At 43.0% G+C, this 267,065-nt stretch overlaps 1 protein-coding gene across 2 annotated transcripts; it reads right to left on the bottom strand.

Moving 5' to 3' along the window:
- Positions 1-23,875: 23,875 nt before the first annotated feature.
- On the bottom strand, positions 23,876-149,732 carry Hivep1 (HIVEP zinc finger 1). Of its 2 annotated transcripts, XM_051170473.1 has the most exons (10): positions 149,620-149,732; positions 143,506-143,648; positions 96,984-97,133; positions 82,131-82,184; positions 51,236-57,168; positions 48,056-48,189; positions 47,149-47,324; positions 43,837-43,938; positions 26,570-27,075; positions 23,876-25,062 (listed from the first exon to the last, which is right to left on the bottom strand). In XM_051170473.1, the coding sequence occupies exons 2-10, from the start codon at positions 143,543-143,545 to the stop codon at positions 23,944-23,946; spliced, it is 8,214 nt and encodes a 2,737-aa protein (XP_051026430.1). In that variant the 5' UTR covers positions 143,546-143,648; positions 149,620-149,732; the 3' UTR covers positions 23,876-23,943. The 2 variants fall into 2 exon arrangements, with proteins under 2 accessions (XP_051026430.1, XP_051026438.1); XM_051170481.1 differs by lacking the exons at positions 96,984-97,133; positions 149,620-149,732 and adding an exon at positions 146,935-147,043.
- Positions 149,733-267,065: the final 117,333 nt, after the last annotated feature.

The raw sequence follows: 267,065 nt of genomic DNA, 5'->3' as shown, positions 1-267,065 counted from the left end.
TGAGAAGTGCTACAAGAGGTCTCTGCCTCCTGTGAACATCAGCATTCGGAGAAAGTCACAGGAGGGAGAGCGGTGGCATCCAGACAAAAGGCTTGCATACACTTTGAGCGGAGTGCTCTGGTTGCCTATGTCCCCCAGAATTCATGTGCTGGGAACTTCATTTCTGATGCAGTCTTTTGTGTCTAGTGTGGGCCTACACAGCCAGCAGGTTCTCAGCAGATGCCAGCACCCAGCTTGCAGATCCGGGCACCCACCATGAGGAGTAGGTTTCTGTTGTTAATCAGTTATCCAGTTGGTGGTGTTCTGTAACAGTGTCATGTCAGCACACACTAAGACAGACAAAGCCGGCTTGGTCTACGGACACCCAGGCAAGCTCATGAGAGCTGGAAACTAGAGTGTGCAGACACCAAAGGAACAGATGTCACAGAAGATATTGGAAAGAAGGCAGCGCAAGGAGGTCTTGTACCTCTGAAGGTGGGGGCCTTTATTCGGGGTGCAGTGGAGAGTCACTAAGATATTCACTGCCCACCTCCTGCTTATTCATTTTTGAAAGGGTTCACATATTTAAAATGTTTAATATACATAAATTGTAAATAATTGAGTAAGAAAAAAGGTTAGAGTGAGGAGTCAGCCTTTCTCTTTCCTTCCTACTTTGTATCCCAAATTCTTTCTCCACCAGGTTAAAAAAAATGCTTAGGTTAGAATAGAAAAATATGCCCATCCATATTTATATCTTTTCTCAAATGCTAACATGATATGCATAATATATACTCTGCCTTGTATTTGGTTTTCCACTTTAGTTTTGTATTTTGAGACAGGATCTCACATAGCCCATGCTGACCCTAAACTGAGGAGCACCTGAGACTGGCCTTGAACTCCTGATCTGTCTCCGCCTCCCACGAGCTGAGGTTACAGGGATGTAGCACCCACAAAGGGCTTCTTTTCTTATCTCTGATTCAATATATCTTTGCAATTTCCCTATGCCAATGCATATAACTACCTCATCTTTTTCCGTCAGTGGCTGCGCTGTTTTCAGTTGAAGGGACAACCCACAGTTTATTTTGCTACTCAACGAATGATATTTAAATAACTGAAAAATATATACAACAAAATTAAGTGTGACATGTGGTAAGAGTATGCCTATAAAACGAAAGAAAATTATCTCCAGAATTGTAATTATATTATCAAGATCAAGGTGAGTTGTCAGATGCCACAAATGTCATTTTCATTAATTAGGCTTATTCTTTAGCAATGCCGTGCATGTGTATAATGCATTCTAATTTCCCTCCCCCTCTACTCTTTCTCTCATCTCTCTTCTATCCCACAAAACCCTACTCTTTATCAGTCCCTTTTCTAGACCCATGCCTTCTTTTTATTTCAAATCCCAGCACCAGGTATTCCAACCAAGAAAGTTCCAGAGCATCTCCCCCCCCCCCAACACACAAAATAACAAAATAATCACCCCTATTGGTTACCACCAAGATCTAAACACAAAGAAGCTATTGCTGAAGTCATTATACACCTCGGTTGCAAGACATAAAGTCAAGTTGTAACCTAGCAGGGGTCTTCCTCTTTAACTGCTGATTTTCATAGTGCTGGAAGGCACTACGGTGGCTGCCGCCAGGAAACAGCATTACTAGTCTTACCAAGATTTGAACCATATGAACTATATAACTAACCTGGCAGACAGAATATACAGACATATGTAATAACAGTGACACAACTGGCATGGAATAACCAACAGCTCTCTGGTTGGATTTGAAGCATGCTTCACGGGATGGAATCTGGGCCTCATATGGTAAATGTGGCCAAACGCACATGGCCAGAGAGTTTACAGAACTTACCAGAATAAAATAAGCTAAAGTAATATAGTATACAACTATCTACCAAATATTCATTTTTATCCTCATAGAAAAAAATATTACAATCAGTCTCAAAGAATCCCTTCTTTCCAGTGAACGGCGGTGAGAACACAGAATCATGCTATTCAAGGTGCTCAAAGTGTGTTAGGTTTTTTTGTCAACATGACAAGTCATCTAAGAAGAAACCTCAATAGAGAAAGCACCTTCGTCAGACTGACCTGTAGGCAAGCTTGTGAGGCATTTTCTTGATTGATGGTCTATTTAGGGGTGTATAAGAAAGCAAAGTGAACAAGCTACAGGAGAAAGCTAGTAAGCAACATCCTTCCACGGCTTCTACTTTAGTTCTTGCCTCCAGGTTCCTGCCTTAACATCCTTCAGTGCTGGACTGTGATGTGAAAGTGTAACCCAAATAAATCCTTTCCTCCCTAAGTTGTTTTTGGGCAGTGTTTTAACACAGTAGTGGAAAGCAAACAAAGACAGGAAGTAATAGTTGATTGCCCAGCCCTAAACAAGACATGTAAACAATTCCCTGTAAGGCTCAGGGAACACTGGAGAAAGGAGAGAGGAATATAGGAGCTGGACCATAGAGGGAAGGGCTGGAAAAAGCCATCACTTGGGCAATATACAATAATTGCAATCATGGCCAGGTTCTAGCTGCAGTTGCTTGCAATGGGTCTGCCAAGAATTGGCCCCTCCTCGTGGATGAACTATTGGCTGGAGATAGATTCTAAGAATCACGGAGTTACTGCCTTCAGTTGTCTACCCACCCGTAAACCTACCAGACTTCAGTGAATAATTCCAGAAACTGATCACACAGAGGGGTCTGGTTAAACTCAATAGATAGTAGAAATAAAATTTTTTGAAACCTCATTTTCCAAATCAGATCTTTATTTGGACATTCAGCATGTTTCTTTTGTTTGTTTATTTTGTTTTGTTTTTTTGTTTGTTTGTTGTTTGTTTTTTGAGACAGAGTTTATCTGTGTCTCCCTGGCTGTCTTGGACTCACTTTGTAGACCAGGCTACCCTCGAACTCATAGAGATCCGCCTGCCTCTGAATCCCTGAGTACTATGGTTACAGGCGTGTGCCACCACACCTGACTCATTCAGAATGTTTCTAAAGTGGCATGCCAGATGTAATTCTTCAGGGTTTTTGTTTGTTTGTTTGTGATACCTTAATAAAAATAAATTCCCACAAACAGAACAACTTGTTAGAAAGTGTCATTTTAAAGTTGATGTATTAGCCTGCCGGATTGGTTGAAAGGATTATTTTTACTGCAAGTAATAGTGATGTTCAGTGAATCCCTTCTGTGTCTGTCCCCACAAATACATTATCAGCCAGCGTCTGGACTGTTGCTTTTGTGGGGTGGTGGGGTATAGTACTCTTAGTTCATATTCCACTTTAGGATGAAGACATTTCATATGCCACGGTTCATCATCTCTCCTCTTTCTAGAAACTATTGGCTCATATTTGGTTTTGTTTGGTTTTGTCCCGTCTTTCTTTGAGGGACTGGCTTTTCTAACTAGCAGACTACCTGTAACACAGTTTGCACGCTGTATCTTGTACTAACACAAAGCCCTTTCTAAACAGTATACAAAAACTCAACAGCAATGGAAGGTTTTATAAAAACAAAACTCCTGTGTTATTAAAAACAATCACTTTAGCCAGGCATGGGGCTCACTCCAGTAAGCCTAGCACTTGGGAAGGTGAGGCAGGAGGATTGCCACAAGGTTGAGGCCAGCTTGACCTATGTGGTAAGTTCGAGGCCAGCTTAGACTACAGTATGAGACCTTCCCTGGAAAAGATCTATGTGTTTTCTTCCTGGTTGTAAATACTGCTGTCTAATCAACCTAGAATTTATTTTGGTGAAAGAACTAAGAGCAGATTTCAAGTTAATTCATTCCAGATGAACCACAAAATTACCTCATGATTATTTTCTCAGTAAGCCATCATTTTTCTAGTTATGTGTAATTCAGATATTATATACAAAATACAGGATATATATATTATACTTATACCTATAATCGTGCCTATTTATAGAAGTATATTTCAAATAATAAACTTCTTATAATAATAAGCTGGACCTGGGCTCTATAAGAAAGTTGGTTTGCATGAACCAGTGAGAGTAAAGGAGATAATCTTATAACTGGCTTACTTATTCCTTATTTCTCCATTGAACTTAAAATTGATTACTATAGTTCTGGGAAAAAAAATTCTGTGGCATATTTATTTGTGATCACAGTAAAGTCCTTATTTAATTTTGAGAAAATTGAGGTTTATAATACTCTACTTAAGATCAGGGCATACTTTTTCATTAAATGGGTATTATTTTATATTAGTGGTATTTGAACAATTTCTTTGTGTAGATCTTTGTTATCCTAGCTATCTTTGCATCCACTCGACACACCTAGAGTCACCTGAAAAGGGAGTCTCGGTGAGGAACTGCTCAGATCAGCCTGGCCTGTAGGCAATGCCTGCGGGGGCTTTGTTCTGTTTTGTCAACTTGACAGACTCCAGAGTTATCTGAGAAGAGAAACTTCAGCTGAGAAAAGTCCCTCCCTCAGACTGTCCATTTGCAAGTCCGTAGGACACTCATTATTTTCTTGATTAATGATTGCTGTGTTCGAGCCGAGCCCACTGGGCATGGTGCCACCACTGGGCAGGTGCTTCTGGGTGGTATAAGAAAGCAGGCAGAGCAAGCTGTGGGAAGTAAGCCAGTAAGCAGCGTGTCTCTGTAGCCTATGCTTCAGTTCCTGCCTCCAGGTTCCTGTCTTGAGTTCCTGCCCTGACTTCCTTCCATGATAGGCTATGACGCCAGCATATGCCAGACAAAACCTTTCATCTTTAGGTTGCTTTGTTTATGGCATTTCATCACAACAATAGAAACCTGAAATAAGTCCAACTTCATCTTTAATTGATGTAGGAGGCCTAGCCCGCTGTGAGTGGCACCCTTGCCTGGGTAAATGGTTCAAGGCTATTAGCGAAGCATGCGTCGGTAAGATCCAGCAAACAATATTCCTGCATGGTATCTGCTTCAAGTTCCTGCCTCAAATTTCTCTCTTGACTTCTTTTAATGAAAGGCTGTGACTAGAAGTAAATCCCTAAACTGATTTAATTCATGGTGTTTTACTACAGAATAAAAAAAAACTATAACATTTTTATATTAATTTCTTGTCATGACATTACTATTATAAATAGAATGATTTCTTTCATGTCTCCTATTATTATGGAATTAATTAATTGATTTTTTAATGTTAAGTCTTCTTTTAATTCATTTTTTTCTTTTTTTTTTTTTTTTTTTTTTTGATACTGTGCTTGCTGGACGCCACCATCTTGAGGATCCCAAATTTTTTCCCTGCTTTTAGATATACAATGGTAGAATCTGCAAACATCAATACAGTTGCTTGTTCCTTTCTTGATTTCTAGTTATCATTTCTTTTTCCTGGTTGTTCTAGTCAGGGTTCTCTAGAGGAACAGAACTGACACAGGATTTATTAGACCGACTTACAGGTGAGCCCAGCTGCTCTAACAATGGCTGTCTACTACCACTGGGGAGTCCAAGAACCCGGGAGTTGTTCAGTGCACATGCCTGGATGTGTCAGCTGGTCTTCGGTACACACTGGGATCCTAAAGAAGTCATCTCTAATACCAGTGAAGGAACAAACTTGCCAGTGAGAGTAAGAGAGAGCAGGTAAAGACCAAACACTTCCTTCTTCCATGTCCTCTAGATGGCTGCCACCAGAAGGTGTGGCTCAGATTAAAGGAAGATCTCCCCACTTCATAAGATCCGGATAAAAGATGTATCTTCCCTCCTCAAAAGATGCAGAGTGAAGGTGGATCTTCCCACTTCAGATGATTTAAGGGGAAAAAATTTTTCTCACAGGTGTAACCAGCTGCATGGGTCTTCGTTAATTCCAGATGTAGGCAAATGGACAATGAAGAACAGCCATCTCACTGATTGTGTTAAAAATGGTAGTGAGCCTGGGTCTGGATACCCTCTGCACACACCATGACCTCAGCAGCGCCAGCTGTGTCTGCTTCCTCTACCCATACTGACCATTGCTCTCAAGCTGGGAAACTTGTTTATAGGGCAATGGGAAAGTGTCCAAGAAGGAAGCTGAGCTGGAGGTAAGATGGTTCTCCGTGCCTACTGGGAGCATGGCATACTGAGTGGTGCTCTGTCGAATGCCTAAAAACACTAGTTGCAAATATTTTGTACTGTGTGGTACTTAATCCCATTGAGTATCTAATCTAATAGCTGTTATGTGGCAATGCCTATAGCCAGAAATATCTTATATTTTAATAATAAAATGTTTATTTCAGAAGTATTACTTCTAAGTATGTATAACTAGGCAAAATAAATATGTATATGTCTAAGTTTTAGCTTGAAACTTTGAAGACTATTTCAAAGTTCTCTTGTTGGTTATTTTTAAATAGATAATGACTCTTAGAAAGATCATTTGTATTGCAGTGAAATGATAATACATATTACCTTCCATTCAAACCAATAACTATGTGGGACAATTAAATAATACCATATAAAACTTTCTATTTTATTGCTGGAATTTTAAGCTTATGAGTACAAAGTAATTTTTTTTCTGTTCTAACTGCTTCATAGATAGATAGTGAATCCTAAAAAATCCCATCTGTGACAACAGATTGATACACAAAAGAGCTGCAGTTCAAATTTAAGAGGCTAATAAAAGGGGAAATGGAAGAAGCCATCAACAGCCTCATTATCCTGATCATAATGAAATTAAAACGCAAACATAGTCTGCCAAAATGCAATTGTTTGTGATGCTACATTAATAGATGGCAATGAATACAGATCAAAATACACTGTTTCTGTATGCAGTTCTGGAAGGGCAGGAAGTTTACTTGAATCTGTATTTACTATAATGACTGTATAATTGAAGAAGGTGACAAAAAAAATACTGACATTTGTATTGAGTGTTCTTAAAGACATTACATGTAAACCTCCAGTAGCTAGCATTCTAGAAAATTCTAGATCAGCCTACGAGGTGAAGACAAGGATGTCAGCTTCATTCTTTGTTTATGGTTATAGGGTGTGGGGTGTGTGTGTGTGTGTGTGTGTGTGTGTGTATGTGTGTGTGTGTGTGTGTGTGTGTAGAGCCAAGGGTCAACCTTAGCCATTTGCTTCTGTTGCTGTCCATGTGATTGTTTGTGACAGGGTAGGTCCCTGAAGCTGGGGCTCAGTGATTGGCTACACTGGCTAGACAGGGATCTTCCTGTCTCTACTTCCCAGTGTTGGGGTGACAGGTGTGCCCTCTCACGCAGTTTTTAATGCAGATGCTGGAGACCCACAGTCGGGTTCTCATGCTTGTGTAGCACACACTTTACCTACTGACCACCTCCCCTCCAGCCCACAACAACATGCTTCTTTTTTTTTTTTTCCGTTCTTAAAGCAGCTACTTATCATGTGTGTTTCCACATAGCATGACCTGACAGAAGGACTTTAATAGGCTTCTTTTTCAATGTGGATAAGTAGTTTCTACTTCCTTAAGGTTGGAGTTTGCCCATCTGTCCATTGTTTATCTATGACTGCATTTGTATATATAATGTAATTTTGTCTAGATATCCCACCACTGTGCTCCCTTAAAATAACATTAACTTTAATAATCTGGAACCTTTAATTTTATTTTTGTTACCTGTACTTCAAACACTGTATTCTCTTTACACAGACAAAAACAAACATGGACTCTTCAATATCAAGGGATACAACAAAATTACTGATGTACATTGACTTTCCATTCCCATCTCTGGAAAGTATTGCTACAATCTGTTTTGGAGCAATGGTGACTAGGCAGGGTTTGAAGATAAATTGAGATCAGTGTCCAATACTCAGATGATCAACTCTTTAAAAATGTTGCGGGAGTGACAAAGATGAGGAGTCAGGATGTCTGGGTTCAGGTAGAAGCAGAGCAGATTAAATTCAGCAACGAAAGCTTCATTATCCGTCCACATCCTCCTCTATAAAACACAGCTTTTATGTGATGGATCCCTGCAGAGCACATCTTTTAAGAACTCGGGGTGTAGTTTGCCGTAGCAACATTTGTATAAGGTATTTAACAAACACAAGGGGGTGCTGAAGCAGCTCGCTCCACAGAAAAGAAATAAATGTTGGATCTTTTAGGTTTCTCTCCCGCCACACCCCTCCATAACGTTCTCAGCGCACCTTCCCTTCTGAGTCTGAAAAGTCTACATTTATGAAAGAAATGTTAAGATCGGTAAGAACAACAGTCTTCTTTTACTAAACCGGTGTATTCATTTGTTCTCGAGTTTTCCTGGCTTTCAAAAGCATGGAAACTGAGACTGTTCTGTTTCTCTAGTTTCTCATTTCATTTTGGATTATTTGTTCCTGGAATTTTTATACAAATCATGCTTCTTAGCTCTTCTAGTAGAGAGTGGCTTAGGCACTACTTTTTCAAACATCCTGGGTCAAAGAGTTTCCTAGAAACAATGTTATGCTGCTGTTTGGTCTTTGGCATTATTATTATTATTATTATTATTATTATTATTATTATTATTATTACTTTGGTAGTTTTATGAAGGAGAAGAGGAGAGGGAGGAGGAGGACGACGACAACGACTATGACGACAATGACGAGGACAACAACAATAACAACAACAGGAAGAGGAGGGGGAGGGGAGGAGAGAGGGAAAGGGGGAGGAGGGGAAGGAGGGAGAGGAAAGAGAGGAGAAAAACTAAGATGTACATTCTGAGTCACTGGAGAGGGCCACCTTTTGTGCTGGTTGCACAACACACAGTCAGTCCTCATCAGAGTGACCTCCATCAGAAGTCACTAGGAAATACTGATGTGCAAAAGACATCTGTGCTTCAGAATGGTGTTTACATCACTAGGCTAATCTCGTGTTTTCCCCCTTCATTGGTTTTTCCCCCACAAGACTCTTGGGAGGCAGTGAGGCAAATACTGTTCTTAAAAAGAAAGATATGGAAAGTCGGTGAGATGAAGTCCCAAAGAGCCTCAGCAGTGAACACCCACCTGATCTGCCTTCTGAAACAGGACTTGATCGCTATGTCATGTTATCTTCGCTCTTTGAAAAGATAGCTGTTTTTCTTTATTCCCAAACTGAAAAGAAGACTATTTGAAGTCACTGTGGAATTCAATTTCCTGTCAATAGACCACATGATTAGAACTTTTGTTACTAGTTAGAAGAGGGCACTGTGCATTAAAGCTGACAGTCACCCTGCTAGCTTTCTGCTCTAGACATTGACAGATGCTATCTCTTAGCTTCCCATTCCTGAAGCACAGCATGAAAAGCAGTTTCAGAATGGGTTTCATCATGTAGCTTTTTAAGTTGTTCTTATGTTTTCTTTCCTTTTACATGAAAACAAAATGCTTTAGTACAACAGAGAAGGTAATGATGTATAGAACTTGCTCTTTTTTTTTTTCTTCTCCCTTTTCATATGACAAGTTCTCAAAGTTGATTTTTAGGTATCTCATTAGCCAGCATCTTAAATTATGTCTGGTCTTTTCATCGTGCCATTGTTATTTATTATTGATTGAAGGGAGTCCTTGCAATTTGGGCCCAAGGTATGGGCTTGTCCAACTTCTTAATTTTAGGAGCTGAGAATTGACTACAGAAGAGTGTCCCTTGGGTATCTAAGGAATCTGATCTGGAAAGACGAAACATAAGGCCTTCCACTGTTTGTCTTTCTTGGCTCTAATGATAACCCCACTCTACTTGTGCAGAGAAAAACAAAGCTTTCAAGTTGCCTCACTATTGTCACTGACAGAGGAGAGAGAGAGAGAGAGAGAGAGAGAGAGAGAGAGAGAGAGAGAGAGAGAGAGAGAGAGAGAGAGAGAGAGAGAGAAACATACTTACTTTATGGTGGTTCATCAGATAGTAGCCTTGTGTTTTATAAAGTGACATCAGATCTTCACTGTGACAATATGAGCTCTCACCTTTCCTACTCGCATTAGCCTATCAGCATCCAGTATATGTAAGAATGACACTTTCATGACCCAATCAGGGAGAGAGCCACCGGTTTGGCATTTGAATGTGTTTTTGCTGGCTTGAGAATCTATTGGAAGTCCCCAGGGATTAGCCTCTTTTGTATTACCTCAGATCTTCTCTACAATAGCAGGTTGGATGAAGTTCAGGAGGCAAGCTAAGCACGCTTACAATCAGAGTGATAACGCTATCTGCAGAGTTGAGGCAGCAGCCTTGGGCTACCTTTGTTGGCCCAGGAACCCGACCAAGCCGCAGCATTGTGCTATAGTTCTGCCAGCGGCAGTGAGGTCACCTGATGGTCACTCATCCGTACATCACGTGACCGACTTTCCAGCTCACTCAGCATTGAATATGATTTCCCAACAAGAGACTCTGCTGCATGTGGAAGCAAAGACAAGTTCATGCATTTGAATTGCCATCTCTCATGTAAATTTCTCTAATATTGATGCTCAGGGTCTAAGATAATATAGAAGAAAAAAGAGAATTTGGAATGATCTAAAATTATTTCACTATTTGAGTAAAAACTTTAACGAAAGGAAATTATGTAGTGTTTAGGAAGTACAGGAAACAAGGGGTCCCTTTTCATTTTGCTTGCTAACACATCTATTTATAATTGCTTGTTAAGAGTTTTAGAAACAATAGTCATATTAAAGAAGCTTACAATTAGAAGGAATCTGTAGGTGATTACTAAATACCTGGTATAAATGGCCACATCGTCCCCTTTCAAAATATTGAATGTTTGTAATTATAGTTTATAAAAAAAAAAATGAAGGACTCTTAATTTTCAGGAGATGACACTGGAGTTTGTGAATCGCTGAAAACACATATTGCCAGGAAAGCGGCTGAATTTCAATTTAAATGCACATGCTCCCCTCATCCCATGATGAGCCTGCTGGCTGGAATTGAAAATGGATGAAACCAGATGACAGCATATAAATACACAGCAGGAGAGGACTCAGATTTTTCCAGGCCTTGGTCAAATGTTTAATCCACTCAAAGCTTCACTGCCATTAACAGAAAACAAGCGAGAGGATCATGGTCTTAATGCTGTGGTTTAAATACGTTCTTCCTCAAAGAAGATACTGAGCCGGGCGTGGTGGCGCACGCCTTTAATCCCAGCACTCAGGAGGCAGAGGCAGGCGGATCACTGTGAGTTCGAGGAAGTCTGTTGGTTGATGATTGAGGGCGCAGCTTACTGTGGGTGGTGCCAGCCCTGGCCAGGTTGTCTTGAATGGTATAAGGAAGCAGGCTGGGCAAGCTGGAGGGAGCAAGCCTGTAAAGCAGCATTCCTCCATTGGCTCTGCGTCAGTTCCTATCTCCAGGACCATACCTGGAGTTTATACCCTAACTTCCCTGGATGATGATGATGGACTGCAAATTGTCAGATGAAATAAACCCCTTCCTCCCCAAGTTGTTTTTGGTCATGGTATTGATCACGGTAGTAGAAACCCTAACTAAAACAATAGCTCCGTGGGGAAAAGGCTTTTTGGCTCACTGTTTCCAAAGTTTCAGTCCACGGTCACAGGGTACCACTGTTTGGGGCTGTGGTGAGGCATAATGTTATGCTGGGGGCCTGTGGTTGAGCAAAGCTGTAGTTCCTGGTCTAGGAGTGGGGATTGTAAGATTTCCCCCTTCCACAGCAGCACACCTTTGTGTTGTCATGTCTAGGTCCTGTTTAGGCAGCCATAGTGTTAACATATCATGGATGTAGCTCCTGTCATTTGTAAGAGACATGATCTCACAGTAGATTTTCTCATCCTCTGGCTCTTACAATCTTTTTGTCCCCTCTTCTTTGCTGTTCCCCTGAACCATAGGCACAGGATTTGTTGTGGATGTGCCCACTGGGTCTGGGAAGCACACGATCAGTTTGTTCCTCATATTTTGACCAGCTGGGGTGTTTTGTGATTGTCTCCCTCTGTTTCAACAAGAAGCTTCTTTGCTGAAGGATAAGAGCCACACGTGTCTGTGGGTATAAGTATTTAGGAGGAAGCTAGGAATCATGCAGTTGGTAAAGTAGTGGGAAATAGTTCCTGGCACTGGAAACTTAACTAACTTTCAAGGGCTGGAGGAGAACCTTGTAGTACCCCTACTTCACTAAGCCTCATTTTCCTAGGAGTCTACTACCTCCCAATAACACCACAGGCTAGAACACCAAGCTTTTAGCCATTGAGCCTTTGGAAAATCACTTAAGATCTACACTTGATAAATTATCCTGCATTTTTCCTGATAAAGGTATACTCTCCCACTTTATAGTTATATTTTGAAGTACCATCTTGAACACTTTGAATTAAAGTCACAAGGAGCATACACCTCTGTGGTATGACATTGTGTTGCTGATAATCCCAACACTCAGGAGACTGAGACAAGAGGATAGCTGAGAGTTAGAGCCTAGCATAGGCTACATGGTAACATGTTTAGACTCAGATCAACCCACGGTACATAAGGAGACAGTCTCAAAAGAAAAGGGTCTAGAAAATTAAGCTTTTTAAAGCATTGTTTATAAATGTAATCACAACTATTTAAAATATTTAACATCATAGATACAAGCTTTATATATCAGGTTTCCCCCCAACTTTCAATAGTGCCCTGTCAAACATATTTAAATAACAGAAAACGCCTAAAATTAAAAGTATAAATGTTTATCATTTAGCTAACTTGTTAGAAAAAATACAGTAATTTCAGAGTTAAAAACCCTCAGAGCAGAAGGAATATTTGCTTACTATCCATTGTTATTTGGTTTCAAGGTTCTAGCTTTGTTTTTTCCCCCAAACAGCAACAATAAGAAGAGGTAAGTTAAACTGAACACTTTTAAGAGGCTAGGAAGCCTTCTGACACACACTATATGATGTTTAATTTTGTCTCCAGCCATTTCTAAAGTTGGTGTTCTTATTCTCATTATAAAGATGCAGTGGTGAGTCTCTCTGGTTTAGAAAGCTCACTGTCAAGAATGAAGGATGTTATCCCAAACACTGCATGTAGGATCTATGCTCAAAGCCACCATGAATGTGATGCTTCCTGTTTGTGGGGACAGTCTCATGTACTCTAGGTGGCCTTGAGCTCACTGCTAAATAGCTGAAGCCAGATTGATTAATTAATTTATTTATTCATTTATCATCATCATCATTATCATCATCATCCTGGCTTCTTCCTTTTTGTAGTAGTGGGTCTTGAATATATGTGTATGTTAAGCAAAAATGACCCCATCATCCCCTCTTTATCTTTTTTTAAAGGTAGGAGAGTCTTCTCCCTTTGGACTTTCCTTTCTTCTTCTTCTTCTTCTTCTTCTTCTTCTTCTTCTTCTTCTTCTTCTTCTTCTTCTTCTTCTTCTTCTTCTTCTTCTTCACTAAATGAGCATGTGGAAGGATTAGCTTGAGTTTTCCTTTTACATTTAGAATTATGACCCTAAAAACCACCAGGACTTAACAAAATGATATTTCCTAGAGTCAAACAATGCATCTCCTGGACTCACTGGTTTCCAATTATGCTGAGCAATCAAATTCTATCTTCTGCAGTTGGGAACTATCTTGTACCTGATGGGGGCATGGGAGGGGAGGGGGAGTTGGGAGTCCAGCATAACCCAAAGCCTCATAGGCTCCCATATTGGAACACTTAGTCCCCACTCGGTGGCACTGCCATTGAGGGAGATTGGGGAGCCTTGGAAGAAGGACTTCACTGGAGTCTGGCTTTGCGCCTCTATATTCGCTCTCCATTTCCTGATTGGTCTCTGCTCCCTGCTTCCAGGTGTGAGCTCCTGATGTCCGGTTGCTGCTACACACACACACACACACACACACACACACACACACACACACACACCATTACGAGGTGTCTCTCTGCCGTAATAAACTCGTTCTTATGGAACTATAATCCACCATCACCCCACAAAAAAAAAAACTCTTCCTTTTGTAAGTGGCTTCTGGACGTGGTGTTTTATCATAGCAACAGAAAAGTAGCTAATGCAATCTGATTGTCTGATTTTTCTGCAGGACACTGAGCAGAGACATTTTGAATAAGGCATGGAATCTTAAAGTGTGTGTGTGTGTGTGTGTGTGTGTGTGTGTGTGTGTGTGTTTCAACACAGCTTCAAATGAAGACATGGCTGCCATCTCACAGGTGATAAATTCTTCTGAGTGAATGTTAGTGTCTGTTCTAGTATAAAGCCTTGACACAGCGCTAACACTTATTCACATATTGCCATGCCCTAAGAATTGTTTAATACATCACAGTAGCAATGCTTTAATTTGCCGTAAAAGTCCTCTCAAGTAAGGACTTTTTCTGCAGACTGACAAATGCGAAAACTGAGGGCTAGAAAACACACATTTGGACAATTAGCTGCTTGGCTGACCAACTGGAGTCTGAATTTGGGCAGTCTGTTCTTCAGTGGTGGGTTTCTATTATCGAACACTTAAATGAATCACAGCATATGCTTGTTTTTGTTTGATGAACGGATAAACCACAGACTATCCATAACTAATGATGGTTCTGCAATGATTTTTTTTTTTTTTTTTTTTTGGAGTGCATTCTTTCTCATTTACACTCCACTACAGCATGCAGTTGTGAGCTGGGTTTTAACAGGAAAATAGTCTATGGCCACTTAAGCCTTGAGCAGTGATTACTCTAAGGCCGACTAGAGTCTGTCCTCTGGCTGGCGTGAGGAAATTTACAGAATTTGTAAGTTGTTCACTTGTAAGCCATTACTACTGAGAGTCGTTTATAAATGCGTTCAGCATTGGGTCTTTATGCTGAAGTGGTAGTTACTTAAATATCTAAGATGACACAACAGCAACAAAAGCGTTCAGTGCCTTAGGAGACAACAATGGGCCTGCCATGGACATGTCAACTTCAGCTGAAATTCCAAGAAACTCACAACTGGACCAAGGGCAGAAACTACATGTTTTGACGACTGAATCTGTTGTGTCTTTCAAATCCCCACACGAACACACCCCTTTTCTTTTTCTTTTCTTTTCTTTCTTTCTTTCTTTTCTTTTCTTTTTTTTTTTTTTTTTGAAGGATTTAGAAAAATGATAACAAAGGGTTCAAGGAATTTGTTTAGTCACAAAACAAAACAAACAGAACATTTTTTTTTCTGGGGTAGGTCGCTGGGGTCCTGGGGTCCAGTCTGATGGTTATCTCCATTTAAGGGACTTCAGAGCTCTGACCTGAGGCCTCAGGGTTGCTTAAGCATCAAAGGAGACTGCTAGATATACACTGGATGTTTTACACTATTTCCAACAGAGGCAGAGGCCAAGAAAAATATTGCATCAAACATTTAACTTTGCAGCCTTTAATACACAGGCATTTTTAGTGGTTTGGGACTAACTGGTTTTTTAGTAAATTTTTAAAAATTAATTTTCTCCTCATACTTATTAACAGAATATTTTTGAGGTTTTTTTTGTAATTGGCATTGTGAATGCAAAGTATCTCAGCCTTTGTAGACTATGAAATGATGTGAGTTATATTAACTAGTCACCAGATAGTTAATATGCTGTTAATGAATATTGGATTTTTGAATCAATAATCATGATTCCATGAGTGTCTATTAATAACTAGACTCTTTACATGAAATTGTAAAATTCTTCCACTGAATATGAATGCCAAAGGAACTAAGCATACCTTGCTGTCTAATAGATAGAGATGTTCCAAATAACTAAATCCAAATATGTCAAAGAATACAAATGGTGAATCACAACCAGTCTTAACATTTGACCCTACTGGGCAAAAATAAGCCTTGCTATTAGCAAAGAAAACTAAGCATGCTGGGCTAATTGTGTGATCTCAAGGCTAGCTTTTCTTCCCATGGCTGACCTCCAGGAATGTAAAGCCCCATGTCTTCCCTCTAGCCTGGTTTTCTTAGATCTCATTTGGCAACATTCATGGGCAAATAACTAAACATAACTGTCTTTCAAGTCACTAAAAACAAATGGATAAAAGATGGTTTTGTTTCCAGCAAGAATACAGAGTAGCTAATGTCTATTGATCTTCATTAATATGTATATATATATATATATATATATATATATATATATATATATATATATATATATATATATATTAGTTTACAATGGACAATGAAAACAGGTAATTTATTCACTTCTACATTTTTAAAACCCAAAGTAAGAGGAAGAAAAACAGGTTAAGTGCTGTGTGATGACCCTACTGGTTCCTATCAAGGAACATTTGATATCAGCCACCTCTTTCTCCCTCCTGCTGTTTTCATAAATGGAGACAGTGAATGTCTTTGGTTCCTTCTAAGTTTTCTGATTGCATTCTTTCCATTGTAGTCCAATAAGTGCATTAAAAGAAGCACAATTTGATGCCTTGTCTCGTAGGAGCATGTACTTTAGTAATCACACTTGTCATAAGTACTGAGAATTTGATGCATTTCTTTTCGAAAATATTTTTGAAAGGATCAAACTCAGAGATATTAGAATATTTTTATAATGGGCCAGGTCGCTTTTCAACCACATCAAGAAGCAAAACAGCATAAATTCACGTTCATCTTTCTTCCTTTTCCATCCCAGCTTTTTCATCGTAAGATAAGTAACAGAGACAACAGAGACATAGTTAATAACTGAAGCCTAATGTAGTTAGGAATTTACTGTCTTACACTTGGTTAGAATTGTCACTTTCGATTACACCTTTATCTCCTGCTATTTGAATTAAATGTTTCATCACTAAATATTTTTATGGCTCCTATCGTATGAAGTATGAGAAAGGGCATAGAAAAAGGTCCTTAAAAATCTGTTGTCTACACAAACATGCATGGCACTGGACATAGTCATTTCTGTAGAGAATTTAAATGGGATGTTTTCTGAGTACTAAGAGACTTCTACCTAGAAATGAACACACTATAATCTCACCACTGTAAATCATGAGTGGGAAAGCAGCAGAATTCAGGGGGAAACATCAGACAGCCTCACTCTCAGCTAGCCTTGTAACCCTGAGCAACTTTCTCCACCATAAAATGGGGATAACGTCATATTGTATTTGTTGCAGCCCCTTAAAATACTGCCATCCACAGTGTATGACTAGTTTCATAGTGTACTAGCTTACGAATGGAGCGGCCTGCACAGTCTCCAAACAAGAATCTAGAACAAGGTCTCTTGTTAGTTTAAGATATTACTTGATTTTTTAAAACTTCATTCTTTTTGTGTGTCTCTGCACACTTGTGTGTTTGTTCTCCTGTGTGGGGGTGTACACGTTGGGGGTACACCTGCACATGTGTGTGTGCTTGTGTGTGGAGGCCAGATGTTGATGTCAGATGTCTTTCCCAGTTGCTCTCTATCGAGGCAGGGTCTCTTTGCCTGGATCTCACGAATCCTGGCTAGTTCCGCTAGCTGACTCGCACCAGGGTCTGAACTCTTGGCTCTGCCTCTGAGGTTCTGGGGTGACAGGTAAGCTACCAGTCCAGCCTAGCCTTTTTGTGGGTGCTGGGGATCCAAACTGTGGTCTTCATGCTTGTGTGTCAAATGAACCATATTGCCATCCGTGCTAAACAGTGGATTCTTAAGATCTCCAAGATAAGACTTTTCCTGGTGGGCTAGGGATGGGGGAAGGGCAGATGATGCGTTGGCAATTGCTGTAATTTCAACCAAAGTGCCAAAGCTCTGTTTTCCTGTTACAGTCTGTCTTACATTCAGCCCATCTCTTCTGGTGATGAAATCTCTTTGCCTGCTCACCCACAATCTTTTGTGTCATCAGCAAATGACTCCTGTAATTTCACCACGTCTGTCTACTAATTTAAAAAAGAAAGGATGTTGTGGCCAGCTTGGCAAAAGGCAGCTTGCTTGCCCCCCTCCTCTGCATCAGTTTCCTCTCCTTCCTGCTTCTGCTGTCTTGCTAGTGCCGTAACTTATTAGCTCCTTAGAGAAGAGAGGAAGAAGGTCTTGTGGATCTTGAGCCCGTGAGTCCCCTTTTCTCCACTAAAATGACCTGCTGAGCACCCTGTGCGGAGGCGTCCACAGTGCTAAGCAAGCTTGGACCCCGCCTTTGTTCTTCACAATGTCCTCATAGCCTAGTTAGATGCTTTGCTGAATCCCAAACAAATGGCTTACATACAAAGAATGCTGCTGCAACTGCTCAGTCCAGCAAGGCAGGTTTCATAACATCTGTGAGACACCACTTCCTTGCTTAAGACCTGAGGAGGTACAGTCTGCTCATGCGGAACAAATCAGACCAACAGACGGTATGTGTCTGCTTATGTCTTAAGTTTGCTTCCCCTCACTATCCCTCCTGTCTGTACTGTTCTCCCCACCTACTTCTTGTCTCTGCTTAACAGAGTCCCCGTTTGACCAAGGGTTGATGTCACCTGCTTGAAGCATTTGCTGATCAGTCCAGCTAGAATTTCCCTCATCTGCATTCCTACTTGGTTGCACCGGGTACCACTTTAGACCACTCAAGATAGTGTTTGTTCTGCTTACCTCCTTTTCTAGAGAGGCCAAGCTCCAGAAGGGTAAATGTCATTTCATTTGTATTTCAATTGCATTCTCAAAGCACTTTCTTTCACTTTCTATAATGCTGGTGATGAATATTTATTGAATGTCTAAATGACTCTTCTCTTTTCCACGTTCCCTAGTCTGACTATTCTTGTTCTACTGTTTGGCATCATGATTCTTTTAAAGTCACAAGTCCTTCACATCCTTCAAAGCACAACAGTCCCATCACACATAAATCCTTTACTAATTATTTCATAACCTTAACTCTCAAGTTTCATGTGGCTATGGCCTATGGTTTCCATAGTACATATGGCTTAATATGATTCTCAATTTTATACGACTCAAGTGGGTACTACTTTGGGTTGGAAAGTGTATCTTCTTGTGTAACTTGAATTGTATTGGAACTGGTTGGTAATTAGGCCACTACTCAATTTTCAAAGCCTGAGAATCTTCAGGTCCAAGCCTGATTCAGAAAACAGGAAAACATTTGAGTAGCTATGCACGCAAATGTGTCCACAGTGCTTCTCACAGGATGTGCAAGGCTGTATGAAAAGTTAAAGAACCCAATGCTTATAGGTAATAAATCTTTGTGACTTTCAGACTATGTAATGTATAGAGGAAAAGTATTTTATTAACCTTGCTTTAAGTTCTTTCTCTCCACTTTTATGACAGTTGGAAGTTTGTTATTAAAATGTTACAAATGCATGTCTAATAACTATCTTTGAATATTAAATAAGGCAACAATCATGGGAAGTTGCTTTGCAGGAAGATTCCTGTTTTCAGATTTACTACCCTAAGACTTTATATAGTTTCCAAACAAACTTAAATGAATACCATCATTTTGGTGTTACTTAATTTTGATGTCAAAAATGAAAGGTTAAGTTCAGATAGCATAAATTGGAGTAGTGGGGGCTATTAAATTAAAAACAAAACGCACAGACTTGTGGTGGGAGCAGGGAAGCAGAAATGAATCTGAAGAGTTAAGGGGAGGAGATTGTGAAGATGAACAAAACATGCTGTATGAAATTCTCAAATAATTAGCAAATGTACTTACAACAGTTAAATAATAGGAGGAATCTCAAGGTTAAAAGTAGAGACACCAAGAATATGGTGTAGGTTGAGCCATTTGTCAAAAAAGAAAATGTAAGTGACAACCTTTAGACAAAAACACTGAGCATACTCGCTAATCCTTGTTAAATGTCTTCATTTAAAACTTGGGTCAGAGATTAATGAGAAAAGTGTTATTTATACCACTTCTGTGAAAGGACAATCATAGCTGTGTTATAAAAACAAGAAATGAGAAGCAAAAATCACTACATTAAATGTCAGTTAATTATCATTATGAAAGGAGTAATTTTCACTGTGGCCAAAGTTTTGAGCATGAAAATAAGTTACTTAAATGCCCTTGACTTAGATTAACTTATAATAAAATTTCATAACAGGTAAATTCATCTGTGAAAACCAGAAAAGTGACCTTCAGTTCAGGTATTTTTCCCGACACTGCTGGTAGTGGCATGGTGGCAGATTCATGACAAAGGATACCAACATTAATATTATTTTCAAAATTTCTTTCTGCGGTGCTTGGGAGTGAAAGTAGGGCAGTAGTTTAACTTCCTAATGCTGTGACCCTTTAATATAGCTCTTCATGTGATGGTGATCCCCAGCCATAAGATTATTTTTGTTTCTACTTCTGTAGAAACTGTAATTTTGCTGTTATGAATAGTAATTCAAATGTTTTGTTTTTGTTTTTGCCAAAGAAGTCACAACCCACAGGTTAAGAATTGCTGACCTAAGGCTTAAAACATGCTAGGCAAAGGGCTCTAACACTGAACTCATCTCCAATCCCACAGCCTTTTTCCTCAGTTTTACCAATTATTTAATAGGTTTGGCGTCATTGCATGCTCATGTTTTACTAATCTGGATCTTGTGGGAAGCACAAAAGGACATAAGTCTAATGCAATGTCACCAGCTCAGTGAATGATGTCATCTGTGGATCCTTTCGTATCTGGGAGAATCAGATAGAGAGAGCTTCTTTGGGGATGATAACTGGAGAAACTGTACAAACATATTTTGTGCACTTACATATTTTGTGCACGCAATTACTTCAAAATACAATTGCTCAGGTTTTACTAATAGTTTGTGTCTGGCCGAGATGGTACTCAACTATGATGTACTGCTACAAGTTGGAAACATTGTTGAATTAAAACAAAAACAAAAACAAACAAACAAAAACCCAAAGCCACCGCAGTTACTCCACACACCCAACCTCTGGGTCATTTAAGTCAGCAACATGGCATACTCTGTTGGTCACCTTTGGGTTCATGGCGCTGACTGGAAACTGATGTCACTGCTGTTGCCAGCCTGCACCCAGCTTATCACTAGCCACGGAAAACCCAAACTCCAAGATGTTTGAGAATGCATTTTTTTTTCTGCCTTATTGTAGTTTGGAAACCTTAATTTGAATAACAAGATGATGACTAACTGCATTAGGAAAATACTTGAAAAGCCACATTAAAACAAGGAAGTCACTAGCATTAATGGTATGTGCATAATGGGATGAATCTTGAAACAGCTAAAGGGCAAAATAAGATTACGTTACCCTAGATTATTAAATTTCCAAGAAGACCTCAAGTATAAAACAAAATTTAATCCATGGTTAAATGTAGGAGTCCTCTAAATTAATAATATTCTCTTTAAATTGTTTCAAAGAGCCCAGCACAGAAATTGTGAGCCTGTCTTTTGAGTTCTGAGATCTCGTAGATCTATCTAGTGTCCTCACTGGGGGTGCCGCCCATCCACAGTGTCCTCACTGGGGGTGCCGCCCATCTACAGTGTCCTCACTGGGGGTGCCGCCCATCCACAGTGTCCTCACTGGGGGTGCCGCCCATCTACAGTGTCCTCACTGGGGGTGCCGCCCATCCACAGTGTCCTCACTGGGGGTGCCGCGCATCTACAGTGTCCTCACTGGGGGTGCCGCCCATCCACAGTGTCCTCACTGGGGGTGCCGCCCATCCACAGTGTCCTCACTGGGGGTGCCGCCCATCCACAGTGTCCTCACTGGGGGTGCCGCCCATCTACAGTGTCCTCACTGGGGGTGCCGCCCATCCACAGTGTCCTCACTGGGGGTGCCGCCCATCTACAGTGTCCTCACTAGGGGTGCCGCCCATCCACAGTGTCCTCACTGGGGGTGCCGCCCATCTACAGTGTCCTCACTGGGGGTGCCGCCCATCTACAGTGTCCTCACTGGGGGTGCCGCCCATCCACAGTGTCCTCACTGGGGGTGCCGCCATCTACAGTGTCCTCACTGGGGTGCCGCCCATCTACAGTGTCCTCACTGGGGGTGCCGCCCATCCACAGTGTCCTCACTGGGGTGCCGCCCATCTACAGTGTCCTCACTAGGGGTGCCGCCATCCACAGTGTCCTCACTGGGGGTGCCGCCCATCTACAGTGTCCTCCACTGGGGTTGCCGCGCATCTACAGTGTCCTCACTGGGGGTGCCGCCCATCCACAGTGTCCTCACTGGGGGTGCCGCCCATCCACAGTGTCCTCACTGGGGGTGCGCCCATCTACAGTGTCTCACTAGGGGTTGCCGCCCATCCACAGTGTCCTCACTGGGGGTGCCGCCCATCTACAGTGTCCTCACTGGGGGTGCCGCCCATCTACAGTGTCCTCACTGGGGGTGCCGCCCATCCACAGTGTCCTCACTGGGGGTGCCGCCCATCCACAGTGTCCTCACTGGGGGTGCTGCCCATCTACAGTGTCCTCACTGGGGGTGCCGCGCATCTACAGTGTCCTCACTGGGGGTGCTGCCCATCCACAGTGTCCTCACTGGGGGTGCTGCCCATCTACAGTGTCCTCACTGGGGGTGCCGCGCATCTACAGTGTCCTCACTGGGGGTGCCGCCCATCCACAGTGTCCTCACTGGGGGTGCCGCGCATCTACAGTGTCCTCACTGGGGGGTGCCGCCCATCCACAGTGTCCTCACTGGGGGTGCCGCCCATCCACAGTGTCCTCACTGGGGGTGCCGCCCATCCACAGTGTCCTCACTGGGGTGCTGTTGCTTAGATGTGGCCTTGTGGCTGTGCTGATGTGCTCTAAAGCTGTAGGCGAAAGCAGAATACAAGGTCGTGTCAGGAAGGTAAAACAATGAGTGTGAGACACTGGGTAATAGGATTCGTTTTTAACTACACTGTTAGAGCAGTGGAACTCCCATGGTTGAGTTTTCTAGAATTCTGTCAGAAGTCTACACTATTAGTGGGAATTTTAGAACCCAAGCTGCAGAAATGTACTGCTAAGTAAAAGCACATGTCCACAGCTCCTCAACTCCAGAGCGGGCTTGACACTGGAGTGCAGCTTAACAACCGTAATTGAAAGACAGACAGGTAGAGTCCCAGGTCCCTTCCCCAAAGCCACAGGAACGATCTCAAAGGTGGGTAACAGGGTGTCTTCAAAGCCCTCTCATACTCCCCTCTAACATAATCTCGCTGGCTTTATGTATTTGCAGTCCTCATGAAGAAAACATTTAAACTCATGATACAGATACACTGCCCTAATGTGCTAAATATTCAAATTCCAACATAAAAATATTTTCCACACAAACCTAGCACCTGCAAACAGTTGCAGTGAGGACTGTGTTGATCCGCCACTTGACATTCTCCTAAAGTATGACAGTTGGAGTTTTCAAGAAAGGAGCTGTCAATTCTAGAGGTCTAGGTTTTTCTCTTATGTAAGTCTCGTTGGATCCTTTAGGATTTGGTGCCGTTCAGAACTCTACATGAAAGCAGATCTGAAAGGAACAAGAGCCGTTGGCTAAGGGACATGGAGGGGAAGCCTGGAGGGAGCATTGTGGCTCTCAAGACTGTTTATTCACTTCCCTTAGGTTTTCCGGAGTTGTCCACAACCAGTTACAGACTTTGTTCTTCTCAGGATGTCCATTTTCTCCATTTATAGAAAATGTTCTTATGTAGGCCATCCTCTAACAAGTAACTCCAAACTAGAAAACAATCCTTTATAATCTCTTGGTTTTGGGGACCTAGCCAGTTTCACAGGGAAAGAGACCACTGAGGCTTTGCTATGGAAGGTCCCGAGCTAGACAACAGCTTCCCAGAGCAGGTGAAAGACAGCATGACGCAGGCACCAGTCAAGTCAGTGAACAGTATTTTACTGAAACAGTTCATAACACAGAAAATCTGTCTCAAGTGCACAGTTGCTGTCGCACACAGTGACAGATCCATTTGCAAAGACTAATATGAATACAATAAATATGGGGTTTACATACTAATTTACACACAGAAACTGCCCCACAGCCATACAAATTTATATTTAACAGTGCAACATACAATTTACTCATCTGATTTATTTGACAGGTTTCTACTAAACACAACTACCTGGTTTTCATATACATATATAACATATTTGTATGTATATAGATACTCAACCATCTGTACAGATTCTAAACATAAAACTCCTAAAAGGCACAATTGTCTATACAACATGTACAAAAATGGCTGGAGCTGACACAAAACAACAATTATTGGTCAAAAGTTCATGATTGCACAAAGATTAGTCATGAGTTTATGTCAGAAAAAATGTGCTTTAAGGAAAGGGTTTAAAAAAACTGTTATTTAAAAAAATCAATAAAAAATAAACCACTAGGTTGCTATGACAAGCCTGTCCTCGTCGTCATCACTGCTCACGTCGCTGAAGTGCACAGTGGGCCGCCTGTGGGGAGCCAGGGGCCGGGGAGCGGGTCTGTCTGTGGGGAGAGACGGGGGACATGAAGTTGCCACCTTCTGTAAATCTTCTGGTGTGGGTGTGGGTGTGGGCTGCAACCGCCCGGGCAACACATGACTTGTCGAAGATGCCTTCTTGGTGTCCATTTTGCTTGGGCCTTCAGGCTTTGCGTGGTCAGCTGAGGGACCCGGCACTGCTTTGGGAGTTTCCTGAGGGCCTTTGGGTGACCCTTGAGGCAGCTCGGCGTTGTGCCCCTGGCCTGTGGGTATCTGTGGCTCCATAGCTTTGCTGTTGGAAGTGCCTGTCTCTGGCGTCCCCGCAGTGCCCACAGCCACCGGGCCGACCGTGGGGATCAGGGTGGGCAAGGCGATGTTGAGGATCTGGAGACCTGGAATGTGAGCCTGTGGGGCGGGGCTGCTCTGCGCAGGCGCGTTGGCCAGAACCTGGAGCCCCACTGCGTTGAGGGCAAGGCCTGGAGGGTGCACCTGTGGGCCCATGGTCGCATTGGCCAGGCCCACGATATTGACAGTCTCCATACCCAGGGACGTGAGCGACTGCAAGGCTGGGGGACTTAGGTTCTGCAGGCCTGGCACATGAATTTGGCCAATGGGAATACACGGCACAACACTGCTCAATTCAGCCACGCCGGTGGGGCGATTAGTAGTGCCAGAAACTTCGGTGACAGTATCCCCAGGGGTACCCATGGTTCTGTGAATAACACTCACGGCAGGGATGGTAAGTTGCATTGGCCCGGCCTGAATGGGCACAAAGGTGGAGTAGGTGAGGCCGGCAGGCACCACATGGATGCCCCCTACAGGAACCATGTTGTACGGGGTCCTTGATTGCTGCTGGGAATGCAAGGGGAGGTGGCTAAACAAACGTGTCTGAGGGGAAGGCAGGCCTGGAGGCGGATGCAAGGTTATTTGCTGCTGCGGTTCTTGACTGTCAGGGTGAGGTGAGTCTGAGGAAGAAATCCTGGCTGCTGGCTGAGGGTGGAGCTGGGCTGTAGCAGGAGGCAGTCTCACAGCTGCTGAATCCTAAAAGACAAGAGACAGTGAGCCTCCTTCATCACAGCTAGAATACTAGTGTTCAATCTGTTCTTGTCAATAAGAGTATACGTTTGTATTTTATGTTTGTTTGCTTGCTAAAGAATTTGATTTTTTTAAAAGAAATTTTCAACAACAACAATAACAAAACCTTCCGTTTTAATTTCTTTCCTACTTCCAATACCAGAAGAACATTTTTGTGTAATATTTTGTAATCTGCATACCAGTTTCCTGGGTATCATCAATTTATATGGACAGATGAGCATGGCTGTATTCTTATGTTGATGTTCCTTTTCAGGCACCAACAGCACCACTTTAGAGACTAGGAAATGTTGAGAAATTGCTGTATTAGTTGGCTGTGGGCATCAACTCGACTGGGGGAAAAATTAACCAAAAACTTATTCACTCATGAAATGAAGAGCTGTTATTAAGACAAAGGTCTGCAGTTGTTCATTTATTTGCTCACTCATTCGTAAGTTGATAAAGTATCTACTGAAGACCGACTGTGCAGGCACTGGCAGCTATGTGAGAGATGCAGGCACTGGCAGCTATGTGAGAGATGCTGGCACTGGTAGCTATGTGAGAGATGCAGGCACTGGCAGCTATGTGAGAGATGCTGGGACTGGCAGCTATGTGAGAGATGCAGGCACTGGCAGCTATGTGAGAGATGCTGGCAGAGCCGCTTAGAACACAGGTGAACGACATTAAAGCAATGCTGGGGAGGATGAATCTTGCCTATCTTCCCATCCATTAATTTTATCTAAATACTTTTTCTTGATAGTGTGTGTGTGTGTGAGCTGCACTAGTTCACATAATTTAATCTATATATGTAACTGAAAGATTAACTTAGTTTAAGTTAGTATGTAAAATTTACAAGCTTTTTCTCCAGTGGAAAACATCTTTTGCCATTAAAAAGTAAAGCGTACTGCCTTATCAGCATGTACAGAGGGAAGAGGATTATTTGTTGCTTGGGAGGCAGCCGGGGAAAGGCATGCAGTATGCTTCCTGCTTCTGGACCTGGGGGGGGGGAGGGGGGGCATCTGGCTCTGGGCTTCCTTCTGGAAGGAAACTTCCCCAAGCTGTCCCAAAAGTTTGCTCATCAAACATGAATTCTTAAATCATCTCTGTGTCCCGTTAATTTTGTTAGGAAACTTACTAGCAAAGAACTAAATTTGGAAAATGTGTTGTAAATGCACCATATCCACACTGGTAGAAAATAAGAGTCAACCTCTGATGCCTAAAACTCAGGATCTGAGTTTACAATGGGTACATATATACTTTATTGTTATTTATTTTAAAAAAGCAAATAGTAAAGGAATATGTAGATTTTTGTCAAAATAATTAACAAGGCTTTAACAGACACGAATTCTGTAATTGACTATAACAACAAAACGGTACATACTCCTATTAATAAATAAATTAATTTTTTAATCTATCAGGTTTTCCTTATGGAATAAGAGAAAACAAAAACCAAACAAACTTCCCTCAACTCATCTACCTGTACTGAAGCCACGTTCTTTCCAGAGGTAGGACTTCTCAGAACATCAGATTCAGCATAATGCACAGACATCTGATGGCCGGGAGACCTGGGGGTAACTTCTGGGGACCTGGGAGTGTCTCCAGGAGGAACCAGTTCAGGCTCATCTTTTTCAGGATTCTGCCTGGCCTTTGCTGGTAAGTCTGTCCTGTTGGGGTCAATCTGTTCTGTGCTCAGAACAGTCATCTTGGTGAGCAATGCTCTAGGCAGAAGGTCCATGGGGTCCGTGTGTAGTCCTGAGAAGCAGCTGGGAACTCTAAGGTCCTCCTCTACACTCCCGGGGTCCTGAAGGCCACTTCTGGATGGAAGATGCTGTGGGCTGGCTGTGACTGAGGGTGCTGCTGAGAGGCCAGACTCTGCCTGGCTGTCCTCATCGTCCTCTTCGTTGTCGTTGTCATCCTCATCTGGACCATCAGACTCTTCAAGATCGTATCCAGACCGCTCATAACCGAATCTTTGTTTTTCATCTAATACAACGACAAGCAAAAGGATGTGTTACAGGGCGTTACACAAACACAATGTTCGCATTTTAGAACCTCGGCAATACCATGAAGCACGTAGCAGCTGGGGCCACCCAGAGTATACACCAGAGGAATGACAAGGAGAGGCAGCCAGTCAAGGAGCAAGGGCTCAGAGGACATGAGGGGCCATGGTCAGGGGAGGTGCATGAAATGAGCCTTCAAAGAGAAATGAGCAAGCAGTGTGAGCTGGAAAGAAAGGGAGTAAAGCCTCAAATATTACATTTGAAAAGCTCTTAAACATGACAAAAATATAAAAAGATCAATTGTTCCTAAGCCTTTTCTCTATTTTCCTATTGTCAGGTCCAAAGGAAATTCCATCTCCCCACATTCCAAAGGCAGCGGGCCCAATGGCTATCTGTGCTGCCTATTAGCATGCCATAGCAATGCTGTCCTCCAGGTGCCCTCAGGGTCACCGGAACCTACTACACATTTCAAGGGCCATCCTAGCTCTTCTTACCTCCTCCCCTACCCTAAATTTCTCCAGCTTATGGCTTCCTTCTCCCCAGTTACTCATTCATTTTATAATACTACTATTTCCCATAGTAGCAATTCTCTTGGCCTCTGTTTCTCCCTCTCCTTGCTCCCCACTGTCTGTGGTCCCCTCTACCCCTCTGCTTTGCTCTCCACTATCTGTGGCCCCCTATACCCCTCTGCTTTGCTCCTGCTTCTCTCATGGCCCGGTCATCTGCTGGGCATGTTCACTCTAAAACTCTCTCTGGTCTGGGCTTTTCCAGATGTGTCTGGGTAGTCTCGTACCTACAAATAAAAACATTCCCCTAGCCATGGAGTAGCCATGTTGTCAGTTTAAATACCTTTATCTTCCTTTTATTAAAGAAATTAACACACATTTTGTGGTATTTGATTTGTTAGTAAAATAATTTGAACTGTATTGGAAACATCTTTTAATTGATCTCTCAGTAATAATGCCCATTTGATATTTAAAGCTTTTTCTGCATTCCTGAGTTGTGGTATGTATCACCCACACAGGTGCATGTGGGAGCCAAAGGCCGACATAAAGTGTCTTCCTCAGTCATTTCTCCATGTTGTTTTTTGAGACAGTGTCTTCACCTGAGATGTATTTCAGCTAGATTGACTTGCTAGTGACTCTCTGGAAAACCTGCCTATGCTTACTTGCCAGTGCTATGGTTACAGGCATGTGCTACACGATGTTCAGTGCTGTGGTTACAGGCATGTGCTACAATGTTCAGTACTGTGGTTACAGGCATGTGCTACACGATGTTCAGTGCTGTGGTTACAGGCATGTGCTACAATGTTCAGTACTGTGGTTACAGGCATGTGCTACACGATGTTCAGTGCTGTGGTTACAGGCATGTGCTACAATGTTCAGTGCTGTGGTTACAGGCATGTGCTACAATGTTCAGTGCTGTGGTTACAGGCATGTGCTACGATGTTCAGTGCTGTGGTTACAGGCATGTGCTACGATGTTCAGTGCTGTGGTTACAGGCATGTGCTACAATGTTCAGTGCTGTGGTTACAGGCATGTGCTACAATGTTCAGTGCTGTGGTTACAGCATGTGCTACAATGTTCAGTGCTGTGTTACAGGCATGTGCTACAATGTTCAGTGCTGTGGTTACAGGCATGTGCTACAATGTTCAGTGCTGTGGTTACAGGCATGTGCTACAATGTTCAGTGCTATGGTTACAGGCATGTGCTACAATGTTCAGTGCTGTGGTTACAGGCATGTGCTACAATGTTCAGTGCTGTGGTTACAGGCATGTGCTACGATGTTCAGTGCTGTGGTTACAGGCATGTGCTATACAATGTTCAGTGCTGTGGTTACAGGCATGTGCTACAATGTTCAGTGCTGTGGTTACAGGCATGTGCTACAATGTTCAGTGCTATGGTTACAGGCATGTGCTACGATGTTCAGTGCTGTGGTTACAGGCATGTGCTATACAATGTTCAGTGCTGTGGTTACAGGCATGTGCTATACAATGTTCAGTGCTGTGGTTACAGGCATGTGCTACAATGTTCAGTGCTGTGGTTACAGGCATGTGCTATACAATGTTCAGTGCTGTGGTTACAGGCATGTGCTACAATGTTCAATGCTGTGGTTACAGGCATGTGCTACACGATGTTCAGTGCTGTGGTTACAGGCATGTGCTACAATGTTCAGTGCTGTGGTTACAGGCATGTGCCACGATGATCAGCGTTGCAGTTACAGGCATGTGCTACACGATGTTCAGCTTTCTACATGGGCTCTGGAGATCTGAACGCAAGTCTTTTTGCTTGTACACCAAGCACTGTACTCACTGGGCCATCTCCATGATCTCCTCTTTTCAAAACTTACTGACATTTCATATTTCTATAAGACTTGACCCATTTCTTACAAAAAACAAAATATTATCTAAACGTCATTAATACTAACATCCGTTTTCAAGCACTATCCAAGAAGATTCAAATGATAGTGTCAAAATCCTCATGCATCCATGTAGGACTTGGTTTTAAAAAATTTACTATTTAACATCATGCAAAGGTTTAAAAGGATTGGGAAAATATCTACAATATGTCTTTGTCACCAACTCACATGGGTGTCAGACCATATATGGTTTTGTGTATGATACATTGCAAATTTTTATTAAACTATGATCTCAGTTTCAGTGGATTTTGATCCAAAAAATATTCAACAGAGGACAACAGAGATAATAGGTTTCATCCTATGTTCAGTTCTGAGTAGTGGGATGAGATTGTGCCCAGTTTGCTCTTTCTTGCCTGGAATGTGGATCAACCCTTTGTCCAACGAGAACAAAGACCAGCCTGCTAAGCACTTAGTAGCTTGTCTTGGTAACAGGATAGACAGTGTCAAGCACGGTCAGGTGCTGTGTCCCTGCAGTGTCTGACACTATGGAAACAAGACCCGCGCCACCCATCTCACTTCACCTCAGCCCTGGCCTCTGCACGCATCCCTGGGACATAGGAAGGAGTGTGCCCACAGTGCAGAAAACGCCCGAGAGCAGCAACTAATTTTCATTATTAACAGTATTACTTTTGTAATTTTTCCAGCCTATGCATTATTGTTGCTAATTCTTTACTGTGTTTAATTAAAAACAAACAAACAACAACAAAAAAAAAACAGTCTGCAGGACTAGCTGGGGTTCCAGGTATCCATTGGATTCTTGGGAAATATTACACTGGATTCTTGGGAAATATTATCAATGGAAAAACAGCCATCCACTCTATTTTTTGAAAAACAGAAAAAAATGCCAACAGAAAAATGAAATAGATATTTTTGCTAGACTTCCCAAGCATTCATTTATTTCAATATTATTCTTACTCCAGGGCAAAAATAAAGAGTTTTCTTACCGAAAGAACGATACACCCGAATAATGGAGGGTGGTTTCCAATGATAGAAAAGAGTAGAATGCTTATTTACCACAGATGTATGTCATTTTTATAATGAAGGTAGGCAAAGATAAAAGAAGTTTATTTCCTATTTTCAAGGTCCTACTATTATGCTGTAAAATAAACAGAACAACATTCATTCCTTGAGTCCCACTCAGGGCCCAAGTTAGACTGAGTGATTTCTAGAGAAGTACCTGGGAACTTTGGGTGCCTCAGAAAATGGGAAAACAGAAAAGACAACAAGGAACTGGATGGCCTGAAGAAGACAGTTTCATCAAATGCTGACTTTCTGCAAAGTCTAGCATGAAAATTTACCATGTAACATAAGCTTTGAATGTAAAATTGCAGGCCTTACGAACAACTAGCCCCCCAAAAAACCCTCTAAAGAAACAAAGCAACCTGTAGAACTAGTCCGATAGATATGACACTAATTTATAACTGATAAGATAATTAAAAATAACGATGACTAAAGTATCCAAAGTTTTAATGGAAAAAGATGGATAATATGCAGTGCCTGAAGGGAATTTCAGTTGAGAGATGGAAACTACCACATAAGTGACAAATGTTATAAAACTGGGGCTGGTAGCATCCACCACCAACCTCGCCCATTACAAGGTTTGAAACCAGTCTGAGAAGCAGAAGAAGAGCCCACCTTAAGAGTGAGATCTGGCTCTCACAGGAGAGCCATGTCTCCTGGATGGGGAGGCCTGGCGGCACTCAGAGGAAGGATAGCAAGTTACCAAGAAGAGACTAGATATTCTAAGAGCATAGATAAAGGGAGGAGGTCCCCCTCAATCACAGATATAGGGGAGAGGAGAAGGGAGAAAGTGGGAGGGAGGGAAGAATGGGAGGAAACAGGGGAAGGGCTAACAATCGAGATGTAATATGAATAAATTAATAAATTAATTTAAAAAAAAACAACAAAAAATTTAAGGATGTAGCTTAGTGGTAGAGCAAAGATGAGAGGACCTGGGTTTAATCAGCCCTCAGTACCATTTTAAAAGATTGAAAGGGAAAACTAAAACTAAAATGCTATACAGGAGAAATACTACAATAACAGGGGTAAGAAAAATGAGAAACTCAAATGCTATGCCCACCAGAAATAATATTCAAAGATATGAGAAATGCAAGCCTATGCCAGCGGTGGGGAGTCATGAATGACGGTAAAGATGTGGCTGGTTCTTCCAAAACCCAAATCGGGCTTATTGTATGACTTCTAAGTGTCATCAAAGTCCAGCCAAAGTGCTTACAAAAACTAGAAACACCTCAGACTGGGCTGCTGGGTAGTGGACGCAGCGCGTGTCGACTGGGCTGCTGGGTAGTGGACGCAGCGCGTGTCGACTGGGCTGCTGGGTAGTGGACGCAGCGCGTGTCGACTGGGCTGCTGGGTAGTGGACGCAGCGCGTGTCTTGGGTGAAATACCACTTGGCAATAAATCGAGGATGATCCACGGATTCCAGGCTGTCAATTCCCATGCATCATTAAATAAAAACAGTAAGGCTCACAGAACAACCTGATTTAATATTTACTTTTCTTTTTAACGATGTGCATGCCTATATGCACACATGATAGTGCATATCTGCTGGCCAGAAACTCTGGGTTCCCTGGAGTTGGAAGTACAAACAGTGGTGAGCCCCCAACCCCACATGAGTGCTGGGAACTGAACCTGGGTCCTTCAGCAGGGCAGCAAGGGCTTAACCACTGGGCCGTCCCTCCATACACCAAAAGCACATGTTTTACCCCGCTTTTCCCATGACATTCGGTAAAAGGAAGCTAGGTGAGTAGTTGCAAGGGGTTCTATAAAGTGGTCCCCGGGATCTGCAGGTGATTGAGCCTGGCCTACAGATACATGATTCTATACATTTGCCAAAACCCATAGCATTATATACACAGTGACTAAGATTAAACCAATCAAACATGACATGGGGTGAGCCCAAAATATAATGAATGCAAAGAGACAACTCAGCAGCCACACGAATGAGATGGGAAGGAGGGTCCTGGCCACTAAACCCCAGCCGAAGCTTGACTGCACAGCACGCGTGATGCCTGATTACTGCACTGTGATTGCAAATCTGTCTCATTGGGGTGTGGGTGAGCACCTTTGAAACTAGTTCACTCATGCTAGAGCTGAGCCAATGCAGCCAACTGTAGATGAGGCCAATCCTAGAGGTAGCCGTGGCTTCTCACTGTGCGTACACAAAGTCAAAATAAAGGAAGCAGAAAAAACTGATAAATATGGGGCAAGATGAAAAGAGGAAATTTCCATATATATGTAAAGTGTGTGTGTGTGTGTGTGTGTGTGTGTGTGTGTGTGTGTGTGTTCACGTGAGCACCAACATGCCTAACTCAATCTCATGACTGATGCACAAAGGGGCGCTAGTCAACAGCAGTAAGCACAGCAGCCAGCAGCCAGGCCGTCCTGGTTTCTAAGTTCTATTCTCCATCAAAAAGGACCAGGAGTTCTTACAGAAATGTGCAGCTCTGGAGCTGGAACTTCTTGGGGTGGATCCTAAAGAAAGGAACTGCTTAGAAAAGATGGTCAAACTGGATTAGCCCTGAAGGACTCTTCCTGTCTATGGCCAATGCTGGAACCTGAGCGGACGCTGACTATCCAAGGAATAAAGTGCATCTGAGTCCACAGATACAAGTGGAAGGACGAAGAAAGCAAGTGCCCAGACAATTCTCAGTTAACAGTGCACTGCAGTGATCCCACAGGCAGACCACCATCAAGTCAGTAGGAATGCAAAGTAGTAAGACTTGCGGAGGGAAAGACAGTGAAGCACACAGTGCAGAGCCCACCACAGCCCAGGGATAGAGGCCACTATGACATCCTGGGTCACTCGACTGGAAACATCTCCTTGTCTCCTTCCAAACAATCACAACCTCGATCCAATTTGAAAATACAGCTCAAGACCCAAACTGAAAGCTATTCTTCAAGGTAAACAATACTCATTAAGGTCACAAAAACAAAACAAAACAAAAATACAATAGATATATTACAGGATCCACAAAAGTGATGACATAACATGATATGGGACCCTGGGACACAAAGGAGATGTGCCAGAGGACCTGTGTAACGTGAATGAGGGCTTTATTTCAATCAGCAATAATGAACTGAGGTAAACTCCAAGGCCTATAAGTGTTCTATGGAGATGTGAGGCTACCACACAAGAGGAAGCTGGGTAAAAAGTGTTTAGGAACTCTCCATGGCAGCTCTACAATTTTCCATACGATAGAAAATATATTTTTTAAAAAACCTGTCAGTGCTTCTGGGTCTTGATTTGTGTGTCATAAACCTGACAGTATGCTCTTCTATAAACTCTGTTTCTCATCAAGGCTTTCTCTGGGAATCATTTTCCCATGGTTTAATAGGAGCCAATTCTTGAAATCAATTCTAACTCTTCTACTGATTAATTTAGAGGCATTGAAAATTATGTATGTACCCTAACCTAGATGCATGTTTTACATGTTTTTTAATTATCCAAGTGTTCTTCCTATTTCTTGCATTTCATACCAAACTGCCTCCACTGTACATGGGAGCAGCAGCATGCCTCCACTGTACATGAGAGCAGCAGCATGCCTCCACTGTACATGAGAGCAGCAGCATGCCTCCACTGTACATGAGAGCAGCAGCATGCCTCCACTGTACATGGGAGCAGCAGCATGCCTCCACTGTACACGGGAGCAGCATGCCTCCACGGTACACGGGAGCAGCAGCATGCCTCCACTGTACACGGGAGCAGCAGCACGACTCCACTGTATATGGGAGCAGCAGCATGCCTCCACTGTACACAGGAGCAGCAGCATGCCTCCACTGTACACAGGAGCAGCAGCATGCCTCCACTGTACATGAGAGCAGCAGCATGCCTCCACTGTACATGAGAGCAGCAGCATGCCTCCACTGTACACGGGAGCAGCAGCACGCCTCCACTGTACATGGGAGCAGCATGCCTCCACTGTACACAGGAGCAGCAGCATGCCTCCACTGTACATGGAGCAGCATGCCTCCACTGTACACGGGAGCAGCAGCATGCCTCCACTGTACATGGGAGCAGCAGCACGACTCCACTGTATATGGGAGCAGCAGCATGCCTCCACTGTGCACGGGAGCAGCAGCATGCCTCCACTGTACACGGGAGCAGCATGCCTCCACTGTACACGGGAGCAGCATGTCTCCACTGTACATGGGAGCAGCATGTCTCCACTGTACACAGGAGCAGCAGCATGCCTCCACTGTACACAGGAGCAGCAGCACGCCTCCACTGTACACGGGAGCAGCATGCCTTCACTGTACACGGGAGCAGCATGTCTCCACCGTACATGGGAGCAGATGTCTCCACTGTACACGGGAGCAGCAGCATGCCCCCACTGTACACGGGAGCAGCAGCACGCCTCCACTGTACACGGGAGCAGCAGCACGCCCCCACTGTACACGGAGCAGCACCATGCCTCCACTGTACACGGGAGCAGCAGCATGCCTCCACTGTACACGGGAGCAGCAGCATGCCTCCACTGTACACAGGAGCAGCAGCATGCCTCCATTGTACACGAGAGCAGCAGCACGCCTCCACTGTACACGGGAGCAGCAGCACGCCTCCACTGTACACGGGAGCAGCAGCATGCCTCCACTGTACACGGGAGCAGCAGCATGCCTCCACTGTACATGAGAGCAGCAGCATGCCTCCACTGTACACGGGAGCAGCAGCATGCCTCCACTGTACACGGGAGCAGCAGCATGCCTCCACTGTACATGGGAGCAGCAGCATGCCTCCACTGTCACTCTCACCATCTAGACTAGGAAAGAACCTAGCGTAGCACCACACAGAAGCCAACAGTACCTACAAGTTAGAACAGATGAAAACTGAAGCTAATGGTGTTTAGTGATGTGCTACAGCTCACAAGTGTCAGAGTCAAGATTCAATCCACACTGCGCTAAACACTTCCATCCAGCCGCATCTAACCCTAACTACAGGATGATCGGAAAGGTCAACAACAGATTATAGTCATTAAGCTAGCTTATTAAAGATACACATGAGCTCCTTGTTTATAGGCAGAGACATTAAAAGCTTCATATAATTATTTGATTATGCATAGCGGACTATATGAAACACATTCTCCGAGAAGAGGGTGAACTAATAATGGAACTTAATTTCATAATAACGCTACATCTTCCTAACTGTCAAAGTCTGGCAGGGTTTGTTGCTAACCACAGCATGGCTGCTCTCAACTTTCTTCCTAGAAAGAGCCACAAGCCTGCAATGTTGAGAGAACCCAGGAGAGGCTGGCTTTCTTTTCTCGTAGTTCTTTCTCAGGGTCTGGAGCAATGGTGTTTCTCTCTCTGAATAATAGCTTGGAATTTCCCCAAGGGAAAGACCATTGTCAGAGATCTGGGAATCTACAAGTGAATAGTGGACCATCACCGATGTCTCAAACGAGGCCAATATTTTGGAATGAAAGAAAATGATAAGGTGGGTAGCATGACTGAGCAGAAGATACAGGCTCCTGGAGACACGCAAACAAAGCTCTAAGAACCTTAGATAGCCAGGCCACAGCGGTCATTCCACTGAAGTCCAGCTGGGCTGGAATTGCGGATATTTCCAGGATGTGGGCAGCAGTAGCACTCAGAAGAGTCACCCCAACAACTAAGAAGAGGATGGCCTCTCAGACATCCTTGGGTTGGGGACACGCCTTGTATGTGGCACCTGAACCTTGTCCATGGGCCCAATCTTGTTTCATACAGGTAATCACAGCTGCTGTGACTTCAAGGAGACAAGTGCCAGGTCACATCCTGCAAACAGTTTCACAACAGAACTCTAGACAGCTGGTGAGCTCTGCTCTACTAGGATTTATGCTAGTTAAGAGGCCAGTCTGCATCCTGCTGATGCTGAATCAGAAGTTGGGCCCACAGAAGTACCTCACTTTTTTTTTTTTAAGTTAAAAAATTTTTTTGAAAGGCTTACTTGTACATGCATGTATGTACACTATGTGTGCACAGTGCTGATGGAGCTAGAAGATCCCTTAGTAGTTCCCTGAAACTGGGCTAATGAAGGTTGTGAGCCACCATGGGACTCAAACGTGGGTCCTCTGCAGGAGCAGTCAATGTTCTTAATTGCTGAGCAGTCTTTCTAGCCCTGTTTGTGGCTTTTATCCATATGCCAAAGAGGATGACACAGACTTGACCACTTACTTCTCCAAAGTCTCACCAAGTACAAATTTATGAAACTACTTGTGCTATTTAAGATAGGACCCATGACAGAACTCTGAGTACCTTGGTTACTGGGCATGGAAACTCTGCTCACTACATTTGGCTCACTGCTTTTTCTTGTAAAGGAAGTTTTGTGGGGACACAGCCAGACTCATTTGTAAGATGCAGCACAACTGGAGTTTGTTAACAGCCACATATAACAGAGAATATATGGCCTGGTGTGCCTGAATTATTTGCTACCCGGCCCTTTACAGAAAGAGGTAGCTGGCGTCTAATTGTTTGTATTATACTACCAAGTCGAAATCAAACCACCATGCTATGACAGTTAATAGATAACCCACCTTACATAGGAAGTTAGGAGGCCTGGCAGCCAGAAAGCTTCAATGCCAGCATGCCTGTCACCAATCCAAATGATATAATGCCTTCTTCCTATCATATTTCAGCTACTACAACACAGGCTAATACCCCAGGAAGATAAATGCTATGGCTTATCCTCTGTAGCCATTAGAGGCTGTAGAAAAGACATAAGACATCCACATTTGCTTAACAAAGTTATAAATAAATGGCTTTTAAAAGCTCCGTGCAATTAGCTCCCTTAGACATTCTCCATTCATTGTAAATGTTTCTAACACTAACACACAATTTAGATCACAAAATTATTTCTTTTTCATATGTGCCATGTAACTCAGGAGGGAAAAGGGAATCTTTCAATGTAGCAATGTCTTTTTCTCCAAAAGGAATGCTTGCATAACCTTACAACAAAGACTTCCCTGAAAGTTATTGGGGAAACACCTTCTTCCCAAAGCTGCCTGGATGAGGCACAATCTGCCCCACTGCTGCCAGACAGTGACACCTGCTGGATGAGCTGGAGCCACAGACAGCAACAGCCCTGAAGACAAGCAAAACCCCCTCCCCAACTCTTTGTTATTGTAGCTAATCTGGTTTTGTTTTCCTCCTAGATTAGGAAATACTGGGTTGAAAGCCAAACAATACCAAGGGGGGAGGGCATTTTGTAAAGCTTGTGAAAATAGTTCTATTTAAATTATGAAAACAGCCTGTATGAGCACAGCAGGCCAGGACTGCAGATCCGTTCACTTTAGGCAAGAAGCCCAAAGCCCACCCTCGCTGTGTGGTTCATAAATAATTACTACCAACACTGAATTAAGTATACATTTAAGGGCCATTATGGTTTCCTATTCTACAAAGACGTCCTTCTTAAAAGCAATGGATGCTTGTGTAATGGATTCTGGTGCTGGCAGTGTATAGGCCTCACTTAGAAGGAAAATACTGCTAGTACTTTTATAAAATTCACTAATTGTTTCTAAGGCTAAATGTTCAAACCTGTTGTCCGAATCATCATCTCATGTATATAGGTCAGTACTTAAAATTCCACTGAAAAGCACAGTCCTCCCTGCACTTGTCCTTTGAGGCTGTTGTCCCTAAGGTGGCAGCTAAGGGCACACATTAACATTCCTTGTGTTGACGGCTAGCACTCTGTTGATGAAAACATTCTTTGGATCAAAGGCTGAAAAGCAAATTGCTGGTGGCACCATTTTTGACACAAAGGTGCAAACTAAGGCATACATCTTAATACTTGCAAAACACAGGGTAAAATTCCCAAGGCTACAAAATTTTATATGGCAAGAATATCAGAATGTTCAGTTATGAGGGCTTGAAAAGACCCAACTTTTCACGAGCAGATGCTATAGTTATAGCTTACACATTGCTAATTTTAAGCTAAGTGGGAACAACTTCTAAATTTCAAATGTCCAAATTATAAAAGCTGGTGTATAAAAATGTGTATTTGAACTCTGCTTGATTCCCCACCCTTGCTTGACCTTGACGCACTGAGAATGAGCGCACACATTCTTGTGAAGTCTCGTGCTAGGATGAAAGAGGAAAGCCTCAAAGCTCATTTGTGCTGAGGCGGGTAACGAATCACAGCGCTCACTCAGCGACTCCTACCTCACCCCATGTCTACTGTGACCTTCACCACACACACTCTGCCAATGGAGAGTGGGCATAAGAAAAACTAACGGCTGACATCTTGGACAGCGCTGCTGCACAACAGCAAACGGCTGCATCAGAAGAGACTAAGGATCTAAGCTGCAACTGAAGTAGAGAACCCTTCAGTGAGAGCGACACAGGATCTGGACAGCAGAGGACCAGAGTTCAGCTTGCAGCACCCCTGTCAAACAGCTAGCCTAAAGCTCTAGCGCCAAGAGATCCAGTATTTTCCTCTGGCCTCAATAGCAGTGAACACACGTGCACAGACCCACACTCAGACATTTGAAATTTAGAAGTTGTTCCCACGTAGCTTAAAATATAGCATCTGCTCATGAAAAGCTGGGTCTTTTCAAGCCCGCATACTGTACATTCCGATATTCTCGCCATACATAAACACACACATAACCTAAAACAATAAAAACATCTCAACAACAAACAAGACAATCGTAAAAACTCGACATTTTCCACAATCAGTGCAGTTGACCACAGGGAGTGGCGCTATTAGCTGTTCAGGCCTCGTTGGAGGAAGCGTGTCACTGTGGGGATGGGCTTTCCAGTCTTCTCGGCTCAAGCTAAGCCTACTCTGGCACAGTCTCTTTTGCTGCCTGCAGATCACAATGTAGAACTCTTGGCTCCTCCAGCATCATGTCTGCCTGCCCACTGCCATGCTTCCTACCACGATGATGAAGGACTAAACCTCTCAAACTGCGAGCCAGCCCCGATTAGCTGTTTCCTTTTATAAGAGTTGCTGTGGTCATGTTATCTCATACAGCGACAGAACCCTAAGATTCTGGGTTACTTCATATTTCCAGGTTTCACAGAGCTAATCCTGATGTCTCATGGTAGGAACAAGTCTAAGGCAGGACAGAGGCGTTTGAGGGCATGAGATCCCTTATTCTTGTCCAGGTAGATTTCCCCTTTGGGTGGGGAGCAGATTTGGTGTCCTTTGGTGACTCTAATTCTGTATGTGGATGCATAAATGCATAAAAACTAGTTTGGAATTTTGTTCTTTATTAAATTTTTTAAATAAGCCAGAACAAACTATGAGAAAGAGGCAAGCACTGGCTTTGAATGCTCCAATGTTGTCCAAAGGAACAAATTTTCTTTGTAGGGGTTACTGAAAATAATGGAAATATCTTTACCAATCTCAAGAGATTATTATCATGGATGAGAATATGTAATGTTTAGACACTTCAAACTTCTTGTCAAACCCCAGAAAATTAATAAACACACACACTACCATCACCTTGGTAATACTCTTATCAATCTGGAGTAGTGACGAAACATTACAGTCAGCAAAGGGACTTCTGAAGACATTTTGAAAGAAGCACCAAGAAGTTTTATTGATATAATAGAGGCAAAGGGGGAAAAGATAGTTATCAAGACAAATTCAAGATTTGTGGTGAACAGCTGAGAGAAACATAGGGAGGCTGTGCACCTCTTAGGTAAACTGAGGGATGAAACACACTAAACCTACATAATGTCTATTAGACGTCCAAGTAGAGATGGTGTGCAGGCAAGTTTGCAGAGAATGAACAAGATTAGAGGAAACCCTGGAGGCTGGAGAGGTGGCTCAGAGGTTAAGAGCACTGGCTGCAAAGTCTAGAAAGACTAAGGAACAAGGCAAGGGGATGGAAAAAGAATGCCCAGCATATGTTAGCCAATGAGGAGACTAAAAATTGCCACAGCCTCCCGACAAAAAGACCAACGTTGAAAGTTTCTGAGTCCTGCTCACCAAACAGTCAGAAACCTCATAAGCAAAATCTCAGACCATAGAGACAGAAAGATTTCTCAGGAGGTCAGAGAGCTCCCTACAGAAGCACGAGGACCTACGTTCAGATCCCAGGGTCCATAGAAAAAGCCAGTGTGGTTAGTTTTCTTGTCCGCTTAGCACAAGCTAGGATAGGCGGGGAATAAGGAACTTCAACTGAGAAAATGCCTCCAGCAGACTGGGCTGAAGGTAAGCTTAGGGGCATTTTCTTCATTAATGATTGATGTGGGAGAGTTCCACCTACTGTGGCTGCTACCACCCTGGGCAAGCGGTTGAATGTTGTGTAAGGAAACAGGCTGAACAAGCCATGGGGAGCAAGGCAGTAACATTTACCATTCTCCTACAGCCTCTGTTTTAGTTCCACCCTCCAGGTTTCTCTCTTGAGTCCCGGCCTTGAGTTTTATGATGGACTGTAAGCTGTAAAATTTGAAATAAACCATTTCTTCCCCAAGTTGCTGTTGGTCAGTGTTTTATCACAGTAATATAAACCTAACTATGACAACCAGGCATGCATGCACCTGTGGCCCTTATGTCAGTGGGAGCAAGGGGCAGAGACAAGAGGATGGCCAGGTCTTGCTGGATGCCAATGTAAGGCCAGGGTCAGCCGAGACCCCGACCCAAGGGAATAAGGCAGGAAGTGACAGAACGCCATGTCTTCCTTCCTCCTCTCATCTTCCCACAAACATGCACACAGGCCCATATACCACAGTCAACCTGCACCTCCACACATACACATCCCACCTGTGACTATCATCACCTTAATGGGGTGAAAGTTCTGTAGAAAGAATAATGAGGCCAAGCATCAATCATTAAGAAAACACGCAATTAGCTGGGTGGTGGTGGTGCGTGCACATCTTCAATCCCAAAACTTGAAAGGCAGGGACAGGAATGTATCTGAGTTTGAAGCCAGTCTGGTCTACAGAGCAAGTTCTGGGATAGCCAGGGTCACACAGAGAAACCCTGTCTTGAAAAGGGAAAAAAGAAAACACACAACTATTATCAGTCCAATTGGGCTAAAGGTAAGTGCAGACAACGCTAAACTAAAGAGGTGGGGAATGACAGGTCCCATTTGGAAAATAATATTGTAAAAATAAATACTATGCCATGTATTGATTGACATATAAAGTACTATTTTTCCTCCATATTAAAAATATCAGCCAGGCAGTGGTGACTGGCTCGGGACCAGCACTCGGGAGAAAGAGGCAGGTAGATCGCTGTGAATTCAAGGCCAGCCTGGTCTACAAAGTGAGTCCAGTACAGCCTAGGCTACAGAGAGAAACCCTGTCATGAAAAACCAAGAGAAAAAAATAAAATTTAAAAACTTTAAAAAAACACCAGCAGGAAGAAAACTGCATACTGCGCATGAACATAGCATATATATTAAATGAACTGAAGGGAAAATGTACTGCCTGTGATAGGGAGAGGTGAGAGGCTGGCATGAATCAAGGAACATGTGGTGCTTTCAAAAACATTCACAGAATGTATGAGAAGGATGAGGTAGATGTAAGAAAATACTTATAATCACCATCTCAGCTATGGGCACATATGTATTTAAAATATTTGCAATTACCATCTTGACCATGAGCATGTATATATTTAAAAGTATTTTTAAATAAAAAGAAAAGAACAATAGAAAAACCAAGATCAACTATTTACAACAACTGCCTATTGCATTGTATCTACACTGTTAGCCTATAATAAAGCAAAGAGGAGGACTGTATTTTGTTGTCACAGTGAGAGAATTGTGGGCTTCCCACAGGACAAAGCACTTAAACACTATGCTTTATTATTTGATAAAAGCAAATAAAGCAAAGCACACTTCCCATGAATACAGTGATCTAAAAAAGCATAAATTAAAAAGGCCAACTGGTAAAAGCAGCTTATTTTATCTTAAGAGGGAAACCTGGCTATAAGTTTTGACTTAGAACCTATGGACAGCCTGAGAATGAGGAAAAACAAAGTGACTGTGGAACTATGCCAGAGGGCGGGCAGGTCAGTCCACCTAGTAATGTGCAATTCAGAGAGCTATGGTTCTCTGCAGGTCTGGGCTGTACGGACCAGCCTCCCTTGGGAACTGAGAGGACCCTGCCTATGTTGGCCCACTTTCCTAAGGCTCATCCCGAAGTGAAGCATGGCAGTGTGCACGGTGTTGAATGGCTTCTTACAGCCTTCACGTTGCAGCTCTTCTGGTCGGTGGCTAGTAGCTACCCTCACACCAGCCCTTACAGCATCTCCCTAGGTTTTCACACTGAAAGAGTACTTACGACCTGAGACCGAGTCACTGTTCCTACACACCTAGAAATTAATTCAGGGTGATTCATTCAGTGTATTACTGGCTTAAAAGTTGGATTAAATGAGTTGATAATTTCTTGAGTTAAAAACAGAAAATCTATAATATACTTTTATACTGATTGCTCAAAATAGACTTAAAGGCTTTGTTCCTTCTAAACTGGTCAGAAATAAATATCTGTATTAGTTAACAGTATTAATGGAGAAAAAAGAAGATAACTATTCTTCTAAACAATAATGTTTTCAGCAAGTAAAATGTTTCATCGTGGAATGTTTACGGTGTCCTTTTCTTGTTCTTTTCACTAGGGAGGCACTGGGCTTGCTAGGAAGTACTCCACCACTGAGACACACTCCCAGCTTCTACCAACACAGGAGCAGGGTGCCCTCAAGGCATGGAGCTAAGTGCTTCAGAGAAGGCAACAGCTGAGCAGTGAGGTCTGCTCATGCTGGAGGGCAGCAGAGCAGTGAGGAGAGAGGGACAGGCACACTAGGACTACTCACACAACAGGGAAGAGGCCAGAGTCTGTCAGAAGAAACTCTTAAGTACTGGGAGGTCAGAGAAGGCAAGCACTTCTGCCCAGAGCCATGCAGGGGAAAATCAGACAGGGTTTCTGGACAGCTGTGCATTGTTACATCATAAAGAAAGCCATAGGACCAGTACAGCTGGGGCAGGGGCGAGGAGGGAGTGCTGTACCAGAGGAGAGGGTCTTCTACACAGGACATTCAAATGTGAGCCAGGGTGGCAATGGGAAAAGGAAGAGCGAAGAAGTAGATACTATTTTAAGGATTCTCAAGTAGCCTGCACTTTATATTGGCAAATGGAAACTAATTCAAAGCCAAGGACCAGTGTGACCAGACACATGCTTTGAGAAAGTTAAGCATTTAAGTTTTGTATGCTGAAGTCTTTCATAGTGTGGCAGGAGAAGAAGGCAGAAAACGGAAGATAAAAACACTGATCAGAAATCTACAGGATAAAACAAACACACACTGCAAAAGGAATTGAGCATATCAAGCGGGCTGGAAAGAGCACACTGTAAAGAGCATTCCCAAAGCCACAGGGTGAAGGCTTACCCGATTCTTCTGTGTCTTGCTCATCTATTAAGCCCACCGAGATGCCTAAATCCACACACTTCTTGCTATGCGCCTTGGACTTCATGTGTTTTGTCAGATTTCCTTAAGGGAAAAAAGTGTTTATTAAACTTACGTAGTCTTATTCCACTGCTGCATTTGTCAGCTCCGGAAAATTTATTTTCACTTCAAACAAACAGCTACACCATGGTTGGACAATCTAAACAACTAAAACGGTATCAAAGAAAACACTGGCATTTACAGTAAACTGCGGTGAGCTTTGTGCTGACTAGTGATAGACAGCACTGTGTTTTCAAATCTGCGCTATTTGGACGGTAGCTACTTTGTCCTTTGGGACCTATTCCCCAGCTCTCATCCCCTCAGAGTGGGCACACTCCATGCCTCTTTCTGAGCGCATTCTGACTTGCAGTTACTGGATACAACTTATCCTCTAGTTGGCCTTGCTGGCTTGCTCTCACACTAGTTCACTTCCCTGGATGTGTTTTCATTTGAACTTTAAGTCCATCTTCAGTAATACAGTGTTCATGGAGTCCTAAGGATTCCAGGTTGTAGAAGCATCTCTGTAACAGTTTTCTGCCTGGCACCTTAACAATGCATTAACTTTGGGACAATTTCTAATAGCTTATTTCCCATATGGCCCAAAGTCAATGGAAAGGAGGGTGCACTCCAGGGGCCCTGAAGGGCATTACAAGCCCAGACCCCCTGGCATGAATTGTTATCTTGACCCCCTTCCCCCATGATGTTTTAAGTATCTCCCTACCATGCTAGTATTTAGATTCTCCCTTATTTCTGATACCTGGGCATTTTCAGTTTTAAAATTTGAACCCCTGATGGCTTCTGGGTTGCTTTTTGGCATCATCAACAGCACAGTGTATGGCACAGGAGAGAGCACCCACTGAGCACTTTCACCTCATGTGCTGAGCAGATATGTCTGGAGCAGCTCTGGGCTACCTGCTCTGTCAACTGACATGGCCACATGTGTGACTGTCACAGGTTCATAGGGTGCACCTGTCTAGAGTGACTATGGATTACAGCCAGCTGCTCAGAGCCTCCCAAGGACCCCAGCCATTTTGAGAGGATGATGCTAGACCCAGAACTAGTACCAACAAGAGCACACCATCTCTTTTGAGAAGGCCCAGAGCAAACTTTGAATACTGAATTTTGGGGGCAGAACAAATCAGAGATGCATCCTTGTTGCAAGTACTGGGCTTGCACTAGATGCTCATGCAAATATCCTGGGTTTACACAGCTTCTGTTCCTTGATAAACGCATAGCTTGTGAGGTTGCTCACAACTGTATACAGCACTTCTGGCACTACCTCCTACATTCTCGTCAGACAACCACATAGCAACCCCTAGGCAAGTGCTTAAATAGTTCAAGTCTAAGATGCTTGAAGCATGTGATCGCTAAAAGGCTTTAGCTGCTGACTGCTGCCAGGTGCATCCAACAGATAACACTGGGCTTAAATGGTCTGCCTGTGGCTCGTATTTACATTGTACTGAAGAAATAGGGCAGAATGTTAAGAGTCATTAAGATACACAAGGCAAACTGGTATTTACCATACAAAGCTCTACTTTTCTGTAGGAGCTTCAAAGTTTTCACATTAAAAAGCAAATAAATAAAGAAACGGTGAAAAGCCACCTCGCTGTGGCTGTCATCTCCATTTGTAAGTCAAAATGCTGTCATAGAAGCAACAAACTTCTTAGACAAATGGAAGGTTCACTGGTAGTTCACTCTTAAAGACTTTGGTTCCTTAGACAGACAGACCAAGGTCAGTACTACGAACCTAATAAATAGCTGTGCCTTGGTGAATTTGGGAATTTAAGTTTTTAAATATATGTGTGTATGTATGTAAGTATGTGTACATATATATATATATACACACACACACACACGTATATATTTTCTCACAGTTCAGTCTATTACTTATCATCAACCAACTCCTTAATTTAAAAAAACCTGCATTTCCATGTGCAGGAGTTCTCATTTCATATTACACCTCAATTGTCTTAGTCATAGCATTATGCACATGGTAATGTTTTGTTATTAAGTTAGCCTTTTAAACATGCTCCTGTTCATGTCCCAAGTTAAAAGATACTTCTTAAATCACACTGTCACACCAATGAAAGAGCAATAAATTGGTTAAAAGACCCATTTTTCAGGCAATACTGAGGAATCACCCTGACCACCGCCTCCTTGCCCCACCTCTAGGGGAAGGAGGGCCTGTATCATTGAGGCCTCCTCTCAGCCCCAGGCTTGCTTGAAAATCGGCAGACCTGTTCAAAGCTTTTTGAAGAGTGCTTTGCCTCTCTATGATCCTTTCGCAGACACCACTGATGTCTGAGCTAAGGCAAAGGCCTCAGTTGTGACAGCTGTAACTTTCTTTAAATGCCAATACATCTGAGGCCAAAATGCAGCAGTGTTGGCTGAAGAGATGATTCATCTTTAGCAAAGAACTATAAAGTCAGCCAGTTCATCAACACAGGTGAATGCGAACTCAAAAGACACACAGATCGTTTCAGCAAAATGATCATTTTTTACGGACACTGCTATTTAAGTCAGGCATTGCCATGATTAGATTGCTTTGCTGAAGAAAGTCCTCTTTGTAAAGGATGGTGTAGGAAACTGCCACCTTTAGTGACTTGTTACATAATGATGTGTGAACAAAAAGCAAATGTTTTGTAACAGTGTGTCCATTCCACACAAAAGGAAACCCATGAAGGGCAAAAATTACTTCATTATGAGAGCTCACACTTTAAATAAACACAAAACAGAAACATGCTAAATACAATTTTAATGACTAGTTCTGAGAACCCATTAAAAACATTTAGTAGTAAAAATGTTTAAAATTTTTAAATCAGAAACAATATAATTTGGGCTGAAGTTTATCATAAAAGATGGCTACTTATGGCTAAAATCATACTATGTAAATTTACTGTGAGTATAATTAAATCCTTATTGAATCCTTTTGAATGCAAACAGATTTACAAAATTGTCTTTCTTCTTCAGCCCCATGTTAGCCATTGTTAAAGAACCACAATTTGGAAAGTAAAATATAAAAACTGGCTGATCCTTTTAAGATGCTATTTTTATTTATGTGTATTACTAGAATCCTGTGATTAAAAATATTTTCCTTAAAGGGTCTAGAAACATAAAGAACAAATGCTATGATGCTGGCAAGATGTAACTTTATCTATGGACGCTCCCTGCCCTTGGGCAGAGCCTGCATGTGGCTGGATCTGGCTATCCTGTGGGTGGGCATGCAGGAGGGCCACAGCGACAAGCATCTCCTACCTTTCGTCTTGAAGGAGAAGTTACAGTAAGTGCAATGGTAGGGGCGGACATCTGTGTGGGTTCGGATATGCTTCTTTAACATGCTGGGTTTCTTACAACGTATTCCACACTCTTCGCAAATGTACTTTCCTCTTCCCCTGCCTCGGACATACACATAATCCTCATTTGACTTGTACCTAACGTAGAGGGGAAAGAAAACAAACAGGGAAATTGGGTCCTATGTCTGTGAGAAAATACTGATTAAAAGTCAACATTGAAAAAAAAAAAATGAAGCACAACTTTTACACTCAATCTCCAATGTCTTTACGCATTTAAGAAAGAAGATTCCTAGTTCCTGCACCTCACCTAAAGTTCCGACAGCTCATTCAACTTGTGGTCATTCAATGTGAAGCTTAATTCTTAAATAGTTCCACTATTTCAGATATCAGCCTGACAGGTTCTCCATCGCTAAATTCAGTCACAGTGACTGTAAGCGTGGAACTGTTCTGAGCGCTGCCTGACTCTGGCTCTGGAGCTTGCTTCTCCCGTAACAACTGGCACTGGCTGGCACAGCTTATTGCTCTTGCAGGAAAACAGAAGGACAGCAAAAGGCAATGAGCATTTCCCACTTAGATTCCCCGCGCCACTCCAGGCTCAAGAGCACATGGAAGGCAGGCTTACTCCCAAGCTATTCTCCAGGCCTGCAGGAGCTATGGTTTTTCCTAGTCATCATTTCCTCTATCAAAATGGAATTACTTAACAGAATACTAACACATGTTGTCAGAAAGATTCTGTTAGCTAAAAAACAAAACAAAACAACAGACAACGTTTAAATAAAATTACCCCTGGCAGCTCTTCATTCACATGACAGCAAATGTACATTTAAAAGGATTTTAAATGTACATTTAAGAATAAAATATGTACTTGCCCTCCGTCAAATATTTTAATTCTTCTTGGTTCACTTTTGATTAAGGAATTTTCTTTATCTTGCTCACTGATAATTTCAGAGTCATCTTTATTGCTGAATTCAACTACTGTGGACTTTTGATTACCTAATGCTTTCTGAAAGGGAAAAACAAAAAGAGAAACTAATTTCATTAAACTGGAAACACAACATGTAATGTTTTACTGGCAATTTGCATAACAAAGTACAGAGAAGCCATTAGCTTCCTGGCGTGTGGACTCACATGGTAGCAGGGTCAAGGCCATTTGCTCTCTACCCTCCAGTCTTCCACCACAGCCACTGATGCCTCAAGTTAACCAGCCTCTTTAACAGATTAAATAGGCTCTATCTATGCTTTACTGGCCACTCATAGTTTAAGTCTATTTCTTCAAGAGTTCTTTCCTTGGATACAGAAAAGCACTACTTACCACTAGGTAAGATACAGTCTCAAGTCCCTCAAAGACACTACCAAAACCCCGTCAACTCAGGAAAGGCACAGAGGTGAAGCAGAGGGCCTACATCCCAGTCTCCAGCCTCTTCCACCTCAATTACTTTGAAGCAAAACTTGGTTTCTCTCTCTCAAAAACCAAATACTGGTTATTGTAAAAAGTCAGGTCAAGTCAAAATTTTTGGGCTGACAATGATAAGAATCTTTGGAAAAAACAAGACATCAAAAGGAGAAAGCATATAGTGATCCTAGAAGGAATCCTGCCTACAGCTATATACAAGACTCCATAGGGCCATCCACTTTGTCAGAGCCAGCTGTTAACAGCAAAGGCTACAACCCCACCACGCCCTTGCCTGCACGTGAGGCACAGGAAGAGCTCCTTTTCTACACTGGGGCTCAGCAAGACTGCAGTGACTTCCTGAGGCCAGAGAGTGAGTATTGTGGAAGGAAGGCTGTGTCCACTGGAAAAGGGACATGGGGGGCCAGTCATGACTACTGCAGCTGTAAGCAAAGGCTGCTGGGCAGTTCCATAGAAGGGGAGAATGGTGATTACAGATGTGCCCACATGTTCCCTTCTCCTCCCTAGGAGGCAAGCAGACCAGATTCTCCACAACATAGAACACACGCAATCCTGGTGTAAACATTATCCCTTTTGCAAGGGTCTTGCTTACCTCCTTTTCTATTTCAAATTCTTGTTTCTCTTTTTTGGGGAGGGGGCATTTCAACGATGGGACCTAGAGCCTACAGATGTCAGGCAGGCTCTTTGTTCCCAGAGCACGCCTCAGCCCTCTGTTCCCTGCATCTTTTGCTCACTCTCCTTCCATCAAATCCAGCTTCTACTTGCTAAAGGTTGGGGTGTGGGGGTGTGGAGGTATGGGGGGTGGGGTGGGGTAGGGGTGTTAAATGCCTCAAACCTTCATCTCAACAGTTCTGGTGTGCTTGCCCACTCCATGGCACCCTCTGTACACTGCTGATAGTCTGTTTTCGTTTTTACTTTATTGCATCTTTCTGCTCCTTTCCACTTTGAATCGTGGACATATTATCATATGGGTTACATATAAGAGTTAGCTGGCTCCCCAAGCCCCCTGAGCCACTTGAACTGCATTCTTCTGAGTTGTGCTTGCTACCATTTCACTCTGGGGCTCTCCTCCTTGGAGGAACAATTTCTTTCCATTTTCCCGAGTAGACTCTCTTTATCCTCCCTCCAGTCTCCTCCCTCTGAGCAGTCTCCCATCACTCCTGCATGCTGACAGACCTCTGGACAGACCTTCCACCGACAGCAGCTTTCTCCTGAGAGGTAAAGCTGAGTGCACCGTGCCAGAACTACCAATGCTTTTTCCACAGCACTCGGTACTTACACTCAGTACTTAGGTTTTTTAACTTTCCCCCAGGTTCTGGGGATGGAAGGGGCATCTTACATGCTCAACCCTGAGTTACATCTCCAGCCTGAGAGAACCATGTTCACAGGGACACTGGGGATACAGACCTAGATCTCTTTACGCTCTCATGAGAATGTATGGTCCACCTAAGGTTCTAATTGAGAGCACTTGGAAGTCTGAGAAGTTAAAGACAACAAGATCCCCATCTTTCCCTGACATAGATGGTTCTCCAGCAGCATGTCCAGACTTTGACTTTCACCTGTGTTGTCAACTTCAAACTCTTTACAAGGCCTCCTGTCCAGGCCAGGGTCCCAGAAGTCTTTTCAAACTAGAATTTCTTCTCATTTATGCATGATTTAAAGACCTACTAATTTTAAAAAACCACTTATTTGTCTAAAATATCTGTTACTACTATTATCATCACTGACTCCGCTAAAGTGACACCACCTTGGAGTGTCTTCCTGTACCCAAAGCCCCACAGAATAGCTGTGATAGATAGAGCCATGCAGACCTCTACTGTAAGGCTAGCACTGCAGTAGTTGATATGGATTGATTCATAAATGCTTATGGATCAGAACTATATGTCTGTGAACCTGCAGAAGTCAGAGAGGTCATCAATAATTCTGAGTGACCAGAGCCTACCATAATGCCTTATTTATTTGATTGCTTGAATGAGTTCCTTCACTTTAGAAAACCAACAATTCTATTGAGAATTCCACAAATTACTTCAAATTATAATGTCATGACCTTAAATTATCCCATAAATCTTGATAAAATAAGCTAATAAGAGAATGGGTTCTTCCATGCATCTTTTTTATGCAGTAGCCAGTGGCTCTCATATGTTCACTTAGAATATTGCAACAGACATGGCAAGAGCAGACCAGTGCACAGGAGGCACAGGACAAGTGTTTCTGGTCCTCTGTGTATTTCACAACAGAATCTCTGGTCATCTACAGCTTGGTGTTCTCAAATTACCCTGGAGAGACTATGCCATGGGCTTCTCTCAGCTAACTACTCCTCAGTGAAGGAAAAAAATCAATGTGTCACCTCCTACTAAGTGGAGTCAGCTGAAGGGAAAGACAAAAACAAGCCAACGCTCAGTGCCCCAGGAAGTTATTGCTTGCAAAATATTTACAGACGGAGTCACTTCCAGAACTGTAGGTGACTCTTCCCAGTGGGACTGCTGGGGAGAATGTCACGTCCCCTCTAATAGTCACAACCTATGAATTGTCATTCAAAATTAGAATACTTATTGTAAGTAAGGCACTTAAAGGCATCAGGACTTGGTGAGACTAATTTGCACAAACGACATCTGAAGATAAATTATATCTCAAGTACCTTGCTTAAGTTGTTTTTCCACTTGCTTGAATAGACCACTAAATCTGATTTTGAATGGGTGGTTATTGCTTGGCAGTACACTGACTTTCCAGTCTTCTGTTTAGAATTAAGAAGAGAAAGAGCAACTTTTGTAGGCAAACCAAGTGGATTTGGGTTACTGGAGCTCACTGCCCAGCCAGTGTAGGCCGATGTCTTCTGGTCGCTCTGAGGCAACGGCAAAGACTTCCGTCTGAGCAGGTAACACCACGTGAAGCTGGTTGCGGTCTTGAGGCTGGGGAATGGTGGCTGCTGAGCGTCTGAACTGCTGACCGATGGAAGACCAGGGCTTGGACGCTGGCTCTGGCCCTGGACGTTGCCTTCCTTCTCCCCTGGTGACTCTGCGTCCTGGCTGTTGTCTGTAGACTGCAGAGGCAAAGCACAGGCACTTTCTGATGGGACAGGTGAAGTTCGCATGGTGGGAGTCAACGAAGTGGACGACTTCGTGCTCTTAAACTCCTGCAATTCACGGTCTGTGACTGCAAACATAGAGGGTCCGGATGACAAATTATCAGTTGTTAAAACCTGCACCAAATTAGCATTCTCGCTGCTCCTTTCAGATGCAGAGAAAGCATCCTGCTCCAGTGCTGCTCCTTCCAGGGGCTCTGTCGTGCACAGCTGCCTCACCAGCACTGGCTTCTTTGGCTTCTGGCCCTCGCTAGCTCTTGAGCATGGCAGCTCCAAGGGGCTGACATTTGTGCTGCAAACAGCTCCGTTCTCATCTTTAGCCCGCTTCTGATGCTTTTCCATGGCAATGTCTAAACTGTTTGCTGGGGAAAGCATCCTTTTACTCGAGGCTGAGGATTCGTGTTGCGGGGACAGTCTACCAACAGACACCTTCTGAACTGCCGGCAAGGAGTCTGAGACTGAAACATTTTGGCCCATCTCTGGGAGAACAGTTTTGTAAGCAAGATCCATCTCCGGTGTTGGCAATGCATTTTGGAGATGGTTCTGTGATTTTGGCATAGAATTTTGTTCTTCACTGACTGGCACTATACTTTGACTAGTTTGGCAAACTGGCGTGTTGGACAGGTCATGGGTCACTAAGATTTGTGGCAGAGATGTGACAGTTGCAAAACAGTACATAGGAACAGTACTCTGTTGGTGCGCTGGCAGCATAAAGGATGGTAGTCCCTTCTGCACCTGCTCAGTTGGTGGGCTGAGCTCCAGTGGAGGCGGAGGGCAGGATTTAGACACAGGATCGGCTGCGCTGACTGCTCCTGAAGCCGAGCATGGATCTGCTCCAGTTTGATCTGGAAGAACTGGATTAGGTAAAGGATGCAGAGGACTCGAAGAGCAACCCTGGCCTGAAGTGAGCGCTTGACACTGAAGCTGGTACTTGGGAGCAAAGCTACCCTCGCCTGCAGAGGACATGCACACCGTGGGATTTGCACCTGGTTTGCCACCCTGTGCAGGTGCTGGCAGACACAGCAGTGTGTTTTGGTGACAAAGGGGTGTGTTGGTTTTATTTAATAAATGGACACCAAAAAGCTGTTGAGGAGGAAAGCTGTCAGTAGACTTGGGACATGGCATTTCTGCCTGAAGGTCCTTAGCCGGGGTTTGGGAGTGCACAGTATGTGCAGGAAACTCAGCAGAAGGTGCGTCAGAAAGTCTTGGACCCTGAAGCGGCATTGCATTTACAGTAGGAAGAACAATATTTTGGAAAGATGATACACTGACAGGAGATAGGTGACTATCTGAAGCTATGTTTAAAGATATCTGCCGAATCAGGGGACCTCGTCTCCTTTCTAAAAGGGGCACGTGTCCGGAGTTCCTAACACCTGACGGGGAGTTGGAGGGTTGAGATTCAAGGAGTACAGGCGCTGCATGGGAAGGAGCAATGCTCCCACAGTCGAAGGACTTACTTCTGAAGTCAGAGACCTCCATCAACGTGGGCATGCAACTAATCTGCTCTGAGGCAGCACGCCTCATTTCCCTGTGACTTCCAGGGACACTCAATGTGTTCGAGCCCAGTGGAATCAGAAGAAACTCTGCTTTACTTGGGAAATCAGCTCTGGGGGACACCTCGGCTTTAGACATGTCTTCTATGTCCACGGAGGCTGAGAAGCTGGACGCTCGGGATAAGCTGCTTTCTCTGCTGAGACTCTGGGAGAGCGTGGAATCGAAGCTTGACTCTGTTGAGGAGTGCTCTATCTCAGCCAGCCGGAGCCTTTTTTTTTTGGGTGGCAGCTTCTCTGTTGGCAGCTTTGATAAGGTTTCACTGCGCTGAGGCCAAGTGAACTTCTCTGACTTTTCTTCGTCATGGCCCTGGGCTTCCAGGTCCCGGTCTGGCTCTTCAGTAACCAGAATTTCTGGGACCTGGATGTTGTGCTGACGGACAAGCCTCAAGGGCTGTCCCAACACATAACGCTCACTTGGAATTTTTCTAGGACTTTCCCGTGGCTCTCCTCTAAGGGCATGTGGCAGTGCCGTCTGATGTGTGGCATCCCGAGGTGGGTGACCTTCCTCTGGTGGGATCCCTATCAGTTTCAGAGCTCCAGGGACCCCAGTTCTGCCTAGCTCCTGTAAAGAAAAGGCAGTGCCTCCTTCTGAGGGCTCCAGCTTGTCGAATGAACTGGGTCTGCTCAGTGAGTTGGTGTGCTGGATGACAGAGATGCCACCCCCTTGCCTCTTCACCTCCATCTTGTCCTGTGCTGCAGAATTCAGCTGTTGTTCAGCCACGGGGCACTGCTTCAGGTACAAGGCCTGCTCAGGGACCCTGGCCAGAGGCTGGACAGGAGAGCTCTGTAGATGGACGGCTCTGTGTGCCTGGTCACCAGCTGTGGCAGTGGCCTGTTTAGATGGACTGGGAACCGAGCCTGGGACAGGCTGTAGCTGAAGGGCCTCAGTGCTTTCTGGGGACATCCCACTCTCACGTGGCTGTGGGTCCTCATCGTCGCCTACACTTTTCATTTTCCTCCTCTTTCTTATCTGGGGCGTCTGCTCCCACCCACCTGTGGGGCCAGCAACTCTGTAGTGGAGAACCTGGGGTTGTGTCCCGCCGGGTGCTGGGCTGTGCTCCGTCTCTCTCACAGCTACCTTTGTTTTGGGCCCATGTAATTCTGAACAGTAAAATTTCTTATGATTCTCAAAATTCTCCAGTTTCCTGTACCTGTTTCGACAGGTTTCACACTCAAACATGGTCCCTCGACCCTGGTGCGACTTCTTCTTTTCCAGGTGAGGAGCTTGCGCTGCTTTGGTGTGCACTGGCCCAGGCTGACTGGTGGCTGGGCACCCTTGACAGCTCTCATCCACAGACTGCCCAGATCCCAGCACATGATTCTCACTGGCTGTGGAGTCTTCCACTGCAGCCTGTCTGACCAGGGGACGGTGATGTCCACTTGAGGGCATGGATGGGCTGGGTCCTGACACAAAGACATCATCATAGAAAGTGCCGATTTTATCATCAAATGATTGGCTTCCTCTCAGAGGGGGAGGGGGAGGAATTAAATTTGCAGGGACGGCTGAATATCCTGTGGTTGGCATGGAGTTACTTCTCGTAATAGGCAGGCAGTCCAGGGAAGGAACAGACAGGAGAAACACTTGCTTTGACTTCTCAGTTGGGGTGAATGGGGACTTCGGTATGTCAGAGCTAGAGCTTGTCCTCCGTCCCATGGGTTTTAGGTCAAACTGGAAGGAATCTTTAAATATGTATGATTTGGGGGAATCAATGCTTCCCCGTCTGGAAAGTGAGGTTCTCCGGGGCTTCACACTATCCAGTTGCTTATCATCGACCAGGGCTTCATTGTCTGAGATCAGCTTTGAAATTCTTTCCTCCAGAGTTTTAGTTGCCAAGGGTGGGCGCATCTGCCCTACAACTGATGACTTCTCTCCAGTGGTCCGAGCAGAAGGTGCAGGAGAACGGACTCGAGGCCCAGGGGGTCCACTGCTCTTAGCCGGGTCTGGGTCCGTGCTGGGGAAAGTTCTGGCAAATGGAGTTGGTGGACTCACAGCTTGATCAGCACTTTCAGATCGTGAAAAGTAGCCAGAATCTGTACTTCCTAAGCTCCGAGGACTCAGAAGCAGCTTTCCTTGCTGCTCCTGGGGGTCGTCGGTGGCCTGCTGCCTTTGGAGTTGCGCGTGTGCTGTTCCACTGTGAGAATCTGGCTTCCCTTCCAACTGACTCGCACCCCCCTTTTGATGGCACTTCTCATCTGTCTCCAGGGAAGACACACCAGCTGAATGTGACAGTATTGTTGCCACTTGAAGGTCCTTCTGCCTCTGTGTGCTAGGAAGTTCAGGCTTGGGATTGGCCACCTGTGGGCTGTCAGTTCTTAGGGGGGACACACTTACTGGGTGGACCACAACTTTTGGTAACTCTGTCAGGGCTTGTGACTCTGAAGGTCCGCTCTGTGAAGAGAGGACACTGACCACATGATCTGAATTGCTTGGAACAGACTTGGGTAAAGCTTCAGGATTAGCTATCGTCTTCATTATTTGCCCAGGCTGCAGGTCCATGACACCTGGGTCATTCTGCCTCCCGTCTCCAGGCCCCTCTTCATCACTCTCTCCACTGTCCTCAACATCCGAATGGACACTAAGTGCTTTGGGGCACTCTTGGGACAAGAATAAACCACCAGCCTCTGGCTGTAAGACAAGACCCAGTTTGATGGTATGTGCATGGGATTTTTTGTGCTTATACAGATTGCTTTTAGTCTTAAATGAGAACCCGCATGTCACACAGGGGTAGGGCCGCTCCCCAGTGTGGGAGCGGATATGCTTTAAAAGCACGCTGGGCTTTGCACACGCTCTATTGCAATACTCACAGATATATTTGCCTTGTTTTTTTGGTTTCTGATCTCGCAGAAGAAGATTGCACATTTGCTCTACACTTTGACTAACAACAGAAGCAACATGGGTGGAGCTGTAAATCGGCCCTGGGGGCGACTGTGCGGAGCTGGCGGGGCTTACTGACGAAGGTGACACAGAATCCATTTGCTGGTGTGGAGGAGTAACCTGAGTTCTACTGGAGGGAGAAGTGAGACCTACAGTGGACGTCACTGGTGTATTATAAACCGCTTCAAGTTTAGAGTTCTCGAGGGTGTGCAGATTTGTCAGAGATCCTAGTGAGCCCAGGTGCCCCGGAAGCTGCTGACTCTGTTGGTTAGGTTTGGGAGCAAGGTGGTCGTGTGGGTTATCCAGGTGAGAAACACACTGAGCTGCCACGTGCTCACTCTTCTGAGTGGAGGCCACATGTACTGGGTATGAGGTACACGGAGAACACTGCAATTCAGCGACCGATTCTTGGGAAGTAGGATTTGGGGCATCCAGGGAGCTGTTCTTTAGTTTAGAAGGGGATCGTACACTTTTATTTGGTCTCGGTTTTTCTGTCTTTACTGCACAAAATGAGCCCTTCTGTGACAAGGTACTCAGCTCTGGCTCCATTGCTTTCAGTAAGACATCGAATGCGGTACTTGTGTAGGAGGGGGGCGTGCTGCTACAGCAAGGAGAGTTACATTCACTGGTGTCAGGCCTGCTTTTACTGGAGGGGGAGCTGGAACCCCACTGTCCATTGTGTCCACTGAGCCTGGCTGGGTCTGAGCCCTCAGACCGCCATCTCCGCAGCTCTGACCGGTGCTGAGGAAACGAGGCTTTCTTTGGGGAGACGAAGTCTTCAGCTTTGGAGACCTCAGCAGTCATGCCAGGTGCTTCTCCATTTTGCTTGGTAAATTGCTTCCCATTTTTAGCAGGGACACAGTTGTGTTTCTTGTGAGATTCTGACACACTCTGGAGAATGCTGAGCGACGACTCTTCTGTGTTTTGCTTGTGTTTTGTCTGAAGAGGGTTCCTCAGGGGGGATTTTGGTATTTTTTTCAGGTGATTCTCAGCAACAATCTTTTTTCGTTTTACACCTTTAAGAGACTCAGAAGCTCCTTTAGTGCCAGCCTCTAGGATTTCTGTTAAGACAAAAAAAAAAAAAAAAAATCTGTTGGTAAAACTGTACATATGTCATAATTGTTTAAAAACTAAGATTATTATCAAAAGGGTGAGAGGCCTCCGTTAACAAAGCTGTGTCTTGACACTATGGACATTTTAAGGAGGTGCCCATTCCAAATCTACAGAAACACGCATCAGAGCTCTTTCCCCAGTGGATAATCCTTCCTCACTGCTCACAGAGCTACAGACTCTACTGATACCCCACTCTGAGAAGGCTGGCCCAGTAGAGCAGTAAAGTCAACCTTCCTATGGGGTATCTGACATTCACAAGCCTTTACTGACAGCTCCAGCAAGCTTCTATGTAATGGATGATGATATCTGTATGAGCAACAAGGCTCTTATGTAGTAAAAAATATAGTAGTGACTATACCTCCCGTGGTCATGAGATGGTGGTCAGTGGGATCAGGAAGTGTTGTGACCGCAGAGATTGCATCAATGAACAGAAAGTTATAACAATAAAGAAAACACTCATTTGTGGTTTCTCACCCTAAAATGAGAAAGTTCTAAGACTGTGATGGCTCGTGGTTTAATAAAATCACCAATGCAACTGAACACAATATTCACTACATATGTTTCTTTGCATTTATGATGAACGGTAAGTCAGGAGGACATGTGGAGCTAGATAGACAAGTGAAACCCACTCAGTAAAGAAAGGACACTGGCCTCATCTGCAGCTGCTTTGGAAGCAAATCGGTTTAAATGTCGTGAACTATCCAATTTCTCTAACCTCTTATATATTTAAGCCATGATTATTTGCCATGATTCAGTCTGTTTTTGATTTGCTGGATCCTTGGGCATATAAACAGAAATTATTCCTCCACATATTACTTATTTTAGAAAAAGCCAAATATTTGAAATCATTACTTTTACATGGCCGTTACAAGATACATATTTGAATTTCATACTGGACCAAAGCACTGCAGTGTAATAACCGCTTTGCCTTTGTGGATGATGACAGTTTATCTAACACCTTCTGTTCCTGTTGTGACATTTTTAAGTTTTCCGAGACAGGGTTTCTTTGTGTAGCCTTGGCTGTTCTGGACTCACTTTGTAGACCAGACTGGCCTCGAACTTACAGCGATCTGCCTGCCTCTGCCTCCCGAGTGCTACGACTAAAGGCATGTGCCACCATGCCCGGCGACATGCATGCTCTTATAGATACACTTAGTGAAGAGAAGATACCTACTGAGTATGCAACCCAGGGGCAGGATGGGAAGGCAGGGGCATAGCTCAAACACTGCAGTGACATGTCATGAACAACCAGCTGGCTTCTGCAGAGCGGTGCTGAACAAGCCTTTTGTACCCTGGCAGTCACTCTTTTATGAACTGACATTTTCCTCACTGGCTTCCCCTCCTTGCACATAGTGAGCTATGACTTGCTCATGGCACTCTTTGGGCTACCAGACAAGGGTGACAAACTGAGAAACGATGATCACCCTAAGGAGGGGCAGTTTCCCCACCAACTTCCCATAAGCTAGGAGGTGAGCTGTCACAACAGTGCAAGCCATTGGGCAATGAAAATAACTCTGAAAGTATGAAGATGAGAAGTCACTTGGGAGGGTGACCTGTGGACCTGAAACCCTACCTACACTGAGTCTCATTAAAGTTCTGACTGGGTATATAACTTTATTATTTCACATACTTTCTAGAATAAGCTGTTTTTCAATTGTTCTTATTTTTAAAACCAGACCTTACTATGTAGCCCAGGCTGGCCTGTCCTTGGGATCCCACTGCCTCTGCCTCCTGAGCAGTGGGATTATTGATGTACACCACTACTAAGCCAGACTCTTTTGTTGTTAATTAAATAGTGCCTGGCATTGACAAAAAATTGTAGGTGAAATAGTCAAAATTATGTTGTTGTATATAAAAGTAATGTAAGTTTTGGCTTTGTACAGAACACAAAACTGGCTGTAGAGTGAGGTAGCCTCTAATCATAGCACCCAGGAGGATGAGGTGAGTGAACTACGTGCTTGAGGCTGTCTTGAGATTGTCTCAAAAAGAAAACAGAATTTCTAAGTATCTCTATTTCCTTATGTTATTTCTGAAAAAAACAAAACAAAACAAAACTCCTATAGCTAAGGATTAGAAAAATATTTTTAAGCTTACATGTTCCAATTTCATATTCCACCCTCTATTACTTGTCATTACATTTCTATCCAGCCTATAAAGTTGTTTAGTTTCAATTATTTGTATCTTTAATTTTAGCACAATGTATACTATGTGGATGCACCTGTGTCATACACCTATGAAAGTGTGTGCACCTGTGTCATGTGCCTATGAAAGTGTGTGCACCTGTGTCATACACCTATGAAAGTGTGTGCACCTGTCATACACCTATGAAAGTGTGTGCACCTGTGTCATGTGCCTATGAAAGTGTGTGCACCTGTGTCATGTGCCTATGAAAGTGTGTGCACCTGTGTCATACACCTATGAAAGTGTGTGCACCTGTGTCATGTGCCTATGAAAGTGTGTGCACTGTGTCATGTGCCTATGAAAGTGTGTGCACCTGTGTCATACACCTATGAAAGTGTGTGCACCTGTGTCATGTGCCTATGAAAGTGTGTGCACCTGTGTCATGTGCCTATGAAAGTGTGTGCACCTGTGTCATACACCTATGAAAGTGTGTGCACCTGTGTCATACACCTATGAAAGTGTGTGCACCTGTGTCATGTGCCTATGAAAGTGTGTGCACCTGTCCTATGAAAGTGTGTGCACCTGTGTCATACACCTATGAAAGTGTGTGCACCTGTGTCATACACCTATGAAAGTGTGTGCACCTGTGTCATGTGCCTATGAAAGTGTGTGCACCTGTGTCATACACCTATGAAAGTGTGTGCACCTGTGTCATGTGCCTATGAAAGTGTGTGCACCTGTGTCATGTGCCTATGAAAAAGTGTGTGCACCTGTGTCATACACCTATGAAAAAGCGTGTGCACCTGTGTCATACACCTATGAAAGTGTGTGCACCTGTGTCATACACCTATGAAAGTGTGTGCACCTGTGTCATACACCTATGAAAGTGTGTGCACCTGTGTCATGCGCCCATGTGTGGGTGCACCTGTGTTGTATGTCTATGGTGTGTGCACCTGCGTCATATGCTTGTATGTACCTGTGTCATGTACGTCTATGTGGGTGTGTGTTCCTGTGTCATGTGCGCATGTGTGGGTGCACCTGTGTCGTATGCTCATGTGTGTGGGTATGCCTGTGCTGTATGCCTATGTATGTTATGTGGAAGCACCAGTGTTGTGTGCCTGTGTACGTGCACACCTGTGTCGAATGTCTATGCATGTGGATGCATGTGCGGTATATGTCATAAGCGCATTTGCACTTGTGTTGTATATCTGTGTGTGTGCGTGTGGATGCACCTGTGTTGTGTACTATGCATAGGGGTGCACCTGTGTGTTGTATGCCTGTGTGTGTGGGTTTGCACCTAGATAGGCATGATGTGAAGACCAGAGCTTGCATTGGCTGCGTCCTGTGCTACTCCTCTCCACTACAGTTCATAAGGCACATTTCTCACTAAGCCTGGATCGTGTCATCTGAGCTACATAGGACAGCTGGAAAATCCCTAGGCTCCTCTTGTCTCTACCCCCAGCACTGGTTTCCAGGCGTGTGCCACTATGCCCAGCTTTTCTGCGGGTTCTGGTAACTGAAGTCAGGTCCTTATGCTTGTAGACAAAGTACTGTACCCACTAAGCAATCTTCCCAATCCCTCTTTTAAAATTTATTATGTATATGTGTACGGACGTACATCTGTCTGTCTGTGGACATCTATTAGTACCATGAAACATGCAGAGTTCAGAGGACAACTTATGGAATTGCTTCTCTTTCTTCTATGTGTGTAACAGAGGTTAAAACTCATCAGGCTTGGCAGTAAACACCTTTACATGCTGAGCCACCACAGCCTGTTATACACACACACACACACACACACACACACACACACACACACACACACACACACACAAATATAAAATGGTCTTTGGTGTCAGTAGTTCAGGCCTGAACACTTAGTGATCCTCTTGCCTTAGCCTCTTTGAGTGCTGGGATAACAAGTATGTGCCCCCAACCCTGGCTCTATTTTCATCTTGGTAGCTAAAAAACACTTCTTCCTTTTAAAGTACTACATTCTCCTTTACCTTCTGGCATCTTAGTCTAATTAAGGAAACTTTTCTTCTAGTATGTCCCCCAACATACTTTCTCATACATTTTTCTTTGGGGTAAGGTTCTTTCCTTTAGTGCCAACTCTTTACTGTGGATCCCCCTCACCATGATTTATACTGCTTCCTACTTTTTTTTTGGTTTCTTCTGTTTGGCTTTCTCTGTAATTCCATAATGTTTTGCCTTTATGCCAACAATTTCATTTTCCAGCTATTAAACTCTTAGCTGTTTTGATTTCATTCATTAGCTTTGGAGTGCTGCTGTTGTTTTATTCCCTTAGTTTTATTTCCCATTTCATCTCATTCCATTCTCTTAAGTTCAAGCTCTTGTTATAATATTTATGATGCCATTAATTTCTGTGCTCAAAGTTACTTCCGTTTCTATCATGTGTTCTCTTGGAAACTGCTTTTGGTCTGTCTTTCATGTCCTCATAGCCTTTCTCTGGCTAAGAACATGGAGGCGGCAGAAATGGTGGACACATTCTAGGCCTTTTTTCAAGCTGTGCTCATTCCTTCTTGACTTCACTGGATCTCTATCCTAGGTGCTTGGAAGGGGACACAGTGATGGTGCTACACAGAGGGGCACACAGAGGGGTTCTTTCCAGGCTATATCAAAGTGAAAAGCTGCCTGCAGTTTCAGTAGTGAGGGCAAGACTCTTAATAGAGGCAGAACACAAAGCTGGGGGACAGTCTGCCAAAAGCTCCACAGAGGTTCCTGTCTTTATATGAGAGCACTGAGCTAGTCTGAGAGGGGATGTCCCTTCACTTTGCATTCCACAGAACCTCAACTCAACACATGTGTGGACTGTGAACCATGGCTGGGAATTCAGAACAAGTCATTTTCAGCAGGAAAATGGTTAGGCTAATTAAGGCAGAGCCAGTTAACATAACATTAGAGAACCATCTAAAATAATTACCAAGGTTACACAGCAATCTGAAAATGGTGACACATGAAGGATATATGCACATTCTTTTGTTTCCCCAGAGAGAGGTCTGGGCTAAGAGGCAGAGATCTGGGAATACACAGCGAGAGCTGTTTTTGTAAAAGTAAATAAATGACCAGCCAAAGAGATCATGTTGTGGAGAGAAAAGTGAGCCTGACATCTGAGGCCTGGGTAATTGCTATACTTAAGGCTGAGCCAGGAGTAAGAAGAAACAAGGTAGGAACTCAAAAGATACAATGAAACCTATGATGGTGAAGTGCCTGGGGACCAGAGCTTCCACCGGTTTCAAGCAGATGCTGTTGTGGTTGGGAGTATCAAACACATAGGATGGTATTAAAAAAGAGTTACCTGGCGTGTGGTCATGAGAATGGGAAGGATGGCCTCATGTCTGAGAGCATGGTCACTGCGTTCCAGAGGTCAATGCCATCTCATCCATGGGGGGAGGTTTGGGGAGGGGCAAGCACAGGGGAGAGTGAAGCCAGACTGCTTCCTGGGACCCTGGATTTGAAGGGGAAAGCCCAGAAGCTACACACAGGACAAAAAGAGATGAGATTTCTCAGGGCGAGAGGGCTGGATGTGCTTGTAGTCAGGAAGCCACCTTCAGTAGAGAGGAGACTGAAGGGGCACCACAGAGAACCAGGAATTAGATACATGGCGCAGAGGCACAATCAGGAAGCTGTGGAGGACAACTGACTGAATGCTGCGGATGAAGACATGATAGGCGTGGTTTCACAGAGGTGGCACATCTCTGACTCAACCCTGGGCAGGGTGGGAGTGGGCAGAAGAAAGCACTTTCAAGACAAGGGGGGTTCACAAACATAGTGTGTAGAAAAAGTGTTTAAAACACACATAGGAAATAGCAAGGAAGCCTTGCTGCACACACACTAGCAGTGCGGCCGGGCGCAGTGGGGAAGTGTTCTGCCAGCAGCTGATGCTCAGACCTGAATACAAAGCAGGAGAGGTGGGAATATGCACAGTAGGAAACAGGAAGCCACAGCAGCTCACAGCCCAGCTCTTCCTTCCCACCAGGGAATGATCAATATATATTAACCAGGAATACGGTGAAGAGAGATTAATGATGTGGCAGCTGCTTAAATCTCACCCATCTTCCCAACCTCTATCTACTCCATTTTTACACTACTTAAAGAAAACTAAACCACCTGCCCAAAACTTTGTATTGATAATCAATTCAGCTTTCAACAATGAAAGTAAAACACGGAATAGGGATCCGGCACAGTCAGTAAGGTGCTTGGCATGCCCCTGGGTCTGGATGCTCATAAGGGAGGGGGAGAGGGAGGGGGGGGGGAGGGGAGGGGAAGGACCGTTTGACAGGGTGTGACAGTGCACATCACAAGTGGAGGCAGGAGGATTCCTGGGCTAGCCAGATAGTCTTGCAGAATCATGAGCCCCATGCTGAGTGAGTGAAAACACTGTCTCAGAAAACAGAAATGATAGAGGAAGGAATCCAACATCAGCCTCTGCCCTCAGTACATACGTGCAACACACACACACATGAATAATGTACATACACCTGCAACACTCCCATACAAATAAAGGTAAAACAAAGAGTTAATCAGAAAAATGAAAACAGACTCCTTGCCAGCAGAACTGTGTGGAAATGCTGAGCCTTTTATCTGAATCCACGCACATAACTGAGTCCTGACCGTGCAATAATGAGAGGAACTCTGAGGAGACTGGCAAAGCTGCCGCCGCTTTGAAATCCACCACCTCAAAGATGTTATTAAGAAGCTGTATTTTCCACATGGCCACATGGAAAGCAAAACAATGGCCAGTAAAAGTGGATACCCGAAGCCCTGGAACATGCAAGCAGAGTTCTTTGAGCGCTGGAGAGGCTGTGCCGGCTGATGACGGCTCAGACTTTGGAATGAGGCAAAGATGCTGAATCACAATGGGATCCCTTCCAATTTCACAGCAGAATTTGTGGGAAAGAGACTGGACTGTAAGATGTGACCTGTCCCTGCTGGCTGCAAAGCTGCAGAAGAGCCTGGCTGTGCCTTGGAGTGAGAGTACATGGCAGACCCAGACCTTGGAGTGTCCTCAGACTCAAGTGCTGGAGGCCTGGCCCAAAGCAACTGTACTCAGAGGTGGACTTCAAAGAGTTAGGTGGATTGAGCAAGAGGGCTGAGACGTCATCAGGTGACCGATAACTAACAGGCTCACAATCAGATGGGGACAATGTGGGGGTATGGCTTCAGGAAGTGGTGTCCCTGGCCTTTCTGCTCCTCTGTGCCAGGTTGTCAGGAAGTAAACAGTATCCAAGACTCTCTGCTTTGCCTCCTGCTCAAAGGTGTGGCGCTGGACTACCCAGAAACTAGGAATCAAAAGAAACGCTCCCTCCTTTTAACTGACAGCCCTGGGCATTTTGGTACAGCAGGCAAAGAAAACTCAAACAGCATGTGCTTAGCATATGCAATCTGCTGGCTTCAACCTGCTGTCCTCCAAAATAAATAACTGAACACAGAGGAATGAATGAATGAGGGGAAGGGAAAAGAAACACTGATCCAATGAATGAAATGTTATAAAGAATCTGAGAGTGGCTTTTAGCTGAGAGTCAACAAGTAAATCCAGGAAGAACTAAGGAATATAGTCACAATATCAAGTCCTGCCAACAGGCTAAGTGAGCAAACTGATCACCCATCCTTACCACCTCTGCAAAGACACAGCCTCCCCCACGTCGATAGAGCTGCTCTCACTGACAGAATGACAGGATGATGAGTACTTTAAATTGCTTAGTTTGTCAGGGGTGTGGCTCAATGGTAGAGTGAATGCTTCATAACAGTCAGGGCACTGGGGTCAGTGCCCTGCACCATATGCATTAATGTAATTAACAACAACTCTAGTAAATGAAACTCAATGTAAGCTATCCAAAGCAATAGAAGCAGACCGTATCTACTAAGGCCAAACTAGATTGCTCAAAAACTAGAAGAGAACAGTGTGTTTTCCAGCCACAACAAAGCTCCAGTTGAAATCAAAGTGGGAGATAGCTGGGAAAGCCCCATCTGCATGGAAACTAAGCTGCACAATTCTAACTAGCTAAAGAGGAAAAAGAAGTCACTGGGGAAACGAGAAAAATCAAAACAAAATTGGGAAACTGGGAAACCGTGGTGAATATTTTGTTTCATGCCAAAGCCATGCACCAACACAGTGCCACACTCACCACAATGCCACTCACCATGACTCAGAAGCAAAGCCCAGCGACCTCTGACTACAAGACTGGAACAGGAGGAACTCTGCCAGAACCACTGCTGTTCTTGATCACCTCTTGAGAGCACCCAGCATATGCAATGAGCCAGAAGTGAGGATAAGGACGAGCAGTGTTTGTGGGGTCAATGACCAAAGGTCTTGAGTGGTACCTCCTTACCAAACTTACAAACATCAATCTTTTTACCTACACCAAATCTAGTAGAAAAGATAATGAAAAATGCTTTATTTGTAACAGAAACCTAAAGACTCATCAAGGTAAATGTTACACTAAGTATTAAAAACATGCAGAAAATACAATAGTCTGTGATATGATGTTCCTGGACCACAGAAGATGGAGTGGGAGGGCTGAGAGGTGGAGTATCTGCAAGCTCAGAGATACCAGTGAGAAAAAATTCACAGGGGGGGCGGGGAGGAAGAAACACACTATGTCCCTGGCAAGAATCAATTCAATTCTTTTCAGTTTTCTATATTTCACAAAATTTTAAAGAAAAAATGCTTCAGTTACTATGACAAACCATAATGTTTACTCAGAAAAATAAACCTCAATTAGTCAATAAGTTCTGCAAAGCCTGCAAAACCAAAGTGACAGTCACATCAGAGTCACTAAAGCACAACTTCCCGTAGGATCAGAGCGGTGGTGGAATGGGAACTTAGAAAGGTTTAATATGCTATAAAGCCAGAGTTCAAAACCTTAGGGAAAAATGATGGCATCATTTTTAATATAAGATTCTGATCTCATATATGAGATAATAAAATAAATATAGGTTATGAGCAAACTGTGTAAAAAACATAAGCCCAAAGATTCAATATAAAAAATAAAACCGGAGAGATAACTAGAAAACCACAGGTAAATTCTTGGTTTATCTTATGCTGGAAACATATTAAGTTTTTAAGAAAAGCAAACAAAAGAAAAGTGATTTAAATGCATTAAAACTATAGTCTCTAGGTATGTAAATATGTGTAAATACACACAAAGGAAGAAAAAGAGAAATCTACCTGCAGCAGATGAAAAAATTATATAGTAATATATAAGTAACTTTTGGGTGGACTTGATAGTAAAGAAAAATTAAATAATCCAGACCTTTTCTGAGAATGCATTAGCTAAACAGAACATCAGCATTATTAGCATGGAGGTAACGAAGCACTAGAGATAGAGACGTTACCGAGTCAAGACCCATGAGGGGTTCAGGTCCCCCAAGTTAGAGTACTACAGTGTCCATTCCCCAGGACACTGGCATATTCAAGGTGGAGCGCAAGGCTGTGCAGTTCTGGCCACCACACAACAGCAGAAAGAAACAGCAGACTCTAGAGTACACTATGCATTGTGTGCATGCTCAGGACTGAACGGTCTAGCTGTGAGGACGCACTGGGTGAAAACCAAGCTTTGTATCCCTCTGAAGAAAGATTTCAACTTAGCCTTCAACATACTTCCACAGTTTTCAAATAAAATGTCTAGTACATGTCCTAAGATGAACAGTCACCTGAGCAAAGAATTCAGCATCAAAGAACCATTACCATAAGTGTAGTGACAGGGAGCCAACACCAGAACAAGTAAAGACTTTATATGTGTTTATTTTGTTGAAGAAGAATATTAAAGACCAAGGAGACCCACAGGTGTGACAGATACTGCAGATGGGAAAAGCCAAATGTAAGACAGTAAGGCTTAGAACCTACTGAACCAATTTAAGCTCACATTGGAACTGGAAAAGATAATAAATACGCGGAAAGGATGTCATGGGACAAAGCACACCAGAGCCCTAAGTCGGTTATAAAAGCAGGAAGAAATCCCCCAGATGTCTCTGGGAATCGCTGACAGCAGAGACAAAGGACGGCCATTCTTTGTGGAGGTAAGAGAAAAACTCTGGAAAGTATGAATTTACAGATTTAAAGGAACTTTACGAAATACAATGAAGATAAACAGAGAGAATTTCTGCACCTGCACCCTTCGGTGGAAAATGTCAAAGACAAAATTCTCAGTGAGAAAAGCATATTGATAATAATTTTGAGAACCCAGATTGCTCTCAAAGACCAACAGTTTTGACATGTGATATTACAAAGTGCCCTAGAGGAAATGAACTTCCACACTAGATTTCTACCTTACAACCCAGCAAGATTTCTCCAAACTGAAGGTGATGTAGATGCTGCCTAAAAGATGACACTTTAAAGAATTTGTCACAATAGACACATATTAATAGAAAACTCAACACAGCATATTCTAATAGAGAAACTCAACACAGTAAATACATAGAGAAATTCAATACAATAATAGAAAAAAATCACACAACAGACACATATTAATAGAGAAACTCCATACAACAGTCACTAACACAACTAACAGAGAAATTAAACACAGCAGACATACACTAAGAGCAAAATTCATTGTTGTTACTTAAGCAAAAGCAAAGTTCCAGAGAGGAAACTCACATAAGGCAAAACCAGCAGCCAACAAGTGACTTGTGGGTGGACCTGTCAAGATGTCAAAACTGCTACAGACTGAATCTAAAAGTCCTCCTAAGGCCCATGCTTTATAGCTCTGTTCCCAAGTTGACATTGGGTGGCGGTATAAACTCTTAGGTCTTGGGAGCCATGCCCTCAGAAGGGGACTGAGGCACTGAGCTTCTCAGCTGCCACTATGTGAGCAGCCTCCTCTGTGCCACACTACCACGAAGTGCCTCACTGAGGCCCAAAACCACTCCAGCCAATCAGCCATGAAGTGAATCTTCCACAGCTGTGAGCTGAACCAAAGCTTTCCTCCATGTTTATTATCTCCGGCATTCTGTCAACAGGACAAAGTGCCAATGTATACAATCTGCGTGGAACATGAGCAAGTACAAAGACTTCCAAACACAGGGTAACACTGGGTGAGTCAAAAGCAGGTGACTAGATAAGCCAACAAAAGAGGAGAGAGGTAATGACAGCACTAATAGTGGCACCTGTGTCAACGGCTTCATTCTCCTTGGCTCTGTTGCTAGAATTCCCGTGACTTACGGCATCTCTAAATGTCATATCCTAACAATACTTTGCCATGGTTACTACTCTATCCCCTACCTTTTAAAGATATCACAAAGAAAAGAGCAGGTAATACCTACTGCTGAGTCTAACCATCTGACCCTTTCCATAAGCACCAAGGGGGAAGTTAGGCAACTGTGCCCCTCAACTCAGGCCCTGAGACTACACTACAGCAAGGCTGGCAAGCGGATAACAGAATAGCCACAACTCACCACAAGTGCTATGAAATAACTCTGCCTTCGGTTTTGCTAACATGCTCTAATTTTGAATGATGAGTCATGCAAAATAGGAATGCAGCAGGTTTAGCTGGGGTAGTAGTGCACACTTTTACTGCCAGCGCTTTGTGAGTTTGAAACCAACCTGGCCTACATAGCAAGTTCCAGGCCAACTTCAATTTTGAAGTGCTTTTGGTTGTCTGACTTTCATGAGAAAGATTCAAAGACTTTAGTGACTTCTGTAAGAATGCCCCAAGATCTCTGCACTTCCATGTTACTAATCCAGTTGCAGAATCCTCTCACACTACGCTGACATGAGCTGATCATTTTTCCAAGCAGTATGTGCTCACGACCACTTTCAGGTGACACTCTAGAAGCCAGAACCATTGGTAGCGTGACATCTGTCACAGCGGGGGATACATCTACCAGTTTGACAAATGCTAAAGATTGTTTGCTCCCAGACTTTCAGTGGTTTACTGGCATAATGCTGACCCTTAGTCACAAGAAAGCTTATGAGCTATGTATGTGAGCTGTCTATTACAAAGGTAGGGAAATGAGGCATTTCCTGCACATTTGATTCTATCTAGTGCAAAACTGAAAGAACTCGGGAATCTTCACATCAGGGCTTCACATCCACTAGGCTATATAATAATATAATAACACCAAGAAGAGTCTAATTTTTCATGATTGAACAAAATCTTGAGGACAGAGCAATTTGTAGCTGTCCACAGACTCTATTAGAGGTGAAAGAATGAAGCTTTTGTTACTGAGACAAACATCAACGATTTGTATGCATCACTGTGCCAGATAATTGAAGATACTAAAAGAAACAATTTGCTTTGGAGAAGCAATCTAGGTTACATGTACCAGGAGAAATAAATAGCTATTTAACTACACTTGAGAAACAAAAGCAATAGTGTGCATTGTTTATAAGTCCTGCCTGCTAGGTAAAGGAATCCATCTTCCCCACACCCCACCCATCTTGATTAATCGGTGGCCAAACACCTTCCCAATACACAGACACCTATGGGCACACTTTGACTACTAGGGGCAAACTCAAGGTGGAGGGATTACAAGAAGGTGACCATGGTAGGGATGGGATGGAGGGGGCCCACAGGAGAGGGATGCAGAACAGTGAGATGGAGACCTGAGGGTCACCTTATGGAGCTCTGTCATGACTGAAGAAGGAAGGGTCTGCTAAGCAGTTCCAACGTGGCTACATGCACGCTCAGTAGAGAGCTGCCACATGCCCTCCTAAGTCGGGATTGGGGATGGTGTTCAGTTGTACCCACCACTTAAAAACATTATACAGAAAATTCTAGAAATGAATAATTCCTAAGTTTCAAATGTCTTTTGTGACAGTACCGTATAATAAGGACTCTGTTTTTGTTGTTGGCTGATTTTAATTTCTTCTATTGACCATCACAGAAATGTAGACATGGTAAATCACAGCAAATAAGGGGCTCGGCTCTAGGCTCTGAGCTGGAGGGATGACCATGCCAGGCTGTCTGGATGCTGTAATTCACACTGGCTTGCCACCATCCTCAGGCCCCTCTTGCATATCCCGGTCATCCACCCAATTACATATGATGCTTTCTAATCTTTTCCTGAGTGAAATGATTTCATTATCAGAGCCAAAGTTCCATTTTATCTTTCCAATATGTTACCTTTCAGCCGCACCACAAAGCCTGAAGAATGCTCTGGATAGCGAAATAGAGAAAGAATGCTGTGGTGTTGTTGAAATGGTCCTTTACTTCCAAAGTATCTTGTTATTTTTGCATTCTTCAAGTTTACTTCTGTATGTCTAGCTGTTTATCTGGCTTCTGTCCATCTCTCTACATTTCCTTTTTCCATTCTTCCCCCTTGAATTGTATTCATCACATATGTACAGTTTGTCTGGTTGGTTGGTTTTGGTTCTTAAGAAAACATGAGAAATCCCTATGGAAGGAACCAGGGTCTGAGCTTGTCTTTTTATTACCTGTTTTTGCAGGGACTACTGCTGCAAAGCTAAAGAAAAGAATAAGTAGATTAACCGCAGCACACAATTTCTTCAAGTTGATCTGTAACATTTATTTTAAAAAATACTGAGGCGTGTGGCATGAAGTTAATTATCTAAGGGCAAACCATGGGCATCCCATCACTGGTCCAAGAAGCCAGTGACTATGTAAAATCTGCTACTCTTTACAGTCCTCAGGGATGCTGTCACAGAACAGCTCAGGCCACATGCCCTTATCTTAATTACTCTTGTCCAAATGAAACCACAGTAATAAATACATATATAGTAGACTAAGACAAATGAGATTTTCAAGTTTCATTTCTATACAACTAGAATACATCTGCTAAAGCAAATATAAAAGCACTGTGTCATAATGTAATTGGTAGCGACTTGTCTCATGCTAAACAGTTACTGTGCAATTTATAATCAACAGCACTTTGCTGAATGAGATACGCTGCAAAATGCACAAACTGCATCTTTTAATGAATTACTACATGAAATTAACATCACATTAGCTACCTAAATCTGTAACTTAATTACCAGCTTGACAGATAGTTAGTGGCACCCTTAGAAAATGAGGAGGAGGGGCTGGAGAGATGGTTCTGAGGTCATGAGCACTGGCTGCTCTTCCAGAAGACCTGAGCTTGGTTCCTGGAACCCACATGGCAGCTCACAACTATCTCTAACTCCAGTTCCAGGGACACAACATTGTCTTCTGGTTTCTGCAGGCACTACACACATGTTGCAAGCAAATACCACACACACACACAAAATTTTAAAAAAAGATAGAACACACTTAAAAATCTTTTGCCTCCTATATTTTACTCACAGTTCAGGGTTTTCTACTCTAACACAGTGAGGACAGTTAAAGACACTTTTTCTTTACACTGAAGCCAGCAATACCTTGTCCCTACCACTATGCAGCTCACCTGTACTGAGATGCAAAATGTGCCATTTTTAAATCTAAAACTACTGACAGGTTTGACATACAATACTTTTATAAATCTAGCACATGTAATTAAACCAACAGTAATTTTCCTATAACCTAAGATCACTGCATTATTTTTCATATAGGAGACAGATCATGAACCTGATTTTCCAATGTGAAGTCTGTGCAACACATACAGAAGTATGTGGGCACTGCACAGGAGAAGTATCTGTGCAGTACACATAAGAAATATGCATACAATACACATGAGAAGTCAGCATGCAGTACACATGAAAAGACAGTGTGCAATACACATGAAAAGTGCCTGTGCAGTACACATGAGAAGTCTGTGTGCAGTGCACATGTAAAGTTGGAAAGACTCTCTTTTCAATGAAAGCATCTGTTGCTGTTCCCTGGGGCAGTGTGTCTGGCATCTGGCTCACACACAAACTGCTCTGAGGCAATGTAGGTGTCATTATCTGGGCAAAGGTAAAAGCCCAAGGGCTCCTCAGGGTCAGACCTGTCCCTTTTAAAGACTTAGACAGAAAAAGGCTGATACAAAATAAAAGAAACAAACAACTTTACAAGGAAGAACAGTTGATTTGGGGATTCTAACATTAAGAGTGTGGGATTTACAAACTATTATTTAAAGTAAATTCTCATTAAACATGTTCACTAAGACTCTTTTTTTCTAATAATTATTTGTAAACCTAAAAACCACAACTTTTCAGTAATATATAAACATGTGTTAACTTCAATATAACACTAAAATTGAAAAGCAGGCCCATCCTTTGAAAAGAACTCTAGAGTCCAAATATTTATCTAAAATAGAAACCTAGTCTTCCTTTTATGAACTTGAGTATTCACAGTATAAAGTGCTAAAGACCTTCCAGTTTACAGCACCCCAACTGAGTTTTTCTTCTTTTTTCTTCTTCTTCTCCTCTTCCTCCTCCTCCTCCTCATTCTTCTTTTTCTTTTGCTATTTTTGTTTTTGTTTTTTCGAGACAGGGTTTCTCTCTGTAGCCTTGGCTGACCTGGACTCACTTTGTAGACCAGGCTGGCCTTGAACTCACAGTGACCAGCCTGTCACTGCCTCCTGAGTGCTGGGATTAAAGGTGTGCGCCACCATGATCAGAAAGATTTATTTATTTCTATTTATTATTTACATAGTATTTTGCCTGGGTGTGCGCCTACACACCAGGAGAGGGCACCAGATCACATTATAGATGGTTATGACCCACCATGTGGTTGCTGGGAACTGAACTTGGGACCTCTGGAAGAATAGTCATTGCTCTTAACCTCTAGGCCATCTCTCCAGCCCCCAAATTGAGCTTTTCAAGTATTTTTCCTGTGTATACTTTCCCTAGAATGGTTTAAAAACATTTTCATCTTATCATAAAGAATACTAAAACTACATGTTTTAATTTAATGGTATCTGTCCAGTTTTTCCAATATTCCACACAAATGTCTGTCTTACGTGAGAACTTTGTCATTCTTGCTGATAAAATATGCCCTACTTATCTTTATTATTATACTTAGCACACTTTCTAAGGAGAACACCATTAACACTTGTCCTTCCTACTATCAGCACTGGCACTAAAACACCCAGTGCAGATTAGCTCTCACCTTTAAAATGTATGATGTGCTTAGAAAACAATTTGCAAATCAAGTCACCAATATTTTACTACCTGGAAATTCTTTCATACTACAAAGATCTTAAAATACAACAAACCATCTGGGATGTGGGTAAGAAATTCTAATTTTCTTATTTGCACTCTAACTGGAGTCCAGGATCTACTACTATCTGTTCTCTGCTCGGCTGGCGCTCTCACTTCTGAGATATGCAAGCTTGCCTCAAGCTCCCTGATAACTGAAGGGTATTCTGGTGCATAAATTATGACCGTGTTAACAAAAATCCTACTGTCAGGCAGTCCTGAGCAATCTGTGCGCTCCCAGTTATCACCTCCAGCCCTATCTTTGTTCACTCACACAACCCACTTAGCCCTGCCAGCCCAATTTTTCACTCACAGAAAGAAAAATGGTTTATCTACGTTATGTTTGAAATAAAAACCTCCTGGTAGCTAGAATGTAAACTGTTGGAAGGAAAACAGCATGCTGAAAAGAATGAGGCATAGGTGGCCTCTGGGAGGTTTGTTGAGAGAGAGTAATGCACAGAAAAAATAACAAGATAGAAAATGACCTAAGAAAATCCACCTCTCTCTATACCCATGTCTGAATATTAATTTTAACTTTTATATATTTGTTTGTTTGCTGTGTGCATGTGTATGCTGTGTAAGCCCACATGTGTGAAAGTACGGAAGTCAGAGGCTAACTTGTGGGAGTTGGTTCTCTCTGTCCACCAAGTGGGATCTGAACTTACTCTGTCATGCTTGGCAAGTGCCTTTCCCCACTGGCGCCTCTCATTGGTACCTGAGCCCTAACTCTTCCGTTACTACAACACTTTGGGGGGTGAATGCTGTCACATCTCATGACTTGAAAAGTACTTAGGAGTAACTTAAAAGTGCTAGTGATTCAAACACGCATATTAGCACCACACAGCCCAAGACCAGCTTCAAATTTCCCAAGCTGTTTCTGCACTGCACAACTGAGCTCATTCATTTCCGCAAAATGGTGAGTTTAAGTCTAAATTTCTAGCACAGGAAAATGGGGATGCTTTTGTAGAATATTAGAAAGAAATTTGGTTGTAACAAGAACTAAAAAGCACAAAAAAGTAACTTTACATATCCTGAACAGTTTCACAAAAATGAATAATATTACAATGTGTTTTAAGTCAGAAATCATGAAAAGTGAATAAAATCCCAATCCATGTGGGAAAGGGAAAGTCAGCAAGAGAGTCAAAGATAAAAACAACATAAATTTTATTTAAGTAGTAGACATCAAATTCTTTATAATGATCAAAATCAACAGTTTGAAGGCATGAGTTTTGGTGCTTTAGATAGAAAAGAACAGAGGTGTCAAAGTGAATGAACTCAGTCTCTAAGAGCAAATATCTAAATAAAAAGCTTGCCCATAGAGAAGAGAAGGGAAAAGGTGAGAAAAAGGAAACATAATAAAACAAAGAGCCAGGCACAGTGGTGCACAACTATAATCCCAGCACTCAAGGTGGGGAGTTGGGGGCAGAGGCAGGTGGATCTCTGTGAATTCAAGGCCAGCCTGGCTTACAAAGTGAGTCCAGGACGGCCAAGCTGTACAGAGAAACTCTGTCTCAAAACAAACAAATGAACAAAACAATAAAGATCAAAGTACACATTAAAAACTGAAAATTGAAACACTAAAAAGAAGATACACACAAATCTCTGGTGATGGCCAGAAAAGACGAGAAAGGCTTAGTAAATAAAAAACTTCCCTGAAAAACTGGAGCCACCACTATAGAACCTGAAAAGACAGAAGACGTGTTGTCAATAAATGTTTGCTAACATATGCAGAAGCTCAGAGAGCACCAATAAATCCTAAGAAAATACAGTTTCCTAGGACAGACTGACAAGGCAGAAAACACTGCATTACCCCCACCCCACCCCACCCCACAGTTTCCAGAATATCCAACAACAGGCCCCTTAAACACTACACTCTCCCTTCACAAGCAAAAGTGCACAGCCTTCAGATTGCTTTCCTGAACTTGTGCAGCTCTGAAACAAAACCTTGCAGGGAAAACAAACTGTAAAAAGCATAAACCAATACGCATTGATCAAGGATAGACCCCTTTAGTAAAGTATTTTTAAAAAATTGAATCTAGGGCTGTAGAGATGGCTCAGAGTTAGTTAAGAGCACTGACCACTCTTCCAGAGTTCTTGAGTTCAATTCCCAGCAACCACATGGTGGCTCACAACCATCTATATTGTGATCTGATGCCCTCTTCTGGACTGCAGGTGTACATGCAGGCAGAGCACTTTATATACATAATAAATAAATCTTTAAAAAAAAAAGAAAACAATTGAATCTAGCTACATGTTTAGAAAGACTAAACATCTAATAAGTGCAATTCAGCTTTAAACATTACAATGAAAGAGTAAAACCCACAGATCACCTTTATAGTTTCTGTTTTAAAGAACAAGGGAAGACTGCACCACTATTCTGAGACTGTTTAGTTTATTATTACTGTGTGGGTGGGTGTGCGAGGGCAAGAGAAAACTGTGATATCGTTCTCTCTTTTCACTTCTTGTGGGGTCTGGGGGCTCCATTCAGGTCATCAAGCTTACATCACGGGACAGCAACCACTTTTACATGCCATCTCACTGGCCGAAACACTACTATTTTGTCATTATTTTATTGAACCTAAGTGAATAAGAAAAAAACAAAAACAATGATATAAAAAGCAAAAAACAAAAAACCTTTGATTATTCCCAACTAGTATGACAGAAGCATACCAATATACAAATTTTCTGAATAAGTAAGAATATCTATAAACTTATCTGGCATTTTATTTTCCAACAAGACCTAAAAAGTAAGTTTTAGTAAAACAGATTTAAATAAATACCCAAATTAATTAAAAACAAACACTCAATTAAATTAGTGGTGTTGGGGTTATAGCTCAGTGATATATTTATCATGTCTGAGGCCTAAGTTACATTTCCGAATATCAAAACAATAAAATAAATAAATTTAACAAAGGGAGCAAAACTAAGTGCATAACCCCCCAACAATGCATTCATGAGATATTTATTAAAAAATGTGTAACAGATTAACAACAAAAGCCCCCAAACTGATCCCATGAGCAGAAACCAATCCACAAAGATGGCTCATTTGTCTCTCCTAACTCCAAAAAATTCCAAAATGATTTACTTCTATATAATATTAAAATGTAAATAGCTGTGTGGAAAAACTTCTATCTAGTGTCAAAACACTCTGAAAACAAACTTGAGAGTCACACTACAGTTTACACACCACACCATGTCGGCATGGACACATACAGATAAACAGAACAGGAAGCTCTCATGAGCCCAGTAGGACCCAAGGGAGGATGCTCAAATACCACTCAGGAGGGGAAATAAAAGACAGGAAGTGGTTGAAGAGAGGGAACAAGGTCGGAGAGAGAGCACAGAGAGAGATGAGGGTGATGATCAGACCTGGGGAGCATGGGGGAGGGAGGACAGAAGGCCTGCAGAGAAAAGAGAAACTGTGGGCAGGGGTATCTCTTGTGATAAGCTGGAGACCTAAGTCTGGGTAGGCTCCTGGGAGAAGATGAGGAGGTCTCTAGCAGAGAATCCTAGTAGCAGGGGCCATAGTGACTGAAGAGGACAACCTCTAACTAGACAAACCTCCTAGTAGAGGGAGGGAAACACCAACCCACCCACCAAAACTTCAACCCAAAATATATCCTGCCTACAAGACGTGCAGGGATAAAGATAGAGCAGACAGAGCAGAGATTGAGGGAATGTCCAACCAACACCTGGCCCAACCCAAGACCCACCTCAAGCCCTGACACTATCAACAACACTGTGCTATGCTTGCAGCATGAAACCTGGCAGAGTCGTCCTCTGAGAGGCTCCACCAAGCAGTAGTTTGAAATAGATGCTGAGACTCACAGCCAAACATTAGGTGAAGTATAGGGAGTCTTGTAGAAAGTAGGGGGAAGGAGAAAAGGACCTGGAGGTAACAGGAGCTCCACAAGACAACCAGCAGAGCCACTAACCAGGGCCCAGAAGGGCTTGCTGAGACTGAAGCAGCAACCAAAGACCACGCATGCAGAATAGGCCTTGGTTCAAATAAATTTAATGTGTTCAGGTTTTTTTGGGGGGGGGGTTTAAAGCTTAGTCATCAAAGAAGTAAACCGTGAAAACAGTGTTTTACATCGTTCAAACTGCAAACAGTGAGGAGCACTGGTAAGGACAGCACTGTGGCTACCACACTGTCCTTATGCATTGTAACAGAGTGACTGTGTGTTTTACATATGTGTGGCAAATACCATAGACCGCCATTTTGTTTTGTTTTGTTTTTTTAAATATATTTTATTAATTTACTCATATTACATCTCAATTGTTAGCCCATCCCTTCTATCCTCCCATTCCTCCCTCCCTCCCATTTTCCCCTCCCCTATGACTGTGACTAAGGGGGACCTCTCCTCCTGTATATGCTCATAGAGTATCAAGTCTCTTCTTGGTAGCCTGCTATCCTTCCTCTGAGTGCCACCAGGCCTCCCCATCCAGGGGACGTGGTCAAATATGGGACACCAGAGTTTGTATGAAAGTCAGACCCCACTCTCCACTCAATTGTGGAGAATGTCCTGTCCACTGGCTAGATCTGGGTAGGGGTTCGAAGTTTACTGCACATATTGTCCTTGGCTGGTGCCATAGTTTGAGCAGGACCCCTGGGCCCAGAGCTGCCCATCATAATGTTCTTCTTGTAGGATTCTACGACCCTCTGGATCCTTCTATTTCCCCATTCTCCCATGTTTCTCTCACCTAGAGTCCCAAAAGGATGTCCTCCCCTCTGTCCCACTTTCCTGGTAAGTGAAAAGTTTCATGGGACATATCCCTTGGGCTAGTTAGACCGCCATTTTGAAACAACGTATGAAAGCTGATTCAAGAAGCAGCATATAACCTAAGCAGGGTATGGTGATGTGTGCCTGGAACCTCACTAGGAGACCAGCAGGAGGGTCACAACTTCTAGGTCAAACTGGCAACTTGGGAAACTATCTCCAGAACAGAAAACAGCAATAGCAATACAAAATACATAAGCGAAGACACGGGATACATCCTTCTTCCTGACCGGTTTTCATGTTGGTGGGAGCATTTTATTTAAATTCTATCTGACAAATACTGTGAAGCACAGTACAAGAGAGCAGGCATAATTTATAGCTAATTTAATCATTATGCTTAGAAATAATTCCCTTCTCATGTGATCACGTGCCTATCTCTGTTGTTCTGTGGTAGGCACATTTAAATATATTTACTCTCTCTGGACTCTGCTTCACTGTCAGGTGGGAAATGAGGATCCAATTATGTTCTCCTCCAAATGATTAAAAAATAACAGGCAAGCAGCTCCTGAGGAGGGGCACGAGGACCACGGGGATGGCGTGGCCACCACACAAGTACACCTACCTCCAAATTGTTTAAAACTAAAGTAAATCAAAGTTGCCTGGTTTTTAATCTATAAGCAGATAAAATGAATAAAATAGTGCATTAGCATCGTTTAGGTCACACCTTTATCCTACTGATTTATGACTGCCCAAGTCAGGATCTATATTAAACATATTTACCTTTCCTTTTCTTTTTTAAGAGGTGTTTTTTCTTTTTTCTTTTAATATTTATTTATTTTCATGTGCATTGGTGTTTTGCCTGCATGTAAGTCTGTGTGAGGATGCCAGATCCTTTGGATGTGGGGTTACAGACAATTGCAAGCTGCCATGTGGGTGCTAAGAATTGAACCTGGGTCCCCTGGAAGAGCAGCCAGTGCTCTTAACCTCTGAACATCTCTCCAGCCCACTTGAAGTTACTTCTTTATCCTGTTGATTTATAACTGTCAAAGTCAGGGTCTATATTGAACATTATTTGCCCTTCCTTAATATATTTAAAAAGTTGTAATGGGTGATCAATGAACAAGTTTTTTCTCAGGTTTTGTTTTGAAAGAACTGCAGCTGCACTGGCTCCCACTGAGCATCAGTTCGCGGCTCATCCTAACTGTAACCCAAAGTGTGGGAGCAGAGGGGGAGAGAACCCATGATCAGGTAAGGATCACAGGCTCTCCAACGGATGGGAAGCATTTTAGGACCATTTGCCAGGGAGAAGAAAACAAAACATAAAATAGTACATGTTTTGCTCATGTCAGAAGTTTGCAAAGAAAGTGACATCGTGTTGCCTCACCATCTCCCAAAACCAGGTAACTCCATTTTATATGGCCTCCTTTCATGGAAGAAGTGGATTTTCTTTAGGAAAAAATAGAGAAGTTGCCAAGAAAACAGCCAGGAGACCTCAGCGCTGCTCTTAGGTGGCAGCAGGAGAAGAGCTGCCCTTCTGACTTTTATGCCAAGGGAAAGCTGTTTTCTTTCACTTGCTCAGAACTTCTACATGAAAAACTAGACAGTGGCAGCAACACAGAGCACAAACTGCCCTCACTTGTTATTCATGCGGCCTGGTCCCAGAGCCACCTGCCAACTAGAGCCGCTCCCTTATGCTGAGGCTCACTACCCAGCTTCCTTAGTCCTTCTGACCTTTGTTGCCCTTCCTCCCTCCTCTCAGCATTCAGTTCACTTTTGTGAGAACTTTTTTGTCTGGAGAAAATCAGGGAACACACGTGACATTTATTCTTCTGCGTGGAGCAGCCGGGAGGGCTGCTGCTGGTTGTGAGCAGAGCTGGCTGCAAAAAAAAAACCTCTGAAAGGGGCATCTTCCAACTTCAGTGGATACCACAGTGTGGTCGTCTGGCAAGGTTGGACAGATATCTTTCAGCAAGGCTCTGGTAACATCTACCTTTCCTAGTCTGGCTTTTCTGCAAGAATCATCAAGGGCCAGATTCCTATCAGAGTTATCATAGAGGGGGAGGTTTAAAGAAGATACTAACACTGCTACACACAACACATGTGAACAGAGCCAAAGCTGCTCTAAGGAATGGAGACTGGGAGATAAAGAAACTCTTTTCTCTGAAATTGACCAGTCTAATGAAAAGAATGACAGACAGATGCCCCCCTACAAAGGTTCTATTTGGCTAAAATATTCTGCCAACTAGTCCACTCAAATTAGAAAATATAATAAGGAAATATAAACACTAAATCATGACAATGAGTACTGAAAGAACCCTGTCTCCAGCCTAACCCCCACCCCACCCTGACCCCCACCTCCACCCCCACTCCGCCCGACCCCACCCCCACTTCCACCCCCACCCCAACCCCTACCTCCACCCCCACCCCACCCCGACCCCCACGCTCACCCCCACCCCCAGTGTTAGAGAAAGCCCACCATCTCTCTAAGAGACAGTGCTGGGACGAAGGCATCCCACCATCACCAGTGCAGTACTGGCATCTCTTGAAGGTTCTAGTGTCTAGAAGACAAGATACTTTCTGCCGTGAGACCAATGTTTGCATATTGTTTGGATTTTCACTACAAGTTACAGCTACTGCATAACCCAGAGCAACACAAACACAATCTAGCATCTCCCTTACTCCCACTTCATAAGCACATTTACATAAATAAATCCTTCTAAACTTTGTCCAATCCCATAAATGTGATTATATATATTTTATATATATATTATATATCAGGTCCCACTTCTGATTTGTTTTAACAAAAAATAGAAACTTATATACTATTATTTCACATTTATTTTTTTCTCATTTAACAAAGTCATCTCCATCCTTTGAAATAATTATCATTTTTTTAGAAAACTGCACGATCTTCTTCAACCAAGCATGCCTGTCTTACAAATGCTCAGCTACTCTCCAAGTGATTGCTGGGATGCCAGGCAGGAAACGGAAGTGCCAGTCTCTCTAGTGCAAAAGGGGAAGTGCAGGGTCAAAGGAGCTTCAGGCTTCAAAACACAAGCCAGGCAGCAATGAGGGCACGGCCTGCATGAGCAAGTTGGTGGCTGCTTTGTAAGAAAGAGGCAGAGGAGGGACCCTGGTTGTCTCCACAGACAAAATGGCTGCTTGGGAACAGCCTGCTACTTGCAGCAGGGATCCGTACTTGCAAGCTAGTAAATGGCAGAAGCTTGCAGAGGTCAGTAGCATCTGGCTGCCTGGCCAGCAGTCAAGCCCTGCGGAGGTTCAGTGCTGAATTCTTCAGGAAGAGGGGAGCCCATCCTTCCCCAGAATAAATGACAAGTCTCAGACAGTTGTGTGAAATAGATGACGCTGGCCCACTTATTTCATGTGAAACAGGGACTTATCAACCTTGGGCAATGGGAGAGGTTTTGAGAGTGAATGTGTTTGATTCTCTGGGGCTAGAGGTGATTTTTCATTTACATGCAATTGCACAGCCCAATCACAAGAAGGGGAAGCAGTACTTAATTATCCTATTGGTGGGGGAAGAACTCCTGGTATGGGTAAAGGTCACTGGTCGAAAGCCAAAGCACCAGATGTATTAGCTTAGGATGGGTGTATTTCCAGGGGTCCCCAGGTGCAAACTGAATGGGTTTCTTATCAGGAAAGGGTTGGGCTTGTAGTGTCCCTGAGGGCTCTGTGACACTCCTTTGAGGACCTGGGGTTCCCCAGATCAGGCAGAGAGGGAACCCAGCTGAGAAAGGGAGTCTGCCATCTTATCTGGAAATGATGGGTTGTGCTACCCACACGGTCTGTGCTACTACATGACAGCATTGCTCTAAAAGGAGCTGCATCTGCTTTTCATATTCCCAGCACCAGGACATGGGCACAAGAAAACCAGTGCTGGAGCAGGTGCTGAGACTGCGCCAGGCACTCACAGAACTGAAGCAGTAGCTTGGGGCGGGAAAGGCATCAATTCTGTGGGCATGGATGCATAGGGATGATTTTCACTCACCTTTTTTGGAAACTTCTGCCCCATTAAGCTCTTTTTGTGCTTCTTCAATTTTGTCTATGAAAAAGAAAAAACACGAATCAATCATAGCAAACAAAGAATATGGTAAAATATACATATTTCTTTTAAGCAGTGATAGATATGCAACACATTGAAATCATGTATTTGTGAAATTTTTACTATTAAAGAGACTTTCCTTCAAATCTACAACTTTAATTAATTTGTAGTTACAAGACACCTTTTAATTAATGTCCCTATAATACAAATTACTGCACTTTTATTTGTTCACCTCATTCATTCAGTAGACAAGGTCTCGTGTAGCCCAGGCTGGCCTCAACCATGGAAGATCATCTCGAACTTGTGATTCTTCTGCTTCTAAGCGAGTGAGTTCCGCACTCACCTCCACACCCATGATGGATAAGCACTCTATCAGCTGAGATAGAACCCGCCTCTTAATGCATTCTAGATACTCAATCATAAAAATAGTAACTATCTTTTGAGCTAAAAAGTATGTCAAAAAATAATAATTTTTTGTATACACAGGATTTGTTAAAACAAATGCTAATTACATTAGTTAGGATCAGCATGACTAAGCCTGATGTGGTCTGAGTACCGTAAGGTTGGTCTTTTGTGGGGCTGTGGAGCTTTTAGGACACAGGGAACTGCTCTCAGGGGACTGAGGTCATTTCATGGGGCCTGAGCCAGTTCCTGAACGAGATACTGTATAGAACTCACCTCTCTGACCTGTGGTCTTGCATGTGAATCTCTACCTTTTGTGTGTGATCCCACCACAAGGAGACCTCCAAGTTGTGACCCACCCTGAGGTGCTCCACCACTGTGTGCTGATTTGGCTGAGGCCAAACTGGCCCTTACAGAACCAGCACTATACTATTTAGACGTTTAATCTTCAAAATAGTGAACTGAATAAGCCTTTTCCCTTAGGAATTATCAGCCTATAAATCCATTACAGAAACAGAAAATGAATTAATACCAAGACTAAAGACAAACATGAGAAACAAAGCTAACGAAAAACTAAAGACAATGATGACCTCAAGAGTACTGTGACAAAATACTGTCTGTGACAAAATACTATCTGTCCCTTGATAAAGCCGTAGTGTGTCTAAAATGTAAGAAGATGTGGCTAAGAGGCAGCTTATAAAGTAAAATCATGGAACTACTGAATAAGCACAAAGCTCCAAAAGGCAGGTATATCCCAGAGGCAAAACCATGTGGGCAAGGCAGGGCTGGACCCAGAAGAAAGAAGGCCAGGCAGGGAGGACTGGAGGAGCAGCTCCAGGCAGGGAGGACTGGAAGAGTAGCTCCAGGCAGGGAGGACTGGAAGAGTAGCTCCAGGCAGGGAGGACTGGAAGAGTAGCTCCAGGCAGGGAGGACTGGAGGAGTAGCTCCAGGCAGGGAGGACAGGAAGAGTAGCTCCAGGCAGGGAGGACTGGAGGAGTAGCTCCAGGCAGGGAGGACTGGAGGAGTAGCTCCAGGCAGGGAGGACTGGAGGAGTAGCTCCAGGCAGGGAGGACTGGAAGAGTAGCTCCAGGTAGGGAGGACTGGAAGAGCAGCTCCAGGCAGGGAGGACTGTAGGAGTACCTCAGGGTGAGGTGTTTGCCAGGCACACACCAGGCCCTGGGGTCAATCCTCAGCACTACAAACACAAACAGATAAGACATGGGTGTTGCCTCAGGACAGGGAAGGAAGAGAAGGGTGGCCTCAGGGTCCAATGGTCACCAGCCTGTGGCTCTAAGCACAACCAAGCTTTATAAATATACCCATGCTTAGCTTTGGTAATAATCAATTTGAATTTTGTAAAGCAGGCTGCACAAATTTGACAATGGTGATGGTGGTGTAATTCATTCAAGGTCAATGCCAGTCCCAGCACTTATTATAAGATGCACAAATTCCCAGGGCATTACTCTATACTCAGTTGAACATGGTCTCAATAACTTCATAGCACTTTAGATACCTCACCAAATTATAATTTAGGTAAATGTTCTACAATGTTGTGCCATGTGGACGACAGCCTCTGCCCTCTGCCACACACCACTAGCCCCATATGTGTCTTCAACTCTGAACCTATCGCTCCTTAGCTGGGGTATAGATGGCCTCTGGCACAGGACCATACTCTACATAAATCAAAAGCAGCACACCCCACCAGGGGTCCCTCCCCTCTGCTGCAGCTTCCCCTTCCCATCTCCTGCCAGAAAGGTAGAACTCAAATCTTCGATTCACTCATCAAACTTACTTCAACTGCTCACTGGTCATGTGGCACAATAGGGGCCACAGAAGACAGAAAGAGAGCTAGTGCAAGCTCTGGGGCCTTACACTACATTCCAACCTGAGGAACTGAGGGGAAAATGCATCCACCAAAGCCTTGTCCACTTGCTGCCCGCTAGTTACCAGACTCAGAATATAACTGAAGGGAGCTTGGGAAATCTGTGAAAATACCATAGCGGCTCCCATTTATATACCAGTTATTTGTCATGAGATGATGAGTTGACAGTGAAAGTAGCACCCCACTCCACTCTACCTGACCCCATGTGGCCCCACTCCTCTCCTCCATCCCCCATGTAGCCCCACTCCTTTCCTCCACCCCCATGTGGCTCCACTCCTCTCCTCCACCCCCCTGTGGCACCCCATTCCTCTCTTCCACCCCCCCATGTGGCCTTACTCCTCTCCTCCAACCCCTCATAAGGCCTCACTCCTTTCCTCCACCCCCCATAGGGCGCACTCCTCTCCTCCACCTCCCCTTGGGGGTAGGGGGCAAGTTTAATTCATGCAAGACCCTATACACCCCAGGCACCAGAAGAAAAACCAAGAAGAAAGGACTTTGAGATTTTCCACAAAGAAATGGTAAGTATTTCAGAAAATGGGTATTTTAGTCTGATTTTATATATTATACAATGGTCTCATATCTAGAAACATGGTATTGCTTCCCCCCAAACATGTATAATTTATATGGTTTTGTGTACCAGTTAAACTTAAAAATAAATAAAATTAAGAAAGGTGCAAATAAGTAGACCTAGCATTAAGCATTAGGTTTTTGTTTTTGTTGTTTTTTCAAAAAAACAAAAACAAAAAACAAAAAACCAAACCTGAAGGCAAGGGTAAAGTCTGTATAAACACAAGGGACCAAAGAATAAAGGGTATTTTTTTTTTAACAAAAATAAAGTATTAAGTACATCATTGATATTCAAACTATAAATAAATAAATAAATCATATGACTTAAATACACAGTCCTTGAGAAACATAAAAAATTGGTTTTATTACCAAAGAACTATTATTACTATGCCAGCAGTTCATCTAAACCTTAGTAATAAATAATAATGTGTATATTATATACATATTCACAATAGTAATGGCTGTGGTTTCTAGAGTTTATGCACATAATTTGACATTATTTTTAAAAAGCAACTTTTTATTAATAGGCTCAACTGTAGCTCAAAGCAACAAAAACTTAAGATTTAGCAAATACTTAAAAATGGTTATTTGGTATAGCAAGGCTGGCCACTTCTGTGTGTTTACTTAGGATAGCGAGGCCAGCCACTACTGTGTAGTTATTTAGGATACCCAGGTTGGCAGCATCTGATTGGTTATTTAGTATATTGATGCTGGCCTTCCCTGTATGCATTTCATATAATTCTTTTCAAAGATGCCTTTGGCATCTGATTGCAAAATACTAGTCTTCATTTTTCAATTTTCTATTCAGTTGCCTTTTGTCTTAAAAAAATAATGCTACAAAACTTTGGGCCATGACTTAGAGCTATGCTCAGTACAGTAAGCTCTTACCCGCAGCCCCCACTCAGCAAGTGAACCACACCTTCAACTGGAGAGATAGGAAAGCTTCTGCTCAGTCAGTTTTCACAGAATACCCTCTTTATATTTAACCTGTGCGTTGCAATTCTCCTAATAACAGGTGTATTTGCAAAACCATCTTGAAATTTCAGAAGATGGTCATGTAGTCTGTGTCTGTAGTTTTTACTGAATTTAATGGAATATATATTTTTCACTGTGACCCAGAGCAAGAAACATAGTTTTACATTCAATCCAGAGAGAGAGAGAGAGAGAGAGAGAGAGAGAGAGAGAGAGAGAGAGAGAGAGAGAGAGAGAGAGAGAAGAGAGAGAGAGAGAGAGAGGAGAGAGAGAGAGATAGAGAGAGAGAGGAGAGAGAGAAGAGAGAGAGAGAGAGAGAGAGAGAGAGAAGAGAGAGAGAGAGAGAGAGAGAGAGAGAGAGAGAGAGAGAGAGAGAGATCGAGCGCACAAGCACAAAAATAACTTAGCAACAAACAGCCACATTACACTCATTTTGTGTCCTTTACTACTAAAAATGAAAAGCCATGTCCCCAGGACAGTGGATGAAAGCTGCAGCTTGACACCATGATAAAACAGAGCATCTGCAGCACATCCTCACTACTGTCCTAACGGCCCCGTGCCTATGGTGGTTACTCTCGATGGTCTAGAACCATTGAGACAGTGCATGTCTAGGCGTGTCTTCACGGCCTTTCCAAAGAGGCCTTCTGGAGGGGAAGATCCACACTGAATGTGGCAGAAACACCCCATGGGCCCCAGTCACAGACTTAATTTTTGAAAAGGGGAAAGTGTCCCCTCTCTCTGCTTCCTGACCACAGACAGTGTCACCAACACTCCTGCTACTGCCAGCTACGATGGCCTGTGGCCCTCCTCAACCATGAAACAAAACCAACTTTTCTTTTCTTAAGCTGCTATTGTCAGGTTTGGTGCAACATGAAGGAATATGTCCAAGCAATAACGTCATGGTCTAGTTCTTTGGGAAAAGAGAGAAATGGAGAATAGGAAAGATGGGGTATTTGATTTGGAGATGCCCCCACCATGCCTTCCCCATCAATGTGTAATCTGGAATCACCACCTGACACAGACTTGCTGTATGACAGGGTTAATTTAATTTTGTCCATGTCAGTTCTAACGCTGTGCCTCCTGCTTCTCTAGTTGGCTCTACAGTCTCTATTTTAAAGCCTAAGTTGTCCTCTCTCACAAATTAATAAAATGTTAAAAAGTAGAACCTGGTAAATTAGAAAACGGCACCTGTTTTCTGTCATCTGACTGGGGAAAAAAGCAATGCAAGCACACTGCTTTTACTACTGGATGTGCTCTCACCATTGCTTAGAGTACACCCTGATACTGTCTGTCAACTGCCACAGCCACTTGAGTGACACCAGACAGACCACAGCATAGCATCAAGCAACAAGGCACACTCTCACGTGTGCATGTAGTCTTCAGGCTGAGAACACTTAGCAACCCCCCTAACCAAGTACACCTGCCATTAAATACACCTGCCATTGCAGCAACCTGTCATATCTTACAAGCTACGTATCTCCATGATGTCTGGACCAACCTATATCTGTAAGGAAGAGAACCCACTGTGGTAAACATGGGAAAATAGAATTCTAAACTACTTATGTTTCAAATCACAGAAAAGCAAAATACATGGGAAAAACTACAAATGCAACTCTGTGTAAATGAATCCAACAAACATGACAGACCAAACTGACACAGGAAAAAGAAAACCTGACCAAAATGTCAACAGACACCACATAACGAAAATGAGAGCAACAGAGAACTGGATTCTTTTTTAATGTACTTATTTATTCATTCACCTCCCAACTGTATCCCCATCTCTTCTTTCTTCCCAGTCCCAGCCTTCCTCCCTCTTCCTCCTACCCCTGCCCTACCCTCAGAAAAGGGGAGCCTCCCCCACCCACCCACCCTAGCACATCAAGTCACATCAGGGCTGAGAGCATCCTTTTCCTCAATGGCTTGGCAAGGCAGCCCCACCAGGAGGAAGTGACTGAAAAGTCTGCAATAGAGTCCACATCAGAGACAGCCCTTGCTCCTCCTACTAGGGGGCCCACATGAAGACCAAACTGCACACTGGGCACAGATGTGTAGGAGGCCTATGTCCAGTCTGTGCATGGTCCTTCACTGGTGCTTCAGAACAGGAGAGGGAGTGTGGAGGGAAATAAGGGTAGAGATCAGATGTGTCGAGAGTGGACAGGGGTTGGGCAGGAAGACAGAGGGTTTGCAGAGAGAACAGAAATCTGCGGGGGGGGGGGAGGGAGGCGCTCTTGGGGGGATATAGGGGTGACTCTAGCTGAGATTCCTAGAAGCAGGGGTCATGGAGACTGAAGAGGACACCCTCTAACTAGACAAGCCTCCTAGTGGAGGGAGGGGAACACCAACCCACCCACAGAAACTTCAACCCAAAATTTACCCTGCCTACAAGACGTGCAGGGATAAAGATAGAGCAGAGATGGAGGGAATGTCCAACCAATGCCTGGCCCCACCTGAGACCTACCCCATGGGAGAGAGCAAAGCCCTGACTCTATTAACAATATTCTGAGTCTAGAATGGCTGTCCTCTAAGAGACTCCACCCAGCAATGGATTAAAAACTGGCTCTTATTAAGACTCTAGGCCTAGAGACTTATCAGATTCTTGCAAAATTTAAAGAATACAGCATCTTCTTAAGAATTTCAAAAAAAGAAGATTCACAAGTGTTCTGATTCACTTTATAAAAACCAATACTGCCCAACAGTTCTCACATGAATGTGGATTTACAATGTCAGAAATACTATTCACAGCACAGATAACTACACTCAAGTAGTATACCAAACAGACCATAAAGTTATCACTATTCAAAAGCAAGGTACAGGCCAAGCACCCCTCAACCTAGTGAAGTGAGACCAGACATGTTTTGAATTTTGGAATGTTTTCATTTATGTGGTATCTCTTAAAAGTGACACATGAGACTCACTGATGTTTCATACACATCTTTTACACAGACCCGGAAGGTCCTTTTACACAGTATTTTTAGGTCACCTGCATTTCACATGGCATTTACCATGTGGGGTCAACTATGGAATTTTCTACTGATGCGACCATGTCTGAAATGTTTCCGTTTTTTTGTTTTTAGTGTTTCTGACTTGTGATTTGGAACCTAGACACGCTCAAATGCTATGTAATTTTCTAAGAGCAACAAGATAAGGAGAAAAAGTGACTTGCATAAAATTCACTGTGTTGTTGATTAAATCACATCTGTCTGTACTCTGAACAAAAGCCTCAACTCTGAATAGAAAGGATGCCAACATCTGAGTAATCAAGCATTATTAACAAATATATATAAAGAGATGAGTCCAAATTCATGATGTCCATTCTGCCCAAATCCCTGAAGGGAGTCTGTCCAGGATGCTCCCTGCCTACATGCACCCCGACTGTCTTCCAACCCAAGGTAACTTCCCTCACTCTGCTGCCAGCTCTGCCATCCTGTGTTCCTCATTTAACTCCGTCTGCTCAGCAGAGTACAGTGAGATCTCAAGTCACTAGACCCGTCACTCACAACAGTGTAGCACATGCCCTAGTGCTACAATGCTTACTGCAGCATGTGCATTAACGACGACACAGGGGAGGTTTCACATGTGTAACAGGACACTAAAAAAAACTTCTGTTGCATACACTATCTTTTAGCTTCTAAAAACGGTCCTTAAAAATAGTTCCTCGTGGGATATACTCAAGGTGCGTTAGGCAAAGGAAGACGCTGTACCACAAAGACGAGTGGGAGCTTAGTATCATCAACAGGCAAGGAGGCAGCAGCACATGAACGCTAAGACACACAGAGCTGAGAGCAGTACCTTGATATTTTTCATCCTACCCTTTATATTTTCTTCAATTATTCAATTGCCTATGATTAGTAGGAATATAAAACTTAAATTCAATAGAAATGAATCCTAACAATGTGCTAATTTATGATGGTTATTGATTCTAAATTCTAAACTTACAGATCATATGAAAAGCTGCAGGAAATTTTCTAAAATGTAGTAATACTGCATGTTAGGCAGCCCTAATCTCAAAATTCAAAATGCTACAGAACAAAATTTCAGTGCTCAAAAGTTTCAAGTTTCAGGAACATTTTTTATTTCTTTATTTAACTGTTCAACTTGTAAAGTTGATGCAAATATCCAAATATCCCCAACCTCAGAAATCTGAAACATTTCTGGTCCCTACTGTTATGGATAAAGGATACTTAAGCTCGGAATATATTTATTTACTGCTGTCTGCCAGTGTAAGGATGCCCAAGGATGGAAAGTGCTACATGCAAGTAGCTGAAGTCACAACATCCACAGAGGAAGGACACTCAGGCTGGAGAGCATACACGGCTTGGAAGTGCAGAGGCCAAAGCAAACAGTCTATGTTGGGGCGGGGCCGGCGGGCAGGCAAAGAGTTTGGACACATAACTCTAGAATGTAGATGGAGAGAAACTGAATGCAGAGTGCTCTTAGAGAAACGGTGGTCAGCACAGCACAGAGTCCCTGCATGCAGAAATAGGGCTCTTTAAGACTCACTCTGACCACCCGATTCCAGGAACCACCACTACCCTTTAATAGTGACCCCTCTGAAAAAAACAGCCAAGACTAGGGGAGGAGAGAAACAAAGACTGGTATCAGCCCTATACTAGAGCCACGTATATACATGTATAGTACACGTCTACACATTGTACAGCATAGCCCTGTACTATATAATGTCTGAAAATGCTAAGAAAAAAAAAAAGTCAACTATTGCATAAGGGGGTCTAAAGGGATCCCTAGCGAAGGGCTCAGAGGCTTTATAAACATGGAGGATGGCTATGAATGAAGTAGACAGGCTGACTGAGTACACAAAAAAGTACCTTCCCTACGGCTAAAGCAACAGAAGCATAGAATAGAAAAAAAGTACTCTGTGATATACACCACACTGAAATTTCCCATCAGAAATGCCACATCAGACTCCATGTATGCTCAATTCATCACGTCTGCCTCAGTCCTGGCACTAAGAAAATTTGAATTCTAAGAGAAAAGCAGATGTAGCTCCACAGTGCATCCAAACTTAGAACAAACCAACACAGGGCCTGACTACCTTGCTTTCAAAACAGTCAGGGCCAGGTAAAAATGCACAAACATGCAAAACACACTCTGCTGAGCCATCTCTCGGGCCTCTGCCATTACTTTTGTCCCTTGATAAATGTCTAATTATTCCTATGGAGACTTCAATCACCATCTTCACTTGTGGCCTTGATCAGCAGGAACTGTAGAGGCCACAGTGCTTAAACGCTTCTGCTAACAGTGTGTGGGGAGGCTATGCCAACTGGCTTCTTCCTAAGTCATGCCAAAGCAACTGAGCCCACGGTGGATCCTTCCTGACACTATTGCAGGTCCTGGTTGTATAACTCTTTAGAGAACCCCTGAAGTACAGGCCCAACGCTGCACAGAGTCACTCAATACTACTGTCCTATAAAATATCTCGAAGCCAAGGCTGCGCCCTGTGCCTCTTAAATCAGCATTTAAACTGTTTCCTAGGTGAGTCCATCTTGAGAAGTAATGGTCTCTAGGTTGTAGGTATTACCAGGTCAAGAGTCAGACTTGTAGGAAAAGGTCTTATCAGCTGGCTCTTATGAGCAGCCTGTTATGAGGTGCATGGATGGCTGCATTATCCATCTCCCTTATCAACGCTGACACCGATGCCAGGGGATGCTCCGCATGCACCTAAAAGCTAAGGACCTCCAATTAAATTAAAACACAAAAGCTATACATTCAGTAATGTTTCACCAAAACACAGACTTGGTAATTCTCCCTGGTGTCAGAAGGATACTACAGTCATTTTTCTACCTGAAAACACATCTGAAAAATACATAACTATTTAAACAGTCAACTACTGCATAAAGACATTGAAAGCTGATGCTCTCCAATACATGTTTCCACCAGCTTCTTAATAATCACAAGTGATTTGCCCACTGCATGCTGGACTCCTTAGAGCATGACAACACTCATTTAGCTCCCACTGCTGAGGATTTCTGACACAGCGAATGAAGGGAGTAGTCATGGCAACTACGGTGGAAGGGGGAGGAGTATGAAGCCAGACCATCCTTACTCTAACCACTAGTACAAGGGTCCAGTGGACCTGCTTACCAGCCTTGTCAGCAGTATGTGGCCATGTATGGCAGCTCCTGCACACTCTAATGTGCCTGCATGTACACACACACACACTCCCCCCACCTCTGGATGTAGAGACTCAAGAAGTATGGACCCCAAACAGTAAACAAAGATGCCATATCCTGCTCTGGCTTTTCTGGATGGTTGGTTATATGCCCCATCCATTGTCAGCAAATAATATGTATGTTTTCCCTATTGTAAAATTTAGACTGTTCCTGAATCAAAGGCAAACACCTAACATAAAGGTCTGTTTGCTTAGGCAAAAATATAGACAACTAAATACGTATACACGATTGGCTGGCAACAGACTGCCTATGGCCAAAGTGCCTCCATGTTGTGTAACATTTTCCTTCTAGATTAAAACATCCCGTCCTGCAGGAAGCTCCTTAAGCAGGATGGTGAACAATTCAAAAAAGCTTCAGGAAGTCCCTGAAACTGACCAGACTCATAAGGTCTCTCTCTGCCACAGTAAACGATAAAAGCTGAGTCCCTCTCAGATAGGACAGAGCTACCCTGCAAAGGCAACTCTCAGCAACACCAAGCTGCTAGGAAGACTGAGACCAGAGCAGCTGCCTGGAAGAGGTAGAACACTAGTGGAGCGGCCTGGAAGAGGTCATGGCCAACTGACACTCTCCAACCTGTTGAGCTGCTGCAGGTTTGTGAGCTGTCATCCATGCTGGGGTGGGCTTTAGTGATTTTTTCCTCTTGTAAGTAACCTCTGGCCTATATTCCTGTATGTAACCCCAATAAAACTCATTGGTTCACCAAGTTGGACTTTGGTGGTGCCTGTCCTTTGGTCTGTCATGGGATCCCTATGCAGGGTGAGTAGACAAGTGTGTTGTTGCATCGCCCCAGGATGTTTTGTAACACAAACTCCTGCTCTCCCTGACCCAGCCTTCTACCACGCCTAGGGCCTTCACCACACACTCACCATCAGGAACAGATGCTGATTAACTGTCATCCAACAAGCTGGGGAAGTCATATTTGGGTATCTCAAGTTTTGTGTCCTTTCTGTTAGAACAGGATAGTCTAAGACAAGGCTGATCTGCTGGTGCTGGGGTGGAGTGGGAGCAGAGGCTCTTACAGACAGAGACAATGGAAAATGGAGATAACAAGTCTGATAATATAGACGAATAATATGGAAACACTGGGAATTCTTTCACATTTTCTTAATCTTTATATTATCATTTGCCAACGGCTCTTCAGCAGAGTCAATGCTTCGCACAGCATCGTTCACATCCTTCTTCTAGGGCAAAGAGACACCCGGCACCACTTGACAGATACTGAGCCTTCAGTCAGCAGTTACCCCAACTATCATTTAACTGGGACGCATGCACCACTTCCTCGTCTCCTTACCAAACACTCCCCTCTTCTTTCTTAATCCTTCCCAGCATCAGAAATCCTGTGGGGAGGGGAACACACCGGCAAGCAGCCTCTTACCACAACAGAACTGTGTCCCAGGATCTCAGATCACCACAGACACAAGCAAGCCTAGCTGTAAGAAGTGGGAAGGCGAGGGTTAAGAGTGTGTGAGAAGAAAGGCAGTGGAGGTCATCCCCTGGGATTGGAACAGCAGTATCCACTTACACGGAGAACTGTGTAGGGAAGAAAATAAGCACGCTCCTTCCAGAACGAACAGAATGAAATGTAGGTCTCAAGCCACTCTGGTACTTCTTTTCTACTTCAGCAATGAAGAAGGTCCCAGCTACTGCGTTTATTTCCTGTCTTGGCCCCTTCCTCCAACTTTGGAACAGTGATGAGGGCACAACTTTCCTTCAGGGAGCTCTGCCCCCATCACACTCTAGGAGACAAGACATGAGCAGGCAGGGCAGAGCATCTGCCCTGGGCCATCTGACCTCCTGAGCTATAACAATGGACATGCACTGTCTTCCAGTCTCGCACGTTAGCAGCAGAGGGCTCTGTGTCACCAGTTACAGTAAACCACGGTTCCTCTGTGGGCTAGCCTGGATCCCTGCTCTGACAGAAGGCACTATAACCAAGGAGAAATGTGATCTGAGAGGCAAACCATTGGCATAAAACTTGTTTTATTCTCATGCTGTGTTTGTTATGGGGCCCAGGAATGTGAGTCTGGTTAACAATGCTTCACACAACTCACCTGGGAAGAAAGGCATCTGCCAGGAAGAGCCAGCTGGGCTCTGCCTGGACTGCGGCCACCTCACTGATTCCTGGGATCCCCTGCAGTGAGAATCACATCTATGGAGAATTTGCAGTCAGGTTTTCCATGTGCATTAGAGACCCTCAATAGGCCTTACTCCACAGGACATGAAGCAGAAGACCACAGTCTTATTGAAAACCACTTCTATGCCTTGAACCACTACCACAAATGGCTGTGCCAGTGCACATTTGGCCTATTTCATGGGTAGGGACTGGTATTTGCTATCGCTTGAGTAACATGGCCCCCTCTGAAATTCATGTTTGAAACAATCTCTAATGAAGAGCAATGGGAGGTGGGGCTGATGGTAGCTTACCCATGTCATGCAAGCGACCGCACAACAGCTTGTAGGGGTAGGTTTGCTCCTGAGACAGACAGACAGACAGGGCCTCCTGTGGGGCTACAGCACAGTAAGAAGACCCTCTCCAGGTACCAGCACCTGGTCTTCACCCTCCCAGACTCCAGAACTGTCTAGCCACATCCTTTTCCTCATGAATCACCCACATCATGACATTCTACTACAGGAGCAAAAACGACAACACTCTGTCTCTGGCTAACATTACAGGGTGGTGTTATTTTATTCTTGTTGGCTTTTATTCAAAGGGCATTCTTTATTTTGAACCTATGGTCATTTTACCAGGGACCCATGCAAGGCACAGTCATAAGCAGACTGTCATATGAAACCTGATTATTCTGATTCTGGCAACAGTTTAAAAACCATTTGTCTCCAAATGGAACCAAAGCTCTGCCAAGAGTGTCTGAGCACATGAAGGAACTCCTTTGGCGGAGCTGTTGATGGAAAGTCTCAGTCTTTTAGTGCTTATGTAAGTAGAACAAGAAGGACACGCCATATCTGAGGTCAGCTTGAGGGCAATGCTGGGCAGTAGTAGCCAGTGGACTGGCCAGGGGCTGTCAGTCACCATGGCTAGACAGCAGCTCAGAGCAGGTTTACTATCACTGTCTATCGTGCCCATTTAGAAACTGCCATAACGCCAAACTGTGAGAAGAAGATGGAGGCTGTTCTGAGATTTTAGAAACTGCTAGCAAGGTATTATTGGCACTTACTATGTTAAAGCCATGAAGCAGGGAATGGCATCCAAATGGTGTGATGAGCTAAGAGTATTCTGGCATGTGGTGGGCATCTAACAAGCCCCAAGCCCACAGAAAGGCCCCACTCTAGGACAGCAGGACTACCACAAGGAGTCAGGTTTGCACACACCAAGGCCATGCATTAGCCAGCACTCTTGATTCCTCTTGGTATGGGATGGTGACTGAAGATAGGCCAGGAGTAGTGACACATGCCTTTAATCCCAGGATTTAGGGAGGCAGAGGCAGGTGGACCTCTGTGAGTTTGAGGCCAGCCTGGTCTACAGATAACAGCAAAACATACCCCACACACAAACACACACACACACATACACACACACACAAAACAAACAAAAGAACATGAAGACTGGAGACTTTCTAAGATACAAAGTTAAAAAAAGAAAGAAAAGAAAGCAGTATTAAAATGTATGTGTGCTGAGTGTGAGTGTGTGTTTGTACAAAAGGGTGTGCATGTGCACGAAAAGATACATAGGCCAGTATACACTCACAGTTGGGAAAGGAACCTGGGACCTGGAGAAAAGACTCATTCTTCATTCTGCTACCTTTTTAAACCTGTCACTGAGTTTGAATTATCTAACTATGAAATTTAACTTGCTTACAGTATGAGAAGAAAATGATACGCCAGCCCAAGTTAGCCACTGGCAAGTGCTGTCATGTCTAAGTACTTACAGTATAGCACCTGAAAAATAAAGAAACGTAAAATCATACAGATTTATTGTTCTTTTTTGGTTGTATATAATAACACCTCCACTTTCTGCCATACTGATCTATCATCATTCCAGTTACAGTAAGTGGTAATTTAAAAACAAAAACAAACAAACAAAAAACCCAGGATGAACTAGGAACACCCCTACTAAAAATCTGTTCAGTATAAAGGTTTTCCCAACAAGTCACAGGATGCACCAATACTGACCTAAACTACATTGCCACCATCCTTCTTGGTGAGATTTCATTATTTTATCTTATTTATTATAATATATTATTTATTAATCATTTGGGGTTTTTTGAGGCAGGGAGCTTATTTGTTTGTTTGTTTTCCATTTGCTTTTTATGTGGCCCTGGCTGGCTTAGGACTTAATATGTAGAACAAACTGGACTTGACCTCAGAGATCCACCTGCCTCTTCCTTCCAAAAATTGGTATTAAGGTGTGGGCCACCACACCACACTTAAGTGACGTTTTAAAGACACATCTTTCCCAGCTCAACAAAATATTAGGGTTTCTGCTTGTTTTCATCTTTCTTGGTTGAAAAGATGTCTCCCCAAATATAAATCTTTTGAACGCCAACTATTTCTTGGCATGTGGTAGAAGTATGAAGTGAAATGCATAAGTTGTTCCTTTTATAGCACACTGCTGCAACCACACAGTAAGCCATACAGAGTGGGAGAGAACACACAAGACAAAAGGCATCACTCAGGAACCCGCAGCTATGCTTAGTGCAGACCATCGCATTCTCCTCAGAGCCCACGAACACAAAGCTTGGAGCTGGGCAGCAACTTCCCTTGAGAATGTAGGCTCTAACACAAAAGAAACAACTTTAATCAAATAAAACAGACCTGTGTATGAGCACTTACAACACATGACGGGCAGCCTTGATCGCCAACTTGACTGCATTAAGAGGCACCCAGCAGTTCGTTCAAATATACTTGAGACTTCTGGATTTGACATGGCATGTGAGATAAGACTGGGGGAAGACCGTCCCTGAATGCAGATGGCACCATTCACTAGGGTAGAGTCACAGATGGAATAAAAAGGGAAGGAGGGAGGCTGTCAGTGCAGGCAACTCTGCTTCTTCCATGTGGCATACAATGTTCAGCAACAGCCTCAAGAGTGGCTCAGGCCACTACCTCCTTTTGTTTAGAGTAGCTGTGCAGGAGAGATTTCCCGTCTGCTCCATGACCCACAGGACCCATGGCTGATAGTGTTCAACGGACAGTTCTTACCTGCATAAAATCAGAATGGTACTGGCACTGCACAACTCAGTATCTGCTCATTTGGGACTTGGAGAATGGTACAATGACATAAATGGGTCAAATCTTTATATTATTGATAAAATTTCCTGCAAAAGTTTTTGAAAAAAGGAAATGCTGGAAAACAACCCAAGGTGAAGAAAAGCAAAATAAAACAAACAAGAAAACACTATGAGCTGATGTTTAATGATGAGAAGCAAACCAAGTAAGATCACATGTAAATGTCCTCTATCTAAGGGTGATCACCAGCTGCTGAGAACCCAGTTCAAGCAAAGAGCAAGTCTTAATGGGCTGAGCAAGAGCCACAGCCTGGCAATGGTGGTGAGAGATCACAGACAAGAAGGCAGAGGACACCCAGAACCCATAAACACAGCCTTGGATCCTTGCCTGTTGTTTGAAATACTCGCACGAGAGCGCAACTCCGAGTGGCCAGGCAAACACTGCACCTGACGACACATCCTAGAGCAGCTGAAGCAGTGCGTGGCTGGAATGGCCTGAGGCCAGGACAGCACCAGGCAGTGGTGGTCCCGAGCTGCAACCCTGTGCATGCAGCTCTCTAACTCCTAGAAAACTGAGGCATATGGACCATGGCAATACGGCACACAGGGAGAAAGCTAGAAAGGAAAAGAAAAGCCCTAGAAAAACTGGGGAAGAGGAAAATATTGGCTAAAGTTTCCCTAATTTTGGTCGAAAACATCTACAGATCCAGTTAAGATTGGAGAATCACAAAAATGACTGCAAAGAACACTACACGTGTCATGTGACATTAAATAGAATATAAGGGACAGGAAAGAGGGATGGGAAGAGGACAGGTGGGTAACGTGCCTGCTGTACAGCGTGAGTTGGGTCATGAGCACCACATAAAATTCCTTATGGCAGTAGGTGCCTATTACCCCAGTACTGTGAGTCAAAGACAGGCAAGGCCCAGAAGCTCACTGCCAGCCAAGAGACTGACACACATGTGTACACACACACGTGTATACACACACACACACACACACACACACACACACACACACACACACACACCAGAGGGGACACGGTTTCAAATGACAAAAGTTTTTAAAAAGTCAAATTTTATAACTTTTCAGCCCAAAAAAGGTAACTCCACATGAACAAAAGTTGAGGGAAAATGCTCGTGGATGTTAGAAGCACTGCTAAAAGGGGCTGGTTCAGGGTGATGAGAAAGGGCAGCGAGGAGGGGGGCAGACATACCTGTGGCCGAGAACACTAGCTGGGGTCCATTGCCTGCTCCAGTCTGCTTACCAGCTTTTCAAATGTGAGAAGGCAAGGGGAACATGAATCTGTGAGAGGCTCACAAGCCTAGAGGACTGCCACCTGCTTCTTTCTGAGATGTTTACAACCTGATTCATAAGGAGAATGTAGTTAAGGGAGAAAGTAAACAAACTTATTTGGTCCATCTGACTGAGTGCGTGCGCCATGCATATGTGCCCGTGTGTGTGTGTGTGTGTGTGTGTGTGTGTGTGTGTGTGCATGCGTGCACACGAGAGCACGTGGATGCATGCGTGCATGTGAGTGTGTGCATGTGTTATTTGTGTGTGTGTGTGTGTGTGTGTGTATACACACACCAGCAGACAGCCTCGGGAATAGCCCTGGGAGGAAGGTGGTTTCGCTAGTGCTGTCCACCTTTATTTCCCCCTTCTTTGAGAGGGTTGGTCTCTGGCCTGAAGCTCCCTGAAACACATCTCTGCCTCCCCAATGCTGGGACTGAAATCTCGCATAATCGCTCCTAGCTTTTATTTTGTTTGTTTTCAGGGGGCTGAATTCAGATTCTTTGTTGCTTCAACTTTATACTTTGGTTCAATTTAAGAAGTAACTAGCATTCTCAACCAAACAAACAAAAACAACACACTTATAAATAAAATACAAGATAGAATGTTAGCTTTCTGAAAACGCCCTGAGGCCCAGGCCATCCTATGACAGCAAACTTTGCAGGCCCAAATCTTGCATCATTTGAGTCTGAAATCATTTGCTGACCAATACTACCTGATACAAAACAACCGATAGCTTCTGCTTTCTAACACACACTACATACAAAGAGCCAGTGAGTTGTCTACCATGAACTTTCCAAACCTGAAAGCACCTTCTTTGATGTGAGCACTTTTTGGTTTCTCCTGTTCCTGACAGACAAGGCAAAGTGTAAAGGCTGAGGGAGAGTTCAGCAGTGCAGACATCCTGCAAGAGAGGGGGGCAGAGTGTGCCGCAGGAGAGCACAGAACATGTGAGAAGCATAAAGCTGTGAGCAGCTGCCAGGACGAGCAAAGGGTCCTGGGAACTAAGCAGAGAGGAGCCATAGCATCCAGGAAACAGGCCAGAGGCCCAATGATCTCCCGCCTTCAATCCCTGAGGGCAGGTGGCCTGTTCCCAGCACCTCATAGAATTTATACACAATCCTCCCTTAACTGTGGTTTTGCTTTCTCTCATCTGGTTTCCGTTACCTAATATTAGAAGGAATATTTCAGAAATAATTCCTAAGTTGTAGATAACTTTATTATAGTATATTGTTACGACTATTACTTTAGTAATTGTAAATTCCTATCATCCCTAATTGACAATTTAAAACTTTGTATAGTAAGTGTATGTATAAGAACCAACATCAGATACAGAAGGTTCAAAATTATTTACATTTTAAGCATCCAATTAGTGTCTTGGGCTGTCATCGGCTATGAATAATGGGGAGGGGGTGGGAGTCAGCTGTAAGCGGTCGGAATCAATAGGTTAATAACTAACTGAAAAAAAATGGCTAAAAAAAAAAAAAAAAAAAAATCACTAAGGATTTTTATGGATGGAAAGTCAAGCACACATGTGATAAAGAACCTGGAGTGTAGGACACGGGATGGACCTTACTCCAGGGGAAGATGTCAGAGCGAAAGCTGCACAGAACACTGTGCACTGCTCACAGACGGACATTTGAATTCTGACGGGGAATTCAGAGTTACATTTCTCATTTATTTTAATGGACTAGAATCCATTAAATATACTTTGTCATATTTTGTTACTATAGCAGTTGAAAGTTTTGTTATTTTCAAATGTACATTATATTTAAAATAGAATTACTTCTCATATTACATAAACACATTCATTTATAAATTACTATTTATTGTTGTTTTAGCAGCCTTACAAGAAAATTAAGATATCACTGAGAAACTCATAAGGTACTGACCACATGGGTAGGACTCAATAATTGTCTAAAACTGTGTAGGTTTTTATAAAGTCAAACTTTGTAAGTGGTCAGGTGACTATGTTTTTTCTGCGTGTGGCTTTTACTCAAAACTGCAGGTATTTGAGAAGTGACATTTTTTACTAGGTAGCGTCTGTTGGCTGCTCCCATTTGGTAGTATTTTACTTTTTAAGGGCAAAGATACCACATCAGTTACCTTCCTTGTTGCTATGATGAATACATGAAGAAGGGCTTGTTTTGACTCATGGCTCAAGGATACCCTGTACCATGATGGGACGGAAGAATTGAGGAATCCTGGTAGCAGGAGTGTGAGGAGGCAGTGAGACAAATGTGGTGCTCAGCTCCTTTTTTCCCTCTTATTCAGTCCCAGGCCCCAGACTGATGCCACCACATTTACGTTGGTAGACCCACCTCAATTAACCTCATGTAGCAAATCCCATCTAAAAATGCCCACATGTGTGTTTCCATGGTGATTCTAAACCCCATCAAGTTAAAAAGATTAACCACCATAATACTATTATAAATACTGTAGACAGACATTTAATTTAGTCAAAATGCCAATCATCATTCCAAGGTCACTGAGGATTTATGTCATTGACTTCAATGTAACCCAACTGGCATGTTTTCCAAATGATACCCCCTCAAGCCTGAGAACCAGAAGAGGATGTGAAACACTGTGTGTAGGTGGTGCGAGTGGGGAAAGAAGCTGAAACAACAGATTGGGTCTAACAGTTTCAGTCATCAACTACTGGTGTGACTTTTATGTGGGGGCCTGCGGTCACAACCAGCCAGAACACAAGCATTTTAGAGCTCTGAGGTAAAGCTGGTGGCCATACTCAGGCTCATTCCCACAGCTCCTGAGACCTGTTGTCTCTTTTCCACAGTGGTCATTTCACTTTACTACAAGTTCCTACACCAGACCTGGAGTCCTCAAGGAAGAGGCCAGGCAGTGTTTCTCACCACTGTCCGTAGCACCACGCTGGACATACAGCCCTTGGCATGCCCAATAATCCAGACACTGGTATCATATGAATGTGGTGGCTCCTCATGGTTCTACACAGTACATGGCTCTTCAAGAGCAGGGAAAAATTAAATTTTTATAACAAGGCACACACAGCATGGGTGCATGCAAATACACATACATACACACACACACACACACACACACACACACACACACACACACACACACACGTTTTGAAATAGCCATTGCCATCCTCTCCATGTGATAAATGAGAGGACAGCTGGATGTTCATGTGAGGCACAAGGGAAAGGTCACATGGGTTTCATTGTTTCACATGGGGATGACCATAAATAGATTAAGTATCTATTTCTGACCACTAATTTCCTACAATTGCTGTAATTTCAAATGCAAACAGTATCAGCTACTAAATGATATACTTCGTTAAAAACAGAAAAATCTTTTTAAAGCTTAAAACTCAGAGGTTCAGCCATGTATTACTAGTGGCCAGCCATTAACTAAGAGAAAGCAGCTCTTTATCACTGGCTAGCCCCTGACAAAGCCCTTAAGCTGGTTTTTCAAATAACGAGTATTTATAAAACATTATCATCAAATCTGCCTATTAAAATGTATGAAGTCACATTTTAAGGGAAAAAATTGCTCTGGGTCATTAACATCATCTTTCAAGCCATTAACCTAAATAACAGTTTGTATATTTTGTACATACATGTGTGTTATATACATATTTCGCTATATATAATATGAACCCACCCTTGCTTGACATGAACCCATCATCCCAGCGATGCCATGTGTCAATCTTCTGTAACTTTCCACTGTTATCTCGACACAACAGTTCGCGGAAAGCTGTGAGCGCTGAATGTTCTTAGTCCGTTCAAGCGCCTCCAAACCAAAATCTCTAAATAAGCCTTGCAATGCAATGAATTTCAATCTAATCTCCCCAAGCCAAGCAATTCTGAAGATGCATATGCTTTGAGAGTTGTCACAGCCGCAAAGAGGAGCTTTTAAGAGGCTCACAGGAGGACACATTGGCCACCTCAGCACCACAAGCAACAGTCATCAGATTTGTAACTTGGTGAGCATGGCCCATCTCAACTGGCCAAACCTGCAACAGCTTTGCGACATTTGTCAGCTGTTCTTACTGGTTTGAGAGTCTAAGTGCATCACAGACGCCATGCTAAGCAAATCATGAGGAAAATGCATTAGCAAACACAAAGGCATCGGAAGCAACGGCGGGCAGCACAGGGCAGAGAGATGTGCTGTTACTACTTTGAACAGCTGATAAGGTTGACTATTTTCTAAATCCCAGAGCTATAAATAACCCAGCAGAACAAAATCAATGCACAGGCCCTTCTCTTACGCAGACAGAGGAACGGAGGCAGCATACACTGTGTTCCAACCACAAAGAGTGCGTCTTCTTAGGGGCTGGGGTGGCGAAGCCCTTGCCCGTTGCAGGTTATAGGAAAGGAGAATAAAGATGACAGAAGAGCAGGTGGAGGAACAGATGAAGGGAGGGCATGATGGGGAAGCGGTGGAGGGGCAGGGTTGGGACAAAGGAGGAGAGACGTTAACAGGGCAGAGGAAGGCAAGAAGGCCCCATACCCTTGGTCAGTCTTTCTTTCTTCTTCACCCCCCCCCCCCAAGACAGGGTTTCTCTGTGTAGCCTTGGCTGTCCTGGACTCACTTTGTAGACCAAGCTGGCCTCGAACTCACATCAACCTGCCTGCCTCTGCCTCCCGGTTGCTGGGATTAAAGGTGTGCACCACCATGCCCGGCCTCCCTTGGTCTTTCTAAAAGAGCAAACTATAGCACCCAAAAACAATCTCACAGCATGAACCTGGAAAGTGCCAAGTTAACCGAGGCACAGTAACTTTAGGTGTAAACTTGGAGAACCAAACCGTGCTACCTACACACACACACACACACACACACACACACACACACACACACACACACACACACACACACACACACAATGTTCTGTGTCCCTCATGTACACCAGAAAGGTGCCCTGCCTAACTTGGCAGTTTCTTATCTTCAGTGTGATGTTCACCACCGCGTGCCTGTGAAGGCCTGTCCTGCCCCTCACTGGAGCCACTGTAATAATGTATCAGTGAGTTCACCACCAGTGCCCACCTCCTTCCGCCCTAGGCATTATCACTCACTGAAGTCCACTCTGTGATCGGGAGCTATCCTGGTTTTGAAGTGCAACTCACAGAAATGTCTGCTGATAATTCCTTCCCTTCCCACACAGACTGTCCTCGACTCCACATGTTGATGTGTCTTCATCTCACTGTCTATTGTGACTTGCACTCTTAGATGGACCTTCAGTTCCCTGCCTGTATGAATCCTCTGGATCTCTGACATGTGTCTGGCTGTCATTCTGGGGGCTTCTCCTCGCTACAAGGTTGCATCCCAAACGCCTACCCCTCTGCCTCTGTATGGTAAGAAAGCAGAAATCCACCAGCCCAGGCGGAAATGTGTTGTTTTATTTTTATAAGAAGGATCTATATACACCTCACAATGGTGGCTTGATAACAAAATACTTATTTGACAGCCAACAGTCATTTACTTTATATAGATATGTAAGAAGAAAAGGCTAGGCCTGTTTCATTTCCCACGATCACAACTAATCTGCCACCAGGCAAATCAATACTTCATTTTATACATGGCAGTCAGCGGTTTAAGACAAAGGCTGCACTACTCATGAAGGGCTGAGATATTTGGTAGTTTCTAATGTTCCAACAAAATAGTTGTGGGCCCCACCAGACACTGCCAGCAGTCTTCCCTCCTGTGCTGGCCAGTCCTGCAGACGCCTCAGCGTCCTCTATTCTTTGTCAGGGGAGAAATATAATGGAAAGCCCCAAGTCTCCTGATTCTAACTTTAAAGTATTTCTCCAAGTCGGACAACTTGGGTACCGTGTCCGCAGCCAACTCCAGAGTAGACCTTCTCCTGGTCTTTCGGCTAGAGTTGTGCTCTGCCCTGTCTCCTTTCCACAGTGCAATGTGGGCACACCAGCCAGGGCATGGCATCGTCCTCTCTCGTGCCATTCATGTGTGAAGTCTCACCTTTCCCATCTTCATCACTGTCCTCATGCTAACATGCTGTCCTGCGATGCTATGGCCTGTGATGCCTACATAACAGCTGTGGTTGTAGCCAGGGATGAGTGTACCCTAAACAGCATCTGGCAATCTCCAGAGACATTTTTATTTATTACAACTGAGGGACAGAGGCTGTAACCGGTATCTAACAAGAACAGGATGGTAGTTCTGCTCAGTGTCCCACCATAGGCAGGACAGCCTCCAGCTGGCTCAAATGGCTGACTGCAAGGAAGGACAGAAACCCTGTGCAAAATCAATAAATGAATGACAGCTGGAAGGTTTCCATGTGACACTGCCATAGTCTCTTTATTTCTCTTTTGGTTTAAATAAGGCAGTAAAAAGTATTTTGCCTAGTCTCTTAAATGCTATCATTTGAAACAGCACATGGTAACAGCAGCCAACCCAAAGGAGGAGGTTTCCCTTGCAACACCCGAGTGCTCACATGTGTTCACTGGTACAAGTTTGAGAAAACTAAGCTATGAAAAGGAAAACTCCTCCCTCCCTCAGCAAAGGAAACAGAGGCACCTAAGTAGAAGGGGCATGTAAGCCACGCTGCCCCTGCGCTGTGAGGGCTGGTGGCTGTAGATCCGCACCCACCTTCCTGTCTCTTGGACCCTGAAACAAATTCCAGTTTCCTCGTCAGTAAAAGGAGAAAGAAGATAGCATCTCCCTCACAACGATGTGTGAAACTCTGAATCACAAGCACATTTGCAAGAGTACTTTCCCGAGCAGTTGCACGCCATCAATGAGCACTTACATACAAACTCTTACATACAAACTCTTACATACAAACTCTTACATGTCCCTCTTCATACTTCCCAACTGAAACACTTCGTTTTATTTCCCTTTTCAATTTCAAAGATGTATTATGGAACTAAAATTAAGAAAATTAAAACTGACTGCATCAACATCTGCATATAATAACTTGCAAATACAACTTTAGATAGCATGTTTTCTTTTTTTTTAATTACTGTTTTTTTTAAATTTACATTTATTTATTTTTTATTTATTTTACATTGGTGTTTTGCCAGCATGTTTGTCTGTGTGAGGGTGTCAGGTCCCCTGGAACTGAAGTTACAGACAGTTGTGAGCTGCCATGTAGGTGCTGGGAATTGAACCCGGGTCCTTTGGGAGAGCAGTCAATGCTCTTAACCACTGAGCCATCTCTCCAGCCCCTAGACAGCATATTTTGAAAGCAAGGAAACGTTTTAAGATACAACATTTAGCACAAAAGAAACAGGACTTTCAAAGATGCCAAGGAAGCCTGTCATCTGAAGAAGAGTTTTCCATATATAAAGTCTGCAACATTTACTGAACAGCTTCTGAGATAGTTCAAGTTGAAATGATACTTCCAAGTAAATGATACCATAAATGTTTACATTCTACAAATCTTACATTATATTTATTATTGTCTAGATTCTATACAATCTGTCTCTTCGAGTGAGAACAAGCATCAAACCTGAGCCCCTCTACATGCTTGGAAAGCACTCCATCACAAAGCTACATCTCCAGTGTTTGGGATTTAAGGCAGAGTATGCAATCAGCCATAACTGAATAGCCCAGGCTAGTCTTGAATTCACGGCTGTCTTGCGTCGGCCTAATGAGGGCAACAGAGATGGAAGCTACCTCTCCCTTTCTCCTATCTGCGCTTCCTTCCACCCTTCCTTTCTACTTTTGACAGAATAACATCACTTTTTTTTTTTTTTTTTAAGAGACAGGGTTTGTCTGTGTAGCCTTGGCTGTCCTGGACTCGCTTTGTAGACGAGGCTGGCCTTGAACTCACAGAGATCCTCCTGCCTCTGCCTCCCGGAGTGCTGGGGTAACAAGAATGTGCCACCATGCCCGGCAAGTTATCGCTCTTAAAACTAAATTGTAATATCTTGTAGTCAATTTATTTTCTCACCTGTAACACTTTCAACTATTTTACTTTCAAGCAGAATTAATATTCAGCTTTCACTTAGATTTCTTCAGACATGATAAACTTAATACATGTGTTTCCTCAAGAAAAGCATATTTAAAATTAATATCCTAATCATGGAGCTGGAGAGAGAGTTCTGCTCTTACAAAGGACCACACACAGTTTCTAGGGCCCACACCGTGTTCCAACAATTCTTTCAAACCTGTTCCGGGAAGTCTGATACCCCTAGCCTCTGTGGACACCTGCAATCCCATGTACATACCTCTGCAGAAACATAGACACATAAGTAAAATTAAAATCAAAGCTTTAAGAAATTACCAATACACAAGACAACAGAAACTAATGCAGCCTCCTGTCTAACAGGCCTCTTACATCAAGGCAGTAGATCCAAGCCATAACAAGTACCTTCTACAAACTCATACTGTTAATGACTTTCTATTTGGCATTAAATTATCCCCCCCCCAAATATTAATAGCAATGATCAAAATTCGCCCACAGATGCAGCATATTTCTCTAGATCACCCAGCTTCTCTACTCCTGCATGCTCTGCAGAGGTCGTCTTCCGGTTTCCCTGTCACCCCTGGGATGGGCAAACAGCACTGCTCTAAACAGCCTGTGTTAGTATTTCCAGCTAGGAATGCATTCCTTTCCGGTTACTGCTCAGCCTACCATACTAGATTTTTCTGAGTGTATATATTATTTATCTGCCTTTCTACAAGATGCTATCTAGATGCAAACAAGCCAGGTGAAGTTAACCAATTTCTTAGCATGATCAGGGTTCATATTTGGTTTAACTGTTTGAACTCTTTCTTCATTAATTCGAATCAGGTGGAGAAAGTCATACCAAAGGGTGGGAACACACAACACCACAACCTTCTCCATTCACATAGCAAAACTCGGGCAGTCGCACACACATCACAGTCAGAGACATGTGCACAGTCACGTTACCAGCCGTGGCAGGTCAGCCATCCTCATTATCTGTGTGCTGGCACACCTGAGCTCCCAGCCTCTTCGCGTCACACTGAGAAGCAGCTCTGTGGCTCACTGGCTGGCAGGCTGCAGTCCTGGGAGTCCTCCCCCACTACCTCTCCATGGCAACGCAGCCAGAGAGAAGCCAGTCCACCTCTTACGCAAATGAAAGGAGGCCACAAATGTCAGCAGTCAGAACAGGCTGCTTTCCCTCCAGACTTAATTTCCTTCTTAAAGTAACAGTTGTGCAGTCCTCGATCTGTGTTTCAGAACACCTTTCTGAACTTCAGAAAATCGGAGTTTTAAAATCCATTTGTCTGACCGCTTACATAAGATGATTGCAATTTGCTGAGTCCCAATTCCCAATCTAGTATCTCAGCAAAACCCTTTGTATCTGGCTTCAAGATTTTAGCTGGCCTACAATTTGGCTACAGAGGAGACAAGAGACCTTGCCTGTCCGTTATAATGATCCCTAACCAACCATATCCAATATACACTGCCTCCTTTGGAGACTAGCATTTGTTCAAAAAAGTCAAGTTGTTTTTTAGTTGTTTTTTAAAACAACGTGTCAGTTATCTAGTAAGAATCCCATAGAAATCATAAACTGATGAGAAACCCCTCTAGCTTTAACAACACTTTGCATTTAAGCTGTTTCAAGTATATGTCCTGGATGCATATTTAAAGAGGCAACAGTGGTACCCACTTTGTATGGTTACAGAACCACAGTGGCAGGGTCCCCATCTGCACTATCATATTAGTAACTGACAGGTAGCTAGTGGTCACATTAGAATATGTTTCAATCCATATATTACAACAAAAAAAAATCAATTTCTATCCATTGTTATTAAATATCTGGTTCTCTCAAAATAAGGATTGGAACTGAAAAAGCATAAGGCAAGTTTAAACGGTAGGTTTAATAACATCTAAAAAGCCTATTTTCCTAAGAGAAAACAAGCTGTAGTACATACATGGAAATCAATACAACAGAACAGTTCATTTAAATACTCATACGAGCATGCACATGCGCACACACACACAATTTATAAAAATAAAACAAATTTTCCATTTAATTATTCCACAAGCATTTGTTAAGTCCTATCAATGTGCTGGACATTCTGATGCTTGGGGACAGATAGGAGGGTCACTCGAGGCCATGGAAGCTGCATCTCAAGTAGCGAAGCCCAGCCTGGCCTTCCAGCACTCCAGAGGATACTGAGTGACCAAAGGCATCAGAGCACCGCAGAATCAAGACACAGAGCAAAGTGTAACCACTAGAAATGGAACAGGATGCCAGGGAAACCAAAGGGAAGGAAGATGGTATTTCTAACGTTCATGTTCAAAGCAAGACACTTGAGAGAAGGGGCGGAGGGATCTACGCAGCATGAGGAAAGGATCCAGACCTTTACCCTGGGTCCAGTGCCAAGTGTGTATTAGTTCAGATAACAGTGACACAACTGGATCAAAACTCACCTAAATTACTAACAGTTTTGCTTCCAATATCCGGACTCCTACCACACGCCCCCAAAAACTGAGGCTGGGGCTTGGAATATCTGCGTAACTTGAACAGCTGCTGGCTGCAGAATGGGCTATTAGATGCACACATACCACATGCAGACGACGAAACAAGTCCCCTTAGTGTGGCCTGTGTCACTCACTAGTCCCAGCAGCAGCCACCACACGGAGCTGGAGAACCCTGTCCTGCGTGCCCAGCCTGTCCTGCACACCGACTGACTATCCAGCTCTTACCCAAAGGCTCTATCTCCAGGACTCAGCACCTAGCAACAGGCATCTGTTCAGAAACTGTCTTCCAAGCCAGACTTTGAGGGCAAACACTTTTATTCACTGGTATAACCCTATCATCAGAAATGCGGAAAAAATTAATGAATGTTTTGCAGCTTTCCTTTCAACTATAAGATCAATAATTCTGGATTTTATTTATGAGTCAACTTCAAAAGAGACAGGCAACCTAGGCGTAGCCCTGCAATGTAACTGATACCATCTATGCTTTTGAAACCTTCTCTGGACTTTTTCCGTTTCTCTGAGCACATGACTGACTGGTGAATGCTATTTAAAGCAAACTACATTTTCAGTATTCCCACTAAGTATTGTATTCAGATGTGAATATGGACAAACTGGACACATTTTCCAAGTCTCTGGCAGTGTTGGCACTAGCCCGTGCTCTCAGTGGCATTTTTTATTTACAGTGACCTCATATTTTGACTCTATGCTTATGATCCTCCAAGGGACAAAGGTGAAGGCTGAAACAGATGTATGTTGTCTGACTTTCAAGATTCCGTCTGGGATGATTCAACATGCTGGCTTCAGGAATCCAGGAACTTTAAACTCTTCCCATTCTTCCTACCTGTCTCTCCCCAATTAACATTTCTATTCCTCATTCTAATCAACCCAGAAAGGGTTGTATTAGCAAATACTCAATAGAAAACCATCCTGAACAAGCCAAGGCACACTTGGAAATGCTACTGATCCTGGGGGATGGGGGATGAAGGGATGGGGGGGCATCCAGGGCATGAAGCCTACCGCTGCTGGTGAAGCAGCAGCCATGCTGTCCTGTGCACCTGCTACCTGCAAGCCTTTGATAACAGCAAGAGAAGAAAACCTCAAGTCCTCTCACTGGATTGTGGGACATACAGATGAGCAGCAACGCAACGCCATCTTCTAGAGCACAGACTATGTGGAGAGGGCAAGAGTGGGACCTTGTTTTGTTTTGTTTTTTGTTTTGTTGTTTTGGTTTTTCAAGGCAAGGTTTCTCTGTGTAACCTTGGATGGTCTGGACTCTCTTTGTACACCAGGCTGGCCTTGAATTCACAGAGATCTGCCTATCTCTGCCTCCGGAGTGCTGGGATTAAAGGCGTGTGCCACCACGCCCAGTGAGTAGGACTTGTTTTATAAAGAGGGTGGATTGCCAATGGGCTCAAGCATGAAACACTCTCCTTGGCAATGAATCCTTGTCTTCTAAGTGACAGTAGCTCGCCTGATTACATGTCAGTGATAAAAGTACATAAAATTAATACTTTAAATCTACTTGCATTTCATTAATTATAAAAACAGCTACATTTGTGGACTTATTAAAATATACATAATGATGAAAATATCACCGTAGTGCCTTTACATCAGAAATACACATATCCACAACATATACTCATTGCACAGGCAGAGCAAAGCAACGATAAGAAGTCCTAACTATTTCAAAATAAAACACATAGTAAGTCGTGACAAATCATTTCCAGATCTACATAAAGAATACACCCAAGACATGAACTGCACTCACTGTATAACTTTGAACTATGAGAGTATTGATCCCTACTAAAGTCAGTATTATTTTAACACTAGCAGGCTAAGTATCCCAGATCCAGAAATCAAAAATTCATCAAAATACGAATCCATTATGAATACTTTTATTTTTAGAGCAGTCTCAGGTTGACAGAAAATTTCATTTGGAAAGCAGAGTTCCTAAACACACACACAAACACACCACAACTCCCTCTGTTTATCAGCATCTAGACACCCAGGCCCCCATCCAGTGGATCAGCTGCCAATCAAAGGACCGGAACTAAAGTGTCCACTTCATCAAACCCAGAATTTATACTCACATTCCTTCCTGATGGAACCTATGGATTGTGACAAAGGTTCTGCTACACTGCCGCTGAGGCAGCACTGGTATCCACCATTCAGAACAGTTTCACCACCTTAACCTCCTCTGTGCACACCCATGTCTCTCTCCCTCTCCACAACCTCATGTTTACTATCTCCATAGGCTACCTGTTCCTAAATGCCACATAGCTGGATTCGCACAGTATGTAGCTGTCTCCTATTGGTTTCCTCCACTCAGCAATATGCATTCAAACGTCTTCATTTTTTTTTCCTTGCAAATTAAAAAAAAAAAAAAAAAAGGCTTCATTTTGATCAAATCCACCCTTTACTACCACCCTCCAAGTCCTGGGTCCCTCCCCTCCTACCTTCATGTCCCCTTTAAAAAGTGTGTGTGTGTGTGTGTGTAAAACTACATAGGGTGTCTGCAGGCACGTGGGTGTAGAGCCCATTGTAGCAGGGGTAATACATTTCTGAAACTGCTCCAGTCTTCTTAGTCCTGCATGCGGCTTCAGCAATCAGTGTGTAACAAGGTGCCAGTAACCAGTCACCTTTCCAGGACCAATCCCCAGTGCAGTGCAAAGATGCATAGCCCCATCCATGTCTGCTGTGCCCGCTTACAAACAGTAGTGGCCTAGAGGACGCTTGTCTTGTCTTGGGCTTTATGAACTAGAAACACTGATTTTAATCATTTTGCTAATTTTGAATAACTTGTTTTATAGGCACAGAAAAGCTTTGTATTTACTGCAGTAAAATCTCCAGCCTAACATCTAGGATGTTGATAGAAATAACTGAATTTATACTCTGAGATTTAATAGCATTAAAAAAAAAGTCCAGTCCAGAAATCAAATATTTAAATAAAAGAATTAGTGATTATTTGTCCTTCACACTACATGTTTAATTTACTTTTCATTATATGTGCTTTGCCTGTATGCATGCCTATACACTCTGAGCATGCATTCATTCATTACCTGTGAAGGCCAGAAGAGGGCATCAGATTCCCGAAGACTAGATGGTTGTGAGCTACTATATGGGTGCTGGGATTAGAACCCACATCCTCTGAAGAGCAGCCAGTGCTCTTAACCTTTAAGCCATCTCTCCAGACCTCCCTCCACACTACATATTCTATATATATATTGTACGCTGTGTCTTCTGATTTGTGGCAACTCCTCAGATGTAACACACAGATTTTTTACTTTAATTAGAAACAACAATCCCAGCACTTCTAAGGCTGAGACAGGAGGACAATGGGTTTGAGATCTACTTGGCTATACAGAGGCAGTGTTATTTATAAATAATACTTGTCAAAGAGATAACTGTATGTGTGCGTGCGTGCACGTGTGTGTGCGTGTGTGCACGTGTGTGTGCGTGTGTATACACTACATGACTGTGCATGTGCAGGCCAGATATGTTATCTTCCATAGCTCTCCATATTATCTGAGACAAGTCTCTGACTGAACCAGGAACTCAGTCACTGGCTAGGCTGACTGGCCAATGAGATCCAAAGAGCCCGACTGCCTCCTTATCATGCCTAGCTCTTCTGCACCACGGCCCCAGGTCCTCATGCTTGCATGACAGGCACTTTCCCAACTGAGCCACATCTGTAGCCCAAAACCAATTATTCTAATTGTCATTCTTCTCTTTTCTTTCCACACTTATCAAATAGATTTTCCATAGCACAGTGTAACCTTGGTTATCAGTGTTCATTGTAAATATGATACTATACTGATTTATATAATTAGTAAATGTCACAGCTTCCTAGGAGGTAGCAAGCACTGCAGAAATCCCATCCTGCCCTACACAGCAGGCCCAGGAGAAAGACAAGATCGTGAAAAAGAGAATAAAATGTGAAGAGAGAGGTGAATAAGGATGGGGTTCCACTGGTGATGCAGCCTAGTACAGTGCCTGCCTAGAATGCATAAGGCCCTGGGGCCTACTGCCAACTCTGCTGAAGGAAAATAGACACGTTCCTAAATCTAGTATTTGAAATGATAACTTTTCCTTGAAATTACTGCAAAATAGATATAAAAATGGAATGAACAATCTTGACTTAGATTCTCAGAAGCAATGTTCAGACTCCATGGGTGCTGCAGATTGATCCTGCGACCGCTCATGTGCACACTCTACCAGGACTCACATCCCAGCTCCAATGCCCCAACTTCTAATGAAAAAGAAAAAAATATGTTTTTTAAATCAAAAATGCACTAGAGTAAATCACACTTGTTAACTATAAAAGGAGAAAATGACAAAGGTTCCATAGTACCAAGCAGTACAATAGAATCATCTAGTTACAACCAGTTACAGTGGTCATGTGACAGCACAGTTCAGTCATCGTAGTGGCACTGAAACTAGTCACGGATGACATTGTGGGGCGGCGGGGGCAGCACAAAAGCCTGTGCTGTACCATGTCAGCTGTGCTGTGCATTTTACACACTTACACTCATACAATGCGTGTAAATGTTTATGTCTAGGCACACGCAGCTAGCTATGTAAGCAAATATTCATGAACTACAAGCATTAGCAGTTATTGCTGTATGACTTGGTCATGAATGTCCATGATTCTTGTGAGTATGTGATCTTCCAGATCTTCTTCCTTGAGCACAGATGGACACACAGTATAAGTTCTTCTACATCTACCTAGGGAGGGAGGAAAGGGCACCATACTTCCTAAAGCATGAGCCCTCAGATCAAACTAGTTATTTACAGGGTCCTCAGGCAAATGGTTGGTCCAAGTGTAACACTACAGAACACTTCAGACTGCCACCAAAATTGATAGATTAAAGTAAATGAATGCAGAGTAGGCACTTTTTATACACTGCTGAGAGCTATTGGCTGCGAGGGCACGGGCACTATTAGCTTTCAAGTGCAGTTATCTCTACTTGACACAAGGAAAGGCAAGATGACCCATTTTTCTGGCACTCACCATTGGGAGCTCACACTTCTGCACAGTCAGTGAAAACGCATACCTCCTCAATATTACAGTTGTGCTAAGAATCTTGATCAGGAAGAAATTAATGCTACCCTTAAACAGCCAACAAGCATGGTGCTGATGTCGAGATGCTCGTCTGAACTGTGCTGGTGCTAAAACTGAAAGCTGGAGTGGTTTCTTTCCTATGTTCGAAGGCCTTCAGCTCTGCAGGGAGCTGATACGGTTGACAGGAAAGCGCACTGTTCTTTTCTCTCCTGCCTTTGCATCAGCTCAAGATGCACCACCTTCGGCCACAGCACCCCCACTGCCTCCCTGGCCTCACTCAAGACGTGGTTCTGCCCTGTGTAACCCGTGGAGCAGTGCTCAGGGCTTTGGGCTCCTCTGCTGGTCTCCTGCCTCAGGAGAGACAGGCCAGGCTGGAGCACAGAGCGCCAAGCAGCCTAGCAGCGCATGGTGCTTCCCTTACGATGATCCTGTTCTCACTGTTCGAATATACCTGCTGCTGCTCTGACCTTTCACAAACCTGGTGACAGGAAACCCAACTCTCAAAAGAGCTTGAAACTGACACTGAGAATACAATTTTTAAAGAACAAGTACAACGCCAGGCAGTGGTGGCACACACCTTTAATGCCAGCACTTGGAAGGCAGAGGCAGGCGGATCTCAGTGAGTTCGAGGCCAGCCTGGTCCACAAAGTGAGTCCAGGACAGCCAAGGCTACACAGAGAACCCCTGTCTCAAAAACAAACAAACAAACAAAACAAAAACAAAAAGAACAAGTACAACTTGGCTAGACAAAACACTCCTGTGCACACACCACACTGGGCGATCACTAATTATATCTACCTTGCCTCTCACACAGTCTTGAAACACCAAATTAACCAGAGAAATAGGTCACTACAGACACTGCCTCCCTCCCCACCTCTAGGGTTAAAGCAGTTGCACAGACCTCCTTCTGGTGTGGAGGAAAGTCAGCTGTGGAGTGGGTGCTGGAGAACGGTCCAGTGGTTCGGAGCAGAGAATATTCTTGCAGAAGACCTGAGGTCAGTTCCTAGCATCTATGTCAGGAGGTTCACAACCATCTACAAACCCAGCGCCAGCACATGTGACAGCTCTGGCCTCCTTGGCCCCTGCACACTCATGCACATACCCACAGAGACATACACACATACACATAGTTTAAAGTGTAATAAATCATTACACCTGTAAAGTATAAAGGCATTTAGTCCAGCTACAGAAAGTGCATAGCTTTTCTAATAACAAAACCACAAATTTTTCACAATTTTTGTCCCACTCCACTTATATGGTAGATGGTTGAGCCCAGGTCTTATTGGGACAACAGTCCCAGGCATTTCAGCATCACTGGCTATATAGCATAGCACTGGTTCCTACGAGGGCAGAAACAGTCACTGAGTAACTCTATTGGGAGGAATGAAGAGGAGAGAGCAAGCTGAGGCAGCACAGTACAGTAAGCAAGACGATAATCTGAGGCTCTTGACCAAGAAAGACATCTTATGTTCCTTTTGAATGGTAGTTCTGATTCCTGAGATAAGCAATGTGTCACAGGAGACACACGTGAATATTAGCACCTGCCACCATCTTCAGAAACACTAGCTTTTTAAACGGATCAAATAATGCCCAGGTACTGATAACTGTACTTACATCATATCCAATGGGCATCTTATAAAAAGATGTTCATATCCTAAGGAGGAAATCCTTGAAGGTATCAGTGCTCTACACAAGGCCACCTGCGGTCCTTCACACACTCCTCGTGCTTTAAGGGAGTTGCACATCCTTCCTTGGGCCCATGTCTGCAGTAAGTGATCGTAAACTTGAAGAGCACATTCTTTCACGGATAAACCCCAGTTCTCATTCCACTAGAAAGACCTTTCTTTATCCATCCCAGGCTATGCTCACACCAGAGTCGGAAGTTTGCAAGCCCTGTTCTCAGCCTAGAGGCCTGCTTGCTTCAGCAGTGCCAGCTGCTCTACAGGGTGACCGCCCCTCAGTGCACCTTCTCTTGTTTGGAAAGTCCCCACACTGGGCTTAAATTCATTCTGAAACCAGTGACTTCGCTTCCTCCTACACCTCATCCGGGCCAGCACATATGAAAGGACAGTCTTTCAGAAAGCCACAGAGCTCTCCCCTAGGATGCTGCAGCACAGCTGCAAGAGAGGGTCATTATGGGGGAAACGCAGCTGGCTGAGAATGTACAAAAGTTAAACAACAACAACAAAGGCATCCATCCCTCTTAACAATTTTAGCAGTATCCACTCATGTACCACCCTTTCCCACAACTCCTCTTGGCCTAGACAGAAAGAGTAGCTTGAATGTGCACGCTCACACACAACTGCAGCTAGATAGGTTTCTTCCCCATTAAATATAAAACATACACACAAACACAGAGACATACACACGCCGCAGTTATATTTGACCTGTAAGCACAGTGTATCTGTTTGTTTATACACATGCATTCATACACAAAGTAAAGACAGAAATAAAAGAACAAGCAGATGTGGACATACACGGGGTAGTCCCAACACTCTCGAAGGTGAAGCAGGCGGATCACAAGTGTGAGTCAGTTCCAGGGTAGCCTAACTGGTCTCAAATTTTATTCGTTTATTTACTTCTAAGGAAACACCATAAACCATAAATTTTAAGTGGTACTTACTGGACGGAATAAACCAAAGAGAGAAGCTAGCTTTCTTGGCAGTATTTTATTATTTAATTATTTCTTTTAGAAAAATTACTTAAATTTTTTTATTAAGCATTAAGTTGTGACATAACCACAAAGAGGAGTAAGTATAAGCAGACTATTAAAACATATTAGTGAGAGAATCACCTTATCATGCCAGTCTCACTAGGAACAGACTGAGAAAAGGGAGATAGAGGGGTAGGATGGGGGAAGGAAGAACCAAACAAAGCCCAGAAACAAAGGCCACTGGGAGCAATGCACCCAGCAAAGCCAGCTGCCAGGCTTCCCCTGCCAGCTTGCTGCTGTCAGCCTTAATCTTCCCAGTGCCTAAGAATGGCAGACCTCAATGCGCTCCTCATTCACAAGGGAGGGTATAAATGCTTAACATGTAGCACACAGACAGTGTACGCAGGGACACTGGAAGCCTCACCATGGTTTGTTCTTGCTGGTGGTAGATAAGCTGAGTCCCTGGCTGAGCTGGCCCTACACACAGCAACGAGTCTACTGACCTCGTCATTGGCACAGTGCCTGCCAGAGCCAGCAACACCCAGGCCCAAGCATCCTGTGGTGAAAACCTCCTGGCTTTCCATCTTCATTTAATGCTACAAACCAGATCATCAAATTCCAATTCTGTAAGTGTCATCTCAAAGAAGCAAAATGTCACAAAGAAACATTTCCTCAATACAAAGTAGGAATTAGTGAAATCCCAAATAAATGCAAGCTAAAAAAATAAAGCGCATTTACTAAAACAGCTCAACATTGCCAGGAAAGAGAATCAGTGAGAGAAGAGGAAAGAAAGAGGGAGGGAGGGCCTGATACTAAACATGTCACAAAACGAGTTAATGTCAGTCCGCAAACACAGAGGACTACTTTTCCTAAATAATGTTAAAAGCAAGATATCTGGTTTCGGTCTCTAAAGCTGTTGAAATGAACTGGAGCAACACTTTTTTGTTTTTTCTTTTAACTTTGGTTTGGTTTGGTTTACTGAGACAGAAACTTACTCTGTAGCCCATGGTGGCCTCAAACTTGCCTAAGACTGCCAAAAAATGGCATTATATGCGTGGCTTACCATATGCAGCCTACACAGACATATTTAAAAAAACAAATATTGCAACATAGAACTTAACATCAGATTTCCAAATCGTCTACTGAGACACCATTAACACCAGGCTGGCTTTGCATATGTATAAATAGCCTAGGAATCACAAAGACTTGATTACAATAAGAAATAAAAATGTAAGCTCTGATGGAAGATGATGGCAGTTAAGGGACAGGAAAGGCAGTGTGCTTGAAGAGAACTGGACTCCTGAAGATAGAAACCATTTCCTAATGATCCTCTGGTCACTAAGAGGTAGTTTCTTTCTTTATCTAAAATGTCAGCTTGGGAGACCTCTAGAATATGCTGTGTTCACGAACAGCAATGAGAGATGCTCCCATAGTTAGCCTCACACTCTGCTAAGGCCCATTTGCTCTATCGTGGAGTCCCCTGGTACCTAACTAAACCTCAGGACCTTCAAGGGAGGTTAAAGAATTGGCCAAATGGAGATGGCTAGCTAAAGGAAAGCCTAGACACGTCTACGGGCAAAACACCTCCAGATAGTTATTCCAAACCATGTAGAAGCAGCCGAACTGCTAAGCACTCGGCAATGAGAGTCATGCACACGGGTCACTTCTGAACTCAGGTCTCAGGGTTGGTTGAATACTAGACGCTGCTCAGGGCTCACCTGTGAAAGGGAGAGGCCACTGCTCTACAGGGACACTCACCATGAACCGCAATGCCAGGGCTGCTGTTCTTTCCAGACTGGTGGGGAAACCCAAGTGTTTCCGAACTGCCAACAACTGCAGGTGCAAAGGACAGCATTTCCATCTGGCCAGCAGCAGCAACACAGGGGCCTGGGCAACATGGCCTACAGCACTTCAAGGTAAAAAACAAAGGGATGTACCCTTTCTTCAGCCAACCGTGCCCAGGACAGGGTGGAGGCAGGCCCAAGTGAATGAGATGAGGTGTTTATGGCAGAAGCCATGTTTCTGAGTAATGGTTCTGCCCCTGAGGCTGTGAGACCTGGAAAAAGTTAAGAGGCTACCAAGGGCAACTCTGAACTCCCAGCATGCTGAGGAATGGCCAGGCAGCCCCACCTGTGACAGCACCCAGCTTCTCACCAGTTACGCACTGAGTTACATCAGTTTCGGCCACATCCCCTAGGATGCCTTCCAGAAACACTACTGCACCTGCTGGCAGAGCGTACAACTTCCTGATTCCTCTAATCAGGCCTGGCAAAGTGCCTCCCATTGTGTAAAACCCTGCCGCCCTTCTGTATGCTGGCCTGTATGTAGCTGTAAAGGCTACAGTTCAACGCCTAAAACCAAAATTTACAACCTACACCTAGCAGGCATTCCAAAGTGTGTCATTCTTACTGGTTTATAAATTATGCCTGAAGTCTGTGTGGCATGTTCACAGCTTGCATGGTACAGCAGTAGCAACATGTGTAGGGTGTGGAGACCAGACAGCAAGGACACTAATTTTATCCCTGTTCTGACAGCCACCGACTGAGAGCCTAAAGCTTCCAACTCTTACAGGCCTGTTTGACACTTCCTACAGTAGCAACCAGCATGTCACAGGATGGTTTTTAAAGGGTTAAATGAACGGTTAAAAAAAATGAGCCTCCAAAAGGAGCACTAACTCCCTCCAGGTGAGAGTGCCCCTCTGACAGCCACTGGGATGGTTGCTTTACAAAAGATATACAACATTCATCTGAAAGTCACATTTCTTCATAAAAAGAAACTTTAAGGACTAAAAATAAAAATTACCTGCTCAATTTCAAACAGATAGATGTAGAAGGCTGCTACAGAGCCAGGCTGCCCAGTGTCTGGAAATACGACCACACTTTTATTAGGCATGTTGACACCACCATAGTTCTGGTAGCACACACTTTAACAGGCACAACGTGTTGAAATTATAACTTGGTTTTAATTGCTATTAAATTAGGTTTGAGATATGTTATAAAAGGTGTTTACGTGCCACAGCCACACTAATAATCCCTCCTCAATAATCACTGCTAGCAGACTCCCTTCACTCAGATAGGTGCCCTTCATCCCCAGGAGTTCACGTAACATAAATTTACTCCAGAAAATAACGGGGCAGCTCCAGGTGGAGCCTGCAGCTCGGGTTCAGGCACCATCACCCTCACTGGGCTCCACTGCTGTCTTCTTAGTAGCTCTTGGCCAGCCTTCGACTGTGACAACCCATAAGAATACACCCAGCCCGTAAATTATTCAAGGAAACATACAAACACAACCATTTGCTCTGATGTGTGTCAGCATAAAGCTCAATTTCCATTTTTCTCTCAACTTAAGCTGGTATTTGCAAAGCTAACACTTCGGGTGGAACGCAGCGCCCTGTCTTTCCTCCCTTGCAGCAATCTCTTGGTCCTTCCAAGACCCAGGAGTTGTGATGAGCACAGATGTAGGTGGGTCCACATACTCCCTGGGGCAAGCATTTCTTGCTGAAGTAGTTTACAAATAAAACTGCCTGAGACTAGAGTTAGGGCAGAGCCAAGATCCACACAGCGCCTCGTCACTTTGCTCATCGCGTTAGTCTGTGGCTCTCAGCAGCTTAGCTAAGAAGCCACGGAAGCCCGTGGACCAAGAAATAAACACAAAACCTAAGAAATGGCAAAGTAACATGGCTTCTCGGATGGTTCAGAGGCAGGGAAGGCAATGGAGGTTCCAAAGCCACCGTTAGTCTCCACAGAAGGCTTCCTCAGGTACAAACTTTCAGGGAAGCCTACAGAACAATGGGACCCTTCTATGTTCCACCACATGCCTCATCACAAGACGACTGCTGCAAAATTCAACTAAATTCTTTTATTATTTACAAATTAGAACATAGTTTCTTAGGGGATAAAAGCATACACTGGTCAGTTCATGGAACACATAGATTAAGATAGCATTATAGAGTATTCACATTCATAAAGCTAAGCCCCCATTTTCCCTGACCACCGCTCACTTTAGCATAGTGCCCACAGAGGCAGGCACATCAGACACGGTGCTCACTAACTCGTGTGGAACACTGAAAACACGTGTTTTGCGCTGGATACTCTAATGTGCATAAACCCACCTGGCCTGCCCAGTATGCACATCCTCACCCCCTCCCAAGGTTAGACACGCTCTTCCCGCAACCTGGACACCTACCCCACAGGTTACTGTGACAAGAAAGCTCTGGGAATTTCAAGTTAAAATAAACACTACAGTGACACTGACATTCAGCAACAAATGCCAGAGTCACTGGAAATTCCAGGAAGTCTAGGATAGTTTCTGAATACACATCCACACACCAGGCCCAGGCAAAAAACGGTGCCACTAACAGTGGCTCATCTCATGGACTAAAGGACTGTTAGCAAATCACAGCAATCTTCTTGGTCCACAAGTCATATTCCAAGACAGTTACAAAGTATAAAACCACTTAGGTTTCCTGCATTAAGAAAAGCTATAAAACCCGGGTGCTTTCTGCTCCAGTGAGAACATAACACGCTCTGGGCTAGTGAAGCAGAGGCGGGATAGTGATGCAGAGCGAGCACCAAGTGCTCTTCCATGAGACCAAGGCTCAACTCCCAGCATCCACATGGCAGCTCACTATCATCTGTAACTCTAGTTCCATGAGATCTGATGCTCTCTTCTAATTGCCTTGGGCACCAGGCATGCACATGGTGCACAGACAGACATGCAAGAAGGCAAAAGACCAATACAGATAAAATAAAATTGAAAAAAAGTATTAAAAATGAAAACATTCTAGACTATGTTTCCTGGGAACAGAAGTGAATACAGAGACTCGTGGCTACATAAGATACTGACAATGAATGAAAACTCAATGTTCCTCAGCCCTAAGAAGGCACTTACATCACATCTTCTAAGATTCAGGGATCACGTGGAAGAGGAATAGAAAACAATGTGAGAGCTGGAAGATAGGAGAAGGGTTGTGAAATGCATCCTGGGCAAGACACAATCCTGAAATCACAGAGGCTGCAGATTACTGCAGGACTCAAAAGACAGACAAGGGACTGTGCTTAGCTCAACGGCACAACATGTGAGGCCCAGGATTTAATCCCAATATGCAAAAAAAAAAAAAAAAAAAAAAACCCAGACCAGGGCTCAGGAGGCTCTACTCTCACTGACGAACTACTTGGTACTGAAAAATTCAGAGAAAATGGGAGTCACTATTTTGAGCCATGTGCCCACTGGTGACCGCCATCAGACTCCAGCGGATACTCCCAATCCAATAGTCGCACACATGGCCCTAGTTAAACTGAACAGGTCACAACTCACACCAGCCCTAAGGCCTGGATCAAGCTGACCAAAATCCCTACACGGATGGGAAGGTTTTCTCCAGGCCCCACTTCTCTCTGCAGAGCTATTGGAAGCTGGTAGCTGCTGAGGAATGGAGAACCATTGTTTTTGTATGTATCGTCACTGGTCAAGTTCCCATATTCTAATGGATGGCCCCAAACGTACACTTATGGGCAGCACTAACTGCACTTACTGGACTGTCACAGAAGAGGAAGGGGATATAATGAGGGGTAGTCTTGGGAGGGATTTGAAGAGAGGTAAAAGGAGAAATGGAGGGATGAATCAGAGGACCATGTTTCATTGTATACATGGCATCCAACTCTCAAGAATAAGAAAAACTAATACATAAAATATAAAAAGTAATTTAATTTTTTAAAAAAGTCATGAATCTGGGAAAGGAAGGCATGGTAAAGATTAAGGCATGATGTGGTGACAGAGATAACGGGGGGGATTGGGGGAGCAATCCGAGTAATGCGTTATATACATGTACAAAACTGTCAAAGAACTAGCAACCTTTTTAATGCAGATGAAAAAACAATGTAGGCTCCTTAGACTTCACAGTGGGGATGTCCTTCCTCCCACCTCCACAAACCAATCCCGCTGAAAGCTTCAGAGTGCTTTTTGCGGACTCCAAGACTGCCAGTTTCCTAGCTGTCTTTCTTTGTAAAGGCTTTACATTTCATGGTATAGATAAATAACTGCACTATAGTAGTTTTTAAGCCTTTTTGTTATGAAATGGTACATATAGGAATATGCACATAAAAACATAGAACTCTTTACTTTATACCAAGCGAAGCCTGGATGTATGCCGGAACCCTAAGACACCTTATGACTGCTGTAATTGCTGCCATCCACACTCCCAGTTGACCACTTTCCTGCAAATGCTCACTGCTAAGCACCATGCTTGTGCACCTAAGTGCACACCCTCTGTGCAGTTAGGTTAGTGGAGTTTATCCATGTTGTTGCACAGAGCTGTCACTTAGTATTCATTTTGTGCCTCAGTAGTCTGCATGGAGAGACTGTATTATTATACCAAATGTGTTTTTCGTTTCCTCCTGCTCCAGGAATGAAACTGATCTCAACTTGGGGCTCCGTCAAGCATCCTTGGCTATGTGTTTGTCAAGGGTGGCCTGGACCTGGCAATGCTTGGTCATATTCTCCTGTGAGAATAACTTAGTATAGCAGGTACTAACTACCAAGCCGCTCTCAGCAGTGCTGCTCTGCCTGTTCTTCAACATCATGATGAGTTTTACTCAGTACATTCTACTGTGCAGCCAGCTTCTCTGGACACCAGAATTCCCTCACCATGCATCCGAGCTCTTCCGTACATCCCTAAACTAACCCTCTGTATGATATATATACAATGTGTAAACTGTATTATCAATTTAATGATCCATGCTCCTGCTGATGGACATTTGGGATTGTTTCTAGGTTCATTGGGCAGTCTCAAAAGCCCAAAAACCAATAAATAATTGAGGTATCTTTAGGTAAATACACTTTAAATATATATAATCCACATTTTTTTTTAAAGTCAGAACAAAATAAAAAATCAGATCAACAATTCTTCCTGCTTTTGGTGGCTGAACTGTCTTAAACACAATATAAACTAATGTTTTTCTCTTATCCTTCCAGAAAGCTTTGCTTCAGTGAGCACTAACAGATCCGCACTTCCTGATCGAAACGCAATGCCCCAAACACTGTGAGCTCTCTTTATCTGTAGAGGTGCCGAGTTCCTTTTGATCAAAGGTCCTTTTAGGACTCTGATGAAAGGACTGCTTCCCCTCCAAAGGCACGCACACACTCGCACACCAACAGCACAGCCTCAAGAGCCCCAAGGCCCAGCAGTAGAAAGCACTCATCTGGCCTGGGGCTGTCTCCCCATGGCTGGCCAGCAACGGGATTCTCTCCTCACAGCTAGAGCAGCCGCTGCGGGATGAGTCCACAGACAGCCTCGGCAACTTTAACCACAGAGACCAACCTGTGGGGGTCACTGTGGCAGAAACTGGTATGTCTCTACAAATTCTTTCCCTAAGTTTAAAGGTCCAGAGATTTTGCAATCAAGAACACTGAGTAGCACACTGTAAACACGGCTCAGTAGGTAAGAGGATGGGTTAAGAATACTGGCTACTCTTTCAGAGGACCTGGGTTTAATTCCGAACACCCATGTGGCAGCCCACAAGACTTCTAGCACTAGAGGAGTTATGAAAGTAGACACCAGGCGCACACAGACACACATGCAAGCAAGACACCCTGACACATAAAGGAAATAACAAAACATCTTTATCATGAGCCTCTGCCGGTGCGGCCTCTCCAACACTGCAGACCAGGCCACCCTACCATCCAGGCAACCTGGCATGAGGGTTCAGAAGCTACAGGGCATGAGACTACCAGAGAAGAAGGATCAGCAAAATCAAAGAACCCCACTTTTATGAAAACTAACCCCAAAGGGAGACTTACTTGCAAAGACATTTTCCACATGGCTCTGGAGGGAATGCAAGACAATTAAGCAAACTGTTTTTTCACTTTAGGTCATGACCTGAGGCTTATGAAAGGCAGGGTTTCTATCACAGGTGACTGGCAAATGTTTAATGAAAGAAACTGGCAAAGGAAAGGCAGGTGGTGCCGAACAAAAGGCAATGCCCAGGCACAGGCTGGCACTGGGTTAGCAATGCACAACTGGTACAAGGTTACTCACATAGCCAGAGTCCAAGGAAAGCTGAGATGTGAAGCAGCGCTGGTCCCAAGCTTTGGATGAGGGCTGTTCCACCTGTGCACACAGGCCTTTTATCAAATGGGGGTCTGTGCCTACTACCATCTAGGGATGCCAGATGAGTACGGGCAAAGCCCAAGGTGCCTTCCTGCAGCCTAGCTAGCCAAGCTTTCCAGCTACAGGAGGGCTGTCCTGTATTTTGAAATTACAGCTGTTTTGTTTTGTTTAGCTGAAATCAAAACAAGTGGAGATGCTGTTAATACAGATAAATTATGAGAAATGCTCAGTAGCCCTCCCACAGGTTACAGCAGGCTTCTGATGTGTCAGGACTAAGGGGCAACAGCGATCTCTCTGGACAGATGCCCTGCTGGCGGGGGAGGGGGGGCTAAGGGGGAGCTACTTCACAGAATGCTTAGCTCATTCTTCATCGTGGGTTTGAGGTGAATGCATCAACAATTATTTGAAAATATCAACAATGAAACTCAGAGCAGAAAATGTCACCCCCACAGAATCCAACAGAGGCAGCGGGGAGAGTCAAGGACTTGTCAGCACCCACAGCTCATCTTCATCCTCACTGGCACTGAGAATCCATGAGGGAGCAGCTTCACTGCTTCTGCATGCCGTGTGTCTTTGGAGCCTTTGGAGCCTCGTAAAATACATGGGCCCTCTCCAGACTGTTTGTAAATGCATAAAACATACAGAATTAAAAAAAAAGAGAGCAATTATGCCAAAACACAGTTCTTGGATATTAAAAAGCACATTTGAGAAATGCTCCTTTGTGTGCCTCCTTATGAAAGCTCAAATAAGCCCCAACAGAATGGCCAGTAGCTACTGCCTTCAGCAGGGAGCTATCACAGACCAGCATGTCACAGTCACAGCGAGCCCTCACGGCATGCGTTATCTGCCCCAGACGGCCATGTTCCCTAACCTCCTACCCTGGATACTTTTCAGAAAAAAAAGCAATAAAGAGAATTTATCATGTAGTCTTCATTCCTCACATCAAGAATATTTAAAGCAGATGAGCCAAAGCACTTCTGGCAGCTATTTTGGATTCCAAATTCTTTTCTCTAACAGTCAAACTTGCTTGTTGACCAATATGACTGTATTTTGTTGAAATGTGTTTATGTTGAGCATAACCTTCCATAGCAATAGACTACACAGAGGAATATGGTTCCATGGATTGAGAGTAAGAAAATTTTAATTTCTGACATTAATTCACTTTACAGCCAGACAAAAATAATCATTGATCTAAATGGGTGACCACAGTAATGAGAACACAAAGAAACTGATGCAAACAGACACTGGTTTGACACTGTATCTCTTGCTTGTTTGTTAACTAGTCAGACAACTGGAGCTGTTCAACAGTCAGGAGAACAGGGCATTTCCAATGAGATAAAAGGTACAGAAAGATGAAAGCACTTCAAGTGAAAGGGGTTCTTCCATCCATCCACTGCATAACTCAGTCACCCACCGCGTGCCCCCTACTGCTGCTCACATTAAATGCACCCCAAGACTCTAATGCCCCATCCCCACACTGTGTACCTCACCAGCACTGTAATTTCCCCATCCCATGACACACACATCACCATCTGTCTGCACTGTTGCATCTACCCAGACAGATGTTCCATCAGGCTGTACAGCTGTGTGTGTGTCATGGCCTGAGGCAGGGTATATACCCAGCAGCCTGACCAACCAACATCTACTGTTGTCACCCTAGCAGAGACATTTCCATAAAGATCATACTGCTAGTGTGTGATCTACTAGTCCTTTTTACATATGGTAAATGTGGTGGCTTGAATGGGATGTATCCCAGTCTCTGGTATTTAAATTCTTGGTTCCTAGCAGGTGACCCCATTGTGAGGCTCAGCAGGTGTAACCTTGCTGGAGGAACACGGCACTGGGGGTGGGGTTTTAAAAGCTTAAAGACTTGTACCATGTTCACATTTACTTTCAGCACTTCCCATCTTCTGCTTTTCAAGATGTGAGATGTGAGCTCTCAGCTGTTCCTGCTGCTGAGCCTGGTGCAAGCAGCCACCCTGCCCTGCCCTGACAATGACAGACTCTGGACCCATAAGCCCACACACAATAAACCTCCCTTCTGGAAGTTGCCTTGGTCTTGGTGTTTTAACACAGCAACAGAAAAGTAGCTCAGGCACAAGCTGCTAGCAAGGAGTGGGCGGCGGCTGTGGCAGACCTGAGCACGTTGTTTTGGGTGGATTGTGGAAGGCTTTGGGATTGTGGACACTAGAGGAGCAGAGCAGTTGAAGGCTGTCAGCAGAGCACAATGGGCCGTCCTAGTAGGAGCCTGAAAGACATTTTTCCAGCTTCCAAAGTTTTTTAAAGCTCTCCTGTGTAGTCAGATAGCACACAAGACCATGCGCTTCTCTGCATGAAGGGACACTTACAGCCACAGTACTCGCCATTACAGAAACTCGGAGGTGGAAGTCTCAGCGCCATCTTGCTTTAGCTGTAGTTACACTATTTCTCTGAGATAAATTTCAAGAAATAGAACTTGCATATAAACCCTTTAAACTCGTACCACCATCGCAAGGGAGCATAGCTTCACACTACCTGGGAGCCCCAGACTTCCATTCTTTCAGATATAGGAAGTTAGGGCTGGAGGGCTGGCCCAGTGGAAAAGAGTACTTGCTGGTCTTGCAGAGGATCCAGATTCTGTTCCCAGCACCTACATGGTGTCTCACAACCATCTGTAAACTCCAGTTCCAGGGGATACCAAGCCCTCTTCTGCCTCCATGGGCACTGCACAGTGCATACACCTTCAAGCAGGCAACACATACACACATACTTAAAAAAAAAAAAAAAAATTAAAAAAAAATAGCAGAAGTTTGGGGAAATCAAAATTGTCTTCACATTATTCTCATTTCTACATTTTATTATAGAGAATACTTTTTCACATTTGTGTTATTTTATGGGGAGGTTGCAATTAACTTATATAATAAAACAAGCTACGTACATTTTAATACTAACTTTATCTATCAATTGAGAGAATAGATCTATTTTGTATCTTCTATGCTTCCTATTGCAATCTGCACAGGTCCAAGACGCTCTGCAATCCCTAACCTCCTGTCTTGATGTTCTCAAGGCGCATGCTCCACAGCACAGGGTGAGTCCCCCACTTCATCTAGACATGCTCAGCTACAGCTCAACAGGACTCATGCTGAAATTGTAAATGTTAGAAAGAAAGAGACACTTTAAAGATCCTGGAAACCACTGACCAGCTATATTTGCCCAGGCCAAGGGGCAGCCAAGTGAAAGGGCCTGTGGACAAGTTTGCTGCAATGAGATGTGCCTGGACTACCTGCCTACAAGATCTGGCCTCTCTGAACTCTTCTCTGTGTCTCATTAAAAACAGAAAAGTGGTGGCAGCTACTTCCCACACCAGTCACCCATAAACCTGAAAGGCAAGGCACTGTTTAAATGTTATCTGGTTTCCACACACAGAAATGCCACTGGCAGGGTTTGATGGACTAAAGCAGAACACTTTTGTATACCTAATCCTCACTTCACTGAAAAGATATTCACTAATGGTATTTTCAAATAATTTAAGACTATAATGAGCAAGGCAGGCATGGTGGCACACATCTTTAATCCAAGCATCAGAGAGGTAGAAGCAGAAGTTGGCAGATCCCTGAGAGTTCAAGATCAGCCAGAGCTATACAGTGAGGCCCCATCCCCAATAACAACAGCAACAACAACAGGGCTTCCTGGTTTCACTTGAAGATTAAAGAGCTCTGAGTGTCTACCAAGTAAAACTTATGCCTACCCAACTGCTAGATCTCTAAGAACAACCCCGATACACATACCAGGCAACAAACACATTCTTTGGGATAAATTGAAGGCTTCCAAGAAGTAGTGCCTAGAAACTTGATGGCCAAAAATGCATTTTAAAAAATCATAAAATAGCCTGGAACATGGTGTGTCCTGCCAGAGTTTGCCTAACACTAAGAGGAATGGCTTATTAACTCAGTTCTAAGAATCAAGCTGCTAAGAGGAGGATCTGGATGTGCCAAGGCCCATTCCGTCCTCCTAAAAGTAAAAATGACGTAAGAACCAACGTTTCTGAGTCTTACTTCCTCCACAGTAACTGCTGTATCATAGAACACAGCCTGCGGTGAACTCCTGACAACCCTTGCACAGCCTTTGTTTTCTTCCTTCCACAGATGGCCTGAGAATGCCCAAATACAAATTCCACTTCCCCAGTACAGATCTCCCCTCAGGACAAGTATGTCACATGAGCTGACTCACCATCACCAAGACGTCATTCACATAAAAGAGCTGTGGGCACTTACATGGCCATGACAGAGACATCCGAAGACTTCACTGTGAGCACTGGGAATACCTCAGTGTGTAGAACAAGCACCAGGGCAAACATCCTCTAACACAACTGTGTGCTACATAGACTGTACGAGAGACAAAATCATTGCTGTGCGCAGGGAGGGGACAGTAAGACGGCTCAGTAGTAAAGACCCTTCCTGCCCACCCCGACCCTGACCCCGTGGGCTGTTACTTGCCTTGAGCTGGGAATCTTCTCATTGACAACTATAATGCTATTCTTCCTTGTTATTTCAGTATGGTTTTATGTACTCAATTCTTTAAGAAATTACGAATTTTGGATTTCTACTCTTCAGTGAGAACATTAAGCCCCATCAACACATCAATTTTGTGAAGAAATTTAAAAGTGCTCGGGGGGGGGGGGGGGGGGTTGAAGACCCTTGCTGCTAAGCCAGATCTAATCTCTCCTGAGCTCAATCCCCAGCGGAGTAGAAGGTAAGTGACAACTCCTGGCTAACACACACTTAAATAAATAAATAAATAAAAACCTTAAAATTATTAAAATAAAATAAAAATAGAGAACCAAAGAAGCATAGCCAGGTAAAAACAAGGAGGTAAATCTGGTAGTGAAACTTTGCTAAAACTACCCAACCATCCATAGGCTGGCTGCATAGCTAGCTATGCTAGCCTTCATTATGTATGACTGGCCTCTATGCCCATAGCTGCCGCAGCCACCGACTGAAACATAAGCAGACTGAAGCATAAGCAGACTGAAAATACTTAGGAAAAAGTACCTCAAACTACTGGACACTCATGGTCCTTTCTGGCCCTCGCTCTTCCCAGACGACACAGCACTACAGTTAGTTATGCTGGCACTGTGTGGAGCACAGACCCTCAGCAGAAGACTCCATGCTGAGCTGAGGTTAACTGTGGGTGGCATAATTTTATGTAAGGAACGGGAGCATTCAGACTTTGTTCTGTGTAGCCTAGAATCCATCTCCTGACGAGTCCAAGGAATGACTATCCCTATGTGTGGTGGGTGGTGGCCTCCAAAACAACCTGAAAGGCTAGTTGCATTCCCCAGCTTAAGGCTCGGAGATAGAAAGCAGCACTGTGCTGTCCACGGATCACATAGACTGAAGAGTTAGCATTTGCTTCCAAACCCACAACCCAAACTCCAAGTCCTTCCTTTTTTTTTCTCCAACTCAACAATTCTTTCAGTAACAAAAACTTGTATTTAAAGTTCTCAGTGGGCAAATAATGGTATCGCAAGAACAGATTTTAAATATCAGTAATGCCTACAAGTGTCTTAAAGCACATGCACCTCATAATTTAAATCCTTCAAACAGCATGCAGGCTCTCTACTGACTTAATGGGGTTCTGCAAGGATCCTTTATCGAGAAGCTTGTTAGCACACACTGTGCACAGCTCATGCCCTAAGGTTCACGATGTTGTCTGCCAGAGGGCTGTCTGGTACATATACATGACAGACACAGCACAGATAAAGTAAGATCACAAATCCTCTCCCCAAAACACAACCAGGTGGACAAAATGGTCACAGCCAAGCATTCCTGCATTTTGGAAATCTATCATCGTCATCTGCAGACTCAGATGCATGTTCCTCACAGCAAGTGTAGACCTCTTGGGTAAGATCAAGGGGGGAGGGACTGCTGGAGGACTCTTCCCAAAGACTGTCTCTGGCCCCTTAACATCAGCTTAGTCAGTTCCACAGTTCCACCCAGGGCAGGCTGCAAAGCCAGCAAGTCCACTGCTACTGGACAGGGAACATGGTTAGGTTAAGTGGCAATCTCATAAGCAAGTGAACTTGGAAGGCCAGAGGCTCTCCCTTTCTGAGGGTGAGGCCCTGTCTAGTATGAACAAGATTACCAAGGATTCACAGGAAGTTCTGGGAGGGGAGGCAGCCACTGTTGTACTGGATACACTCTCTGGGGTCCACCAGAGGCTCTACATGAACAGCAGACAATACAGCGCTATGCAGCGTAGGCAGCCCTCACCTACAGTGCTCCCGTGGGCACATGCAGAGATGCCACAGCATCTGGCTAGAAGTAAAAACCAAGGCAGGTAAATGTCAGAACCACAGGTAAGTCAACAGTGCTCAGGGCCTTCGTGGAGCCATCTGGAACAGTAAAAGCTTCATGAACCAATCTTTGGCCAAACACAAAATACAGTGTAACCCCTCAGAACCTTGACTTTTAGAGCAGAAAAAAAAGAAAGAAAATAAAACTTAAATACCGGACACAGGGCTAGTGAGATGGCTCAGTGGGATAAAGCCCTTGCCTCACAAGTGTGCAGACCTGACTTCCAGTCCCAAGGACACCCTAAAGCCAACAACAGCAACAGCTCACGTTGGTAATCCCAGTGCTCCCCGGGTAACATGGGAGACAGAGACGGGAGTTCCTGGAATCCCACCACCAAGCTATCATGATGAAAGCCATACAGCTGCAAACTGCAAAAGAGACCCTGCCTCAAACAAGGCGGAACACTAACACTGTCCTCTGACCCACACACAGGTCCCAGAGCATGCATGTATGCCTGCACACACACTCACAAGTGATCAGCAGTTCTACTGCATGGGGACACACAAGCTGCTTTCTCATTACTCTCTAACAATAAGAGCAGAAGTCATTTACAGAGCGCTTAGATTGTGCTACGTACTGCAAGCCATCTAGAGACAAATAAGAAACAGGAGGCCAAGTGCGGGTACATCACTTCCTCTCCTGGGCTTGAGCATCTGAAGAGGCTCCCTCGATGGGTGTGGTGGCACACGCCTTTAATCCCAGCACTCAGGAGGGAGAGACAGGTGGATCTCTGTGAGTTCAAGACCAGCCTAGTCTACAAAGGGAGTCCAGGACAGCCAAGGCTACCCTGTCTTGACAAAAGGAAGGAAGGAAAGAAGGAAGGAAGGAAGGAAAAGAGTCTTCCTCAGTTCCAAGTGACAACTGATGAGTGATGAGGGAAAATGGGGGGCTGTGGAAGGAAGGAGGTAAAAAAGGTCACAAAAGGGTATGAATGGAGAGCGTGCAGAGAGCCCTCACGGGAGGAAGACCTGCTCTGGAAGAAACATGAGCCACAGAAAAGTACCAAGAATGGCCACTATGAAGACACGCATACTATTAGTATTCTATTCCTTCTGTTAAGATGTTCTTAAAATCAGGCTGCAGAAAGCAGTCCTTGCACCCTGTGCAGAGGACACAGGTCAGACACCGAGGACCAGGTCAGCACAGAGGGAGAAAGGAGATTGGAGCAAAGCGTCTGTACATTACCAGAGTTCGGTTTGCACTGCTCCCAGATGGTGACCCATGAAGACGCTCTAGAATAGTCACTAAGACCATAAAAGCAGAAATCAAGACAAGTAGCAACAGACAAGGGTGAGGACAAAGGAATAAATGTGCAGCGTAAACAGAAATGACACAGGAAAACGGCAGGGACAAATGCAACAAGTCACGAACATGAGGCTGAGGAGCCACCACTGGGCTGTGTGACAAAGCAGCTGCAGAAAAACGGCTGTCTCCTGAGGACTACACTGCAACTCTAGAAGCAAAAGGCTGAAGAATAAATACACCAAACAGTAACCCAAAGAATGAGCTGCAGTAATAGCAGGAAAAGTGGAGGTTAAAGGGCACGAGACCTGTGGATTTGAGACTGCTGAGAGCAACGATGGCCACCCTGGGCAAGCCCACGTGACCACTGGCTCCTGAATGCACAAGCAGGCTGTGTATAAGGAAACACCACTTCCCAACCAAAGGTAATACAACCCTAGTGCGCTGATTATATTAGGAAGACAATTTCTATTATGATTTCCTTTGTCTTGTTTTCAGAGGCCATGGAAGAGCAGGAAAGAGGGCGGCAGTTATCTAGACTAGAGCTGGGGATGAGATCCAACTGCCAATGGCTGAAGGGGGGGGATGGTATGCATACATATGATGTAAAACTAGATTGTGCGAAAGACTGCCCACTGTATACACTTACTAGGTTAACTGAATTGGGCACTTAGACTGGATTTTCCTGACTATATATTACACTTTACCAAAACTCAAATAATACACACGCCGTAGTGGTGCGGCAGAGGCAGTGGCTTCATTGCCTGGGGACCGGAAGAGGTAACTAGTGTGTGAAATAGCTTATCATCAAATCCACAGTTAGTACAAAAATCAAGCTCCTCCAAGATGTCGCATCAACACTGGATGTGGAACTCATTGCACATCAGACGCTACCCTCTCTAAGCACGGAAGATCAAGTGGACACATGAGCATCAGAAAGTGACACACGGCATCCAAGCTTTTCTATGCCATCACACATGCCCTCGCGTGTCAGCTGAATATCTGCTACACTGTCAGACACTCACACACGGGACTTTCATATTTGCGTACCACAGTCTGTATGTCCTGAGCTATAAAAATTTCCCAAAACACAGGGCAGAGTTAGTAAAAGCCACATCGTGCGGGCACATCACAGCGGGGCCACAGAGGTCCACACAGAGCCTCCAAGAGACAGAAGTGAATGTGGCTGTTTGCTGCCACCATTCTTGAGGGTGGGCTCTCGCTGTCAGAGAAGGAAATGCAAAGTTAGGGCTTCCTGGTTGGCACTCAGGTTTTGAGCCGTGCGGCTAACCCTGGCTCTGTTTAGAAGCAGGTACTTCAGCTTAGTCAGCCACAGAGAGCTAATCATCCCAGCCGCCACCCAATGAAAATGGCCCTAGACTGAGCACGGGCCAGCAGACACAAAGATGTTTTAATGAAACACTCATTTCAGAAACAGAGTCTAGATTTAGCCGGTAGTTTTCTGACCCCCTGATCCAAAATGACAAGTACTCAGGAGTGATCCCGAGATCTGCTTTCCATGCGCTCAACCTTGGCCATTTCATTCTTTGTTCACAAACAGGAGACCAAAGGAATACACTTCTGCTGCCTGGTTCATATGAGGGGCGTTTTTCTAATGTTTTTACAAGATTGCCTCATTCTTTTAATCATCCATCTTCTTCCATGGATAGCAAGAAACCACACTGGAGCTATGGGGAAGTTGGGAGTCTTTGTTTTTGTTTTAACTTCACAGTGTACGACTACACCTGGCCTTTAGTTTCTTTTAAAAATTCAAATACACCTACCATAGTAGCATAAAAATATTAACAGTAATTTTATCATTACCCAAAAATAGAAACTACACACATCAAATCTAAGAAGTTTTTACCCTTCAGGTCCTTGAAATTCAACTTCATTAAGAAAGTCACTCTAACTAAACAAATCAACACACTCCCGGAACCTCATTCCGCTCCCCCTGCCCATTCGTTCTCCTATCAAAGCCTAAGCAAATTATTTTCTCTGCCAGTCTGTCTTTCCTATCTTTAAAAGTCTGTCTCAACCCTGTTTCCTCAGTCAAGTTCCCACCAGGAAAAAGCGTCAAGCGGACTCCTCTGAGCAGAGCGATGCCACACTGCTCCAGCACCGACATCGCTTCCGGCTTTGCCACTGGAGGCCCTACTACATGTGCCATATTCAATTGCAGCTGCATGTGTGTGCTCTACTCCTACACCTTTGCCAGGACTTAGGAGACAAGCTATACTGAAAACAAAGGAGGCAAGAACTAGCTTTTATTTCACTTAACAAGAAGTAAAACAGAAAATCAATAAAATGCCCGACTCTGGTCTCTACAACAGTACTTCAGGCCCCCTTTCCCTCATGTGCTATATGAGGGACCCTGACAATTAACAGTCTGCTTGCCCTGGTTTCTACAATGCGCAGCATGCAAGGAAAAGCTCAGAGTGGCAGTTAACATCTTGCTTAACTATTTAATAGGTTCCCATCTGAAATGCAAGTTATTATGCTGAAGCCTTCACTTAAAGGTCGCCCTCCTTACTTTTAGGCAAGCCATCTCTACTTCCAGCCACACATAATTCAGCAATCCACATACGCAAATGTCTTTACTGATTGGCTGCTCTGAGGAGGAACTTGGAAATTCCTGGGATTGTTTATGATGGCAAATTCAACTTGGAGTCATATATGCAAACAACTCTGAGGTGGATTCTCTGCAAACAAAGACTTAAAAGGAGAAAAGTTGTGTAATCCTATAACCCCAACCGCCCTGCCATTTCTCTGTGTGCTACTAGTAACAAGCTCCACTCCGTGGCTGGATTCACAAACTTGCCCATCAGGAGGAGCTGCCTCTATCAACATCAGCCAGTGAGAGCATGACTGTGCATGTTAGAACCCAAGGAGGTGGCTATGGAGATCGAAGCTGTGACACTTTGGGCAAATGACAACTCCATCCCTCACTTCCTTCAGGTATAAAATGTTGTAATAATATACCGATTTCATGTATTTGAAACAAGTACACATTAAAAAAAAAAAAAACTTGGCATACAGCTCTGGACACAGACCTACAGAAAGGGTAGCTACACTGGACACCAGAACACCATCTGAACAGCCTCTTCCTTGCCACCAGCCTGACAGCTGTAACTATGGGAAACCATGTACTTTAAAAACAACTGGAGCCAAGGCACCTGGTTTGTCTTGGCTACTCAAGGATCATCATCTGAGTCCACAGTTTGAGGCCACCATGGGCAGCCTGGCAGCATCACATCCGAACACAAAAATAAATCAAAATACTGGAAAATCATCTGCAAGAGGCACAAAGTGGATTCATTCATCAATTTCTCTGTTCATCTGTAGAAAAAGGCTGAATAAACCAAACATAAGCCCGGATCCTTCCCATTCTAACTTGTGCTATCTGAGGAACTATTGAGAGTAGAAAACTACCTTCCAGGTTCCAGGGTATGGGCTCAGCCCATTTATTTTTCATTTATTCCTGTAATACAACATATTGCCCTAACTGTATATCTAGCCTACTTGTATTTAAATATTGTAGGTATTAGGCACGTAGTATGTGCTGATCTTATGTTTTCTTCATGAAAAATCTCAAAGTTGTAAGACAAAACGTGGAAGCACACTTCCAAGCAGCACACCCATTAAATTTACACTCACCGTTTAGCACCGGGCAGACCCAATAGTTAGACACATCAAGCCTACCATGGTTCGCTCATACCTAAGGACTCCGAAGTTAATGATATTGTAACTTGGATTGTATCCAGCCATACTGTGAAGACTTTCTACCTCTGAATACCTCTGAACAACCACACAGGATAGTACTCTCCAGAATGAACTACATCACAGAACCAACTCAAAACACGCCGACATTTTTACACTGAGAAGGGTAAATATTAGTGTAACGTGATGATGGGCTGGGTGTTTCATGCCTTTAATCCCAACACTCGGGAGGAAGATGCGGAAGGGTCTTTGTGAGTGTGAAACCCACTGGCTCTTCATGCTAATTCTGGGTGAGTCAGGGCTATGTACCAAGACTATGTCTCAACGATGACAGTGGTGATGGGGATGGGGATGGTGATGGCGATGGCGATGGCGATGGCGACGGCGATGGTGCTGATGCAGTAATCCTATACAACTGAGTGAGTGTGAGTTTAGAAAGTAACAGCCAAGAGGCCTTCTGAAGAACTGAGCATTCTTGTGAAATGATCCTTCATGGACACAGGCTATCATGCCCAGTGAACAATGTCCAGCTCTAATGAGGTGATGTACTGCACCTGGTATATTAACACTATTCAGAAGAGTCCCCTTATTAACAGGCAGCACAACACCGCTCAATATTTTAAATACAAATTGAAAAGTAAGGCACTCCATCTAACCATAAAATACTTTCCCTGAACACAAGAACAAAAGTAGGCCAGACTGGCGCAAAGCAGTACGTTCTAACTGTGGGGCTTACCTCTGGTTGTATATGAGGTAAGTTTTTCATCACGTTACTCACTCTTCTCTTCTACAGTGAGATAAAACAATACCTCAGCAGAACACACTTTGTGCAAAGATACTCTAAAACGAAGGCACTACTACAGTTAATTATATTATTACATTTTATACTTTCAAATAGAAAAAAATGGCTAATGTTGATAAGCATTCAGAAAGCACCAAATGTACTCTAAACATGAGCTGAAAAATAATTACCTTCAAAACAAACTGGGAGTTTTGTCTGTATATTAAGTCTATTCCTGTATTATCCTAGTCAGATAATGCCAGCTATTTATAGGACTGCTCCTAAAAGCACCAGTGGTTTTCTCACCTATATCATGCAAAACTGGTTTTTAAATTCTTACTTACTTCCTTTCTTACTTCATCACATACAGGAGAATATTTTAAATAAGCCACAGGGTTGTTTTCTCTACCCCATTCCTGGTCTCTCGGGTCATTCGCTGTCAGCTGGAATGGCTGACCTAACATTCAAACATGAAAAGCACTATGTAAACAGAATTCCCCGTGACAGTCATTAGAATTAGACAAGTTAAATTAACAAGGCGGGCTTGCATTCATAGTAGAGCTTTTATAAAAACCACCACTGGAGCAGGCTCATGAAGTGACAAGTGAAAGGATTCTCCTTAGTCAGATAACCCTGAAAAGCAGGTTAGGTCTCTTCCTACACTGGAGTGGAGCAGAGGACAGAGGTGGCAGCCATCTCCACACCTAAGAACAGCACTCAAGTGATGAGTCACACTGAAATATTTTATAATACCTCAGTATAATAAAATCGGAGGAAAAAATCAGAGACATTTCAGTTTTCTGAATACTAGATGAAGACTAATGCTGTTTAACCACTTCTAACATGAAAAAAACAAGGCAAGGACTGAGTGAGTTCAGGTGGAAAACTGGCAGTGGTGGCAGTAAACATGGACGTTCCTTCCCAGGTGTCTTTCTGCATTGGCCTCCCTCTTCTAGAACCTCGGTCTCCAGCAGTCAGGACAAGGACAAGTCATGAGCACAGACAAGTGGCCTGTGTCGCACCAAGTACAATCCGGAAAGAGTTCTCTGTGGGCACTCCTGTCCTCCACTTGTGAAACACATGCAATCCAAAGGTTTGACGTAAGCCACTTCTGGGAGGTGACTGCCCTGCACAAGGCATGTGACAAACGCTGCTGTAGCCTATAGTCTAGCCTTCATCCACTATCTGCACTTTACAGACATGGAAAACAATTTGCTCACAACCACACAGCTCAGGTCATAGCAAGAAGTCCTAATAATCTGTGCCTTTACCACTAAAGTACAGAGCACAGCCATATCCAAAGAAACTTCCTTCTCCAGTGTACAGGCACTAACACAGACAGAGCCACTAATGGACAAAGTGCAGAGAGTGAAAGACCTTCAACACTCAATCCTTAACGGATAACTCCCATGAAACCCCTTCCTTCAGGGCTCAGGGACATAGTTAGAAGAAGAGGCAGAGACTATAAGAGCTGGTGGGGATAGAAGACACCAAGGAAAGCACTGTCTTCTAGACACAACAGAACTGACACACACATGAAGTCACAGAAACTATGGAAGCATGCATCAGGTTTGCACAGGCCGAAGCCAGATGGGGTCCTGGTGCTGAGAGAGGAAGTGGACACAAGTGCTAATCCCTCACCCATAAGTTCTGGCCAATGGAGCCTCACTGGGTATACAAACCACACTTAAGAGCAGACCTGTAGGCCCAGCAGTGGACAGGCAGCACAAAACAAACTCCGTGGGAATGTAATAGGTTGTCTTTCCTTTTTGTCTCACAATGCTTTGTCTGGGCATGTTTTTCCTTACTGTCTTTTTACTTCCTACTATAATTTCTGATTTTGTTTTTATGGGTTTTGTATTTCTGTAGGTACACGTGTTTCTCCTGCTTTTTTCTTTGGTTTTCCTTTTCTGTTTGTCTGTTTTGTTTTATTCTGGTTTGTTCATTTGCCTATTTGTTTTCTACAGAGAGAAAGACGGTGTAGAGTTGGATGAGTGGGGTGGTAAGGAGAAGCTGGGAGGGGAGGAGGGAGGGCAGTGTAGTGTAAGTGTGCGGAGGACATAACCCTCCCAAGGCAGCCTAGGGCGACGTTTCACACCCTACAGAAGCGCACACAATCACTCAGTTTTGGACCTTATGGAATTAATGAGATGATCAAGTACCAAAGCACGCAATCCCTACCTAAAGTTCAAACGCATACATTTCTCCAGTACCAATTATCTTCTCACTTCCAAACAGTCCTGTGCTGGGCACAGAAGAACAGTCTCACCTGTTCTACACAAGCCAGAGATGGGAGCTGTAAAGAACAGTAAGGGCAAAATGCCGTGAGCCCAAGAGGACACAGCCATGCATGCAAAGAGGACCCGAGTATGTCTGTGCAGACCAGGGACTCCGACAAAGAGGAAGAAGAGAAGGAAAAACAAAACTTCAAACTATAGGTAAGATTTTGGCCAAGACACTCCACAGCGGGAGGGGAGGGGGGGGTAAAAATGGAGAAGGGTAAGAGGCACCATCAATGAGGAAGGAAAGCACAAAGGTGGTAAATGTTTGAGCTGGTTCCGAATGGCTAATGGCCATCAGCGACACACAAAAATCCAAGCCTAGCTGTGCAAAGGCTCCTGGGCAAGCTCAGGACACTGTTCCTTATCCTGTAATGTGGGGACACTCATAGACTCTCACATGTCCAGATGGCCATGATCTGATAAGACCCAAATGCCGCCAGGCATAGTTTAATAAAGTTAATTCACAGAGCATGAAAAGGGGTCCGTCTCATTTTTGAGGTGTTCGTAGTAAAATGCATGCAACCAAAAAAAGTGAGAATTAGCCACACAGGCTAACCTCTCCTATTTTGCATCTTGACTTCCAGTCTTTAAAAAAGCAAGGCTTTGAAACCTTAGACCAGCCATGTATAGCAGCCTCCTGCAGGCTTCAAACCTACTCTCTGCCTTTGCCAAATCAAGTCTTCCCAGATTTGTCTATCAAAGTGTCTCTGAGAGGAGAAAGTGCAAAGGCCATCCCTTTGGGAAGCACAGACCACACATGCCTAATAGTGTGCAAGTGTGCTTTCAATACAGTCTGGTACTTACAATACTCATTTGTGTGTACACAGAAACATATACAGACAGACAAACACACACGTATACACACATGTATTTATCTGTATTTTTTCCAAAATAAAACCACCCTTCTAGGCAGTGTTATCCTGCCCATCTGCAGAGTCAAGAGTATATAGCAACCCAGATCAAGGACTATATGTTTAAATATTAAGCTTGGCATGGAAGAATTAATAAATATAACTTGAGATTTTTCAACAGAGATCAACCCTTTAATACTGATGTCAATTACTAAGGATAAGACAAATGCTTCAGAGACTGTTTTCTGAGGAAACCTGCAGAGGGCTGGCCTACAGTGCCAACAAGGCCAGCGCAGACTAGCCTGCATCGGACTCCTGGTCTAGCTGTTTTCCTTTCTCTCGATTTCTTACCTACCACAAGAGATGCCTTTGGCAAGTAAACCAAAGGCCCATGGGGAAAGCAAAATATGGCCCGACAAGTTATCAAGGAGAGAGAAAGAACTTGCCCAAAAAGTAACTTTGCTCACGTCTTTCACCAGCTTTTTTCCAACACCAAACTCTCCCCTCTCCTCTCCTCCCCCTCTCTCTCTCTCTCTCTCTCTCTCTCTCTCTCTCTCTCTCACTCACACACACACACACACACACACACCCCTACAGAAGAAAGCTATGAAAACTCCAGTCTCCTCCCACCTTTCCCAACTCAGCCTTTCCTAGCAGAACTGCAAGCTTCACCCTCATGCAGGCCCTACTCAGTGAGGAAAAGGGCTCAGACTCCGTCCTGCAGGAAGGAGGCCCTGCAGAAGGCCCTCCTTCTCCAACAACATCCCAAATCAGCAACCTTCTACTGTGATGGGCCAGGACCCAGTGTATGTCAAGCCCTCTTCAAAAAGTGAAATATAACCTAATTTTAGAAAAGATACAAGTTTCTTCTTTTCGTTGACTCTGTTTGACCAGTACAGATATTTTGAGGTCTCTGAGCAAATGAACACCTTCAAATCGATCATCCACAGATGCTCCTGGACACAGAACAGAACTGTAAACTTACCCAAACTGAAAACAGCCCACATTAAAAATATGTTTAACAGACAAAAAACAAAAGAAAAAGACATAAAGCGGGAAGTGTTGTTAGAAGGAGGGAGGGCTGGCAGGGCGGAGGGGACTAAGACAAGTGGGAGCTATGTGATCAGACTGCACTATAAAGTGAAACCATCCAGGAACAATTTAACTTAAGAATGAGTTTAAATGGTAGAGGTAGAGCTCAGTGGTAAAGGAAGGAAGAAAGCAGGCAAGCAGGCTTGGTATTAAGACAGAACTCCCAACAACGTCTGCAGGACTCATAACCGTACTTCTGCCGTGTGGCACTATGCACAATGTCAAACAGCATTCTCAGCACCAAAAAATATCATCTCAAAGCCTCGGTGAGCTGAAAGCCTTACGATGCTCTGTATCCTGCAGGGTCAAACATTCAGCTGAGACTTGATTCTTTTGCGTAAAACTAAACAAGCATATCAAATTTAGCGTGCAAATGTTTTATCATTAATAAATAGCAAAAACTAATGAATAATTACTTTTTAAAGCTTTTACGATTTGGGTCTAGAGAGAGAGCTCAATAGCTGAGTGAACTTGCTAATCTTACAGAGGATCACAGTTCAGGTGCCAGTCCCCCACACACTGGACAGCACACAGTTGCCTGTAACTCCCAGGCTCTGACACCCTCTTCTGGCCTCTGAGGTAACTGCACACATATGTGCATATACCAACATACAAAGTACCTTTTCAATTATGACTTGCTGTTAATAAATGCTTGCTTTATATCCCTTTTTTATACTTTCTATTCTTACATAACCAAGAGCCTTTAAAACTTTCTTCAGTGAAAAGAGGTTCTGAGTAGAAAAGGCCCTTGCCTAGGACTCAATACCTGCTCATGCTTGCAGTCTAGGAGCAACAGGCTAAGCCACACAGACCACGGAAGATGTGTGGAGGGATGAGCACTCTGTATTTGTATAACAGAACCACCAACCACGCATTTCCCTGTATGTAGCTGCAATAGGAAGAGATGTCTATTTCACACAGGATTTTGCTTTGCTTAAGGTGATCTGATGCAGCAGAGCTTTGCTTGACACAACTACACCGTTACATACACATCCGCATCTTTGCGTGTGTGTGAACACTTGTCTGCATTGCTACAGCTCATGTGTGGACATCAGGATAACTTTAGGTGTCAGTTCTCACCTTCTACCTTGTCTAAAACAGCGTCTCTTGGTGTCCGGGTGCACCAGGCTGTGTGGCCCACAGCTTCTCCGCCTTCTCCTGTTTCTGCCTCCCCTTCTGTCAGACTGAGATTACAAGACCTGTACTACCGCCTCCACATGGCGTCTGGATAGTGGAACTCAGGTCCTCCTAATAGCATAGCAGGCATTTGACCAACTGAGGCATCACACACGTCCAATACTGCTAAATCCTTATATACTGGAGTCCAGCGGAAATGATAACTGCTACTCAGTGAATGAAACGCATCAAAACAATAAAAATCATTTGACAGATAGGGTAAAAGGTGCTTACTTCCCGATATTAAATATCTTTACCTTTAAGGGAAAACATTTACCTTAGAGTGTTAGTCTCAAGGGTGTCTTGTACATATCCTGCACGCTTTGCTTGGTTTTGTTTGGTGCTGGGATACAACCCCGGGCCTCAAGCATGTTAAGCCCATTTTCTAGCCCCAAATTAGAGCTCCAGCTTTATGTATAAATTTTGACAAGATGCTTTTTTGTTGAACATAAGTCAGTTTCTTCTGACTTTTGCAAATAACCTACTATGTGACTGTCAGTTCCAACTCTCCCCACTTCTCCAGCCTGATGGAGCTCACAGAAGAAACTCTCCCACAGCTACAGAGTGCAGTGGGAGAGCTCACTGATCCTGCTCCTGCACCTGCTCAGCATGCTTGAAACTCAAGGTACAATCACCATAGACACAGAAAAGACAGAGGAGGAGACTTTTGTTCTTGCTTGACCATGAAATCACAGTGATTCAATTATTCGACAACACCAACCATCCATTCCAGATTCCATAATTCCTGTTGAATGGTAAATCATGGGGCCGTGGTGGCACACCCTTTAATCCCTGAACTGGGGAGGCAGAGGCAGGAGGATATTTGTGAGTTCAAGGCCAGCCTGGTCTACAGAGCAAGTTGCAGTACAGCCAAGGCTCCACAGAGAAACCCTGTCTTGGGAAAAAATGATAAATCTCAGCCTTTAACAGGTCATCAGAGAAGATCTATAATCGTATGAAATTAATTCATAGAGCAGGTAAGGGACAGTCACTATATAAGAGAAAGAGGAATAAAGAAAAATGGAGCTATCCATGAAGCAGTCGGTGTCTAAGAAACCCACAGCCATTGCTAGTACCAGCCAAGCCCTTGATGGTGCGGTCACTAGAAGCCTTTCTTCACTGCTCACAGAGCCTTACCTCTGAGATTTCTGGGATGAATCTGCTTCGTTCGAGGCATTTTCTTAGATTTAAGAGCTCCTTTTTCTTCTTAGAAATTGTTGGAAGAGGAGGTTACAAAAGGCTGGCTCCATGTACTCGTCAGACATCAGTTAATCCACATGCTGGAAAGAAAAAGATAAAAGCACTAAATCTAGCTACCTTCAAAAGAAAAGGACACTTCAAAAGTTAGAGCACAGAGCAGTGCTGACCGAAACTCAATAGAAGGCAGCCTCTGCAAACATCGCTTGCTTTTAACTAGGCATAAGACTTAACCCTCTCTGGCCCTCATGCTGAGAAAACAGGTGAAAGAAGTCACTAGACATTGGTTAGATAAGAGTGAAAATATTCACTTTAGAATAGCATTACTGGGTGTCATTAAAGTTAATGTCAAGTAACAAAGAGTCATGTTGGACACAGTCCATACGCCTATTCATAATGGAAGGCCAATGTTCTGGTCATGCCATTTTAGTTGACTCGGTTAATACGCAGTTGCTATGGTGGCTGTTCCCCAGTGATGGCACGCCTCCCTTCCAGGCGCATGGCAGGACTGCACACGCCTTTGATCAGCAGCTGCATATTGACCTTGGAGTAGACCACAGAAATGCCTCACATCCATGCTGGCACACAGAGTTATCAAAGCAAGATCTTCCAGAGCATTCTGTCCCCTCTGGCACAGGCCAGGCACTGTTCCAGACAGTGTATGTGACTAAAGAGTTGCACTGCCAGTAATACAATATGACCATGCTGCCTAAACAAAAAGCAGCCCTTTGTCTGCTTTAAGTCTCTGAGGCCTGGGAATTACTTGTTACTGCAGCATACTCTAGTTTGTCCTGACTGCCTTTTCAAAAGCAATCTAAAATGCATCATGTCAAGATGTAATTATCCATCAGGCATGTCCAACCTACAGACCAAGGGCAGTAGCCACGTTTGACTCAGGATCTCTAAGAATGCCACCCAACACAAAATAGGAAACTTATTTTAAAAATTACGAGATTTCTTTCATGATTTATTTTTTGTAACCCTGTTGCAAGGTTCTTGAGCCATGAAAAAGCTGAACTCATCTGCCTAAATCGGCAACCTGTCTTGTCTCTTCCATTAGATTCTTCTCAATAATCAGTTAAAAGTTTACCTTTAATTTCCTGCAACAATACTGATAAGCAAAGCCCAGTAAGTTGGCACTAGAGGTGAAAGGAAGTTTAATCACTAAACAAACACAATGGACTAAGGATGCTTTGTTTAAAACCTCTCATCATATCGATTACTGAACCCTTAGTGGGGACCTGTTTTACTGTAGCTTTCCGCTTATCATCTAATGTAATCCGAAAAACTGAGACAACAGCTCCAATTCATCCATTTTACGGGGGGGGGGGGGGGGTGCCACCAAGTTTTGAAAGCGAGAACAACTGAGACAACAGTTCTAATTCACCCACTTTAAGGGGGGCGGGTCAAGTTTTGGGAGAGATTTTGAAACTTGCCTCAGATCAATAAGTTCGGAATGTGGCCCCACATGACTCCATACCCATTTCCTCAGAGAAGGTTAACGCCTAGCTACCCTAGTCAACCCCCTTCCCAAAGGGAAGAATGACACAGCAAATCAAGCACGAGGCCAGGTTCAAGGCCAGGCTTTACCCCATACTGTGTCGCCCCCTTCAAGGCACTTATCCTCTCGGAAAAGAAGATCGGATTTCCCAAGCAGTAAACCCGGGAAACATTACCCACCTCGGACAGACTGTCAGAGGGACTAAGCTAAACAATGTAGAAGCCTGCCACACGAAAACGCTGAAATATTAATTCTCGGGAAGAACGCCTCTAAAAGAAAGAATGTGTATCCCACCATAAGGCTTTAAAAATGTATGCTTTCACTTTAGCTAAAGCACGAGGAAAAGGTGGCTACAATTAACGTGCTTGCGGCTGTATTCCTAACACAGCTATTAGTCGGCATAGCACAAACTATTCAAAATCCAACGCAAGGGGAATAATGTGAAACAGGACAGTCAACGGCGGATGATGTCTCTTGCAGCACCAGTTAATGACCCACAAAAGATAAGGTTCCTCAACTCCCTTTACCACAGAGGCATCAGCTATCACATTCAAGGTTTTGGCTGCACAGAGACTTTAAAGACAGAGCTATGGATGCGCTGTTCCTTATTAAAACTAAAGCCTTTAAGCGGTCACAATATTACGAAGTTTTTAAAGCGAGAACTCTGATTGTAGGCCGATCACGTGACCCCTCACCCCACCCCACCCCCCAAAAACAGCTCCCGAACATAAATCCAAAATATACAAATTCCCAACCTGTAACAGCTTTTGGGCGACCCCGTTTTGCAGCCTCCACCCCCTGTCCCTAGCTGTCCAGCCCACGTTTAAACCCGCGGTGGAGAAGTGGTTATTTTCAAAGACGACAGCACGGTAGAGACTAGGACCAGTAATCACCCATTCTTTCTCGGGGAAAGAAATGCATACTACAAGGTGCAAAAACAGGGCACGATCAAAAAGCGTAAAGACAGCCGCAAGGAGAAAAAACATGAATGAATGTGGAGGGCGGAGCCTGGGAAAACCCCTCTGCAACGCTGCACTGAACAAAGCGCTTCGCATGCCAGAAGGAGGGGGGAATGGAAGTGCCAGCTCCGGAAGGAGCCTAGAGTGGATGCGGAGAGCAGGAGGAGGAGGACAGAGCTGGCGAGCGCGGCAGCCTAGAGACTCCTCCTCGCGCCAGCCTCGCCACCGCCCCCTCCCCTCTCTAGCCGCAACTCCTGCCTGAGCCCGACCCCGCGGCGAGCCCCAGCCGCCCCGCGTCCCTGCCCACCGGTCCTGACCCACCGGCGGCGGGCGCGCGCTCTACCCCGAGAGAAACTACCCAGGTGGCCGGAGTAAACAGGCACTCCGGGCAAAGAACGAAAGGGAAAGCGAGCCACAAAGCCGGGAGGTGCGGAAGCCGCGGCCTGGTCTCCCGCAGCCCCGCCGAGCCCTCCTGCGAGAAACTGCGGCTGCGACCGGGAAGCCGGCCCTCTGTACCTGCTGGAATCACAGGACCGCAGCTCCCGCCGCCCTTGCCGCCAGGACCCGCCGAAGTGGCAAGCGGCTCCCGCACGCAGCATCCCCTCCGCAAGGTCGGCGCCGGCACACGCGCACACACTCACACGCACACCCGCGCGCCCGCCCGCCAGGGGGAGGTGGTCCCGGCCCCCGCCCCCCGCTCTCCCGGGTGCAGCGCCCCCACCGCCGCGCCCGGCCCGCACCCCGCCCGCACCCGTCGGGAACTGCGCTGCACTTGACAACCGGGACACAGGCAGAACCTCCTCCCGCGGCTCCATCCCCGCCGCGCCCGGTCCAGCTAGCGAGGGGCACTGAGCCGCGAGCAGGGCGCGGAAGGGATCGAGTGGGACACAGCGAGAGAGGGGCCTTTACCTCTCCCGGGTGTCCGTGAGGACGGCTGGCAGCGCGAGGGCCGCCAGGGCGAAGGTCGGCGGCTTCCCCCGCGCGTGGGCGGGGCGGCAGGGGATCCCCGGGGGCGGCGGGGCGGGGGCTGCGGCGGGAGGGCGGGCTTGCGCGAAGCCGGCCCCGGGCCCCTTGCCGCCCCGCCCGCCCGCCCGCCCGCCCGCCGCCGCAGGCCCCGCCGCGGGGACCCAGGACGCTGGAGGAGGCACGGCTTGTGAGGCGGGACGGGGCGGGGCGGCTGGGGGAGGCGGGGCTCCGCGGCCTGGGGAAGCCCGGCCCGGCCTCAGTCGGGGGCGGTTGGCCCGGGAGGAGGGGCGGGGCCGGGCGGGGCCCGATTCTCTTTACCGTCTTTTGACTTTCTAGAGCAGGATGTGGGCCGGCCGGGTGACGTCATGGTGTCTCCCAGCCCCGCCCCTGGCCCTGGTGGGGAGGGGGGTAGGAGGAGGAGGAGGAGGGCCCCGGGTGGGAGGGGGGGACCCCAAGGGGGTTTCCTCAGCTCCGAGTTGACGGAAGGGGAAATCATTGTGAAACTTGAAACTCATTAACTTTGAAAAATAACTTTAAAATAAAGAGAGAAAGGTGGTGGGGGTGTTGGTTTGGAGGGTCAGAGGGGACGTGTTATTTATTAAGCCCTGAACTGAAACCACTTTTTTGGTGGCGGATGTTCTATTAAAAGACCGAGGAAAGCCAAGGTTATTCCGGAGAGAGACGGTGCTTCCCAGAGCTAAAGCAGCAGCAGCAACAGCAGCAGCAAACGCAGTTAACCCCTCCTTGACTGCCTGACAGCTAGGGACTAACCCGCTAGGGAACTTTGGGAGTAGAGGAGGGGGTATGGGGCGGAGCCACCCAGCGGGCTTCTGGAACTCTGGGGGAGTGAAATGGGAAGACAGACTAATTTATTACAAACCAGAGTTTGACCCCGGCTGCTTTTAGAGAAGGGAACTAGAAACTTCTGGAACTATCAAGAGAGCTGAATCTGGGGAGTGAAGCAGGTTTTCAAGGTTAGATATAAAGAATGCTAGCTAGCAATTTGAACTTAAAAATTCTACACATGCGCTAAAAAAGCCGACAGAAGTGACTGACTTAACGGGTCACCTCAAAGTTGGAAAGAATAAGGTGTTTAAAAAAAAAAGACGCAAAGCAAAAATATTCTTTGCTAAACGACCATACGCCCACTAACAACTGACCATCTGTGCAAACTGTTTTGTTCCCTTAGGCTTTCAAAACGTTATCCAGGTCGTTCCTGCTAACGGTTGACCCCTAAAATCCCCTGAGAAAGTCTTACCTCTAGCTCACTGGAGCTAAGAAAAGCTCAAAGCCCCAGAATGGAAATGATTAAAAATGGAATACTCAGTAATGGCAAGCTTAGAGCCAAAAATAATGTTTTGCAAAGGGGAAAATATGCCTACCAAAAAATTAATTTGGTCATAGGAGCAAAGATCATGCAGCTAGAAAGCTCGGATGGTGGGTAACACGCTGTTAGCCCTACAATGAGATAGTGCCATTACTTTTTCATCAGAATAGCACCTATTTTATTAAATGAAATAGCCAGTGGGTCAGATTCACAAAACATGTAATATAGCGCCCCTCCCCCAGTTGGGCTGTTTGAATCAAAAGCTAAACTTGTAGACAGAGATGAACACAATGTGTTGGGATAAAGACACATTCTTCATATGTCGAGTTTTTGTTGCTTGGAACTGGAAAAAAATACTAAGTACCAGAGAGTGCATTTTTTGACTCAATAGTTACTGAACAAAACAGAAATATATCCAAGAACTCGGTATGTCTTTAGGATACAGCAATGGTATGAACGGTTAAACAAACTGCCTATCTGGTTTTGAATTGTCATTTCACGATGTTTTCTTAAGCAGCAAATCGGTAGAACCCTTTCCTAGTAAGTTTTCTGACATTTCTAAATGCGATTTCTTTCATTACCAGAATGCAGGGAAACGAAGCTATGTTGTATGTAAGGAGCTTGTTTCGGTTTGTTTTGTGACACGGTAAATAATAGATCCTCTGAATACAGCAAATAAATGGAATTGGATAAATGAACCTGATCGCCCTGTGAGTGGTAAACTTCAGCTTGAACTGTCAAAAATCCTGGAACAATAGGGATCCAGGTGCCCGGTGACGGTTCTAGACTAGCAAAGGCATAGAGGTTCCAAGGGGCCCCTTTCTATTTAGTGATCCATGTAAACCTCTATGTTGCGCCCCTTGGGAGAAGTAGGATCCTGTGGGGACTCTGACTGCATTTCTCCAACTGAGCAGCGAGGGGAGAGCACCAGTCCAACTCGTGGCCAAGCCCGCGCGTTCCCCAACCCCGGTTCCCATGCAGCCGCCCAGGCGCTGCCTAGTTCGGGCTCCCCCTTGGTGCGGCCCCGCGGCTCCAAGACTCAGGCCCTCCGCCCTGTGCGGCTAGCAGCGCCGCCGCCACGCCGGGATCCCGGAGGTTCCTCCCGCTGGCCCAGGGTCACGCTTGCCCGTCCCTCCCCTCCGCCCTGTGCGCTGGGCTTTCCCGTCCCCTCCCCCCATCCCCCCACTCCTGCGACCAGGCGACAAACCTTTCTTCGCACACATGCTGCCGCATCAACTGTCCCCTATACCCGGGCTCTTCCCAAGCCAAGCAGACAAAAGAACCGAGGGAAGAAAACTTACCGAACTACAAGGCAAAAGTCTGCTCCCAACCTTCCTGGGTTCAACTTTTCATTTTAAAAACAACAAAAGCAGAAACCAAAAGCCTCTTAGGTTGGAAGTGGGCGTGAGAGGAAACGCTGGGGGAGGCGCTTGGTTGCCTCGCTGCGCTGCCCCCCCCTCCACTTTTTTTTTTTTTTTTTTTTTGCTGGCTGCTACCCGGGGCTTTGATGTTATCTGCCGCACCGCCTACATGGGTTATACCTTGAGCTCAGCGCCTGGTGACAGTTGGATATTCTCTGTGGGTGCTGCTAGCAGCCAGCGCAGCAGGTGGCCAGAAGACCGGAATCCCCAGCTCTAACCCCTGCTGGGAAAGGACCTCTGCTGGTTCCCTTCCTCACCGGAGCTGAGGAAAGCTCTCCCAGCTCGATCTTGGAACTCTGCTGCTTGTTTTCTGTTAGAATCCGAGGAGGTCTCCCAGATTACATCCTTTTTCCTTCCACTCACAGCAACAAACTTGTAATAAGATTGTTTGGGTGTTTCTCCATGCTATGTTCAGTTTTCAGCTCTCAGCTTTGGAAGCAGATATTATTTTCTGAGATATCCCTGCAGCCTCGAAGAGTCAAGAATACAACTCTCAAGATGATAAACTATAGTAACACACTACTGGTTCCCCCGCAGGTCAAAATACTTCCACATCCTCCCCCTTATGTTATAGAAAGCTTGCAACTCTTGGCTTTATTTTATTTATCCAGACACTAGCTCACACACACACACACACACACACACACACACACACACACACACACACACACGTTTTCAGTCTCAGAAGCATTACTAAGGAAAGATGTTCTGAAAGTAAAAACCAAAACAGGTTAGTATTAAAGGAGGGGCAGTGTCTCCCATTCATGCCTCCTGGCACATGCCCTCTATGACAACACCGTGCTATGTTCAGGCCTTGCCCTCTGGGAGTTTACAAATTAATGGCGACAGCACAAACACATGGAAAAATACCTGGAGGGAGAAAAAATAGAAACTACAGCTTAGAAACAGAGCCAATTAAAGTCACACCGAGTTATTTATATGACTACTAAGAGATCTTTAGGTGGAGGGTTATGTCTACCCAAAAAAAGTTCCAGCAGAGGGTGAGCACTTGGTAGAGTTTTTAGGGAGAGTTCAGGATCTGCTGGTAAGATAAGCACGTACCCAAGCTCAGTGAAGCAACTGCAGAGCTAGCAGGGGAAAACTATGAGATGCTGTTTCCTTCCTGCAGTAGAAAATCTCATCACATGGGAAATGACTGAGACCCAAACTAGGACACTATTGAAAGTGGGACAGGAGCTCTTCACATTCAAACCCAGATGCTGGCTGTGCACCTGGGCTGTGCCTCACAGTGGGATGGCTAGGTTTTTCTAATAGTAGCTGTGAGGCAGTCAGAGTAAGCTGGCGCCAGGCAGTTAGAGAAGAGCCAACTCATTCATCGTTTGGAAGGAATTAAGGCATGATACTGCAAGCAGTTGGTAGTCGTTTGGAGACATCTGGACGGAGGATGATCTTTTTAAGCAAAGTTGTTATGGCCGGTGGATTTGGGATACATATGGGAGCTGGATACAAAGACTGCGGTTGTAGTCACACTAGCTGTAATAGTGACAGTGGTAGAGGTGGTGGCCAGTGTCCTTCCCCCATTTCTCCTTCATCTCATTTCTAATATGTTAAACAATCTGCAGGAAGCTATGGAGTTAATACCTGGTTTATTCATGACTGGGACCCAGAACATTTAGAAGGCTAAAGCATAAAGGCTGACTAGACTATCATGTTACAATATTCTGCATCTGTGGAACAGAAAAGGGGGGAAAGGCATTGTCTAGAGGCCTATAGATATGTTCTGAGAAACTGGTAGGAGATGTCACAAAAGTGAGGGTGTTGGGCTAGTTGAGGCTGACAGGAGTGAAAGGAAAATGTATTTGAACATATCTAATTTTTGAGACGGATGATACCTCAGGCATTTGTACTGGCCTCTAGCTCTGTTGGAACGTGCCTCGTTCAATGTTAAGTGTGCCCATTTCGTGAATATTATTTGTGGTACTACCCGTTAAAGAAGCTGCCGGATGGAATGGGTAGTTGTGATTGATAGAAGTGCTACACACAGTTCTCAGAATTGCACGGAAGTTGCTTCCTAAATAGTGCATTAAGAAATGCTACGTTACAGGGCCGGGCAGGTGGATCACTGTGAGTTCGAGGCAGCCTGGCCTGCAAAGTGAGTCTAGGACAGCCAAGGCTACACAGAGAGACCCTGTCTCAAAAATCATCCCCCCCCCCACCAAAGCCAATAAAAAAAACAAAAAAAGAAATGCTACGTACAAGGAGGAAGAGAACAGCGTTCTTTAAAACCAATTTTATTATGTTAAAAATAAGTACAAAAATCTAAGACATGGTATGAGTCTGCTCAAGCCGATGTAACAAAATACCATTAACTGGAGATCGTGGGCAGTATGCATCAATTCCCGCCCCACCCCGCCCCACCCCGCCCTGCCACCAGGTTCTATAGGGCAGAAATTCACAATTAAGTTTACTGCAGAGTCCTTTCTACCGAAGTCTGTCTTCCTGATCTGCAGATGGCTGCCTGCTTAATGAGTCTTCACAGGGCCTTTCCTAAATGCTGTGTATTCATGGAAGGAGAAAGAGAGGAAAACTAAGGCTCTGGTTACTCTTCCTACAAGGGAACTGGAGAGATAGATCAGCAGTTAAGAGCACTGAGTGCTCTTCCGTAGGTCCTGGGTTCAACTCCTAGCATCCACATGGCAGCTCAAACTGTCTGTAGCCACAGTTCCACAGGATCCAACACCCTCACACAGACAAGAATGCAGACAAAATAAAATTGAAACATTGAAAATAACAACAACAACAACAAAAAGGCTTCCTGTAAGGACACTGCTGTGGATAGAAGCTCAAGTGCCCACAGAGACGCAGGAGTTTAAGTACCTGGTCCCCAGCTGGTGGCTCTGTTCTGAGAGCTTCTGGAAGAAGGAATGCTCCCGATGCAGAGCCTCACTGGTGGAAGTGAGTGACTAAGGACAGCCCTCAGGCTTTATAGCAGAGCCTACTTCTAGGCTTCCCTTGGCTCCTTGTCCTGAGAGCAGTAAGAACAGAGTCGTCTCAGCTGCACATCGCCACTACCACAGCCTCAGTGCCTTCCCCTCTGAAATGGACTACACCCTCAAACAAACCATGAGCTGAAAAAAATCACAGTAATCCCATGGGATCAGTGCTTTAACTTAGGACCTCCTGTTAACTCTAATTGCTACTAAACTCCCTATCTCTAAATAGGGTCTCCCTGGGGAGCAGGCTTCATGAATGAGGTAGGGGACACAATCAGTCCTGTGGCATGCAACGATTTAGTTTTGAGGTTGTTTTGTTTTGTTTGAGACATTGTCTCACTATGTAGCCCAGGCTGGCCTAGAACTTGCAGAGATCCACCTGCCTCTGTCCCCTGAGTGCTAAGATTAAAGATAGCCTTAATCCCAGCCTACAGGGAGTTTTTTAAAGGGAGCCTGAGCACTAGAGTTTGTGCCAACCGAGGAAGGGTGTGTTGTGTACTTTAGAAAAGATCAAAGGGATTTCTAGACTTCGGTTTCCAGGAAATATTACTGCTAAATAACTGTTTGTTCATTTGCATTTGTTTGTTTGTTTGTTTGTTTGTTTGAGGCAGGATCTCTCTGTCAAATTTTGGCTGCCCTGGCACTCAATATGTAAAGCACACTGACCTCAGACTAACTGGGATCCTACTGAGTGCTGGGATTAAAGGCTTGTGCCTCCACACTCTTAAAATAGTGCTGGGTACTCTATACCTTAACATATCTGGGAAGAGCTATCAAACCCTTATGAAAAGCCATCTGTGTGCACAGGTATAGTGGTGTAAATAAATCTGTTTTATGGATCGCTTAATGACCAAAGGGTCTCATTTTTCTGAGCACAGGTAAATTAAACATCATCCTATCTAATGTCTGGCTACTGCCTCTCATATACAAACTCTGTCTTATCACTATATTAGTTCCTTTTATAACATCTAACATTCTAGAATTATCTAATTGGTTTCCATGTATATTATTTCTCTACCCTTAAATACAGGGGTCTTTGTTGGGTAAGGCAGTGCAAGCCTTTAATCTCATCACTCAGGAAGCAGAGGCACAGGCAGAGGAAGAGGCAGAGGCAGGCAGAACTTTGTGAGCTGGAGGCCAACCTGGTCTACAGAACTTGTCCCACGTCTGACAGGGCTACACAGAGAAACTCTGTCTTAAAAAGAAAAAGAAGAGAGGGGGGATGAATATAAGGCTTAGAATGAGTGAACCAGCTTTGGTTTCCCATTATTTTTGTTCCACCCTAGAACAACGTGGGAAGCAAATGTTTGTGGAATGGAAGATTGTTGGCATCTGAATCCTGCTCATCTTCCACGTCATATAAATGAGCCCTTGTCTTATGTCATATAAATGCGCCCTTATCTTATGTCATCGTTCTTTATAAACATCTTTCTAAACTTCCGTTTCTAGACTCAAAGGTATCTAACGGAGCTTAAAGAGATCTAGGCAGGTTACAGAGGAGGCCGTTGGGGTGCAGAGTGGTCCCGGTCCCGCAGATTGTAGGGTGCCACGAGCAAACTACAGGGGAGCTCTCAGACCATCTGCTAGTTCTGAAGTACTTTCCTTTATACCCTTCCCTGCCCCACCCCACCCCAGCCACTCTACTGTCGGGGTTTGCTTGCTTGTAATCTTCATCCATCATTTCAAAAACAAAAGTCCTCTACTGCAGTTAATGGAGTTTTAGTAGCTTAGTATTTTGTGTGAATGGAAGGGAAATGGGGCAAAAACAAAAGAAGGAAGGACAGAAATATTTGCCCATAAATATGAAGAAAAAAATATTGTGGAGTGAGGCCAAGTAGTAGTGGCACACACCTTTAGTCCCAGCACTCGGGGGGCAGAGGCAGGTGGATATGTGTGTTAGTTCAAGGCCAGCCTGGGCTACAGAGCAAGTTCCGGGACAGCCAGAACAGCCTGGTCTACAAAGCAAATCCAGGACAGACAAGGCTACACAGAGAGATCCTGTCTCAAAAAAAACAAAAATGAAAAAATAAAAAAGTGCCCATGCTTATGAATTTGTGATTTTGAGTTCATTGGCATCTTTGTGTTTTTGTTGCCTCTACTGTGGTAATTCCTGTGGTAATTATGCCAAAATGTCTTTGGTATAGAACAAGCCAAGAGAAGTCAAAGACCAACTTGGGGAAAACTGGAGTGTTACAGAAAGAATTAACAAAAGTGAAGGTGATGTTAACTCACCATTTTCCAGTGAGATGAACAGGAGTCAGGAAGACACAGACTAGCAGCTAATGAAGAGACAGTAATAGCTCGTGGACAGTTTTTAATGGTTCTCACACTCTTACATTTTTTTCAGCTATTTTAATTTCTGCAAGAGGAGGTGGAACATTATTCATGGGTGATGATAAGAAAAAATAGAACAAGGGTTAAAATAAGACATCTAAATAAGGTTAGGGCAGGGGGCTCAGCTAGCCAGATGGCTATCTAGCCTAAAGCCAGTACACATCTTATTTGAAAGATTTTTTTTTTTTTTTACTATTAATGGATCATACACACAAGGGTTGGTAATTATAAAAAATATTGATGCAAGCAGCAAATCTTGGCAGCCTCGGTATGGAGTGCTCAGAGCCCGAGTAACAGGACACACACATTTGTCTTCTGCTTGCTTCTCATACAACTGTTGTTCCCAACTGCTGTGGAACCTTCTGGTTGTAAAATTCCATCCCTCACATAGTAACAGGAGAGTCAAAACAGCCCCCCTCCCTTCCCGGGCTGGGATGGTACAGCAGTTTCGTAACCATGCTATCTCAAACAGTCTCATAGTCCGCCGCAGGGAACGAGATACAGCGACTTCCAGGAAAGCAAACCAAGTGTTGTCTACCAATATCTCACACCAGCTTTGTATAATTCTGAAGGCACACCTCTCTTTTAGCAAGGCTTGATGAACAGGAGGAGAATGGTTCTTCCAAAAATAATTCTACTCTCTCAATAACTATTCTTTCTTTGGGACTATCTAGTCTGAGCAACCGATAATCCTGCACCCATTTGGATACAGTGGGGGATGGGGGAGCGGGGGAAATCCACACAAATTGTTTTCATTAAAACCTCCTTAAGATTTCTTCTTAAGAAATCTCAAATTTTCATAATTTTGAAAACACAATTTATCCCAACCAAACACATATGTGGAAAATTATCCGTAACAAATGTTATGATAGTGGTGTCTATGAATCATGAGTCCCCAAAGACCAATCTGCAGTCTAGCACCACAGAGTTTGTATCTGCTCTTCTGAACTGTGGGAAGGTTTTAACTGAGCAATTGTGGGCTGGGGTTGTGGCTCACTGGTAGAATACTTTCCTAATATGTGCACACTCTGTGATTTGATCCCAAGCACTGCAAAAACAAACATATAAATAACTCGTAAAAATAAAACTATAAAACAAATGGGAAATTTTGAGGTGCTTTAGAAATGCTGGACAGAGTTGAACAGTATGAAGCATCTCCTATTAACAGCTCCTTGAAGCTTCCTTGCTTTTGGGAGGACAGCGTAAATATATGGTAATGTTGGGAGTCCTGTGTGTACTATTGACCAACGGCTGGGTAAGCAATTTAGTAAAAGTGAGCATTCTGCTATGTGAATCTAGAGGTTCTAGGAAAGAGAAGGAAACATTAATATCATTTATGTGGCCAAATTCCAACCCGAACACATTGCTCGTTGGCAGCCTAAGTTTAAATATGTTAAGAAGCATTTTATACATCGCCGTCTGTCAAATAGGTTGTAATGGTGCCCTGCTTCCTAGAGATGATCTACAGGAGAGCAGTGCATGCTTATTAATGCCCTGGAAACACCTACTTCCATGGGTGTCTAATTACGGACATATTTCCTTTTAGCCTTGTGACATGCACATGCGCAAAGTCTCCTGTGTGTGTGTGTGTGTGTGTGTGTGTGTGTGTGTGTGTGTGTTGGATCTGATGGAGCTGTAATCACAATCCACTCATCACAGGTGCTGGGAACGGAACTCAGATTCCCTGTAAAAATGAATGTATTTAGCAGCTAAACCATCTCCCAGGCCCCAGATTCCCTTTAAGCAGGCATTTATTTCCTCACTTGCAACTACTTCCCATTCCTCTGTGCTGCTTCCTCTTTCTTTTTCCTTCTTCATTTGAAGTAAATGGCTTGTTGGCTTGTTCCTAACCCCAGGAATACATACATACATACATACATACATACATACATACATACATACATTATATGAACGTGATGAGACATCTGCCCTCAACTCCACTTATAATTACTTCTATTAATATTTACAAGTGTTCTCATCTTTAAATGGAAAATACTACTTTCTTTGAGCTTATTGCCCCAACACCTGGATCCCTGAATTTAGATTTCTTGACTAATTATAATCAGAATTATCTCTTTATAGCCGCCTACATGCTACAGTTCTGACTTCAGTTCCAACAGTATCTTCCAAGCCTGGTTTTTCTCATAACCAGCCCTCCCCTCCCCCCTTTCTTCTCACCTCCAACCCCAGGCTTTGTTCTAGCATTTAGAAAATTTGTACAGGCCTAATGTGACACATTGTAAATTTTTCTCAATTCTCTTCAAAAGATAGCTAAAGATGAAACGAAAAAGCATCTATCTCTATTACACTTTATAAAAGACTGTGTAGCAGGCTGCTCCCAAGGCCCTCTGGTGCTGCCAATAGTAACATCTAATGGTGCCTGGGGGGAGAAGGCAGTTGTCCACCATGACATCAACTTGGCAAAGAAAGCCAGAGTCCAAACATGCCTAGCTTCTTTTAACCAGGCACACCACCCTAATTATCTCCTACAATGGCGCTTTGATCCTGTAACACCCTTCCTGAGGAAAGCCAGTAGCTCCCCTCTCACCACCAAGTCCATACTCTGTACCTGGTATTCCAACCTAGGTGTGATCTGGCAGATTGTGTCCAGCTTTCTCTTAGGCTGCTTCCCTAATGAGGCCCTGGTTCCCCTGCATAGCTCCACCCATTCTGCCTGAAGTTGTGTTTCATTCACTCACTCCACCTCTGCGTTGCCCCTGTGCCCAGTGCCTGCCTTCACCTTTCACATTTTACTGAACAAGCCACCCCACTCCCCATTTAAAGAGACATTTATAAAAACTGTTGCCTCTCAACGCAGTCTGACCCAGTAAAGATATAAGACTTTTTCTATCTTGTTCATTTCTTCAGTTTTATACTTTTTTTTTTAATCCCAGAAAGTCTTTCTGTTGTCCCAGAGGGATTTTTTTTTTTTTTTTTTTTTTTTTTTTTTTTTTTTGTCCTATTGTAACTCTTTCTACCCTTAAGCACTTTGCAGTAAATGTATGTGCCTTTAATCCAGTTCAACTCAGGTGTGTTAGAAATGGGTAGGATAACGTTCTACCCTGTGCCCTCCACATTTTCTGTCCTCCGGAGATGACTGAAGGTTTAGGCAGTGGGTCTGAACCGTCCCAATGCTCCAACCGTTTAATACAGTCCTCATGTTGTCCCAAACAATAAAATCATTCTGTTACTACTTCATGACTGTAATGAATTGTAATGTAAGTATCTGGCATGTGACCCCTGTGGGGGTTGCCACCCCACATGTTGAGAACCACTGGGTTAGCGGTTTAGATCGTAGTAAGACGTGATAGGAAATGCTCGTTCCTAGCATCTGCTCGCTCATTCCGAGGAGCAAACAGCTTCGGTTCTTAAACACCAGTGATTGTACATTTGCATGTGTCTGAAAATCTCGTACCCATCCTTCTGAACTTTGACTTTTGAATATTAGATATTGCCAGTGATGCCTCACTCTCAGACAGAAGGCTTTGACCATGCTTTCATCCATACGCTCAGTGCCAAGCACACATCAGCCATGTGATCCTGTGGAGCACCATTTGATTGGGTCATCAGTCAGCATAGAGTGTTATCACCATGACTTGATGGTCACTGTGGATAAGGTTCAAAACGCCATACTATGATGATTTTCCCCCTTGATTTATGTATTTACTTGGATGTATTTGTATTTATTAATTCATCCTGTTAAGTAAGCATATCAATACATTTAAATTCACTGCATATAATATTAATCTTGCCCTATGGAACATCTCTGGCTTGGTTTGTGATGGGAGTGTACTGTGCAGGCCAAGCTGGTCTTGCAGTTACACTCGTCCTTTCTCACTTTCCAGGGAGTGCTGGGACTACAGGTTTGAGCCACCATACCTAGTTTTCTGTCCAAGCTTTTGAGGTCTGACTTGCTAGTTTTTTGTGGTACCCTTTCACAGCCATCTGGACAGTCACCTCCTTTTCCGAAGCTGGAATGCCATTTTCTGGATCCCATGACTTCCTCTTTCTGGGTTTATTCCTTCCTTTGGGGTGTGTCCACCATCCAGTCACTTCTCAGGAAAGGATTCATGGAAAACAAAATTCTGGAAGACTTTACAGCTGAGATTGTCTTCATCTGACACTCAGTTAAACTTATATTAGGTTGGAGAGAGAATTCTAGAATAGCAAGATTTTTTTTCCAGAATTTTGAAGGCTCTAGACCCATGGTCATCTAGCTTCTAGCTAGTTGAGAAGTTTCCTGACTCAGAATCTCAATTCTTCACATGGAATGTCTTTTTTTTTTTTTTTTTTTTTTTTCTCAACATTCAAAGTCAGTTCTCTTTCTTGTCTCTATATTCTAAATTTCACAGTGACATACCTAATTGTTTATTATTATATTTTGGGTTCTCTTGGTTAAAATTTGACCTAAAATCTGGTGTTATTTCATTTGAAGAAAATTATTTTCAAGTTATAACTCCATCATTTTTAAAAATTTTTGGTTTTGGGTTTTTCAAGACAGGGTTTCTCTGTGTAACCTTGGCTGTCCTGGACTCATTTTGTAGACTAGGCTGGCCTTGAACTCACAGAGATCCGCTTGCCTCTGCCTCTCAAGTGCTGGGATTAAAGGTGTGCACCACCATGCCCAGCCTCTAGATCATTTTTTAAAAGATTTATTTATTATGTATACAGTTCTGTATCTGCATTAGATCACATCATAGATGGTTGTGAGCCACCATGTGGTTGCTGGGAACTGAACTCAGGACCTCTGGCAGAGCAGTCAGTGCTCTTAAGCTCTGAGCCATCTCTCCAGTCCCTCATCATTTTTTTTTTTTTTTTTAATCTACTTGTTCTGAGTCTTTTCAGGACACATGCACAGACATCGTACTGCCTGGGACTGGCACTTCTCTCGTCTTTTATCACCTGTTTTTCTACTTTCACTTCTTTTTTTGAAAATTCTCTCTGCAGTGTCTTCTAATATTTTCCTTCACTTTTTTCATTTCCACAATTCAGTTTTTTTTTTAATATCTAAGGACTCTTCCCCCCCCCAAATTTTTTTCTAAAAAAGCCTTTTCTTATCTTCTCCCTGTAAACATCTTACTCTAGAATGTTAATGGCAGTTTTTCATTTTTATTCTTCCTCACACTGTCTGCCTTCTCCTGTTGCTGTTTCTCCAATTCTTTTCCTCTTGTCTGAGACCCTGATAACACTCATCTCACTAGGAACAGCACTCTAAAAGCTGACTAGTTAGCACCTTCTTTACTGATGTGTAGCTGGTCTGCACTGACTAGGGAATTCCTAGCAAGCTGACCTGATGTACTCTTCTTTTGTAGTCTTAATTTATCAGTATTTTCAGATCTGTTCTCTGGGTTGGTCAAATTACCCAGAAAAGACTTCTGGGGTGTGTGTGTGTGTGTGTGTGTTAGAAGGTCTCTGACTACAGTACCCTCTTGTGCATCTGGAAGTCAACCTCTCAGCTGTGGTAGACACTAGGATCTGTTGCAAAGAGACTAGAACGGGCCCTGAGGTCCAGCTGGTTCTCAATCTCACCTGCAATGCAATTTCCAGGAAGTAGCCCTGGTGCCCATTCCTGAATCTCCTTTGGATTCTTTCTAAAAAAGAAAAGAAAAGGAAGCTGCTTGGCTTTCCTCACCATCAGCTAAAGATTCTTTCTTGGATCTGCTTCTGCCTGCTAAGATTTTATTACACTATATATTCTTGTTTAGTTTGCATTTGCACTCTGTGTCTTTCAAAATTCATATTATTATCTGAATGGACGCAAAAAAAAATATACTGGTTCATCCATCACTTTTAACTGAATGTCTGGCAGTATCTAATCACAGTGCCCAAAGGATGTGTGTGGTTTATTGTTCAGTAAGGAATTATTTTAGCTGGGTGGTGTTGGCACACATCTTTAATTCCAATACTTGGGAGGCAGAAACAGGAGAATCTCTGAGTTGCAGGCCAGCCTGGTCTACACAGTGAATTCCCAGATAGTGAGGGCTACACAGAGAAACCTTGAAAAAAAGTATTGTAAAGTGTAATTATGTGTAAAAACAAAACCCAAGAAAAGTGTAATTATGCTCATAATTTAATGTCTTCTCTGGGAGAAGAGTAACATTTTAACCACTTTTCTAAAAAGCCAGGCAACATCTGTTTTTAACCTTAAATTTTGGTTAATGAGTACATCCTTCCTTTTTGTCTGCTCTCTCTTAAGCTGGCCTTGTGGGCTTAGGGCCTTTCCAGCCAGTTGCCATTGCTATTCTGAAATGTACCTGTGCCTGGGAGGTTCCTGCAGGTTAGATTTTGCTGCTGAGAAAGCTGCTGTTGCTGGCACTGAATTTCAATGACTTCCTGCAGGCAAACACCTGGAGGCAATTACCTGTACTTGTCTGCCAGCAGACACACATGCAATTTGGATGGGAAAACTATCTGTATGAATTCAAAAAGGGGTAGGGGGAGATTTACTTGGTGTAATATTTTGCTTGTGTCTAGGTTATCAGTCTAGGAATTTGCCTTTGCCCAATTATGTGTGTGTGTTAAGCCATTTTCTCCCCCCTCACCATTAAATTGACAAGTGTAGACTTTGTCTGGTCTTTCTCTTCTGCCCGATGATAGACTTCTTTTCTTTCTTAGGATTTAGGACAATGATAACGAGGGAAGAAATAAGGAAGGTCAGTGATCTACATTTGGCAGGATCTTAACTTGACAGTCTTTAATAATAGACCTGTCATTACTCTGAAGAAAAAAAAAATAGGTCAAGGTTGAGGGTAGAGTCACATGTAAAATTGTATCAAGCCTTATCGTTAATATTTATCCAGACTTGGTGATACATCATATACCTAGATATGGTCTCTGGGGGAAATTGTTGTGTTGATCATTATTTTACTTAAGTGGTTTTTCCTTTAACTATATCATAAGTGTTTTTAATGTAAATGTTGATTTAAATTACACCTTTGGAAGCCTCAAAAACACCATTAAAATGTGTGCAGAGTTAACACTGAAATGGATAATACTAATGGAATGTATTTTATGATTTTGTAGAATAGTGCAATGAGGCCAAATTATGAATTTATTTTGAATGCAGGCAAACCTCAGTCCTTAGTGTGGCTTCAAAGTGTCACTTCCTTCTGATTTCATTCTATCCAGGCAATACTAAAGATGCCTAGCAAAGCTCCAAAACTTCTTTTCTTTGGCAAAACCAAAACTTCATACAAATGCCACCCCCCTTTTCTCTCATTCCTCTTTCTAGAATCTCTCTCAGTTTTATACTTAAAATTTCAGCTTTCATTTTTATAATCCTCAGCCCCACCACCACCACCATCCTTCCCCCATTGCCCTACACTTGTAAAGCATAGTTGCCTGGGGCTTTTTCCTCCTGCTGGAAAATTATAACCATCCATGTCCTCCCGACAGATGGTCCAAATTTCTACTATACAGGTCACTAATACATAAAGCTTCTGCTTTATTTACGCAGGGCCCCTGAGAGCTGTAAATAAATCATACTTTCTGCAGTTTTAGTATTATAATTGGCTACTGCAGTGCCACAAAGAACTCGACGTTAAATAAAACAAGACCATGACTAGCAGGATCCCACAAAATGAAACCACTGTGGTGACTCACTAACGATTTAAAACACTCTAGCTCTTTCTTCCAAGAATTGCTGGTTGAGAAAAAAGGCCCACTAACTAATCCAGGACAGCTTTAGCTTGTTGGTGATGTTCTCCACACATCCTTGCCTCCCCACCCCGCCCATTCCAGATTGCTAGAACTGTCATCTGCCCAGTCCGGGAAAAACACCCAAACTGTTCCTTTCTCCTCTCTTCTGAGAGTGAAAGTTTTGAATAAGGAAAGGCGTATCAGTTAGCCTTCGCTGTATAACAAATAGTATTAAAATGCCGTAGTAGTCTAAAATAGTAATTGTTTGCTCAGCCTACAATCCCGTAGGCTGACACTTTAAGTGTACCTACCTCTCTGGGCACTGCTGGTCTCTACTGGATTCACTTGTGTTGGCTGTGGGCTTGGCTAGGTGTGGCTGGCATAAAATGGCTTAAGTAAGACTGTCTCACATCCTACAATAGTCACTTCCCCCTAGAAAGTAAGGCGGATTATAATATTGTCTGCCAAAGCAAGTCACAAGACTAGCCAAGTAGAAAAACAGGATCTAGAACTTGATGGGAGAAATTGAAAAATAATCCAAGCAAAGGGATAAGCTTTCGATGAGAGAAAAACTGGCTTTCAGTTTTCTATAGTCAGGTTTCTAAGAAACCCATGGAGACTACCAATGATAGAGCAAACCCAATGAAAACAGTAACAAATTCTTGAAATAAGTTATTGGTTCAGAAAAGACAACTAAGATGGAGCAATACATGGAATCGTCTCAATACCCCCCCCCTTTTTTTTTTTTTTTGGTCTTTCAAGACAGAGTTTCTCTGTGTAGCCTTTGGCATCCTGAAACTCATGCCATAGACCAGATTGGCCTTAAACTCCCAGAGATCTGGCTGCCTCTTCCTCCCGAGTGCTGGCATTAAATGTGTGGAAATCCCTTTTTAATCATCTACTTCTCTGTTTGCTGCAAGAAACAATACTCTGTCAAAAAAGAAAGAAAGAAAGAAAGAAAAGAAAAAAAGAAACCCATAACCTGCCTCTCCCGTGTAACTTCTGAGCACACTAAACCTAGCACAGAAACATGCAGTAATCAAAAGCAATCCCCCTGCCTCTGCCTCCCAAGTGCTGGGATTAGGTCTGCACCACCACTGCCCAGTGGGAAGACTCTTAAAATAAGATGGGTGGAATTAAAGTGTTCTAATTAAAGTGATCGGTTCTAGATTTAGATGAGTTCAGAATCCGTGTTTCTTCCTGGAGACTAAGTACTATAAGAATAATCAGTGAGTGTATCCCCCTCGGACTAATGGAGGAGAGACCAAAGCAGGGATCTAAGACCCAGTTCAGGAGAAGGGGAAACACTGAAAAAAGGAACGTTAAGTAGACCAGACAATTAATACAGCATTCAATGAGATGGAGATTTTAAAACAAAATACTAATAGCTGCAAGATATAGGAATGGATCGAATAGCCCAATTAAAAGATAAAGACATTAGTCTGAATAGAGTGAGACTTCTGAAACGAGGGGTGCTCATTCAGTTACTGAAAATGAAGTGATAGAAAAATGTGCTATACAACTGTCAGCCCCCCAAACCAGTGTTCCTAGGTCCTTATCTCTCAAATTAGTCTTTAAGGAAAAGATCATTTTTTTTTTCACTAGATGTAAAGTGGTACACTTCAATGATAAAATTGTAATTAACTAGGAAGAAACTAAAATTTAAACTCACCATCAGTATTGCCTCAGCATATGTAAAGAAAGTTAGCCAACCTCTGAAAAATAGGCTAATCTCCCACCACACGAAACCACACCAAGGGGTTTTTCTGTTTGTTTGATTGTTTGTTTGTTTGTTTGTTTTTAGCATGTCTCTTAATTATAGATCCAGCAGACTAAAAATCAACCAATATGTAGAAAGCTGAGCATTAATAACAAGAAATCAGAATTTGATGTGCAAACATCCATCATCACCTCATGCAGGACTCTCGCTCAAACATCCTGGAACACTTATGGGACATGGCAGCAGTCACAAGGTCAGACTTGTCACATTTGGATGGACTCCTCTCTGAGGAGCAAGCTCAGGACGCCCGATATGTTTGAAAACTAGGAAATTATGAAACAAATCTATTTGGATTAGTTCAAAATAGCACATGGATCCCTATGATACTACAAAGAGAGTTACATATTGTCTTCGTTAGGATGACTGTTGCTGTGATGAAACACCATGACCAAGGCAGCTTGGGACGGAAACGGTTTATTTGGCTCACCTGTCCAAATCCAGGCTCCATTGCTCAAAGAAGTCAGAACAGGAACTCAAATAGGGCAGGAACCTTGAGACAGGAGCTGATGCAGAGGCCATGGAGGAGTGCTGCTTCCTGGCTTGCTCTCCGTGGTTCCCTCAGCCTGCTTCCTGATAGAACCCAGACTTCAGCCCAGGATGGCACCACCCATAATGGGCTGGGCCCTCCCCCATCAATCACTAATTAAGAAAATGCTTCACAGGCTTTCCGACAGCTGTATCTTATGGAAACATTTTCACAGTCAAGGTTCTCTCCTCTCACATGACTGTCGTTTGCATAAACTAGCCAGCATACACATCAAGTTATAAATACAGTTAATGTGGCACATAGAGCCTCATGGCTTCAAGTACTCTAAATAAATGAGCGAGACTGGCATCAATGAATTAAGCTCAAATCTTGAAAACTAGAAACATCTTTTAAAATGAGAGTGAAATAAAAGGCAGATTATTAATAGAAACTGAACATAAACAATACCAACAATAATTCCTTCATAAATAAATCAAAGGTGGAAATAGTATCAGTAATGTAAGAATCCCTCAGGGCAACACAGCTCATTTTGAAAAATGACAATTATTATAGTCATAGTAAAGAAAACAATTTAATGCTTTTGAAAGTGTTGCAAGCCTGTAATCCCAGCACTCAGGAGGCAGATGCAGGCGGTCTCTGTGAGTTTGAGGCCAGCCTAGCCTACAAATCGAGTTCAGGACAGCCAAGGCTACACAGAGAAACTCTGCCTCAAAAAACCAAATTAAACCAGATAGACAGACAGTGTTAGTAAAATGTACTAATTTCTAGAGGAAAAAAAAAAATCACTGTGGAAGTAGAGAGGGCACTGGATAGGAGAGGGTGTGGGGAGGGAAATGTGGTGTGTGTGTGTGTTGGGGGGGGCAGGGTATCAGATGTGGAGAAAATGTGGAGGGGAAATTTGAGGGCCTGGAGAGGAAAAAAAAAACTGATGATAGAGGCACTGAGAGTCTTTCCCAATAAGTCAAATGAATAAATAACCAAAAAAATCAAACATGGGTGTTTTATATCCAATGCTAAAAAGAAAGAAAAATGACCCCCAAACTGGATTAAACATGTCTTTGCTATCTGCAAGGTATCTAGAAATGAAGAAAAAAAATAAGCTAAAGGTTAATTTAGTCCTGGAAATATCATTTTCTGTAAAAGCCAACGAGAAAGAACTTTTCAAACTCATCCATGGACGAACCACACTTGTGGGAAAAGCACGTTTGCATGAAAAAGCCAAAAGGCACGAACCAGAAGCAGAAACACTATTGTTTGCCATCAGCTGAGGTGAGCATGGAGAGGGATGGTATGAGAGCAAGATGGTAGAACTGTGGTGAGGTTGCATTGTGTTAGCTGCACAGCTCTGTGAATGCCCTAGGATAGTAACTAATACTTAAGAGAGTCACAGAGCACACAGGCTTTACTGTAGGTCAGAGCTCACACTGCTAACTGGGAGCCGATCAAACATGGAAGTGTAAGTACTACTCAGTGTGGACCGACCTCACCATTGTCAAACCTGTAAGTCAAACCATTGCATGATGGGAACATCTGCTTTCTCCTCCCTAATGTCCAGGCTCCTCCTTTTCTGGGGGGTTGAGGGGGTGGAGTTGGGGTCAAGAGAGGGTTTCTCTGTGTATTCGTGGCTGTCCTGGAACTTGCTCTATAGACCAGGCTGGCCTAGAACTTAAAGATACACGTTAGGTTCCTCCTTTTAAAATGCCCAAAGGCCTTACCCTACTCTAGAAAAGCCGATCCAAACAAAATGCCGGGAATTGGTCAGGGACACTCTGTGGATCAAAGCCATGCCAACATCTCAGTGGTTTGAAGTGGGGATGTTTTTCTCCTGTAGTGCCAGGGAAGTTTGAATCTTGGCATCGTGTTGCCTTCCATCTGTGGCTCAGGTGGTTTCTGAATGGAAGGTCCCGAATCTGCATGGCAGGAAGAAAGGGAACCCGGAAGGGAAGCACTTTGCTGAAGCCTGCCGGGGATACAAGTCTTCACGTTAAACTGCCCTTCGTTTAGAATAATCAACAGATGCGCTGCTCTAGACTGCGCGTCTTTCCCTGTGGACACTGGCCTTGGTCCTCTGGCTTTCTTTGGCCAGATAAATGTGGGCAGAAGTGAGCTGTGGCTTTGGGGTGGATGGCTTGCTTCCGTCTCTCTCATGAGACCACATCATCAGGGAGCCACGGCAGCTGCACCTTGAACCCCAACACTGACCTGACATTTAAGCCAAGTATGCCTCAGTTTATCTGTGCTTTTGCTGGGGAGAAAAAAATCACAATGGGTTCATCATGATGTTACCCCCCCCCCCCATTGTCATATGTGTCACAGAATGCCTATGGGCAGGCTTGCATTGTGACAAACAAATGCTTTAAACAACATGTCATTTAGCGCCATTTAAATACCTTTGTAAAAGAAAAGAGCTTTAAAATCTCTGTTGAAACTAAAAGACATCCACAGTCCCCACCCTCATCCCGTTCCAAGCACTTTCGCCCTATGCCACTGACATTTGTTGTTACACAGCAAAGCCCCGACTGATAAAATAATCGTTTCATAAATGCCAGTAAAATCCAAATGCGTGAATTCTAATGACTAGGTGACACGTCAATGCTTTAACGAAGGACAAGCTTACAACTGCTTTCCTCCCTGCTAGCTCCTCAGCTCATGATCTAGAAGTAGCTGCTCCAACCAGCATCGCAGTTACAGAACAAGGCTTCTCCGGACCTGCGCTTAGCAATATGGAATATGTGAGTCCTGCCTCATTCAAATGATGATTAGTGATTATAATCCGACTCCTTTCGTCTCATCATGCTTTATTTCTAATAACTGAGCTTTGTTTGGTAACTATTTAGGAAAATTCGTGACAGGGTTATGTTGTTTTGACTAATTATGTACTAACAATAGCAATGATAGCTCTATCCAAGAGGCAATTGACACGTAAAGCCTTCTGTTCACTCATGATTTTCAAAAATTAGCTTTCAATTCATATGCTTATCTTGTTATGGAAAAAATATTTCCACAAATTTGTAAAAAAGCAAATAATAAATACATTGGATAAATATTGAAAAGAATTATTAGAGAAGGTGGTTTGAAGTAGAATGAGGATAAATGTTGAGGAACAAAAAGGGATAAAATATAATTTCTGACTATTAAAACGGTGATCTGTACTTTTCAGAATGGATGGAGGCTGGTATTAAATTGCTATGGTACTGTGATGCTCTTGATGAAACTGAAAGATACCTTTTAATATCAATAGTATTGTTACTGACTGTTGCTTCTTTATACACTTATTATTTTGTATATGTGTTTTTGCACATGCACACTTGTATACCTCTGCAGTAGCTGTCTTTCTCACTAGCTCTCCACCTTAATTTTTGAGACAGAATTCCTCATTGCTCATTGACCTGGAGCTCATGCCTTTGGCTATGTGGACAGGTCAATGAGCTGTAGGGATCCACCTGTGTCTGCCTGCCCTCCTCCCCCCAGTGCTGGGATTACAGATATATGCCATTGCACCTAATGACTTTACTGGAAATGATGAGAGGCAAGGGCTGGTAAAGAAATGGGAACTTTAATTGGTGGGTCATAAAGTAGTATAGCTGGTATGGAAATTCCTCCAAATATTAAAAAGAGGAACTTCCAAATGACCCCAGGAATGCTACTACTAACTATTTACCAAAAGGTAATAAAGTTAGCATGTCAGAGGTATCCGCCATCTTATAGTCATTGCATTACTATTCTGAACAACCAACATGTGAAATCAACCTATGCTCACATATATATGTAAGCAGAATGTGATAAAAGACATACACACACACACACACACACACACACACACACACACACACACACAGAAAGAGAGAGAGAGAGAGAGTGGGAGGGAGGGAGGGAGGGAGGAAGGGAGGGAAGGAGGGAGGGAGAGAGAGAGATTATTCAGCCATTAAAAAGGACACTATCTTGTCATTTGAGGCAACATAAATGGGCTGGGAAAGCTCTATGTTAAATGAAATGGCGTAGGCATAGATTGACCATAACTTATTTATAGAATCTCAAAAAGATGATACCATTGATATAGGGAACAGATTAAAAGTTATTAAATGCTGGAACAGCATCTTAGTTTCTTTTCCCGTTGCAGTTTTAAATATTCTGACCAGAGAAGGTTAAGGGAGAAAGGGTTTGTTGGTTTTTTTAGTTTTTTGGGTTTTTTTGTTTTTTGTCTCACTCTTTCTGGGTACAATCTACCACTGTGGGGAAATCAAGGCAGCATGAGTGTGAAGCAACCGCTCACATCACACCCACAGTCAGGAAACAGAGATGAGTGCATGCTGCCACCCAGCTCTCTTTCTCCATCTGTGCTGTCTCGGATGTCAGCCAGGCAGTGGTGCCACCCACAGTGCATGGGTCTTCCACATCAGTTAAGGCAATCAAGAGGATCTTTTACAGGCGTGCAGGAGCACACCTTGGTCACATTCTACATCCTGTCAGGCTGACAACTGATGCTAACCCTCAGAAAAGAGTAAGTAAAAGGCAGAAGATTCACAAAGTGGCTTCAAGAACACAAAGCTATATTGCCCCATTATAGCATGTCAAAATGACTAGAAAAGGCAAGTGTGAATAGTTCACCTCAGAGAAATGATTGATGTTTTGGGTGATACATATGTCAAGGGCCCCAAAGAGCCTGATTCTTACACAATCTGTACATATGTAGAACACTAGAGTCCACCCTGCCACACACACACACACACACACACACACATACACACACAATTGTTAAGCTAGGGGAATCTCAAAGAATGTTCCCTTTCTTTGATGCTAGCCAGTTGGTCTTTTGAAATACTCAGAACTTATTGAGATTTTTTATCTTTTTAAAGAAACAAAACTAAAAATAAAGGAGACTGGGGGCCAGTGAGATGGCTCAGTAGGTCAAGGCTCCTCTGGCAAGCTTTATGGACTGAGTTTGGTCCCCAGAACCTACATCTTAGAGAGAAACAACTCCTGCAGGCTGGCTTCTGCCTACCACACACATGCTGTGACACACACACACACACACACACACACACACACACACCACTCAAAGAAATTAAAGAATGTAATTTTCAAAATAATTTTTTAAAACACCAGTCTGTGTGTCACAGGCTACAGTGCAGGCCAGCCAGTTTTGTAGTCACACTGTTAGAATAAGCAATGGATATTCTTACTCAAACATTTTGTAACTGGCCATGCTGCAAGGATGCACAATAAGAACCAGTTCCCTCTGAAAGGCTTGATGAAGTGGACGGTCTGTGTGGAATATATAAATAACCCAACTGGCTCAAAATGTAGATGATCCACCCTGAAAAAAATTGTAAAAGATGATAATTATCCCCCCAAATTTGCCAAACCCAGATGAGTTTATGGATGTTATTTTCGACTCTGAAATTACAGATTTCTTTTGCAATTTAAAATATGCAAGGAGAAAGAAGGATGGAAATCTTCCCAGTTTATTTTAACCTCATACCAAAACCTGATAAAATTATCACAATGGGAGAAAACTTCAGCTAAATCTCACTGGTGATTATAGAGGAGGAAAAACCCTAAATAAAATCATCAGCCCACATACATTAACAGAACGAGTGACTACCATAGTAGTCTTTATTCTCAGAACCAACAATGGCTTAGAATAAAGAAGTCCATTACTGAAATAGATGCATATTATTTTCGAAATATCGTCATCTGGTAAGGGTCCTCCCAAGCACACAGTCTAGATTATTATCCAGGGTTATTCCAATCTTAGAGAAGCCAAAGAGAATGTTTTTATCACACACACACACACACACACACACACACACACACACACAGATATATACACAGCTAACAAGATAAAAATCTATCCTCCTTTCTTTTCTTCTTTCCTTCCTCTCCCTCCTCCACTTCCTACCTTCTTAAGGGAAAATACTATCAAATTCATAACTGCGTAGTATAAACAATTACTACAGTCTGATAAATTTTAGTCAATATAATAAAAAAATAAGTTTAAAATAGCCAAAGAATGGATCAATATTTCATCTAAAAATTCTTTCAGTGTGAAAGTTTAACAAATGGCCATTTATGAAACACACATAGACATATTCATTGTAAAATAGTTTGTCCCAAACAAAAATAAATGACCTAGACAGTCTCTGAATCATAAATGCAGAATCCAAGTGAAATCACCTGAAACATTTCTGAGGAGTTCAAACAACTATGAGGGGACTCACACAACTATGAGGGGACTCACACAACTATGAGGGGACTCACACAACTATGAGGGGACTCACACAACTATGAGGGGACTCACACAGGTAAGAACATTCAACATTATTACAATAACAGTTCTTGATAATTAATTACAAATGGCCAGAATTCTAGCAATAATTTTTAGATATTTAAATTTTATCTTACATGTATGAGTGTTTTGCCTGCATGTATACTGGTATAACACCTACCCGAAGTACCTAAGGAGGTCAGAAGAGGAAGATACAGAGTCATGAGCTGCCATGGAGGTGCTGGGAGTCAAACCTGGCTCTCTCAACCACTGAGCCATCCCGCCAGCCTCCTGTAATATAATGTAATAATTAATTAGGAAGAACAAAGTGATTTAAAAAAAAAACAACCTTGAAAAATAGACTCTAATAATCCAGAAAAAAATTCCTAAGAATGGAAAGGGATTTTTAAAAATAGCTCTTAAAATACAATGATTGAAACAAGTACGGTGGAAGAGGCAAGGCCCTAGAAGGATGTCAGTCATTTTAAGAGTTTCCAACATGCTACAGTGACTTCATTAGCAACAGGAGATATATATGTAAATGTATATGTATTGTTTAATAATGATGTTGAAACTATTGGCATACTTTTAAAAAATAATTGCAATTTCCCAAGCCTATAATACAAACATAAAAATTTCCCAATATGGCACTAGGGAGGTGGGTCTGTAAGAGCAGGTGCCACACAAGCATCAGGACCAGAGTTCAAATCCCAGCACCCACTTAAAAAGCCTAGTGCACCTTTAATGCTGGTGCTGGTGAGGAGTGGACTATGTCAGAGAAGGAAGGACCACTGGGGCTTGATGTTGCCAGTCTCTTTCACAGGTGGTAAGCTACAGGCTCAGTGAGAGACCACGTGTCAAGGGAGAGCAGTCAAGGAGGACACTCAACATAAATGCATCCAACCATCCCATATCCCCCTCTGGTACATGTGTACATGTGTGTACACATACAGACACACACCACATAAACACAGATATTTCAAATGTGAACACCAATCACCTCTACATTTAAGAAAAATTCCCTAAACAGAAGAACATGTTTGCATTTAGATTTTTCTGAGAACCATCAAGTTTAATGAATTTTAGAGCTAGCATTTAATAAAATACTGTAAAAATGCAAATGTGGAGTTAGAGACAGAGTGGGTGCCTACTCGTGAGAAAACACAGCTGGCAAGTGGCACAGGCATCATGAAATTCACCCAAATTAAACTTTTATGAAAACACACCCAAATACTTTCTTTTTTGTTATTTGTCATGAAATTGCTGCCTTAAATGACAATAGTTTTTAAGTATTTTCTAAAGAGAACATAAAAAGACAAAGCAGCCTTGTATTTCCTGTTTGGCCAAAGTAGGTTCTTTAAATTAACAGATAGAAAAGTTCCCACGACCTTAGAACAACCTGTGGATGGCACGGGGTGAACTTTTAGTGCTGTGGGCAAACTGCAAAAACTCACGTGTTTCTTTTAGTCATGAATTAGAAGGCCTGGGGCTTTTCATGCTGTCATCTGCAGAGTCTAACCGTAAAGGATTCTTTGAATCAGCTGTATTCTTTCAGTAACTTGTCCTTGATGGTAATGAAATGTATTATATCTGCCCTGATGTTTGTAGTTCCTGACAAAGTAGCAAGAAAAAAAAAAAAAAAAAAAAAAAAAAAAAAAAAAAAAACGTAATCTTTTCTTTTTGATAATATGATTCACTCCATTTATTAACTAGAAAACTAACAATCCTGTGGCCATTTATATCTTTCTTTTGGTAAGTCATGTTCCAATATTAGGTAAGTCTTTTTGGTTAGATTTTTCTTCTTAATGTCCAAGCATTTTATATTCTGTACAAATGTACAACAAATGGTTTTATTGTATGGATATTTAAAACTAGCATGTAATGGAGTACCTAGCAGAGGTTTTTTTGTTTGTTTGTTTTTCTACAGTAGATCTGGAATGTTCCTACAGGCCCTATGATCAAGATTTGGTCCTCAGCTTGGTATATTAAAGGTGGCTGTGCCTTTAAGAGGTGGGACCCAGTGGGAGATTTGAAGTCATAGGGAACTTACCTACCAAGATGATTGGCATTCTGGGACTCTGATCTCTTTTGTTACCAAAAATCTCTTCTTACTTTTGTTTCCCTCCTCCTCCTCCTCTTCCTCCTCCTCCTGCCCCTGCCCCTCCTCCTTCTTCTAACGCAGTGTTGGGCATTGAATCAGTGGCCTGGAACACAGCAGACAAATGCTCTATATTGAGTGGTGTCCCAGCAGTCTTTCCTCTTTTGACGTTGTCTCAGTTGTTTGTTTATGGTAGTGGAAAGCTGATGAACACGCCCCAGTATCAGGAGATTTTTTTTTCCCCAGGACTAGGCACTGATGAGAACCACACTCTGTGTTTACCGTGTTGCAATCCATTTCATCACACTTCAAGCAGAAGTTGTATTTATAAACATACTTCAAGCAGACTGTCCTGCTTCTGGGAAGCATTCTTAGAGAGACACAGTTAGCAGTGTCCATAATCGATAGTCAGAAAGGTGAGCAGATCCAGCCAACAAACCCGATATATCTTGATCTCAACTTAGTTAGAGCCTTAACTGCCCCCTAACACCACAGAGCATGAAGTCTGGCATAAGGGCACAGGAGGCAGAATAAAGGGAGATGGATGGAGTGTGGTTGAAATATTCACCTCAGAACATGTCCTGGCCAGGGTAGCATGTGGCTAGCTTTCCTTCCAAAACACTAAGAAGGGCCCAGGTACGTGAGGAGCTCTGGGGCTCTGCACATCAGTGAATTCTTCCCTTAGATGTACAAGCAAGGCAATCAAGAATAGTACCGTCCAGTTAAGTAGCACAGGTATTGCCAACAACTGTAACTCAGGTATGCATCCAAAGTTTTAAAAGGCAAGGGACATGTAAGGAAAATTTTGCTGTGTATATCACAAAAAGTTCATAACAAAACTACAGTATTGGGGCTGGAGAGATGACTACGTGGCTAAGACCACTGGCTGCTCCTCTGTGGGAGGTGTGTAGGAGGACCTGGGTTGGATTGCCAGCCCAGACAGGGCAGCTCACAGCAATCTGTCACTCTAGTCCCATGGAATGTGATGCTCTCTCCTGGTTTCTGCGGGCACTGCATGTGAGTGGTGCGAGGTCATACATGCAGGCAGAACACTCTGCACAGAAAACAAAGTAGACAAACTCTTACAAATAAATGCTGCAGTATTGAGGACTATTCACAAGAACACATATAAGCAGCATATCAGGAGAAGGGTCCCACAGGGGGGCCCACTCTTCTCTACTCAACTGTTTGCTACTGACAGGTTCATGGTGGGGGAGTCATTACCTTCAGTCATGTGCTCACTGATGATCTTGCCAGGCTCCAAAGGTGGATTCCAGTCCAGTGGACACACAGATGGCCTTGGTTATAGTGGATCACAAGAGACTGGTAGTGGTGAGGTGTGCTCAGTAGGGATGTGGGGGAGTGGGGGTAGAGAATAATCCGAATAAATACACCGTCTCATGGGCAGAACTGTCAAGGAACACAACCAGTAATGTTTTTGGTAATCTTAATATCTGAAATGAGATACCTAAAGAGGAATAGGATTTGAGGGACTCCTTTATATTTTAAGTGACAATTTTAAATTATTTAAGAGTTTGATCAATTCTGAATAAAATATACTAACATTAATGAGGAAAAAAATAGTTGCATCATAGAGCATTTTAGAAATCATACTTGGTTTTGTCCCGGCATCCCTGTGAGAAAGCCTCCTACAAAAACTAAAGGTGAACTGGGGAGGGCGCCAGGCTTTACCTGGTATAAGCAATGCTATGCAGGTGATTTTTTTTTGCCTTAAATTGATACTTAACCAATTACTTCCCCCAATTCTTTCGTGGCTTTCTATTTTTTTAAAAAAAAAAAAAAAGTTTGTTTGTCTGTTTATAGGCAGAGTTTTGCCTCAAACTCACTGTGCAGTCCAGGCTAGTCTTGAAGTTGTAATCCTCCTGCCTCAGCTTGCTGTGCTCTGCAGTTTGTTTTGTTTTTTGTTTTTTGTTTTTTTTCCTTTCTACTACACGCTATTTGGTGTTATACTATTTGGCCAAATATATTTTCCTGTGCATAAGAGGTAGGAGTGTGTTCCTTGTTACCATCTGTTCTGGTCTGAAGATGAAATTTTCACTTCTCCCCAGAAGCTGTTGAGATGCTGTGAAGCAAGAGAAATGCCACTCACGTCACCTTTCCAGGATGGTTAATATTGACGGCAACCCGACTGTATCAAGAACCAATCAGACTAGTGAAGAGGCATGCCTCTGAATGTGCCTATAGGAGCATTTCCAGAAAAGGGGGGCTCATGAAGGCTCCAGCCTAATCAATAGAGTAATCCTTGCTGCATTTGTGATATGATGCTATTATTGATCGTGCTGAAATGCAGAAGGCAGGGCGTCTCTAGGAAGGAGGTACCTGCAAGGGTGTGTGTGTGTGTGTGTGTGTGTGTGTGTGTGTGTGTGTGTGATGTGTGTGTCCTTTGGGCTGTATCTTGCTCTAGCCCCAAATGTATTACACATCTCTTTGCATTCTGTCTTCCATGATGTGAGCTACTTCACCATGCCTTTCCAGTAGATAGCTAGAACCCTCTGAAGTCAAGAGCTGAAATAAATTGTTCCTCCCTTAGGTTGTATCTGTCGTGTATTTGATAACAGCGGTGAGAAAAGTCATTGATATATTTTCAGTTCAGTCCATTCCATTGCATTCAATAGATGCATACTGAAAACCTGAGATGAGTTTTTGTCTTCTGTTACTGTACTGGCTACTTTCCTATGTAGACTTGATATAAGTTACAGAGAGGAAGGATTCTCACTTGAGAAACTGCCTTCATGAAATCCAACTGTAAGGCAATTTTCTCCATTAGTGATCAGTGGGCAGGCCCAGCTCATGGTGGGTGGTACCATCCCTGGATGCTGTCCTGAGTTCTGTAAGAAAGCAGGCTGAGCAAGCAATGAGGAGCAAGCCAGTAAGCAGCACTCTTCCATGGCCTCTGCATCAGTTCCTGCCTCTAGGTTCCAGCCCTGCTTGAGTTCCTGTCCTGACTTCCTCCAGTGATGATCTATGACCTGGAAGTGTAAGCTGAATAAATCCTTCCTCCCTAACTTGCTTTTTGGTCATGGTGTTTCCTCACAGCAATAGAAACCCTGGCTAAGACAGCTAGTTGATGGGGATTAGTAGAGCTTGTCAGGAAATAACCACACAGAATAGCCACAGTAGTGTGTGATGAGAACCACACAGGAGATGGCTAGTCAATTGTATGACAATGAACTTGAGGGAAGGTCAGGGCCATAGGTGAGATAAATGGAAAAATAGGATGTTACATATTCATCAAGAAGCCGTTGATGGGCAAATGACAGGTAGTAAGGCAGAAAGCACAGAGTAGCGGAAAATCTTGTATTCAGTTAGAGGTGGTGTAGGTGGGACCAAGTGAAAAGGCTAATGTCACCTCTTGGCTTCCTCAGAAGCCACAGACACTCTCAGCCCATGGTGTGATCCCCTTAACTGACTTCCTTTATCTTGCGTGGGGGGGGAGGGGGATGGGGAGGGGGACAGAGGGAACAAGGAAAAGGGGAAGTTGCCCACTGATCCTTGTTCAAAGGCTTTCTGAGTTTTGTGTGCTATAAATACTCTCCAGTGTCCTAAATACCGCATACGAGTCCCTTTGTGACATAAAACTAGTGTACTATCCGTTTGCCATTTGCTAGAGTGATTTTGGCATCAAAGTAACCACTTTCATGAACTTCTTGACAAAAGCTAGGGCTGAAGAATAACATTCGAATGTGCTTGTTTTGCTAAAAGAAAAGAAAAGAAGAAGAAAAGAAACCACCATCCTCAGAATTAATCTGTAATTAAAAGTATGGCTTTCAGAAGTTAACATCTTTGTTGAACACTTCAGCCTTGGGAAATGGCTGAAGTTTAAAAAGACCAGAGCGTAAACAATGCCTCCCAAACCTCTCTTGAGGCAAGAAGGTAGCAACTGAGCATTCAGGACTCAGAACCCTCAACCTACAGAGCAGAGCTGAACCTGCTGCTGGGACTGGCTCCCTTGGGCAGTCAAAGGAGACACACTTAGTGGTGGCTCATGTAGAGAAAGATCTAACTTTTATTGTCTTTCTAACTTTGAGGCCAAGAAACATTAAAGATTCATCAAGACGTGGTCAAAAAAATAGAGCTCTGTAGAGAGATAAGTGGTAGGCAATAATTACCTCAGCAAGTTGACTGAGGTCACAGGCATAGTGGTGTTCTGCCCAGAGAGGAGGTGACAGCCTTTGACAAAGGCACAGAGCTCAGCACGGCTGCTTCTTCCTCTGACAAGTGCCTGCAGCTACTGGTACTGAGCCACACAGAGAGTGCTCTCTGAGAAAAGAGTGGTGCAAGAATGTGGTGTGTGTGTGTGTGTGTGTGTGTGTGTGTGTGTGTGTGTGTGTGTGTGTGTGATTTCATTCTGTAGGGCATTTCTATTCTCATTTCGGCAAATGTCTGAGCAAACCACACAGTAACTTGGAGCAGAAGCTCACCTCCAAGAGCTCACATCATGATGTACCTGCCCCCCAGCAGGTACAGAAGCAATCATTTAGCCAGTGTGGGCTGAAGCTTTCAAAACCGAAAACCAAAATAAACTAAAAAAAATGGTCATGTCAAGTACTTTTTACAGGCACCAAAATCTGATTGCACACATGAAGAGGCATGCTCTCCCCAAGTGGGAACAAGGCCCTTCCTGCTCAGTGAGCTTATGCTATCATACAGTAGATGTGTTTATATTTTTGTTTGGTTTTGTTTTTGTTTATTTGTTTTTTCAGGAAGTAAGAAATAAAAAGACCCAGATTTCGATGGTTAATCTTGATGCGATTTAGAATTACCCAGGAGACAAACCTGGGTGAGTCTGTGAAAGCATTTCCAGGGGGGTCTCGCTAAGGTGAGCATGGGCCCCTCTGCATGGCCTGGAGTCCCAGACTGAATAAAAAGCAAGCTAGAGGAACACAGGGTGCCGACCCGAACCTCCTCCTGCTTCCTGACTACAGTTGAGGAGCCCAGCAGCTCCTGCTTGTCCTCCTTGATGGAGTGGACTCTCAGACTGAGAGCCAACTTGTCAAGTATTTGGTCAGAGCATCAAGGAACGTAACGAGCTCATGAAGATGTATGCACTTGTACTATTATGGCACAAACCAGAGGAGCAGTGTGCCTGTTACATATTTACACAGCCTACTGTTATTGAAACAGATTTGTTTAGAGATATTTTAAAGATGAACACACACATACATTTTGGTATTAGACATAATTTTATATAAAGACACACTGATTCACAGGCGAGTTTTATATGCTTATTTAACACTTTCTATAGAAAAAAACTATTGATATTCCTTATTGCCATATTTGTCCATCCAGAGTTTTATTCACCAAGTGAAACAATACTTTTATATCCCAAAAAGGTTCAGTCATATGCCGTATAATCTACATAATATCTGACCATTTTCAAAGGTCAAAATTTTAATATGTTGGTACTGAGAGGTGACAGACCTGGCATATGTTATATATTTATTTCTATTTATAGCTCCTAATGATAGTGCTACGTAAAGTTCAGCTAGACTTCACTGACAGGCCATCTTCAACAGTCACTGACGGGCAGACCCTTCAAGATGTCATCCATACATGCAGAGGGTCCCAAGTCTACCTGTGGCTACTCACAGCATCCATGATCTCAAGCAGACTTCATGCGATGATGCTAACAGCCTCACATGTAACATGGCAGCCTGCCTCTCACTCCTCATATCAGACAAAGAGGCTTGTCTCTCGTTTTGTGCCACAAACACCACTGCATTATCCATGCATAGATCATCCTCTCATCCTCTAGAATCTTCCATTCTAAAAATAGGCACCACAGGCACACCTAACAATAGACAAGAAGGCCGAGGAACGGGATGAATCGTTGGGGTGGCATTCTGAAGATGAAGAAAGTCCCCACTTTCTCTTTTCTCAAAGCTTCCTTCTTTTTGTCAGACAGAAGATAATTATTCTTTCTGGTACCCTCATACAGTTTCCCCCCCTTTCCCGATTACTTTTTCCTCCATGGTTGTCATGGCAGGATGCACAGAAGGGACATTTATCAGTGAAGATGACAGCATGGTAATTTTCCAACCAATTTTTACTTAAAAGCATCTTTATCTCTTAGAATGGTCCCCTGGTCTAATTCTTTCTCCCTTCATGTTGTTCACATCGCCTCCTGAAACAGACTTCCATCAGGAACTGAAGGTGCAAATACACACTGTGGAATTTTTTTTATTCTGGACTCGGTTTAGGTCTGTGCTTTTCACTCTTGAGTTTCTTGTGTGAGTCTTCATGGATGTGGCATCTTTTGTACTCGAGGACTCCTGCGCACCGAGGCCCCTCACCTCCCACTCTAGAGTACATGAGGGCTGTAGGTGGGCTGTAGGTTGCTGCTGGCTAAGAGGATATGTCCAACCAGGCATTTTCCTGATTGCTTATGATTGATTAGCTTCCACTCACCTCGACTAGAACCAGCTGCTTAGGACTGGGATAAAATGGTGTTTTCATCATTTTTCTAATGAGTTCAATGTGGGTCTTTCTCTTTTGGATGAATAGCCGTGCTTCTTTTATAAACCGATGTGTAACATGGCATTTACTGTTTTATTTCCCATGAATGCCTCATTTGTCTCAATAGTGGTATAAATGGGAAAGGCATGCAGACCCATTGTGCACCCCTGATGGTGCTCCGAGGGTGACCGGTAAACAGAGACCCACAGGTGGCTTCCCCAGAAACAGAGGAAATGACTTGCCTTTTAGATCTGCTCAGCTTGTATCGCGTTTATTCTGTAAAGAGCCAACAGTGACATGTACACTGCAGTTCAAATTTAATTTATGCTGTTTGTTGTTGGAAATGACTCAGTGTCTGCTGAAATTACCAGGGGACTGTTGAACAAGGTTGGCGAGTTCCTTTTGAATTTAGTGCTTCCATGCTATGGCAGATTAGGTGCTCAGTTCAGAGCCATGTTTACCCAAGGCCTTGCCTTCCAGGCTGTCTCCCTGGATGCTCCAAACACACATCTGCTCTGAGGATACACTTCTATTCGAAATAATAGAGTAAGCAGTAGCTGGAACTGCAAGGCCACCGTCACGTTTGCTGATTGATTTAGTTTGGGATGCCTGGTGGACTTGAGAGAAAGGGAAACTGCTTGAGAAATCAGCTTATTGTGTCATCCTGGAAAATTCAGATGGGGGCACAGGGTGGAGGAATGCAGGGGGAAGAACAACGCCCAGCCCAGGTGGGATACTTATCTCCGTCCCCCACCCATCCCAGAGCTGATAACATTTCCACATGTATTTTCAGATGCCTGGCATGCTGGCTAGGGAAGATGACAGGATTGTGTATTTGAGGAAGACCCAGGCAGGACAGCTGAGATTGAAACCAGCAGGCACCCAAGAATTATCCCTGGAAGATGCTGGTGAGCTCAGGCAGAAGGAGGGTGCAGAGCATCTATTATCCTAGCTGCATCAAATTTCCTTGCAGAAAACACATGTCAGCCTGTGTACATTCTTAGGATGAATGCCTTGCAGATACTGTGAATTTGGAAGTTACCTAAGCAGAGTTCTCATCCGAGGACTATCTGGCTACCTTGGGAGAGACCGTCTTTACACTGCAGGCAGATTACAAATGTGGGCGAGAGGCAGTGTGGTCTAGTAGTTAAGAGGTCTGATCACCCACATGCGAACAAAAGCTTCAATGCTTACTCCTTCTGTGGCATGGGGATAGTTGCTTGGCCTAGCTAGTCCTTGGCCTATCCCACCTGGGCCTATCTTAGTGCCTTGCAAAGCACTAAGTATAAGGCTGTGGTGAAGATCAACTGAGCTTCCATTGAGGAGGTCCAACATGCTGACTGGCGTATCTAAGCAGAAGTTGACTACCATCATGGTATCATGATAGTGGTTGCTTCTCCTTCTCACCTGTGGGGAGATACAGTTGAAGAAGTGGGGTTATTATTAAAAGCATAGTGTAAGCCAGTTAGAAGAACAGTATTGTACAATTCCACTAATAGATAAAGTGCAAAGAGTAGTCAAATAGAAAGAAGTGGAAAATAGAGAGGTGTTCACTGAGGGTCAGGAGATAGGGAGCTCCTGTTGAATGGATACATGATTCTTATTCTTCTTCTCTTTTTAAAAGACTTATTTATTATTTATATAGTATTTTGTCTGAATGTATGCCTGCAGGCCAAAAGAGGACACCAGATTTCATTATAGATGGTTGTGTGCCACCATGTAGTTGCTAGGAATTGAACTTAGGACCTTTGGAAGAACAGACAGTGCTCTTAACCTCTGAGCCATTTCTCCAGCCCAGGTATGTGATTCTGTCTTGCAAGGTGGAAGAGGCAGATCAACCATCACTTGTACAATGGCATAAGTACACTCAACACTACCACTTGTGTTTTAAATGAGTAAGAAAGTTGTATGAAAATAACTTTTGATTTCATTTTGAGATAGAGACTCCTGATGTAGCCCAGGCTGGCCTCAAACTCACAACTCTCTTTCCTCAGCCTCCCAAGTACTTACCTTGCATTGTATGTGTCACCACAGTAGACTAAAACATTTTGATTTTAGTCGTGATGAAAAATACGTAGCAATAAGGAACAGGGAACATAGTGACACATACTTGAATCCCAGCTCTCATATCAGGAGGTAAAGATGGTAAGATTGCAAATTTGAAGGTATCCTGGCTATAGAGAGAGACTCTCAAAATTAAAACTAGGTAACCAATTTTTCTTGAAAATGGTATTCTTGTCAAAGTTCCATTGGTCATCATTTCCATATTAGGTTTACGTGTATCTGCCAAACACTGAATTCTGGAAGCCTATGTGACAGTTGAATGATTCATTTTGGAGACCAGAGGCAAGCCCTCAAGGAGAGAGAGAGAGAGAGAGAGAGAGAGAGAGAGAGAGAGAGAGAGAGAGAGAGAGAGAGAGAGATTCACTCCCTGCCACAGAAATCAGTATAGCTGCTCCTGACATAGATGATTGCCAGCATCAAGCCTCCAACATAAAAAAAGCATACCTCAGATGCATCCCAGATACACACATGTGCCTCAACTGCCAGCTCCTTGGAGGCAGACTTCATTTTCTCAATGCAAATTCAAGGATACAAAAAGCTAGTTCTTTAGCAACAAAGACAAAAATTGTGAAAATATTTTTTTTTTTTAATATAAAATCAACAAAAATCCAGAAAGTTGGCGTAGTACCAAAGCTGAGCTGGGCAGCAAAGTCTCAGGAATTGTTTCTCACCTATGGATTCTATAAGGCAAAAAGAGTCTCTCCATCCTCCTCCAGTCGCCAAGAAGGAAATAAAGTCAATTGTGTCCCATTACTGGCAATTCCACTATCTAAACATGGTCTCCTATGGAATTTAAGCTGTAGTTACAAATACAGAGTAATTGTATTTATGAGTGGCTTTCACAGTGACATTTCTACACACATATTTGTCATACTTTCACCATGTCCCCTTCCTCTACCCTGACTTGCTTTCACTTAACTCTTCCCTCCCTCATCTTTTTTGCCTTCCCTGTCTTAAGGAGATTGACAATTAGTACAGTTACAAAGACACCACAGAGCAGTCTCCTCAAAATGTCCCCTAAGATAGCAATACTTTAGTGTGGTCCCCATGCCCTCATAACTAAGTTCTTGACTTTTGTTGTTCTGAGTCTATGCACGATTCCCGGAAAGTGACTAAGCTTAGATATTACCGTCTTATAGGAATTTTTCCCCTAAGTGACTGTTCAGCTTCTTAGAGATAAACAGCATTCAAGTTTATAAAAGATTGATGCCTCTGTAAGACTTCCAATTTAATCATTTGTCTGGAATCTAGATACTAATTCCTGATGCCAAAGTCTTATTAGCAGTTGGAAGACTACACGTATACATGGAAGTAGAAAGCAAGGACCTGAAATAATATAAGAGAGATTCCCATGGAGAAAGAGTTTAGCTTTGCTGTCATAGCTAGTTCCTGTTTGGTGATCTAGCAGGCAGTATTAGATTAGCACCAATAAACTCTAGATCTCTGTTCTGCTAATTCCTTTTAAAGCTCTATTCAAACCATCCTTTCCTTTAACGTGTTTGTCAAGATGGGGGCTTATTGATTAGACTTGACCTTTCTTAGCTACAATCTCATTCTTTCCCTGCTTTCTTTAGATGACTATGATATAAGCATTTGGGGCTTGGACTTCACCCAAGCTCTCAAGCCATGTACTTACTGGAAATCTCTTGGCTTCTTTCTACTGATATCATCCCAGCCAACTGGTGTACGTTCACTTTAGACACAGAAAAGGCTTTAGGACACCTCCATTAAAGATCGGTAGACTATTTAGGGCTACTCTTGAAGTTTTCACAGCTTTGTCCCAGGGTGAAAGCTGCTGAGAAACTGGCACTCATAAAATAAATACCCTGTTTTGTCATCTATGACATTTGGGAAGATTTAGCATATGGCATCAAGTTCAGTTGGCATCCAGAAGCCTGGCACTTCATGGCTGCTGCAACTATGCTCCTAATATTTGTAGCAGTCCCTGCTCACCAAGATTGCCACCTCATAATGAGTTTCCACTGGACCATGGGATACATAGCAGACAGAGGCTGGGTGAACTAAGATTATGAGTAGACGGCCTATTGTATGGAGGGAGACATAGGTCCTCAAGATATTTTCCTTGAACAGAATTGTTATTGGAGCTCAGTTAAGTGAAGGAAGCTACCAGCAAACAGTATGTGAACTGAAACCACTTGATAGCTTACCACAACTTTCACTTCATGAGATGTGCAAAGTAGAGGCCTTTATCCATTCTCAGCTCTTTTAGTTTCCTCAATTTATTTATTTATTTATTTTAAGATGAGGACAGTTACACCTAATTTGGGAGAATGTCAGTGATGGCATTGGGTACAATGCAAGTGCTTATTACTTAGAAGTTCTCCACTGTAGTTTCTTGTGGTTTTTCTCAATGGCCCCAAGCTCCTTGCATCTTCTCAGTTCATCTACTGACTTGACTGTGGACCCTAACTTACCAGCACTTAGCTCTGGACCCTGGGTTTGGCATGCCCCTTCTGCTCTCATCCATCCTTTTCGACTCTGACTTCTCTTACACATCCTTAGAATGTCAGATCTGGAGGAGCCTTTAAAATAAGATAGCCCCTCCCACACATACACTCTGAGACTCTGTTATGTTTCCTGACCATGCTCTCCTTGCTTCTTCTCAGTTCCCCAGTGAGTCCAGTGGCCACATTCACCTTGCTATACCATCACTGCTGTAAGTCCCATACTTCAGAAAAAAAAAGAACAAAAGAACAAGTTGACTTAATCATTGTATTTTATAATGAACGCATAACTCTGTCATGAGTTTATTCAGTATTGACCAGTTGCTATTCTTAGTGGCTGCATTTACAAGTTATTGTTAGATCCACTAATAGAGCAGACACGGTGGAAAGACACATTGTAATCCTGCTGTATTGTTTGGGGAGCCATTCAATCTCCCTAGAGAGCCTTATATATAACCTTATAGCACCATTTCTGTCTTTAAATAGCACAAACAATAGTTATTCCTATTAATATTCTCCTTAGTGGGCATTTACGTCTTTTCCAGGTTTTTCTGGACCCAATTCTACAAGCATGTTTACCAAGCTATCTGAATGATAGCTGCTATATGTCAAGGCTGGGCACTAGAAGTGCTATAGCGGGTAAGGCAGACATGTTCCTTGCCTTCTTGGAATCTATATAATAAGGAAAATCTACATTAAGCAGGTATACTGTGAGTAGGCAATTACACATTTTTGTTATTGCTACCAGTGATCAAAATGGTGGCAGTGTGGTCAAGGAAGCGTTGACTGACAGCTGTCATTTGAGCTAAGGTTTGACTGGGGAGAAGAATCAATGTGGAAAAAATTAGGGTGATATATGAATACTGAGTGCAGATGCAGAGAGAGAAAGGAAGAAAAGCGAGCTTAGCAAACAGGAGCGGCTTGTACGGAAGCTAAAGAAGTGAAGGCATTTCATGGCAAGAACTTCTGTCCTGAAAGGCCAGAACCTTAAACAGGATGGGAAAGATTGCACATACACAAAACAGAATGAACTGCTTCCTAAGGGCCATGCAGTTGGGTGCTCAGAGCAGGAATGACCCTGAGAGAAGTTGGATCACTATGGCTTTGCTGTGAGTTATCTGTATTGTGGGACATTGCTGCTGGCACTGACAATGGAAGGCGCTGAGAAGATTGGAGAGATATTTTGAAAGTTGGATTGATGACATAATTTTTCTCAAACTGATGGAAAATGAAGAGAATAGGAAACACGACTCCTGCTTTCTAATTTGAGCAACTGGCAGATGGGTAGAAAACTACATGTTTCTACACTCACCACCCCACCCCACCCCCCGCTGCTGCTACCATAGGTCTACTTACAGGATTTAAATGCATGCTTAAAAAGTGTGTCCTGTGGTTCCATCACTTGCTTACTGGTTTTCAAATCATTCCTCTAGATTTGTGTGTGTGTGTGTGTGTGTGTGTGTGTGTGTGTGTGTGTGCAAGAATATTTGATGCAGTTAGTATAGTAATGCTCTGCACGCTCCCTTTATCTGAGCTCACAAGCACCTTCCAGAGACAATGCAGTTACCTGCAAAGACCACAGAAGGCTAGAGTTCTGTGGAGCTAGAGTTATTGGCAGTTGTAAATCGTCCGAAGTGGGTCCATGGAATCACTTAGTCCACTGCAAGAGAAATACATGCTCTGGGCTGCTGAGCCATCTCTACAGATACTCCTCTAGATTTTTATGTATAGTCTTACCTCTTAATTTTTGTTTTACTCAAGGGTCTCTGTGTACCTTGTTTGGTAGAACCTACATTTGTTTCCCTCTTCATCTTGCCTAAGGTTTATTTCTATCAAGTGCAAGGAATGTACTGAGATTGTTAAATTCATTCTGCTACCACCTAGTGAAGTCTAGGAGTCAGGTTCATGTGCCCTGGACATGGACCACATGAACAGGCATGCTTTTATCTGAAGCTGGATGGTCCCTGGCTCCTCCCAACCCACTTCATCCTCCCAAATAATTATTGTACAGATATGTCCAGCATTTTACCCATGTACGCTTGATAAGTGTGTATAAAAGGCAGTCATTCATACTTTGGATCTTTATGAAAAAGCAGCTGTATAGTTTATTTTGGGTTATGTATTCTACTTTAAGCTAATTTTTCCCTTCTAAGTTTGACCTTAAAAGTTGGAGAGAAGAGTAACAGTGACACCATACTGCATAGACCATGTGGAAGTGTTTGCATATCTTGTTTTATGTTTATAGCTGCATATAGCACTCATGAATGTGTTCTCAATGTAAACATGCAAAACCAGGGGGCTGGAGAGACACCTTAGTGGTTAATAATAGTGCTTGTTGCTTCATGGGATCCAAATTCAGTTCCTAACACCCATGTCTGGTGGTTTACAACCACCTGGATCTCTAACTTCAGATGACCTGACATTCTCTCCTGGATGGTGTGGGTCGTTGTACATGTGGCACACATATACACACATACACGCAAAAGAAATAGAAATAAAAATTTCAAACCAAGGATTACATGGAACAATATAGGTTCCTCTTTTTCTACAAGTATGAATAAAGTGAAAATATACATGTATACAGTCATACTCATTAAAAATTGGCACGCAATTTTTATTTTATACATAAAATACCTTAATGGAAATTCTGTGTTTATACTTAGTATTTCATTCTTCCTTTTTAATAATGTTTACTAATTCTTTGAGAATTTTATACAATGAATTTTGATCATATTTACCCTTTCAACTCCTTTAAGAACTACCCTACTTCCCTACCCACACAGATTCCTGATGCTTCTGCTTCCTCTTCCTCCTCTTCCTCTTCCTTCCCTTCTTTTCCTCCTCTTCCTCTTTCCTCTCATAAAGCCTAATTCTCTTGGTATAAGACCAACATCTAGAGTGTGGTCGACCTTCTTGATTTCACATCCTTCATGAACACTACTCACTCTTCCTCTCCCAGCAACTATTAATTGCCAAGAACTCTCCAGGTTGGGTTGGGACTTCATACCCCACCTCCTCTTCCATGCTGAGCTTGGGCATGCTTGTATATGCTATGAATTTACCCTAAATCCAATCAGAAAGTATTTGGTTACTCTCATAACATTTGGGTTCCTATTGTGCCAGAGGACATATTTTGCTAGGCTGGTAGTATTGTAGTTTTTAGGGTTCACAGCTGGGTAAGACTGACAATGACTTTTCTTCTCTGGAAGCATGTATAATACTTTATGGCATCATGTTAGCCAGTAAGGATGAAATTGTAGTCAGTAGCGGGTTGATTTTTTCATGTTTTATGACTCAGTTGAACAATAGGGTTTTAGTGTCAAATTCTGGGGGTAACCAAGAACAATGACAATAGAATGTACTGTTGAGGGGTCTCTGGGAACTCTTTGACTAACAACTCTAAAAGATATAATCCAATCTTGGTATTGAGCTCTTTATTTGCTGGTCTGTGGTGGTTAGTAAAGCATTGTTGTCTCATTACAAGGTAATCCCATTTAAACTCTTCGTGTGTGTGTGTGTGTGTGTGTGTGTGTGTGTGTGTGTGTGTGTATGCTTCTATAGTAGTAGATTTCCATATAACCTTTTTGTTTGGTTTTTTGAGACAGTTTCTCTCGTGTGTAGTCTTGGCTGTCCTTGACACACTTTGTAGACCAGGCTGGCCTCGAACTGACAATGATCCTCCTGCCTCTGCTTCCCTGAGTGCTGGGATTACAAGCGGGCACCATCATAACCAGCTCAGTATACATTTTTAGTATTGTTCTTTTAAAACAATGTGTCATCCCATGAATTTTTAAATAACCCCCAGGCTCACATGGGCAACCCACCAGAGGTGGATGAGATAGGCGATTTACTAGTGGTCAAGCCCCAGAAAGAAAAGTGACTTTTCATCTTGAGGCAGATATCAACTGTCCATAGCTCCTTATACCTATGGAGTCTCTGGAACTCTTTACGCAATCATGCTGGGATTTTAGCTGGCTTGATTTTGTAACCAGAGCAGCTGTAAGGTCATGTGTAAAGACTGAATTTCACAGCTCTGGAACTTGTGTTATTTCTAACCCCCTTTCCATGATGTTCCCTGTGCTTTGGGGAAGGGATGGGGGGGAAGGAGGTTGATGTAGAAACCCCTAGTCTATGGCTGTTTGTTGTTGTTGTTGTTTGTTTGTTTGTTTGTTTGTTTTAACTGTTGCATTGTCTTTTGTTATAGGAACCCTTTATTTTCGGTTGAAATTGGTTACATACATTAAACTGTTTTTACTGTATTCCACATTTAAATTTTATTTTTGTTATCTTTTGTTCTGTAAAAATTAGGATTGTTGTGATATTAAATCTTAATTTTCTTCCTAATATATTATAGGTCCTGTTATAGTTAGTGTTCTGTTGCTGGAATAGACACCATAACCACAGCTTTTATAAAGGAAAGCATTTAACTGGGGCTGGCTTACAGGTTCAGAGGTCATTGTGGTGGAGAGTGTGGCTATAGGCAGGCACACATGGTACTGGAGAAATTGAGAATTCTACATATGGATCCCTAGGTAGCAGGGAGGGAGGGAGAGAGAGACACAGACAGACAGACAGACACAGAGAGACAGAGAGACAAAGAGAGACAGAGACAGACAGAGACAGACAGAGACAGAGACAGAGAGACGGAGAGAGATTTGAACTGGATTGGCTTTCTAGAACCTCAAAGCCCACTCCCCAGTGATATGTTTCCTCCAAGAAGGTCACACTTCCTAATAGTGCTGCTCCATGGTGACCAAGCTGTGAAATCTATGAGCCAGTGGGAGCCATTCTTATTGGAACCATCACAGGTCCTCCATGTTAGGAAGAAAGGGTTTTTTTTCTCATCCAAGATTATAAAGACAATTCTCTCTTTATTATCCTAATAATTTTCATAAACCTAAAACAGACTTACCCCTTTATTTCATTAGAAATTAATTTTATGTAGGTGGAATTGGTTATACTGTACATTCAATTCTTGTTCTTAAAATACGTAGGAACTTAAATATTTGCTTAATTAGTAAATGAACTTACTATTTCCCAAAATATTTAAATGATCACAATAACAATTAACATAGTTAGCCATCAGTGTTCAATGCTGAAGTCTCACAGACGGAGATGCATGTGGTTTGGTCCTCTATCACATCCCATTAATCTCCTCTGGTTCTCTTGTCACACCATTTTAATTACTATAACTTGAAAGTACATTATCTTTATTAATACCTGTTATTAATCTTTGTATAGAATTAGATATTTCATCATCCATATAAACGTTGCAGTTAACTTTGAAGCCCCCATATAACTCAGTGAGGTTTTTTGGAATGAAAATATGTAATATCACTAGATTATAAGAAGAATGTTTTACTATGTTACTCTTGTGGTCATGTCATCATTACAAAGAGAGACGTTGGCTCTTTCTTCTTCTCTTCCTCCTCCTCCTCCTCCTCTTCTTTTGTTGTTGAAAGATTAGAGCTTCTGCCTTAATATCAGTGATAAAGACTACTTAAGATACATATAAATGTGTGTAAAAGCTGTCACTCAGCATGCTGGCCAGCACAAAGGATCCATTCAATCTATTCATTAAATGAATGTCATTTCAAAATCTGTACATTTTTATAATTTTGTCATTTTTGTTCATTTAAAAACTGGGATGGTTTTATATTTAGCAAAAACGTTGTAAAAAAAAAAAAAGCCTTCTGAGAACTCCTGCACACATTTAACAATCTTGTCTATAAACACCCAGCATAAGCATAGTCTAAAGATGGAAAGGAACAAGGTAATAGTGGTACAATATGAAGAATTAACATCAAACCTTATTCATATTTCCTTACTTTCCACTTTCCTCAGCTACTGTCTGATTTTCTTTTGAGACCCAATTCTAGAGTCATATGACATCAGATTGTCATTCATTAATCCCTTTCAATCTTCAATTGGTGACAAGTAAAACCCTTGACACTTTCTTGGTGTGGTTCAGGGGAGGTGATGCTTGGTCCTTGTGTGTGTCTTGTGAGCATTCTGCCCCCGAGGTACATCCCCAGGCCATGCTTGAGGCTTTTCACTAAAAGTACTAGCCAGTTACCTCATATTGTGCCCCTCATTGTCTATCCGCCCACCATTTGCTCAGCAATTGGCTGGTGTCATTCACTCCTGGAAACAGTGCAGAAGCAATGCTATGTCTTCTTCAGGCATCATGTCCAGGGATGTTATGGGTTGGGGCGCCTTCTTGTTGATAGGAACTTCAATGATTTGGCTAAGTGGGTGTTTACTGAGTTTCTGTACTATAAACTTGGGATTTCTTCTTCTTAACTGTTCAAGTGTAAATCTTTATTCCTCCTATGGTTTTGCCCACTAATTTTAGCATCTTTATAGTTTTCTTCTGTATGACTTCAGGACACTTCCAATCTCCATTGCTTTCACATTACTAATTGAGATTTTAGCAGGAGGAAGAGTATTTCCCACTCCTTATTGGTTGAGTAAACATTGACTAGTGGGTACTTGTTTGGTTCAATGGATTGTCATCTGACTGTCGTTTCACGTCTCAGCACTCATAAACATCTAGTTTGGACACACCTCCAAGATGTTTTCTCTCTCTCTCTTTTTTTTCCTTTTTTAATGTAGGCCTGTTTCTTGCCCTTTGTAGCATCACACATCCTGGGCCCATCTTCTGTATTCTGCCCAAACCCTGGATGTTGTATTTTTGGGAACTGACATTGAGAAAATACATCTGTGCTCTCGGCTTGATAGTTGCTAGTGGATTGTCACAATTTCTAGAACCTCTCCACAGCTAGATCTAGAGGCTTGGATACTGGTCTATGCACACAGTCATGCTGTAGGCCTTTGTTCATCACAGTGTACGGATTTTATAAACAAAGTAAGCACCCACTATCCCATAGTTAGTCAACTAACGGGGAGACATTCTGACCATAGAATCTTAATCCATACTAATTCCTTTATCTTTAGTATCTGCACAGTAACATAGAGATTATTCTAGTCTTCTCTCCCCCTTTTTGTGCCTAACTTTCCTACAATAGGGAACAACAGTCTCACCAGCCAAGTGTGTTTATATATTTTCAATCTGAATAGAATGGTGAGTATTTCTGTGGAGTTATTTCAGTTTTTTTTTTTTAAAAAAGAAGCCTTTGAATATTATTTTCTAAAATTCTTATATTCTACACATGAGAGAATCCAGGACCACATGATTAAGTTGCCAAAGGGAAAAAGTGAACTATTAGATGGAAAAACAAAACTATAGCTGTCGGAATTTAAAAGTTTTAATACTGCGCATCTCACAGGTGGGATTAGCAAGGATAGGAAATGAGGTCAGGTCCCTAATGAGAAGAGGAACCCACTCATTTTTATGCCCTATATCTGTACAAATAAAGCCATGTGGGCTCGAAGAAAATAAAGTCAAGCATTAAGTCACCAGGATTCATGTATGTGACAAGGCCCAAAGCCAGTCAAAGACACACTGTGCATGTAAGGTCAGGGCAGTGCTGGGAGATGGAAGAACACCATAATTCCTTACTGTGCTTTGTTTCTACCATCGTGGATACAGACACACTTCAGCCATCACTAGCATTTATAAACTTGTTATGAGAAATAAATACATATGAAATATTTTATCTACTCCTCCCCATCCTCCTCTTTCTCCTTCTCTTCTTTCAAATCTCCTTCAGGGAAGGGTCTTTCTTCTATGACTGAGGCTGTCCACAGACTCACAGTTCAAACTGTCCTTTGAATCTTGGCAATCCTCCTGCTGCAGTCTCACTAGTGCTAGGATTGTAGGCGTGAGACACCACAGGTGTTTTCCATCCCGTCCTTCTCCCATAAATGTCACCAGCATCTGCCACGGCAGTGATGCAGCCACAGAACCGGAAACTTCTACAGCTACACAGAACAGAAGAACCAGCCCCCTGGAAGGGAGTTTATTTTTAAGTCTGAAAAGTGGAACACTGATTCCTACCCCCTTCCGTGTTTTGTCTCCACTTGCTACAGAGAGGGTTGGGGTCCTGTCTTAACGATTCCTTAGGGCCCACTTTTCTTTCAGAGGACCAGTACTGGGATAAAGAGGAGGATTCTGTTTGTCCCCATTGTCACTGTGGTGATGGAGGGAAACGTCTACAATATCTGGAAACTGAAACATGGGCCTTGGCTTCCCGCAAGATGCTGCTGCCCGTTCAGAGTCCGATATTTCTTGGTAATCTCATGCATATATGTTGTGAGCTAAAACCAAAATCTCACAGCTATTGCTAATTCTGTGGGAAAATATTTGCAGGCCATCCCTGGAACTGAACTTAGTATTCCTGGAACTCTATTGAGTTTGTTTGTATATAGAATTTCAACAACTATCAGTTATAGTTATTTCACTATGTACAATAATATATTTAATTTCTAAGTCTTAACCCAGATGCTGGATGAATTTCATGTCTTCTTCACCCAACAGGATAAAGATCTAGAAGTTGCCTTGGGCTCTGAGGAGCAGAGACACTGTAAAGCTCGTAAATAGAGCCCTGTTCCACAGAGCTTTGTAAGCCCGCCGGAGGTTCAGAAGACTTTGTACACCACAGCAAGCTCCTGGATTAGCTGCATGCTCTTCAGAGTGACTGCTTAGTGCCAGGTTCTGATCTCATAGCTGCCCTCTGCTTTTCTTCACATCTGCCTGTACTTGCTATATATTTTTATTTCCTGTCATCTCTAATACAATATTTAAGTGGAGATAAATATAAAGAATGATTATAACAGAGATTACACTCTGGGGATGTGAATTAGTCCCAAATCTTTATCCAGACGAGATATTTATGGGCATTAAAGTAAGAGATGTGTGAACTCTGTTCCTTCTTTGTGTGATTTAAAAGAATTACAATGAGTTTCTTAATTAAAAAGAAGATCCATGCCAAGCATGGTGGCACACGCCTTTAATCTCAGCACTCAGGAGGAAAAAGCAGGTGGATCTCTGTGAGTTCGAGGCCAGCCTGCTTTACATAGTGAGTTCTAGGATAGTCAGAGACATATACTGAGACCCTGCCTCAAAAGAAAAGAAAACAAAAACAAAAAGAACAGAAGACCCACTACAACATCTCTCATAGCATCGCAGAACCATTGGTTAGGAATCTAGACATAAGTTCTTACCATGGAATTTCCACCTCTTGAAGGGGGTCTCTTTGCATTGCAGAAGTCTTTTTTTTTTTTTTTTTCAGGGAAAGCACTAATTCTCTGTAGCTGCTGTGTCACTGGATCATCCTTTCTATTCATCAAAGGCAAAAAAAAAAAAAAAAAAAAAAAAAAAATTATTCTTTGCTATGATCCGAGAAAATAAAAGTGTTCTTAGATACCATTATTTTTGAAAAATCAACCAAAAAGAACTGGAAAGAGCTGATTGAAACACAAGATTTGCAGTAATAATGGACTGAGCAAAACTTATCCTCCAAGTAGATTTACGTTATTTGAGTTTTTCTCTTTTCACATCTATTAGCTAAGATGAGAAAGTTTCTCTTCCTGTTCCCAGGGGGTGGGGGTCCTGAAGTCAGAGTGCATCTGTCTAAGCGGTGTTCTGAAGTGAGTCCTGCAAAGCTCTCTGCATTGCCAAGCGTCTCTCTCTCTCTCTTTTGGATAAATTTCATATTTTGAAACAAGAAATTATGTCACAGCAAGAACATCTGATTATCTGGTGGGAGGATAAATGAAAATAGTCAGAAGGACACGGAGGGCATTTCAAGCTGTGAAAGGAAAACTGGTATTGACTGAGGACCTGACTTGTGGTAGTGAGAGGGCAGGTGACTGTTCTAGCTCGTAATGACCTCCTCTTGTTAAGGACATTTCTCAGAAAGCTCATCTCCAAAATAGTCTTAAGTGGCAAGTTTCTACACCACTTATTTTTTGTTTGTTTGTTTTTTACAGAGTGGCTAAGATTCCAGGATATTTCAAGTCAAATCTAACTTGAGTTGGATCATGACTTTTTTTCCATTTAATAAGACAGTGGGTTTTTTTTGTGTGTGTGTGTGTGTGTGTGTGTGTGTGTGTGTAAATAATAACATGTAGTCCTAAAATAAACAATGAAAAATTACTCTTAACTTGGTAGATATATATGCTTAAGGACTGAAGAGGATTTTAAAAAAGCATTAAAACTTATGTATTTATTTTAATGATATTCTAATGTGACTATTTGGTATCACTTAGGTGACTTATTCTTAATAACTGAATACTGAGCCCAGTGTTTTTGTATGATTCAAGATCTCTTTGATATCAACACGTTCTAGCATGGCTGGGAAAGCTGATGAAGCTGAGGAGATAGTAGGTAAGACATCAAGGGTGGGTGGGATCCATGCTTGACATACCATGGCTTCCTGTAATAACCAGGGCAGACTATCACTGTCCACAAGAGTATTAACATGTGAAGCTCTAAAGAGCCTCCCTGCTTCCAGCTCAAGATTCTGAACAGACCCTTCTTCCTTATAATCTCTGTCTGTCTATCTCTGTCTCTCTATGTGTCTGTCTCTCTCCCTGGAAACAATGGTGAAATTCAGACAACACAAGTCTCAGTCAAAAACATTACAGAGGACAAGATGGGGTGCATTAGAGTTTCACCAAAATTTGGGGGGGGGGGAATTGGGTGAAGAATGTTGAATAGTGAAAGAACACAGGAGAAGCGACTGCTTAAAATGTACACGTTTGGGTCGGAGATGGCAAGGGAATGAATTTCCTCCCTGCTTGGAACCTTCCTGGTTTTAATGCTGGAAGACGCGCGCCCCCAGGCAAACCTAGACAATTGGAAACCGTCGGGTATCAAGTACAAGCTCACAAACCTGCCGCTCTCATTTTATGACTCCAGAGCTGTGCATTTTTTCAAAGAAAGGGAAGAGCCCCAGAAGGTGCTGTGGAGGCTGCTAGGGGAGTCTCCTAATTAGCTCCAGCTGTCAACCTGATCCAGCCCAGTGTTAGCTCAGGGAGTCTCAACTGGGGGATTGTCTCAATCAGAGTGGCCCATGGGTATGTCTGTTCAGCATTTTCTCGATTCCTAACTGGTATCTCACCCAGGAAAGCCCAGCCCACTGTGGGCAGTGCTGTCTCTGGGCAGCTGGGCCTGAGCTGTATAAGGAAGGCAGGTAGCTGACTGTGAGTCTGGGAACAAGCCAGGAAGCAACACTCCTCCACAGTTTCAACTTCAGTTACCACTTGAGCTATTGCCCTGAGTCCTCTCAGGGATGTATTGCAACCTGCAACAGGAAGCCAAATAAACCCTTCCTTCTCCAAGGTGCTTTTCGTCATGGAATTTACTAGAGCAATAGATGGCACGGGAGAATAGAGGTACTCAGCTGTGTCTCCTTCAGTCTTTGAGGACAATCTATTAAACACTATAGGTCCTCTTGTGCAATAGTGGCACTGCTATTATGGGGTAGCCAACTGCTCTCTGATTGGATTTGACTGACTTTGTAGGAGGAAATACATGTCTGGGTATTGGAAACCTGATTAAAACAAACAAACAAACACCATGATGGGGAGGTCATAGACCTTAGGATCTATGCTGTTATTTAGCTAAATTGACATCGTGTTAAGCTGCTCTCTAAATATTATACTTATAGCTACACATAAATGCTACTCTTGACCTTAAACAGAGGAGCTTCATTTTCCAGAAAATGGTGGTGAATACAGAGATCTGTGGCTGTATAGGATGTTGGAAGTAAGAATAGGTGAGTGTTTAGCCCTAACTAAGTCATTTATACCATCCTTCCCAAGACTCCGGGAACAGTGGGAAAGGAGGATGGGAATGATGTGAGGGCTGGAAAACAAGGAGAGGACAGTGAAATAAATAATGACTTTGGGCCAAGACAGCCACCACGCAGTCATACACTCACAGCTCCTGAGGATGCCTGCACTGGCTCAGTCCGAGGGTGAGGCCGTCAATAGTCAGACATGGATGAAGAAGGACCAAGAAGGCCCTTCCTCTCACTGCTGCATTGTTTGCTATTGATAGATCTGGGAAAGGAGAAATCATTACCCTTAGTCTTATACCCACCGATGACCCCACCAGGCTCCAATGCACAGTCCCAATCCAAGTGTCACATAGCCAGCCCTGGTTAAACTAGATAGGCCACAAAAGAACACCACAAGTCATGAATCTGGGAGCGGGACAGGTAGGGGAGAGGGGAGTTGATAAGAGTAGGAGAGGGGTCAAGAGGGGGAAAAAGTAATCAGAACACATTATATATCTGTATAAAATTGTCAAATAACAATGTAATTTTGAAAACCAAGAAAACGAAAGGCAGAAAAGAGAGCCCCCTGTGGTGGTGCGCACCTGTTTTCTCGCTGCATGGAAGGCTGAGACAGGAGGGTTCAGAATTCAGTTCCAACCTGATTTATATAGCGTGTTCCAGGCCAGCTTGATCTCTGAGAGTTATCTTTGGACATTTATATTGTTTGTATTCCATTAGTTTTAAGGAACCTAGTAGTCATAAAATGTAGTGACAATTATAGTTTAGTTTATATGAAAAAACAGAAGTGTACTTTAAATGTATAGAATTGTATCTAAGGTGTTACTGAACACCTACTTTTATTATGTCAAATATAACTGAGTGCTTTATGAATATGTAGCTCTGAATCATGGAGGGATTAAGTTTTTCATAACTGAAAAATAAAGGCAGCCTTGTATCACCTTATGTCATATTAGCACACAGCAAGCTATCTGCCATGTCTGTTTTAATTTTCAGTTACTGATACTGTATTTTTTTGTTTGCATTGAATTGCTATTTTTACAGTTATATAGATAGAGCTGAGATAGAAATGTTATGGGCATATATGTACTCATATATGTATAAATATTTAAATAAGATTATAGAAAAAAATTCAGCATGCAATGAGGTATAAGAGAAAGTTTTGAAGGAACATACATGATATTTTCTTTTTGGTGGGGGTTTGTGACAGGGTTTTTCTGTGTTAGCCTTGACTATCCTGGACTCACTTTGTAGAACCAGGCTGGCCTCAAACTCACAGTGATCCGCCTGACTCTGCCTCCTGGGTGCTGGGATTAAAGGTGTGCACCATGCATGATATAGTCTTATATTTATTCATATATTTATTATGTATTATTTCTTTGGTTGGCTTGATGACTTGAGTCCACTCAGTTTTACTTCGTGAAGTCTCCCAGGCCTTTTGGGCTGTGGTAGGCCGAATGTCACCACCCACAGCACCTTTGCTATCCCCAAGTGGACTGAACTACACGCCATTGCACAGTCCTTATGAAATAATTTACCTCTGATGGTTCTGGGTGTCATAGGACATGCGTCCATCAGTCATAAGTTGTATCCCAGAGATAACCACAAGCCTAAGATGACCTGAGCCTCTGGACAGCTCAGGAGCACTGACATCCCTTGGCATATGTTGGCTCAAGAAAACTGTTTAACTCTGAGCAAGAGGAGGCAGGTGTGGGCACGGCTTTGAGAGCAACTCCTGGAGGTCCAGAATAGACTAGGAAACTGAGCAGTTCCCAATGAGCTGCCTTTGTCCTAAGCATTTATGGAAGATTGATGGAAAGAGGAGCTGTCTCGTATCCAGGGGCCTCTTGTCTATTTTTTCGTGATAAAGGTTAAAACAAGGCCTTGTGCAAATGCTCCATCAGTGGTCCACATTCCTAACACTATCCAAAGTGCTCTATAGAATTGTCAGATAACAATATTAATTCTTAAAAAAAAAAAAAAAACAGGAAAACAAAAGACAGAGAAGAGAGCTTCCTGTGGTGGTGTGCACCTATTTTCCCACCATATGGAAGACTGAGACAGGAGAATTCAGAACTCAGTTCCAGCCTGACCTACATAGTGAATTCCAGACCAGCCTAGGCTTCACGAGAGACAGGAAGAAACACACTAACCTGATTTTTTTGCACACTGGCATGTGCAGCAGATATGCAAGGCTATGTTGGTATATGGAGCAAGCGTTGCCTATAGCTTTAACATTACTTTATTCCATCAGCTGGTGGTGGAATGTTCACCAAAGAACAGGTTCTTTTTTTTTTTTTTTTTTTTTTATGACATAAAAGTCTAGTCAAGAAATTGCATCTTAGCCCCAGGATATCAAGAATATTTTTAGTTTCCGGTTTTTAATAAAGTAGGGCACCACTCCAAAAATTAATCTATGTGTATGGCAGTTTAGGTATGTGCAATTACTTTGAATTCTTGGTGCTCTTTAGCTAGATGTTTGTTTTACTGAAAACTCGAAACTGCTTTTTAAAAAAACTGTGAGGGAAGTTTAGCTATCAAAATGGTTATCAATTATCTAACTTGTTTAAAGGCTGGACTGTGGCTCTCTCCAATGTGTACGCAGAAGCAACAATTCCCAATGTGACCGTATTTGGAGATGGGAATTTTTAGTAGGTTAGTTCTGACTAAATAAAGATTTTAGGGTGGAGCCCCAATATGGTAGAATTGCAGTCCTATAAAAAAAAAAGAATGCTCTCTCTCTCTCTCTCTCTCTCTCTCTCTCTCTCTCTCTCTCTCTCTCTCTCTCTCTCTCTGTGTGTGTGTGTGTGTGTGTGTGTGTGTGGTGTTTAACAAAGTTGGTTTGTTATGACTCCTACTGACTGACTGGAAAGACTTCGAACTTTACCCTTGAGTTGCTGTGTTGCTGTAAAGGGACATGGAGAAGGGTGTCAGAAGAAGCGGGCTTCTTCCCAAGTGTTGCTCTGCCCTTCCTCACTCTCCCTGGGGCTAGCCCAGCTGACTTGACTGTAAGCAGGAATAACAACAGTCTAGAGATGTTGCTCAAAGTTTAGTCTGTTTATTTTCTCTCTCTCCAGCACCAGGATTCAGAGACTGCCTCACTTTGTGGAAGCCTTCTTGTGTTGCCAGATTTCCCCCTCCCCTCCTCCTGAGCACTGGACCTGCCACCTCCTTTAACACTTTCTCTCCCTCAAGAAGCATTATTTTTGTTGCATGGGATTTACTATACATGTCATATGCATTAGCCCTGCCCCCATGGCCCTTTCATCCATTGCCTCAAGCCCATGGATATCAAATGTCTTAATCAGAAGAAAGGCTGTAACAAACTGCCTAGTCTGGGTCATTTATAAATTACAGAAGGGTACTATATACTGTTCTGGAGGGAGATGGCCCAAGATCAAGGTGCTGAACAGATGCCCATGTTCATGAGGGCTACAATCCTCAAAACATGAGTCCTTGCATGGCTGAAAAAGTAAATGGGCTAATTCAAATCAATTTTTAAATATTTTCCTCTCTTTATGTATTTTATGTTGTATATATTCACATGTGCACGTGTACCTGTAAAAGCAAATCGTGTGTGTGTGTGTGTGTGTGTGTGTGTGTGTGTGTGTGAGTGCACACGCCACTTATCCATGTTGGATGTCTTCTACTCTCTTCACCGTATTTTTTTCAAAGATTTTCAGTAAACCTGGAGCTTGTCTATTTGGCTAGATTGGCTTGCCAGTGAGCTTCCCAGGGCTGGGATGACTGGCATGCACGGCCATGCCCAGCTGTTTACGTGGGTGATGTGAACTCAGGTTCTCATGCTCTTGTAAACACGTTACCAACTAAGCCATCTCCCTGGCTCTGCCTGCCTTATCAATTTGAGCCAGGGTCTTGTTATTTGATCCAGATACAGTCAAACTTGCAAAGCTGCCTGACTTGGACCCTCAAGCTTTTGTTTTTTTTTAAAAAAAATATATAAATAAGGTCATTAATTCCATAACTGAGGGCAAAGGCTTTGTGACTTAATCATATCCCTAAGGAGTTAGGTCTCTAGAGGAGCTGTGTGGAATTCAGACCATAGTATCCAGGACCCCAAATCAACCCTTTAGACAGCAGTAAACTGTGATGCTGCAAGGACGATTGTGCCTTGTTCATCTCTTGAGGGTCACTTTTGTGGGACATGGTTCATGGGAAATATTTCCTTTTTGATATATCAACCAGTGACTGAATGAATGTAAGCCAGTGAGAACTAGATGCTGCCTAAGGGCCCTCAAGGCTGAAGCGGAGACAAGGTGGATGGAGCTAAGCTGCACACTTAGGAAACCAAGAGCACTGCATCTCTACCACCCGGGGCATCGCGGCTGAGCAGAAGCTCCCAGAATTATTTACAAAATTGTACAGGACCTTCAGTTATTTCACAAAATAAGTGCAAAATAGTACAGATAGCTACCTTTCTTTTGCACCCTTTTAAGGAATTTATTTAGCTAAGTCTACATAAAGCCAACCCTAACAAAATGGCTATTTGGTGCACAGTGAGGGTGGGGCATATCAGAGTAGAATTAATTTCAGACAGTTAACTAGGCATCAAGAAGCATAATGTATTTTTATTGAGAATTTCATACATGCGAACAGGGCTTCCTCAAGACACAGCTATCCCACTCCTTGGAATATACCCAGAAAATGCCCTATCACACAACAGGGACATATGCTCAACCATGTTCATAGCTGCTTTATACATAATAGCCAGAACATGGAAACAGCCTAAGTGTCCCTCAGTAGAAGAATGGACTAAGAAACTGTGGTACATTTACACAACGGAATACTACTCAGCTATTAAAAACAAGGAATTCCCGAAATTTGTGGACAAATGGATTGATCTAGAAATTATTATTATGAGTGAGTTCACCCAGAAGCAAAAAGAGACAAATGGTATATACTCACTTATATCAAAGCACTAGTCCAAGGGATACGTACCGTGAAAAACTTTATTTATCTTACATGCATATTATGTGTTTTCATCAAATCTGCCACCCCTCTTTCCCTTCCCTGCCTATTTCTTTCCATTTCCCACCACCACTTTCGCTTCCGACTTCACGCAGTCTTTCTTCGTTTTTTAAACCTATTGAGTGCACTCAGTAACTGTCCGCATGCGCACGGGCGTTGGTCTATCTATTGGAACAACACGTCCTCTCAGAGGCCACATCCTGGAAGAAAACTCTCCCTCCTCTAGGAGCCATCATTGAGAATAGCTTCTCAGCCGGCGGTGGGATTTCATGAGCTCCTCTATCAACACAGGGATTTTGGTTAGCTTGAGCTTGTGCCTGCACTCCCAGGCACCAAGGGTTCATGTATGCAATGGCCCTGTCTTAGCCAGCAAATACTGTTTCACCGCAGATGTTCGGTATGAAAGCATAATATTTCCTTAATGCATTTTACTTTGACAGGAGATTAAATTAAACTCAGGAATGTGTGGGTAATAGTGTATATTATGCAGGTACTGTGGCTTATACCATAAATCAGAAAAGCTATATGATATGAATATTGATAAACTTTGGACACCATAGTGCCGGATGCAAGTGGATTGTATTGAATATTTATTGCTGAGTGAAGTCATAGGTCATTATAAATGAAGCCTTCAATTATGGGATGTTAGTTAGAATTAACCAAATGTATCTTCTTTTATGACCTAGCTAAGTCATTTGGAAAACATTTACATTATTCAGTGAGCTTTATTTTTGTGGCCTATTCTTGTCACAGATCATACACATGTTTGTCTGTCTACACTATCTGGGAAGGACAAATGCTTGATGGTCATCCTGAAACAGGAGTTTGGTTATTATCAACGATGACTCAAAGAGACTTAAAACAATAGCATTTCTATGGATAGTATCTGTTAATGTTTTAAAACTTTGTTCTGGTTTGATGAAAGTGTCTGAGAGTGAATTGTATGTATGTATGTATGTATGTATGTATGTATGTATGTATGCATATTAAGTGCTCACATGTGTCTTTGGGTGAGTACATGCATTTACATGGAGACCAGAGGAAGACATTGGGTTTCCTGTGCCACCATTCTCTGGCCCCGCTCCCTTGAAACAAGGTCTCTTACCAATCTTGGAGTAAGGCTGGCAGCCACAAGGTTCAGCAATCCTCCTGTCCCCTCCTCCACAACATTTGAGTTACAGGTGGGAAGAGGTGGCTTAAAAATTTGAGCTATGTGTGTGGAAACCCCAGGACTACTTTTTTACATTCTGGGGATTTGAACTTAGGTTAGCATGTTTCTGCAGCAAGCGGTGGTTGTTGGGGACAGGGAAGCTGGTCAGTCTTATGGGATAATCAAGTTCTATAAATCTAATGTGCTTGCTTCAGTTAACCATTTATAGCGCATTCAACACATTGTATATCTGAGCATGGGCCAGTGAGCAAGCCAGTGGGCAGCTTTCTCCATGGGTCATGCTTTGACTTCCCTCAGTGATGGACTGTGACCTGAAAGTATGAGCCAAATAAATCTGTTCCTCTCCAAAATGCTTTAGGTCAGAGTGTTTTTTACCACAGCAACAGAAAGGCAAATCAAAAGACCCAGGGTTGGTTCTCAACACCCACATAGGCAGCTCACAATTGCTTGTAATGAGTTGCAGAGGCCCTTTAAGACTTCCATGGGTACCTGTGTGTGCATGGTGCATATAAATACACTCAGGAAGGCACACGCACACATGCACGTGTGTTCACACACACACACTTTAAACAATTTTCGTGCTCCTCTCTGGATATAAAGGCTCTTAGTACAGGTACAAGTCATCTTTTTAAATTTCTATTTATTTATTTATTCTATTCACACCCTTGTTGTATCCCCATCCCTCCTCACCTCCCAGTTCCACCTTCCTTCCCTCTCCCCATACCCCCTTCCCTATTCCTCAGAAGAAGGGAACTCCCCCCGCCCCTTTCCATCCACCTCAACTCATCAAGTCATATCAGGACTGAGGGTGTCCTCTTCCCCTGTGGCTTGGTAAGGCAGCCCCACCACTGGGAAGTCACTAAAAAGCTGGCAAGAGAGTCCATGGAAGGAACAGCCCTGACTCCCCTTACTAGGGGATCCACATGAAAATTGAGGTGCCCATTAGCTGCATCTTTGTAGGGGCCTCAGGTCTTTTTCATGCAAGGTCCTTGGTTGGTGCTTCAATCTCAGAAGGCCCCTCTGAGCCCTTGTTAGTTGGTTTTGTTGGTCTTCTTGTGAAGCCCCTGTCACCTCCAAGTCCTTTTCTTCTTCCCCCAACTTTTCTCCAAGGCTCCCTACACATCGCCCAATGTTTGAGTGTGAGTCTCAAAATCTGTTTCAAGGTGCTGCTGGGTAGAGCCTCTCAGAGGACAGCTCTTCTTGACTTCTGGCTGCAAGCATAGCAGAGTATCATTAATAGTGTCAGGGGTTGGTTCTTTCCCATGGTGTGGGTCTAGGGTTGGGCCAGTCCAGATCACTTGGAAGAGGAAATAGACTAGGCAGACGTAGTGGTTGAAGAGAGGGAACAAAGAAGAAACACAGAGAGATATGGGTGGAGGGAGCGGGCGATCAGACCTGGGGAGAGCAAGGGTGGGTGTGTATGGGAGAACAAAAGGACTATAGATAAAAGTGAAACTGTGGTCCAGGGCTTTTCTGTGTCAAGCTGGAGACCTAAGTCAGGGTAGGCTCCCAGGGGGATATGAGAGGGACTCTAGCAGAGATTCCTAGTAGCAAGGGTCATAGAGACAGAGGAGGACAACCTCTAACTAGACAAGCCTCTGTAGAGGGAGGGAAACACCAACCCACTCACCAAAACTTTGACTCAAAATTCACTCTGTTTACAAGATGTGCAGGGATAAAGATAGAGCAGATAGAGCAGAGATTGAGGGAAAGTCCAACCAATGCCTGCCATCTTTTAATGAATTCATATTTCTATAAATTTACCATAAATTGAAAATATTCCAATTTGAAACAATTTAACATCCTCACCTAGCAACACAGAATACCATGGGCTGCTGGTTACTTCCTTGTGAGCCTAAGGCTGATTGGGAGTGGCCATGAAAGAAATGGAGAGCCTATCACGAGCCTCTGAAGATATGCAAATTCAGAATTCAAATCATGGCTTCTGCTGAATGGGCATAAGCCAAGCCACCATAGGTTAGAAGCCATCTGCACATTGCTGGCTGTGTGGTCCTAAGGACAGACCTGACTAGGGTGGTGATGGAATGAGGAAAAGACAGTCAGACATGTGGACAGAAAGCTGGGCTCAGGTAGTCTCTCGGCTGAAGAAACCTCAGCCCCCTAGAAGCAAAGTGTGTTTAACCATATAGCATTGAGTGGGGACGCAGGGTTACTGCATGCAGCTGAACAGGGAGGTGGGGTTATTTCATACAGATCAACACAGTCAGGACTTACACATCTGGATCCATGAGTTGAGCTAATCTTGGTAGGAGTAGGAGAAAGCCTCACCCCCCTGGGAGTATGGGTGGGGGTACCATCCCTCCATGGGCCTAAGCTCTGGGGTCTTTTGGCATGACTGTGCCCATGTCAACAGCACACACTTACTCAGGACTTTTTACATAGGTCTTCCTCCACTCTCTACAGTATATACTTTCTAAATTTAAGGAGCAGCGTGTTTTTGTTTCTGTTTTAAGATTTATTTTTATTTTATGTACATTGATGTTTTGCCTGTATGTATGTCTGTGAAGGTGTCAGAACCCTTGGAGTTGGAGTTACAGACAGTTGTGAGTTGCCATGTGGGTGCTGGGAATTGAACCTGGGTCTTCTGGAAGAACAGCCACTGCTCTTAACTGCTGAGCCATCTCTCCAGCTTGAACTTGAACTTATTTTAAATCAGATTATTTATTTGTATGTGTGTATCAATACACATGAATGCCATAATGTGTGAGGGGATCTGAGAGCCTCTTTTGGTTTTCTCTTTCTACCTTGTGGGGCCTGAGGAATTGGACTCCTGTTGTTAGGTCTGGTGATAAGTGCAGAGCCATCTCGTAGGCCCTTGGGTTGAACTTTGAAGGTGTAGCATTGAATCACACACTTTTTCCTTCTTTCTCCTCATACACGGCCATTCCTGTACCCTACAGAGAGAGGAGGCCTCATGTGACAGGTGCCGCAGTGTCCTGCTCATTTGCAGTGTGAGTTGTTGAAGATGGAACCCCAGGCTTTCCCTATTCAAAGTGAGTGCTTTACACTCAGCTCCATGTTGACTCACTCCTAAATATAAAGTAATAATAAATTTAAAATCACAGGTAAAGAAGACAAATTCTATGAGCATGAAAGGAGAAAGATATCAGTAATGTATTGATTAGTTCTCCTAGATCCTAGGACCTAGATTATCAGAACCAATGGGAAGTGGTTTTTTTTGTTTTGTTTTGTTTTTGGTGTGTGTGTGTGTGTGTGTGTGTGTGTGTGTGTGTGTGTGTGTGTGTGTGTTTAATTATAGGAAATAGAGCCAGGTGGGCAGAGATCTAGGAAAGTCAAAGCTGTAGATTTCAGACCTAAAGCCAGCAAAGTTGAATTCCAGGAAGAACTGATGACTCAGTAAGTCCAGGGGAGGGGAAACTAGAGCCCTAATTCAGGATTTTTCCTCCCTTGGGGTGTTTTGTTCCTGTTCATCCTTTGAGCTGATTAACTGAGGCCAGTCTACATTATTGAGACAAATTTGCTTTAATTGGCCTACCAATTAAAATGTTAATCTCATCCCCTGCCAGTCTCAGGGTAACACTCAGAATGGGAGCTGACCAAATATGTGGGTGGCCTGTGCCTCAGTAAGTTGACACAAGGCCAGCCCCTGACTTTGCCACCAATATTCTGCATATCAGAAAACAGTAGCTATGGCCCATTAGGATAAGGGTGGCATCCAAGAAGTCTGTAAACCACAAAACAGTACTCCATTCACAAGTAATGGTGACAGGCGACATGCTACTTTAGATAGGGACAGGCTTTTAGATAGGGAAAGTATCTTTCTAAACATTTACTCACAGGTGCAAGATAGCTAGTGAAGTCATAGAGAGATCCAGGAGCACATCAACGGAAAACAAGGTGAAATGTTACTGTGTGACTAAGTAGTTCAAATAAAGGTTTAATTATTTTAGTCATCTGATGGTGTACCCCAGTCAGCAGATTTGCCTAATGTGCGAGAGGCCCCAAGTCCAATCCAATAATAATGTTAATGATGATGATCATGATGATTCTGTTAATGATAATAACAATAACAATAATAATAATAATAATAATTTTACAAAAGATTTTTACAAATTTTACAAAGATTTTTAATAGCAACAAAAATGGAACCAAATTGTCAAAAATATTGCCCATTTGACATTCAGTGATACAGGGATAAATAATTAGAGCAAGGCAAATTAGAATAAAAAAATAGTGTTGTCTGTCAAAGAGAAAGCATTAAAATATTGACAATCTCCTGATGCTATGAAGTCCTCTTTCCTAATCTACTTACAGAAATACTGAAGTGCAAAATGAATTAAAAGTTGTAAAAAGAACTTAGATCTTCATATACATTTTTCCATTTAAGGGACTATCTGTAGAAATTAATCAGGGATGTGCACAAAGTTGTTAATGCAAAGAGGAAAAATTAAAACCAAACTCAAGCATCAAAGACTGTGAGTAGTTACTGAAAATGGCTCACTCAGGATTGACATGAATTTATGAAAGTTATTTTTACTGGATACTGTAACTAAATAAATTTTGGTATTTTTATAAATAATATTCATTAAACAACCTTTGCATTTTTTGATAAAATATTTCGGAATCAAAGTTTGCTGAAGATAACAGCGAGAAATACAGAAAACTGTAAAGAAGTTAGAACATTTTAATTCTATTTCCTATGGCTAAGGACTAGTAATATCTTGGTATCTAACCTTCCAGTTTTGAATTATCTCCCCCTCACCACCCTCACACACTAAAAATGAGAACTCACTGTATTTGTGGTAGTGCGTTTTGTCTTTTTTTTACACATTATTGCAAAGCAAGCCTCTTGAGATAACTGATTAATCTTCGAAATGTGACTTACAAAGGCTGGATGGTATTCCTTTCTGTGATTGGGGTGTTTATACTTTTATTAAATTTTTAGTAAGTGTACAAAATGTTCAGTTTCTTTATGACTTTCTCTATGTAAGTATCACTGTATTCATATTTGCTCATATTTGTCCCCATTACTCAGCCATCACTGGTTTTCTTCTATCCAAATAGTCTCCTCCATGTTAGAGTGTCCTGTGAGTGTCTGTATGAGATACGGGATGCCTTTCTCTGTTCCCTTTAACTCTCCTCTTATGTTCCTTGTTTCCTTTATACCTCACCTTCCCCTGCATAATCCCCTTTCTACACACCTACACACACACACATACACACACAGACACATGCACAAACACACATGTGCACGTGTGCACGCGCATGCATGCACACACAGACACACACACACAAAGAATAATTAAAGACAGGCAGAGACATTTTTTCTAATGTGTCTCATTATTCAGAAATTATATCATCTAAAATTCTTCAGTGGCCTCATAATATTCAGGACAAGACAAAGATGAAAGTGTAGGATAGAGCGGAGTGCTGTGGGACATGACACCTGTCATCCCAGCATTCAAGACGCAGAGGCAGGAGAACTGGGAGTTTGAGGCCAGTCTGGGCTACATCGTGAGTTCAAGGCCAGTCTGAGTCATGTAGTGAGACCCCCCACATCCAAAGCAAATACCAGAAAACTTTAAAAAGCAGAAACTTTCCCCCAAACAACAACAACAACAACAAAATAGGATACAAAATTGAAGTTAAAAAATCTATAAATATGCAAATACTAAAAGAAAGTGTGTATATTCTAGGATATAGTTAGTGGCTCTCTCTGGATAGTGAAATTGTAGATGACTAAAATTGAATTTTCGTGTGTGCAAAGGGAGTGCTTCTGTGTACCTTTGCGTTAAGTTGTTTTCTTTCCAAAGATGAGCTCCACTCATTTCCCATTTGTTCTACTTAAATTTAACAGGTCAGATTAAATGCCTTGTGGAGAAGCTAGATCTAGATCTTTCCAAAGAAGTAAAACACGCTGCTGTCTCTGATACTACCACCTGTCTTCTCTTACTCGCTGAATACTCTTTATTTCTTTCACTAATACTTACAAAACTAAGAACAGTAGCCTGAGGATCTTTTTTGAGTGGAAGATATTCCAGCTAGAACAAAATGCTAAGCTGGTCAGTCTTTGAGAAAATGTTCCTCTTTCGCCAGCTGAGGTCTGATTCCTCAGCCGAAGTGTGATTTCTCTTCCTCCCTGTGATCGGGTGGAACCGAGCACATTCGGCAGGCGTCCTTACCTTTTTCATCCTGTGTTGTGCGTGTGTGTGTGTCGGGGGGGGGGTGAGGTGGGGGAGGTTAGAGCTCTGTGATCAGTCTTGGCAAATGGGCTGGAGGGAATGTATGCAAGTTTTTCTCACTCTTTCTTCTCTTTGTGCAGCACTCAATGAGATGGCCATGTCACAGATCGTGAAATGGTCATTATGCTGGATGCCTGGGTGAATCTGGGGACTAGATCTTCCCTCTGGAGGACACTAGACATGCGAGCTGAACACAAAACACATCCTTGCATTGTGTTGAATGCCTGAGAAACAGTTCATTTGTACTCACGGGCATCTTATCCTTTATTTATTTATATTATTTTTAAATTTTTTATTTCAATTTATTTTATTTAATTAATTAATTTTTTTATTTAATTTTTTTTTTTTTCCAGAGACAAGGTTTCTCTCTGTAGCCTTGGCTGTCCTGAGCTTGCTTTACAGACCAGGCTGGCCTCAAACTAACAACAATCTAACTGCCTCTGCCTCCTGAGCGCTGAGTTTACAGGCACGTGCCACCACACCTGGCTCATTTTTAAAAAATTATCTTATCCTATTTTATTTAATGTTCTGGTTTGGATCGTAAATGGCCCTCCGAGGTTCATATGATTTAAAAGCCTGATCTGTCTTTGGGGTTACTGGAAAGTAGTGGACTATTTAACATGTGGGGCCTCCTGGGAAGAAATTAGGCTGTTCTGAAGAGGATATTGCAACTCTGGCTTCCTCCTTTTTCCCTCTTCACCTCCCAGCCACCAGGGCAACTGCTTTGCTCTGCCACACTTACTGCCTCACCATAGGCCATAAAACAACAGCCCAAACTACTGTGGACGGAGCCCTCTGAAACAGAGAGCTGAAACAACCCTTTTCTCTTTGTAAGTTGATTTGCTCAGGCATCGCTGACAGCAGTAGACAGCTCTCTAGCATGACCAATGGAGGGACAAGTGGCAAATTAGCTTTCTCTGGCACTTAGGGACCTGGAAGTGGCTGCACAATTGTCTCCTTGTGCTTGTGTCTGCTTTGTTCCCTTCATTCCTTCATGGGATTACATTTCTCTTCCCTGACAGTTTCTGTCTCTGTTAAAGTTTGGATGTAGTTTGTTTTCGGAAGGCTCGCATTCTGGTGCCTTTGTTCCTACTGTAAGGGAATTGAAGTGGGGGGGGGGCCGGGGAGGCCCTGAAAAGGGAATAATTATGTCATGAGAATGCTACCTCACCCCTAAGATACCTATCCACGGCCTAAGAGGCCCATACCTTTGTCAGAGCAGGGGACTGGTTTTCTGAGAGAGGGCTCTGAGAAAGCTAGGCCACCATGTATTTGGTCTCTTCCACATCATCTGTTTGCTGTGTGACATCAGTTTCCATGCTGCACAGCAGACAGCCTCCCTTGAGGCCACTGGAGCTCTCCAGTGGGACCTCCAAAAAAATGATCCCCTTCTCTGCACAAAACATGAGCCTCTAGTGTTTGCTTATAGCAACAGAAAACTCTATTAACATAGTCTTAGAATGCTAATTTCCAAGACCCACTGAAATCCTTTTGGTTGTTTTCTGATTATCCGCCTTGAACGCACTGTCTTGCCATACTGCCCACCACCTTTCCTGCAATGCCTCTCACCAGTTCACCGCTTCGTCTATCTTGTATATCATGTCACACATTTGGGTTTTGTCACTGGCTCAGAAGTTCATGACTGGCCCCTGAGCTCTTCTTGGGCTACCACTCAAAGTCCTTCATAGCTGTTTCTACGGTTCTGCAATTACGTTCCTGGTGTGTGCCGTGTGTTCCTGATGCCGCATGCCAGGAGGATGCACAGCTGCAAGACTTTCCTTGGGATATGGGGACACGTGTCTATTCATTTCAGACAGAGCGCTGGTGTCAAACCGAAGAAACAACCTTATGTCTAGCTTTGTGAACCACATGGGCTGACTGGGATTTGAGGAGCACGGGTTACTTGCAGATCTCTTTAGCTCAAAGGCAGCCGATTCATGAGAGCACCCCAGGTGTTCTCCTGAGCACCTCGCAGGCAGCTCTACCAGAGAGTCTCCTCCTGCCTAGCAATTGTTCATTGATCCTATAACCTTGGGGACCTGCCCTTAATCTTGAGGGCTTGAAAATATTGCAACTATGGTAGCTTCAAGAGCCTTGTATGTTTTCTTAGCTTCTTAAGTTTTAGGAGCCTGCCTCCTTCCTCCAGGGGAGAATATTTCAGTTCAGAGGAAATGGCCACACTGCAGCTTCCACTCATTCATTCACCCACATGGCTTCCTGCCTTTGATGACGTCATATGTCTCGTTGCATTTCATCCAGTCCACAGCTACCTTTTGGGCCTAGCTTAGGTATCTTCTCCCTCTCACTGGACCTTTGTGCTCTTTCTTCTGAATGCCCTGTAGGCCTTGGCTAAACTAAGCAGCTCTACTGCTTGCCTGTCTTTTCAGAATTTAAAGGAGATTATGGAGTTTTCCCTTCAATACCTCTTATAGATGTCTACATTCAGACCCAAGGGATAATCGTTTCATCAATTCTGTGCTTAGTCTCAAGGAATAACATACATAAATCATTTTCTCACCTAAAACATCAATCAATGATTTGGAGACAGTAAGGATCCATAACTATAATACAGAATCTTAAATATGCATTGCAAAGTGATGTTTATTTATTTTATTTAGGAAGATGTTTTTTTTTTTTTTTTTTTTTTTTTTTTTTTTATTTAGCTGATCTTTTTAGACCCTAAAATTTTAGTCTTATCAAGAAAACTAATGAATTGACCTACATAAAAAGACAAGGCCTATGAGCTTATATGAAAATCTCATATAATACTGTTGATTTACTCAGTGGAACCTACTACTTGAGAAGCTAAGTGTTCAGGACAGCCATGGATGACTCGAAAAACAACAACAACTAAAAAGGTAAGTCTTGGGGTGTGGGTAGGCTCAGAAGTGTTGGGGCACTTGCTTAACTTAGTCTGTGGGTTCCATTCCCAATATGAAAAAAAGAAAAATGAGAGCAGCTACAGACTGAATTATACACCCACAAGGGGCTTGTGGAAATTCTAGCCCTCAGTGCCTTAAAGTGGGGCCTTGTTTGGAAATAAGATCATTGCCAATGTAGCTAGTTAAGATGAAGCCGTGTGTCCAGATGAGGGAGGCCTTTAATTCAGTAGTCTGGATTCTTTAAGAAGTGGTAGGAAGCCAGTCAATATGATACAGGCCTGAATCCAACACACTCAGAATGCTGAGGCAGGAGAATGGCAAATTCAAGGCCTGTCTGGGATCTAGAGTGAGTTCAAGGCCAGCTAGGATAAGTTTGGATAGCCTGTCTGAAAATAAAAGGTAAACTGAGGGCTGGCAGTAGAGGGTTTGTCTACATCATGGTGAGGATGAAGGATTTGAGAGACACTTCTGCCAGCCAAGGGATGCCAAGAGATGCTTGGCAGGGTGTGGTGCAGACTGACTTCAACGAGTTTGGAAGAAATCTCCTCTGCTGAGGACCTGAAGGTGGCTTCCTGGCCTCCAGAATCATGTGGGGGTTAAAACAGAACAGAACAGGAAATCATCTGGTGGTAAGTACTTTGTTAACCAGGGCCCCAAGAAACAAATCCACCATGTTACGACATTTAATAGTAAGTGGCCAGGCATCTGTGAACCATGCACCAAATCCTGCCCATTAACCAGTTTATAAATACAATATTATTCAAACATTGCAATACTATGAGAATATCGAACTCTGTTAGCTAATTACAGACTATCAAGGCTCATCACAGGCGCGTAAGGCAGAGATGAGTCGGTGTAACAGAGACTGTCAGATCCATAAACCCCAAGATGCTATTGTCTGGACCTTTATATAATAAGTTTGCGGATCTTGAATATACGCTGTAAAGTTTGTTTAAAGGCTGGGATGGTGGAAGACTCTAACTATAGATTTTTGGTTAGTTTTAAACACTTGAAAGGCACTCTTATCTTGTGTGTTAATCAAGACAGGCTAGGCTTCGCTGTGGTAATAAACATCTCTCATGTCTCAGGGTTTTGGCGTAGTTAAGGTTAGTATCTTCCTCTTGTGTTGCTCACTGTATGCTTAGGAGATGCAGCTTAATGATTTGCCTGCCATGGAAGCACCTTTGGTCTCTGCACCCTGGAATGCTTTGGTCAACTTCGTAGATTCAGAAGGTTAGAGACTCATTCAAAGTTTTCCTGCTGTTGACTGCAAGTGACATGTTTGTGCTCTCACACTCATTGGCTGCAAACAGTGTTTCTTATTCTTTTTATAGAGGCTGAAAAATACAGTAGAACAAATGGAATATTTCTGAATATTTGTATATTTATCAAACTAATACTTTGATAGTGTATTAATCACTTAGGATTTGCATTTTAGTAGCTTCCAGAGACACACACACATTCTCATAGTCTATATGTTGAGGGTCAGTGATAAGCATCACTTATAATGAGATAATTTCTTAGGAATATTAGCCACACGTAAGCTTGCGATCTTTATGAATAAGGCTAGGATCTGTAAACACTGGAAATGATGTTTTATTTTTCCCCTTTGCTATTGCCAAGGAAATACCCTTTGTGACTTACAGAGTATCAAGATTAATAACTCCAATTAAGAAATATAAGTCTCTATCACACACCCTGGCAACAGGCTGTAAGCATGCTTAAGCACTGCTATTAATCTCTTTTTTACACATACCTGAGGGAAACCAACTCTTGAGGACACCTACTTTATTTAAACATGCAGAAAGAAATGTGTTTTTAGTAGGCTTTTATTATTTTTTGAAAGACATCAGCAAATAGATGAAGGAAAATCAAATATTAAATGTTAAACAAAACAAAACAAATCAGAACAGAAGATCTGGCCTGAGGTCATGAGAGAAGGAGAGCAGGCTCTGTACCTTACCTGTTGCAGCACTCGGGAGAGCAGGCCCTGCACCTCGCCTGGGTAGCACGGTAGAGCTGGCCTTGCTGGCATGGGCAAGGATGAGGCAGCCCTGAGGGCATGAGAGCAGGAGAACTGGCTCTGCTCCTTGCCAGTTAGCTGGGGCAGTGCTGGAGAGCTCTCCCTGGTGGTGTGGGTATGGGAGAGCTGACCCATTGACTGCTTCAGCTATCACCTAGGCCCAGATCCAGGGCTCTGGATTAGCTCACCCCCACATCTACCCCATCAGTGTAGAGCTGGTGCCTCCTGAAGGGTCCAGTCCTGCAGATCCAAAGCTTCAGGATGTCCGTAACGAAGGGCAAAACCAGGATATCAGAGAGGAGCCTCCATGAGGATCTAGTATTGATAGTGTAGCCAAAGCCAGAGGCCTTGAACAGACCAATGACTCATTGCAATTAACATTTACAAGTAAAGCTGTGTAGACAAAAGGGTATACCGTGGGACACACTGAGACACACTACAGATTCCACATTTTTTTTTTTTTTTTTTTTTGGAGGGGGCTTACAATGCTGGAAGGCAGGTATGAGGGAGTGGGGAGGTGAAATTCACAAAGAACCAATAAAAAGTTAAACAAACAAACAAACAGAAACCTTGGCAACTCTAGTGATTATCCCCAATTGGAAGAAAATGCTGGCTCAGTGGAAAGTCAGGTCATCTCCCCCACATCTTGTAGAAAGAATAATTAAGAAAAGAGGGCAGCAGGAGTCCGGAAAGGAAAGAGGCTTGGTGAGGTGCACAGCTCATGGGGCCCAGGTTGTTTGTATACAGGTAATTCAGCTGGCCTGCCTTCAGGGTCCTTGCAATGTCTTACATCACCACCTGCCACCACCAGCAGGTGTTCCAGGTTATGTGCAGGGATAAAAGGGCATCCCCTCCCCCAACTCTCTCTCTCCATCTCTGTGTTCTCCCTTGGTCTCCAAGTTCACCTGCTCTCTCTCCCTTCTCTGTTATGGGTATCTCCTTTTTCTCCTTCCCTGCTCTCTCCCTCCGCGCCCCACCCACTGCCCTCATGGCCCCACTCACTCTACCCCTTCTCCAGCCCACCTCCCCTTTCCCCCAATAAACCTTTATACCAGATCTGTTGTGTGGCATGTAATCCCTCAGAGAGTATACTTTGCCATGGCCTAACCATGGTTTCCTTGCTGCCCCATTGTACAACAGAGACACAATAACATACTCTTCCAACAGAGGTGAGGTCCATTCAGATGTCATCACAGCAGGGTAAATTGTCACTTCTTCACCCTCCTGGTATTATAAACTGGAGAGGGATTTTAATCCAGCCACATGACTATCTTGGCTGGAATACAGACATGCCCTTAGCACATACCTTTAATCCCTCTGGCTGGAATTCAGACACACCCTTAATATACGCCTTTATTCCCAAACAATGACTGCACAGTTAGTTTGTAGAAAGAAGCAGCCAAGTTGGAGTTCCTCCGTGAGTTCAGGGCAGGCCAGCAGAGGCAGTTCAGTTGAGTTGGTGAGACGAGAGGCAGTGGAGCAGAGTGGAGTTCATAGCAATTGAGTTCTTGGAATTCAGAGGCAGCTTTTACCGGGACAGATTTACAGAGACAGGTTGAAGAGAGAACAAGCTAGACACAGGCGAAGGTAGAACGAGCCAGAAGATGAGAAGGAGCCAGAACAGAGATTAGAACAGATTGCTAGAGTTAGTTTGAGGAGAAACAGAGATATTCAATGAAAAATCAAGAGAAGGCAAACTGAAAGAGTCAGCTAGGAGAGGAGTTTGAGGCAGAACGGCTGAGTCAAACCAGCCAGCCAGAGTTCAGAAAGAACAGGGAGCTGATTCAGCAGGAAGTCTCAGAGGCTGAAAACACTTTAAGGCTAGATGAGATTGCACAGAGGCTAGAAGCTTCCAGGGTTAGGCCTGGGTTAGCAGATAGAGGCACTAAGCCTCCAGGACAACAATCAAATCAGGCGAATGAAAGTTACTTTAACAATGAACTCTTTAGTCTTTGAAGCCCTCTTCCTCATTGATGGCTCCACCATCTTGCCAACAGCTCCTTTGCTTTGAGCATGTCAGCAGGGCACACCAGGAGGGATTGCTACTCTTAGACTGTTCCTCCAGAGGTCACCAACTTTCTTTTACTAAGAAATCTAGACAAAAATTGGTACATGGCTCCATGGCCTTTGCCTTTACTTACAACAGCAGTTCTTAACCTGTGGGTCATGACGGATCCCCACCCCCTGCCAAGGGTTGAATATCAGATATTCTGCATATCAGACATTTATATTACCAGTCCTAACAGTAGTAAAATTACATTTATGAAGTAGCAATAATTCCACGCTTGGGGGTTACCACAACATGAGGAACTGTATTAAAGGCTCGCAGCATTAGGAAGGTTGAGAGCCCCTGACTTAGAAGGTTTGCTTTTGCATGCTGTCTGAAGCCAAATGTTCCCTTCCAATCACCTTGCTGACTTGTCTTAGCCTCAAGTCTAATGTGAAATCTGATTGCTGCTGATTGATTATTTCTAAACATGCTGAAAGCAGCCACTGGAAAAAATGAATGAGAATTGGGGGTTTGTTTTTGTTTTGAGAATGGTCAAACTAGCTAGCTTAAAAGTATAATTATACATACCTTTTTTGTTTTCATAAAAGCTCAAAAGCACGGCATATAATAACTTAAACAATTAAGCTATCTAACTATGCTTCTTCAGGCAAAATGTGAATAAAGACAATAAAGAATATTCTGGAAAATGAAGTAAATCTTTAACACACAGACCTGTCCTCTGTGATGATAGCACAAAGCTGGATATTGAACCTATAGGTAGTCCCCATGAGTTCATGCTTCTTGGTGAAGGAAAGCTTTTAAACAATCATATCAAGTTATTTCATAAGTCATACATGGCAGTTTCTTTGTTCTGGTTTTTCAAGACAGGGTTTCTCTGTGCAGCCTTGATTGTCCTGGACTCACTTTGTAGACCAGGCTGGTCTTGAACTCACAGAGATCCGCCTGCCTCTGCCTCCCCAAGTGCTGAGATTACAGGCGTGTGCCACTGTGCGTGGCTGCAATAGCAGTGAACTCAGTAGACTTTAAAAATTATAAACATTTATAAAGAAAAAAAAAGTGGATCTCAATGGCCAGTGCCATTAGTCACACCTGCTTGGGTTTGACTAATAACACTGATGTGATTGTAAGAAACCAACTTTCCAACTCAGACTCCGGTGATGTACACACTGTAATCTACAGGATCCGAGTCATAGCTCTGTAATCATATTGTACAGTCTACATACAGAATCGCTCTTACCTGCAGTCATTTCTTATGGGAGAGGTGTAATGGCCTTCGTTGTTCTGGATAAGGAACAGGTTTCATGTGGTTGATTCTTCTGTGGGATCACGCAGAGAGTAAACGAGGTTAGAGCCCAAGAAGACACATTCCAGAGGTTCAAGGAAAAAAGGACTGGTTGGGTGTGGTAGTATACGCCTTTAAACCCAGCACTTGGCAGACAGAGGCAGGGAGATCTCTGGGGGGTTCAAGGCCAGCCTGGTCTACAGAATGAGTTCAGGGCAGCTAGGGCTCCATTACAAGAGTAAACCCTGTCTCAAAAATCAAAAACAAAAACACCAAAGATTTAAAAACTCCGGAATGTCAAAGCAGGAGATGTGGTTCAGTGGTAGAGTGCTTGCCCAGCAGGCCTGAGCCTTGGCATCAATCCCCAGTTCCACCACCCAAACCCAAAACAAACAACAGCGAAACCTGCAGCCAGTTCTGAAGCAGCCACTCGGAACTTTTAGTTCACTGAAATGGTCGGCTTGGGTTCCACTCACTTAGGAATTATTCTCCATGCCTACTTGAGGGAGAATGTATGTCAGGCCAGTGCTTACCCGAGGAAGCCCCCCGACAAAACCACACAAGGACACCGACTTTGTTCTTAGATAGATTTCACTGGTAGAAGGTGGAAGGTAGACGTAGGCATTTGATTTTGCTTCAAGTCCATTTGGGATGCAAAGTTTAAAATCTCAAACAAAGAAATAAATAACCTGATTGATTTTGTGTAAGTGAAAGCTTCACTTTAAGTAAGACAAACTTTTATTTTTATGAGTGTTTGCTATATTTATTAGATGAACCCGTTGTATATAAAACAAAAGTAATTTTTCTTCTGGCATCAGTTTTAGTTACGCCAAGGAAGACGCAGAATTGTAGATTAAAAAAAAAAAAAAGTTAAATAGTGCCAGGCAGTGGCACACACCTTTAATCCCAGCACTTGAGAGGCAGAATCAGGGGGATCTTCTGAGTTTGAGGCCAGCCTGGTCTACAGAGAAATTTCCAGGACAGCCAAGGCTACATAGAAAACCTGTCTCGAAAAACCAAAGCTAAAACCAACCAAATAAATAAGTTAAAAGAAAATACAGAGGAAAAAAAAGAGAGAATGGTTATATAATGAAATTATAAAGTCATAAACTATTTATTAGTAACCCAAATATATTAAAATCCAAGACCAGTATCATGGGATCTTCAATATATGTGGGCAGATTTTTTTTTTCTCATAACCTGTCTACCAAGGAATGTCTAATTTACAGACTAATTTATTCTGGCTATGTCTTCTCCATTCCTTCTGAAAGGTTTTCCCTGATATTTTAAATTTTAATATATTCATACATATGTATATATGACTTAAAATTTGCTCCCACTCTAGATGAAAGTCAGTATAATTTAACACTCTTTGAACATGTATTGATCTCTGTCTGCCATGAGATCTAGGAATACAAAGGTAAGATAAACAGCCTTCACCCTCCAGCCAATTACGAAGTCACAAATAGGCAAATAGGGAACTAAGTAAACTGTATGCATGTAGTTGTAGCTGTAACCATGGCTCTAGACCACTCCATGAGCCACGTTCATTAAGAAATTAACAGATCTCGTGGCAAGATAGGCATTCCATAGATATTTAGGTGAATAAATTAGAGTGAAGTTGTGAAGTCACTTCCACTAAACGGGCCATTTACATGAAGCAAGCAAGAATCTTTATGGGAGGCATGTCCCTTCCTGTATCAAATTGGAAAGTAGCCTTAATTACCAAAGACTATAGCTTGAACCGTAATGAAGTTTAATAAATTAGCCAGACATAGTGACCTCCATTTCCCACCAGCCTTAGTGACATCCCAAGAATTTACTACACTACCCACCAACCCATTCCTCTGGTCAGTCTTTTTACAAATGCTCAATCTTTGTTTCAAAGCATATAAGTAATAAGTCATTATGGTTTTTTGCCTTTCATCTCCTGAGAAGATATTCATGTATATGCAAATTTAATAAAGCTTGTGTTCTTTCTCTAGATAATCAGCCTTGTATTGACTAAGTCCCTAGATTTCACATGAGAACCAAGAGGGACGGGGGGGGGGGGGTTAGAGGACATAGTTCACTCTCTTATAAATGTTATATATATATCCAAACAAAAACACACAGTAATGTAAACACAGTTCAGAGCAAACAAAGACATATTCTAGGTGACGGGTCATGGAGTCAGTTTCTTCCCTCATCCTCAAATCACCGAGTAGAGCTGTGGCGTGTTCCAGGCACCAATCTTCTCTCCTCCATATCGTATGCAGGCTGGGATCTCTTTATATTACGAGCCTCACCTTCAGCACATGACTTGGAGAGGGCTTCTTTCTCAAGTTTAAGCAGGCTGTCATGGAGAGAGCATAGCCACAGATCCCTTCCTCTGTCCATCCCTCATGTGAAAGGAACTTTGGGGTAACAGATAAAAATGATGAAAGGGATAAAATAATGCTTCTGACCAACCAGTTTGCTGACTCTGCATACTTTTATGTAATGGCAGACGCCTTACAAATGCATAAAGTACATCAAGCATTGATTTTGAGAGCGAAAAGGTGTATTGAAGATGTGCTGTCACGCTTTCAGAATAGCTACCGCTGAAAGCCTCGGGAAAGTCGTTTCTTAAACAGATCTGACGTAGTGGAAAGCATCTCGCCCCTTCCAAAAATGAATTGGAGCTCTTTCAGTGCGGAGAGGGCCAGTGACGAAGGACTTGCCGCTCAACGCTAGGGTCTAGCTTCTGAAAACTGCATGGCGCGTTTCATTCCTCTCCTTTTCACCTTCAGAAGAACTGAAGGCCAAGGAGGGAAAGCAAGGTAAAATCCTGGCAAAGACACTGTGGACATAACGAAACAGACCCTCCTTCCTGTTTGTTCAAGCTGCCCGAGGTGCTAAAAGTGCTCTTTGCCACACAGACCTGTACTTGTAAACGGTGTTGCAAAACCGGCCTGAGACTCGCTTGAGCACCCTAACATTGTTTGTGCAATAAAAAAATAAGTGAAAGTTGAAAACATTTTGGCGACCAAAAGTCAGCACAGTAAATTAAAATTTACCCCATTTGCCAGCTCTCTCAAATTCAGTAGGCCTTTGCTGAAATATGTTACTGTTAGCTTTAAAATCACCAGTATGTGAACGTCTGTTCTCACAGTGTGCTCTAGAACCAAGGAATAAAGCTCCCACCTCAAACCCTTCTTTGAAAGCAGCTGGCCCTAAAGGATAAACTAGAGAAATGAGGGACAGTTTTGCATTTAGCTCCTGGCTCTGTGCCTTAAAGTCTTTTTCGTCAAGGAACGCTGACTAACCTGCGGCTCTTCTAAGAGCATAAATGCCCTCAGATTGGTTTTGTTGGCGGTGTTTTGTTTGTCTGTTTTTGTTTTTCATTTGTTGTTGAGATATATATAAATCTCTGTACATAGTGCTCAGCCATAGGTGGTACTAGAGGGATCAGACCCAGAGGTGTCTCCTGCCAGGTCCGAAGAGAGGAGTGCGCCTACACAGGGTTCCACTTCTGAGCACTGTCTTCAGGCGAGAGCGACGTTCACTTCATCTGATCTCCGAGTTCTCCTCCTTCTGTGCTTGCTCACAGATTCCTCTAGGATGTATTTACTTGGTTTCTCCTTCTGGCTTTGTAGTTTTCCCTCTCTTATATTGCCCTGGAATCTTTACTAAGGCTGGACTTTGGGATATTTAACAAATGTATACTGAGCTTAGGGATAGCTTTCAGTAAAAATGTTGCTCAGAAACACAGCGGAGTCCAGCACCTTAGAGCCCTCCCTCCTGGGACTGTCATTTTGACGTAGGACTTCTGTTTCTTAGCCTCTTTTTCATGTTCTTTCCTTCCATCTGTCACCATTCCCAGGGGTCTCTAGCTCCCCGACTTCCCAGCAGGTATAGGATGCTGTGTTGGCCATGGCTTCGCGTGTAGTTCTGTGGGCAGACTGTGGCCTCTTGGAGACAGAGTTCGTCAAGACTCCCAGAGGAGCTCCTGCGCTTTCATCTCCACGTCATGCATTCTTTAGGTCAAAGGTGGAGTCTGGGAATCTCTCTGCATTTAGAATGCATCCCAGATAATTCTTATGCAATCAGAAACCAGATATGTCTTTTGAAATGACTGCCTCTACTCCAGCAAGTATGATGGGTTTTAGATAGGCAGATCGGTGAGTGACAGCGGGGCTTCTTTCGAAGGCCTGTGAAAAAGACTGATGAAGTCTTGAGGAGGTTTAGGACCTAGGGCAAGCCTTTTCCAGGAGCCCCAAGCCTGTGAGAGGGGAAACTGAAGCTGACCTCCTGGGGCGGGAACAAGGCCAGGTGCAGCGAACTGATAACCAATCTACAAGCCTCTACAGGGAGTATTCCCCTCTGAGTCATTTGGGACATTTTTTTTTGCAACACTGTTTAAAAAAAGAAAACTATCTGTATTTGAAAATATCTCCAAGTTGACAGGAACATACCCGGCTGTTTTTGCAGTGAAACCATCTTCTAAAGTTTGATCTCAGGGAATCTTGGGACGTAAAAAAGATGAACAACCCAAAGACAATGTGTGTTGCATCTATCAATATTTATTATTTGCTAGAAATTAAACCAGAGACATGTTTTCAATAGGTATTGAATTCATTTACAACAATAATAAAACATTGGATTGCTATTAGTAATGTGTTTTAATGAAAGATAATTATTGTCTAATACCAAAACCGTGAGGGAAAAGCATTGCTTTACATTCCACAAATCCCTTTAAGGTCTGGCTGGAGAGAAGAGAGCTCCGTAGTTCAGTTGGTCAAATATGCTTTGGGAAATAGCATTAGACACTGAAACAATGCCATTTACAAAAGTACGTGAAATTTTGACATTATTATTGAACAGTTTGACCATGAAAAGGTCATGGGGGTCCTAACCGTGCCAAGCTTGGGGAAGTACTGGGCCCTCTACCCTTGCTTCTTTTGTTGTTTTATGGCTCTCAGTAGGACAGGGTGTTATAGGGGAGAATATTCTTACAAACATGCCTCACCAACAGAATTTTTAATAATATTTTTATGACAGTTCTCGAAGACACATGTTAGAGCTACATAAGAAAAGCCTTCTTTTGCAAATATTTATGTGTTAAATAGTCTTCATATGGGCCTAGGGGTCCCGCTCAAACTAAGGCACCAGCCAAGGACAATACAGGCGGTAAACTTTAAACCCCTATTCAGATCTAGCCAATGGTCAGAACATTCTCCACACTTGAGTGGAGAGTGGGATATGACTTTCTCACGTACTCTGGTGCCTCACATTTGACCATATCCCCTGGAGGGGGAGACCTGGTGGCACTCAGGAAGGACAGCAGGTTACCCAGAAGAGACTTGATACCCTATGAGCATATACAGGGGGAGGTAATCCCCCTCAGGAACAGTCATAGGGGAGGGAAATAAGGGGAAAATGGGAGGGAGGGAAGAATGGGAGGATACAAGGGATGGGATAACCATTAAGATGTAACAAGAATAAATTAATAAAAAAAAAGGAAAAAAATAAAGATGTGAAAAATAAATAATAATAAATAAATAAATAAATGTCATAGATCAAAAAAAAAATAGTCTTCATAAAATGAATTTAATCTCATGGTTATTTATAAAAGGGTAACCTTTTATTTAAAAAACAAACAAACAGCCTCACCCATCTAGGAATAAAGTAAGGAATTTAGGGGTTGGTATAGACAACGGTTAAAATAATAATAATAATAATAATAATAATAATAATAATAATAATAATAATAATAGTGGTTACACTATCTAAGGACATGAATCGCTGCTGGCATGGACAGTTCTCATGAACCGCTGGAGTGGGGGACTGTGGGACAGCAGCTAGACTTTCTTTTGTGAAATAGATGTGAAATGAAGATGAGCATTCCTTACACAAGATCTAATAAAAATTAATAAAATGCTGGAGCTGGAGAGCTGGCTCACACGTTAGAATGTGTACTGCAGAAGGAGAGCAAATCCTCAGGGCCTGTGTTATAAAACTGAACAGAGTGGTGGACCTCCTGTACACAGTGGGAGGGATGGAGACAGGAGGATTGCAGGGTTTGCTGGCCATGAGCCTAGTTCCAGGTTCGGCCAGTGATACTGTCTCAAAAAAATAAGGCACAGAGCGATAGGCCAAGACACTTGATGTCCTGCTCTGGCCTACACCATACACACACAGTCCACACTCACTCACTCATACACATATAAAGGATAAAATGATTCCAGTGCACACTTCAGCCCCAGGCCTCAGAAAGCAGAGTCAGGACAATCACACGTTTGAGAGCTGCTTGGGCTCAAATATCTTTATCACTGATTATAGGAGTAATGGAAAGACTGTACGAAGATAGGTGTGTGTGTGTGTGTGTGTGTGTGTGTGTGTGTGTGTGTGTGTGTGTGCCCATGTGCATGCATGTGCATTCCTATTGGATGATAGTGTACTTTCATAGTATTGTGACATACATGTTTTTATGCTGTAAACAGTTCTAAGGGGGAAATGTAGCTTATTTTATAAAATCATTACAACATTAGTAACATGCAAGTTACTACTAAATGGCAAGCATTTATTCTGCTTTCTCTAAAGAGTTAACTTCCTGGGTCTCAGGTGCACGCCCCTCTGCTGTTATGATCTTTCCAATTCTGTATGTCAGGTTGGTGTATGCTCTCTCACCTGAATTAATAGGATTTGCAATATGAGAGCATGTCCGTGTGTGCTCCTGTGGAGGGCTCTGAGGGCTTCTTAATCTGTGGTTGGCATGGAGGACAAATACACCTTGACCACGAATGTACACATCAGAGTAGCTAGGCCCTGACTCAGATGGTCACTCTCTGGTGGTGCTGCTACTGTTTTCGTTGCATCTGGGCTAACATTAAAAATGAGTTCACTTTCAAAGACATTGCAAGTTCAATTCTGAACTTCATATGGAAAAACAAAAAACCCAGAATAGCTAAAACAATCTTGTACAATAAAAGGTGCTCCGGAGGAATCTCCATACCTGATCTCAAACTGTACTATAAAGCAATAGTAATTAAAACAGCATGGTACTGGCACAGCAACAGGCTGGTTGATCAGTGGAACCGAATCAAAGACCCAGATATGAATCCACACACATATGGTCACTTGATTTTTGACAAAGAAGCCAAATCCATTCAATGAAAAAAGGATAGCATCTTCAACAAATGGTGCTGGTCTAACTGAAGGTCTATGTGTAAAAAAATGCAACTGGACCCATATTTGTCACCTTGCACAAAACTCAAATCCAAGTAGATTAAAGACCTCAACATAAAACCAGAGACACTAAGTCACTTAGAGGAAAAAGTGGGGAAGAGCCTGGAACATATTGGCACAGGAGACAACTTCCTGAACAGAACACCAACGGCCCAGACCTTAATGTCAACCATTAATAAATGGGACCTCATGAGGCTGAGAAGCTTCTGTAAGGCAGGAGACACTGTCAAGAGAACAAAGTGACAGCCTACAGACTGGGAAAAGATCTTCACCAACCCTACATCTGACAAAGGTCTAATTTCCAAAATATATAAAGAACGCAAGAAATTAAACACCACCAAACCAAATAACCCAATTGAGAAATGGGGCTTGGAACTAAACAAAGAATTCTCAACAGAGGAATATCAAATGGCTGAGAAACACTTAAGGAAATGCTCAACCTCCTTAGTCATCAGGGAAATGCAAATCAAAACAACTCTGAGATTCCATCTTACACCCATCAGAATGGCTAAGATCAAAAATTCAAGTGACACCACATGCTGGCAAGGATGTGGGGAGAGAGGAACACTCCTTCATTGCTGGTGGGAATTCAAACTAGTACAGCCACTTTGGAAATCTATCTGGTGCTATCTCAGAAAACTGGGAATAGGGCTTCCTCAAGACCCAGCTATTCCACTCCTTGGAATATACCTAGAAGATGCTCCAGCACACAAAAAGAAAATTTGCTCAGCCATGTTCATAGCAGCCTTATTCATAATAGCCAGAACATGGAAACAGCGTAAGTGTCCATCAGTAGAAGAATGGATAAAGAAACTGTGGTATATATACACTATGGAATACTACTCAGCTATTAAAAACAAGGAATTCCCGAAATTTGTGGATAAATGGATTAAGCTAGAAATGATCATAATGAGTGAGTTAACCCAGAAGCAGAAAGAATCAAATGGTATATACTCACTTATATCTGCATACTAGCCCAAGGGGCATGTCCCACGAAAGCCTTCACTTACCAGGAAACTGGAACAGAGGGGAGGACATTCTATTGGGACTCTAAATGAGAGAAGCATGGGAGAATAGCAAAGTAGAAGGATCCAGAGGGCCCTAGAAACCTACAAGTAGAACATTATGATAGGCAGATTTGGGCCCAGGGGCCCCGCTCAAACTAAGGCACCAGCCAAGGACAATACAGGCCGTAAACTTTAAGCCCCTACCCAGATCTAGCGAATGGTCAGAACATTCTCCACAGTTGAGTGGAGTGTGGGATATGACTTTCTCACGTACTCTGGTGCCTCATATTTGACCATGTCCCCTGGAGGGGGAGACCTGGTGGCACTCAGAGGAAGGACAACAGGTTGCTAAGAAAAGACTTGATACCCTATGAGCATATACAGGGGGAGATAATCCCCCTCAGGAACAGTCATAGGGGAGGGGAATAATGGGAAAATGAGGGGGGGAAGAGAAGAATGGGAGGATACAAGGGATGGGATAACCATTGAGATGTAACAAGAATAAATTAATTAAAAAAATTTAAAAAATGAGTTCACATGGAATATTTTGTTTCTCCACTCCTTGGAATATACCCAGAAGATGCTCCAGCACACAACAGGGACATATGCTCAACCATGTTCATGGCAACCTTATTCATAATAGGCAGAACCTGGAAACAGCCTAAATGTCCCTTAGTTGAAGAATGGACAAAGAAATTGTGGTACGTTTACACTATGGAATACTTCTCAGCTATAAAAACAAAAATAAAAACAAAACCAGAAACAAACAAACAAACAAAAAACCAAAAAAATAAAAAAATAAAAAAAGAGGAAATCCAGAAATTTATGGGCAAATGGATGGAACTAGAAATGATCAACCTGAGTGAGTTAACCCAGAAGCAGAAAGACTCATATGGTATATACTCATTTATAATTGGACACTAGCCCCAAAGGCATGCCCCATAAAGTCTTCACTTACCCAGAGATTGGGATAGATGTGAGGACATCCTACTGGGACTCTAGGTAAGAGAAATATAGGAGATGGGGGAAATAGAAGGATAGAAGGATCTAGAGGATCTTAGAAACCTACAAGAAGAACAGTGTAACAGGTGGATCAGGGCCCAGGGATGTCTGCTCAAACTATTGCACTAACCAAGGACAAGTAGTAAACACCTACTCTGATCTAGCCAAAGGACAGGACATTCTCCGCAGTTATGGGGAGAGCAGGGACTAACTCTGACATGAACTCTGGCGCCCTATATTTGACAACCTCCCCTTGGTGGAGCGCCCTGGTGGCACTCAAAGAAAGAATAGGCAGGCTACCAAGGTGAGACTTGATAGCCTGTGACCATAAAGTGGGGGAGGAGATCCCCCTCAATCATGGACCTAGGGGAGGGCAATAGGGTGGGGGTGGGAGGGAGGGAGGAATGGGACGATACAAGTGATGGGAGAACAATTGAGTTGTAATCTGAATAAATTAATTAATAAAATAAAATAAAATAAAATAAAATGAGTTCACAGGGCTTGGGAGATGACTCAGGAGTTAAGAGCATTGGCTACTCTTGTGGAGGACCCAGGTTTGGTCCCCAGCACTCACATGACAGCTCACAATCATCTGTAACCCCAATAGTCAGGATATCCAATGCTTTTCTAGCCTTTCATGCAGCAGGCACACATGGTACATAGGTGTACATGCAGACAAAACACTCACACACATTAAATTAAAAATAACAAATTAGCAGGGCGTGGTGGTGCACACCTTTAATCCCAGCACTTGGGAGGCAAAGGCAGGCAGATTTCTTGCGAGTTCAAGGCCAGCCTGGTCTACAACTCAAGTCCAGGAAAGTCAAGGCTACACAGAGAAACCCTATCTCAAAAAAGAAAGCAAAACAAAATAAATAAAATAAATAAAAATAAAAATAAATTAAAACTGAATTAACTCTCTAGTGAGGAGAAACAGTGCGCATGTGTATATGCTATCATGGAGCATGGAGATATTGATGCTATCATGGAGCATGGAGATATTGATGCTATCATGGAGCATGGAGATATTGATGCTATCATGGAGCATGGAGATATTGTCTTCAGCTGCTGTAACTCTGGCTCTTCATATCCGTGTAGCTAAGGATCATATTTCCCCATTTTCATTTTAAAGATTAAGATGGGAAATAAACTCCTTGGACCTAAGCAATTTTATTTCTAGACATAAAACCTTTTTCAAATATTATTTTTTTTAAATACATTTCTTTTATTACACATGTATAAAACAAACTACATACAGTAGGGAGAACCATGTGACCATCACGAGTTCTATAAATGTTACATTCATAGTGGTTTGGCCATTTGTATTTTTCAGCTTGAAGTAAATGTCTTTCCTGTCTTGTTGTGTCTAACTTTCTGAATGGAATTTAATATCTATCTGATCTCAACTCTAATAAGTTAACTTCTTTATCTTGATCTAAAAAGATCTTATCCTCTAGCCAACTAAACTTGATTATAAAACTATACTATCTTGCCTTCAATGCCCCTCAGAGACTTGAGAAGGAATAGAACTAAAATTCCTGAGTGAACCAGCACTGCGGGTTACCAGCTTCCAAAATGTGCAAATTGACATGGCCGGTTTATTGCCTGAACCATCACCCAACATTCTCTATAACACTGGAGCCTCATCTTCAGCTTTCTGGCTCAATGTCTCTGCCAAGTTTATTCACAGGGCAGGAACTATTGAGGACTTGCTTACCCTGTCTTAGCAGAATGTGGCCATTGCCTCTGCCTGCATCTAAGTTGCCCATTTTTAGGCAGAATTCTGTTTGTGGCAGGAATGAGGATATTTTGCCCAGTGGCTTGTTTGCCACATTTGAAGCCATCTCCATAAAGAGGCTTTTTGATGCTCATCATCTTCTTTGAGGTCGGCTGGGTGTTGTCAGGAGTTAACTTGTTGTCAAAGAAATTTATTTTTCAGAACAAAATAACCAGACACAGATGGTAGATCAGACCTGACAAGATTCATTCCTCTCAACATGATGGACTCTGACATCTTGCATCCTCCTAGCTCCATTCCCAGATGACTCTGTTGCTATTACCCATCAGATTTGGACAGCTTCCTGAACAACATTGTAGAAAGCTTCTGATTCAATTTGGACCACCAGTTCAATCTCCTGCTAAGCCTGGAATCTCTCAACATTTAGAAACTGGACCAAAAATACAATTCCTGGCTTGCTTAACCATATTCTCCAATCTTTTTGGGCCTCTTCCAAGGTATTATTTGCCCCAATTCAGCTTGAAGAAACCTTAAGAGAACAATGCCCCATCCCCTTTAAGGGGGTTCATATAGGTTTCTGTTTGCTCTCTTGGTCATAAATCATTATTGGTCTTATACAGAGAAAAAAAACTAGGTGAAACTCTGGGACATCTCCCTTTTCCTTTGTCTTGTATATGTAGGTAAGGAGATAGGAGCTGAAAAGAAAGAAAGGGAGATATAGGAACATAGAAAGAGCATAGAACAAAAGCTTGATGATTGAACCTACTCCTTAACTCAAGGCCTTAATTGTTACTCATAATGAAGATTATGTCTAAGTCATTGCTATAGAATTTAGTATATTGACACAAAACATGGGCATATCCTAAGTCCAACAGACAGATATGACCTTATTGATATATGAGGTAAAATAGTTGGATAAGGTCTTCAAAAGCCTCAGAGACACACAGAATATGGCATTTAAAGTTGTTTTTAATAATCAAATATTATTTTTATCACATTGTCTTCGTGAGTTTCATTGCTGTGAAGAAACACCATGAACACAGTAACTCTTATAAAAGAAAACATTTAATTGGCCCTGGCTTACAGATTCAGGGGTTTAATCCATTATTGTCATAGTGAGAAGCATGGCTGCACACAAGCAAGCATGGTGCTGGAGAGGTAGCTGAGAGTTCAACATCCAAATCAGCAGGCAGCAGGGAGAATGACACTGGGCTTGGCTTAAGCATTTGGAATCTCAAAGCCCGAGTGACACATTTCCTCCAACATGGCTACACCTACTCCAACAAAGACCCCAGAGGCTCTATTTTCATTCAAACCAACGAACACACACACACACACACACACACACACACACACACACACACACAATTTTTACAGCAGTATTAAATTTCATTAAATTTCTGTTTCTATAAAAACAGAATGCCAACACCCTCCAACAAGAATGCTGACTTTAGAATAGTCTAGGGTACAAAGAGCTTCCTTGATTAAAAAGCTCTTTTTCTGGAGATAGAATCAGGTTCTCACTGGCCTGACCACCACTGAGCTGCATCCTAGCCAGTTCTTCTTTATTGAAAACAATTAGTCATAGCCTTGGATTATAGAGCGTGTCTTCAGTTGCTGCGCCAGTTTCTTCTGGAAACCTCATGTGCGCCCTTATTCTCACACTGTCTAAAGCTCCTCACACACTTGACAGATCCCACCTGTGCCTTTGCTGATTTTCCCTTTAGCCAGAGCCTACCTAACTCTGGTTTGCTAAATTATTCTTTCCTAGTCATGTGTATGTGTGTGTGTGTGTGTGTGTGTGTGTGTGTGTGTGTGTGTGTGTGTGCGTGTGCGCAAACCCATGAGTTTATACCCATTTATAATAAAATGTTGATGGGCTCAACACTAAACAGGTAAGCACCAGCTCTAAGAGCCTGTGGGTTCAGTGGCCATGTCATGTTGAGCAGGCAACATTTTACAGCTCTCTCCCAGTCTCCAATTCTTACACTCTTTCTACCCTCTCTTTTATAATGTTTCCTGAGCCTTGGAGGGGGGTGAGAAAGATGTCTGCTTGGGACTGAGAACTCTAGAATCACCCATCCTCAGCACTTTTGACCAGTTATTGAGTCTTTGAGTTCATCTTCCCCACTACAAAAAGAAGCTTCTCTGGCCAGGGCTGAGAACAGCACTAACCTATGGTTAAGTATAAACATGGGGGGAGTTTGACATGTAACAAAACATCAGTAGCAGGATTGCCACTAAGGCACAGGAAGATTAGCCAATGTTAACACTGAATGAAAAACACTACCAACACCTACTATTCTGTAAGCTAATTTCAAGTGATAACTTAAGGTCTGGTGAGATGGCTTGATGGGTAAAGATGTTGCCTGACAAGACTGATGACTCGAGTTTTCCCTGGGGCCCATGTGCTGGCAGGAGAAAGTCTCCTTCAGATTCTCCTTCGCCCTCTACACTCATGCTGTGGTTCACACCCACCCAAACCCATGCAAATCAATTAACTGATCAATCAATCAACCATTAATCACCCAATGTGTATTTAAAGTAACGACAGGATCTCATTCTAAATTTAATAAGGAAAATTAGTCTGAGCAAAAACACCTTCCATGGATAGGACATTGCTGCCCTCAGTAGTCATAGGCTATTAAGTGAAAACTCCAGAACAGTATCCTGGGATACCACAACTCTTCGTGAGTTGTGATCATGAAGTCTTCAGAGTCCCCTGAGACAAGGCAGGCTATCTACCACCACTATTCTTGGTTGCCCACCAGAACCAGATGGGAAGTCTGCATTATGAAACACATCAGGCACTTAGGTTGTAGGACATCAAGAAATCAAGCTGAAACTGACCTATGGGTTTCCTCTCTTCACTGTGCTGGAGGATGCTGGAAGGTCACTGGAGTGAAAGTCATCAAGCCCCTGACATCATGCCTTGACTCTGTAACAGACTGTACCCTGTTTGCCTGTAAGCCAAAATAAACTCTCCAGTCCTTAAATGGTTATTTGATAGGTTTTTGTTTCTTTGTTTGCAGCAATGAGATAAGGAGTAAATATACATTTTGAGTGGGGGTGGGGGGATGGTTAGACTATTGGGCCAGGGATATAGAGTCATGTGGTGTGCAAACCCAAGAGTTCGTTGACTACAGGTGACTTGGTGTAGCTGGTGTAACAAGGAGGCGCCAGAGGAAGGAGGAATGAAGGGTGCCTGGATAAAAACAGAAGGTTGAAGTCGGCTACCCAGGTGTGGTGGTTTGAATAGGAATTGTCCCCATAAACCCATGAGTTTGATTGCTTGGCCCATAGGGAGGGGCACTATTTGGAGGTGTGGCCTTGTTGGTGTAGGTGTGATCTTGCTGAACAAAGTGTGTCACTGTGTGGTTCGGCTTTGAGGTCATCATGTATGCTCAGTCTCCCCTCAGTGTGGCTCCCAGTCTCCTGGTTGCCTTCAGATCCAGATGTAGAACTCTCAGCCCCTTCTCCAGCACCATGTCTGCCTGGATGCTGCCATGCTTCCTGCCATGATGATAATGGGCTAAACTTCTGAAACTGTAAGCCAGCCTCAATTAAATGTTTTCCTTTATAAGAGTTGCCATTGTTATGGTGTCTCTTCACACAATAAAACCCAAACTAAGGTAGCAGGGGTGGTAGCAAGGGGGGGGTGTCACTGTCTGGGAATTCCAGATTAGGAGCTCTGTCAGGTGTTCATGTGACAAGATGGGGCACCAGGAAAGGAGAAACTGGAGGAGGATAAGGAAGGTGAAGATTGTCATCATCTCCTTGTACTTGCCAATATTTGTGGCGAAATAACACCCTTGGGAGAAGGCAGCTGGCATCTTCACACAAAGACCTGAAAAGTAATGATAAAATCAAACCACAAGTTCATATGCTAACAGAGAAGTATCATTTTCATAAATTGATATCTAAAATATTCTTTTGCCTGACTATGTATGGTGTGTGTTAAGAGGACAGACACTGGGACTGGTCCTTACCTCCAACCTGGTTAAAGCAGAGTCTCTTTTGTCATTGTTGTTTGCTCCTGTTTACACGAGGCTAGTGTTTCCTTAGCAACTATAGTTATTAATTTATAAAATACAAACCATGATAAATATGGTGGGAGTATTCACTATCGACCCCGCCACTATTAACACACACACACACACACACACACACACACACACACACACACACACACACACACACACCATCACTAGCAATCTTGCTTGCACGTATACCCGAATAGATAAATATTCCAACACAGAGATACACGGCTTCTGAACACTCATAGGCACACATACATGTATTTCATGTTGTATCTCAAATATTTTAGAGAGATAAAGACAAGCAAATGCCTGCGTACATTATGTTATTAAGAAACTAGTATATCCAACATGGTGAGCTAGTTTATTTAGTTACAACTGTGAACCCATTAGTAAATTGTGTAATATATTTCCCTTCATTTCTCAAAAACTGCTAAATAGATTTCGCTTATTGAAAATTCATTCTGTTTCTTTCTGCTTACTCTGTTCGACATTTTTCCTCATCTGCTTTTAATGGCATTATTCATCTTAGATTTCTTTTATAATCATTTTTGTTTTCTGTCATAGTAAATTTTAAGTCAATTCCTAGCACTATTAGGAAGAGATTTACAAAGCCCAAACTACTATACACCATAGCAATGTAAAATCTATGTGATAATGCCTGAAACAGTAAAAGAAGATGAACCCACAGCTTTAAGTTAAAAATCAGAAATAACAAAAGTGTTCACTGGATCCTTCGTGGGATATTTAAATCATGCCCGCGTTTTATCCACAAAATTTTATATATGGTGAAGACAGGATAATTTTGACTAATTTGCCTAATTTTACACTCCCTCTGCACTACTTCTCATACACTTTTTCATGAGATGGAAGCTCATGTAACTGAGACTGGCCTTGATATATAAGCACATATCACCATGCCAAGGCTAATTTTTCTGACTTTGTACTAGTCACTGGTGTGTGTGTGTGTGTGTGTGTGTGTGTGTGTGTGTGTGTGTGTGAAATAAACAATTTTAGCCTATGTTTTTAGGGTAATTATGTGTAACACTTAAGAATATACTAAATATGTATGTACACATGACTTTGTATACCTGAAGGCTAGAGTCAAAATTAAACTGTTCGTTAAGGGTTCCTGTGTGAGTGCTTCTCGAAGAAGACAAGGACATTAATGAAAGTCACAGTGCCAGCCGTGGGATAGCTCTCTACCAGTTGTTAGTCCCAGAGGTCCCCAAAGCAAAAGCCATTGCCATTGCTCTTGGTTGTGTGCCATAACTAGGTAATAGGACCCTACTGCCGAACACACTACACACAGGTTGCAGAACACAGGAAATTCGATCTCAAAGTCACCAGGAAACTTTGGTCTTGCTCTGGCTAGCTTTCTTAGGTCCAGAAGATGCTATGCAGACCAGGGAGGGAGAAAACACAACAACGGTCTTACTAAGTGCTAGGTTCTGGATACTTCAAAACTAACCTGCCAGCAAGATGCACTGGTGCAACAGTGGCATGGATGTTACGGGGTAACCAAAGTGGTTTCTGATTTGGCCTGAGGCTGCCCCATAAGGGCCCTGTACTATCAAACAGATCAAACGCCCATAGCTTGGGATATGCTAGGCCCTGAGAGGGGAAGACATACTATTGTTATTTTGATATATGGTCATGTCAAATTACCTTCTAAATAATTTTTTTTTTTAATCCCCTAGATCTGGGCTGCTCTCAACCTAAGCTAGAGAAGTTCCTTTTTGCAGTGGGCAGAGGGGACTGAGGTTTTTTTTTTTTTTTTTTTTTTTTTTTTTTTTTTTTTTCATAATTAGAAACAGTGCTGAGAATAAAGGAATGAGTGCTCAGCCCCAAAGAGATATCTTTATCAACCCCTCACCAAAGCTCAGCACACATTGTGGAAGAGGAAGTCAAAATGTTCTAAGAGCCGAAACACGGAGGGGAGCCGTGTAAAATGTACTCTTCTGAAGAAGACATGGCTAGTGCAACCATGAACTCACAGCATTGATGATTACCTGCAAAAGACACGTACAAGATCTAGCCAGTCAGAACTGCAGCATGGATGAAGGTGGGCAGAGTGAGGGGAGGTTCAAAAGGCTCCACCTCTTGCTGAGGTGCCATTAATCATCTGGTAGTAGCTAGGGAGGGGAGAGTGGTTATGGCCACTCACTGACTCACAGCTGCTGTGAGTATGTAGGAAAAGACACAAAGTTGGGAGGGGGGCGCCTGGGGGGTTAGTTGGAAGAGAGAAATGGGGGTGGATATGATCATAATGTCTTGTATACATCTGCAAAATTCTCAAAGAGCAAATGAAAACATTTGTTATTCATTGTTACTCCTTTCAGAACTACCTCATAACATCAGGAAACAAGCAAAGTAACCCATGTAAATAGCATAGTATCGCGGGTCTCTAGAACAGTCTAACCTGACAAGTTTATACATTTTTATAAACATGTATTTTTAGATAAAAATCAGAGACCTAAAATCTGACCCCCACAAAGCAAGAAAAGGGACAAAAACAAAACAAAACAAAAAACCCACGAGAGTTGAAGAGATGAAGTTACAAAAATACCCACTAGTGTCATGTGAAAGATTGCCGTCAAGACCATGTGAAAGCAAGGAAAGAGAAAGCTCTTTGGGTGATGTCAAAACCCCGGCAGACTCGAGTTGGCGTCGATGCCTACAAGGCACAGCCTGGAGACATGTCATGGGCTGGGATTTCTGAAGTTACAGATGGCATTTGTAAATCCAAGCCTTCAGGCTTCCATATTGTACTGTGATTTTTTTTTTTTTTTTTTTTTTTTTTTGCCATGTACAGCAACTTCAAATTTGTACAGAGTTTCCCATTCCCAACTCCCCTCATTTATTCATTGTGCACAAATGTTACCAGACTTAGTAAATAACAATTATCTTAGTTTTATTTTTCCCATGAATTATCCTGGCCAGATTTTTGTTATTTTCTTAATGTTTTGGGGGTGGTGGTGGTGGTATAATATCTCAATATGGTTTTAGCTTGTGTGTTAGTGTTGGCTTGAACAGCTTTTCATGCATTTACTGGTCATTTGGTGGTGGTCATGTTTGACTTTACTTGTCCATTTATTTATTGGATTGTGTGTGTATTTAGTATCATTAGTTCTTTACGTGGTCTGAATATTAGTACTATTTGTGAAGAGTAAAGAGACTAATGGGAGGGGGCAGAGGATGGGAGAGGCTCACATGGGTGAATGTGGTCAAAGTACATATGTCTGAGTGAGAATGCCACAAAACAACTCGTCACTTGCTTCTGGAGTGTGTGTGTATGTGTGTGTGTGTGTGTACCAATGTTCTAAACAGGATTTTTCTACATAGCCTTTGCTGGTCTTGAACTCATGGTAGTCTTCCTGCCTTACCCTCCCCAACACAATACTATGCCCATCACTTTGTACACTGAGTATATGATAATACATCTTTTAAAGTTTCAGTTAAATGAGATTTTTAGGTAAATCAAGCATCATAAGATCCAAATTAGACTTTAAGTACCATTTTAACTGATTACCACTTTCTGTTCATCTTAAAGTAAAATATATAAATAAATAAAAAAATTAAGTCAAATCATAGCAAACTAAGGACTGTCTCGATAAATATGCCCAGAATAATATTTGCAACTTATGTTAAAATTTATTTACTACTTATCACGTGAAATTCTAACTTACCTATAAATCAGTAACTTCCTCCAATAACCACCAACAACTTGTAAAACCCATAGTTTCTGGAAAGCCCACATCTTCCAAATTGCCTCTTTATGCGAGAAAGCCTCTGTGAGAAACTCAGGGACTAGAGGGGATTGTTACTGTAAACCTGGGAGAAGCTCTAAGTACACTAGTGTAGTTTGCATAATGGACAGAGGGACGGGCACGTACCTTACTGACAGCTAAGTCTAGAACTCAGTTTACCTGAGGCCCAGGATCACAGCAAGGCTAAGAGCCCGGTGGCTCTCCTTTCACCCGGGCCATCCTTGGTTGCTGATGACAGACTAGTCCTACTCTGGCCTGTGGGGCCTCCCAGTGGGCTGGCAGCAGAAAGCTGCTCAGCAGGCTGTCTGGCCCTGCTTTCTGCTCTTGCTCTGGCACCACTGCGTCCGCCATTGGGTTCATCTGATTGCCACTGCCAGCGCTTTGACATTCTCTCTTCGTTTCTCCTCCCAAGCTGAATACAAGCTCTCAGCAGACCCTCTCCCTTCAAAGAAGAGTATGGGGTGCAGGTGTCCAGAAGCTGTCCCCATAACCTACTCTCTTTGGCCATTTTACCACTTGGGACTCCAACATACAATCTATGGATTCCTGCCTTCCAAAGCCTTTAAATGCATCAGGACAGATTTGCATTTAATTTCACAAAGTGGGACTCACAGAACTCTTGGTGCTCCATTTTGGGTACACGGGTTAAAAAGATTGGGGTGTTTCCAAATGTCATATGAGCACATTGCTGTAACATTAAAGGGTGAGAGATGGCCAGAACCCTGACCAGACATGTTTAAATCTTTGCCTATAACATGCTTATTTAGAGAGGTGCGAGACTGGTTAGGGTACTTCCTACAGGCTCCAAGTTGCATTTGAAATAAGGGACAATGGATGTGAAGCCAGAGAATTTCTTGAATGAGGGCCTTCAGGAATCAACCACGGTGACTGAGAAATTTCTGTGTACCTCTCAAAGAGCATGATGCTACACACACCCTAAGGCCTGGACAGACTGTAACAATGACACCAACAACTGCCAATGCTCAGGACAACCACTGGCATTCACTGGGTACTGGCCATGCCGCAGGCATGAGAGAAAGCAGGCACTATGTAATTGGCGAGCCTGTGGTAAAGGCAGAATCTATATAAACAGACAGGAGGTCATGGAGCCTCAAATGCAGGAAGTAGGAAGCCACCTTCTCTGCTGACTCTCAAGAGGAGCCCATCCTCCCCTCCCCCATCCCTCGCCTGCCCCCCTACCCCACCGCCTTGTGCAGACACAGAATGCAGGCTGCTTGTAGCGTCTGCCCAGAATCTTCTCTATTTACAGCCGCCCTCCTTGTCTACTCAGGAGGTAACCTTTCTGTGGCTGATTGAGACTTTCTTCTTTTGGGGGTGAAATGGGTTTTGAAGAATTGAAATGGAGACCTTGCGTGTGCAAAGCAAAGTCTCCACCACTGACCTGTACCACAGGGCACTTTCCACTTTTTAAAAAGTAATTACTTCACTAATTATATTTATGTTGGAATTACTTGTGCTTGCTTTATTTACTCACATAAACCTTTTATTTTGAGGCCATGCCACGGTCATTCAGCTGCCCACGTTGCCTTGAACTTGCAGTTTATTGCCTCAGTCTGTCAAGTAGCTGGGATTACAGGCCTGTGCTGGCAGGCCAGAGCTGAGCACTTTTATCCTTGAAGTACTTTGGAGGTGTGTGAGTAGAGAATTCCTCAAAGCTTCATCAGGACAGGAGACTGGGTCCATGTCTCAAAAGGCATGTGCAAGCCAGGTGTGCAACTAGGGACCGAGAAGCAAGAGGATCATGATTTCTAGGCCAGCCTGAGCTACACGATGAGTCCTTGTCACTGAAAACACAACAAACAAACAAACAACAACAACAACAGCAACCCCCCCCAAAACCATAAAAACAAACCCACCCAGCCAACCCGTATCTCTCCCGAGAAAGCACATGGGATTTACTTAGGTTTCTGTTCTCAGAATTTTCTTAAACCAAAAAACAAAAAAAGATGGTCACAGAAATGAGTGAATAGGCCTTAGAGCTGCGGAACCTTAAACAAACAAGCAAAGATCCCAGCTATGGCTGGTGCAGTGACCAGAACCAGCCAGCTGGGAGACAGGAATCAGCTCATCAGCTGTGACTGGGCTCTGCCCATCCAAACAACTGTGGTCCAGCCTCCCAGCAGCCTGGACAGAGGCCAAGAGCCTCTGGCTGGAGGGTTCTTCCCTCGCTTCTTCTGCTTGCCTCTCTTCCTCTCTCCCCTCCTTTCTTGTCTTCTTCATCCTCCCTTACCCACCACTCCTTTTGCCCTCTGTCTGTCTCTTCCTCCCTCCCTTCTCCTCCTCCCTTCCTTTTCTTTCTCCCCTCTTCCCTGGCACTTCACCCCAGATCTTAGGCTTCCCTACCGTGGATCCACTGCCTGCTTGGTGTGGTCCTTAGAAGACCCGATCTCTACTTTAGTGAGTTCTTTACTTTGGAAAAAAAAAAAAGAAGAAGAAGAAGAAGAAAAGAATCAGGTTTCAAACCTGTTCTGTGTTTAGGGAATTCTTAGGTTAAACCCTCCCACTAAGGACCAGTCCAGTGCCCACTGTGTGAATCCAAAGCTATTGTGAACTTAATGTAGTCTAATGAGCTTTGCTCAGGAAAAAAACAAAACAAAACACAACAAAAAACTGTCCCTGGGTCACAGAATCACATGCGTTGCTGTCATCAGCCAGCTTTTAATTATGTGCTTTTGATTACCAGGGTGACAAGGGGAGAGACCAGGTCCTCTGGGTGACCTCATCACCACCAACAGAAAAACAAAGAAAATTGCAGGCATTCCTCCTCAGACACCAGTGCTGTTATTATAGAAGGCACATTCACAGACGGGTTTCTTATAGTTGCTGGGTGCTAGGTGCCACCATATTGTCTGTTGCCTCTTTGCAGACTTTGAACTGCTTGGGAGAAGATGTTATAGGTTTCTTTAGAATTCTGTTCTCTCCCAGCATACACACATGCACACACACACACACACACACACTCATGCACGCACGCATGCACAAATGCACTCATACACACATACACATAACATGCACACACACAAATACACTCATACACACATGCACATATACATAGATACACATACATACACAAACATAAACACATGCACTCATACACACATGCATGCACACACATACATACACACAACACGCATACATACATGTACAACACACACATATATATAACATGTACACACACACACACACACACATACACACATGAGTGTTATGCTGTTAGGATTTGTTTCTCTTCAGACAAAGGCCTGAACAGATTAAATGTTTTGGGAAAGAAATGTGTGGTATAGAGGTTTCAAGGGATCAGGTGTGCAGGCGAAATCTCTAGGGACTAAAGGGTTTGCCTTGGAAGAGATAAACCACAGTTGGCCAATTAGAAGGATGCAGGCAGCAGACACTATGTACACCCAGGCGCTCTGATCCCACCTACACTCCTGCTTGCAATGTTGTCCCCTCACTACATACTAACCTATCCTACAGCTGACAGAGAACCTTCATATCTTTGTATGGAGTGTCTCTTTGATGGCCAGGGAAGCAGGCCTGATACCCTAGGAAATCACACCACTGTGGGCAACAGCTGTCTGATAACTGACTGTTGGTGTGTGGCTTGGAGGTCTCTGCTTCCTTAGTGTATGTGCAGTGACTTGGTCAAGCAGCTGGTGATATTCCTTCATATGACCTCTTTTTTTTTTTTTAAACATAGCACGAACTGAGAACTCTGAAACCATGAGCAAAAAGAAACCTTTCCCTTTTCTTTAATCACAGCTCTGCAATAGTGGCTGATACAGTCAGACCCTAGAGGCCAATGGACATTTTGTAAAGAATCTAGACTCGTGTACAAAAATAAAATAATCTTTTAAAATTAAGAAGTATAAAGAAAAATGAGATGCTCTGTAAAAAGAAAGAGATCGCATAAAGAGATATCCAAGTGTAAGACAGTGCAGGCCTTTTGTGGCTGTCCAGTCCTCCAGCTGTCAAATCTGATATCACACAGCAGTAAAGATTATCCAGGCCAATCCTGAACTGACAAAACTAAGAAGGATAATAAACCATTGCTCCCAACTTCATGTCTTTCATGTCCTTTTAACTTTGAGCTTTTTTTTTTTTTTTTAAATCCCACTTAGTCTAATTAGTGATCCCTATATGTGTATGGGTGTGGAGCCATCCACCAGAGCAAAGGCGAAAGCAGGAACCAAATCTCTAAAAAACAAAAGACTTCTCTAGTAGCCATCAACTGCTACAGCTGCGCAGCTAGGAGTTGGACCTTATGTGACCCTCATCTTCCATTCACAGCTACGGTTACCTATATAAGACCTGCACAAAATCCAGCCAGTCAAAAGGAGTAAAAGTAACTTTTATTTGCCTGATGTAATTGTCTTGGAGGCTTATTGCCTCTGACTGCTACCCTAGGTCTAATCATGGAAGCTTCTAGCCTCTAGACAGTCTTATCTAGGCTTAAAATGTTTTCAGCTTCTGAGACTTACTACTGAGTAAGCTCACCCTTTCTAGCTCTTTCTGAACTCTGGCTGGCTGGTTCAGCTCAGCTGTCTGGCAAAAACTCCTCTCCAAGCTGACTGATTCAAACTGGCTTCTCTCGGCATCTGAGTGAATTGCTCTGCTTGGCTTCATACTAACTTTGGCAATATGTTCTCATCTTCTGGCTCTTTCCCATTCTCTGGCTCATTCTGCCTTCACCCGTGTCTGGCTTGTTCTCTTCTTAACCCACGTTTTGCAACTGTTCCAGTGAAACTGAACTGCCACCAGTCCAACTCCACTGCACTCAACCAAACTGCCTAAACACAACTGACTAAAACTCAGAGATCTGCAGGCCTGTTTCCTGACTACTGGGATTAAAGGCATGTACCACTACATCTGGACCTAAGCTTTCCTTTTCCTGAAACTTGCTCTATACCAGGCTGTCCTTGAACTCAGAGACCTGCTTGTGTTTGTGTCCTGAGTCTATGGATCACACAGACCTTGAAGGTCTGGGAAGAGATCTCTTGCCACAATGCCATGTACTGAATTAAAATTCCTCTACAAACATGCCTGGTTCATTTGTTTGTTTTGTTTGAGTTGGGCTTACTTTCTGTGTTGCATCCTCAGCCGCTGGAACTAGTGTCCTAGCCCTTATTAAGAGTTGCAATTTTGTCACACAACACAGAAAGGCTATTTAAGGAAATTTCAGGGTCTGAGAGCAGACTGGTGGAGAAGGAAAGACATTAACGAACTCACACCACATTAGTAGGTATAGCTTCTGCCTCCTTCCTGTAAGACAGCCCCATTGACTCTGAGAACATTCCTGCTGGCTTTGGTTATGGACACAGCAGTATCTCAGTGGTTGGAGAAAGATAACACAGGTTTCCTTGAGTATTCCCTAGTGTGATTTTTCTGGAGGTGATCTTTCTCCACTGTTGTTTCTGCACCGTGTACCTGCCAAAGTATTTTAAGGTGTGTGTGTGTGTGTGTGTGTGTGTGTGTGTGTGTGTGTGTGACTGTTTGACAGAGCTAGTCTGTAGGCTCTGATGGTAACAGTGGGATAATGGAGACTCAATTCACATTTCCTCTTCAGAGCTCCCAAGGCAAAATATTCTTCTTTCTTCCTTTGGGCTCTGTGAAATATTCTATTTGACTTCCTCTCCAACAAGCTGTCTGCCTCACACATTTAAAATCACCTCTTACATTCATTTCCTCTGGAAAGCTCTTCGCAGGCCAACATAAACTCCCCTGAATAATGGTGTTAAATCCCAAGCATTAGTTTTAACTTTACATTTCTCAAACGTCATATAGCATTCCCCCAGCGCCCCCCACACCCCCCAGTGTGATCTGCTGGCAAATTCTCCTGTGCTTGTTTATTTAATTTCAGTTCCATTTATTACTATTGTTTCCATGGCATTGGATGCTGTTATTGCCTCTCCTCCTCAATTGTAAATTAGTGTTTTCTGGCCATGTGTGATTATTATCCCATTCATCCATCATCATCATTATCATCATCTCTGAGTGGTGGCACAATCCTAAGAGCCCTGTCACGTTCCTTCGTCATTTATACTCACCCAAAGTTTCTTTTCACATTAATTTTTAAAAATAGCCTTATTGGTTTTGTGAAATTGCTGAATGTACCTGGTTTAAAAAAAAAAAATCAAGCAACACGGGAAAGCACAACAGAGTAAAGTGCTAGGCATGTTGGTGCACACCTGTAGTCTAGTCTGGAATGACATGGCAAGATCCTGTCTCAAAAATGCTTTTCAATAAACAGTTTTTTGAGGTATTTCTCTATTCCACATAAGTATATGTACATTATGTACATAATCTTACATAAATGTAACATGACCATATACATGGTTCTATAATGTCTATTTGTATTCAGTTAGATGTATTTGAGAGCTTCTCAATAAATTTCTAGATATTCATTAGCACTTGTTGATGTTTCTATAATCTGAGTCCTAGATATACTTTGCTGTACTTAGGTTGTCTCTTGAGTTTTATGAATGGAAACAGTGCTAAAATGAAGACTTGTGCATATAAGCTTTTCTATGTTTACACATCTATGCAATATTTTTATGTCATGTATTGTAATAGAAGTTTTGGTTTCTTTGTAATTTCAGTTATGTTATATAAATATGTTTTTGTTTTCATCTCAAGCATGTGCTTTAGTACATCCACAAATAATAATTGCCTTCTGTGGAATGTGGTGTTTTCCAGCTGGCAATGTCCTGCCTTATGCAGCATGAAGAGGGGGCATGGTCTAGGACACTGAAGGAGATAAATAGGAGAGCACAGAGAGAGAAGGTGTGGCATGCAGTGGTGGCATGTGTCATGTAGCAGTTTTGGAGAGACCAGAGATAGACAATGTGGCAGACAGAGAGGAATAGTTCAAAGCAGCAACTCAGAGGAGACCGCTTGCTGTGTTTGCTGTTGGTGGAGATTGGTATTGCTGCAGAAGAACCCAATTGATCCTAAACAGCTGGGAGAAGTAAAGGATCTGCGCCTCCTCTCCCCACTAACGTTCTTTCTCATACTCAGAATTAAAGGGGTTGGTGGAAGAGAGGTAGAGGCTTCAGTAACCCCAGGTAAAATAGAGTTTAAAAACAAACATCAACACTTTATTACCTCTTTTGGGTTGAATTTTCAAGAAGTAGAAATTCCTGAGCATACATAGTGTTACACCTTGATATACATTTGGCCCCACATTGGCGACTGATATAGTTAGTTTACACATCAACAGGACATGCCTGTTTTCTGCCTTGTCTTTCTCATCAATGTATCTGAAATATTTGTTGGAGGAGCCCAGGGCTGCTAATTGACAAACTGAATGGTCAATAAATCAATAACCTTTTTCAGACATTATTTAGTTGCTGTTGTTGTTGATAGTATTGGTAGAGTGACCCGTTTCATACCCTTGTCACCATTGGGCTCCTTTATTTTCGTTCCTGGGATGAGATGAGTTCACTGAGATCTCACACATGAAGGGTTTATGACAGTCAATTTACATGAGCACTGAACCCATTATAGAGCCTAATTCCTACCTGATGTGAAGTGACAGATGCGAGGAAAAATCACATCAATATTCCCTCAGAGGTGACAGTTGCTCAACAAGAATCATTCTGAATTGATTAACCAAGCCACAGTTTGGCTTTGATGGAGTGACACTCTGAGACCAAGAGAGAGGAGTGACACTCGGCCACAAAGGGAAAGGAGCTGCTTGCATATTCTGTGCAATATCATCACTCAGGAAATCTTACATTACTGATCTCATTAATGTTATTAGGTGCTTGACAGGACTCTTATCTGTCTAACTCTGTGGCCTCCCTTAATGCATAGAGAAAAAGGCAGCTCTTTTCCTATGACTTTTCTCTGGTATAATGGGTGTGACGAATGAAATACACACATATTAATATATGATGGAAATTGGATTTGAGAAGGAGTGGAGAAACACAAAGGTATGACAATGATGATACTAATTTGATCCAGGGAGACAAACCAGAATCCCAGTCCAATGGAATTTTGTCTTCCTTTGTGTTGTTTTCAGCTCTTGATAATGAACTTTGCTTCAGCAACCTCAAAAATACTCTTTATGCCTTCTATTGAGTCCACTTACACCAATGATTCCATACCAATGTCTGTATTGCTTCCTGGGAGATTCCAAACTTATCCTTCTGGAGTGTGGCCTACACGGTGGCATTTTAAAGAAGCTAACACGAGGCCAAGACTAAGAAAACTCAATTTACAGAAAGACTTTCAAAATGAATGGTAAGGTACAAACTGTTTTAGAGTGCCTTCAGTTTTCCTCATGTCTCACTCAATGTCAGCAAGGGAAAGAGTGACTGCTTACATGCCTTTTACACTTAGAAGAAGCTATGTGACTCATACGTCATTTCCTGCTTGCTACTGCCAATGGGGTAAATCTGTGGCAAGGGCTCTCAAACTATGTTGCACAGGAATCTTCTGGGTAGTTAGCTAAAACTGGGATCACCAGGCCACCCTCCTGTGGCTGAGGGTTTCAGCTGGGAGGGAGCATTTGTGATGTGCACCACAGGCAACTCTGATATGAAGGAGCCCAGGATCACACTTTGAGGACACTGAACTGTAGAGGCCAGACTCACTGCATACTAGATACTGCTCTCCCCAAGATAACTTCAACTCTCTCTCTCTCTCCCCCCCCCCCCCTCTCTCTCTCTCTCTCTCACACACACACACACACACACACACAGACACACACACAACACACACAGATAGCTTTACTGTTTTAAAGGTGTTTTAAGTGTGGAGGTGAGAGTAAAAAGGAAATATTTTGAGGATGATGTGATGATATTCAATTAGGCTAGGTGTAGAGAAATGAAAGACAATGACAGACAGAAAGACAAAATTCAATGTCACTCTGGGAGATTGAGGCATAGCTCAGTGATAGGGGACTTGCCTGGCATGCATAAGGGCCTAGGTTTAGTGCCCAGTAATGACATACGTGTGCGTATGAGTACGTGTGTGTGTGTGTGTGTGTGTGTGTGTGTGTGTGTGTGCATTCAAAATTAATGTAATGACTTTTATGTGCAAGTTTATGGACAAAGGCATCTTTAGCCATAGCACAGCACCCCACTGCCTCCTGTCACTCTTTCTTTTATAGGTTAACTCTAAGCTGGACTGTGTGTGAGGCACCAGTAGGTTCTGTTTTGATCCAGATGCTTTAAACAGGCACAAAGTGTTAATTTCTCATACCTTCAAACCTTGTGGAAGGGAAGATATTTGCACTATAGACTTGCAAAAAGTATTATTGACCATGTAATATAAACCTATCACTATTACACCAGGGCTGTGAGGTCTGCTGACTTAATAAAGGCCAGGGCAGTCCCATTGGGAAACTGGGAGAAGACGCTATCTATCTTAAAGCACATGGGCTCATAGGGAAGGCAGTGACTTGGGGTGGGGGCAGGACACTGAATAAGGATCAAGGTGCACATGTGGGCTATTCAGCCATGCCTAGAAAGCTATCTAGTTGAAGCAATGCTTGATAAATTCTTTCCCCCGCAGTACAAAATGTGCTTCGGAGCACATGGAATTAAAAGCACCAGCTATCACATTTTTTTTTTTTTTTTCACAAAAATGATGAGGAGAGAAGCAAAGCATTATGGGTTGATGACTCAATACTGTAACTTGGTTTTGACCTCCCTGAACAGATGTGGGATTAATTTAAATTTAACAAGAGATAGGAGTTACAATAACTAAAGATTTCCTGTACCTCAAATGCCAGAAAATCTAAATTGGCATTTCTGCAGACATTTTAAAACATGAACCGTGCTCAGAATAATGAGCAATGTCTACTGTGCTGAGGAAGGGATGTTCCTCCAGTCCCACACACCCCTGCTCCCTCAGCTTCCCATCTCCAGGGCTATTTCCAGAAGGCAAATTCAAAATAATGCTTCCTTAAAATTCTTTCAAAATACGTTTCTGCTTTCTCTTTCTCTGTCTTCTCTCTGCACTGCTCTTATTTGGATTTGATAGTTGGCTTTTTCTGGGGACTCCCACAGATAGGGCACTCTGTCTCTGATCTCTAATATAAGAATGGTTTGGGGATGTAATTGTCTGTGCCTAATAATCATTGAGATACAACAAGGTAGGAAGAAGTAAAAGTGGTCTAGATGAGTAAGGATAAATTCTGGGAAAATAACGGCAGAGGTGAGCCCCATCCACTATTCCTGGGTCATAAAGATCACAGATGACTTTCAGGTGACTTATACATGTGGCTTTGTACTCCCTAACTGCCAACACTGAGGTAACGATTAGTCACTTGTTTCATAATATAATTCGAGACACAACTCTTCCTAGTGTAGATCCAGTATTCATCGAAGATTAATCCAAACTCCAAACTACTGCAAAATATACAACATTTGAGACCATTATGATGCTATAAGTGGAAAATTCCAAGAGCCATCTCACATGATGGGTAATAGACAAATGTGGGTGAACTGAAATTAATACTCAACATTTGCTTCAAGATCTGTATATAAGGTACACTTGTATTACATCTGGAGTTTGTTTATGCTTGGACTAAATTTCTAACATATCTCATTATGTCTATACAAATATCCCCAAATAAAAATATCTTAAGTATGAAATTCTCTGTGTTTTAAGCCTTTAAGACAAAGGTACTTAACCTTCACTGTGTCTCAAAGAATTTCCTCCCCTACATTACTGGCACACAAGCTTATTGCTTCACTATTTACAGCAGCCAGCTGATGGGCCCACCCTAAGTATGCATCAACAGAAGCATAGATAAAGAAAATATGGTACATATGCATAATGGAATTTTATTCAGCAATAAAGAAAGACAAATGAAATCATGATACTTGATGGAAAATGCTTGGAACTGGATGTCATGGCGTGAATGTATAAAGGAAGGACACAGCTAGAACAGGGCAAAGGTGAAGGCAGTGAGGGAGGGGGCAGACTAGAACAGAATATGACCTGCATCCAAAAATGTCAACATGAAATCTATTCCTTTTTATGCTAACTTAAAACAAAATCTACAGAAAGAAATTAAGTAGCACTAAAGGAAAAGTAGAGTGGGCTCAGCCTCAGTTCCCCAGCTGATTGCTGAGGAACATGTAGGCTAGTTGACATAACTCCACACAGTAGATCATGCTGTCTTTTGACACTGAATAGCAGGGAGTCTGGGGCCGCCTCTTCTAGACCTTTGTATTAGTGACCTAGCACACCCTACTCTGCAGGAAGAGCCTTCTACCTACCACTGTGCTTCTGAGGCTAACTCTTGGTGTGGCCCTTGTCTATAGATCATTTCTCTTCATGATAAAAATACACATGATGCCACTGTTTTATCCATTCATTTGGGAGTACATGCCAGGTCTGGCTACCATAAACAGAGGTAAATGCCACACAGAAGTCTTAGAATGTCTTAGGTATGAGATGCACTTCTACTACTTTAAAAGATAGCCTGCCTAGGGGCTAGATAGCTTACCTTCTGTAACTTAGAGACTGCGCCTGAAAAGCACGGCACCTTCAGCCTCTCTTGGTGAGCCAAAATAAGCCTTGAGAAGTGCTTGGAAGGCAGGCTTCTTTGCACAGATAAGACCTTTTGGACAAAACTTGAAGGTGGGTATGCAGATGTGATTTTGGCTCAGCCTATAAATCTTATTCCCTTGTAAAATGTAGCAAGTTTTATCAGTTATTTAAAGGGATTTTTAAAAATTCAGTTTGGTTATATATTTAGATTCAGTTAAAATGTTTAATCCCCTAAACAGTCAATTTCTTTGAATCTGATGCTTAATTTTGTCCTTCAAGATATATGTTAAATGTGCATGTAAAAAAATTGTACCAACAGTAACACTCATGTTGTTTATTTCCTAATGTTTGTGATTTTAGCTTACTGTTAGATAAATATCTCAGTTACTTATTTACAGAATTTTAGTTGAAGCTAAAAATCTTGTTCCTTTGTTCAGTCAAATCCTCTCAAACACGACATTAGCATGAACTGTGACATATCCACACAGGCTTCTCCATGTGAAAACAATGACATGATGCATTTGCTTGTTTGAATGTGTTATGTCATTCCCTAGAATAATGCTTTCATACCATCCTGGACACCTTTTTGGATATCCTTCTGAAAGCCTTGCTCCCAGTGTCTTTGCCTTCAGATGAGTTATTAAAAAGACACTATGAAATTAAAAGACCTGTGTGGTGAACATTCACATACAAGCCACCAGGATTCCACCATTAACACATTACTGGATTTGGTTTTGTTATCATGTATTTATTTTGCAGCCCTGACTTTGTTCACCAATCAATCCATTCTTCTATAAATTGAATATGAAATTGTAGATAGTAATCCCAGCACTCAGGAGGCAGCGGCAGGTGGATCTCTTGTGTGTTCAAGTCCAACCTGGTCTACAAAAGGAGTCCAGGACAGCTAAGGCTACACAGAGAAACCTTGTCTCAAAACAAACAAACAAGCAAACAAACAAATGAAAACCATCACCACCAACAACAACAAAAAAGAAATTTTAGATAGTAGTGAACTTCCTCCCAAGTGTGCCAATAAATATTAAGTAGGATTGAGGGTTAACTGGAGTGCACAATATCTTCTTTTGATATAAAAATGACAATCAATTGGATACATTTTATGTTTTGGCCATTTGTCCTGCCCACATGGCCATAGCTACAACTGTGTGTGTGTGTGTGTGTGTGTGTGTGTGTGTGTGTGTGTGTGTGTGTTAAAGTGGATGCCAGAAGAGAACTTCTGATGTCTTTCTCACTTGTTTTCTGCCTATATTCTTGAAAGAAAGTTTATCACTGACCTGAAGTTTGCTGTTTTGGCTAAGTTGGTTGACTAGCAAACTCCCAGGATCCCCTAGTCTCTTCTTTCCATTGCTTGATATTTGAACTCAGATCTCCTTGCTTATACAGCAAAACAGGCGTATCCACCGATCCATGTATACAAGCCTAACTACAACTGTCATTGTGACAGACGCTCTCTTCTGACAGTTCCTTTATGCCTGCTTCAGTCAATCGCTGTTTCCGCTCACAGGGACAACTACAGTTGGCCCTTTTTTTACTATAATTTTTTTTACCTTTTTATATAATATCCCATTATGGAGTCATCTAAATGCACTATTTTGTTCAAAGCATCACACACCTGGCATAAAGCTTACCTACATCAGAAGATTTCTTCTTTTCCTGCTAAGGAAGCACAAAGGATGCTGTGCTTGCTTCATAGCCCCACCATGGCTGGATACATCCTGGGCCACCTCCATATTGGGCTGTTAGAAGCAAAGCTATTGCAAAGATGACCTACAAGTCATAATTCCATGTAGAGTCCCCCTTATGATGTACTGTGTCATGGTTTGCACAGCCCAATAGTCTGTTGGTCTCCTTAGTACATGTTACCCTAACTAACTGGGATTCATAGACACCTCTAATTCCTATCTCAGTTAGCTGCTATTTATTTCCTGAGATCTTATAAAGTATTCATATGATTTACTTTTAACTTTAAAGACTTCAGATAATGAAATGTCAATACAAATAAAATGTGATTTGCATTTTGCATACTAGGCTCTTGGATTCTTTCATATTCTTAGACAATATGATGCCAATATCCATAGACATTTAGATACTGAGTGGAAGGTTATGTATATAATCAATGGAATATTTGAGACAAAAAATCCTGGAGAAAGAAATGTTTCAAAGACTTTGAAAAGTCTAATAGTCAACTGTTTTTCACTTGAATTCAGGTTTTGTGTGATCTTTGACAGTAATTGCTTTGTGTGTTTGATTTGCTTGCTTTTGTTTTCTTTCCTTTCTGATAACTTCTGGCACTGGTGTTCAAACCCAGGGACTTGTATGTGCCAGGCAAATGCTCCACCACTCCGTTCTAGCCCAAGATCTTAAAGGAAACACTTCACTTTCAGATAGGATCTCACGAAGTTGTTCAGGCTGGCCTTGAATTAACTCCATAGCCCAGGCTAGCCTCAGACATGAGATCCTTGTGCCTCAAGCTCAGGGAGCTGGGATTATAGACATGTGCTAATACAACTGGCCCCTCATTCTTCTCTTTCATTTGTCTTTTGTGTGTGTGTGTGTGTGTGTGTGTGTGTGTGTGTGTGTGTGTAATTTTCATGTAAAATAATGGGCTTTGCAGTAAGATTTTGAGGTCAAATATATCAAATTCTCTAGTATGTTTATTCCCCATTCCTTCCTGTCATCTTCCTCCTGTCACTCTCATTTTTCTTCTCCAGTGGTTCCCCTTTGCCTTCATGTCATATTTATGTGTGTGTGTATGCGAATAAGTGTATACACCGTAAATCCTGGATGTGCACGAGTGCACAAGTGTGAGTGTGTGCATGTGTGTTCCCCTTTTCTGGGCTCCGCATTTCCATTCATCTACTGATAGACATCTTAAATTGGTTCTGTAATTTGGCTATTTGACCAAAGCCACAAGAATCACGCTTGAGCAGAAGCCTTTGTAGCGCACTAGGTTGCATTCTTTTGACTGTGTTCTGGCAAATGGGTTAGTTGGATTATATGGTGCTTTTATTTTTGGACTTTTGGGGCAACCTGCATTCTGATTTTTCTAGTGGCTCCAATACTTCACATTCTAACCAGGAGTGTTTAAGTGTGCCTTTCCCTATGCCCTTGGCACAAAAGTTGGCTTAATAGTAGCCATTCTGATGTGGGTGAGATGGAATCTCAATATGGCTTTTATTTGATACATTTTTCATGTGTCTATTTGCACTTATTTTGACAAATCTTCCTGAGAGAGAGAGAGAGAGAGAGAGAGAGAGACAGACAGACAGACAGACAGACAGAGAATCTCTCTTGTGTGTCTATGGAAGCCAGAGACTGACGTTAGGTATTTTTCTCTTTTGCGTTCCACCTTTTGTTTTTTTAGAATGAGGCTCTCACTAAACCTGGAGCTTGATATTTTGGCGAGACTGCTTAGCCAGCCAGGCCCTGGGGTTCAGCATCTCAGTCCTTCCACTCTCTGTGCTATGATTTCAGTCACACGTGTGTGCCTGGCTTTTACATGGACCCAAGCAGAAGGGTGTAAGTGGGTGTGTGCAACTTCAGATCTGAAAGAGGAATCCCAAGCAAAGCAAGTTGGTCACACTGAGCGGAGGAGCAGGAGTCGGTGTTCCAGAGGCTGCAAAGCCCCCTTCTCAAGGATTTCATGAATTCTACACTTCACACAGGCGAGAGTCAAGGCTGAGTCAAGAAGCACCAGGAACTATTAAGCCGAATGATTCCTGGAGATAATTTGCATTCTCTCCAATCAGAATATAGCAAGAGGTATTTGCTGGAGTCCTCTGAGCAACAGTGCCTCAGTATAAGGTCTAAATTGGTCCCCAAACTCTAAAGTACAAAAGGAGAGTAAACAGAAAAATTGATATGTAGGTAGTATGAAAAAAAGTTCAGTGTTTTCTAAAAAAGTAAATAAATATGAAGAAAAAAGTTCAGGACTCCAAAATGTCTACTGTTCGACCCAAATTAAAGAAGTGTTAAATGAAATGCAAAATATATTTCACAATTAAATAAAATCACTAAAACCAGAAAAATAAATGGGAGTTGATAGAATTTGTAAATAAGAAATTTAACAAATCTATTCTAAATATTGAAATATTTCTGAATATTCTAAGTAACATTAAATTTACTAAGAATGGAAAATGTTCAAATAGAAATTTTAAACATTGAGATGTAACAAGAATAAATTAATAAAAAAAAGAATGAAAAAAAAATAAAAAATAAAAAAAAATAAAAAAATAAAAAAGAAATTTTATCTATAGTATATGAAAAGACAGCATTGCAAGTTATTAATTAAACCCTCTACTCCTTTGAGGAGCTTGAGACCATTGAACATGAAACACAGAAAAGCTACTTCACAAAGTGACAAAACCATGTGGGGAGATGTTGAGCAGTGTACACATGCCTGCCTGAGGTCCTGAAGGAGCAGAGCAACAGTGGGAAGATGGCAAAACTGTCTGAATAAAGAATTGTTTAAAATGGCAAAACTTGGATTTAAAAAATATAAATCTACAGGAAAAAAGAAACTTACAAAATCCTAAGTGGGTGGACATAAAATGATACAAGCACATTGTATGGCATTAATAAAAATGAATAAGAGACAAAAGCTCCTCCTCCATCTACCTCTCACCAAACTTCATGTTTTTTTCTGTCTCTTAAAACCAGAACAACCAAACAAAAAAGCACACATCAAAAGAAAGCCCACCCAAACAAGCAACAAACAAACAATCTCCCCCTGCCACCAAAAAATAAAACCATAGAGTCCGATTGGTGTTGGCCAACTACTCCTGAGCATGGCCTCTGCCCGGGAGTATAGTTGCTGTCCCCAGTATCACTCCATCAAAGACAACAGATTTCCCTCCTGCCAGCAGCTGTGAACTGCAAACAGCTTCTTGATTAGGGGTGGACATTGTGTCCACTTCCCATTCTCCATGCTGAGGTTTTGTCTGGTATGATATCATGCAGACCTTGGGTGTGCTGTCCCAGGCTCCGTGAGCTCACATGTGCACCAGTCCTGCTGTGTCGGGAAAGCACTGTTTCCTTGAACTCACCACCTCTGACTCACCTTAGAAATACTTAAAAAGGACAAAACCCCGAATCCAGATCCCTTTTCATCAGGCAGAAGTGCCATTCCAGGGGCGTGAGCCACCATCTGCCTCTGGTGAAGTGTATTTCCCACTGTGCGTTTCTGCTGAGAAGAGAGGCAGAGCAGAAGAGCAGACGCTCTCACAGAGGCGCTGGTTTATGTGCGGTACATTGTGGGGTTGTTTTAAGCCTGTGAGCACAGCTGAAGTCAATGGAGGTTGTGGTGTAAGAGGATGGCTGTCCCGGGATAACAAGATAAACCACAGATCAGCTAGAAGTCTGAAGGAGAAACAGGGAAAGGAACTGCTAAGAAGACCCTTTCTGGACATCAAAACACATGTCACTGCCTGGATGGCCTCAGAGACCATTTCTGCAAATGGGTCTGAGTGCCAGCATAGTTGATCTAAGGCATTATGGAGAAGAAGAGATGTGGGCTAGAAATGGGCTCGTGATACCAACAGAAGCAAGCAAGCTAGAAACTTAATGGAGAGACCATGGGAAGGAGACACTTGAAGAGAGCCCACTAAACCATTATCAATCTAGGATGACCCTGTATGCCCGGCTGGATGCTTTGAAGAGAACAGTTAGAGTTGCGCATGCCAGTTGCATCTCACTAAAGCAGTTCAGTTAAAGTACTAAACAAACAAAAACCAACTAAATAAATGAATAATAATTCAGGGAAAGAGATGATATTCAGACCTCCTACAAGATGATGGGTAAATGTCCTGTTTTAAATAAAACGATCACACAGGCTAAGAAAGAGTAAGGGTAGGGTTTTTAATCAACTAGGAAAAATATAAGAAACAAAAACTATATAAAGCTTATAAATGAAGGCTCATAGACGCTAAGAGCCAAAAAGTAGATATCATCTAAATGTCTATCAGTTGGTAAATAGATAAACAAGATATGAGAATCCAGACTGGAGTATTATTTGATAAACATTTTTGGTATTTGTAACAACAGGAGGAATCTTGGAAAGCTACCTGCCAGTCACAGAATGCCACACACCATCAGTTCCATATTCATGAAAAGCGAAGATCAGACAAGTGTGCTGAGAAAGGCAGTTGTTCACTGGGTGTCTTAGTTTAGATTTCTATTGCTGTGAGACACCATTGCCACAGCAACTCCTATAAAGGAAATCATTTAATTAGGGCTGGCTTATAGTTTCAGAAGTTTAGACCATCATCATCATGGCGGGAAGCATAGCAGTTTGAGTCAGACATGGTGCTGGAGAAGGAGCTGAGAGTTCTACATCTTGCTCCCCAGACAGCGGAAGGTGACTGTCCCACTGGACATGGCTTGGGTTTATATGAAACCTCAAAGCCCACCTCCACCACACTTCCTCCGGCAAGGCCACACCTACTCCAACAAGGCCACACCTTCTAATAGTGCCACTCCTTGTGGGCCAAGCATTCAAACACATGTGTCCAAGGGAGCCATTCCTCTTCAAACTACCACACTGGGTGTCCCTTGAATGGTAAAATGAAAATGAGAAAACTGCTAACTTGGAAGCATAGCTTTTTGTGGTGGCAGTGGCAGTGGTTGCATAACTTTGTCAGTGAATTAAAATCCAGTAAATTATATACTCAAAATAGGTGGATTACACACTCTATGACTTATATTGAAATAAAGCTGTGAAGAAAAAGTTCCTAAATATTGAGAGTAAAACAAGGTAATGAGGAGACATTTTGTATATGCACGACAAAGCCATATGGCAACACACACACTCTCACACACACCCTATACACTCACACGACACACACACACCACACAACCAAAGAACTATCTATATGAACAGTGCAGACGTCAGTGCCACACACAAACCAGTGTTGAGATGCCTCTGCACAGACATTTACTTATGTACATATGTGTGATAGCTGCCTCTGCCCTCACCCACATGGAAGATCAGAGGACAACCTGTGGGAATTTGCTCCACCACGTGGGGCTCAGGTATTGAACTCAGGTCGTCAGGCTTGGTGGCAAGCACCTTTACCTGCTGAGCCATCTTGCTGGCCCGAGAAATATTTTTAAATGCTCCTTTCCTTGGCCCAGTTACTTGATCAGACAATTGCCAATTAGGTGTAAGAAGAAACTGATCATAAAGGACTTCATTTTCAAGTTCAGGTGGTTCAGTTTATATCAAAAGCACTAGGATGCTTGTCTAATGGTTGAAGACAAATGCAATCTTACCCGATAATAGAAGAAGACGCAAAGGGTGTCTGTAAGGACGTGGACCAGGCTACGATTATTTATCTATTCTCTGATCATCATATAAGAAAAAAACCGACTTTCCCCCAACATCTGCATTATGTTAATACCAAGGGCTTTCGTGTAGGGATGGATACCTTGCTTCCTTTAATCTTCACAATATCACAAAACAGTGATGCTCATCTGCCAAGCATTGACGAGGAATTTAAGTCCAAAGAGTGACAAATACTTTGTAGAAAATTAGAGTAAGAGCAGAAGGATTTCAACACGAGTTTTTATGCCTCTGCTGTCTATGCTGTTTATGTTCTTGCATTTTTCCTTTGTGTATTGCCTGGCTTTGGCTTGTATATATGAACTGTCTTGCCATCACCATGTTTACCTCGCAATATTTAGAAGTTTTTTTTTTTTTTTTTTCTGTTGGAGTTTTTCTTTTCTTTTTTTGGGAATCACTACTGGAATTTCTGGCTCATTTCTGGTCAATGCCTTAGCTGGGCTTATATAAACTCATAACTGAATGCCTTAGCAACATGTCCCATCCCAGGATTAAATATAAAACTGGTTTAGTTACAGATTTTTAAAATATAAAAATATTGGTTTACATCAGAAGTTGCTTTTTCCCCCAAGGTTCAAAAATCTCTCTTAGAGGAAACTCCATTTAAAATGTGAAGGAAAAGTGTAACTTTTTAAACTTAAAATATTTCCAGGCAATTAGATTTTACTTTAAACAAAAATAACCTTTTACTACACCAATGGATAGCAAACTAGTCACAGAAAGTTTTGAAACCACAAAAGAGCAGAATAAAAAACAATTGCTAGTTTCTCTCTAGTAGTTTGACGCATTATCTTGTAGAGCTTCTGCTGTGATATGCTTAGAGCTTTGTGACTCACCCTGCAGTCCTTTGTCTTTGTAACACTTTGTACCAATTTCTACTGAAGCTAATTATATTCTCTTCTTCTTCCCATTGGCTTGATGAGCTATGTATTCTTTCACTTTCTACTTTTAAGCCTGAATCACTCTTGTAATATTTAAGGATATCTAGTAGTCCCTAAAATGTTTATTAAATAAGAATAATGTTAGTTACTAATATGTGCTAATAACTAGTAGTGCATGCATATTAATAAATGTAGTGTTTACTCAAATTCTATAGCTTATCTCTCTTTTTGGCAGCATGAATTTGTAAAAAATTATTTTTATGTGTATGAATGTTTACCTGAATATATGTTTGCATACCACATTCATTCCTGATACCCTTTATTGCCAGAGGGTGTCAGATCCCCTAGAATTAAAGTTACAGGCATTAAAGGGTCACTGTGTGGGTGCTGGGAACTGAACCTTGGTCCTCTGCCATCGCAGCAAGTGATCTCAACTGCTGAGCTCTCATTCCAGCCCCAGCACAGATGTTTTAAGTCGTGTGTGTGACAGACCTCTCTGTTGTTATCAAGGGGAAGTCTGGTGTTAAAATGAGAGTTTAGGGTGAACAGTAAGCGGAAATAGAAAACTTTCTACAGCAGTCTCGAAGCACTTCGTTACACACACCAGAACAACTGCAGGAAAGCGGGGAGATAACCCTTCTGCCTGTCCCTACGCAGTGACACAGGAAGGCTCACAGAAAGGTTAGCCCCATAGAATATTCTTGGGACTACAACTCTCTCTGCAGGACCCACGAGCACTTCCATCATCACTGAGTCACAGAAGAGGAGTAAAAAAACAAAAAACAAAAACACCATTAAAAGTCTACTATGGTGGCACACACTTGTAAGCACAGCACCCATGAAACTGACTCAGGAAGATTACAGATTTGTGGCTAGCCTGGGCTACATGGTAACATCCTAGCTCCAAAGAAAGATATCAAGATATCATGTTTTCCTAGTAGCTGTGTCAAGCATTTTGAGACATTTTTAGAAATGAATTGAAAATGCACACTATGTGTATGGTGTGTGTGTGTGTATGGTGTGTGTGTGTGTGTGTGTGTGTGTGTGTGTGTGTGTGTGCGCGCACGCGTGCGCATATATGGCTATGGGAATGCCTGAACTGACTGATTTGTATGCTGTGTGTAGTAATTGGTGCCTAAGCTCCTTCTCTGCTTGGGTGTCCATCTGCTGGCCATCACCCACTGATGCATTGCCAATAGCTGCTGTCATCTTCCCTTCAGTTAGAATCACACAGATGTCACAACCGTATAAACCTCTGCATATATTTCGATATGCAGGTACTTAAATATAGAAAGGGAGTTGTGTAATTATGCATGTCATTATAGTATTTATCACATGTAATATGTGCTATTTCAACCTCACCCGTCTAACTTCTAAAGCTTAGTCATTGCTACTTTGTCAGAGAGTGAAACTAATTAGTTTTCATTCATCTGGGTGTAGAGAGGAGCTTGGCTTACTCACAGGCAGAGAAGTGTTTAGTCGGCTTTGAGTAGCAAGTACTTGATGGGAGTTGTAAAAAGTCAGGTAGAAAACATGGGTGAAGAGTAAATTATAAAGTAAAAATTTGTCTCTGGGGAGATAGCTCCGTCAGTAAAATGCTTGTCACGTAAGCATGAGGACCTGAGTCGAGGTGCTTGGCCCGAGTGAGCGAGTTTGCATAGCGCTTTCCTTGTATTATTAAACTTGAAACTCTCATTAGCTGGAGATAAAATGGAGGCGAGGGGATGGTGCCGGAGGGGAGGAGGATGGGGGCTGGGTAGCAGGAAAGGGGCACAATTCAGCATCACACAAAGCTCCTGATCTTGCTGGATCCTCTGGTGAGGATTCAACTAGTCTCTCTCTGCTTAGCATCCCCCTAGAGTTTTTCTCAACTTCCTATTTCTGTCTTCCACCTACCCACACTTCCTCTTAGAACTCAGTCTGCTTCTGCTTCCCGTGGTGGCTTCCCAGGCTAACTACAGCACGGAACTCAGAAGTCTGCATTGGCCACGGGCCCCTCGCCCCCGCCTGCCCAGGATGGCTGGCTGGTCTCATCCATCTCATTCATCTATTTCCTCATCTTCTACTCCTCCTTCCTCTCACTTCTCATCTTTGTTCATTTGTAGTTTTGTTTACATATTTTCTTCCTGACTTTTTTTTTTTTTTAATCCACATACTGTTTAGAAGCATACTGTTTGATTTCTGAGCATTGCAGGATTAAAGATTTTTTTTTTTTTTTATGTATAAATATATCAAGGGGTAGAGAAAGCAATACCTTTATTGCATGAGCTGAGACAGGCCCTTGTGTCCTTGATTTCCTGCAGGGGAATTCCCAGCTTCTTGACTTCCAGCAGATAGGTGTATGTAGCTTGGCCGCACTGGCCCCAATATGGAAGGTACACAGGAAGCTGGCCCTGCTCAGCCACAGGGAAGACCTCTGGATTTTGGAGTTCTTTTGCCTATCATCATATTTCTTCTGAATTCTCCTTGACTTTTTTTTTTTTTCTATTGCTTAAAACCTCTTCATCCTTGGGATTCACTGTGCCCCTCCCTTTGCAGACCAGGGCAGTGTAGATTGAGGCTCTTGATTCTGCCCGTAGGACACACTGTTAGTGGGTACCACTCACCTCTTCAGCAGGATTTTGATGCCTATCAGTTCATTATTGGATGGCTGGTGGCTACCATCAATGCTCTGTATCTTGTAATAACAAGACTCAAAGCCTAGATGTTTCTCATGTTCGGATTCATCACCCAGGGACTATATGACAGGCCATCTTGGTGTATCAGCAGGTCGTTCCAGCTCCCACTTCTGCTTTTTGTAGTAAGCCCTTCCTGGTCACGTCTCTTGAAATGTTTATTCCAGTTGTACTGAGAGATACCCAACGCCTCATGCTCACAGAGAAGAATGTGATAGGACAGTGGCCCTCCCCCTCCTTAATGCTGCAACCCTTTAATACAGTTCCTCATGTTGTAGTGACCCCCAACCATAACATTACTTTTGTTATAATTCATAATCATAACTTTGCTACTGTTACGAATGATAAGATAAATATGTGATACGCAACCCCTCTGAAAGGGTTGGTCGACCCCTACAGGTTAAGAACCACTGCACTGGGAGGTGTGTCTGCTGCTGACAATCCATTTGATTTTATCATATAATTGTCTTCCACTCACCTCATCGGTGAATATGGTTATAGGGATGGCTAAACGTACCATACTTGATGATAGGCAGATAAGAGTGATGGACGTTTATTATACTCAGGGTGTAAGTGAGAACGACATTGCGTAATGTACAGACCCTGCGGGAATTGCCCTTAGGAACAAGATGGACAATGGTGGGTTGTGGAAGGCAGAAGTTGCAGGGTCAAGAGGGTGGTGTGTAGCAAGGCCTGCCTGGTGTCACTTACTGGCATTTCTAGCCCTGGAGAGGCTGAGATCACTGTAGGATCATGAGCTCAAGGCCAGCATGTGTTGCTTGGTAAAACCCTGTTTCTGCAAGTGGTGGGTGAGGTGGTGACAGAGATGTGTTTTTCCTGTTTCCTCGGGTGGCTGTGAAAACCTGGTTTGAGTAATTCTATAGCCAGCAGGGAAACTTGTTAGGGGCATGTAGGGATTGGTCTGTCCTTCCAAATAGAGCAAGACAGTTTGGCAAGGGAGCCATATGTACCATGGAGGAGTGGGAAGTGGAACCTGAGGTTAGGACGCACAAGATCCATCAATTCCACTGGCTGTCATGGCAACAAACATTGCTGGGTGCTCGTTCTCGTACCTCACTTCTGTTATTTTAAGTTTGTTAGTTTGTTTTACGAATCAAAGTCTGGTCTTCCTAGGGACATGTGGTACAAACATGCATGTCCTGCTTCTCTGCCAGGCCATGTTTTCTGCAGGGCTTATTTAGTTTCTGTTGTTTGATGCTGATGACATTTTCAGCATCCATGCTGAGTTCTGTCTGGACACAGCTGAGAGAGGGTTGCAGAATCTCAGCTGTATTTGTTCACCTGTCCCTCTCAAGTGTTGTTTGTTTGAGACCCCAGGGTGGCCTCAAACTTGTGACACACCCATTTCAGCCTCCTGAAAGCTGGGATTGCAAGTGTGCATGGTACTTTGGGTGTTGAAGTTATTTTTTATAAAACAGTGTTTGTTTCTCTTAGCTTATTTCTTAGCCCGGCTATCACACAAATAATTGAGACTCTCTTATAATACAAAGCTCCACAACACAATCTAAGCAGGTTAAGTCTGTTCTTAGCCCTCTATGCTATTTTGTCTTACTATCAGCAAACATCCCAATGATACTTGCACTTTGTAGCTTTCCTCAGCTCCAGCTCCTTCCTCCTGATCTTCCTTGGACCTCTCTACCTGTGGCTGAATCCCCTGGCTCAATTCCCCACTTCCTTTCCTCACTCCTCCTCCCATGGCTGGCAGGAAGTCCAGCCCTATTCTCTCCCCTGCTCATCGATTGGCTGTAAGTCGCTTTGTAGGCATATCAGGGAACAATTGGATATCAGTGTTAACACAACATTGAGACAGAAATCAGAATTTAAACTACACAGTAACCTTGTGCCTACATTTAGGTTTAGTCATTCAAAGTCATCAAACTGGAGTAGGATGATAACAAGATTTTGACTTTTATTTCACTGATAAGTAATGATGTTGAACATTTTTTCCATGTGCTCTTTGCCCACTTATTTCTTCTTTTGAGATCTGTTTGTATTTGGGTATCTTGCTCCTTTGACATTCAACATGTGCTCCACTCCCCCCCCCCCCTTCTATAGAGTTGTTGGAGCTTCTTGGTGCATCTTCATAATAAATCCCTTGTGTGATGAAGGGTTCACAAGTAATTTACTCATTTTGTAATTTGCTTCTTTGATCCTTTGATGACTTCTTTGGTTTACAGTTAAAAAAAAACTTTTTAGTTTCATGTTATCTCATTTCCTTGTGCTTCTGTGCTGTTCAAAAAAGCTCTTTTGCCAGACCAATGTCTTCAAACACCCTGTGTGTCCTTCTAGATGTCGCATAGCTTGGGGTCTTTACATTTAAATCTTTGGTTCATTTTGAGATGGTTTTAGTATACGTGAGAAATGCGGCGGTCTTAAAATTGTTTTTGTGCACACAAATATTAATGTTTCCTGGCACTATTTATCAAGAGTAGATTTGATGTAGGTTCTTCCTGCCTTTGTTGAGAATCATCTGGCTGGACACACCTGGGTATTTTCTATGTCCTCCATTCTGATTCTATAGGATTGTGTATTTGTGGATGTTTTATTTCAGTATTGTACTGTTGATTTCATACTATATTTTGAGGCCAATTATATTTTGTAGGATATCTTGAATACCTCTAGCTTTTTTTTTTTTTTTTTTGCTTGGAATTACTTGGTTATTAGGGGTGCTTTGTGTTTTCATCCATATTTTAAGAGTGGTACTGATACTTTGGCAGGATCAGATGGGATCTGAGGATTGCACTATGGTTTAACAATGCTAACTCTTCCAACTGTGAACACGAAGTGTCCTTCCACTTTGTGTCTCGCTCCAGATTAATCAATATTTTGCAGTTTTTATTATAGGAAGAAATAATTTCTTTACTGATTTACATTTTTCATAGTTTAAAAAAAAATATTGCTGTTTGTGTGATTTAGGTTACACTTACAATCTCTTTCTGAGTAGATTAAAACATACTAATTTTATATGTTTATTTTGAATATTGCAACCTTGTTGAATTTATTTGTCAGTCCCAGCTGCTGCTTGATAGTGGAGCCCTTGGGCTTTTAAATATATAAAGCTATGTAGTCTGAAAACAAGGAAAATTTGGCCGGCAACTCACCTATTTTGATATCTTCTTTTTCTTTTTCTTCTCCTCCTTCTCCTTCTCCCCTTCTGCCTCCTTCTTGACTTTTGTCCTGGCTAAGACTTCTAGCTCTGCACTGAATAAGAGTTATGGAAGTAGACATTCTTGTCTTGTTCCCGGTTTTAACGGAAGTTGTTTTAGTCCTTATTCTTTCAGTATGATAGTGGCTGTGGGTTTTCTTTATGTAGCCTTTATTGTATTAAAGTACATTCCTTCTATAATTTCTGGGCATTTTATCATAAAATATTGTTGACTTTTAGCAAATGCTCTTTTGTATCTATTGAGATCATAGTTTGTGCTCTTCACTCTGATGATCTGATGTTTCACATTTATTAGTTCGCATGCATTGAACCATTTATGCATCTCTGAGACACAGTGAATATAATCTTAACATGCTATTGGGTTTGGTTTGCTAAAACTATTTGCATCTACGATCTTTGTTCCTCAAGCATTCGGTCTGTAGTTCCCTCCTTGTGTTCTGCCCTGACTACCTTTGTTGTCTGGGTCAGAGAGGCTTCAGGAAGTGCCTTTGTAGGGCTCCTCTCCCTTTCAGGGCCTGAGTGGTTTCAAAAGAATTAGTGAAGCTCAGGGGAGGAGCTGTTCAGGTTGAGCTCTTCTTCCTTGGGAGAAGTTCATGCTACTGACTCGCTCTGTTCCGTTACTGACCTCCGTTACGGATTCACCCCATTATCTGTTATTGATCTTTATTACTGATTCGCTCTATTTCATTATTGATCTGGCCTGGTTTTCTATTTCTCCAGGTTCAGTTACAGCAGGTTATATGTATTTAGAAATTTACCCTGATATAGCTTTTCTGGATCCCTAAATCTCAGGATCGGGTATTAAGTTAAAATATTTGTTGTGTAGGCTGGCAATGCTGTGAAGTTCCTCTTATTACTGCTTTGCTAATAGCTCATGAATTTTTGATACATTGTGATTTTTATTTTTATTTCTTTCACCAACTTCTTTAGGTAAAAAAAAAAAAAAAAAAAACCTGTTTCTTTTCCATGTTCTTTTGACAGTTTCTAAAGTTCTTATTGCTTTCTAGCTTTACGCCATGTATCGGAGAAGACTGTGCTAGGTTTCAACTTTTTAATTATTTACTGTGCTCTTGAGCACAATTCACAGCCTACCCTGGAGCATACTCCATGACCTGGTAAGAGACTGTGCGCCCTACAGCCTTCAGGTGTTCTGTGATTATCTGTCAGGCCCTTTTGCTAACTTTGGTGTTTCTGTGATAATTCTCTTTGCCTAATGACCTGTCTTTTGATGAATGAGAATTGTTTAGTCCTCCACTATAGAGTTAAAATTCATTTTTCTTTTTAGCTACAATAATGTTTACTTTATGTAACTGGATCCACCTTTGGTTATGTATGTCTACAATTATTATTTCTTCCTGTTGATCATATCCCACCATCATTGAACAGTGACCTTCTTGATTTTTAACCTTTTAAGACTTCAAGTCTATTCTGCCTTGTGTGAGTGTGTGTATGTGTGTACATATTCATGTGGGGATACATATGTGTGTGGGTGTATATGACTGTGTGTACTTGTATGTGCAGAGGTCAGACTCAGTTGCTGTTCCTCAATTGCTAGACAGACTGGCTAGTGAACCGGGAGACTACCTGGCTCTGCTTCCCCAGCAGTGCATTGCAAGCACTCACTATTGTACTTGCTTTTTAAATGTGAGTTCCAGGCATTGAACTCAGGTCCTCATGCTTGCACAGCCAGCCCTTCAGCAGCGAAGCCATCTCTCCAGGCCCTGCCCCCTCATCTTCTTCACAGCATTTTACCTCGAGCACATTTGATTTCAGCTTGCCATTTACTTCTTAGATGAACTGAGTGAACACAACTGTACATGTGTTATTTTATGTGTTGGTCTTACCAGACATAAACATACAGATATACCTGCTGGTGTCTAAGGTATAATAATATTGTATGGGGGGCTGGAGAGATGGCTCAGAGGTTAAGAGCACCGCCTGCTCTTCCAGAGGTCCTGAGTTCAATTCCCAGCAGCCACATGGTGGCTCACATCCATCTATAACGTGATCTAATAATGCCCTCTTCTGTCCTGCAGGTAGAGAACTGTATATGTATTAATAAATACATCTTTAAAAAATAATATTGTACAACATATAGCAGTATATACACAAACATGTGCAATGCAGGGTAGTTTGCCAGCCACATGATGCAATGGCAATTCTGACAGCAGTGTGGACAATGTGGCTCACCAATTCACTAACACGTAAGTAACAATTGCCTGCATATCCATGCACGGTGTGGTTCAAATTCGTGCTCCTCCACCATTACAAATTACCCGTGCTACCAACTAAGAACAAAGGCCTTTCCAGTCTTTGCAGACAGAACATTCTGATACACTGAAAATGTATTAGCCCTGCACGATCGGCTGAGCTAGCCAGCCACTAGCAAACCATGACTATCAAACCCTCCAGTCAGGACTGTTATGGCTATGACACTTTTGCAATTTCAACATTTAATGCCATTTCGTTTTAATTTATGTAGATTTAGATTTGAGCAGCCACACAGGTAGCTGACATATAGCAGAGTATAGGTGGCAGTATGCCACAAATCTTTCCCTTAGCTTCCATCCCCATGAATGCAGTTAGACCATTATCCTAGCATGGCTAGACTGTCACAGTAGCTTTTTAAGTCGGTTCTATGTTTCCTTTCTCGTAATTCTCATTTGGTATCTAACTTGTTAGCACGTTTATTTTTCTAAAACACACAGCAAATATCTATTGGGACAACAATGAACATATTTCAATGGAAAGGCATTCAGAAGGTGACTTCTTTAAACTACATTAATTTGGGGAGTTAGCAAAAGATAATGAGAAAGGGAATATTTTTGGCAGATGGCTTGTGGCGTTATGATGAGCCGACCCCATTCCTAAGTAAGCATTCTTTTACTGTTACCAATGAAATGCTCAAAAGGAGAGCACGCATTCCAGGCCTTCTCCCAAAGTGACCGACCCTCTATAGAACCACAACAGTTAAAAGCTAATGGCATCAGCTCCTCGAGAGGGAAAAAAAGTTCATTTACAAAACACTGGACACCATTTCTCAATCCAGAGGATTATTTGTTATTTTATCAGTAAAGTTCATGTTTCCCTTTTTATTTTGTGAAGTAAGTCATGGCTAAAATGAGGCTGCCCACCAGCTAAGCTTAAATCTGTCTTTGCCGTGTAGCTGACGTGCTAGGTAGGAACAGTATTTCCTGTTATCACACATGCTTGTGAGTGCAAGAGATAAAGTGCTCTAGTGTGTGTGCTTGGGTCCCTGAGGCTCTCACATGGTCACGCACCATGTCTGTCTCCTTTTCCTCTTCAAGTCCCTCCTGTTCCCATCCCATCGGTGGATCTTCCCACCAGACAAACACATCTGCCGCCCCAGCGCAGGCTTCTCAGTAGGGAATGCACTTGGTTTCTCAGCTCAGTGAATGTGCTTTTTTTCCAAGGAGGAAGAATTAATTGCAGGGTTTCACATTGTCGAAGAAAAATGTTTAGACTGGGAGGGATCAGCCATATTATGGAAATGTGGTTTGCTCAAAAAAATGAATCGCAAAATTCCCCGTTTCCTTTGCTGGCGGGGAACTCAGGAAGAAAACTCTGGGGTTACTGAAATCAGCTGCGTTTGATTATGCATTCTCTTTTCTAAACAGGTGCCTCATGCACTTGGCTTGATGCATGGTCACAGGAGCCTGCAATTGCATACGGTGGCCAGGGGCCTGTGATTGGACAAGCCTATGACTTAGTCACTGCAAAGTGGTATCCTCAATATTTCTGCTCATAGCAATAGCATCCCGTTATTTTTTCAACTTGCAGTTATGATTCCGAGTGTTCTAAATCCTTCATCTTGCTTTACAATGGATGATGAAGTTGTATGGTTTTAATCCAGCTCACAGGGGAGCTGTTGGTGCTAGTGTCCTTGTCGTCGTCATCATCATCATCATCGTCGTTGTCATCATTGTAGTCATCGTCAGGATGTTTGACCTGTCCTTGACCAGAGGCTAAGGAAGCTACCTGTCTGATAAAGCCAGCTACACACTGCAGGAAGTAAGATACTATCTACCACCGTGGGATGTCCATTGAGAATGCACCAGTAGAAGTTGGTGAGAAATAGCAATGCCAGTGGTTACAACACCAAGCTCTATTTTCCATCCAGAGACATTAACATTCCACTGATAAATCTTATTTATTTGAATGCAAATCATTTTTATGCCTCAACTCAGACAGCAAAATCACCCTAACTGCTATTTAACTTTTTGTCATGGCTACCACAATGATTTTTATCTCTCTCCTGTAGAGAAGGCTTGGTAGAACTTCCGGCTTTCTGTACTAGAAACTGGACATGCCTCCTGAACACCTGAGGGAGTTATATGTTTATTTATTTATACGTTTATGTAGGGAGGTATACATTTCTTTCAAAAGTGACCATCTTTACTTGATGAATTTTGGAGGAAGCAAACTGTTGACAGATCAGTGGTCTCCTCAACATGGTGGCGACATACAGATTTATAAAAGAAAATAATCAAATAAACAACAAAAAACAAACAAAACAAAAGCATAGAAAACATCCGCCATAGAAGTTGTGTTACGTCACAGTGTGCCCCACATTAAATCCCTCTGTGCCACATCTTTACTTAACAAATGTTCGTTCCAATGAGTCACTGGTCTGGTTCGAGATCTCTGGCGTCTGCCACACCATCAACATTGGATCATCACCAGGATTCCTCCCAGTTGCCCTGTTTCTTCCATGGCCTCCAACAGTTCACAGATGATGTAGATTTTGGGATGGGCCAAAGCTCTGGATCTGGGCCTGGTAGCTGAGCTGGTCAGCTTTCTCCCTTCCACACTCCAGGGCAAGCTCTCCAGCACTGCACCCACCCAATGCCACCAGCAGCAGGAGGCAGGGACAGCTCTCCTGCTCCAAAGAGAGCCTTTTTAAATGTCATGCTCAACTGCCCCCACAATCCAACTAGCACTCAACAGTCTAGCTAAAGGGTTAAAAAAAAAGTATATATATATATCAAAAACAGCAACAACAAGACCTTGAATACACTGCAAAATCCTAGAGCAAGCAGTCAGAAAGGATGAGTAATGGTATTTACTTAGGCCGGATTCACATCCTACTTAACTCTACAGGAATTCTCAACAGCGGGTGTTGACAACCCCAGGCAATTCCGAGGCTCATTAACCTATTTACAGGTGCTTTGCTTTCTGAGACGCTTGTATTCAGAGAGAAACATTTTGAAATTTCTCTGACTCCAGCCAGCAGCCTCAATTCAGAGTTACTCATGAGCTGTGGGGGGGGGGGGGGGGGGGGCTCAAGATAGGAAATGAAGGCTTTGGGGGATTCTCAATGGAAAGCTTTTAAATTGGTCATCCCTTCAACCATCTCACGTCAAGCCCATTGTAATCAGAGGGAGACACAAAAGGTAACCAGATGGCTTCCATGGTTTAGGAAGTTTCCTGGGTTGTGAAATTAGGCTGGGCTGAAACTCCATTTATCTAAACTATCTGGGAAGGGCAGAGACACCCAGACTGCCTCCTCCTGTCCTTCCTGCAGTTCGTGGGACAAATGCCTCTGGTTTTTGCTGAATCGCAAAGAGGGATTTCTGAGTTAAATTGTTCAGCCCAATCAGGCTTAGCCCAGGGGAGCTGGACAGCCTCATTGTTCAGTGGTTTCTATTATGGGCTGTCTTTGAGAATCCCATTATTTCTAAAATGCAAGTACTGCAAAAATCTTTTGCTGGGTACACTCCTTTTTGAGCCTTTCCAGGGTTTGCAAATCTCTCTAACCTCTTCTCTTTTGTAAAAGGAACCTCAGATTGGCCCGACAGAGAAGGGTCTCTGTTGTGTGGTCAGTTTGTCATAATGAGATCTTTCCCAGGACTGGCAGATCGCCCTCCAGGTCAAGGTAAAACTGCTTTCATGTTGACGGTCTGTGTTGCCCAAAGAAGGACTGGAGACAGCCTTTTGCCTAGTCATTGACAGTGTGCTCCAGTTTCCAAATCTCTGGTTCTAAGAGGCATCTCAAATAGCCTTTCCCCCAGGAATACCCAGAAGATAGAAATCTTAAGCTTGCCTAAGCCTGTAAGTAGATGCT

This window comes from Acomys russatus, chromosome 3 (assembly GCF_903995435.1).
Source record: "Acomys russatus chromosome 3, mAcoRus1.1, whole genome shotgun sequence".
Lineage (NCBI taxonomy): Eukaryota > Metazoa > Chordata > Mammalia > Rodentia > Muridae > Acomys > Acomys russatus.
This window is presented reverse-complemented; position numbering and strand designations above follow the sequence as displayed.

Bases quoted from the DNA above. Each gene is read 5' to 3' on its own strand.
- Hivep1 (XM_051170473.1), bottom strand. From the start codon at position 143,545: ATGCCTCGAACGAAGCAGATTCATCCCAGAAATCTCAGAG. The intron at 97,134-143,505 runs GTAAGGCTCTGT...ACTCTACCCTAG, and splicing joins TCATCCCAGAAATCTCAGAG to TGAATGGTGCCATCTGCATT. The intron at 25,063-26,569 runs GTAGATGAGTTG...CTTGTCTTTTAG, and splicing joins AGAACGTGGCTTCAGTACAG to GATTCAGCAGCTGTGAGACT.